This window comes from Bacillus rossius, chromosome 18, assembly GCF_032445375.1.
Source record: "Bacillus rossius redtenbacheri isolate Brsri chromosome 18, Brsri_v3, whole genome shotgun sequence".
NCBI classification, from domain to species: Eukaryota; Metazoa; Arthropoda; class Insecta; order Phasmatodea; family Bacillidae; genus Bacillus; species Bacillus rossius.
This window is the reverse complement of record NC_086345.1, coordinates 18553880-18842237: the sequence shown is the minus strand read 5'-3', so window position 1 is coordinate 18842237 and position 288358 is coordinate 18553880. Positions and strand designations below refer to the sequence as shown.

Sequence of the window (288358 nt, the reverse complement as noted above, 5' to 3'; positions counted from 1 at the left end):
AAGCAAAATGAAACTAGCATTGAATCTTATGAAGTTAACGCGGGTTGCGTAGTGCCCCTGAAACACTGGAGTGGCCTCTGAAGAGTTCGCTGAGGGCCGAAAAGTACTTTTGATTTTGGATTAAGTTTTCAAACTGTATTTTTAGAAGAGTTAAAATGGCTAAAACACGTGTTTTCAGAGTAATTTTTAGGCATAAAACAACCAGTACAGAGTCTTGAAAACACTTAAGGGACTTGCATTACACCTTTATCTTCATTTCTAGGCCATATAATGTTACGGCCACCGCTCAAATTTCACAGTTATCCTGTGACGACGAGAAGACTGCGCGTCAGTTCAGAGCCTTGCGCTTAGAGACGATACCGCGTTGGAAATACCAATGAGCGTCACACTTATTATCCCGCCTCACTAACACACATACACCCCTGACGAGGCGTGCCCCTTAAGGGTATTTTTTCTGGTATATTTTCTGGTAATTCTAGCCCGGTGCGGAACTTGACAGACATTGAGTGACTAGCGAATAAACATTTTTAAATGCCAGTAATTGGTGATCGGACATTCCGAAGTACAATTATGTTTTAGTCAAGTAAATATTAGTAATCAATAAAACTGTAATCAAACTTAATTGGTCTATCCCTTACGAATAAATTTCTTCCCACATAGGTCGTAACAATATCCATGTCTACGGAATTAATCGATACAAGAATTATATAGAAGGCAGGATATGCAGGGCAACGCCTGGGATTTTACTCCAAGGGAATGCTTATCGAATTAAGTTGAACTTCTCCCGAAATAACTCTCAATTAGTTTAGTCCTCACTAGCAACTGCTTCATCAAATGATGAAATTCTTTTCTTTTTTTTTTTTGTATTAAATTCATTAACCCATTTCATTTTTACGTTCACATACCGTGAGAGCCAGCAGACTATCATAATCGCCGGAATCGTCACTGAAATCCCACGGCATGCGTCTCTCCGACATGGCGAACTAGACCTATCCTGCGTGGTGCGAACATAGCGAGCATCGCGAACATGGTGAACATAGCGTAGCTTTCTATGTGACGTCGGCTTAAGCCGGTAGCACAGGGCCGGCGCGAGAAGGCTTAAGCCTTACTCGGAGGAACACGTGACTCTAAAGCCCGCGCCAGGGTGCATCACGTTACACAGCCCCGGAATTGATTAATTATTGAAATTCAGGCGGGAAAATTTTCATGCAAATTGGAATTCCGTCGACCGCTGGCGTAATCTTGGCTCCTCTCTCTCTCTCTATCTATCTATCTATATATCTGTCTTTCTCTTTCTCCCAATGTTCCGTCTCGCTCTACGGCTTTTGACCGTTTTTATTCCCTCTTCTCCTCACTAAAAATTTTTTTTTAAAAAAACATTAAGCGAGGCTACCGGGGTTGATTTCGGTCGATCCGTGGGATTTTTGGAAGGATCCGAAATCCGAGCCGTTTGCTTGTTCCCATTTCGGCCTTTTGACCGCAAAAAAAAAAAATTACAGAATGTCCTACAGCTTAGCGTCCAGCCGAGAACATTTGATAGCACGGATTTAAAAAAAAAGTAGTAGTTTTTGAGTTACTCGCAATTTTTTTTTTAAACGTGTTTAAATCCCCATCCTGCACTGAATTACTAGATAATGTGTATTTGTTGCTACGCAATCATGAATAACCCTAATATTAATAAAGAATTCTATATAAAATCAATGCTTTTAGGTCTAAAAATATATTATTTTATAGACTTAACCCAGCAAATAAAAAATTTATCCTGTAATTTTGGCTGATCATACTGCAATAAAGAAAACTATATTACTTTGCTAACTAAGCGATTTATTTGAGAAAAAACAGCTTATGAATGAAATAACTTGCTTAGTTTGTAAAAACAATTTCCCAAACGTATACCATGTTTCATTATTTTTGTATTTTAATCAATATTAGGATTATTTATTATTGCGTAGAAAACATATTTAGTCACACTAGGTATCTAATAATTTGGTGCAAGGTAAAAAATAAAAAATAAAATTTTTTAAAAAAATGCCTATGATCATAAAACTACGAAAAAAAATTTAACTTATGTTTTTTTTATTATTCAGAACTGTCATTAATTGTGCTGTCGACTATTTTCGGCCTGAACCTTGAGTTAAGAAACGCCTTTTATATAAATAACTGCAAAACGTTAAATCTGTCTGCGGTGGTGATTTTATGTTAACCAGCTGTGTAGAATAGTGTATGTTATATATATATAATATATAATATTCTCTGATAGACCATATAATTACAAAAACTAAATACCTTAATTCAAATTGTTTACTAAATGCAGATGAATTTTATATATTTTTATTTACTTATTTTTTTACATGAAGTAAAGATAAAGCGCTAACTACGTTTTCTTTAACTTAACTGCATGAAAATAAATTAATAACTTATGCTAATAAAAGTAAATAAAAACCTTAAAAAACAATATACTGGTAAACAGTTTTCAATGTAGGAACATAAATATTTTTGCAATATTCATATTACTGGAAAGCACTTTAATCATAATACAATATGAATTAAAATAAATAATAACAAAACCATTGATCAGCAAACTAAAATGTATGTAAACTACAGAGCTTTCACATTTGAAACTAAAAATGTTCTAACCTATCACAAAATAATGTGAATAACAAAACACAGTATAGACACACACCCTTAACAAACATATTACATCCATTTACAATTTATATTTACAGTTATTACACCTAATTTTATGAAGCTTAGTTTGTCGTTTGATAGGTTTCTGTAATAAATGAACAATTAGTTGTGTTAGATTTAGTAAATGTACGTCAGTTCGTGGGAAAAACACGTGATGTCAAAATCTGGAATTTTTTTGGAAAACTAATATTTACTGCCCACATTATTTCAAACTCGAAGGTACATTACCTTAATAATGTTTAAAATATTTCGCCTTTATTATGTATTAGTGCATATCGTGATAAAAAACTCGAGCGCTTTCTACGTAGTGTTTAAAAATATAATTTCTGCACATTTATACAACCTTAAATGATTAATTTAAAGCATTACTGGGAAAATTGAGCTTATAACACTGTATTTAAAAGTTCATTTTCCTCAAAACACCCGAATTCACTATTAAGAAATATTTTTTTTAAATAATTTTCTGCATTTTGCATCTCCTGGAAACTTGTGATCCAGGAAAATTTGCCACCTTTATAATATTACAGCATAATTTTATTAATTTTAAACTGAATTATCATTATTACGGTAAGAGCTCAAATGGTTCAGTTTTTTTATTATTATTTTTAACGTTCTGAAGCCCTCAAGGAAGATACGTTAAAATTACTCGTGAGTGAAGACTGACAAGAAAGTAGGAGTGAAATATAAAAAGAAATAATACGGGCTGGCATCTCCAGGCGAGGATTTGAGAGCTGCAATCTCCATCAGGTGAAAAACCTTAATAGCTCGCTGAAAGAGTCTTAATAGCTCTCAGGTCGAGAAAGTGAGATGCAACGTTATGCTTCTTTTTTTTTTTAATCATAAATGTCGGTGTGCCTAAAAGCCCCGCCCTGCTTTCAGCTGCGAATATAAACTGATAATTATTAACAAAACTTAATCTTTATTTTTTTCTAATTTAATAAAATGTTTCTCTAATTAATTGACTACGATGTTTTTTCATTTTATACACAGTTCACTTAATTCAAATTTTGTGATAAAATATTGTATTTATCTGTGTAATTTTTTTTCGACTAAAATTATGTACATGCATTTTTTTTTAAACCTATGATGATGTATTGAGGAAAAAAAATATTTTACTTAGTGAGTTATGTTTTATATAACAAACCCCCTTTCGTGATTGCAATCCAGCGGAATATTTTAATTAATTAAATTAATTTTCTGCTGAACAAGCTGGAAGTTTCGGTCCCCATGACATGTTGGTATTTAATTTTCATTTTCATTTTCTTGGTGGAATTTTACCCATTAACGAAGAAACTCTACCGAGATTTTCCATTACTAAATTTTATTTGTCAGTTAGGAAGTGAATTGTGCAAAATTAAGGTAGTTTGTGTCCATAATAATGTGATTATATCAACTTTTGCGTTTCCGATGGTTTTGGTATCTATGGACCATGTAAAAAAAAATATGTAAAAATTTTGTGCTAGTCGCAACATGAAAATAGTTAGAATATATAGTATTTATTCGAAATCTACCAAAAAATGCTCGAGATATTAGAGTGGTGTCTGTTTAAAAAAAAGGATTTAAGAATACGCTGACGGCGGAGTTTTAGGCGTGTTTCCAGTTGTGGTTTTAAAAAATAATTTTTAAAGAGTGAAAATGGCTTAAACGCGTGTTTTCATAATGAATTTTTTTTGACGTGATAACGTCTTATAAATCGATGAACGCCGGCTGCACGCACGAAAAATCATGACTCATTGTCACGTTCCGCCTGAGCCGAGCGTGCAAGAACCTGCCAACCACCGTGCGAGAAAATCTTCTATAATATCAAACAGGTTAAGGCGGCCTTTTTAAAAGCAGCAATTTAAAAAATTTTGATTTATTTGTCCGATATCGTCATTTCAAATTTACAAATTATTGACATTGATTTGATTTCAGTTTATTTCTACAACTAATTTTTCGTGATTATATTTAAACAAATTATTTAAATTAAATTTTGCAAAAACTGAAAATAATATTTGAAAATTAAAAAGTATGCAAATTTTCATCAATGTTTTCTTATGACGTTATCACGTAAAATTATCGTCCGTAAACCGACTTTACAGGCCAACACCCCCCCCCCCCCTTTTTTTTTTTTTTTTTTTTTTTGGCAAGAAACACCAGGTACAGATTCTTGACAGCACTGCACTTTCATCTTCATTACTCCGCCAAATTTGATGTTATGTTCACCGCTCAGTTTTTTGTAAATGTCCTACGCATGACGAGAAGAGTAAGCATCAGTCCACGGCCTGGCGCTTAGAGGCGACGCCCCTCTAGAAGCACCAGCCATAGTCGCACTTATAATCCTGTCTTACAAACACAAATACACCCTTGACTAGACAGGCCAATCGGGCATCAATTCATTCAATCCGTACTGTCCAAAACTTCAAAACACATGTTTACTTGCGAAGACCGCAATTAGGCAGCGATTCCGATGAGAAATTATAGTCTGTGTCAAGTAACTTGACTCAACTACATACCTACATTTATCAATAGAAGTACCAATGGTCCGTGCATCGTGCTGAATTTTATTATTATTATTATTATTTCAACAGTGTTTGTGAACATATTCATTGTGGTTTTCAGCATTCGTAAAACCCTTATAATTTTATTTAATTGCTTCGCAAGGGACAGTTGGTAAATGATTACCATCAGTACTTATTTTGAGAAATACTTTCATGTACAAGACAAGATTCATGACACAGACTGTACGAAATAAAGAATTTATGAGAATGTACTTACTTTTAAATTCCACCCTAAACGTTTCCCACTGGGTTCTTTTTATCTATTTATTTTTTCTCTTTTTTCCCTCTTATTTTGCTTCGCCTTTTCCTCACAACTTCCTTCAACCAGCGCCAGATATTTTTTTTTATTCGATAGGGGGGAAAAAATCATACCTCGTTCTCTCCTTGTCGGAATTTGGTGAAGCGTTAAAATATTTCCCCTGGAGTTCGTACGCCGCTGGAAATACAACCAGTACCGTTAATCTTTCTTTAGCTCCAGGCGCGGTGAAGCGAAAGGGCGTGTCTTCTTTCTCAAATTGAGAAAGGTGTTCACGTCTGTAAATTGGGTGTAGTCCGGGGCCCATAACTCGTCCAAACATTAAAGTTCACAATCGAAGTACACTGTTAAAAATGTTCGACTTCAATTATAACGCTGGTTGTAAATTATCCAGGTATCTTCGTTAATTTAAGGTCATCTTCGTAAGTTTACGCGCACTGCATTGAACACGAATACACGAGAGAAATATCAGTAAGCCAACAAAATTATTTCAACAAACTTGTTGAGTAAACACTTGACTTTTTTACCTGTTTACCAGCTTAGCACGGAACTAGGAAGTCTCAAACATGCCGTAGTATTTTTACGAAGAACTCTTCGCTTATTTGAGTTAATTTATTCGTTAAAAAAAAAATCCCGCGAATTTACTGTATTGTCTGACAGTGAAGTTGAATTACATTTCTCACCGTCGCTCGCAAAGCATCAAATGAAAATGTTCTCAGACATTTGTGGCTGGACAATAGTGTGCAAGAAGGATACTAAGGCCACAATTCCATTTGATCAGTCTGTCTGCGCCTGTCTGCGACAGGAGTGGACGTCTGTTCCCGAAACTTCTCGTCAGTTTGGTCTTAAGTAGCTTACTGTGTTCGCCTGTGCTGTCTGTGTCGTGTTATCAGTTTACTTGTTTGGTTCCATCGTTGAGCTTGCTTGTGCGTCACTGGGTTGTCGTTGTGTTGTCAAAATTACGTGTTCGGTTTGTACGTTTGTATCTTGTGAATTGAAAAGTGTTTTGTTTGTCTGTGACTTGATGTATGCTTTTGGACATACGCCATTGCTAAGCACATGTATGTCTGTAGAAGAAAACTACAAAAAAACACAAAAGACAAAAACACAAATTTAGCAAAGAATTGCTGTTGTCAAAAGGATATAAACACCACATAATATTCCATAACAGGAATATGGTCAACAAACAAAGAAAAACAAAGAAAAATAGACTTCATTTGTGGGGGTTCTTTGTTTGTTGACAATATTACTGTTATGTAATAATATGTGGTGTTTATATCCTGTTGACAACAGCAATTTTTTTGCTTAATTTGTGTTTTTGTCTTTTGTGTTTTTTGTAGTTTTCTTCTACAGACATACATGTGCTTAGCAATGGCGTATGTCCAAAAGCATTCATCAAGCCATGCACTCCCATTGCACAAATCTTTCAAAGATAATTTGTTTGTCTGTGTTTACTGTTCTTGTTGCAACCGTCTGGTCGTTGTAAGCCCCGCTGTGTTCGTCTATCCCGTTATGTTCTCCCCCTCCCCCCCCCCCCCCTTTTTTCCACTAACTGCTGTGTACTGTAAACGTATTTAATAGTAATTATCGTTTGCTGATTTTGGATATTTTTTTTTTGTTTATGTATTCAATTTTTTTTGTCTACTCTTGTAGTTTGAGTGAGTACATTCTCATAAATCCTTTATTTCGTACAGTCTGTGTGATGAATCTTGTCTTGTACATGACAGTATTTCAAAAGTTTAAATCAATCTGCACCATTGCAAGAATCGTTCTAAAATCTAAATTTCCTGTGAATCTTCCAAAACCTAGGACCTTTATAGCACTGGGGGGAAAAAATCCGTAAAATTACATATCAAAAATAGGTTCAGCAATTGGACATTTTTGTCGTATATATTTTTTTTAAACTATCCCTTTTCGGTTTAATTTTAAACATTTATTTCTATAAAAAAACTAAATAGAGCTACAGGCTTCGGTAAAAATACACGAATGTACATCTGCTATTACAGTAACTAACGTGTTAAATTACACGTGTGATTGCATGGATGAAATTACAGGTACATCAAGTGTTAAATTGATCAGTGTCCGGTGTTTTATCGATGCACTGTATTTGTGGGCTCACACATTAGTAATTGTAAACTTACAAACACTTGTCAGAGTAGATTTACAACCGCCAAGTAATTGAAAAATAATGGGCGAGTGTAATTATGTGCGCGCGTTAGAAGTTGTAATAAATCACTAACTTTAATTTTTCATGTAAATAATTAATATAAATCAAATGATAAAAGTGAGTGATATTATAAATACGTTTGGTAAAGTATAAATTCAATCAAATCAAATTTAGTATGAGTTATTTATATAAACACACGTATAAAATTTGTTTTTTATAATTAAGTAAAATAATACAGATGATTTTAATAATTAATGAAAATCAATAAATATACTAAACGTTTATTCTAATTTATTAAATTTAATTATTTATTACTAGGGGTATGCACTTTTCGTGTTTATTTGTTCACAGAATTCGAGGTTATTTTTCTAGAAAATCGGTGTTATTTTTCTATGAAAGGGAGGTTATTTTGACTACCAAAATGGATAACAGTAATACCAATTTCATATCTCAAGTGTCATGAAAATTGATTTAACACTTAATACACACCAAATACTAACTACTTAATATTAAAAAATATGACATTAAAAATGTATAATTGAAATTGAATGTCCAGTATTTGGAGAAGTATGAAATCATTTCTCAATTCTTATTTAAATACTTACTGTAGGAGGTTTCGGCATTTTTGTCAACAAAAGTAAAAATTACGGTAAATTAACGCATTTTTGTTTAAAAAAAAATATGTATTACTTCGGATAAGTATGTAGGCTTACGCCACGTAAGTATTAGAGCACAACTACCACGCCACGCAAGTTCAATTCATACCGTTTACAAGTTTGTCGTATTCAACCACGCGCGGGCACGGCCGTAAACAGCTTTGTTTTGTTGTGACTTCGTGTGAGTGTGCGTGAGCGTGGCTGCGCGCGCAGCCTACCGGCTGCCAGCTGCACTGCTGTTGCTGCTGATTGCATCATTGTGTGAGCTCAGCGAGTAACGTGTTGTGTAGCTACTGCGTATTTGTTTGATGTTTTGTGTACAAGTGTATCAAACTATACTCACGTCTTTGCTTACATCGTTCAAGTTATTCAAAACATTCAATTTCGCCTCTATACATATTTACACCGTTTTTCTTACCATAAATACTAAAAACATCGTCACATGTTCGCATGTGAGAGGAAGCAGCGCATCGTACTCTAGTTGAATTATGGCGGCCGTGTTGATTTACTAATTCTGCACCAGGTTAGGCCTACGTTACGGACTTCGTCAGAAGTGCGTATTTTTAGTATAAGTAGTTTAATCAAATAGTTATGGATATCGGGTTTATTTGTTTTAAACTGTTAAAATTCGCGTAAAAATGATTTTATTACAAATTCGTGATTATTCGCTTTAAAATGTCAAAATTCGCGTAAAAAATCGTTTTATCGCAAATGCGAATTTTGCATACCCCTAACATAATAATGGAATAGTTTTCAATGCGATAAATGATATATATGGGAACATAACATCACTTACATAAATACACTTGAAAAAAGTTTATAAACACAATTTATATAAATTATAATTACAATAAATAAATTAATGTTTTCAGGTGTATTGACCAGTATTAAATATTAGAATTCAATATTAAAAGCACATATATGATTTTTATTTGTATGTAGCCTTTTTTTCAACCTGTCAATTTTTGTTGTATGTTGCGCGTGGAACGTAACAATTTTCTCGCACCATTTTTTTTTATAACTAGCCTAAAGAAGTTTAGCTTCAAAATGTAAGTAAATAAAATTCTTAGTGACAAATACCCCTTTATTGACATTAGTTTACGAAAGTGATATTTCTGTTACATAAAGATTTGTTAGTGATCGCGATAGTCGAGAGGTTATGACGCCAGACTAAAAACTAATTGTGAGGCCGTGGGTTTGATACTCCGCTAAGTCACTGTAAGCCCTCGTTCCCCCGAAAATCAATTAAGAGCCCACGTTCCTGACACTCGCTGGGAGATGGGTTTAATTAAGAAGATTAACGAGAAAAAAAATGCAAGTCTCTGCTGCCACTTCTTAATTCAAACCCCTTCCAATATCGTGGTGCCGAGCAAAAAAAAAAAAAAAAACTTGTAAGTCACAAAAAAAATACTAGAGCGCGAAAGTGGGCTAATGTGACAGTGAAAATCCAGTTATATGAATATCATTATTTATATACGGTAACATATTACAATATTATAATGCTGTGCAACAGGCTACACGTTGCCAAAAAATAAATGGCAGTTATATGGCTGACAAATATACTTATAGTATTATCTCACTTAGATTGTGCGTAAATTTTCTGAGAATAAAATAAAAATATAATAACAGTCTCATATGCATTACATGCTAACATTAAAACTAGTCAAAAAAGAGGATATTTAAAAAATTTTCAATGAATAATAATAAGTAATATTTGTAAAGCCTTCCAAAAAATTTTTCGCTTCGTAGCGTTATTAAACACCTAAAAAATCTGACCTTCAATAATACTTAAATGTTTATGGCTGTCCTGCTTTGAAGTTTTTATATTTTAATTTATGTTTCATTCAAGAATAAAAAAAATTTTAATCGTGAAAAAGATAATATAATATTCAATAATTTGACTTCATACTGTTGTATCGTACTTATTATGAGTGCAGTTAATACTGGAAAGTTATTCAGGGAATGGTTTACAAATAACTTTAACTAATGTAATATAAAAAAACTTTAACTATTTTTGTACACACTTGAAAAAATCAAAATGTTCTGTCATGGGGTGGGGAGGGGGGGAGGGCAGTTAAAAACTGAAGGCCAATGTTTTTATCTTGAATGATATAGAGACGTCAGTGCCAGTGGCGTAGCCAGGATTTGTGTGTGGGGGGTGTTAAAAAGCATGCGCCCCCCCCCCCCCCGTATTAAAGCGGGGGGTGGGGGGTCCTCCCCCGGGAAAATTTGGATTTTAAGGTGTAAAAAGTGCAATGTTAGCAGTTTTCGGTACTTAAATTTAAATATTTTAATGTTAAAAATTTTATTAATTTTTAATATGAAATTTGTTTGAGTGATTAATAAGAAATTAATTAATTATTTGGTGCTGAGGGGGGGAGGGGGTTGAACCCTAACCCCCCCCCCCCTGGCTACGCCCTTGGTCAGTGCACTGGTCAGTTTTCTCTTTTAATTTTGCACCGTTCATGTGCAAGAGATCCACCGCGGTAACTCGCCGTCCAATCAAATATCGTAACAGGACAGTACAGGAAACTCTGTCCAATTAGCGTTTGCGAAGCGCGTCGCAGCACTTAACTTAATTGCTATCTAGCTGTTTTACGCACTCCACGCCATGTTTCATTGTCGTGAAATGATGACTTTCGTTTTATGGCCGGTATTCCAAGACACAGAAATAAGGGTTTAGGTGTTTAATACGCTACACCTGAGTTGCCTAACCGTATTCCTAGTGCATGATAGGACACGGCCAGTCCTTGTATTAAAGGCACGGTTTTTGGTGTTCTATCAGAGACCGATCTGTTGTCCAAATTCGGCACAAGCGCAGAGCTCACTTTTTGACGTGGTAACGTCTTACAAATCGATGAACGCCGGCTGCACGCACGAAAAAGCATGACTCATTGGTCACGTTCCGCCTGAGCCGAGCGTGCAAGCGAGAGCGCGGAACATAGCGATAGAGATAGGCACGATCGGCTTGTGACGCATCTATCTCTCTTCCACTCCATCGGCCGATGCGTCCGAGTAGAAGAGAAAGCGGCAGCACACAACCTACACGCGAACTGTTTTTGTCAACTGTTTATAAAGTGAAGTGAAAAGTTAATGTGGTTTCCATTGTTTATTACAACAACAATTGCGGAAAGAAAGGTAATTAATTTTTGCATTTTAAGAATTTAATTAGTGATATAATCTCATATATTTGTTCCTTGATTATTAAAAAAAAAATTAGCATCGGTCGGCGAGTGCTTTAATAAAAGGTTATGTTACAATTTTGACTAAAAAAAATTATTATCTCATATAAACGATAGTATAAAAAATCAACTGCTTCTATTTAGTATTCAATGGAAAAAATTGTAATTTTCAATAACTCATTCTTTGTACTATACAAAATCATGATAATGGATACAAAGAAGGACTGAAATGAAATCTACAATTTAATTTATAATTTTACTTTTATTTTCACTCATTAATTCAAATATGTTTATTACTTTAACGAAGATATTATTTTAACTATAACTTTTATACATGTTTGCTATTTAACTTCTTCCAATCTGTGTTATTCTGTTAAGGATAGGACGAAGATAGGAAAAGTAGGAAACGAATGGTAGTGTTTCAAGTTTAATGTGCCTCGAAAAAAAATCTAATCGATGGTTGTTCCAATCGAGTGGAAGAGAGATAGATGCGGTGCAAGCGTACAATGAGCGTAACGGGACACAGCGTAACGGGACGATGTGCGTATCGGGACACTTTTTTCGTGCGTTCAGCCGGCGTTCATCGATTTATTTGACGTTGTCACGTCAAAAAAAAAAGGGGGGGGGGGGGGATTGCCGATTTGTTGTTTACCGGTGTTCGGATCGGACACGTTCTTGAATGAGGCCCGCGGATTAATAACGTTACTGTTCGTATCCCAGCGAGGCAGTGATTTTATTCGCTACCTCACCCGGACTTCTTGGTAGAGAAGCCTAAGATGTACATCAAGTTCTGTCCCTGCCCGAACACGCCCGAATATTCACCTTCGACCAACCTCGGGATTCGTTTTATTTTTGCGCAGGAAAAAAAAATGAATTCAAATATTCAAAGTGGTCGGTTTGGTTAGCTACATTAAAACACTTTAAAACACTATGGACGGTTAGTTAGGTTAGTATAGCTACATTGAAATACAAATGAATATATATAAATGAACCCGAGGTTGGCCGAAGGTGAATATTCGGGCGTGTTCGGGCAGGGACAGAACTTGATGTACATCTTAGGTTTCCCGTCTTGTTGTGCCGCCTTGAGCGTTTTTTTTTTTTTTTTTTCAAGTGTCAGCCGACCACCTTTACGTTTCGCCGTCACAATCGGGTGCCTTAACGTTTCGTCCGCTCGGCAACGATGACGTCACGCGCAGCTGAGGACGGGATTACGCGACCGGACAGTCCCACCTCCCGTTCTTTCCACCATGGGCTCTGCAGACGTCACCGCCGTACGTACCTTCAGGACAAATGACGGGGGGGGGGGGGGGGGGACCTCCTAAGAGGCTTTAGTCCTCCGGGTGTAATCCGGTTACTGTGTCCTCCACCCCCCCCCCTCTCGGCTCTTCCACTTCCCCTCCTTAAGGCCCTGTCACACTGTCAAATATCTGTCTCCAATACATCTGACAATAGCGTTGGACGGAAAATGGCTTCCAATTTCCTCCATCAAACAAATTTGGCCAGTTAACCTCAAATATGCTTTAATTCATGTCAAAACTATCAAAGCCTATTTTTTGGTGTGAGATATGTGTAATTTTTTTTTCATTTTTAATCTCATTTTGAATTTAAAATTTTTCAACTCGTTGCTAAGATGAAAATTTTTGAATTTATGTGATTTTTGTGTATTTATTAACCTTTAAACTGTATGTAGATTTAACTCACACTAATACTCAATACATAATTAAATACATGTAGTGTTATTTAAGAGTTACATATACGATTTGTTTTAGATATAAGGTTATTTTCCATATGACATTCGTACAAACATTATTTTAGTTATTTCGTTTTTATAACCCCCCATGTGTTTTTTTCGCCATTTTGAGGATTCGTCTTTGCGGAGACGGAAGTCATTCTCGTTTTCGCTAGGGCACGATTTTTATTGACTGATCGCATTCAAAATCCGACATACATATTTTATAATCCATCTTACTACTATGTTAAACCTTGGTGCAAAGCAAATATTTTATATGACCACTTAATTAGTGCAAGGGATGGAAAAAAAAGAGTTTGAAGGTAAAAAAATTTTAATAGTTACCTTAGTTGTCATATAATATGAAAATTCGTTCTATTCTATTCAATGCTGGATACATTGAGTTAAAAATATTTGTAGTATTTTCGCTGCGTGGAAAAATAAGCAAATATTCAAACGATAGTTTTGTAATATTGTCGTGCATAAATAAGTTATTACATTTAGTTCTTAAAAATGTTCCAGAGGTTTATAGAAGTTTCCAAGATATATCCAGAATAAATAGTTACTTCGAAATATACCAACGTCTGTAGGCTGTGCCAAAAGGGATTTTTTTTTTTTTTAACAGCGTCCTTCTTTGTACGATAAGCCCTTTCCGACAATTCTTTCTGGAGCCGCTCTTGATAATAGGTGGATGAGAAACGGAGTGGTTGGATGAGGGAGTGGTGGAGTGGCATCTAAGGGTGAAAATGGGACCACCCCGAGAAAATTCACCCGTCAGTATTATGAAAATTATATATATGTATATTTCCGTCCTTCCAAATATAATTCAGCTCAACTCGGTGGTAGCCAAGCCATCCAGACGATAAGACCGCCTTTACCGATGGAAAAAAAAAACAGGGGGGTTGTCTGTAAAGTCGGTTTACGGACGATAATTTTACGTGATAACGTCATAAGAAAACATTGATGAAAAATTGCATACTTTTTAATTTTCAAATATTATTTACAGTTTTTGCAAATTTAATTTAAATAATTTGTTTAAATACAATCACGAACAATTAGTCAAAAAGCCCGCCTTAACCTGTTTGATATTATAGAAGATTTTCCTCGCACGGTGGTTGGCCGGTTCTTGCACGCTCGGCTCAGTCGGAACGTGATAATGAGTCATGCTTTTCCGTGCGTGCAGCCGGCGTTCGTCGATTTATAAGACGTTATCACGTAAAAAAAAAACTCGAATATCGTGTGATTGGTTTAATAAACCTTTAACCTCGCATTTATGCCGCAGTCACCTCTTCATTGGATGCTGGCCTAGAGAGAGAAGGCTTTATTCTTCTTGAAATAACCGAAAGTATCCGGTTTAAGACTTTACACGGTAGTAATTTTTCGGCCGTTGCAACATGATATCTAAAATTATGTGAAACGGGGAAGGGATCAAATGTACAAGAAAATTCTCACCATTCTCATTGAAGGGGATAGAATCCTAAATTGATTTGTTGTGATATTTCGTGTATTTGCCTATGATTTTAAATAAATTCATAGTATAACCATGTTTAATTTTTTAGCCTCTTTTTTTTATTAAACAAGTCCTTTATTTAGCAGCAAATCTTTATGCCAATCATAGCATCCGCATAAAATATGCAAAAGTGTGATATAACGTTTTGTATTATCCGTACGAATGTAGCCTTTGTCTTAAAACTATTAATATTTCATATGTTATTTTTATATAAATCAATAAAATTTGGGTTTTCCGAAACAAAAAAAAACTCAGGAATCTATGGTTTTGGGAAAACCTAATTTTTAATGATTTAATAAAATATGTACAAAAAAATAGTTATAATACCTAGTCAACATACGAAAGGTTAATCTATAACTGTATATAGCACCTGATTACATGCTTTCAATACATGGTGGGACTGCCATACAAAATTCCTAATAAGTTCATAAAAATATTAAATAAGGTTTTTTTTTATATTTGAAATGGCCTTTTACAAAAAATTAAAATATGTTTATATTATGACTTTAATGAAAAAAATTAACATCAAAAAAATTAAAGTCATAATCCCCTTTATGATCTTTAGGTTAGACTTCACAGTCTTAGGTTTACTCCAGCCCTAGTCACTTAAGACCTGACAAATTCGCGGGTTCATTTCGTGTAATGCTAAAATTCAAATAATTATACCTTAGTGCTGCTTCTGTCATTGGTTCACTGTTAATCTGGAGGACTGAGGGCTAATTAGAAACCCTCACTCATAGAAGTGTCAAATCACAGGCCACCCAGTCGAGACGACTCACAAGTCAGCAGCCAATGAACAGTTGGCATTTGCCCGAGTGTGTAGAGGATATTGGAGTCTATCCTGGAGGTCATTGAACCCGCGAATTTTTCCGGTCTCTATCACTTACTTGTTCATGGACAGCTGGCAGAGACAATTTTTTGCGTGTAAACATCTTAGCCTTCGGTATACGGCATTTTGGTAGCATTAATTTAGAGAATGGAACGGAATTCGCATGGAACGGAAATGTGTAACCACGGTGCTGCCATCTGTGGCGGATGGTGCGAAGCAAAGTCCACATATCCAAAGGGAAACTTATAGCTAGAGACCGGCAAAATTCGCGGATTCATTCGGTGATAGGCTAGAATTCAAACACATATACCTCTTAGATAATTTTGCTATTGGCCTAATGTTCATCTGGACGAATCTCAACCAGTTATAAACCCTCAACTAATGAAGTATCGAATCACAGACAAACCAGCTGAGACGACTTACAAGTCGGCAGCCAATGAACTTGCGTTATTTGCCCGAGTGTACAGGGGTATGTGCAGTCTATCCTGAAGGAAAAACTAAACCGCGAATTTTGCAGGTCTCTACTTATAGCATTACATTTTTAATGAGATTTAACAAGATAGGCAGTATTTTAATAAAATTCCTTGTCAAAAATCTCTTGCAAACCTGGTGTTTAGTATTTTTAAGTCTTTTTTTCACTTTTATGAAATATATTATCCTGGCTTCTGGTTTTAGACCGTGTCAGGTAATTGTCTTGCGACGTTTCGGCAGACATTGCAGCTGCCATCATCAGGTAGACTAAGATGATGGCAGAGCTGCAATGACTGCCGAAACGTCGCAAGACAATTACCTGACACAGCCTACAGCTATACCTAAGCCAGGAAAATGCAGACAAAGGCCGTGAAAGCCTGCGAATTTTATTTATGAAAAACTGTTTAAAATAAGCTGGGAAAACAATTTTGCGTACAATTTATTACGCTCGGCATTATTTTAAAGAATTCTGCGTTTAATTTTGTAGCCCAGTTTCTGTATTATGAGTGTATTTGCCCCATGAGAACACATGGATTTGCTCGTTACCGAGGTTAGATGTTACATATCTCTGGCGAGTACTACAAAGAATCGCTCACATTTTTTGACGTGACAACGTCTAATAAAACGATGAACGCCGGCTGCACGCACGAAAAAAGATGACTCAATGTCCCGTTACGCACATTGTCCCGTTACGCTGTGTCCCGTTACGCTAATTGTACGCTTTCGCCGCATCTATCTCTCTTCCACTCGATTGGAATAACCATCGATTTGACTTTTTCGAGGCACATTAAACTTGAAACACTCCCATTCGTTTCCTACTTTTTCTATCATTGTCCAATCCTTAACAGAATAACACAGATTGGAAGAAGTTAAATAGCAAACATGTATAAAAGTTATAGTTAAAATAATGTCTTCGTTAAAGTAATAAACATATTTGAATGAGTGCAAATAAAAGTAAATTTATCAATAAAATTGTAGATTTCATTTCACTCCTTCTTTGTATCCATACAAAATAGTGGTAATTCAATAAAAATGATTTAATATTATTCATAAAAGTATGCAATCATTTCATCAATGTTTTGTTATGACATTGTCACGTTAAAATATCGTCCGTAAAACAACTTTAGAGACAACCATTTTTTTTTTGGAAATAACCGAACGAGCCAAATTTTAGAATTTAAACTGTAGTAATTTTCTGGGTTTTTTTTTTGTCAACATGGTATCAAAAATGATGGGGTGGGGAAGGTGTAAGATGAATACACAAGAGGATCCTGCGGTTCCCACTAAGGACGACATTGGCCCGCGCATCAGACGTATCTTCGCCTCTACGCACCGGGCAAAGAAAACTGGCTTGCAGTGTTCCCCTCTTTGGGACTTTAAGCTATTTCCTTATAATATTACGCTGGATGTTTAAAGATAAAGGCTATTTTCAACTCCATGTGCCATTTACAAACGTCTGCGAAAACACCCGTTATGTCCTTAAAAGGCAGGCACGTAACTAGACTAGTTTCCACCCGGGGCAAGTAATAATCTCCCCCCCCTTCTCCCCCTTATTCACCTCTTTTTTTCAAACCAACCAAACTAAAACACCTCTTATCGCCACCACATATTATATCTACTATTTCAAATAATATTAATTCAACTTAGACAATGGTAAATAAATAGATTTATTTGTAGTCATTTCGTTTTTAATACATCGCAAGTTGGATAGTACCGTTTTTAAATATTTGACGATAAAGGCCTACGTGTAGACAATACAAATAACTCAATTCCTCTGCCCTCCAACATTTTTTTTGTGTTCTTTTAATACGATATTCAAGTAAATATTTATAATAGAAATTACTCTGCCAGTCGCTCCCCCCCCCCCCCCCCCACCCTTTTCCGTCCTCAAAAATTCGGCGCCCGGGGCACAAGCCCCGTATGCCCCCCTCTAGTTGCGACCCTGTAAAAAGGTACACGTCACGTAATAAACTATGGAACGAATCTTGTATAGACAACTGCAACGGCTCTTAAATGTTATTCGTAACCAGACACTTCTAATGAATGTTTAAGAGGCTGTTCGGCCACCTGGAAGGAAAATACGACTAACCATGCCTCATTGTTAATACCTTCCGCCTCCTGCGGTAGTCTCGCGGTTTTGAGCTGGGAGAGAGAGAGGGGGTGGGTTAGGGGGGGGGGGTGAAGGATGTTACCCGAGGGAAAGTGCAAACTGAATTAATTACTGCAACAACCACCTCCTCCCCCCAACAGTTCTCTCCGATGGTACAGTGCACGACAGAACCAGAAGGAGGGGTGTTCATGCTCACCGCACTCCGTGAAGAGCACGGAGAGGGTATGGTGCCTGAGAGGCGTAGAAGAAGAACGTTTGTCTCCGCGCGCCCGGAGACGTTCATCGCGTGCCCATTGTGGAGCAGCTGAAAAAAAAGGGGGTTGGTTGGTGGTGGTTGATGTGGGGATGGAGGAGAAGGGTTGTTTGCACCCTGCGTCACAATGGGACCGCCCCAGATCGCGGAAGCGTCTCCTTGTGAAGACGTCGTCGTCCTCGCCGGAGGCTAAGAACACCCCCCTCCCTTACAACCGGCTCGAGAGAGCAGGTGACTGGACGCACCGCCCGAGGGATGATGAGAATGGGGGTGGTTGAGGGGGGGGGGGGTGGTAACTCCTTCGTCCTGGCTCGATTAACGCTCGCGCAAACAACCAATCCCCTTTCCCCCTCGGACGGGCCGAGCTTCGTCGTCGTTACTCATTGGCCGTAATCCCTTCAAGGCTTCCCCCGCCGCATTGTATCGGCTCCCGCGCCGGGACCGCTGTGCAATCCCCTTGAAGAAGCTTGAAGCCGGCATTACAATAGCGCCCGCTCATCCGTCAGCCGCCGAGCTGTTCTCAACACTCCTCTCATCCACACAAACACACACACATATATATATTCGTATATATATATACATATATGTATATTCATATATATACGAATATACATATATGTATATTCATATACTCACATATACATATACACACATACATGTATATATACATATACACTGTGAACTATTGGGGTTCTTGCGGGGTAGATATTGTGACAGTATACACTGCCAATAATTATTATCATAAAATATGAATATTCTCAGGGTTTTGTCGCCTATTCTATCCGCAGTAGATCTCATGAACGCTGCTGCTGGAGTGACTATCCAGACTGCTAATCCAGCTAGCACGTCACTGCATTATATTACTGTCAAGAGAGTAATTATTAAAAAGAAATTTGGTAGTGTTGTGTGACGAGTGAAAAATTGCATTACCTATGACCAGGTCTGTTTTAGACGTAATTGACATTTACTATAAATAAAATGGGAATAGCTGGAAAACATGCGATTTTAATGTGTTCTTAGATATTGACGTGAAGTTACTTTCAACATGCAATTCAGCGAGAGGAACAACCAAAATCATTTACAGTGTATGTTAGCATTTTTGTCAGACCTATGTGTCAGTAAGTAAATGTAAATGAGGTCACAGGAACACATCGACTACCATGCCGGGTCTAGCTAGAAGCTGTCGGAGGCTTGAGGCTCTCTTCCTAGGACCTCCAGATGGTCTACCGCGACGCTGGAACACTGGACGCTGGAAGCTGTAATTGGCGAACTACAGAAGATCTGAAGTAGCCGGGTGTCTGGCTGAAGAATCGACTTCCCTCTCGTCCTACAAAGTCTGTTTTAATTTGTATCGGTCTCACCAAACGTCGTGGCCGATCGTAGCTGGCGCTGACATCAGTCGTCCGGAACCACTACGGGGACGAACGGGACCGACGCGGAAGTTGGCACTAGATGTCGCCGATACTCCCTATCTGAGACTTATTCAGTCCAGAACTATTCTCGCAAATCATAGTATGGAGAATTCTAGATAGCACACGACCGCAGATGACGCGAGTCTTCAATTCCTCGGGCGGCAACCAAGGCTTTGGTTCGCCCCAGCCCGAGAAACGTCTTCCCGCTGCAAGATGGCGATGGCGTCTCCCCTTTCTTCTTCCTTCTAACTATTTATTTTCCGTCCCTAGCAACCAAGGAGCTATAAGGGCATCAGCAAACCAAATTAACTGCATAGTGAAATAAAACTTGGATATTAGCGTGTAAGAGTGCTGAACTAAGGCAAATGAATAAAGTTTCCAAAGAATAGTGCTTAGAGAACCCTGAAGTTTAAAAGTGTGTTGTCTCTGGCAATTAGATGGGTTATTTATGTTAAACTTTAGTTGTCCTCTTTACAATAAAATAATTAAATACATAAGATCAGCTCATGAAATATACAATTAATGTTACAATAGTAATCAAAATAATAATAATATGACTGTAAACAGTTGGACTGGTTACAACACACATACATGTATATACATATAGAACTACACACATACATGTATATACATATAGGCCTACACACATACATGTATACATATAGGCCTACACACATACATATATACATATAAGCCTACACACACATATATATACATACATAGACATATATATACATATATATACACATACATATATACACAGACACACATATATATACATACACAGACACACATATATATACATACACAGACACACATATATATACATACACAGACACACATATATATACATACACATATATACATACACACATATATACATACACAGACACACATATACCTATATATTTATATGTTCATTAATTCCATTTCAACGATGCTGTCAAGAAAACTGAAAACTTTAATTTTTGAGAAAATTTATCTTGCGTAGTTAGATTAGTTAGACATTGCATGTAAAGTATGCACATGTAACTAACTTATTAGGTGCGCGTTTACACGGATTCCCGAACTGCTTCAGTTGAACAGGTTTAAGTGAACATGTTCAAGAAAATTGTCTACTGTCATCGGAATAAAGTGTTGTGGAGGCAATTTTTTTTTTTAAATTTCATCAAGTGGACCTCTGTTAGAGAATCACTGTCAGCATTAAATTTTAAACCAATGTAATAGTGATATTTTAGTACTTTCTTTTCTTTATTTTTTTATTTTTGTTGCGGTCGGTAAAATATTTCACGAACTTGTGCCAGTTACATTCTCCATCTGAACACCCAGCAGCCAATCAGAAGCTTATGTAGAAGAGATGTCTTTCTGAACAATTGGGCCAAGCTATTTAGGTTGAATGAGAAATGGCCTCGAATGATACTTTTTCAGACTGTGTGTAACCGCACGAAAAATTTGAACATGTTTACCTGAAGTGGTACGTATTAAACATTCCAGAGTTACCATTACCAATTAAATACACTTCTGTGACTCGAACGATTATTATTTTAAAAAAAAATTTTTAGAGTGCGTCCAAACGTAGATTGAAAAATAATTATGGAAGAGCTAAACAATTATACTTTAATACCTCTAATGTGTATTACAATTTAACTTTTTTAATTTTCTTTATGGTGTGATTATTTCAACAGTGAGTAATATTTATTTAGAAAATTGTCTTCTTTCTCTCTTTCCCTCTTCCTATGCCGTTTTACCTCTTACGATATACTTAAAAAAAACGCGGTTTTAATTGCCAAAGAATTTTCACTTCCATCATGTGTGCTGAGATACACGCGTGCTTTTTTTGTTGTGAATTGTGTCGTTAATCCCTCGATTCACCAGCAAACCAACAAACTATCCTCGCTTTAGTGACATCTTATTTGAAGTTGATGGTAGTCCTGACTTTAAGATAACCAGTGACCACTTATGGACGAGACAAATTTTTTTAACCCCGTGGATAGAGACCTGTAAAATTCGCGATTTCAAATCCCTAAAGGATAGACTCCATGATCCTCTACGCACTCGTGCAAATTACATCAGCTGATTGGTTACCGACTCGTAACACCTGTTGACTGGAATGATCGTGATTCGCTAATTCTTCCGTTAAAGATTTTTTTTTCATTGGCCCAGAATCCTTCAGATGAACTGTGGCCCAATCACCGAAGAAAATAATGTCAAAAGTATTTGGACTCTTATCCTATCGCGAAATGAATCCGCGAATTTTACAGGTCTCTACACATGGATAATCATGAACTCGAGCCCAGAAACCCTTCGGAGAAGAAGATGGCGTTTGCACAACTCAACACAACTTACGGGAGATCGTCTCACCTTGCGTTGTCTTCTGTAACGGTTCTGATGTTATTTATAATAATTCCACGCCCGAACGAAATTCTTGCTCATCGAAAAAGGACGAGCGAGAAATAAATGACATTTTCGCGAGAGAAGGCAATCAAAAGCTCTCTTTGGAAGCCCTGTAGGGAGGCACCCAGCTTCCAAGAATATTATTTTTTTTATTTCGGATGAAGATTGGGGGTGTTTAGGGGGGGGGGGGGGGTAGGCCTCTTGAGAAGCCCTCTTGTCAATGTTTTGCAGTCGTCTCCGCCGCTCTGACAGAAGGCGAACTCATTAACTAGGGCGGAATTGCCTTTTTATCTTATCAGAAGTCGTTCGCTTTGGGCCTGCGACGAAAAGAGAGAAACAACCAAAGCGGACCATGAGAAAAAAAAAAAATTTTTCATTTAGTCTAAATAATAAGTATGATTCGGAACTTGACCGAAAATTTCGGAAGAAAAAAAAATTCAAGTAGCTTGGCTTCTGGGTTGTAGCCGTGTCCTTGGCAAATGATTCACCGACGTTTCGGTCGACAATGCAGTCGTCATCATCAGGTAGCAGTTACCTACTGAGCAGTAGGTAACTGTTAGCCCAGAAGCCAAGCTACTTCAGACAATGGCCGTGAAAGCCTATGAACAGAAAAAAAAAAATTTCCGATTTTACATGGAGGTAAGTATTCAGGCATGTACGATAGATTTGTGAATCTTAAGTATCCCATTCATTAACAACACAAGCAAGAGTGTAAAAAATAACACATTGCGATAATATTTTATAGATACATTGTTAAATTATGTATGTTATATTATCTGATGTGACATATGTTAAAATTATTATTTAAGAAATTTAAATCACTGGAATTTATTTCCCCCCATAAATCTGTATAATGATAACAAGTTTTTTTCCCCTAAAAAAAAGTTATTTACGGTGTAATAATGTTGGTACCATATATATTAAACATTAGTCATACAGGGCATTCTATCTGCTATCTATCGGACTTACGTTGAAAACCATAGCCAGGTTTTCACAGAAGAATCTTGAAGCTGTCCAGTATCTATCTGACACTTTACGCGTATTGTTACCAATGTTAAACATGCCTGACATTAAATGTCGCATACACATGTGAGTATCGCGACATACACATGTGAGTATCGCGACATACACATGTGAGTATCGCGATATACATTGCACTACTTCCTTATCTGAAGTGTGAACACTGGCCAACCTGAGACATAGTGTCCGAGATAAAACTTGATAAGTGTTGAAACATTTTTTACTCTCAAGTGTAAATGCTTCTTGATATTGAGTGTCTGACATTTATTCCATAATATATCAGACACTTGTTGCATGCAATTTGGTGACAAGTGTAAACACATAATGAATGCAATACTGGTATCTCAGATTTTTTTTTTAGCTTCAGTTCAAGGGCTTTCAACTTTTGAGATAAGTGTCATGCAGTGCGTGTGCCTTTTTTTTTGTGACTGCAATGACAAGTAAAGGATTATGAAGAGAAGCAAATGCTGTGGCATGTTCATAGTACAGAAGTTAGCGGCATTTGCAGACAGCATGATTTTTTTGAAAGAAATAAGCAAAGTATTATGACACAAAAACGCAACAAAAAAATATTCAAGACAACACACAAGCTGTGAAATCAGTTCAAAAACGAGGGAAAAATGTCGGGCAGAATAAGAGTAATCATTATGTTTCCAAATGGCACAATTTTACACCTAAAAACTATTTTTTGAAGTTATGTACCTATACTTCTTTAGGTGCGTTATGAAAAAATGAAGAGAGTGAAATTTTAAGATGCGCGCGCATCACTGTAACACAAAATTAACAGTTTGAAGCTGCCCGCTAAATCACTCATTAAGTCTTGAAAAAAAGCTACCAAAAATAGAAATAGAACCTCTATTAGTCGCGCATGTTGGCACGCTCATCGCCTCTGATCACTGTTTTCATGTTTATAATATTTATCCACATGTTTCTAGTTTCTACATTCACAACACGTGTTTTAGTTGCATACAAGTGCGAATTATACATGTGCTAATAAATTATATTCAGTAGTGATTTAAATTGAATATTATGATTAATATTATTTACTATTCATAAATGTTAGTAAAAAAATTGTGCTTATATACTTTTTCAAGTGCTCCAATATAATTGAGGTTAACTATCCGAATGTATTATTTATTGATATAAATTAAAAATTATCATTTAATATAATTTATACTAAATATTATTAAATCAATAATGTTAAATAATTATTGTTGGTTATTTAATATTTACAAAATAAAGAAATAAATTTAATAAAAATTTGGTCATAAAAATTAAAATCGAACATCAAATTAAAATATAAATTTTTAATATTTATTATTAAATTGAATAAAAAATAAATATTTATTAAATAAATAAACAAATTTAATGAAAACATTTTGATAAAAATGAAAAGTGAATATTAAATTAAGAAAATAATAAATATTTAAATTAATAAATAAACTTAAATTAAATTTTCGAATTTATTATTAAATTTATTAATTTTCTTTTAAAATATTAAATAATCAATAATAAATATTTAAAATTAATAATCTTATAATATTTAGTATAAATTATGTCATATATATTTATTATTGTCTAAATTTTATTTATTTAATTTTTCAAATTTAAACTGAACTTTATTGACTGTGTTGACTATCTTTTTCCAGCCCTTTTATTATTTTATTGGAATTAATTAATTAAATGCAATTAAAAACTATTTTTTAATAATGCCAAATAAGTATAACTTCTCACGCGCGTACATAAGTACACGCGCCCATTTTTTTTCCAGTGTCTATAAACTTTACCCAATAAAATTATCGATGTAACTTATATGTGCTGAAAATAAATATATGATTGAATGTAGTACTTATAAAAATAAATATACTCGATTTTACATACAATTTTATGATCTTATCTTTCCTTTAAATACTCTCGGCTGAGATACATGTGTTACCGATTAGCTGCCGCTGTGGGCCAATCAGGGATTCTTTATTTCTTCTGGTTGGTTGAATGGTTCAGCCAATCAGACACGGGCATCCGTGATTAGTTGGGGGCTGCTTGTCAACCAGAGGACTCTTTTCTTATGTTTGGCTGAGCTATCTGAAGAGTAGAGACTGGAAAAATTCGCTCTTTCAGTGACCTCTTGGATAGACTCCACAACCCCCTACACACTCGGGCAAATGCCGCCTGCTCATTGGCTATCGACTCGTGACACATGTCAACTGGGACGCTTGCGAATCGATACTTTTTTTGGTTAAAGAATTTCCATTGGCTCAAAGTCCTTCAGACAAACTGTAAGCCGATCACAGAAGCAACATGAAGGTACAGTTGTTTGGATTCTAGCATAACACGAAATGAATCCGCGAATTTTTCCCGTCCCTACTGATCAGTCGTATTTTTTCCGTTCGTTTTCATGGAAAATTCCTGTGCATGTATATATCTTTATAAAACATGTAGGTATTAAGAGGGTTGTTTGGATACACAACAGATGAGAAGAAAATATTTTGAAAAAAAGGCAATATATTTTTTTCCATGTAGAACCTACGTAGTAAAAAAATTATGATGTATTGGAGCCTTGGAGATTCTTCTTTGGGGAGATCTTTTAGCTGTCACAGCTTTCCGGACGTACAACGATACCCGGCCCTGCTATAAAAAAAAAAAGAGGTTAAACGCCTTTGTGATAAACAGCCTCGTACATCCAACTTAACGCGTGTAACACCGTGCTTTTCCCACCTTGATCTGTCGAGCGCTGTCTTGAATAAATCATCGGGATTTATGCGTCCTCCAGGGCGCTGTAAGACTCGCGGAAGAATCTCGAGACCACCGAGGTTATTGCAAGTTCGAGGGTAGAGCAACGAAGCGAACATTCAGCACCGACTGTGATTTGAGATGTTTCCATAGAGCGTCCCATCCTCAGATTGAATTCTGAATTTCAATGGTCATTTACTCTCTCTTTCTTACTCACTTCTTACTCTATTTCATTACTATCATAAATTTTATATTTAAATTGTTTCTTTCTTTCAAGCATATTTTCTATTCTTCAGACAAACGAAAATATACTCGAGTATTCAATATTTTTACTTCATTTTGATTTATTTGTGCTTTTTAACGTGTGCGGTTAATACTGGGAAACTATTCAGGGAATATGTTTGCAAAAAAAAACTATTAATTATTTGAGGTACTGGGACAACACAGTGTTTAAATGGGTGATAAACCGAACTTAATTGTTACTGCAAACACTATTTTTTTTAGTGATAAACGTGGTATTCATGTTAATGTACGAATATCTGCAATTTAAAATGAATGTTTCTCTTCCATTAACAAAATAAAAATTTAAAGTCTAATAATTTAGCATGTTTCTTTCTAGTTGTGAATGTTGAGGGCTGTGTTGGCAAAAGACGGTAGTTCGATGTTGGTGTTGACACGGGTTCAAAGTATCGTGAAAATGTTGGAGGGGGTGTACTTACAGGCAAATATTTGAGAGAGAAAAAATGGGTGCGTGTACTTAGGTACGCGCGTGAGAAGTTATACTTCTTTGGCATCATTAAAAAATAGTTTTTAATTGCATGCAAAAAAAGTGCGCAGAAGAAGTGAAACTTCGTAATGTGGAAAAGAAAATAGGAAGGGGGAGAAATTGATTTTTAGTGAAATCATATTGTATCAAATCAAACTAAAAATAATAAAGGAAATAAATTTGTAACGATTCATGGATTGATTTTCAGAGAGAGAGAGAGAGAGAGAGAGAGAGAGAGAGAGAGAGAGAGAGAGAGAGAGAGAGAGAGAGAGAGAGAGAGAGGCACCTATTGAATGTCTATAAAACTAACTTTTTTATGAGAGCAGATTTTCATGAAATAAATCATGAAATCATTCAACAATAAAAGCTGTTTATTTAATCAAGCGGACGGGTTCGCCCCAAGGAGAAAATTAACGCGGCGAGACCTCGTGGACATAGAGAAATGACACACACTCACTATTTATGTGTCTATGAAACATGATTTTTTTCTGCAATTTAAATTGTAATATACAAAAAGGGTATTGAAAATTGAAACAAATATGGCGACACTACAAACTGTCAGGATCATTATTTTTTCTTACGCTCTACTTAGTTCCTAACAATAGCAAAACTTAATGGCTTCTTATAATGATTATATTGTATGTCATAAAATTAAGATTTCTTTTCTTTCCTTGAGCCGATTTTGATGAAATAAAGCTTAAATTTCTTTCTCTGCTACGCTCAAGTTAACTTGAACACCACATTAAAATTCGTATAGTAGTTTTGTACAACTCAGCGTACAAAGAGACAGTCCTTTCATACCCCCTCCATGGTAGCGTTAAACGTTTAACGCAACCTTGTTGGAAGTCGCATTAGAAGTATAACTTCAAAAAAGTTTGCATGAGTAATATGACGGAACCTGTGGGTTGGAAAGGGGGGGTATATTGTGCTGACATCACACCAGCCAACTTTAGAAGCCGCGGTGTGATTAGAAGTTGATTGTAATTACCGTGAGTAGCAAGGAATGGTGGGAAAGAGATGGAGGAATCTTTACGCTTGTGTGTGTGTGTGTGAGAGAGAGAGAGAGAGAGAGAGAGAGGATAACACCCCTCCCCCATTCCTTCTCCTACACCCGATGACACCCGGGTTACGACCAACCACTAATTAGCTTTCAGTTGGGGGAAGGAGGGTTGGAAGAGGTTTTTAAAGGGATGGGGTGGCAACTCACCTCCGGTAAGTCCGTAACTTTCATTTTCGAAATTGGATCATTAACTTCGGCGCAGGGAAAAAATTTTACACAAGCTTAGTCCATTAACGGTGCCGTATCCTATATTATTATGCTTCTACAAGTTCTTGGTTTTGCTCATGATTTTAACTAAATTCTCAAAATAACGGTGGACAATTTTTTGAGAAAACAATTTTCCAATTTGGTAACTGTTCATTTCATGGTTTTTGAAAATCTCAAAGATCAAGTACTTGTACATCAGTCCCAGCGTGAATTAAGTGATTGTAATCTGTACTGTAGACAAATATTCTTTTGGAAACCAATTCCCAAGAAAAAGTTTGTAATACTACAAGAAATGTATTGGTAACTTTGTTAACACAAAGCTATGGTTTATTTTTGAAAATATGAAATACGAATTTCTTAGGAAAATTGGTGCATAATTTTATATTTTTATTGATATTTCATCCAAGCATACATTTTTTTAAACATGGATAATATATTTGAACATTCAATAACTTTAGACTATTTTGTTTTATTGTGCTTATTAATTCGTAATTAGCGCAACGTTTTTACTGGAAAGCTATTAAGGAAACGGTTACAAATGACGCGATTTGCGGTAACTGGAATAACCCAAAGCAAACCAAAAAAAATAACTGCCCGGGAAAGATTCCATTCCCAATTTACAAATAACTAACACTATTGGAGGTGCTGGGACACCCACAAAGGGTAAACCCAGTGTTACTGCGATCACTATTATTTTCACGTAAATGTATGGATTTACATGAAAACTGGTTGTCTGTAAAGTCGGTTTACGGACGATAGTTTAACGTGACGTCATAACAAAACATTGATGAAATGATAGCATACTTTTATGAATGAAATTGAATCATTTTTATTGAATTATCACTATTTTGTATGGATAAAAATAAGGAGTGAAATGAAAGCTACAATTTAATTGATGAATTTACTTTTATTTGCACTCATTAATTCAAATATGTTTATTACTTTAACGAAGAGATTATTTTAACTTTAACTTTTATACATGTTTGCTATTTAACTTCTTCCGATCTGTGTTATTCTGTTAAGGATAGGACGATGATAGGAAAAGTAGGAAACGAATGGGAGTGTTTCAAGTTTTAATGTGCCCCGAAAAAGTCAAATCGATGGTTGTTCCAATCGAGTGGAAGAGAGATAGATGCGGCGCAAGCGTACAATGAGCGTAACGGGACACAGCGTAACGGGACAATGTGCGTAACAAGACACTTTTTTTTCGTGCGTGCCGCCGGCGTTCATCGATTTATTAGACGTTGTCACATCAAAAATAATTTACAGTGTGGAATATGCATATTTCCACCACGATCCCATCATTAAGGCTAGACCATTTGGGAGAAAAATTATTCCTCTTTTAGGCTCTTTCTCTCGACGAGGTATAAGTTTGGTGATGTAGGTGTCTTTGGAAGTTTGTTTATTTATTTATTTATTTATTTATCTTCGGGATGGGTTTGCATGCTTTTAAGCTCCCGGAAATTACTCGGCAAACAAGAAAGGGGGGGGGGGGAGGCGGTGCTCTGAAGAGTTTCTGGGAGAAGGGGAAGAGAAGAGAAGAGAAGAAGAAAGAGTTGGGTGGTGAAGAGGGGTGGGGGGATAGATTCTCTCCGGTATCGAGTTTCCTCTGAACTCGCCCTGACGAGCCAGACACGGCGGCTGAGTGGTCATTATCACAGGTTTTCGTCCGCCAATGGGAGATACGGGTTCATGACTTCCAGTGCAGTGGGTCCAAATCGAAAGTTTTTTTTTGTTCATCGCAAACGTGGAAACGTGGCGGACGTTTTTCTTACATCTTATGCATTACGTCAATGTTATATCAGAAATTTTTGACGTGACGTCTAATAAATCGATGAACGCCGGCTGCACGCACGAAAAAGTGTCCCGTTACGCACATTGTCCCGTTACGCTGTGTCCCGTTACGCTCATTGTACGCTTGCGCCGCATCTCTATCTCTCTTCCACTCGATTGGAACAACCATCGATTTGACTTTTTCGAGGCACATTAAACTTGAAACACTCCCATTCGTTTCCTTTTTTTCCTATCATCGTCCTATCCTTAACAGAATAACACAGATTTGAAGAAGTTAAATAGCAAGCATATATAAAAGTTATAGTTAAAATAATCTCTTCGTTAAAGTAATAAACATATGTGAATTAATGAGTGCAAATAAAAGTAAATTTATCAATTAAATTGTAGATTTAATTTCACTCCTTCTTTGTATCCAAACAAAATAGTGATAATTCAATAAAAATGATTCAATTTTATTCATAAAATTATGCAATCATTTCATAAATGTTTAGTTATGACGTTATCACGTTAAACTATCTTCCGTAAACCGACTTTACAGAAAACCAATTTTTTTTTTCACTTTTCATAATTTTCCATAATTTCCAACGTCGGCAACGCGTTAAAGGGACACTGTCCTAAATTAAATTTGCTTTTAATAAATTTATCATTTTACCACATTTAATTTTTCGTAAATTTTTTTTCTCTGCCAAACAAGATTAAAAAGTTAAAACGTATAACATTTTACAAAACTTTGAAGTCCAGTTAAGACAAAGGTTCTCATGCGATAACACTCTTGAAATGATATTAGCGATTAAAGAATGTTATGTGATTGTCATTTCATAATTGTTTTAAGTACAATTTGAAAAAAATAATATGCTGTCATCGAAGTACCAATCTTCATTCTGTCTCCCAAATAATCAAAGGTGATAAACCGTAATTCTAGTTTTAATATAATGATTTATAGCCAGTTTGCCTAAATATGTATACAACTCCCATAATTATTATTGAACAACAATTTTTATTTCAGTCCTAGCGTGAAATCATGCGGTACACTAAAAAATAATTGTACTTTTACAAGGGAAATCCTTGGAAACCCTGTTGCCAAGGATATATCTTGCAAAACTACAAGGCAGAGCCTTGCCAAATCGCACATGGTACAAAGCTCTGCCTTGTAGTTTTACAAGTAATATTCTTGGCAACAGGGTTTTCAAGGATTTTCCTTGTAAAATATACTAAAAATTTATTTCAGTGTATACGTTTGTGTATTAACCTTTCGTATGTTGTCTTTGTCTTCAAACACTTTATTTTATGTGTAAACATTTTAGCTTTTTTGGTATACTTTATGATAGTGAAACTACACTGGAAAATGTTTTTACTTATTGCGTGTTGAAGTTTAAGCTCGTGTGTTGTTACCAACAATGCTGTTTTGTGTATGTACCAAGTTTTACAACGTTGGCCTAACCTGCATTTAAACATATTCTTCCTTTATTCTATTTTTGTGTCATACTCTGGCATGAATTTGATGTTGTTTTTTTATTTATCATTTCATACTAACTTGTCAATCGTTTGCATTAAATATACCGTGCTTTCATTATTTTCACTATACAAATATTATATGATCTCTTCTTTTTTTCGACGATTCGGACATTTTGAGTAGAGTGTCGCTTGTCATGGAATTACAGAATGAAGCCAATTTTTGTTACGCAACTTACCCACTTCATGTGCACCAATCATCAAAGTAGTTGCGTAACCACATGTAGCACATCAAGTGCACTAACTTTACTTTTTGTTTATTTAAGCCACCCTGCCTACATCGGCAAACTTCAAAAAACTTGTGAACTGTTCGGATGTGGCTCTCATTACTGTGAACAGGGCTTTACGAGCGGATTAATCCGAAATTCCTATTTTTGTTGGTTAATGATTATTAGAGAACATGTTAGACTTCGTAGTTCGGTAGACTCTTTGGTTATTTTCTTACATTTACTGTGAAATAAAATGTTACATGTAAGTAAAATTTTGGTTTTAGTTAGATCTGAAAATTTTTTTGTGAATAAACCTGGTAGTATCATTAGGTTTTTAAATTTTTTTAAAACATCAAAATTACTTTTAGTATTAGCATCTTAAATCTTACAAAAATATGTATTTTTTATAGCTTGCTAGTAATTGGTTTATTTAGATCGCATTTTCTCAGAAAGAGGACAGGGGTTGTTTCATATTATTAGCAACTATTTGTATTCAAAGGCTAGCTAAGAAAGTTTTTTTTTGTAAAAAATTTAAATCAGCTGTTACCAAACGGTGGGTCGCGACCCAATAGTGGGTCGCGGAAGGATATACCGGTGGGTCGCGACTCGATCCTAAAACTATCAGAAACCATTGAACAAACCACCAGAAAAGATAATAAAAATCGAAACAAATCGAATTGTGTGCAAACACATATCTATTGTTAAATAACTATTTTTCTACAAAGTGCTTACATTTTGTCAACCATTTTACAAATCAGAACACAAATTAATTGTTTATCAATAATCAATCGGTATCTTTAAAAAAAAAGCACATATATTTGAAATATTTGATGGTAAAGTATATATACATAAGGAAGGGATACGATACAAATGAGTTTTTTTTACTCCACCATGGACCGATAGACCGTGGAGGTATTCCTATAAGGAAAAGGTGGGTCGCCAGCTGAAATAGTTTTGGGAAACCACTGATTTAAAATTGTAAGCAAGGAGATGATTTTAACTCTTGACACTCTAAACGGGTGCGGAATGATTAAAAATAGAGTTTATTGGGTCCGCGTAACAGCATGGGAGGTCGGGCGAAGCTTGTGTCACCACAGCGATCCCTTCGAGTGACCTAATTTCGCGCCCTTTACGACGTCTAGAGTGCTTCTCCCCTCCCCTTACCCCCCTCCCCTTCCACCCCGTGCACGGGCAAAAGCGGAAAGCATGTCGACTTGTCCCCGGAGCGCTTGCATTATCTGCCGGGAAATAATTGAATTTTCTAGCAGAGATGCTTGGCAACTTCGTTAGCGCGAGACACAGGGCCGAGCGCTATTGACACGAGTAGTACAGACAAAACCGCTTCCACGCAGGCGCTGGCTTTTCCCGCTCGACTTATTTTCTTGTGTGTGTGTGTGTGGCGGAGTCCGACGGAACAGAAAATATTCACACCGAATCACACATATTTGTGAACTTGAATTAGCTTGGCTTCTGGGTTTGTAGCCGTGTCCTATGCGAATAATAAAATTCACCTGCAAGTTTCGGTCGACATTGCAGTCGCCATCATCAGGAAGCAGTCAGTAGGTAACATCAAGTTAAAAAAAAATACTAAAAATTTAAAACATATGACTTTCTAGCCTTAGTCATGTTTGAAAATAAAATGGTGGCAGGAAAAAAAAATTCAGCGAATTTTAAAATACCAGTAACAAAATAATTATTATCTAAACGCAGTCACTGTTGCTTGAATTTTAATATATAAACTCAGGCTTCTGAGGTTCGAAGTTTAATCAATGCTCTATCAGTTTTGAATGTTTCGTTCTACTCTTTTTAGACGTAATTAATTTGAGACTTTGAAATAAATGAATATATATAAGATAGTTATATTTTACACCCGAAATTTTAGGTTAAAGATTAAGAAAAAAAATATTTTAATTATTACATAATTTTGAATCAACTCAATGGGCTACGCTTGTGAGAGAAATAGAATAGGATTTTTGACCTCAATTTCCCTCCTCTTCCCCTAAACTATATTGTTAATAAATTGTACTGTCAATTACATCACACCAGGGTCAACCAGAAAACATCGGGCTCAATGATTCGATACCAATTTTAAAGAAACAAATTATTCATAGAAAAACTGTACTTTTACTGTAAGTACTTTGTAAAAAATGCCGTTTTTTTTTTCCTTTGTTTCTTAACATACTAATAGCCGCTGAATTTTTCTAACAATCTTGAAATGTGTGTGTGTGTTTTCTTTACGTTAGTAAACATGTTTTCTTACTGTCGTTTTCAAAAATTGTCCATCTTTCCCGCTGCCTCCTTAAAAATATGAGAAAATACAATGAGTTTGTTCAGTAAAACACACAATTAAATAAAGAGGAATGATGTTTACGTGACAGAATCACACAATTATAATTTCTGTCATCAAGGAGGGGGTGTGGAAAAAACTGTTTGTCAATACACACTAAGTAGATTTAGAATTTTTTTTTTTTTAATTTTTAAGTATCAGTGTTGACTGCAAAATTATTTTCGAGTGATGCCAAAAAAAATTCGCCTTGAAATCATTTAACAACAATTAAAAATTAACGTCATATGGTTATTTTTATTGTATTTCATTACTTTTATTGAAAGGCTTTTTCTAAAATTTTAACTCGATACCCCGCTTGCATTTGTTTTTCTACCACAAATATTTTCAACAAATATTCACTTAGTGTATGTAATGAGGGGAAACAGTCGTGTAAGTTATGTTAATAGTCCTTAAATAAAATATCATATCAGAATTATATTAGTTTTACGTTTAATATACTTTGTGTAATAAATAATAAAATAAAGTTTAACAAATGTGTGTATCGTAAAATTTTACTATTTTTTTTGTAACGTCGTTAATTTAATGTTATTACGTTATACAACAATTTATTTTTGAAGTGAAAACTTCTATAGGAATGTTTGGATAGGGAGTAAATTCATGTAAGTCGTCATTGACATAGTCACGTGACGTGTTAAAGATAACACTATATCTGTTCCTATTAGTGTTCAAATTGTGTTTTTGTTCGATTTTTATTTTAAATCTTAAGCATACGATTACTGTGCAGTAAAAATTGAGTATAAAATATATTAATATTCTCATATAGATATATAGTTTGAATAACGAAGAAAACGGTGTCTAAGCAATATAAACTAAAAATTAAGAACATCATTATTTATTTTTTAATACCTACAATTACTATGCAATGCGTATTTTATAGTAATCAAGGAGTTATTTTACTAACGTGATAAAACAAATTTGTTGTGTAATATGTTTTTGTAAAAATTGCGAAAAAGTCTCTGATTTTAATCAAAGAATATGTTCTTATGTTACACAATTATATTTTACAAAGTTAGTACTTCTTAATTCAAATTATATTTGTATTTTCTTAATTCTATCATTTGATGTTTACGAAAAAATGGTGTGTAAATTATATTTTTATTCTCTCTATATATTCTATATATTTTGAATATTTTTTTAGATTAATGATTCTGTGAGGAAAACGTTAAAGATGTCTTCAGAAGACAGAAAAAGAAAATTGAAAATAACAACTGTTTGTTTATAGTTTTAAGTTTTCACTTCTGTCGGCAGTCCTCATGACTGCTTTCAAATTTTTTTATTGTACAAAGTACATATAAAAATAATAAAATCATTCAAAGATTATATTTATTATTTAATTTTGTATTATATTATAATTTATTATTATTTATTATTATAATTTAATTGTCTAGTTTATTATTATTTATTATTATAATTTAATTGTCTAGTTTATTATTATTTATTTTTATAATTTAATTGTCTAGTTTATTATTATTTATTATTATATAATTTAGTTTTATATTATAAGAATTGAACAGGCCTAAGAATGTTTATACTGACTCAAGAAAGAAGGTAAACTGTACACGAAACAAACCCCAACCAATATTACCCATTTTTTATAGAGACCCAGAACATTTAATTTTGTGTAAAGTTGTCTTTGTGGGAACTGTTTTAAAGAACTCTATTTCACGTACGCGACTGTGTACAACTACAGGAATCCTAATTAATAATTATTAAACAACAAGTTAATGCCCGGCAATCGTAACTAGGCCTCTTTTAATTTTTTTGTAATTTGTTTAAAGTTCTATATATATGTATCCATTACTCTCCATATCACTCTATCTCTCTCTATGTATCCAGCTATATCTTATTCTATACATCCCTCGCTCTTTATTTCTATATCTCTCTATATATCTGTATATATCCCTTTATATACATCTATCTGTGTCTATATCTTCCTATATCTATTTTTATCTTTATAAAACAGAAGACGAATACACAAACATTAATATTTTTATCTATCTTTTTTACCTGTCATAGGTGTGACATAGGTACATAAAACACGCGCGCGCGTTCTAACGCAACGTTGTGTCCAAAATTTCAAAGCAATCGGTGAAGAACTTTCGGGGATCTAAGATTTTGAACGAACGAACTTTATAAATTTTTATTACTAAGATAATCAGGCGTGGTCAAACCATTTCCCTGCTATATTTCAGGAGTATCAATATAGCAGTGAAGAAGGGGGCAGGAAAAGTGTCATTTCCTGAAAAATTCCAAACTCTGTGGATAAAATTTTGACAAAATATATATATTTCTCAGTAGTTGCATCAGGTTGCGCTAATTTATTATTTTTTCCCCCTTCCACCTTCTATTTGAAGGCTGGGCTGAAAGAACCTAAAACAACATCCAACGTAATAACGAGCAGTGCATTAAAAATAAAAATACCGGGTTCTCTCTTCGGCTTTCCGTTCTTTCTCTCTTTTTTTTTTATTTTTCGGAGAGACCCTACAGATATTCCGCGCCTGCGCGGACTCACTCTCTGTCTAATGGGGTTCCCGCACACGGCGTTAATTAACCATGTTCTGCTCGGAGAGGGTCTAGCTGGTCTCCAGACGCGTACCTCCTCTCATTCATATTCCTGCCTGATTTATGATCCAAGCACCGGCCTCTCAACTTTCGCAGCAAGGGAGGAAAAAAGAAATATCATGTGCGCGTGGGCACCACCTATACCTGGACACACACACGGTGCGCAGAGCTTCAGGAAAAAACTAAAAGTCAGTCATGGGGACTGTCGACAGAAGTGAAAACTTAAAATTTTGTTTTTAAATGTGTAATATGTAGAGACCTGTAAAATTCGCATATTCATTTCGCGATAGGATAGGGTCCAAATACTTTTGACATTATTTGGCTTCAGTGATTGGGCCACAGTTTATCTGAAGGACTCTGGGCCAATTAAAAATCTTTAACAGAAGAATTAGCGAATCACGATCATTCAAGTCAACAGGTGTTACGAGTCGGTAACCAATCAGTAGATGTAATTTGCACGAGTGCATAGAGGATCATGGAGTCTATCCTTTAGGGATTTGAAATCGTGAATTTTAAAGGTCTCTAGTAATATGAAATCATTTCTACGGCAAATGTACGCAAGAAAATTATTTTTGGTATTATATCACTAGCATGTCGGTGACGCGAACCCATAAGTTTTGCCCCCACCAATAATAACTTTAAAGCTAGAAGAAATTAAGTTTTTTTTCATTGAAAGAAAAAAAATTATTAACTTAAATCTAAAAAAAATCAACATTTACTCTAATAAATCAATAACCTGACATTTGAAGAAATTCACAGCGTAAATAAATAAACAAAAGAAAAAAACATAATCTCAACTTAACTACCTACAAAAATATATCCATAAACTCGCAATATGTACCACACAATATCGTTAAAATTTCCTTAGAAAATAAAGATAAAATTAAAAACTTGTATCTTCAAAAATATAATAAATTAAGTTTTATCCTTGAAATATACAAAAATTAACACGTCACGTGACCATGTCGATGACGACTTACATAAATTTACTCCCTATCCAAACCTTCATATAGAAGTTTTCACTTCAACAATGCGATTTCAAAACTACTCGAGACATCCGAGTGGGGTCTGCTTACGAAGAGCATTTAAGAGTTCGCCGAGGGCCGAAAAGTATACTTTGATCTCGGATTAAGTTTTTTAAACTGTATTTTTAGAAGAGTTAAAAACGGCTAAAACGCATGTTTTCAGAGTAATTTGTAGGCGTAAAACAACCGGTACAGATTCTTGAAAGCACTAAAAGGACTTGCATTACACCTTTGTCTTCATTTCTCCGCCGTGTAATGTTACGGTCACCGCTCATATGCACGATGAGAAGACTGCGCGCCAGTCCAGAGGAGACACCGCGCTAGAAGCACCAGCGAGCGTCGCGCTTATCATCCCGCCTCGCCGACACACATACACCCCTGACGAGGCGGGCCCCCCTTAAGAGGCCACTCCAGTGTTTCAGGGGCACTACGCAACCCGCGTTAACCTCATAAGATTCAATGCTATTTTCATTTTGCTTGTAACTAATTAACTAATATAGTTTTCGAAATGATGCTTGCTTGATATGTAAGACAACGATGCTCTTATCAAAGCCCCTTTCTTCAAAAACGTGCATAAATTATGGTTCAAACTTAGACAATACACTTATGCATATTAGTAAAGATTAGTATAAAACCATAATTTATGCACGTTTTTGAAGAAAGGGGCTTTGATAAGAGCATCGTTGTCTTACATATCAAGCAATCATCATTTCGAAATCTATATTAGTTAATAAGTTACAAGCAAAATGAAAATAGCATTGAATCTTATGAGGTTAACGCGGGTTGCGTAGTGCCCCTGAAACACTGGAGTGGCCTCTTAAGCTAGAGTCTCAAGGTCACACGTGGAGCCCCCCCCCCCCCCCCCCCGGCACGCTCAGCAGCCAATGGAAACATAAGGTCACCGTGACGTCATCAACGACGGAATTCGAGGCCCGAAGGGGAGGCCCAACAATAAACAGATTCAATTTCCTAATTACGTCAGCGAAACCGAAACTTTAAAAATCAAACTTTGAAAAACATTTACCTTCTCGGTAAAATGTTCATGCTGAAAAAATAAAAAATAAATTTCGTTTTACGTTTTGGGTGCACATTCATATTTTTAGTGCTCCTTCAACTGTTTATGCTATATATATATAATGCGTGTGTTTATGGTTTTTATTCTGCAGTTCGTCAAGATTTAATTTTAATTATTTTGCATAGCTAACAGCAGAATTATATTTTTTCTGTCCCTTACTAGCATAGCTTGATATCAGACTCGAATGAAGGTAATGTTCATTATTTAGTGCGTTATATGGTCGCATTTGGGCATATTAAAGAGTTGTCGCGTTAATCTTTTCCACGGCATTGCGACTCCTGCTTTAGAAGTGAAACTTCACGGACTGGTTCTTCGTAGTTCCGCGTCAGCTCACTGGCGTCGCTGCGGTAGCCGCTGTTGCTGCCATCTGTATTTTCAGCAAGTAACTTGAGACAGCTAAAATATGAAACTTCCTAGAACGTTATAGTGCGTCCAAGATACCCATTGAAAATTAACGAATACACCAAATATTTTAATTTAATACACACGAAAATTTTGTTAAAAAATTGGTTGTCTGTAAAGTCGGTTCACGGACGATAGTTTAACGTGATAACGTCATAACAAAACATTGATGAAATGATTGCATACTTTTATGAATAAAATTGAATCATTTTTATTGAATTATCACTATTTTGTATGGATACAAAGAAGGAGTGAAATGAAATCTACAATTTAATTGATAAATTTACTTTTATTTGCTCTCATTAATTCAAATATGTTTATTACTTTAACGAAGAGATTATTTTAACTATAACTTTTATACATGTTTGCTATTTAACTTCTTCCAATCTGTGTTATTCTGTTAAAGATAGGACGATGATAGGAAAAGTAGGAAACGAATGGGAGTGTTTCAAGTTTAATGTGCCTCGAAAAAGTCAAATCGATGGTTGTTCCAATCGAGTGGAAGAGAGATAGATGCGGCGCAAGCGTACAATGAGCGTAACGGGACAATGTGTGTAACGGGACAATGAGTCTTCCTTTTTCTTGCGTGCAGCTGGCGTTCATCGATTTATTAGACGTTGTCACGTCAAAATGCAATGTATTTTTAATATTGTGCGAATGAAAATTGATAATTATTTTTGATATGAAAACAACTGTATCACTACAAAATAGTGTTTGCGGCAATACTGGGTTCGGATTCTTGCCTGGGCATTAATGATTTGTGATGTCCCAGTACCTCCAATTGTTAGATATTTGTTAACTGTTTCCTGAAGAGATTTCCAGTATTAACGGCGCATATTAATATGCACTGTAAAACCAAATAAATTAAACGGTATAACATTCTATAATTTACATTGTTTAAAAAATTTATGCCTGTATGAAACATCAATTAAAATTTAAAATTATGCTCCTTTTTCCGTTACACATACAAAATGTTATCTCGAATAACCTATTGGGTGTATGCAAAAATAACCATAGCAATGTGTTGAACAAAGTAATAACTGTAGTATTACAAACTAATGTAGTGGTACAAACTATTTCTTGAAAACTGGTTTCCAAACGAATATTTTGTAAAAGCAAAGATTTTTTTTCCTGTTAATTTTTAATCACGATAACATGTGAAATTGGATATAGGCCCTAGTTTGTTTTAAAGGCTTCATTTATTTTCATTGAGCGAATATTTAACAGGTAAAAACGAAATACGCATCATTTCCAATAGGGAAGACGGACTCGCAAGCAGAAACGAAATAAGTTGAAAGTTGACCAACTGTTGCGGCGCGTTCTTGCGTCTTGCGTAATTTATAATCGAGCATTAAAAAATGTATTAATTTTTTTTAAGATAGAACTCTGAGCCTCTGGTTAAATTTTAATGAAATGAACTACCATGAAACCTGTCGCTGTAGAGAAATTATTTCTGTGAAATAATTGAATTAACAACAGATCAAAAAAAGAGTATGAAAAATAATGGTATAATCTACCATTATAAACATATATTAGTTTAAAAAAATCCCCCAGCCGGTTAGAGATATATCTTTAATATCTACTATATTTATTATTAACAATAAAAAAATAGTTTAGCTTCAAATTCAAATGCATGTGCCAGCCTTGGGGAGGCATTTCACACCATAATCGTTTGTAGGTTTTCAACTATATTTCTGTAGTGATGTACATGCAGCAAAGGTTCTTAGCTCTAATTCAGACTCTACGCCTATAACAATCCACAGGAGAAAAAAAAATCTGTAATTTTACAAATGATACCTTTGGTAACCTGTTGCCAAGAAATAGTTTGTTATACTACAAGACACATATTGTATCTTTGTGCAACACATTGCTATGGTTATTTTGACATTAAATGATATACGTTTACGAAAATAGCAGCATTATTTTAATACTTTAATAGGTGTTCCATTCAAGCATTTTTTTTTGTAAAAGTGTAAAAGATAATAAAATTATTTAATAATTGAACTTTAATTCGTTTCAATATACTTATTAAGCGCGCAGTTAAACCTGGAAGTTATTCAGGTAACGGTTTACAAATAACTTTAACTATCGGGGGTTCTGGGACAACACACAGCATTAACGCCCGGGTAAGAATACGAACCCAGTATTACTGCAAACAACATTTTGTTATGAAACAGTTTTTTTTTTTCGTGTAAATGTACAAATTTTAAAATATCTGTCAAATTACACGAAATATTTTCTTCCATTTACCCAAAAAAAAAAATTACAGTTAAGTGTTTAAACTTTCGCATTTCCATCCAGAATTCCTTTTTTATCCAAAGTGCACCAAAACAGATTGATTCAGCATTATTTTTCAAACTTAAAAAAAAAAGTTTCCGACCTTCTTATTCTTCCTCCTCTTTTTTTTTTCTTTTTTTTTTTTTTTTTTTTACCAATTCTTGAGAAAAAATTTTTCCTTTATCCTCAACTCTCGTTCTAACCTCCGAGGTTTTCTCGTCCCGAAGTTTACTCTGTTTTCTCACGCAAATGTTCGCTTACTTTGGTAAGTTTTCTCTCACGTTGATCCTTACATTTTTCACGTGTTCCACATCCAGAGGTTTTGTTTGACTTTCGCCTCCCGCATAAACGGGAGGAATCGCTTTTTCCTCCCCCGAGTCAACACTTTCGAGTGATATCTAGAGAGTTAAATATTCCCGGCACACATAGAGCGCAGAAGCGAATTCAAACAAGTCCATGCAAGCAAAATAGTTCTAAAACATAACTTTCACTTATCGTTAATGTTTAAGAATATTTATTTTGTAATAATGTCATTTTCCACCAAATATGTACCGCATAACTAACGTCACTCATACCAATTTTTACTATTTAAAATGTACCTTACGTATCAAACAGTTAATTTTAATTGCAGACAGTGCAGTACTTCGAAAATCGCAAAGCCACTCTGAACTGATAAACACAATTTTAAAAAATATATATTTGTTTTGAAAAAATCTCCACTCTAGAATATAACAGGGATTTTTTTTTTTTTTTCGTTGGCGCATACAACTTACAAACGTACAAAATTATTTCTTATTTTTTCACATTCTCGGGAATTTTATAAATTTGTTTTTCCCATTAATACTTTTACCATTATAGCTGGAATTCGCCTAATGAAAAAATTAATCTGATATAGATTTAACAATAAATTATATATTTTAAGCGTCAAACGATTAAATGCTTTTTAAGAAATTTAGACCATTAGAGGTTTATTTTCTCTTCCCCTTCCCCATAAATTTCTATGATTTTTAAATAAGATTTGCAAAGATTAAAGAAAGTTAGTTTCGTTGTCGTACTGTTGGTATCACATGCTTTAAAGGGAATCCTTCATTTCACAGACGAGAGAGCCACACTCGAAGTTCCCCGAAGTTCATGCTCGCTTTTTTTTCGTTCTATCTCATTGTATAAACCGGTGTGGCATTAAAGTTTGCGGTCGATTAGGATAGTTTAGCTACATTATAAATACTTTAAAACATTGTGGATGGTTGGTTATATTAGGTAAGTATAGCTACATTAAAAATACTTTAAATCATTTCATGGTTGCTTAGCAAATAACTTTTTAATATGTGCTATCCAGCGCTAGGAAACCGTTTACATGATTTCACAATATCTTTAACGTAGCTATCTCAACCAAATCAACCGTCCACAATGTTTTAAAGTATTTATAATGTAGCTTTTTTTTTTCTTTGGAAGAAGTTCCAACAAAATGTAAGTCCGTTTAAAACATTTTATTTATAAGTAACTAAATAAATTAACCTTTCATAATGTCAATAAATAATAATTTCTAATTTTAATAGTTCTCAATCAATATTTTAATAATATTTCTTAATACGTTGAAGATTTCTACAAAACAACGTTAAGTATTCTTGAAAATTTTTGACCAAACCGAAAATTATTTGTTTGATAAAATAATGTTCAAATAATGAAGTCTGTATCTATCCTACTAGAAGTACTATAAATTAGTTGGTTGGTTGGTTGGTTGGTTTGTCTTTTCACGCAACAACGGAGCAACGGATTGACATGATTTTTTTCATAGGGATAGTTAATGGGCTGAAAAGTGACATAGATTACATTTTATTCAGGATAAAATGCACATTTCCTGTGGGATATATTTGGACATCCATGGTGATGTGCTTTCGAATTTTCGATACCTTCTGCGTCTCCATGGCAACGAATATTGCATCGGTGGCTTGCAATTCGGGGCTGGATTTGTCGATTAGGTAATATTTCTACTCATCAATTTTGACTTTAATTTTTTACTGGGATTATCCCAAGGATGGTTTTAAACCCGGGCAACGCCTAGTACTTCGGTTAGTCTGTTATATTGGGAAAATCTTCATAAAGTAAAATAAAAAATTATAACTTTTGCAAGATTACGGCGATTTGTTTTAAAGATCGTACAAAGCAAAGAAGCTATGTAAACGAAAACCATTCAGAAAAAAATGTATTTACATTTTTTTGTAATTTTGTAAAAAAACGTTATTAAGTAGCTGTTAATTACTATTAAATATCAGTTTTCAAAAAAATTCGGTATTGCTACCCAAACTACAGTGCTTTACTAAATGTCTCGAACTTTTGGTTTAACTTTGTATGCGTGTATGTTTGAGTTAAACCGAATTGAAAATTAATCTAGAACTCCCTGTGGCTTCGCGTTTTAAGTGCCATGTTTATTCGGTGTTTGAATGGAGCTAGGTGGAGGCAGTGGTTATTATTTTTTTTTCTTCAGAAATTTGTTTTCATATACGAGGTTGGGTTTTTTCAACCTCCGATTGGCTATAAAAAAAAGAGACAAATTTATGTAACATTATAATTTTATCACCAAAAGTACAGCAGGGTCTGACTTTTTTTTCTACATATTCGTCAAAACGATCGAGGCATTTTTATAACGTGACAAGCTTCTCGATGCCTTCGAATAATGTTAGCCGCCAGTGAATAGAGATATAGGGCCAGCGCCTGGATCTCCATCTCCCTCTCCCTCACGACACCGCTGTGAGGCGGGTGGACTAATCACAAGGCACATTGTGCCACACTATTTGCTTCTCTTACGATACGTCTTAACGCGGGATCTTTGTATTAAATTTAAATGTTTGTTATATCATTATTTATTTATGGGCGACTAAAGCGCCTTACAACTAGTGTGTGTGTATGTGCGTGTGTGTAGGTGTGTGTGTGTGTGTAGGTGTGTGTGTCTGTGTGTGTATATATGTGTATATATATGTATTGCGCTCGCGTACGAAGACAGTTACTCTGATTACTCTGAAGGATTCCGTGTAATCCCTTAAGCCCCGTAGCAATCTGCGTCCCGGTTACGTCCAGATACGTCACCGCACTCAGGGAGAAATTTTTATAGTTAAAAAAAAAATAAAGAAAAAAATTCATCCGACGTTTCCGCGTCTGATGAAACATATACGCGTACGAAGTAGTGTTAAAGAATTTTTATATCTCTTCCATCCCACTCCCCCTCACAAAAATATATATATATAAATTTTAAAATATTTTGCAACAGTTGTAACAAAGCTTACGTTTTGATACTATTGTACTCTAAATACCATAAATTATTAGTAATATTTATCATGTTTAAAGAAGAAGTTTGTTAAATTATTTTGCTTCTTTGATCAAGGCTAATTTGCACATCATTTTAATTGATTTAACAATACAACTTTTAGCTGTAAATTAATTAAATTGTATTTATAAAGTGTTCACTTACGTAAAGGTATACTTTAATACTAACATTACGTTTGTGCGTAAAGTATTTGTCTTACAAAGTTAAAAATATATATTTTTTCTTCTCAAAATTTCGAAAATCTGTTCCGTTATTATGGCATTTGGAAAAACAAAAATTTTAAGTATTCTCAAATGATATCCTAAAACTAAAAAGATAAAAATAGCCTACACACGGACAGTTAATATAAAAATTATGTGAGCTGATTATTCAGTACTCGGTAACGAGCAAATTAATGTGTTCTCATATTAAGAATTGTGGCAAACACACTAATAATACAAAAATTAGGCACGAAATTTAACGTACAATTCTTTAAAATAAACCGAGCGTGATACATATCGCGAATTTTGTTTGCAACTACATTTCTGTACGCGAATCACACGTAGTTTCCATACCCACCACTTGAATTCGCTGTCGCAGCAGCTCTTCTAAAATATTCGTTTTAGGGAAAAACTTAAAATATATATATAAAGTTTTCCTTTTTGAAACCGAATTATATTTCTGTTTAACTGGATGAGCCTGTTGATTGTTAAAATTAAGTACTTATATCTATTTTTCACTTGACCGAGTCATTGGTTTCGTTGATATTCATGAATGTAATTTTAACTTTTTTTTTTTATTTGGTACAGTTCAGAGAAAGTGTTATTTTTAAATCTCAAGAAGCCTGTAACTTTTTTATGTATTAATTTGAGGGGGGAAAGGTAAAAATAAATATTCCCTTTTAAAAATACATTTATAATTCTGTTGAAGAAAATGGTACTATCGAGTTCACAAAATAAAATTTAACTGAACATGCGCCTCCCTACTAACTGTTACACATTACGTTCCTTGACTTCCTCCGCGTTCACGATAGTACTCCCGCCAAATTATGCACACCGAGAGCTAAGATGTTACACATCAAAAAAAAATGTAATCAACATTGATATGTGATTTTGAGATTACGCAAGGATTGAACAGTGAAAATGCGTTCGACGTTCTTAAACAAAAAAAAAAAACAGGTCCCGCCTTCTCCCTATCTCCAGAGGGTTCGGCACGTTTCCTGAGCCCCATCTGGCGTAACTAGGACTCCACTGTTCTTGCAGCTTCGAATTTTTTATTTTTTTTTAAGTTATTCTGACGACGTGAAACTTTGGAGTTCTAACGAGACCTTTTCCAGGGTGTAACCTGGCAGGTGTATAAGGACGCCGCCGGTCTCTGGGGAGGGGGTGGGGGGTGAGACTGGTGGGAGAAGCGGGGTGAAGAGGGTTAGCGACAAACTTGGCGAGCGATAGCGGGTGACGAGCGGGCAGGAGTGTGTCCGGCACTGCGTCACGTGCTGCGGACGAGTGAGTAGTACGAGTCTGTGTGTCAGGACAGAGGTGCGAAGTAATAGTCGAACAGTAGAAACAGTCACTGTCGAGCCGAGCTCCATTTTGGAAAGTGAACTGCGAACTAATTAAAAGTGTTTTTTTTATTGATTTCAAGACAGACAGTTAAATAGCTATAGTATAACTAAAAGTAAAAAATATTAATTAATAAATAATATTTCAATTAATAAATGATCTATTCTTTTTTGAACCTGTTTTCCTCACACATGTAACAGTATATTTATGAGGATGATTTTCGGTACTAAGTTTTGTGAACAGTTTACAAACATTAAAAAAAATATATTTTCAATAATATTCAACACATATTAAAAAATATTTTCGGAAAGACAATGAACTGTAGAACTGTTTTTCATTTAATAGTTGTTTCTTAATAATTGGGATTTTTTAAAATAGATCATGGTATTCTTGCGAAAGGTGTTTATTTATAAAATACCTATTCAGATTTTCCAAAAAAAGAAATATCTGATACATATGTGAAATTTTTTAAATACTACGGTACTTTAAAAAATTTAGTTTAGTGTAATAGAAACTTTCGCAAACTATTAACTTGGCTATAGAAGCGGCATTAGCAACAAACCTTCCGAAGAAAGCCTTTTGTTTGCTTCCTTCGATTTCACCTTACGTCCCTTTTGTTTAGCGATGCCGACTGAAGGAGCACAGTTCGCCTGGGAAGAAGAGCTGCGGAGAAATGGGGAGGGCGCGAGAAAACAACGAGCAGGGATGGGAAAGGTATTGAACAAAAAAAAAACTTCCCCTCCCCTGCCCTAACCGAACGAAAATGCAAGTCGATGACAAATGACGACATTAAAGCTCGGAGGGTAGGAGAGGAAATCCGTTTTGTCTTCTTTATCCTCCATTCTTCGTACCTCTGCAACCCCGTCCTCACCAACACCGCCTCCTCCTCTTCCTAAGAGAGAGTGAGAGAGAGAGAGAGAAAAAAAAATCTTTTCTTACAGTCGTGCCTGCCTACCTTCTTGGATTCTCTCCTCCCGCGCTTTCTCCTTCTTTCGTTGATGTTTCCGAGACCATTGTGGCGGTGGTAGAAGCTGTAAAGGGGGGTTTGGGGGGGGAGAGGCTGCAGACAAAAGAGAGAGAGAGACTTTGATTGGGCGGACGCACAGTGAGAGTAGCATGAATGCAGGGCGGCTAAAAGGGAGTTCCATCCTCCCTAAGTTTGCCTCTTTCCAGCCCCTCTATTGCACCAACCCTTTTCCACCCCGAGAGGCGTGCGCGGGCTGGTTTCCCTCGTGTGGGGTTTTCGCGTGCAGTGTGGAACTTATGAATAGATAAGACGTCTCTCACGCGTGCCGCACGCGGGAAGGTGGAAGGGAGAGACTTCTTAAATAGCTCCCGACTCACGTTCGGGGAGCAAACCGCGCGCCTGTCCCTTAGAAGCCTCGGGTTCGAAGAAGATGAGAAAACCCAGATCCGGGACTTTGATATCGACGACAAGGGACGAGCCGTACGTGTGCGTTAGTGTGTATCCTTCGGGCGAAGGCTTTAAAACGGGAGGCCATGCGGGAACCAGAGGAATGAGAGAAGAGACGTCTGAGATGGAATTATCCCCCTCCAGAAGTCACTACGACGCCCCGACCCGTGATAATCTCTCTGCGCCGGCAGGAAAAAAAATAATCTTCGACTCTCTTTTGGGCCGATGCGTGTTCCCCCGAAACGACAAGCTCAAAAAGTAGTTAAAAGGGAGGGGAAGGAAGGTTTTGTGGAGTTTAAAGCACTCCCGGCGTGGGATTCCCTTGAAGGGAAATTTCTGCTTGATCCGGGTAGTCAGAAACAACCCTTTCCCTTTTCCCCTGTGATCTCCGTGAGAACAATATCTCCTTGCTCAGTCTTACAGATTTCGTCTAGTTCTGTGCTTCGTGAACTCTGTCCATGCGGTGGAAGCAGACTTTGAATAGTGTTGGATCAATTTAGAGGTAAATGTACCTTGATTGCTGGAGATTAAATTAAAGAGATGCAGATGCCAAACTCTCTAGAAAGTTCTCAAGACATCCCCAAAATTTCCGATCTGCAAATCTCACTGTATTTGTTTTGTAAATGGAACAGAAATATTACAGATACCTATGTGTAAATTTGGGCATTACGTGGAAAAAAAACTGTCACTGAAAATAATCCCTTTTGGCACAGTCCACAGCCTTAGGTGGATTTCTAAGTACATTTACTGTGGAAATATTTTGGAAACTTCTATAAACTTCTGGAAAATGTTAGGAATTAATTATTTTTTAAAAAAATTCATATAATTCTTGCGGTAATACTTCATTTTCATCAAATATTGTTTCAGCCAAAGTTTTAGATGACGTTTAGGATTCATACATAAATTAGGCCTGCTGTTCCATTCAATTCTGTTCATTTATGGTTGCAACCGAAAAAGAATGAAACCCCTTCACATATAAACGGTTCTTGTATGGATCATATTAGGTTTTGTGTTCTCTTTCGTACACTCAGTAGTAATCAGGGAGAGAGAGCAAGTTTTTACCATGTTGTTTCTCTATACAACAATTTTAAAAAAACGAAGGAGGAATAATAGAATTCATTGTTTGCTTTCAAACCTTGTTATTTCCTCATCTTGCAGTAATGGTTGGGTAAACAAAAACAATAGTTTTTGTCAATAGTTAGACAGTTAAACAAAAATAAGAATGTATTCGATAGTGTACCGGGTAGGGAAGTTTTTTTATTTATTTATTTATTCTCATATCAACCCCAGGTATTACCAGCCCCTTGCAATAATGGTATATATTTTAAAAAATTGTTTCAGACAAAAGATTTAGATAAAAATTATAAGATTTACAAACAATTTCAATTTGTGTCCTTACTAAGGTAGTTTTTTTTACTTACAACCCCTTTTTTTCACCCTTTGCAGTTATGGTTGGTCGAATGAAAAATTATTTCAGGAGAAAGTTTTAGATAATATTTATATAGTTTACAAACAATTAGAACAAAATTAAAAGTAATCATATTAGTGGATTTATGATTTTTTTTTTCTTCATCCCCTGTTTTTTTCCACTTTTTGTTGTAATAGTTTGTCGTAAATATAATAATTTCTGGAGAAAGGTGTAGATAATTTTTAAGATTTTAAAATAAAAATGAATGGATTTAATAGTGTAAAAGGTACGAATTTTATTATTTTTTTTTAATTTCCACCAATTTTTTAAACCCCTTGCAGCAATGATTCGTCTAAAAAATAGTTTCAGTCAAAAGTTTTAGCTAAAAATTATACGATTAATACATAATTTTAACGAATTCTATGTTGTGCTTGGATGAAACATGAATTAAAATATAAAATTATGTACTAATTTTCGTAAGAAATACCTACTCGATATCATCTTGAAGAACGTGTTTCATTAATAGAAAAATAACCATAGCCATGTTTTGTACAAAGTCACAACATCTTTCTGGTAGCATGACAAACTATTTAATGGCAATTGTTTTCAAAGGAATGTAAGTTAAAATACAGAAAATTTTATTTCTGTGCACCGACTTATAGTATGTATAAAGAAGGATCATCCCGGTGTGGGGAAAAAAACACGATATTTGCAGGTTCCTCTTCAGACATGGCACAAAGTGTTTGGTCCCTCCGAATGGGACTTAGAAGTTTTGCCCGTTGTGCTGCATCTCTCAGTAAAATAGTGTGTGTCATGTCACTTGTCTCAAAATTAGACATTAATCGAAAATGGTTCCAAGTGGTGCCCATTCCCCGTCACTTGCAAAGCAACGCAGATTGTTTTGTTCGTTAATACTGACCACCGCATGAATTTGTTTGCAAACACCAGTGGCAGAAGGTTTCGTAGAACATGGTCACGCACTTATTGACGTGTAACATCTCAGGTCTCGACATGTGGCATTTGGTGGGAGTGATTCCGTGAATGCGACTCAGGTCAAGGAACGGAAATGTGTCACAACCACGGGGTTGCCATCTTTAGCAGATGGCACGTTCACAAAGCCGAAGAGAAACTTTATAGCATTACCATTTTCATGAGTTTTTTGACGAGACAACGTCTTATAAATCGATGAACGCCGGCTGCACGCACTAAAAAGTGTCCCGTAACGCACATTGTCCCGTTACATTTTGTCCCGTAACGCACATTGTCCCGTTACATTGTGTCCCGTAACGCTCATTGTACGCTTGCGCCGCATCTATCTCTCTTCCACTCGATTGGAACAACCATCGATTTGACTTTTTCGAGGCACATTAAACTTGAAACACTCCCATTCATTTCCTACTTTTCCTATCATCGTCCTATCCTTAACAGAATAACACAGATTGGAAGAAGTTAAATAGCAAACATGTATCAAAGTTATAGTTAAATAATCTCTTCGTTAAAGTAATAAACATATTTGAATTAATGAGTGCAAATAAAAGTAAATTTATCAATTAAATTGTAGATTTCATTTCACTCCTTCTTTGTATCCATACAAAATAGTGATAATTCAATAAAAATTATTCAATTTAATTCATAAAATTATGCAATCATTTCATCAATGTTTTATTATGACGTTGTCACGTTAAACTATCGTCTGTAAACTAACTTTACAGACATCCAATTTTTTTTAACAAATATGGGCAGTATTTTAGATTCAAATCCTGTCTTTGTCAAGTCTTTCTCGCTTTTATCAGAGCAGTTTTATAATATAGTTTAAATTGTTCTCTCCGCAACTCTATAGTCGACGAAACTGCTCCGGCAGCGAATTCTAGCGGCGGGTGCGGAAACTACGAGTGATTAACGTAGTTGAAAACAACATTTGCGCACATTTATCACGCTGGGCATTTTTTTAAAGAATTATGCGTTAAATTTCGGGGCCGGGTTTCGTATTATAACATTATTTGCCACCTGAAAGAAACACATGAATTTTTGCTCGTTACCGAGGTTAGATGTTACCTAAAACATCACGGGCGAGTACTGATGGACCCGCTCACATGTTGTCGAATTTGAGACACTTTACATGTCGCGGACTATACTTCCGACAACCGTGAAGTTTTCTCCAGTGTTATTGGCGAAGCGAAGAGAGGGGAAGAGTGGTTTTCCTTTATGCTCAGCTGAGTGGCTGTCTGTGTCAGGAGTGGAATAACACGTGTCTAATCACTCGTCACAGGACCTACCAATGGGAAGGGGAGAAAGAGGGAGGGTTAAATGGGGGTGATAGACTAAAAAAATAGATAAATGTCAAATGTCATTCACCCCCATCCCGTCAACCCGTCAAAACTCTATAGACAACGCGTTTCGCTTTTTCAATTATCGCCGTAGGAGGGAAAAAGTGAGTGACACGAACAGGGGTAGTTGCAACCCTTGGAAGAGCTGGCTCGCCCAATATTGTATTTTAAGAATCCCATATTATAATAACAGAACAAATGATGCTTTCAATATGATAAGTGATCAGAATAGCTTAATAAATAGGTGAGTTGAAAACTATAATACAAACTGTCACAAAAATTAAACACAGGGATATTTATAAAATACCATATTATTTGTTTTGTTGATGAAATTAAAAATTTATTTGTATTCTTGTCATAATTTTGGGAAATTTGTAAAAATACATGATTTTTTAAAAGCCATTATATTTATGTATATAATTATTCTTTATGTGTGTATGCGACTGATCTCCTAAACGGCGGGACCGATTTGATGAAATTTTATGTGTGTGATTAAGTTGGTTCGAGAATGGTTTAGATTCACAATTTGATCCAATAGAAAATGTTTTTTTTTTTAGTTCATTTATTTATTTATGTTTTGTTGTTGATCTTCGGATGGTTTAGGTTCACAGTATGTATATGTATATATGTGTGTGTGTGTTGTGTATTTATTTATGTGTTGTTGTTAATCTTTGCATGGATCTGATAGTTGGTGCTGCGATCGGATTCTAAGAATTTCTTTTTATTTTGTTGCATTTTCGCATATCAGGTACTTGCGTCGTAGCTTAGTGTTGTTATTAAATTAAAATTAAAAAAAGAATTGTGCGATTATTGAGAATATTATATTATCGTTTATTGAAATAACGTTTTAAAGCGTAATTAAAAATATGCATTGTGCAAATTTGTAAGGTGCAGTACTGAAGTGAGTATTTTACATGATTTGTCGTGAATTTTAATGATGTATACATTTAAAAAATAATAATTTTCGAAATGAAAACGTTTGAACAGAATAACGTCTGTCGAGTCCGCTAGTAATATATAATTTTATCTTTATTTTGTTGATACAAATTTTTAATTATCATAATTAAAGAAAAGCTGTAAACTGTATAGCTGTATATCTTAAATTGTATGTTTTTCTTTGTGAAATTATGTGTTTTGAATCTAATGTTTGTTTATTTTTTTATATGTTTAATTTTTATGTAATTCTGTAAAATGCCTCCAGCTGTATGATGACAAAAAATATATATTTAATATTGGCTTTAATATCTCAAAAGTTCACTAATTCGGCTTTTTATGGTTCAATAAATTCTGTAATCCGGCAAAAAAACGATCCGCCGACGTTCAGAAATTTTGTTCAAGTGAATTCCGGCTGTTTTCTTTGTCCGTCATATCGCATTACTAACCTGCCAGTTTTTTTTTTCCTCAGGGTTTATCGCGTTACTGTCAGTTTTTATTTCAGTAGCCTACAGTTTTTCCGTTTAAAATTTCACATTTTCACATCTTGGTAATCGCGCTAAAAATATATTGATGTCCGATAGTCCGGCATGGCCTTCATCCCTAACATTCTAGTATTAGAGTATACTTTTCGCTGTGGAAAAAAAAATGTTTGCGAGTCTTTCAGCACTCGTCAGAGATGTGCAAACACCTAAAATCGGTAAACGAGCGAACTACACACGTGTTCTCAATTTTCAAATACACTTATTACAATACGAAACTCGGACAAGACGTTTTACACTTCGTAGGTAACCTTCAGTAGATATCGGGTGACACAATATTCGTGAACCTGCACACGAATTCAGCCTGGTTTATATAGACTACGCAAGAAACCCAAGACGGAAAAATTTCAGTATCCAAATTTTAGAGTACCGATTTATTTAGCTACGCAGGTCGCAATAACGTATCGCAAGTATTGTTCCAATTCCAACTTTCTTATTTTATCGACGGCCATATTGGAAGTGAAGTGGTCCGAAGACGTAGATATTAAGTGCATAGAAGGCCCCAAAGTTTTTATTTTAAACGCGACATTTTTGCGTGTTAAACTTTCGCACAGTGAAAGAATATAACACTTTTAAATCATATCATTTAAAAAATAATAATATTTTCGTAAGCAACATTAATGAACAAAAGAAGCCAGGAGAAAAAAAATTCGTTTAAAACTATTTTACAATTTCAGGTTCTCGGTTTGATGACGTCTTGCGACTCGCGGACTTATAAAATGACCTCTCGATTTATACCTCGTTTTTATTAACTCGCTTTCTTCTCGTTTTTTTTTTCTTTATGTTCGGTACATATCTTGAAATCGATTTTAAACTAACTTCCCGATGAGCTAGAGACTTGAAACCTCAAACATAGCTCAGAACTTGATGGCAGTACACACACAATACTAAAAAGCCTTTAGCGAGGGAATAATTTTTTGCAGACTCGTGTGGGTTCAGAATTATTTGCGGAATAATACCTGCCCATAGGCATAGAGTATGTTGTCAACTAGAATGTACACAGTGGCTTCACGCTTTCAAAGTTTGATAAACTCCATTGTTTCGTTTATGAATCAATAATTGTCCTCTTTGGAGTTGACGAATAGTCAGAAACGGTTCATGCATTTTCATCATCGTGTGTAGTTTTACTCCATGTAAGTACCGAATAAAACATTTTGCTGCAAACTTTTTTCCAGCAAATGTAGGTTCGTTATACGCGTAACTTGTTATTCCTTAAAAATCATACCAGAATCTCATAACTAAAATTTTCTGCCTGGCTAGTTACAACGTGGTATTACACCTAAAGTATGTTTTTTTTCTGCTTTCACAGTAGCACTTTTAAATTAATTAATTAATTAATTTCAAAAATTTAATAAAATATTAATCTTTTTTTATTGGGTAAGAAATTAAAAATACGAATACCAATGGAAAATAAAAGCCCATTCGATACGAAATTATCGCCAGCAAATGTAAGAAAATCGCTGTATATTCACGTAGTAGGTACATAGTTCCGTATTACGCCTATAATTTCCGAAACATTTTATAACGTGTAAAAATTTGTTAATATGACTTAGCTTCAATAGCTCTCATTTTCAGTTCACGGAATTTGGTGGGAGTAATTTCGTAAATGGAACGGAAGTCGCAGGGAACGGAAATATGTAACCACGGTGCTGCTATCTGTGACGGATGGAGCGAACCAATATACCCAAAGCCAAAGGTAAATTTTAAAGCATTAACAGTTTCGTGACTTTTTCAAGATGTGCAGTGTTTTATTAAAATTCCTTGTCGAAAATCAGGTCCAAATCCGGGGGTTTATTACATTTTCAAACCTTTTTTTTTTTTTTCGCTTTTATCGGAGCCGTTTCATTACATAGTTTAACCTTACTCTTTGCTAATTGAATGATTTAATAGTCAACGTATTTGCTCCGGTAGAGACTTCTAGCGGCGGGTGCGGAAACTACGTGTGATTCGCGTCCAGAAATGTAGTTGGAATCACAATTTTCCTACATTTATCACGCTCGGCTTTAATTTTTTTCAAGAATTCTACATTAAATTTCGTGTCGGGGTTTCGTATTAACAGTTTCTTTGCAACTTGAGAACACATGAATTTGCTCGTTACAGAGGTTACATGTTACACATATCTGGTGAGTTCTGGAAGACTTGGCTCACAAAAATATATATATATATATATATATATATATATTCTGCCATGGGTCAAAACCACCTTTATCAGATTTAAATCGCATATTAAATTTTTAAAGATCGTCTCGAACAAAAATATAGATCTCAATCGCCAGAAAATAACATAATGAATGAGCAAACAGCCAGTAATTGAAGTTTTGAAGAAAATTCAACCTATTATTATTATTATTATTTTTAATAAATAACCTCATTTACATGTTCAAGATATGGACAATTCTTCTTCTTTTTTTCTTTTACAAAAACTTTTGTGGAATAAAATACCACAGATCTCGTTAACAAGAATTACTGGATCTTCCTTTCTCAAACACTTCCCCCCCCCCCCCCCAACACAAATATCACAGCTTTATAGTAAATTTTTCAATAGTATTTTTAAGTATTTGAGGTTTCAATCGGCCCAAACTTCCTTTTCTTCTAAAATATCTATAACGTTCAAAAACACACAGTGTGGCGATAAATGACAAGTTTTACACGCCATGTTGAAATTTTAACTTGATACCGCCCTTGTATTCGTAATTTGCCTCAAATATTTTCTACATATATATTCACTTAGTGCAATATCATGAGTGTAGGTAAGAAGTCGCTCAATAATAACTACTAAGACTTTTACTGCTTTTTGTACCATTGATATTACACTAAATGAGTATCTCGTATGTTGAAAATATTTTGCAACTATGTGGAGTAACAAAACGGATGCTAGCCATTAGGTGGAAATTTTATAAATAGCTTTCAAATGGAAGCAACAACGAAAAATATATTAGACGCAGACTCCGTAGAGCGTGTTATTAAAAATGTGTTTGCAACAAGGTACTTGAGGTTCTGGGAGATATTATTTACGCCTTGACATGCCGAAAATTGGGGATACATGGTTCGAAATAAGAATTAGGTATAGCAAAAAAAAAAAATCCAAGATGGCCGGGGCCTAATCTCCATTAGCGCCGAGATTGCTTTTGCACGCGGTACGCGTTTTCAATGCGTGTACTAGATTGCCCCCGTGCGACAAAAGCAGGGAATGTTCGCTGGAGTATAGCGCTGGAGTATTTTGCCATCTTGCGCTCCCCACCTTTCACGAGGTTTCATGCATGTGTGTGTGGGGGTGGATGGGGGGGGGGGTAGTGATGGGGGGGGGGGGAAAGGAGAGGATGTTATTGTCCCAAATGTCTGTTGCACGCGCGGGGCTGGCCAGAGGGGAAAAGCTGTTGGATTCTGTGATAGTAATATGCGACTTAATTACGTGTCCGGTTGCGTTTTCGCAGCACGCGAAAGGGGAAAGAGGTCTTCTTTTGTGTCCATGTTAATTGGTCGTGTGCCGGGGAATTGTTTGAGAAAGAGGAGTTAAAAGTTGTGAAGAGGGGGAAGAAAGGACGTGTGGAGGGGGTATGCGATTCCGGGGGGGGGGGGGGTCAGCATTTCGGGCAATTGCTTCAGCACCGAGAGCGTAATCTGCCATGCGTCCAAAACACCACATGCTTTTCGCCCGTCGTCGGTGTTGTTATTTATATTTTTCCCCTTCCCCCCTTTCTCAACCTCTTTGCTTGTAAGGCCCCTGCCTACCCGGACACACACACACACACACACATAGAGCGCGTCTGTCCTGTCAGTACTCGCTAGAGACGTCTTAACATCTAACTTTGGTAGCGAGCAAATTCCTCACTTCTCGTGTTGCAACTAAACTTACTATACGAAATTTAACGTAATTTTGTTTTAATTAATGCTGACTGATATATATATATACACACGCAAATAGTGTTTTTAAACTTAATTTCTAGACGCGAATCACAAGTGGTTCCCGCACCCGCCGCTAGAATTCGCTGCCGGAGCAGCCACGTCGAAGATTGAACCATTTTATTAGACGACCGAAACTTTAAACCAAATGATGAAACGGCGCCGATAAAAGCTTAATAGTATCTACTTTTAAAAATACTAGCCCCGTATTTGGACCTAATTTTCGACAAGAACTTTTATTAAAAGGCTTCTTATCTTGTTACAATACATTAAACAGTTAAAATACTTTAAAGTTTTCCTTTTTTCCGTGTTAACTTTGATTCGCGCCATCCGCCACAGATGGCAGCACAGTGGTTACACATTTTCGTTCCATGCAACTTCCGTTCCATTCTTCACTGTTAAAATTGTTCACCCTAAATTTACGAAGAACGCTAGTTACAAATTATCCAGGCATCTACTTAAATTTGCTTACTTTGAACATGAATTCATAAAAAAATTGGTTGTCTGTAAAGTCGGTTTACGGACGATAGTTTAACGTGACAACGTCATAACAAAACATTCATGAAATGATTGCATAATTTATGAATAAAATTGAATCATTTTTATTTCAATAATAAAAGAATAAATACTTGAAATTATACTAGTAATCAGATTTTTAAAATGCAAGAATAATTAACCTTTATTGCCGAAATTGTTGTTGCAATAAGCAATGAAAACCACATTAACTTTTCACTTCACTTTATAAACAGTCGAGTGGAAGCGATACATACGGCGCAAGCGTACAATGAGCGTAACGGGACACAGCGTAACGGAACAATGTACGTAACGGGACACAGCGTAACGGAACTATGTGCGTAACGGGACACTATTTCGTGCGTGCAGCCGGCGTTCATCGATTTATTAGACGTTGTCACGTCAAAAACTGGCCGATCCTAGTTTTGCGTTCTTTGCGTCTTGTGTAGTGTAAAAACGGGTGCAGCTACAGAAACCTGGCAACACTGCGCCGGCCGTTTTAACGGAAAGTGGCGTGGCCGGATCAAGAGAGAGCGCAGAGTGGCGGACGGAAAGAAAAAACAAAAGCGACGAGCGGGAAAGTAGGGACGAGTAGTGCATGGCCGTTGATTCTAGTGATAAAAAGTGAAGGCTGGTGATAACAGAATAACACCGAGAAGCAAGGCATTTTGCACAGAAAAAAAAAATATTTCCTGTACTTTAACAAGAGATTATTTGAAAAACCATTTGCCAAGAAATAGTTTGTAATAGCTACTACAAGAAATAAATCGTAACTTTGTACACCTCATGGCAATGGTAAGTTTTCCATACATGAAATACGTTTTTTTGAGCTAAACTGGGTATTACTTACGAAAACTGGTGAATATATTTATATTAAAGTTGATTTTTCATTAAGTTTTAAGTTTTTAAAACCATGAAAATTTAATAGGAAAATATAAACAGCGGGCCTGCTGGAATAAATATCTATTTCACTTAAATATGGAAGGAAACGTAAATTATAAAACGAGCAAGATCGCATGATGGCAAAGACTTGATTTTATCCATCTTTGCCCGCAACTTGTGCGCTTTAAAAATTAACGTTAAAAAAATAAAAGTAAGAAAGCTATTTAATCTGCGGTCTTCGAAATGTCATCATAGATTATCTCTGCACACGACAAAATTACATTTCTTTTCAGTCCATTGCTTTTTTCCCTTGGGTTGGTATTTTAATTTGGAATTCGTATCCCATCAGCAATAAAAAAACAGTGTATTAGATATTAAATAAAAAATCATAAATAAAAAGCAGTAAAATTGCTTTGGATATAGAAAAAACTTATTACAGAAACTTAAAATTTTATACTTCTCGTGTTTCATCCTTTTAACCGCTATTTTTCATATATATAATTAATACTGTGTTGTATGCAATTTGTGAAAATGAAAAAAAAAAAAACTTCAGTAGAATGAAGTTCCTAATTTTCCGCATTGAATTTTAATTACGTTACTAGTTCCCCTACTGATAACTTCTTTGTAAGCTATCTTAACTACTGTTTAACCAAGCAAGATAGCAGAACATTAAAGCTGTTTCCGAATACTTAGCGATGCGTCCATAGCACACAGATACCTACATCCCTTAGCAAATACAGCTACAACGTAAACGACGCATTTCTAATTTTGCTGCTAGCGCCACCTATTGGCAATTGGTCGTACTAATGTGCAGTAGCTGTTTCGAGTCGTGATATCCACGAATATTCAGCAAAACGTAAATAACAACGACCAATTAAAATAAAATTATGTAGCTCTGTGTTTATAAATGTCAGCAATAAAATTTGAAAAAAAAGTTTTTTTTTACAAATTTCAAAATATTAAAAATACTTAAAATAAGCATTTAATATAACTATTAAGTTTAAAGTTCCCCATTCGGTAATTTGTATTTAAAGTTTTAGTTTGACTCTATTTCAGTTATCACTTACGCTTATAACGTTTTAAACTAATTGTATGCCTAAAATCTTAACTAATATTATATACAATCAAAATAAAACACGTTCGCGAAGCTAAGTTAGTGGATGCGAGTGTCGCATCCCTAGAAATCTCGATTTAGTGAACGGATGAAGTGATGCATCAGCATCCCTTGTGAGAATTCTGAAGCAACCCAAAGGTTCACTTAGCTGAGGGATCCATTAGACCAGCATTATTCGGACACAGCTGAAATTTCACTTACGTTAATTCAGGAACACGAATAATCCTTGTTCGCACAACTTCGGTTTTATTCCTGTTGTAAAATTAAAAGGCAGGTTATGTTATGCCGAAATTACAATAGACTGTCGCCTCCGTCCGTCATTCATACGTCGGTTAATCATCCCGTGTGCTGCACAGCTAATCATATTGCCCAAAAACTTCCATCCGTCTATCCGTCAAAATCTGGCTGAAGGACGCCACATGAAATTATAACCTCTAAAATGACTGAAAAGTTTTGGGTGTCAAATTTTATCATATCATAAGTTATTAAGTTTTTTTTTTTAGTTGTTTAGGTGCGTACTTTATTAAAAAAAAATTTCTACTGATTGTATTTTGACACAAAAAGTATGAGTTATAATGGCTTACATGATTGCCAAGCTAATATAAACATAAATGATAAATTTTCTCCAAAATATAAATATTCTCCACAGTTGGCAGAGTGTACATCGAAAAATATTATGACGGTTGAGCGGAGTGTTTTGAATCGCACGACGGCTTACTTATCTACATTCGCATATAAAGAAAACATCCCGTTTGTATGTTTGTTAATTTATCTAGACGTAACTACAGTTTTAATTCGAAATTGATGAACCTGTGTGCACGATTGACTTTCAAACAAGAGGATGTCTAAATTTAATTTGACCCCACCGTCCCGTCCCAACCCCAGAAAAACACTGTTTCAATCCCGTAAAGCATATTTTTAATACTTCTTGACGAATTTTGCACACTTTTCTGTCTTCAACTGATTTCGAGAAAAGATGAAAGCCACTTTCTACATGAAATTAAAAAAAATTCATCCTTTCCCACCACTAAAAGCAGAATTTGTATATTTCTTGATAAAAACTTGCACTCTTGGTATTCTAAATAAAAGGAAAAGTACTGATTACATCTGATTACAATGAAACTTTCTCCCCTTACCCCTTGTATACATGATATTAAAATAAGGCTTTTTTCCTACTTCTTAAGGCAGCATTTAGATACTTTATTTATGAAATTTTGCACACCTGGCGTTTAAATTAAGAGTAAAGTTACTGTCTATATCTGACCTAAAGAGAATAAAAATATATTATACTGCCTAAAAAAAAATTTATAAACCATCCTACCCTTATTTCTCTCTCCTCAAAAATATTTTAATTATACATAATGCACTTTTTCACTCTTGATATTCATAAATGGAGGAATATTTCTATCCACATCTTGTTTCAATAAAACTATCCTCAAACCCCTGTCCACGTAATATTTAAAAACTAATAACAATTCCTTCATACCCATATCTAGAATTCATAATTGTATTACTACTTCATAAAATTTTTCACGCATGACTATCCCCATTCGCCTTTCAATTTTCACCCAGCATAAAGCAAAGTTCGAGCAAAGTCGGGTACTTCAGCTAGTATATTTCTAATGTTTATTTCTTACGCTGTCCAAAATGTTAAAAATATGTTTAACGATAATTTATTCATTCATTTATTATTCATTCTTAATTTTTTGACGTGACAACGTCTAATATATCGATGAACGCCGGCTGCACGCGCAAAAAATTGTCCCGTTACTCACATTGTCCCGTTACGATGTGTCCCGTTACGCTCATTGTACGCTTGCGCCACATCTATCTCTCTTCCGCTGGATTGGAACAACCATCGATTTGACTTTTTCGAGGCACATTAAGCTTGAAACACTCCCATTCGTTTCCTACTTTTCCTATCATCGTCCTATCCTTAACAGAATAACACAGATTGGAAGAAGTTAAATAGCAAACATGACAAAAGTTATAGTTAAAAGAATCTCTTCGTTAAAGTAATAAACATATTTGAATTAATGAGTGCAAATAAAAGTAAATTTATCAATTAAAATGTAGATTTCATTTCACTCCTTCTTTGTATCCATACAAGATAGTGATAATTCAATAAAAATTATTCAATTTTATTCATTTAAGTATGCAATCATTTCATCAATGTTTTGTTATGACGTTGTCACGTTAAACTATCGTCCGTAAACTGACTTTACAGTCAACGAATTTTTATGTTGTATGCTGTTCCATGCAACTACGGTTGAACGAGATGTTAAATTCTTAATTTATCCATCTACAAGATTTTGAATTTAAAGTTTTCGGTGTATTCAGTTACACGTGGTTTCGATGTTATAGAAACAGCAAACACATATTTATTGCATCTCCCGTTCATGGCACTTGGTTTCTTATCGATGTCAAAATATGTTTAAATCTAATAATTCATTATTTTTATCAGTTTCACGTAAAATCATGATCCAGACTGTATCGACGAATGATCGAAGAGAATGCAGAATGGGCACTGCAAGAAATAAGTAAATGGTCAAACGATAACAAGCTTAAAATAGCTCCGCATAAGATGGAGGCCATCTTACTAAAAGGCAAACTAAGTGCAAGCAGACCACCAGCCATTAGATACATGGGACGACCCATCAAAACTGTGAATGCCCTAAAATACCTAGGTGTGCATATTGATGTCCGAGGACGGTTTCAAAGTCATGTTAAAAGTGTAAGCACCAAAGAAATTCCATTGTTTCAGAAATTACGGATTGTTGCACCTTCAAACTGGGGGTTGCAATACGAGATGCTCAAGACTATATATGATGGAGTGTTCTTAGGCATAACATGCTACGCTGCAGCAGTGTGGTATCAGGAACTGGAGAATTCCCACATGTTGAGGCCGCTGATCACAGCTCAAAGAAGTACGCTAATCACGATTACAAAGGCTTACAGAACAGTATCCACCGATGCATTACAAGTAATAGCTGGAATTGCACCAATTGATTTGGTCGTTAAACAAAGAGGTGAATTGGCACTCTTAGCATCAAGAAAGGCAGTAACACCCGCTGATAAAAAGACAGCTAAAGAGATAATCAGTGGCAGCAAATATGGGATAATAGCGAAAAAGGCAGACACACATACTTGATCTTCCCCAGCAACAGAGAAAGATTACAGAAAAAGTGGATTACACCTGACCACTATGTGACTCAATATCTGTCAGGTCATGGGAATTTCAAAGCAAAGTTACAAAGCATGTCACTGACAAATGACGAATTTTGTGTCACGTGCCTAGTTCCCGATACAGCTGTGCACGTATTGCATGAGTGCGAGAAAGCTAATGACATAAGAGAAAAATCAAGAAGGGAACCTGAAGCGATCGGTTGCAACCTCCAGAACATCAAGGAGATGATGGGTAATAAAGAAAGATTCGGGCTTGGAAAAGATATGTGCAATTGCTTGGGAAAAGGCTAGAACAATTTGATACCTGGTATCAGCAAGAAGGCCTCAACGAAGATCAAGATGGCTGAAAAAAGATGTGCAATGCTTTATCGCCTTTTAATTGGAATCCACTCTGTTTTGTAAGAGAAGGGCACCCAGATAAATTTTCTGGGAAGGAAAGAAGAGCACAAGAACGCCGGGCTGTGCACATTTATCATAAAAAGATAAACGCAATTTTCACTGTCCAACGGAAGTCCGAATGTAGCGCCGATGCGGGAGATGCAGGAGAAGCAGGAGAAAAAGATAAAAACCATGAGAAATCACAAATAAAGGTAGTATTACCAGAAGTACATGCTTCTAAGCAAGATGAGAGAGTGGACCCAGCTCCAATATATCACCAACTGGAATAAAATTTAAGATTAGCAAGGCTGGACGAAAGAAATATCCACAGTGCAGCTATTGCAGAAATTGTACGTAGCATGGAAGGAGGAGGACGCATAAATTTTCCAAATATGCTGCTACAGGATAAACATCTCTTAGCGAGGAATAACATCCCACTGGATGTCCAGGAACTAAAGAAACTCCTTCATGCTAACTTTGAGAGACTGGGAATTCCACTAGACTTCGAAGACCTCAAAAAGCAAGCGGAAGGGACTTACGGCCGTTTTGTGTTTGACTACACAAAACCCTTCACAGGCTATAAACTTGTGAAGAGAGAGTGAAGGCCCTCCGCAGACCAGCTTATTACCAACAACCCGGAATAGACAGCAAACCAAGAAGGAGATAGAGGAAGAGGAGGAAGACAAGATATTTTACACAAAGACAAGATTATCGACAATTTTATCTGAGGACTAAATGTTTTAATGTTGAAGACAAGAAAAATGAATTTTACCAAGGACAAAAGCAGAACATCTTATTCAAGGACAAAATTTATTTTAGCATTTTGACATTTAGTATCCAGATTTTAGCTAAGATGACAAAGAAGACGGGAACATAAGAGCCAATGAAGGGAAACAGAAAGCAGGTGGAGGGGAGAGGCTGCGGGTGCAGCCAGAAGGCCTTGACAAGGTTAAGGAACAATCACGATGGCAGAGAAGAGAAACACCAGAAGGAAGTGAAGTCTGTGCCCTCACATGGTACTGTGTCAGGGTCTGGTCAACCGACCTCTCACAGTGGCATGTGAGTGACCTCACTAAGGAATGTAAGAATGTTTTACTAACTACCGCAGTGTTTTAAGTGTGGACACTTTATGGACAAGGAACATCTTATAAATTGACAAGGCTTTATTCTGGCTGCTGGCACGGCGGTAAAACAGGATGGGCAAGTTATTTTCTGGTAAAGGCGAATGGTATGTTATACCATTCAGAGGATTCAAGTAACATCTGAGGCCAATCCACCCAGGGACCCTCATCGAGAATACCTGGGTGAAGACAGAAGAAAAGCTAGTGCTCTTGGCACGCCCTCACGGGTTTAGTTCCAAGAGCTGGAGGAGGAGAGGCCAGGCCGGGCTTTTCCCGGAAATAACTTGGATGTTGAACTCGAATTCATTCATTCTTACAATGACACGGAAACGTAAAAACTGACACGGATCGGAATCCGCAAGGTATTCACTTTTCACTATCCGTCTGCCACTTCTACGATGCATGGTACAGAAAAAAAAAGAGCAACGAGTCAGATTAAACTTCATAGTAATTAAAAATAATTTAATTTAAAACAAAATATAATGAGATCCGAGATCGAAACACGGTTAATATTTACATGTTTTGTCAAAATATACCACAAATTATGATAGAACACTACATATGCTTGTACTTGAAACAATTTTACACGTATTTAAATCGTACTGCGACAAAATACTCAATTTCTTATTGGTCGCACGTTGTAAAGTAAATGGAAGAGCTCAGCATTACTGAGCCAATCCGTACGCATACGTGTTCGCATGCATGCCATTGTAGATGCTTCGTTCGTTGAGATCCGTCTCCGATCTAGTGTCATTGTAGAACTGGCCTTAAGATTAATGGTTTTTGATGTTCCAGACGACGTCGGCATGATGTTGAACTCCAATAAAATAATTCTTGAGGATAATGGTTTCTGATGTTCCAGACGATGTCAGCATGATGTTGAACTCTAATAAAATCTTTCAAGTTAATGGTTTTTGATGTTCTAGACGATGCGACATCGGCATGATGTTGAACTCTAATTAAATCATACTTGAGGTTAATGGTCTTTGATGTTCCAGAATGTGTCGGCATGATGTCGAACTTCGATTAAATCGTTCTTGAGGTTAATGGTTCTTGATGTTCCAGACGACGTCGGCATGATGTTAAATTCCAATTAAATCATTCTTGAGGTTAATGGTTCTTGATGTTCCAGACGTCGTCGGCATGATGTTAAACTCCAATTGAATAATTCTTGATGATAATGGTTCCTGATGTTCCAGACGACGTTGGCATGATGTCGAACTTTGATTAAATCATTCTTGAGGTTAATGGTTCTTGATGTTCCAGACGACATCGGCAGGATGTTAAACGCTGAAGTCGGTGGTGGTGGTGCATGGTGTTGCAGGCGGCAGGCCGGATGAGTCAGTCCCGGACGAGCGGCCATGGACCCGGAGGAGGACGACGCGGCGGGCGGCCGCTGACGGCGACGACTGAGCGATGACCTTCCGCCGGCCCTGGCGGTGGAAGGTCGCCGCGCTCGCCCTCTGCTGCCTCGCGTGCCACCTGCGCGCCGACGACTGCCCCTCGCTGTGCGACTGCAAGTGGAAGGGCAACAAGGAGTCCGTGATCTGCGCCAACGCGAGCCTGGCGTCGGTGCCGCGCCGGCTGGCGGCGGGCACCCAGGTGCTCAACCTCACCGACAACCCGCTGGCGTCGCTGGGCCGGGACGCCTTCCTCGGCGCCGGCCTGCTCAACCTGCAGCGGATACACCTGGTGCGCTGCCGCCTCAAGGTCATCGACCGGCACGCCTTCCGCAAGCTGACCAACCTGGTGGAGCTGGACCTCAGCCACAACCTGCTGGCGGCGGTTCCCTCGCACGTGTTCGACGCCGTGTCGGGGCTGCGCGAGCTGCGGCTCAGCGGCAACCCCATCCAGAGGGTGGCCGACGAGGCCTTCTCCGGAGTGCCGCAGCTGGTGCGGCTCGAGCTGTCCCGCTGCCGCCTCAGCTCGCTGGAGCCGCGCGCCTTCGCCGGGCTGGAGCGCTCGCTCGAGTGGCTCAAGCTGGACGGCAACCGGCTGTCGCAGGTGCGGCCCTCCACCGTGGTGGCGCTGGGCAGCCTGCACGGCCTGGAGCTCGCAGACAACCCGTGGAACTGCACCTGCGCGCTGCGCCCTTTGCGCGAGTGGATGCTCAGGAAGAACGTGCCCTCCGGAGCGCCGCCCACTTGCAGGTTGCCACGCCGGCTGGCGGGCCGCTCCTGGGAGCGGCTCGATCTGGACGACTTCGCCTGCGCTCCGCACATCTCCGCGCCAGCGGGCGCCGTCTCCGCTGTGGAGAGCCACAACGTGACCCTCGCCTGCGCCGTGGGCGGCGTGCCGCGGCCGCGCGTGCGCTGGCTGTGGCGAAACAGGGTCGTCGCCAACCTGTCCGGCTCCCCGGGCAGGAAGACGTACCTGGTGAGTGCCACGGACGAGGGCAGCAGCCTGACGGTGGTGTCGGCCGAGCTTCACGATGCCGGGACCTACGTGTGCCTGGCGGAGAACCGGGCGGGGCGCGCCGAGGCGAGCGTGGCGCTGTCAGTGTCCCGCCGGCCGGGCGACCCGGGGCTGTCGGGGCGGGTGCTGGCGGCGGGCATCGTCGTGACGGCGCTGTTCCTGCTCGCGAGCTGCCTGGTGGCGCTGTGCGCGTGCGGCGTGCGGCGGCGGGTCGGGGTCCCCCTGGGGGGCGGCTCCCCGCGTCGCGACGACAGCTACGAGAAGATCGAGATGAACCACAAGGGCGCGCCGCTCGCCAACCACGCGTCGTCCTCGCCGCCCGGGGTCGCGCGCCGCCGCGCGAGGGCCGAGTACCGCGGCGTGCCCTGCGCCGACACGGAGGAGGAGGAGGGCGGGTACGAGGACGAGGAGGAGACGCCCACGCCGTCGACGCTGGCGGCGGGCGCCAGGGACGGCCAGGCGGAGGACGTCTTCAGCGGCGAAGCGCCAGACCACGTCGACCTGCACATCCCGAGGTCCGTCAGCTACCTGGACAGACGGTGAGTCACTTCCCTCCGGCTCTCGCGACACGGCATTTACACACGGTGATGCTATCTGTGAAGTTCCTTGTCGGAGCCGTTTCTAACTGTTCAACATTTCCGGGTTGTTTCGTGCTGCTATCTGCGCTTAATGGTGGCAAGTGACGTTTGGGAATTCAGGCAGTGAATCCTGCCGGCGGGTGCGATTCGTTTTTCAATAATGTTTTTTTACTTGAAACAATAATTTATTTTATATGTATATTAATGATTTTCGGCATTATTTTGAAGAATATTCCAAGTTAAATTTTGTGTCCGAGTTTTCGTTTCGCAAGTGTATTTGCAACATGATAAACACGTGAATTTGCTCGTTACCGAGGTTAGATGTTACACATCACTGGCGAGACCGGAAAGACTCGCTCGTATTTATTTTATTGTAAACGTACGTTTTACACTTATTAAAAGTAGCACAAAAAAATTGGAAAATTCATAAAACTATTAAGCAAAAGATAATGGAAACATTTTAATAGTCTGTATTATTTATATATACTGCATTGTATCTATAGTGAGCTGGGGATCTTTAAGGTTTCACAATGTTAAAATAAAATGAACAGAAACAACGTGTGATTCCGTCTGAATATAATTACGTCAAATTTATAAAAGGAAAATTTATAACAGGTATTAAAAAATATAAACATACAATATCAATTGCGTACTTAAACAGCTCTCAGGTATATTCAGAAAGAATAAATAAAAATATGGGTCGACCCGAAATTAAATTATAAAAAGGTTTCATTTAAAAAATACATAAACCAATAAAATAATACAAATATATTTAAACCATCCCAGTATTCTCAAAGTCCAGAAATGACGTTTATCTGATGAACTTCGTCTGACGGCGTAGTTTAAGAAAGTTCAGAAAAGGTTAAAAGATACAGAAGCACAGGAGGTCGGGGCTTCGTTTCCCGAAGATCCATCGGGAAAATGATGCCAGGGCGCCTGTGTGTTGTAGAGGAAGGGTGATGAAAATGCCAATTCGGCGTCCGGTTCTCGGACCCTGTCTGCGAACAGTCCGAATCAAAACTGATCACAACTAGAACACAGACAGTATAAACTGGGCAGAGAATGCCCGCAAAAATTAAGGGGAGGTTGGGGAAAGTCGCGGATCATAACTCACCAGACAGGGAAGTTGGCTTCTATTTTCCGATGTGTTGCCAGCCAGGAACTGGAGCCCGCGAATACGCAGCTGAGCGCGGACATTTCCACCATTTAAAAAGAAATAATTTAAAAGAAAACTAACTATTACACATTGTACTATGCAGATGGACTAAACTACTTAAAAAAGATTACAGGGATAGGTAGCATCCCTTATTTAATGGACTACATCGTCGGTTGCGGCCGGATGGAAGTCTTGCAGTGTCTCGTCGACTCGCCGATAATCGCAAACGGTCCGTCTGCAGTCGCGACGCGAAGTGTCACGCGAAAAACCGCGTCTCGTAATTAAAAGTAAATGATCAATCAAAAATGGGGGGAGGAAACTGGGACGTCCGGACCGAAAGGTTCCGAAGTTGCCCGAGTGGGCATCATAAAAAACTCTGACTTTGATGTCTCGAAGTTGGTAGCACTGGCCGACTTTAGCGCTACCTGTTGAGGGGTGTCTGAAATAAAAAAGAATCGACTCGCCCAAGACGTCTGCTCTAACCTGGGGATAAGGGCGAAGTCTAGTGCTGCACTCTGGCGGCCTACAGGTGACAAGAGGGGGGAGTTAGCATGCTCACCCACAGGTGTCGCGAGCATCAGCTCCACGAGAAGACGTTACAGTTTCTGCCGCTATAAGTCGTGTGTTGTCCATCTTTGCACACACATTTTTTTATGCCAGTCGTCCTTGGAGACTGTCACTGCCTGGCAGGGTTTACGACCGGTCATTGATCCTGGACTAAATTCCGAGAACCGGAGTGAGCTGAGAGGGGTGGGGGTGTAACGAAGCTGGGAACAGCGTCCTAATCGTGACTTTCCAGGAGTGAACCTAAGACGTATGTGTGACGGTAAAGGCTATGCTCAGCTCGTCTCTGAGAAATGGTAACATCTCGTCCAGAGCTGCTGTATGCAGTTTTAGTCATGAAGTGAAGTAATGTTACAGTCCTGGGACGTGCCTGCAAGCGAGGGAAATATTAAACGGGCTGCCAACGAAGTCTTAGGTTTGCAAAAGCTCAGATAGGTCTCTGGGAAAGGTGCTTCGGTCTACTGGCACAAAGTTTAACTAAGGAGAGTACACCAGCCTAACAAAGAGTAAATCACCCAAAGTAACCAAATTATAAAGAAAATAAAATTTCCAAAAATAATTTAAAATTATATAAACAATAAAAGAAAAACATGTTGAAATACCAAATTTCCAGCACAATAGTTATCAAATATTTTGCATTTCTGAGCTACCAATTAAAAGTAGCAAATTTTTAAGTCGTCATGGAGCCTTTCTTTCATTAATGTTATGCCCCTCTAAGCCACACGTACTGCCTGAGCATGTAAGAGCAAGAATTTTACAGACCTAGTGTTTCTTAGGTTTGTAGTATGAATAAGAAAAAGTTCTACTTATAGAACTGTATCTTGGCTTGTAGTTGAAGCAATGTTCTTGAAAATGATGTTCCCGACATTTCGGCTTGCCTCGTTTCAACCATCCAAGGAACAGCCCACAGTCAACCTTACAGCACCTGCAAAGCAGTGACATCCTGATTGGCCAGAAAATCTTAGTATCATGGCATGCCCACGAGGACCAACTGCAGTCCGGCTGTGAATGTCCCTTTGTAAATACTACACCAGAACACCAGGCCTTCAGTTTGACGATGGCTGCAACATATCATGCCGAAACGTGGCCTCTAAATCATAAGTTAAAAATTAGTTAATCACTCAGGCAACTAAAGCCTACACTACAAAAATTTTCGTAAAATTACCCTTTAAAAGGTTTAGTTAATTTAATATTTTTTTCGTTTTATTTTGAAAAAAAAAAACTGGTACAGTAAGTGTAATTTTGCACAATGTTTCTAGAAAACCATAATGGTTTACAGGCTTCGGTAAAATGCATTAATGATAATCTTTTATTTAAAATAACTAAAGTTTTAAATTACACATTCGGATGCATGGATAAAATTACACATACATCAAGTGTTAAATAAATCGGTGTCTTGTATTTTTTATCAGTAATTTGTACTTTTAAGTATACACAAACGTCATTGTAAACGTGCCTAATAATTGTCAAAGTAAATATACTACTACAAAAGAAATGCAAAAATATGAATTTTTTAATTTATACTAAAAAAAAATTTAATTTATGAAAATGGTTAAAAGGTAGTCACACAATTTAATGGTCATAAGTATGATATTCCTCTAATTCGTTCAGATTGTTAGAAATGTTTAGTTTAATAAGTAAATGATAATAAGTAAGTGATAAAATTAAAATTCTTTTTTAAATGGCCATCGTTTCCTAACCGCTATAAGCTACAAAAAAAAATTTGTAAATATTTAAAGCTAACATGTTTATTGATAACATAAATTTACTCAACGATGCAGTAAAAATAATTGAAATTGTTGGTAAAAATACAATGAATGCATACGTAAGTTTAATTATTACGGGGTAAAATTAAACGAACAGTTACGGCATATTTACTTTTACTTGTACTTTTACACTTTTAATAGTATTTTTTATTTGTGCACGAGGAGTAAAATTCTTACATTATCTCATGTTGGTGTCAAATTACACTAACGTCAGCTGAGACTCTGCTGCCATGTAAATATTGTGTAAAAATTACAAAAATATGTCTTTTCCAGTGTACGTCCTAGATTATGCTCTAGATGAAATGTATGTAAATCCTTATATGTAAAGCCATAATAATTTCTTCATAATGCTCGACCTGTGTTGCCAGGGAAGAACTGCTGTCGCCGCAAGACGCGGTGTCCTCTCTCCACGCGCTCAGCCCGTCGGCCCGGTCACCGCAGCCGGCCCTCATGGTCGCGCCCCTGTCTGTCCCCCAGCACGTGATGAGGAAGCAGACCCTCTTCGCCGGCGGCAGCCTGTACACCTCGGCGCCTCTGGAAGCTTCTCCGCTCGCCGAGCGGGGTGACGTCAACTACCCGGACCTTCTGGAAGTTTCTCCCCCGAGCGCGGTCGGGGGTGGGGGGGCCGCGGCTGACTCATCCTTCTGCACGCTGCCCAGGAAGAGGGGAGGGGTCGCGCTGGAGCGGGGGAGGGTCAACGCCCGCTACCACCGCTACGGGGCGGGCTCGGACAGCCAGTCGCCGCTGCTGCCAGACAGCCGCTACGGCAGCAGCGGCGGGGAGGGGAGCGGCAGTAGCGGCGCCTCGTTCAGGAGGTCCTCCGTGGACTCCTACTCCTCGTACTGCCCGCCCTCGAGGGACAGGCAGTCGCCCGTGGGGCACCACCAGCGGTCCAGCAGCTTCCTGAACCTCGCGTCGCTGGGCGACAGCGGCGTAGTGGCGCCGCGCAAGGTGCCCAGCCTCCCGGCGTCTCCCGTGCTGGACCGCGCCACGCCGCTCCTCAACATCGTGGGCACGCCGTCGGCGTCCGCCGCCGCCGCCAACACCTACGACTACCACGCCGCGCAGCTGGAGCGCTTCCTGGAGGAGTACCGCAGCCTGCAGGAGCAGCTGTGCCGCATGAAGGAGACGTGCGACAGCGTGCGGCACCGCGAGGCGCCGCGCTACGGCGCGTCCACGCCCGCCTCGGACGACGGCGGCGGCCTCAACCTCAACCCCAGGTCCATCCTCAGGAACAAGGCGTCGTCCGTGGCCGTCACGGCGACCTCGGCGTCGTCCCCCATGGGCGGCGCGCTGCCCGACGTGTCCTCGCCGCTGTCGGGCGGGGCCGTGGACTACGGCTCCGACCTGCCTTCCTACTGGCTGCCCAGGAACCCCCTGATAAGACGCTACAGCGGTGGCGACTTCTTCCAGAGCTGAGGGTGCGAAGTGGCTGCAGTGATTCCTTAAGAGGCCACTCCAGTGTTCCAGGGGCACTACGCAACCCGCGTTAACCTCATAAGATTCAATGCTAGTTTCATTTTGCTTATAACTAATTAACTAATATAGATTTCGAAATGATGCTTGCTTGATATGTTAGACAACGATGATCTTATCAAAGCCCATTTCTTCTAAAATGTGCATAAATTATGGTTCAAACCTAGACAATACACTTATTCATATTAGTAAAGATTAGTATAAAACCATAATTTATGCACTTTTTGAAGAAAGGAGCTTTGATAAGAGCATCGTTGTCTAACATATCAAGCAAGCATCATTTCGAAATCTATATTAGTTAATTAATTATAAGCAAAATGAAAATAGCATTGAATCTTATGAAGTTAACGCGGGTTGCGTAGTGCCCCTGAAACACTGGAGTGGCCTCGTAAGCTGGCTAAGTCAGATGCTGTTTGACTGTGTGATGACAGTACGTCTAACCGATTACTCGGACTTTGTGACAGGTGTTATCATTTCTAATCAAACCTAAAAAAAATTGTCCTCAATTAAAAACATTGTGAAAAAAAATTGTATTCACAATTGTCTTAAAAATTGCAATGAAAAGGCTGTTTTTAATAATTTTAGAGCTACTCTACAAATAAGAAATATTCAGCAATCTAAATTATGTCTTATAAAGACATGCTATGTATGGCTACTGGTCAGAAACTTTGTCATATTTCCCCATCGTCTTCGTGGGATATTGTATTGGTCATTTCAATACACAGTGCGTGCATTTTTTTTATGGCATATTGAAGGAGGGTGCAAGACTGCTGAGTGCATTATATCAAAAATATGAATTTTAACAGAAGTTGTTTGAATGAAAATTTTCTGAGGTGCATGTTTAACATGGGGTGTTTCCATAAGCAAGGCTATGGTTCATTTCAGCTTGGCTACGATACAATAAATCCCAAACAAATCTAAAATTCATAATAGATATAACAATTTCAGCGAATCAAGCTGTTACACTCCATAACAGTTTACGATACGTTATTTTTTTTCAATCTGCAATGAAAGAATTTTAATTATTAATCAAATAAAACTATAAAACCATAAAACTAAAACCATAAAAATAAAAATATATTAATAGTTACTATTATGAATATTTTAATATTTTAACCTGGATTATTTACATGTTGACACAAATAATTTCCGCCTTTCAAAAAAATAATGCTTGGACTAATGACAATTACTGTACTTCGAAACTAATTCAGGGATTTATGCCCCAATTATGGAATAACCATAACATCATTAATGCAAACGTGCCCTATACGCTTGAGAACTAAGCGTTAAAGTGATGAGATATAAAATATCTTCTACATAGCCAGTTTCATATTAATATGAATCACTAATTCTTAATTTTTACATATCTGTATACAAGGGTAAAAGTTGATTACATATCTTAAACGCAGACTAATTCAAGTTCTGGTCTACATGCACATTTATTTGTTTTATTTTTTATTTGTGCTAAAGGTAAAGCTATTATGACAGTTATAACTGAATGCAACGTTTAATGCATTATTAGTTCCTCAAAGCTGCAAACAAAATAAAACGCAGATGATAAATATCTAAAATTACTGCCAAGACTATCTAGAGTCTGTTCAAACTGTGGTGTATTTGTAATATTTTTACTGCAGTTAGATTTTGCTATAATAATTATGATTTTTTTTAATGGCTAAATTTTTTTACTAATTTACGTACCAATTTTTGTAATCTCTATTATTTTCGTGAGTTTCTCATCAATATTTAAAAAAAAAACTTACTGTAGGATGATTCTATTTCACTTTTAGTTAAGTATGTGAAATATAAAACATGTGTTAAGAACGAATATTGATATATTAAAATTCAAATAAGAAAATTAATTTTACTGCTGTTGGTACAAACTCTTTCTCGAAATTCTGCTAAGTTTTCTGAAGAAAACGTTTATCACTTGAAATAAAATTTTAACTTTAAATGAACTGATTTCATTTCAATAAAACTCATACTATATTGATTAATTTTTTTTGCAAGGAGGCTTAATTTAGCTCAAGAAATGCTCATATTTCTGTACTCAAGGGTTCTCTAGTTTGAATATTTTAATATCATATTTTATCACATACACATAAAATTTTATTTTGTTTGATATTATTCATTATGTAAGGGCTGTAAAGTAAATTGTTTTCACAAAAAAAACTACACTATCTTAATTTTTTTCGTATCAAGTGAGTTTTAAAGTTTTAATAGAAAACGCTATTTTTCTGTTTATCATAAGTTATTACTTGCTTCAGAATCCAACCTAATAACTGTTAAAAATAGCTCAAATTTATTTGTAAAAAATTATTTGATTAATTTTCTGGTTACAGTTTTCAATGATCTGAAAGTTAGTTATTTTAATGGGTGAATAATAAACTAAGAATGTGTGATAACCTGTTTAAAAAAAAGTATCAAGTTCAAAAGTAACTAAGCATAACATAACAAAAAATCTTAAAGTGATTCTCAAGTAAATTAAATAGGCTACTTATATTTCGCCAATTTAATAAAGTTTTGCATAGTTTGAATTAAGTTTGTTTACTTTTTTAACACAAATTCATTAATATTTGTAAAAAAAATATTTTAATAGTGATTTAAACGGTTTGTAGATGATATTTTCAACAGAAATAAAAAAAATTGAGACAAAAATGGATGACTGTGTCGCAAATTTACCGTATATGTGACACAAATTTGTTGTTTTAAGAACATTTCATGACTTATCAAAGAAATGATGGATCTAATAAAATAATTTTGTAGTAGAATTTAATTTGTGGAAAACTTTTTTAATAACTGAATAAGTAAACATTGTTTCGGTGTTCCAAAAATATTTAAAATGTCAAGAATGCCTGTGTTTAAATGTCATGTACTTAATGTGTTTCTGTGACTCATTAAGAATAATATATATTTTAAGATGATTGTTTGTTAATAATTTAACGTATTACGAAAGATAAATATATAATCATTTTATGAAGCAATTTTAAAGTTTGTTGATCTCTGTAAGGTAGACAAAGTTCTAGCAATGAACTCTCTTTTAAAAAGGTTTTTTTTTTGTATTTAGTTGATTTTTCCAACGCGATGGCACGTTATCAAATTTAATAAAATTGAATAATAATTGCCAAATTGGTATTGATAGTTTCGCCAAAAATGGAACTTCTTGTGTGCCCACCAATCCTAAAACAAACATCTTAAATCATAAGTTCTTGAAAGTGATATTTTCAGTAGGACATGACTGATCCTAAAGTTGTTGATTATTATTGAAGTTGGCAGAAAGTGATTTTAAATGTTGAATAACGTATGTTGGTTTGAACAGTGACTGTAATGACTGTAATCAAACGAATTCGGAAATTGTTTAAATAAACTTTTGGAAACGAATTGTCACTAATTTTATTGCATTGTTAAATATATTTGTTTGTCATTAAGTAGCACGTGACAATAAATTTTAAGAACGATGCAATGACATCTCGAACTCATTATTCAAAACTATAAGTTAATTATCAAATTTTCAAAACTGATTTAACAAAACTTTCACGTAAAACTCATCAAAAAGTACCTTTTTAACTCCTTAGTGTCAAAAATGTCTGAAAACATAAAAAATCTTACAATTGCTTAACAAAAATATTTTTTTTGTAAAGCAGTATTAATGTACTTGTAACTAACACAACTGAAAACTAAGCAAAACATTTAAGACAAACATATTCCTATTAAGTGGTGCAGATTTCACTTAAAAACAGTATTTTGTGCTAAGCGTAAAAGCTAAGTTATAGAATGCAACACTGTCCATGATTTTTACATTAACCAAACAATGATACATACAATACACTACAAAGTTACAGGCTTATTATTTTTTTTGCTTCTTCCATTGTTTTGTATGTTGTAGTCAGTGTCCTTAACTGATGTAATCACCTCAGATCTGTTGCATGCAATTGGTTTTGTGGACAATTTTGGCCCATTTTGAGGGGGGAAATTAGTATGAAAAAAAAACCTTCTTTGTGAAGATCTTGACTGTTTTTAAGGGAAGAGTTGTGTCAAAATTACGTTTGAAAATTACTGAAAAACATTTACTGGTCGCCAATGCACTGTTGCAAATTTTCACTTCCGCTGTTTCTGCTGGCGTTAATGGACTGGTTTTGTGGTTGTTTCGTGGTTTTTCTGGTGTTTCGGGATACTTCGGAGGGTGAAAGATGAATTTAGCACTTTAGCACTTTAGTATTTCCAAAATAAGTTTTTTTAAGGCGCCCAACTATTATAATAAATCTCTATCTACTTAAACAATTCAGTAATTGTAGTTAGATGATTTTAAATCAAAAATATTCTATGAATAAATTTGTCACGGCAAGTGAAGCATATTAATAATAATTGACATCACTGAAAAGCTGACAAATATATCTATAGATAGAAATTGTCGACAACGTGAGACGGTTTTCAATTCATTGATTACTATTGCTGATACTAGTGTTGTCTTTTGACCGTTTCGAAGCGATAATATTCCCGCCTGAACTCCTGCGATATTCAAGGCATCTAGTGAGTAAACTCGGAACTAATCGGAGCTCTAGCGGCAAACTGTTGAACTCGTTCCTTTCATCAGCGGCAAGTGACAGTTAAATCACAATATTTTATACTCAGATTATTTAAATTATGTACGTTGTATTAAAAAAATTAATCGGCAGAATTGTTCATTGAACCTCCTTTAAGTTGTGTGCAAAGTAATAGTCGTGTACCCTTTAATTATATACCTAATGTTTAGTTTTGAAAATTTCAAAATTAAAATTAAATAAGAAAGCATTTTTTGAGAAAATCGTATTCATCATATTTACAAAATTCAAAGTTTTATTTACAATTCTGCCGATTATATTTTTTTTATCTATTACGATATTCATGGGAGAAATAATTTTCTTGGAGGCTGCAAAACTAAGGATCTTAGCCTTAACAACTGGCAAACAGGACCCAGGAGAAACCATTATCACAAGGGGGGTAACAGGCGAGTTAAATTAAGCTCAAGTGGTTTGGTTTGCAACAATAAATTATCAACCACAAGAAGTCGAAAATTTTCCCATGCCAAAACATACGAATTTCTTGCATAATCGTTTACAAAGACCGTCTTTAAGTAAAAAAAAAATATATAGTTTCAATATACTTGGGAGTAATACAGATTGTTCAGAATTGACGTCATTCCGAAGGATCGAGAGACTTAACAGTAAGTATTCAAAAAATTCGATAAACCAATGAATACGAAATTTGTAAATAACATACTAATATACAAACCAGAAACGTTGTGGGTTAAAACGTTCACAATACTATAAGGGTTTTCCACTATAGCAGTTTCTGTTTTCATACATCTCGCAAAGAAATAATATTTTTCATGTTCAAACAGCTGTGATAACGACTGATTTTTTTGTTAATAATTTAGCGTATTACGAAAGATAAATATATAATCATTTGATGAAGCAATTTTAAAGTTTGTTGATGTCTGTAAGGTAGACAAAGTTCTAGCAATGAACTCTCTTTTAAAAAGTGTTTTTTAAAAAGTTGTATTCACGTGGCACAATTGTGCCCGTTACTAAAAAATATTTGTCTATTTCTATTTACAAATAAAAATATAATTAACAATAATTGCTATCGAACGGCAGGAAATATGTATGTTTTCATTTCGAATGACATAAATAACGTGCAAATATTTAACTTTCATTTGTATAGGTGTTTTTTTTTTGTTTCAAGGCAAACATGAAAGAGAAAAAACATTTTAAATTAATTCGTTCATAAGCACGCACACAAACCAATACACACACACATACACACATATACATACATATATATGTTAGCTGAAGTACCTAGGCTTCGTTGCGTCAGACTACACGCAGAACACTCTCACACTGATCATTATATATGCCCTTCCTCATGGGTACGCCACTGCCGAACCTCGAATGGAAGAAAAAAGTCAACAGTCATTAGGACTGCCGATAGAGGACAGGTCTTCTGAAGATTTCACACCTTTCTATAAATATCAGTATGATGTCTGCATGATATAATTTATCCTTACATCATTTTAGTCACAACAGATGTCAGTGGTATGTAAAAATTCATTACCTAGCTATGACTTACCAGTGATGTCAGACCTAGGTCATGTATTCACGTGGTCAAATTAACTTCACTTACTGCTACTACAGCATGTCGGTGATGCGAACTCACAAGATATTACCCATCCAAAAAAAAAAGAGTCCAACACGCACATGATACAGTCGAGTATATACAATGTATTAGTGTATATATGCGTATACATGTACACAGGCCGCTGCGCGTCGCCAGTCTGGCGCAACACGTCACTAGCATGTCGGTGACGCGAACCCATAAGTTCCGCCCCTACCAAAATTCGTTTAACGCGGCTAAAGAAGTTTGCACTTCAAAAATATCGAAAATTGGTAAAATTATTCTAAGTAATTAATTATTTACTTTATTTATGCTAAAATTCTTACGTCCAGCTTTGTTTTCTGTGGAGATTTTTTTTTTATAATAGAACGTCTCGTAGCACCATCTTGAATCCAGGCGCTTCGATCGGCGAACAGAAGAGCAACGGAAGAGATCGCTCTGAAATTTAAACGAAAAACAAAAATATGTTTCCTATGGTTATTTTGTTTTATACTTCATTTTAGGTTCATGGTTAGCCTGGTCTTTTTTTTTTCTTAGCCGTTTTATTTTTATACGTAACATCTTGACTCTCTGTAACTACATACGGCATTTCGTAGGAGTAATTACGCGAATGGAACGGAAGTCGCGTGGAATGGGACGGAAATGTGTAACGACGGTTCTGACATCTGTAGCTTAGCTTTTAAACAATTTTTGACGTGACGTCTAATAAATCGATGAACACCGGCTGCACGTACGAAAAAGGATGACTCATTGTCCCGTTACGCACATTGTCCCGTTACGCACATTGTCCCATTACGCTCATTGTACGCTTGCGCCGCATATATCTCTCTTCCACTCGATTGGAACAACCATCGATTTGACTTTTTCGAGGCACATTAATCTTGAAACACTCCCATTCGTTTCCTACTTTTCTTATCATCGTCCTATTCTTAACAGAATAACATAGATTGGAAGAAGTTAAATAGCAAACATGTATAAAAGTTATGGTTAAAATAATCTCTTCGTTAAAGTAATAAACATATTTGAATTAATGAGTGCAAATAAAAGTAAATTTATAAATTAAATTGTAGAGATCATTTTACTCCTTCTTTGTATACATACAAAATAGTGCTAATTCAATAAAAAATTAATCAATTTTATTTTTAAAAAGCATGCAATCATTTCATCAATGTTTTGTTATGACGTTGTCACGTTAAACTATCGTCCGTAAACCGACTTTACAGACAACCAATTGTTTTAAAGGATTTTAACGTTAAATTCCGTGTCTCGAGTTTCGTATTGTGAGAGTATCTGCAGACATGAGAGAACAAGAATTTGCTCTATCACCCCCCCCCCCCTTCCCCACAACCCAGCTTTTTTCCTTGTCTTTGTCTCAGTTCGTTCGTCTTTCGTACCCAGGTGTGGCTGGGCGGAGCTGAAACTCAGGGGAATATCCGTCGAGGTTCCTCTACGTCGACCACCACACGAAGCTTATCTCGTCGCGGCCCTAAATGTTTTTTTTTTTCCCGGCGACGGGCGAAATGTATGGAAAAGAGCTCGTGAGACGTGGTGGAAGGTGGGGTGGGGGTAAAAGAGAATAGGGGAAGGTAGTAGGGGGGGTTGTCGGCCAAATCGCTCCCACGAGTCGCATAAGACTCATGCAGATGGACATTTAATGGGGCGGGCATTAGTGGCTTTCCGCCCCTTTTACCCCCACCCCCCCTCATTCAATCCCCTTTTCCTCCCCTGCCAAACGTAACGGAACCCAACCCTTGCGGGGAACACAATTCAGAAGGGTTGTCGTTCGCGGAGTTTCCTCTAGTGTCGTGTTTTTACATCGTCGCTTCTAGTCCCGACAATCTCTTCCTCTATTTTTTTTTAATGCGAGGATACTTCTTTATTATTATTTTTAATCCTCCCCCAACGCCCTCCTGCAATTACCTGTCATCCGTTTAAAAAAATATATATATATTAATGATTCTTTTAGTGATACCACATCTGAAAAAAAATATTAAATTAAAATAAATGTTTCCGGGGTGCGTTGATTGCGGCAGTTTACTTTATCGCGTCGGGTCACGTTTTCGCAACGGTGTTCGCTAATTGAAGATTTTAATTTCGGAGCTAGAAGCGAATGTAAAATTTGGAGTTATTTGTACATTTTAAATTAGTCTTCGCAAAAAAAAAAAAACAATGCTGGATTCGGATTCTTACCCGGGTATTTTTATGCTTTGTGCTGTTTTAGTACCTACCTCCAACGGTTTTAAGTTATACGTAAACCGTTCCCTGAATAGCTTTCCAGTATTAGCTGCGCGCATTAATAAGCATAATGAAATAAAATAAAGCCAATCGACTTTTCCATGGTGTTTAAAAAAATATATATTCTTTAATGAAACATCAGTTAAAATATAAATTTATTCGCTAATTTTTGTTAAAAGAGCGTCAGTATTATCTCGAATAACGTATTTCATACATGCAAAAATAATCATAGCCATGTGTTGTACATAGTTAAAATGCCTCTATTGCAGTATGAGAATTTATTTTTTGGCATCTGATCTCCAAAATAATCTTATTTAAACGTACAATATATATTTTTTTTCTGTATGGGTTGGGATGGGAAAAAAATGTTTTTCTACCTTTCTCCTAACCACGTTGGAAGAAAATAAATAAACACAAAACCACGTCCCTAGGGGGTCTCATAGCGTTTTCGTGTATCCAGAGCACGTTCGTGTGAATAGGACTGCGCTATCAGCAAGTTAAACGCTTCGTAAACGACATGCAAACAGGTCGACTAACTACAAGTAAATGATTCGAAGCAAATTCAAACTCTAATCACTATGTGTGTGTGTGTGTATATATATATATATATATATATATATATATATATATATTGCTTTTATTTCCAATATTTCCACTCGGCTCCGTATAGAAAAAAAATTAAAGAGAGAAAGATTTATGTTAAAACTTGATTTTCAAAGGTCATGTTATTTTGTTTCCTTTCATTATTACTTTATATATATATTTTTAGTTCGCTACCTCCCGCGCATAAGTGGTTTTTATCACAAATTTTTTCAACAACTGTTCACTTCATGTAATATCTAGCGTATTAAAGTGGCAAAAGTGATAAACATAGAATTACGCGTCCGTTTGAAACCACTATATATATATATATATATATATATATATATATATATATATATATATATATATATATAAGTGATAAACATAGAATTACGCGTCCGTTTGAAACCACTATATATATATATATATATATAGTGGTTTCAAACGGACGCGTAATTCTATGTTTATCACTTATATATATATATATATATATATATATATATATATATATATACGTATGTATATATGTATGTATATATATATATGTATATATATGTATATATATGTATATATGTATATATATAATATTTACGAATAACAACGAATGTAAAAGTATCGAGATAAAATTTTATAAATAATCCTTAAATAAAAGTAATGACAAAAATAGACTTAACATTGTGTGTCAAAATGAACCTTAAGAACCACTTTTAAAAATATATATCTAAATTAAAGAGTAGAGGTGCAAATCATTTTCTTTTTTAAACATCACCTTCAAATTCAATTCATTTAAGTAATACTACATTGATACCAGAACAAAGGTAGTTACAGAAATACTAGATTAAGTTGCGAACGTTATGTACACCTGTGAGAAATATAACACATACCTATAAGGATAAATAATATATCATATTTTGGAGGCACGTGTGCACTATGTGCTGGCGTGTCATAGTTAATTAGTAATATTTGTAATGATTTAATCAGAGTAAGTCTAGAATGTCATAATGTTTTTCATTTATCTCTGTGACTTTGTTTGTATACAGAGTTATAAATAATGAAAACACACTTATTAAGTGTAACATCTTAGTTATAAGTATAGGTACGGCATTTGGTAAGAGTAATTTCTTAAATGGAACGGAACTGTGTAACCTCGGTGCTGCCATCTGTGGCGGATGGCCCAAACCAAAGTTCACAAAGCAATATCTGCTTCATGGATTTTTACAAGATGGACAGTATTTTAATAAAATTCCTTGTCGAAAATCAGGTCCAAAACCGGCCGTTTCACTAAGTATATAGTTTAAAATTTTGGTCTGCAAATCCGAATGATTTGATATTCGACGTAGCTGCTCCGGCAGCGAATTGTAGTTGAAAACAAAATTGGCGTATATTTATCCCGCTCGACATTATTTTTAATAATTTTACGTTAAAATTCCGTTTCCTAGTTTTGTATTATATGTTAAATTTGCAACACGAGAACCGTGGTTGGTATTAACAAAAAAAAATTATATAAAACGTACTCTACTTTCATAAGTTTTAGAACTCATTCCAGTAGGTTTCTAGTTTACTTATAACATACGAACCTACTCTCTTTCTCTCTCTCATAATATGTAGGCTATCAGTATACTTAGATTAAAAGTCGGTAGTGAAACGTGTAGATACCTTATTAGAATTTATTTATTTTTTCATTAAAATGCTTTTAACAAATGCTTTTTTGTACACTGAGATTGCAAAAGTTTCTATAATAGTAAATTCTTCATAGTTGATTACATAAATAAACCTTCAAACAAAGCCATATAAATATATTATTACATTAGATTTCCATTAACTTAGCACAAACGTTTACAAAAACTACTTTAGTTTTCAACTGCATACGAAATTGCCATAATGGCCTTTACGAACAGAGAGACCTGTAAATTATTGCTATGCAACATTTAAAAAGTCAAACATTAAATTCTTGTGCAGGTGATAAACACGTCTGTAAAACTATTTTCAGTGAAAGCTATTAAATTAAAATAATAATGTTTTATATCGCCCTTTGATCCTTCATTTTCCTCTTGTTTTGTGTTTAAGGCAACATTAGCAATTATGAACTTGTAACACTTGCCTATCATTAAGTTACTCAAAAAAATTACTTACAAAATTAATTACTACTCATTCAATCAAAGCTGACTATGTTTATATAAATAACAAAAAATTGGCTAACTAACAGTTTTGTTGGTTAATAAAATAACTTGGCACAAAAATATTTTTAGTTTACAAAGTGGTTTTCGAATTCATTAGATTTCCATTATTAACTGCGCACATTAGTAAGTAAAATAAAACAAAATAAATACCAATTATTGATCATTTTAATATTTTTCATGGATTAAAAAGAATATATGTGCAATTTTTGTAAGAATTACTCACTATTAACTCAAAATTTTCATATATGCAAATAAATTACTATAGCCATGTGTTGTACAAAATTACAATATATTTCATGTAGTACAGAAAAATTGTTCTGTGTGTGCAAACTTAAAAATTTGTTTTTAAATGTGTCATATGACATCATTTCTACGTCAAATGTACGTAAGAAAATGATTCTGGTATTATATCAGTACGATATTAGCATGATATCATTTATCCTGACATCATTTTTTAGTCACAACAGATGTCAGTGGTATGTAAAAATGCATTACCTAGCTATGACTTACCAGTGATGTCAGACCTAGGTCATGTATTCACGTGGTCAAATTAACTTCACTTACTGCTACTACAGCATGTCGGTGACGCGAAGTCAACAAGATTTTACCCATCCAAAAAAGAGTCCAACACGCCACATAATACAGTCGAGTATATACAATGTATTAGTGTATATATGCGTATACATGTACACAGGCCGCTGCGATTCGCCAGTCTGGCGCAACACGTCACTAGCATGTCGGTGACGCGAACCCATAAGTTCTGCCCACTACCAAAAATCGCTCAACACGGCTTAAGAAGTTTTCACTTCAAAAATATGTTGACTTAGTGATTACTTAAAAACGTGTATCTGCACTATCGTGCAACAGGCGTTTCATAGACCCACACCTCTCGTTCTATAATCCGGTTGTATGCTACCTCATAGGTTTGGATGCAGAAGTAGTGAGAAAAAAAAAGAGGCCACGTAAACGAAACCCAAAGCTTAATGCGCTGTCTCATTCGCCATGTTGGTTGTGAATTTAACTGCGCAGATGATTTTCATTTGTTGCATTTAAAGTGTAAATTCATGGGTGTGAAAAGAATCACCCATGTTTTCGTGGTTATTATTCATTTCGTGGCATTTCACTGTTCCGAAAATAAGTTCAGTAAGTACCTTGTGATCTAAACTTGCCAACATACAATAATTATCGTGATTTAAAAAAAATCACTGTTATTAAGTATATTCACAAGTAATTATACACTGGGAATGATTTTTTTTTTTCGAGAATTTTTGGTAAAAATTTAAAGCTTTTTACAAATTTACTGTCGGGTGGTTCTTCTAAGTATAACTGCCCCTCTATGAGGAAAATGACCCCTTCTAATTTTTTTTAAAGGAAAAATAATATGGAGGAGAATCATTCCTAAAAATGAGAACTCTCCCTTCGAAATATTGAAATTTTTAAGTCATTTTGAAGAATTGTTAGTCGTATTTGAGAAACTCTGACACCGATGTTTCCGCCATTGCGTCCAAATCCAAGATGGTGGACATCGGAACCTGACACGCCCATCAAACTCCTGGGTTCAAAGCCCCCAATGTATATTATGTTCTGCCATTTAAAAAAAATTGATTGTCTGTAAAGTCGTTTTACGGACGATAGTTTAACGTGACAACGTCATAACAAAACATTAATGAAATTATTGCATACTTTTATGAATAAAACTGAATCATTTTTATTGAATTATTACTATTTTTTATGGATACTTACAAAGAAGGAGTGAAATGAAATCTACAATTTAATTGATAAATTTTATTTTAATTTGCACTCATTAATTTAAATATTATGTTTATTACTTTAACGAAGAATTATTTTAACTATAACTTTTATACATGTTAGCTATTTAACTTCTTCCAATCTGTGTTATTCTGTTAAGGATAGGACGATGATAGGAAAAGTAGGAAACGAATGGGAGTGTTTCAAGTTTAATTTTTTAATGTGCCTCGAAAAAATCAAATCGATGGTTGTTTCAAACGAGTGGAAGAGAGATAAGATGCGGCGCAAGCGTACAATAAGCGTAACGGGACACAGCGTAACGGGACAACGTGCGTAACGGGACACTTTTTTCGTGCGTGCAGCTGGCGTTCATCGATTTATTAGACGTTGTCACATCAAAAAATAATAATAATTCATCATTTTTTTCCGAGTGAGACCGAATATTTGGGGGAGGGGTGGGGGCAATACGCTACTGCCTCGTAGCATGGACCATTCGTTATTCACGCCACGGCAGCAAAAAAAAAAAAAAAATAGCCTGAGGGGCAGATGGCAAAGGTGGGGGAGGGGAACTATTGTGTGATCCGGCTATTCATCATCCCTCGAAGCAAGCGCGCGCATTATTTTTCGCTCTCGGATCTCCGGGAACATTAACCTCTTTCACCCCTCCCTTCCCCTACATTAAAAAAAAAAACGAGAGAGGGTGGCGTCGGTGAAATGGCACCACGGGAGAATAACGATTGATGACAAGTGGGTTCTTCGGAGAGAAGCCTAAGATGTACATCAAGTTCTGTCCCTGCCCGAACACGCCCGAATATTCACCTTCGGCCAACCTCGGGATCTGTTTTATTTTTGCGCAGGAAAAATTGAATTCAAATATTAAAAGTGGTCGGTTAGGTTAGCTACGTAAAAACACTTTAAAAACACTATGGACGGTTAGTTAGGTTAGCAGAGCTACATTTAAAATAAACAGAGAAATATAAATATATATAAACAAATCCCGAGGTTGGCCGAAGGTGAATATTCGGGCGTGTTCGGGCAGGGACAGAACTTGATGTACATCTTAGGCTTCCCTTCTTTGGAGCTCGTGCGCCGACACGACACAGTGAACCCCCCGGGTAACGCCGTGGTGGTTGATGTTGCAGTGGTCTCGCGTTGCCTTTCGCAAGCGCTCCGGCCGAAAGGGAAAAGTGTGACATCCGTTTCCCTGGGACCGCTAAGGAAATTTCCAGGAGCAATTTAAGTGGAAAATCCTCCCGAACCTGTACTTTTACGAAAAGAATAGTTTGGAAAAACCATTTGTCAAGGACTAGCGTGTAAATACTAAAAGAAAAATATTGTAACTTTGTACAACACATGGCTATGATTTTTTTTTTTTTTTTGCTTATATGAAGAAAAAAAAATTCCAGATAAGACAGAGTATTTCTTACGAAATTCGGCGTATATTGTTTTCAAAAACCATGGAAAAAATAAACGAATATTCAACAATTTGATTTATTTCGTTCTATCATGCTTGTGTTTTTGTGCGCAGTTAATATTGGAAAGTTTTCCAGAGAACGGTTTACAGTTAAATGCCCCGTTAAGAATCCGAACGCAGTATTACTGCAAACACTATTTTCTTTATAGTGATATTAGTTTTTTTTCATGTAAATGTACAAATTTACAAATATCTGTAATTTTACAGGTATGTTTATTTTCTAATTACACACACACACAATGTATGAATGCTTGCCAGCCAAACGTTTCTTACCACAAGTGGTTGACGAAGTGGATTTGAATGCAGGAAGGGATATTAACCAACCAACCAACCCCCCCCCCCCCCCCAATTAAATTTATAAAACAATTGTGAGATTTTGGTTTATGCAGTAATTATATTATTTTTGGTGAGGCATTTTGAGCTGCCACAACTCCTGGAATCACAATCCACAAAGGCAGTGATTCATGTCGAGTATGATAATGGTAACCATCAAAAACCTTTTTTGATAACGTAGTATTTTTTTTCATATAAAATTCTTATTTTTTTATTTTTAATCTCCTCCCTTGATAAATTCAAGTATTCGCCACGGCCAATCACAGGGTCAATTAGCTGTACATCCTTACTTAATATTATAAATGTGAATGTAAGTTTGTTTGCTACGCTTTCACGCGAAAACTACTTAACCGATCATAATGAAACTTTGTACACATTTTCTTGGAGGTATTAGAAGTAACAAAGGATACTTTTTAATGAAAAAAATTATTATTATATTTTACGAAAGGTAAAAAAATGTTTGTCAAAAAATCTCAAAATCTAGCTACTTTAACGCCATCTATAATTCCAGTTATGAAGTTCCAACCCTGAGTACTGTAATACCGTTGCACTGTATTATCGACGTTCAAAATTCAAAATTCAAAATTATTTATTTTTGTTACAAAGAAATATTTTTTATTGATTCATTTCTATTGTAATGATCTCTGATACTTATTTAATGGCTTCAATGCGAGCGAAGCCGCGGGTAAAAGCTAGTTTTTTAAATAAGACTACGAGTGAAAAACAAATATTTAATCTTGTTCACCTAGTTCTAGTCAGAGATTAAGACAGGATACATGCGTCGGACGCTAAGCCGTTATTTTCACTCTATTTGTTTTTTTTTCTTTTGATTTTCACATACCAATATGGCGTTTTTTTTTTTTTAATATTTGTTTCAGCTGTTCTAGCCTGCTTTTATTTATGATTGTAGTTAGGCAGTTCGGAAGAAAAATAGATGAAAATATATTTAGTTAATGTGCTTATATTCATTAAAAGTTCAAAACGAAATGTTCATAATACAAGTGTTGTGGTCTCCCCTGCAGGTCAAACAGCCATTTGACCCTCAGTGGAGTACAACTTCGTCGCTCTGTGTCAGGAATTGCGCGTGCATAGAAGTTGCTAAACTCGCGAACTAAGCACGTGTCCAAAAACACCGCAACTCCCCTGAACGACGGTCCTAAATACAAATAACTGGCAGAGATAATATAAAATGAGAACTGCTTGGTACCGGAAGAAAATATGCGCTAAACTTTTACCAAATTACCACGCCAATTTTGAGTTATGTAATATCATGCGCAGGTTTATTAAAAAAATAACTTTTAATATCATAACAATACCTAAAGTTCAAACAGCTGTTACCGTAAACCATCCACATATCAACAAAGTCGTAAAAAAAGGCCATTAAAATGTTTTTTTTTTAAATAATATTATCCTATATTACAAAACTTTATTTCATACTTAAAGGCAAAATGGGTGGCACCTCAAAAAATATTAATAAATATTTTTCATATATAAAATGTATTCCCTAAACATCAACCAGAAATCTTTTCAGTATAAATCATTCAAATATATTGCCTTCCTAGCAAAACTCTCAAGTCTGGTAAAATTCTATATAGCATTGTCTTTGGTACCAAATCTTTTTTTTTCATTTTTGACGTGACAATGTCTAATAAATCGATGAACGCTGGCTGCACGCACGAAAATTGTCCCGTTACGCACATTGTCCCGATACGCTGTGTCCCGTTACGCTCATTGTACGCTTGCGCCGCATATATCTGTCTTCCACTCGATTGGAACAACCATCGATTTGACTTTTTAGAGGCACATTAAACTTGAAACACTCCCATTCTTTTCCTCTTTTTCCTATCATCGTCCTATCCTTAACAGAATAACACAGATTGGAAGAAGTTAAATAGCAAACATCTATAAAAGTTATAGTTAAAATAATATATTAGTCAAAGTAATAAATATATTTGAATTAATGAGTGCAAATAAAAGTAAATTAATTGATTAGATTGTATATTTCATTTCACTCCTTTGTATTCATAAAAAATAGTGATAATTCAATAAAAATTATTCAATTTTATTCATAAAAGTATGCAATCATTTCATCAATGTTTTGTTATGACGTTGCCACGTTAAACTATCGTCCGTAAACAGACTTTACAGACAACCAATTTTTTTTTTTCATTTTTTAAATATAAAATCTTCAGTGAGGTTAACGTATTTTCCCAACTTGTAGACGTGAATTACATGGGAGCTAAAACGTTATCCAATCAAAAGGGACTCGTGCAGGCAGCGGAATGACATCAAGTCCGTTACGAATCGTAATTGCCTGAGATTGCGCAGCAAAAAATTTTTTAAACGAAACGTTGACGTGATTTCCATCGCAACCGCTTGACCGTGAATTTGAATCGGGGGAGAAAAGTTCTACGTCCCACCTGTTTCTCTTCTGTGCGTCGGGTCCGGGGCGTTGAATGGGTGCCTCCCATTTCAGGTCATGATTTTATATTTATATTAATCACTATTCAACTTGTAGACTTTTTCAATTGTTTAACTTGCCCGAAATGAAAAAATATATATACAGCGCATACTTTTTGCATAATTAGCTGCCAAAGTTACCTTTTTAACAATTTTTGGGTTGTACAAATAAGGACAATTTAATTTATTGCAGAAAAGAAACTTTTTCAGTTTTAACTGAAATGCCACTTGCTACTTCGTTTCTATCACAAAAACTCATTTCATGTTTCTTGGCTGTCAAAATAATAACAAATTTGAGAATTTTGAAATGCCAGGTAAAATTAATATTTTCTGAAAAAAAAATTCAAACCATTCAAACCATGCAAAAAGTTTGTGCTTTATATATTTTTAGTTTCGTGAAAGTTAGTTAAACAATTGAAAAAGTCTACAAGTTTATCTGTAATTACTATAAATATAAAATCTAGACCTGAAATGGGAGGAGGCACCCCCTTAAGGCCCCCGCCCACCCGGGCACACACGCGGTGCGCAGAGCTTCAGGAAAAACAACGCGATTTCAAAACTACTCAAGATATCCGTGTGGGGTTTGCTTACGGAAAGCATTTAAGAGTTCGCTGAGGGCCGAAAAGTAATTTTGATTTACAGATTAAGTTTTTAAACCGTATTTTTAGAAGAGTTAAAATGGCTAAAACGCATGTTTTCAGAGTAATTTTTAGGGCGTAAAACAACAAGTACAGGTTCTTTAAAGCACTTGAGTGACTTGCATTACACCTTTATCATCATTTCCTCGGCCATATAATGTTACGGTCACCGCTCATACGCACGACGAGAAGACTGCGCGCCAGTCCAGAGGAGACACCGCGCTAGAAGCAACCAGTGAGCGTCGCGCTTATCATCCCGCCTCGCCTGACACACATACACAGGCGAGCAACGTATAATTTTGAAATATCTTAAACTCACGGTTTCTCTTCCGAAATGCGCACATCCGCGCACGCATCGCCGCCGAGATGTCGGGGGAAAAAAGGTTCGACGAGCACCACGCACGTGCCACGCGAACGGCCGCGGCTGATGACGTCACAGTCGCACTCCCAGCGACCGTTTGCTCCATTCGCCTGCGACGCCAGCTCCGTCGCCCGAATGTCCGTGCTCTGTCCGGCCCGGAGTTCAACTGCTTCGCAGGGTCTCCACAAGGAAAAAATATTTCGTACCAACTTAGGCGAGAAAAAAGTACTAAATTATAATTTGTTATGGTTTTTTTAACAATTTAGGAAGTTGTTATGACATTGCAATGCTCAAACTTAAATATCACACCACACACACACACATACATTCCATAGTTTTTTTTAAAAATAATTACGCTTAATAATAAAACATATTGGAGTTACAATTATATTATTATATTAAAGAAAAATGTACTAGATCTGTACTAAACCACTAATAAAGTTATAAAAGTACTAGATCTAGTACGAAAGTACTAACTGTGGAGACCCTGCTGCTTCGTCGCTTCCGAGCAGACACCTCGGGAAGCCTACGATTCACTCGTCCTTCTGGACATACCCGAATACTCACGTTCGTGCAACTTCGTGATGTGTGGTAAGCCTTCTTTTCACAGACGAGAGAGCCAAACGCCCGATCGTGCATCTTCGGTTGTTGTTTTTTTTTTGTTCATTGTAGCTAACCCTACAGCCTAGCCACAACCCGGCTTAATCCCGGGTGCGTGGTCAGTGGGTGTTAGTGCGTTGTAGGGTGTAACTAGCGACATGACTGACCAATTAAGTGACGAGCAGGTGATGCAGGAGTGCATTGATGTGCCCCTGCCGAGCGACGACGAACAAGAAATGTCTAGCGACGACGGCTTTACAACAGTCGTCTCAAAAAAACAAAAAACGGGAGGAAAGGACGAAAGACTGCGCCCCCCACTGACGAACCCCGCGATCGCCAGGCAGCAGGCCGAGCGACTTCGCAAGCAGCCCGTCAGAAGGGCAAACAACTCGGCCAGTCAAACGGCCGCCAACACGTCCGCAGGTTCGAGCCCTGCCCCGCCAAACCCTGCCCCTCAGGCAAAGAAAATGCAGGTGAAACCCCTGTATGTATTTGTTGATTCTGGCCACAGCTACCCGGCCATTAAAAGAGTGCTGGATGCAGCACTGCAGGAGCGCTGGTCGTGCGTCAGTAGCGGCCATGACCAGCTCATGATTCACACTGCCACTGTGGAGGAGTACCACAGGGCAGTGCGTGCACTGGAGCAGGCCGGAGTGCAACACTCTGTGCTGCTGCAACGGGACGAGATCCCGAACAAGTTTGTGTTTTGTCGAGTGCATAGCAGCACCGACAAACAATTCATTCAGGCCGAGTTCGCCGCAATGGGTCTTCCAGTGCAGAACTTCTGGTTTCTGTACAACAGGCAGACAAGGCAGCCTATAAATAAGTTAGTCGTAGAGCTCCCGAAGGCCGTAAATCCAGAAAGGATTTACGACCTGAAGTCATTCGGAGGCCTCAGCATTCGTGTTGAGGACTATCGACACCCCAAAGGCCCCCTCCAATGTGGCAACTGTCAGAGGTTTGGCCACCCCGCAAAAGGCTGCAGAGCCTCCCCTGTGTGCCGATGGTGCAGCCAAGGGCACAAAACCGAGGTTTGCCCCCAGGGAGGTGACAGGACGAAGGCAAAGTGCGCGTGATGTGAAGGCTCGCATTGCGCCAATTACAGAGGCTGCATGGCCTACAAGAGGGAGAACTGGCGTCACCTCCCGCAACAGGAGCGGAAAGACAGAGAGCTGCAGTCCAAACGCGCATTGCGCGAAAACAAGCGAGCAACAGCCGCGGCTCAAGTCCGCCCGCCCCCACAACAAGCCGGCCCCTCAGGCTACTGCCCCCAGCCCCCAAGGCAGCCGTGGCGAGCCCCGAGCTACCCCGCCCCCCCGCAATGGCAGAGCCCTAACCAATATTCAGTGCTGAGCGATAGGCATGAACTGGAGTATCCTGTCTTGGCAAACCCACCCAGGTCTAGAGGCCAGCCCCTGCCCCAGAGGCCCCCGAAGAAACACCATTCGGGGCACAAAAACGGTAAAGGCCGGGCGCAAGGTCAAGTGACGGATCAGCCAGGTACTAAGGCGCCACCCAACTCCACCACTCCCCCCAGTGATTCCAAGAAAGTCGCGCCTGGGCAACAACAAGTCAGCCCGTTGCAGACTGACTCACCAACAGTAATGCCAACTGCTTCACCGCAGCTAAATCCCGCGGAGAAGCCAGCGATGAACGCGAGCGACTTTCTGAAGCTCGTAGGCCAATCGGATGCCATTACACAGGACCCTAACCTGGCACACGTCCTGGAACCAATGTGCATTTTAATGGCTATTTGGTGTAATCCGTCCAAGTCAATAGAGGACAAAATAAAAGCCACCACGGGCTTCGTGACAGCATTAGCGGCCAGCTTTAATGCCGCACACCCTTAATTTAGGTTCTGCCATTAATACTACCCCCGTAGACAGTAGATTAAGTACCATCCTTTACTGGAGTGCACGAGGAATTAGAAATAAAATAATCGAATTTACCGATCATTTAATTAAACATAATATTAGAATCGCGGCGATAAACGAAACACACTTAATTCCAACAGATCGTCTAACTATCTTAAATTACACTATTTATAGGCGCGACCGCGATACCAGAAGTGGAGGGGTTGCCCTACTAATCCACAGAAGTATACAACATAGTGAATTTCATTTACCTGAATTTAATAAATTAGAAGCTGTGGCAATTACTTTTAAAGTCAATAAACAACAAATTGTGCTTATTTCGATGTATGCACCACCGGGCAGGTCACTAACTGAAAACGAGCTGGACATCTTATATGGCTCAGCTCCCACATTCCTAGCAGTCGGCGATATTAATGCCAAACATAAAGACTGGAACTGTCGGAGCAATACAGCCAATGGCCTACTGCTGCAAAGACACGAGTCTAACAAAAATTATCAAGTACATGCTCCCTCAGAGCCCACTCACGATAGCGGAGTACTAAGGCACAACCCCGATATTTTAGATATTGCATTAAATAAGAGAGTTCAAACGGGATTCGAACTCAGAGTCTTTCACGAAATGTCGTCTGACCACTTTCCAGTACATCTACTATTCGATGACGTGGACACTGACATCAGTCCTCCGAGAAAAATTAAAGACTACAAGAAAGCCGACTGGAGAGGCTTTCAGACGTATTTAGTCGATAATTTGCCTGCAGCCGATGCTGCCAACTTCGAAACAAAAGATAACATCGAATCAGCAGTCACTGAACTTACAGTTAAAATTCAAACTGCAATTAACTCGTGCATCCCAGAAAAGGTGGTTAGATTTAAGCAAGATGAACTGCCGGTGTATATTAGGGATTTAATTTCTCAGAAAAATAGATTAAGGCGCGAATATACTCGACGTAGGCAGCGCGACATTAAAGCGAGAATTAATGAATTACAGAAAATAATTTCCGATGAAATAACTCTATGGAGGAGCAGCCAATGGGAGACGAAAGTCTCTCAGCTACAGGTGCAAGATGGTAGTACCTGGAGTATGACAAAGCGATTCCTTCATAAGATAGATAAAATACCTCCGCTACAAACACGCACTGGGTTCGCTTTTACACCGACAGACAAGGCACAAGCCTTCGCGAATACCCTTGAATTAGCCTTTCAACCTAATATCGAACCCTGTGACCCGCAATTTAATGCCAGAATATACAGAGACCTTACAATTAAACTTAATCAGCCTTTGACCTCAAAACCTTACTTAACTCAATCTCAGGAAGTTAAACAGGCTATCAGGCGTATGAAACCACGTAAGGCACCGGGAAACGATGGCATTCAGGCAGTAGTACTTAAGAAACTGCCCGATGAAATTTTGGAATACCTAGCTCAATTAATAAATGGAATACTTAAACTACAGTATTTTCCATCGCAGTGGAAAGAAGCGAATGTGATAGTTTTTCATAAATCCGGAAAAGATAAGACACTGCCCCAAAATTATAGGCCCATTAGTCTGCTGAGTACATTGTCAAAAGTAGCTGAATGGATAATTCTACAGCGACTAAATGCTCACATTAAAGAAAATGACGTACTGCCGGACGAACAATTTGGTTTTCGCAGCGCGCATTCAACAACGCATCAACTGGTCCGTATGACAGAACAAATAATAACTGCGTTCAATCAGAATAGCTATAATCTCGCAGCGTTTTTGGACATAGAAAAAGCCTTTGATAGAGTACTTCATGAAGGCTTAATTTATAAATTATATAAAACTGGCTTCCCCGATTGTTATATTAAATTACTGGCCTCGTATTTAGAAAATAGATCGTTTAGAGTCACGACAGAAGGAGCACAGTCCGATTTAAAAATAATTAAAGCAGGAGTCCCACAAGGCAGCATCTTGGGGCCGGTTTTATTCAATATTTATATCCACGATATGCCTAAGCCCGCACACCGATCAGTTCAGTTTGGCTGCTACGCGGACGATACGGTATTGTTTAGCAGATCTAGTATTCTAGAACTCGCAGCAGACAGATTACAAACCGCGTTAAATTCAATAGAACAGTGGTGCACAAAATGGCGAATTAAGGTAAACCCTACTAAATCAGAAGCTATAGTTTTTACGCGTAAACATCTCCCGCCACTTGAAGATAGACCACGACTAACACTTTTCAATGAGCAAATTCCTCACAAAAATGTGGTTAAATATTTAGGCGTACACATGGATAGGAAACTACTATGGCGCGATCACATAGAGGCGAAAAGAAAAACAGCTTTCACTAGGCTCATGACCCTCTACCCCGTCATGAGCAGACGTTTAGGTAGCTCTGTTAAAAACGGAATAATAATTTATAACGCACTAATAAAACCAATAATCACGTATGCAGCGCCGGTGTGGGCAACAGCAGCGGAATCTCACTTAATCAAGCTACAGAGAATTCAGAATAAGAGTATTCGTATTGCGACAGATGCGCCTGTGTATTGCCCCGTAAGGGCTATGCACAGAGAGCTCAAACTCGAACTTTTAAAACATTATTATTTCCGAACTGCGCAAAAATTCTATGATAAATGTGTCATAAGCAGAAACCCATATATTTCATCACTGGGCGAACAAGATCCAGAGTTGCATGGAAAATATAAAATGCCAAATTCAATCTTGGCTCACAGACCTCCGTAGTGTGCTGTGGCTGGCTGAGCGATCGGCCAATCAGTCTCCCGCGAGTTGAAACTTAAATTATAGACATTAACGAATAATTTGCTTATTCAAAATGGTCCGAAGCACGCAGGTGTAGGTTCGGCTCCCGGGAGTTCACTGCCTGTTGTGTTAGGGCTGACTCCCTATGTCCGATGGGCATGGCCCGCCTGGCAGGCTTCACCTCCAGTGCCGGTTGTGTTTCTGAAAGACATGGGATTTTGAATTACAAGCTTGCAACAAATGCCAGAATGCGAATAGGTCTTGACTTAATTCACCTGTAACTTTATACACCGACAGTTCCTCTATATTTAACTAGTGTTATAGTAGTAGATATTAGAGATTTGTAAATTAGTAATAAGTCCTAGATACTAAGTAATAGCCATCAAAAAAATATATATTTCTAAAATAATAATAAAAAATCTATAAAAAAAATTTAAAAAAAAATTAAAAAAAATATATATATATTTTTAGTTCTTATTTTAGTTTTATCTTAAACACTGCACGTCCATCCCTGATTTGGGTGTTTGCATATTTCTTAACGAAATGCCTAGTTTGTAAGGTAAAGCTACCTTGACATTTACAGTTAGTTACATTATACCAGAGTAGTATAGGAAAGTATTTCCGAGGACAGGCTTCAGGCTGTGGTGCCGGTGCCGGTGTCCGCCATCTTGGATTTGTGACGTCACAGCGGCAAAAATTCCTCAAAAGTCATCAAAAATGACTCAAAATGACTCAAAATTTCCCGTTTTCGAGGGAAAAATTCCCGTTTCGAGGGAAAATTTCCCGTTTTATTCCTCAAAAATCCCAGCGGCTAGAAATGTCCTGATAGAGGCTTAAACATCCTTAACTCAAGCCTCAGTTAAGCCTCTATCAGGATGTGACCTTGACCTTTGACCTTGACCCCGACGGCCATCTTGGATCCACCATCTTGGATGACGTCATTTCTTTTTCTCGAACATTCCGGCATTGCGTTATCCGCCATTTTGAATTATGACGTCATCGTTGCAATTTACGTTACGGCCGCCATCTTTAAATTTATTATCCGATTTTAATGAAAAAAATTTTAAAATTATAAAAAATTAAATAATAAAATTTTTAATAAAATATTTATAAAAAACAAACATTTACGACACGAAGCTCGGAGTCCTCGGTTCGAACCCGACAGAGGCAAAAAAATTAAAAAATGACGACCGATCCTTCCCCCGCGGTGGACGCAGGCATACTGACTCCCTCCACTTTTTTTTCAAAGCATATATATATCGTCAGGTAGTATGACGTCATGTCCGCCATCTTGTCCTCGTCTGCTGGAAGCCATCATCAGTGTATCGTCGACGAGAGTGCGCTGACGCCATGTTAGTTTAATTCTTATCCGCTAGAGTGCAGTAATCATTTATTATTGCTGTGACACCCGACATATTGTCATTTGGCCGCCATCTTGAAAATCCATAATTATTTAGCTAGAAATTCGGGAAAAATTCCAAAATTCATTAAATAAATTTGTAATCTATATACTGATCGATTAGGTCGACTAAGGTCCTTGGTACGATCTAGGACGATGCAAAAAAATTAAATATAACATCAATTTAACATAATAGTAACAGGTTCGAGGAATTAAACACCACAAGTTCTTTTACAAACATAATAATTATTACATAATTTCTATTCAACTACATGATCATTTGCGAAAGCCAGCAATCTTATAATCATTTAGTTCCACAGCGGTGTGAAATTACTAATTCTTAGCTCCAATCGGTTTATACTAGACAGAGTCCAGCCAGAACCTTTACAGACATAGTCCACCTCTTCTTGACAGAGTTTCTGGATACCGTTTTTAACAGTTTGCTTCACATCGTTAGAACTGTAAATTACTGCAGCCGATGTCTTGAATGCACACTTCTTCACTTTGTCATCGAACGGATATGGCTTTCCATATATACAGTCCAACCACAAGTTATATTTCAAAGGTCCGTTTGTTGCTACATCATCAGTAAGCTGATTGATTATTTCCTCTCTGATATCATCAAGAAAATTACAAATGTCCTTCGACTCACCTAACGTATTTAAATAATAGTAGTCTTTCAATGTTCCACGAAATGCAGACTGCACCAAGTAGAAGCCATTATCGTTCACTTGTAATACTCCGAACACAGTCTTAGGTTTAGTTCCATGTTCAGACGTCATACCAATCGGTTGCTGCACATCGGTTTTTTTTGTTGTACGCTTTCATGTCTCCAATCTAAAGCGAGGAGTCGAAATTTCTGCAGGTAGTTCAGCAGTAGGAGCACAGACTCCACCTTTACATTTTTTCGCATGATGTCGCAAACTGTCAATTCGAGTAAACCATTTAAGGCACTCATCACATCGAAACTTCAAGCGAGAAGGATTCTTCGTGCATTTGCTCCGCTCATGTCTTCGTGCATCATGGGAAAATGCGAACGATGTATCACAGTAGCTGCAAGGATACCGTGGTGATGAAGACGATCCTTTCAGACCCGATCCAGATACTGACGTTGCCGCAGTTGCACCATCTCCAGGCATACTCTTATGAACATCAATGCATCGTTGTTGCGCCGAAACCTTTACTTTCTGCCGAACAGCAGGAGCTTTGCATGCCTTCATGTGCGTTTTCATATTATCTTTTCTGGCAAACTGCTTATGACATTTCTCACAAACAAACATTTTACGATATAGGTTCTTGGCACATTCGCTCCTCTCGTGTCGCCGAGCATTGCTGTTGTTTGAGAAAATCTTGTCGCAGTAACAGCACCGATGTTCGCTAGTTGTCAAATCAGCATCCATTGAAGTCTCCATTGATGGCGAACCAGCGTTCGCCGAGTTTCCCTGTGCAGACAGCACTAGCAGCATTAAAGTCTCTTCTGCTGGCGGTACCACGTCTGTTGAAGTCTCCTCCAGTGTTGACATCGACGTTGCCAACGGGATCTGCTCCACCATCGTCGACGCTGACGTCATGGTTCCCGCAGTCGATGGTACAACCTCCATCGAGTTCGTCGTTAAAGTCGGTAAAGATGCCATCGAGTTCGCAAGAACAGGTAATTACGTGATAAATGCACCAGAAGAAACAAACTAGGTGATCCTTACACCGACGACGTCAGTAACAAACTAAGCATCCTGTTGTCTAGAGCTCGCTTATATATACTTGCACCGTATGGAACAATACGCTTGTCAAATCAAGAACCATTTACAATAATACTAGAGTCAAAACAACATTAAAAATAGAAGGACCATCAATGAAAAGGCAGCACATTTGGAAGCACCGACAACGAAATGGCAGCACATTTGGAAGCACCGACTACGAAAAGGCAGCACATTTGGAAGCACCGTCATCGAAAAGGCAGCACATTTGGAAGCACCGACAACGTAAAGGCAGCACATTTGGAAGCACCGACTACGAAAAGGCAGCACATTTGGAAGCACCGTCATCGAAAAGGCAGCACATTTGGAAGCATTGTCAACGTAAAGGCAGCACATTTGGAAGCACCGACTACGAAAAGGCAGCACATTTGGAAGCACCGACAACGAAAAGGCAGCACATTTGGAAGCACCGACAACGAAAAGGCAGCACATTTGGAAGCACCGACAACGAAAAGGCAGCACATTTGGAAGCACCGACAACGAAAAGGCAGCACATTTGGAAGCACCGACAACGAAAAGGCAGCACATTTGGAAGCACCGACAACGAAAAGGCAGCACATTTGGAAGCACCGACTACGAAAAGGCAGCACATTTGGAAGCACCGACTACGAAAAGGCAGCACATTTGGAAGCACCGACAACGAAAAGGCAGCACATTTGGAAGCACCGACAACGTAAAGGCAGCACATTTGGAAGCACCGACAACGAAAAGGCAGCACATTTGGAAGCACCGACAACGAAAAGGCAGCACATTTGGAAGCACCGACAGCGAAAAGGCAGCACATTTGGAAGCACCGACAACGAAAAGGCAGCACATTTGGAAGCACCGCCAACGAAAAGGCAGCACATTTTGGATGCATCATCGAATAAGGAAGCACATTTGGAAGCTCCATCAACTAAAAAAGGCAAAAAGGAAGCACAAGTTACGAGATCTAAGTCTTAGTAAGAAATCATAATACAAGAAATAAAAACATTACATTCTTATAATTTAAATTATTTATTTTATTGCTTTACATTATACAAATGCAAGTAAAACAAGTCAATATTGTATGTAGCCAGCATTCCTCAGTTCCTTGAGTATGAAGGATATTTCTTTGATGCACGAATAGTTTCCTGCACAAAGCGAACCATGTAGAAGTCTTAGCCGGTCAACCAATATGTTTGGATCTTTCCATGATGTGTAATCATTCTCTTTTACCACCATCTTCCTTGCACCTTTATAATAAATATTATGATCTCTGGTGTCTTCCGTTTTACCACCAACCTCAGGGTTACTTTCATGTTGGAGACGGTGATCATCACAAGCTTGATCAGATTTATTTAATATATCACGTCGTTTCCATCGTTTCGGTCTCAGGACACCGCCACATTCTTCGATCTTGGCAGCTTTAGGTGCTTCATCATAGTCTATGTCTTTGTCAACAGCCTCAGAGTCACTGTTACAATCACCGTAGAAGGAATCGTTTTCACCCAATTTACCGTAATAATTCGATGTTGATGATGTTGAAGTGTCTTCATCGTCTTCATGCTTCCTTTTTAGGAGTCCATCATTTTTACAAAGTAGGAAAGATCTACTTGAATTCGGCTGGAATATATTCTCACTTTTCACGTTAAGGATTCTTCCACTGTCTTCATTCTTCCGTAAATCATCAACCTTCTTCAATTTAAGTTCTTTGTCGAGATCGGAAGAGCCAAGAAAATTATTGTCGTAATGCAGATCACTCTTCCTTAGGCTAGTAGATCCATCGTTGTCCTCTAGCTTGTACGCAGGCTTGGCGCTACAAGTTCTGCCATGTCTTTTTAGGCTCTCTCTCCGCGTAAACGACTTGCTACATCGAACACAACTTATCATATTGCGCAGTGGATTTTTAACACAGTCATTCTTCTCGTGTTGTCTTTTATTCTTTCTCAAGATAAACTCTTTACTGCAAAACTTACACCTATGTTCTTTCGATACAGCGTCAGATCCCAAATCGGAATTCATATTAGTTACTGAGACTAATGCCAGATACCAATTGAGTGTTTTAAATTAGATTCAATACTTAAATAGAAATTTTTTCATATTTCATCAGCGAGAATTAATATATCTCATGCAAAAGTACTTTATGCATGTAGTTCTGCTTTTCAACAACAGATGTCGCCACATGTTGCTTGCAGGTAAATAATATTTAGTTATTTTATGCGGGATGCGGGATGCTCACTATCGATCGCAAAAGAAGGATGGCTTCGTTAGACTCCAAGGAAAAGGAAGTTCGTCTTGCATGTTGGTGCTCCACAGATGTCTCATGGCGTAATATTAATTTGACTGAGTTATGATATTTGTTAATTCCACCTGATAAAAATATTGCAAGTTTTGATTTAGTAGCAGAAATTATCGAATTAAATGTAACTCCAAATAAAATGACATGTCTCATTAGAACAAAAAAAAATCCATGCAGAGAGCGGTTTCTCAGAATAGTCAGAAACACTTGAAGAAACCACAGGAATGATTGCAAGAACACGGGAAAAACCATCAAAATATTGTCAAGAATAATCAGGAGCACACTGAGGAAACCACCATAATATTAACAATAATAATCGGAAGCACACGGAGAAAACCATCATAATATTGACCAGATTAATCGGAAGCACACAGAGAAAACCACCACATGTTTTCTTTGATATCATAAAATTACAAGAAAAAATATTTAAAAATAAAAATAAATTAATAAAAATTAAAAAAAATTAAAAAATGCATAAATTTCTGGCTTGTACAAGAACTCTATCTTTGCTCAACAATGATAAGTTTACAAGCTAGCAGAAAATGTTTATGCATTTTTTAATTTTTTTTAATTTTTATTAATTTATTTTTATTTTTAAATATTTTTTCTTGTAATTTTATGATATCAAAGAAAACATGTGGTGGTTTTCTCTGTGTGCTTCCGATTAATCTGGTCAATATTATGATGGTTTTCTCCGTGTGCTTCCGATTATTATTGTTAATATTATGGTGGTTTCCTCAGTGTGCTCCTGATTATTCTTGACAATATTTTGATGGTTTTTTCCGTGTTCTTGCAATCATTCCTGTGGTTTCTTCAAGTGTTTCTGACTATTCTGAGAAACTGCTCTCTGCATGGATTTTTTTTTGTTCTAATGAGACATGTCATTTTATTTGGAGTTACATTTAATTCGATAATTTCTGCTACTAAATCAAAACTTGCAATATTTTTATCAGGTGGAATTAACAAATATCATAACTCAGTCAAATTAATATTACGCCATGAGACATCTGTGGAGCACCAACATGCAAGACGAACTTCCTTTTTCTTGGAGTCTAACGAAGCCATCCTTCTTTTGCGATCGATAGTGAGCATCCCGCATCCCGCATAAAATAACTAAATATTATTTACCTGCAAGCAACATGTGGCGACATCTGTTGTTGAAAAGCAGAACTACATGCATAAAGTACTTTTGCATGAGATATATTAATTCTCGCTGATGAAATATGAAAAAATTTCTATTTAAGTATTGAATCTAATTTAAAACACTCAATTGGTATCTGGCATTAGTCTCAGTAACTAATATGAATTCCGATTTGGGATCTGACGCTGTATCGAAAGAACATAGGTGTAAGTTTTGCAGTAAAGAGTTTATCTTGAGAAAGAATAAAAGACAACACGAGAAGAATGACTGTGTTAAAAATCCACTGCGCAATATGATAAGTTGTGTTCGATGTAGCAAGTCGTTTACGCGGAGAGAGAGCCTAAAAAGACATGGCAGAACTTGTAGCGCCAAGACTGCGTACAAGCTAGAGGACAACGATGGATCTACTAGCCTAAGGAAGAGTGATCTGCATTACGACAATAATTTTCTTGGCTCTTCCGATCTCGACAAAGAACTTAAATTGAAGAAGGTTGATGATTTACGGAAGAATGAAGACAGTGGAAGAATCCTTAACGTGAAAAGTGAGAATATATTCCAGCCGAATTCAAGTAGATCTTTCCTACTTTGTAAAAATGATGGACTCCTAAAAAGGAAGCATGAAGACGATGAAGACACTTCAACATCATCAACATCGAATTATTACGGTAAATTGGGTGAAAACGATTCCTTCTACGGTGATTGTTACAGTGACTCTGAGGCTGTTGACAAAGACATAGACTATGATGAAGCACCTAAAGCTGCCAAGATCGAAGAATGTGGCGGTGTCCTGAGACCGAAACGATGGAAACGACGTGATATATTAAATAAATCTGATCAAGCTTGTGATGATCACCGTCTCCAACATGAAAGTAACCCTGAGGTTGGTGGTAAAACGGAAGACACCAGAGATCATAATATTTATTATAAAGGTGCAAGGAAGATGGTGGTAAAAGAGAATGATTACACATCATGGAAAGATCCAAACATATTGGTTGACCGGCTAAGACTTCTACATGGTTCGCTTTGTGCAGGAAACTATTCGTGCATCAAAGAAATATCCTTCATACTCAAGGAACTGAGGAATGCTGGCTACATATAATATTGACTTGTTTTACTTGCATTTGTATAATGTAAAGCAATAAAATAAATAATTTAAATTATAAGAATGTAATGTTTTTATTTCTTGTATTATGATTTCTTACTAAGACTTAGATCTCGTAACTTGTGCTTCCTTTTTGCCTTTTTTAGTTGATGGAGCTTCCAAATGTGCTTCCTTATTCGATGATGCATCCAAAATGTGCTGCCTTTTCGTTGGCGGTGCTTCCAAATGTGCTGCCTTTTCGTTGTCGGTGCTTCCAAATGTGCTGCCTTTTCGCTGTCGGTGCTTCCAAATGTGCTGCCTTTTCGTTGTCGGTGCTTCCAAATGTGCTGCCTTTTCGTTGTCGGTGCTTCCAAATGTGCTGCCTTTACGTTGTCGGTGCTTCCAAATGTGCTGCCTTTTCGTTGTCGGTGCTTCCAAATGTGCTGCCTTTTCGTAGTCGGTGCTTCCAAATGTGCTGCCTTTTCGTAGTCGGTGCTTCCAAATGTGCTGCCTTTTCGTTGTCGGTGCTTCCAAATGTGCTGCCTTTTCGTTGTCGGTGCTTCCAAATGTGCTGCCTTTTCGTTGTCGGTGCTTCCAAATGTGCTGCCTTTTCGTTGTCGGTGCTTCCAAATGTGCTGCCTTTTCGTTGTCGGTGCTTCCAAATGTGCTGCCTTTTCGTTGTCGGTGCTTCCAAATGTGCTGCCTTTTCGTAGTCGGTGCTTCCAAATGTGCTGCCTTTACATTGACAATGCTTCCAAATGTGCTGCCTTTTCGATGACGGTGCTTCCAAATGTGCTGCCTTTTCGTAGTCGGTGCTTCCAAATGTGCTGCCTTTACGTTGTCGGTGCTTCCAAATGTGCTGCCTTTACGTTGTCGGTGCTTCCAAATGTGCTGCCTTTTCGATGACGGTGCTTCCAAATGTGCTGCCTTTTCGTAGTCGGTGCTTCCAAATGTGCTGCCATTTCGTTGTCGGTGCTTCCAAATGTGCTGCCTTTTCATTGATGGTCCTTCTATTTTTAATGTTGTTTTGACTCTAGTATTATTGTAAATGGTTCTTGATTTGACTAGCGTATTGTTCCATACGGTGCAAGTATATATAAGCGAGCTCTAGACAACAGGATGCTTAGTTTGTTACTGACGTCGTCGGTGTAAGGATCACCTAGTTTGTTTCTTCTGGTGCATTAATCACGTAATTACCTGTTCTTGCGAACTCGATGGCATCTTTACCGACTTTAACGACGAACTCGATGGAGGTTGTACCATCGACTGCGGGAACCATGACGTCAGCGTCGACGATGGTGGAGCAGATCCCGTTGGCAACGTCGATGTCAACACTGGAGGAGACTTCAACAGACGTGGTACCGCCAGCAGAAGAGACTTTAATGCTGCTAGTGCTGTCTGCACAGGTAAACTCGGCGAACGCTGGTTCGCCATCAATGGAGACTTCAATGGATGCTGATTTGACAACTAGCGAACATCGGTGCTGTTACTGCGACAAGATTTTCTCAAACAACAGCAATGCTCGGCGACACGAGAGGAGCGAATGTGCCAAGAACCTATATCGTAAAATGTTTGTTTGTGAGAAATGTCATAAGCAGTTTGCCAGAAAAGATAATATGAAAACGCACATGAAGGCATGCAAAGGTCCTGCTGTTCGGCAGAAAGTAAAGGTTTCGGCGCAACAACGATGCATTGATGTTCATAAGAGTATGCCTGGAGATGGTGCAACTGCGGCAACGTCAGTATCTGGATCGGGTCTGAAAGGATCGTCTTCATCACCACGGTATCCTTGCAGCTACTGTGATACGTCGTTCGCATTTTCCCATGATGCACGAAGACATGAGCGGAGCAAATGCACGAAGAATCCTTCTCGCATGAAGTTTCGATGTGATGAGTGCCTTAAATGGTTTACTCGAATTGACAGTTTGCGACATCATGCGAAAAAATGTAAAGGTGGAGTCTGTGCTCCTACTGCTGAACTACCTGCAGAAATTTCGACTCCTCGCTTTAGATTGGAGACATGAAAGCGTACAACCAATAAAACCGATGTGCAGCAACCGATTGGTATGACGTCTGAACATGGAACTAAACCTAAGACTGTGTTCGGAGCATTACAAGTGAACGATAATGGCTTCTACTTGGTGCAGTCTGCATTTCGTGGAACATTGAAAGACTACTATTATTTAAATACGTTAGGTGAGTCGAAGGACATTTGTAATTTTCTTGATGATATCAGAGAGGAAATAATCAATCAGCTTACTGATGATGTAGCAACAAACGGACCTTTGAAATATAACTTGTGGTTGGACTGTATATATGGAAAGCCATATCCGTTCGATGACAAAGTGAAGAAGTGTGCATTCAAGACATCGGCTGCAGTAATTTACAGTTCTAACGATGTGAAGCAAACTGTTAAAAACGGTATCCAGAAACTCTGTCAAGAAGAGGTGGACTATGTCTGTAAAGGTTCTGGCTGGACTCTGTCTAGTATAAACCGATTGGAGCTAAGAATTAGTAATTTCACACCGCTGTGGAACTAAATGATTATAAGATTGCTGGCTTTCGCAAATGATCATGTAGTTGAATAGAAATTATGTAATAAATATTATGTTTGTAAAAGAACTTGTGGTGTTTAATTCCTCGAACCTGTTACTATTATGTTAAATTGATGTTATATTTAATTTTTTTGCATCGTCCTAGATCGTACCAAGGACCTTAGTCGACCTAATCGATCAGTATATAGATTACAAATTTATTTAATGAATTTTGGAATTTTTCCCGAATTTCTAGCTAAATAATTATGGATTTTCAAGATGGCGGCCAAATGACAATATGTCGGGTGTCACAGCAATAATAAATGATTACTGCACTCTAGCGGATAAGAATTAAACTAACATGGCGTCAGCGCACTCTCGTCGACGATACACTGATGATGGCTTCCAGCAGACGAGGACAAGATGGCGGACATGACGTCATACTACCTGACGATATATATATGCTTTGAAAAAAAAGTGGAGGGAGTCAGTACGCCTGCGTCCACCGCGGGGGAAGGATCGGTCGTCATTTTTTAATTTTTTTGCCTCTGTCGGGTTCGAACCGAGGACTCCGAGCTTCGTGTCGTAAATGTTTGTTTTTTATAAATATTTTATTAAAAATTTTATTATTTAATTTTTTATAATTTTAAAATTTTTTTCATTAAAATCGGATAATAAATTTAAAGATGGCGGCCGTAACGTAAATTGCAACGATGACGTCATAATTCAAAATGGCGGATAACGTAATGCCGGAATGTTCGAGAAAAAGAAATGACGTCATCCAAGATGGTGGATCCAAGATGGCCGTCGGGGTCAAGGTCAAAGGTCAAGGTCACATCCTGATAGAGGCTTAACTGAGGCTTGAGTTAAGGATGCTTAAGCCTCTATCAGGACATTTCTAGCCGCTGGGATTTTTGAGGAATAAAACGGGAAATTTTCCCTCGAAACGGGAATTTTTCCCTCGAAAACGGGAAATTTTTTCTTAAAACGGGAAATTTTGAGTCATTTTGAGTCATTTTTGAGGACTTTTGAGGAATTTTTGCCGCCGTGACGTCACAAATCCAAGATGGCGGACACCGGCACCGGCACCACAGCCTGAAGCCTGTCCTCGGAAATACTTTCCTATACTACTTACCAGCAGTCTGGATCCAAGCAACAGTTGACTACACAGCCTTAGTCTTATGTCTCGAGTTGCAGTTGGCTAAAAAAGTAAGAGCTGAGATCAAAGTAGCTACACTGCAGATAGAGGTACTATGGAGGTTTAAGTTGGTTACATTATACCAGGAGTCTGTATCCAAGCAACTGCTTCGAGAGCTATGTCTGAAGATGCATTTTGCTACACAGTACCAAGAGCTGAGATGAAAGTAGTTTCACTGCAGGTAGAGCCACTAATGAAGGTTACAGTCGGCTACATTCTACCAGGAGTCTGTATCCAAGCAACTGCTTCGAGAGCTATGTCTGAAGATGCATTTTGCTACACAGTACCAAGAGCTGAGATGAAAGTAGTTTCACTGCAGGTAGAGCCACTAATGAAGGTTACAGTCGGCTACATTCTACCAGGAGCCTGTATCCAAGCAACTGCTTCTAGATCTATGTCTGAAGTTGCAGTTGGCTACACAGTACCAAGAGCTGAGATCAAAGTAGCTACACTGCAGGTAGAGCTAATATGGAGGTTACAGTTGGCTACACTCTACCAGGAGTCTGTATCCACGCAGCAGTTTGCTGTACTGCTTCCAGGAGCTATGTCTGAAGTTTGGTTTCGGCCACGCTTGATCACGAACCAGGTCGAGTGTCCCCACCATCGGAGCTGATGGAACAGGAGGAGGTTCCCAAGGCAGCAGATCTCGTTCAAGGACAATTAGGCCCCGAATCTCGGGCTACCTGCTCTCGCATTCCTGCCCACGAGAGGTGGGGGGGGGGGGGTGTGTGCTGGTTCGACCACGCGCTCGGCCGGACACTGGAACTTCTCTCATTAGTCGCCTTGCTAATTTCGCAACCTCTAATTACTTTCGACCTCCCTGCCTGCCTGCCACTCGGCGACTTCTCTGGACCCGTCTACCCTCACCCACGGGCTTCCACGCAGCAGGGCCGCCAACTTGGCGAAACAGCAGATAGTCGCCACGTCTCTGTTCTCTGCACCCTTCCCTCGTCGCTACTGCAGACGTGTCTATGTGTGTGTGTGTGTGTGTGTGTGTCCGATGAGGGGATGTGTGACATGAGTACTCCCCATCAGCGCTCGCCGCTGTTCAACTGCAGTTTCATCTTCTTCATCAACTATTACAAGCGGAGCCTTCATGAGATTTCTCCCTCCTACTAGGTTAAGGGCAGAATAATTAAGGCGACTAAATCATGTGCAGCAATTTTCTTTTTATCTGTAAATTTATCTAAAAATTCTTGAAGGAGATAATATCGAATTTTTTTGTCTCTATATATATTGTTTCCTCCTTATCACGACATAGTAAAGTTCCGCTAATCCGGAATAGATGGGACGGTATCTGCCTCGATGTTTTTTTTTCTTTCAATAATACAATTTTTTGTTTCCACAACTTAAGAAGACAGGAACATTCGCATTGTGCGTGAACGACGAGAATATAAAAAAACAATAATAGAATCTGAACGACTTCAAATAATTCGTTGGGATTTGTTTTGTCCGTTAGATGTTTTCATTACGGATTTATGAATGTACAGAAATAATCTGTACAGTGTATAGATTTTAAAAAAATGTAAACGGTTTTGCATAAAACAAATTCTTAAAACCAAAACATTTTAATTAAAAATATGAAAAATATTTTGTCTGGTAAGTTATTAAACTCACATAAGAAAAATCTCTATGGTAACCAAGTCCTAGAACAAAATATATTTCAAATATTTTCTTATACAATTCCATAACAAAATGCTTGAAAAAGTTTAAAATAGTTCAAATTTGTAATATATTTTTCATACTAAGATATGGTTGCTATAGGGGCTTTTCTAATATGTTTTCAGTAATTTTACAGACTTTTTTCGTATTCGTTTTTTTTTTGTTTCATGCCCGTGTTTTATGAAAACCCGTTTAATATTTTTTTCATAGTTTATAAACTGTTTTGTAATTTTTGTACATTCAGGTCTCGGTAATGAATGCATAACTGACAAAACAACCCCCACCGAATTCTGTCAAGACGTTCAGATTATATTCTTATTTTTTATATTCTTTTCATTCATACATGATGCGATCTATCCTATCCTCTTAATTATAGTTTTGATACTATTGTATACGTAAACCTATGTTTTTAACCTTCTAACTAATTCAGTGTAATCAGAAAATGCGTATGTCCAAACTAACCTTTTGAGTGATTTCTTCATTGCAAACACAACTATTCAAATAACGTATGAGGAGTCAGAAGTATGATTTTTTTCGTTGTTCAAAATTTTTATAAAATGGGCATTTAATTATAGCGACTATATTTCTTACAATTTAAAAAAAAAATGTTTTAAACATACTATACAACAATACGCAGTAATTTTTAGTCCGTGACTTAGTTTAAGTACTTGCGAACGTCGAAATTTACATTCCTTATTTTGAAATAAAGCAGTTCGAAAGTGAATAATTTGTCTCGTGTGGTTGCTTGTGAAGAGGGGGTGAAGTAGGGAACAGAGAGAGAGAGAGGGGAGTTTACAACCCCCCCCCCCCCACCCTCTACTTGGGCAATGTTTGCTAGATAGTTGTTATCGGAGGTTGCCTCGGTGCCCACACTCGCTGCTAACGGCTTATTGCCCGAGGCTTGGAGCAAAGAGGTCATACATACTGCACCATACACGTGAAGCATAAGATTCACAGGAATGGAGTCAGACGCACGAATATACCTACCCCGTACGTGTATCTTTGGATATATTATTTTTAATGGAAGTGTGTAACAACCACAGTGTTGCAATCTGTGACGTATGGCGCGAATCAAAGTTCACAAAGCCAAAGAAAAAAAATTACTTTATAAACTTAATGTTAGCAGGCTTTCACGGTCACTCTCTGAAGTATCTTGGCTTCTGGGTTGTAGCCGTGTCCTTGGCGAATAATTCACCAACGTTTCGGTCGACATTGCAGTCGCCATCATCAGGGAGCAGTTACCTACTGGCCTGACAGTAACCTACTGCTCCCTGATGACGACGACTGCAATGTCGACCGAAACGTCGGTGAATTATTCGCCAAGGACACGGCTACAACCCAGAAGCCAAGCTACTACATTATTTTAACTGTTTACTCAAATTTTGAACATTTGGGCAGTATTTTAGTAAAAATTCCTTGTCGAAAGTCTTTTTTTCGCTTTTATCGGAGTCGTTTCATCGTAAACGTTTAAAATTTCGGTCTGAAAATCGAATGATTCCCACAGTCGACGTGGCTGCTGCGGCAACGAATTCTAGCGGCGGGTGCGGAAACTATGTGTGATTCGCGTCCAGAAATGTAGTTGAAAACAGAATTCGCGTATATTTATCTCGCTCGTGTGTGTAAACATCTTAGCTCTCGTTATACGCGGATGGAACGTAAGTAACCGTGGTGCCGAGGTCGTCGCGATGGCGGACCCAAGTGTAGCAATATAAATCCTTATGTAGTCCCTTTCGTAAACATTAGGGGTCATACCAAACGTATTGACGTGCCAAATGAAACTTTATGATAGTTAAATTACCCTGGAATATATTTGGTAAACTAAAATATTCATAGTAAAAATAATGAGTTTTAAAATACGTAAAAAAAAAAGCGAGCGTTAACCATTCTGCGTTAAATTTTGTGTACGAAATTACTGAAGCAAGATAAGTTAGGGTACTACCCCTTTAAGCTGTTAAAATAATCTCAAGGATTCGTCTTGGTGATTGTAACTGAAATGAAAGTCTTGTTGGGTTGGTCTACCACATTCAAAATACTGCAAATATGACTTCTCACAAAAGTTTATTATTATTATTATTTCGACCATTAAGTTGCACGAACGATCGGCAAACATGCGGATATTTTCGTAACTGTTTCGGTCTGACTCAATTCAAGTGAATCTTAAACCTCTCCTACACACAACCAGACTCACTGCTTTCTCCGCCACCAACCCATACAGAGGGTGGGGGGGGGGGGGGGGGGAGAGAGATAAAAAAAAATATCTCCCCGCGAGTTTATTACGCACTAAGACTAAACTCCCTCCCACCGTCGTACAGTCCGGTGCAGGATTTTCCCAGAGGAGTGCAAGGCGTGCTCTTCAGGTACACTCTGTTCGAGATAAGGCGAGACATTTTTTTGTGGGGGCAGGTGCTGCGAGCAACATTAAAAAAACTTTTTACAGCTGAATGTTACGTTGTAATAAACGAAGCCAACAGAGATTAACGTAGCACCAATCTAGTCTAGCTTGGTAAAAAAAAAAAAAAAGTTAATAATTTTACGACTATAGAATAAAGAGTTCAAAGTATATTGAAATGAGTTTAGCATAGGAAAATTTAATACGTATCTTAATTTTTTTACACTTATACAACTTCACTATAAATCACGGTTAAATTACTATCCATGAAAAAAAAATGTCATTCTAATTACGCACGTCACTTGTTGGTCTGTGTCCACACAGGAAAAGCCTTCTTTTCACAGACGAGAGAGCCAAACGCCCGATCGTGCATCTTCGGTTGTTGTTTGTTTGTTCACTGTAAATAAATATGGCTGTGTTGATAAAAGGATACTAATGGTCAATTAGGTTAGGTTAGCTACATTATAAATACTTTAAAACATTGTGGACGGTTGATTTGGATAGGATAGCTACATTAAAGAAACTGTGAAATCATGTAAACTGTTTCCCCCAAATAAATACACATGTTGTGGTACGGAAAAAAAAAAGCGAGCATGAACTTCGGGGAACTTCGGGTGTGGCTCTTTAGTCTGTGAAATGAAGGCTTCCCGATCCCTTGTATCAGGGGAATTTCATTATACAGTCTAAAATATCTGTCTGCTATTAAAAATGACTCAATAATCGTCGTAGCTTCTCCAACAGCGAATTCCGGCGACCGTGACTGAAACTACGTGTAATTCGCGTGAAAACAAAACTTTGCGTGAGTTTATTACGCTCAGAACTATTAAGAAGAATTGTTATACTTTTAATTTCGAGTCAGAATTTCGTTATATGAATGTATTTGCAACATGAGAACACATGAGGTTAGATGTTACACATCTCTGGCGATTAATGAAAGACTCACTCACGTGTTTTTTTTTTGACGTGACAACGTCTAATAAATCGATGAACGCCGGCTGCACGCACGAAAAAGTGTCCCGTTACGCACATTGTCCCGTTACGCTGTATCCCTTTACGCTCATAATACGCTTGCGCCGCATCTATCTCTCTTCCACTCGATTGGAACAACCACCGATTTGACTTTTTCGAGGCACATTAAACTTGAAACACTCCCATTCGTTTCCTACTTTTCCTATCATCGTCCTATCCTTAACAGAATAACACAGATTGGAAGAAGTTAAATAGCAAACATGTATAAAAGTTATAGTTAAAATAATATCTTCGTTAAAGTAATAAACATATTTGAATTAATGTGTGTAAATAAAAGTAAATTTATCAATTAAATTGTAGATTTCATTTCACTCCCTCTTTGTATCCATACAAAATAGTGATAATTCAATAAAAATGATTCAATTTTATTCATAAAAGTATGCAATCATTTCATTAATGTTTTGTTATGACGTTGTCGCGTTAAACTATCGTCCGTAAACCGACTTTACAGACAACCATTTTTTTTCCTTATATACAGTAAATGCAGTGAAAGGTTTTTAATACAACAGGTTTGTGACGACGGCCTTACTTGGTTCTCGATAGTGTCGGTTCATTGCACGTAAATATGGGTTCAAACGAAGTACCGAAGTGGTACCGAAGAAAAATGGTATTCAAAAACAAAATATAATCTACTCTTCAGACAGGGGAAAAAACGCACAAGAGCTTTACTGTTTAAATTAAAGTCTCTATTGATTTCACAATATATCCACGATTCAGATCTCTGCTTCAAAAAAAAAGCTAACCCTGAAATGTAAACCGCTAGAAAACCGGAAATTCTGTGATGAGAATTAAAACCGACAGCAACGATAAGAACTGAGCGAACTTGAATAGCAGGCAGCGCTGTTACGCAAACTAGCGGCCAAGTTCAACAACCTGAATCAACGCGGAAAAGAAAATTCTGAAGACTAGTGGCTCGATTTTTTTGTCAGATTACACAATATTCAGAACTATATAATGCTGGACTAAAATATTTCACTGTAGTAAGTAAAACTATAATTAGCATAAAAACTAAATAATTTTTTTAATAATGTTCGCAGGCTTTCACGACCATTGTCTGAAGTAACTTGGCTTTCTGGGTTGTTAGCCGTATCCTTGGCGAATAATTCACCGACATTTCGGTCGACATTGCAGTCGCCATCATCAGGGAGCAGTTACCTACTGTAGGTAATAATAAGAAATAATAAGCAATATGCAAATAATAAGAAAACGGATTTTATTATTAATATTCATTATTTCTTAAGGTGACACAAATCATACTGTCTAAATACAGTTCTCTTTGAGGAAGGGGGGGGGGTGTTTTTAAATAGTACAGAGAACAGATAGGCTTTTTCAAAACCTTTCTGAAAGCTTTTTACGCACATTTATTTATAAGGTCCCAAAACATTTGCATTAATTCATGCATATATTAATCAATAAACACACAAAACATCACCATAATGCCTTCCTATATATGATTGATTATAAGAGTGCTGCTTCTCGTGTAGGTACTTAATACATTTCATTTAATCCTCTTCTTTCGATACAGAATTATTTAGTTTAAAGGACACAAAAGCCAAAATTGAAAATTACAGGAACAGGACAGTACGAGTAGCCATATAAATATTCAAACACCCAAACAACAATATAAAAGATGACTGCAAGCTGAGTAAAACACGGTCACCATCCATGGCAAAGAAAAAAAAACATTGGCAGAAAGCACGTGGAGTGAAGCCACATGTGGTGTATCTGCAAATTACCTGCCAGCAAAGCCAATGAGAAGAGGCCAAACATATTTGGCCGATATCAGAAGCCAGTGTCAGGAAAGCCCTCGTCTTATTGGCTGACATCTGAGACAATAGGAAGAGGCCTCTCGTAATTGGCCGCCTGAAGAAGACCTTTGGCAGATATTTCCGATAGCAAATTGGCTCAGCTCTCTTTTTTTTTTACCTAGATCTTATTCATGGTGTGGGCATACTGGGAGTTTTGTATGTTATTTTTATAATGTCTCTGTCCCATGCTGACATTTTAATTTTTCTTAATATTAATGTTGGTAATCTAATAGGGCTATCTATTGGGGCTACGAGGTGTTGTATAATTGAATTATATTTTTTTCTTATGTTGTAAATTCTATGAATAAATTCAAGCAACCACAGCTGTAAGCACACACTGGATTACAAAAGCTATTATAAGCATATTAAAATATCACAAAATTATGTATATGTTATACAAGTTTTCTTCATACTTCTGTTCAAAATTTATACGTCCAAATACAATCATATAATATCATTATCAGTTTCTTCCTTATATTTACCTTCATCTTAACTAAGTTTCAACCGAAATATCCTTGAACAAAAAACCTGTAGAAAACTTTACATACCCATTTTTATTGTTCCTCGCGTTTGTTTTTTTCCTGACTTAGAACTTCATTAGTATTAGTTTCGGCTCCTTTAACACACCCAACTCTGATTAATTAAAAAATGAAAATCGTGTGATTAAAATGTCACGTTATTCAATACTAATTATAGTTGCATTACATCGCTATACGTCTTATCTGATTTGCACAACCAACTGATGCACGCGTGATACGTAAAGTAGCAAGGGTGCGATAAACAGCGAGCGGATTTTGTGTCCGGGTTTCAGGGACCAGCAACACTGTACCCTTGCCCGGGGCTGGCCGCGAGGTAGGGGTGTCGAAATGTCGGAATCACGGGGGCTACGCCAGGGCGCGGGCCACCCCTGGCAATCAGCCTAATGCGTTTCCCGCGTCGCCGTCCCATGAGAAGGAGGGGGGGGGGGGGTTGTTGGAGGGGAGTGGGGGGTCGTGTGGTCCCCAGAGGTCAGTCAGGCCTGGCCGAGCACACGACCAATCCCCTCCGTGCTCGCTCCAAAGGGCTTTTCCTGAGGGGTGAGAAGGAAGGCGGGCGGCTTCTTGAATCTTGCCGCCCTACCCGAACCCCTAGTGTTTTCGGAAAGATGTGCTCACACGAAGAACGTTCATACAAAACGGTATTTCTGAGTAAGCACTAATTGTCCCAGAAAACGCCGTTCTTTTTTTTTACTGTCACTAACCTAACCTAACATTTCAGGAGCGCAAAAATAAATATTCATCATTTCCAACAAAAAGAAACTGAATCCAACCGTTTACGCCAATTTTCAGCATTTAAAAAGTAGCTCACCTAGACTTACCAACCGTTAAAACGGTTTTAAGATGTTTTTAGTGTAGCTAAATTAACCTAAACGTTTTAAAAAAAATCTCGTCGAATATCTGGTACAAAGCTGGGATTTGGTATTTTTTCAAGTTTGTTTCGCTTCTATCGTAGCCGTTTTTATATACAGTTTTTAATTTTTCGTCTGAAAATCGATAGTCAACGTACGTAGGTGCTCCGGCAGCGAATTCTAGCGGCGGGTGCGGAAACTACGTGTGATTCGCGTCCAGAAATGTAGTTGGAAACACAATTTGGGTACATTTATCACACTTGGCATTATATTAAATAATTCTATCTGAAATTTTGTATCGAAGTTTTGTATTTAAAGTGTACCTATTTGCAACGTGAGAACACATGAATTCGCTCGATAATGAGAGGTTAGACGTTACACATCTCTGGCAAGTACTGAAAGACTCGATCACATTTTTTCGTAAACATACTTCACAATGTTTTTTTTTTTTTAATAGTATTGTTACCAACGTGGAAGGCAGTTACCTGATCAACCTAGCGGCCTCGCACGACAACTGACGTCACACGCAAACCTTCGGGATTATAGCCAATTTTTGTCTCACCACATCCCCCCCTTGCCACAGAAGCCACCCTTCCTCGGTGCTGTTATCCATCCCTTGGCGGCCTGGAAATCCCGCGTGGAGTGGCGTGAATGAGGTGCCGCTGTTCTGGATGCTTCGAGCGTCGGGTCAGACCGGGATGACGCGACAAGTCATAACCACTCCAGTCGGTTCCAGAATGACACGCCGGCCTCCGCGGGAGTTGAGTTCCTAGAGTTCCGCGAAAAGTGCGAGTTGAGTGAAGTGCAGAGTCCAGCGAGGAGGACGAGAGACAAACACACGTCCCCCCCCCCCTCCCCTCGAGAGTGGCGCGACGCGGATCGACGGGATCGTGAGAGTGCGACTGAGTGGCGCGAGACTGTGTGAAGGGGCGAACCACTGTCGAGCCTACCTCCAGTGAGGAAGGAGTGCGAACTGCGGACTGGATAGGTTCTTAGCGATTAATGAACAAACATATTTTTTTTTTAAGTGCGAGTGATTTGCGAAACGAAATTAAGCGTGGTGGTTTAATCAGTAGAGTGAATGTTAGTAGTAAATAAAACTGTAAAAAAAAATATTGGGCTATCCTTACGAACCCGTTTTCCCCACTCGTGACAGTATTTAAATCGCGTTAAGCCTTTGGTGTTTGAAAACAGACAACGAGCTCACACCCAGCCTGTTATCATAACTAAAAATTTCTAGTGCATGTATGTACATATCGATCAGCTCTTCGGACGCGGCATACGCGCTAACGATACAAAGCCGATAACAGTGTTCCCTTCATTAAGGGCAGCTTAGCTCCGGCCTCTCCCTAATTGAGGACTCGGGTTCGTTTGGGATTACCAGAGCTGGCGGTAAGTGTTACGTGCAGTCCTGCGATCTCTCCAATTATTGGTCGTGGAGCCCCGGGTCTAGTTGAGCCAAGAGTGTGCACGCATTCATCTGATATTTATGAAAAGTACAATTTACCGACGTTAGTGAAATTTCACAACTACATGTGAGTAGGTGTAGATAGTGGCTACGGGACCACCGGATTCGCGGTCGCCATTTTGGATAACCTTGACCCAAGATCGATTTCAAGCTATCCCCTGAGTAGGGGGAGCATCAAAGTTCTGGAGCACCTACGACGAGGAGGGAGCAAGCTAATGTTCAGTGTTCGTAAAAATAGTCCCCAGAAGTTGTGGCATTAAACCAGGTCAACAGGTTGTTGGCAAACATGTGCCATGCGGATTTTTTTTAAAAATAAAAAAAGCCGTGGAATGGAAAAATGACGATGGTGATATATTCTGGTTGTGGCCACCTTGGAGACCTATACGGATGCACTTTGGATATTTATCGAGATGGAACTTGGATAACTATCTAGATGTACCTTGGATAACTATCAAGACGGACTTTGGAGAATGTTTGAGATGGACCACTGAGAGTTGTCGAGATAAACATTGGAGATCTTTTGAGATATCTATACCTTGGAGAGAAATCTTGATGAGCCTTGGAGAGCTATTGAAATCTAACTTGCAGAGCTATAAATATGTTACTAGTTGAGCTAATGTAATTGACCTTGGAGAGCTATCGAGAACTATCTAGCAAAATGAACAAGTAACCCTCACACGTAACTGCTGAAACGTTAGTCAGTCAAACTATAAAAATTCCCTCGCCAAAGCCAGTCCTTTTCAACCCCGATCAATATTGAAAAAGGGCGTCCTTGATATTTTTTTATGTAGCCCAAAGTATTAACGATGGTCTCCGTATCCTTCAACCGCTATTGGTCTAGTTCAACAGTGTTTTGTAAAGTTTCCAGTGTTCGCTTTGCTTTCGGAAGCTGGGAAATGGGTTCCACGGGTACAAGGTTCTGAGAAACTGTCAAAAGTGGACACGATTTACATGACACCGACTATATAAAGGGCGACGCATGACGGCAGCACTCACGCCTGACTGGCTCCCTCCACCCTGCAGCCCTTCTACGCTACTATTCTCTGTCGCCTAGGATTCAATTTCTCCCCCCCCCCCCACCTCCTCCCCCCTCCCGGATCGGCTCTAGGCCCTTTAGAACCTCCGCCGCGAGAGAAGGCCTGCTCTCCAGGACGAAGAAGGTGTTGGGGGGGAGGGGAGGGGATGTGGGGCGTGTCTTTATTACCACGCGACTCCTGAAAGGATGGGAGATCCATGGAGAGTGTTGAGGGGAGGGAGAGAGGGGAGTTTTAAGTAATCAGTGTAGAGGCGAGACGTTGGCAGTTTATTGCTTCTGGCAAAGGTGCGGAGGTAGAGAAGGGCAGAGGGAGAACACCCTGTATGTATGCGTGGTATCAATCTGCGTCGTCGGCTTTGACAATCCGCCCACGAAACAATTTCGAAGTGAAACTGTTTTACATGCAGTAGAGTGGCATCAGGATCACAGCGTAACGTAGGTGAGTAGGTAACGGAGTCAACATGTGTAACTGGTGTAAAAAAATTGTCTGGTGGCGCTGGGTTAATTTTTTTTTTGACGCGACAACGTCTAATAAATCGATGAACGCCGGCTGCACGCACGCAAAAGTGTCCCGTTATGCTGTGTCCCGTTTCACTCATTGTACGCTTGCGCCGCATCTATCTCTCTTCCACTCGATTGGAACAACCATCGATGACTTTTTCGAGGCACATTCAACTTAAAACACTCGCATTCGTTTCCTACTTTTCCTAACATCGTCCTATCCTTAACAGAATAACACAGATTGGAAGAAGTTAAATAGCAAACATGTATAAAAGTTATAGTTAAAATAATCTCTTCGTTAAAGTAATAAACATATTTGAATTAATGAGTGCAAATAAAAGTAAATTTATCAATTAAATTGTAGATTTCATTTCACTCCTTCTTTGTTTCCATACAAAATAGTGATAATTCAATAAAAATGATTCAATTTTATTCATAAAAGTATGCAATCATTTCATTAATGTTTTGTTATGACGTTGTCACGTTAAACTATCGTCCGTAAACCGACTTTACAGGCAACCAATTTTTTCAATTGATAGACATTTACAAACGGTTACAGATGTCAACAGTAGCACATGATATTGTATACTTTCCGATACTTTTGTAAACTTTTACATGGTTTTTGCATATTTACATTTCGAGTATGGTTATGTATCATATTTAAGCTATCTTTAATTAATTCATTCATTCTTATAGCACATTGAATATATGGACAGACACTAATAAGCATGATTAAGTGTGTTTCAAATATAAGAGTACCCTTTAAATTTTCATAACCCTTCTATCTGCTAAGAAAATGGATATTGTGTTGCTGGCTCTGCTACATATCATGGCATATTTCTTCTTTAATAAATTTCTAACAATCAAACATCGTTTTATATCCCTAACACAAAGTTATTTTAATACCTGGATACAACAATATATAGTCCACTTGAAAAAGATTTTTTTTTATTTAATGGGTTGTAGGTTATTTTGATGTGTCAACATCTTAGCTCTCAGTATACGGCATTTGACAGGAGCAATTTCGTTAAAATGGACCGGAAGTCTATAAAAATTAAATGTGACACAAAACTGGCGGACCCAAGTGTAGCAAATCCGTATAAAGTACCTTTCGTAAACATTTAGGTACACACCAAATTTATTGGTGTGTCAAATGAAACTTTATGAAATTGAATTACTCTGGAAAATATTTGGTAAACTAAGATAGTCATAGTAAAATGTAATCTCAAGTTTTAAAAATACCTAAGGAAATTGGCATTACAGTCATTAAAATACAAACTAGGAGGTTGTGGGTGCCTTTTCGATTGTACCATAATTACCTAAAACTAGTTTGGCTCTTGCTAGTAAAAATACATTTTTCAAAATTGTATTCTGAGATGCATTTCGATATCAAAATATATAACAACATTAAAGTATCGATAGTGAAAGATCACATATTTCTACCTGAAATATTTATTTATGGATTTATTTATTGCCTTATTTTAAGTAGCGAAGTTAAGGCGTACCACTTTGTCTTACACTTAACCACATACATCTTTACTAACTAGGTACATGCAAAGTAAACCTGATAAATGTTATAGCCTACATATACCAAAAATTGTCACAAATACATTAAAATAAAAACTGAATTAACATATCAGTACAAATATGAAAATAACCAAAAAAATTATCATATAAGATACACATGAGCTACCTGAAGTATAATATGTATTACAGGCATATTATAAAAATGTCTTTTTTTAATCTATCTAATGCTATAGTTATAAAAATTTAAAGATATTTAATAACCTAAATATTTCTGCAAAAACTAACGAAGAGACAAACAATAATGTTCGCAGGCTTTCACGGCCATTGTCTGAACTAGCTTGGCTTCTGGGTTGTAGCCGCGGTCTTGGCGAATAATTCACCAACGTTTCGGTTGACATTGCAGTCGCCATCATCAGGGAACAGTTACCTACCTACTGCTCCCTGATGATGATATCGACTGCAATGTCGACCGAAACGTCGGTGGATTATTCGCCAAGGGCACGGCTGCAACCCAGAAGCCGAGCTACTGAAGACACAAACAATTTAAACATATATGCTAGGTATTGTATATTTATATCGATATTGTTGTTAGTCCTGTAGTCCTGTAAGTGGTGAATCACTATTTACACAGTGGTTCACAGTGTCGGTTCAGGAGGCGCTGAGGCTTGCGGTCTGGCGCAGCGGGTAGACACAAGTAACTGCGCTTGCCCACTGTGACCGTGTATGGTCACGGGACGTTAACTTAAGATTCTACACACAAACATTTAAGGACTTGAAGAAGCTTACCTTTCATGTTGACGGGTAGGAATAAACTGTCATCTTGTGACGTCACGACTCATAGATAGGCAACGGCTGTGTGCTGCAAAGTCAGTGCACTTTCAAACAACAACAAAAAAAACCATAGACAAAGTGGAGACTTCATTACATTTTTCAGCATAGGTTTTGTCCCTTTGTATTTGTTTTGTTTGAATTTAATACGCAGGTTAGGCCCCATCTGGGAAAGTGTTTACCATGTGGAAGGTAACAAGAGTTTATGCTTGCAGTGGGAGTTGGGACTCTGATGGAGCCCGGCCTCACCACAGTGTCTTGTCTGGGGCCGCACGCAGACTTCCCTGTCTGTCGTAGCGCCGCCAGAAAGCCGTCCATCACAGCGCTGTGAGCCTGCGTGAGACAAGCAGCAAGGTAGCGATCGCGGCGCCAAATGTCTACCCTCTCCCTGGTCTTCCCCCTCCGGTGATGAGGGAGGACCACGGGACGATCCCATTCTTTTTTTTCATGTCCCTTCTCCTCCTTCTAGACGTTTCTCGTAGCGTCGCTTCCCCTTCCTCCTATTCCCTTCCCCCCGCGCATACCCCTCCCTCATTCTCCCCTACATTTCTCCTCCCCCCGCGGCATTCGAGTTTCCCTTTCCGCGAAGTCGTTCGCTGGACGAACTTTTTTAAAGCGGACTTCAACAGTATTTTAGATCTTGCTGTTAAGGGGACCCCGCCTTGTCAGGGGTGTATCTGTGTCAGTGAGGCGGGATGATAACTGGTGCTTCTAGCGCGGTGTCTCCTCTGGACTGGCGCGCAGTCTTCTCGTCGTGCACATGAGCGGTGACCGTAACATTAGAAGGAGGAGAAATGAAGATAAAGGTGTAATGCAAGTCCCTCAAGTGCTTTCAAGAATCTGTACTGGTTGTGTTACGCCCTAAAAAAAACTCCGAAAACATGCGTTTTAGCCATTTTTAACTCTTATAAAAATACAGTTTTAAAAACTTAATCCGAAATATAAAGTACTTTTCGGCCCTCGGCGAACTCTTAAATGCTTTTCGTAAGCAGGCCCCACTAGGGTGTCTCGAGTAGTTTTGAAATCGCGTTGTTTATTTCCTGAAGCTCTGCGCACCGTGTGTGTGCCCGGGTAGACAAGGGCCTTAAGTCTCATGAAGAGGCTGCGATGTGAAACTGCGTGCACACGTCTCTCGGAGTCACAATGCACTCCACCCCAGAGAATCACGGGCCCGATGGCTTTTACCGGGTTATTTGGTCATTCTGTACGTTTTTATCGGGTAATTTGCAACCTCTTCCAGGGTCTTTAGTGGTCGCGTGGCTGAGCTGTCGAACGGCAGTGTGGCATACTACCCTCACTACCGGGTGGTGAGTCACGTTCCTACACACTACTAGGACAGCGTGTTTCTAAAGTAATGGCCTTAGCTTTCAAAAATACAAAAAATTAAAAGGGCTTATTAATAACCATTTGTGAGTGAGCAATTCAAAACAAAGGATTATAAGTAGAGACCGAAAAAATTCGCAGGTTCAGTGACCTTTAGGATAGACTGGGTCTCTAATTGGCCCTCAGTCCTCCAGATTAACAGTGGACCAATTGGAAGAAGCAGCAATAAGGTATAATTATTTGAATTTTAGCATAGCGCGTAATGAACCCGCGAATTTTTCAGGTCTCTAATTATAAGCAATTTAAATTTGATTTCCAGGAAAGTGGTAGTGATAGCAGGCTTAATAAATAAAAGGTGTTCAATCGCACTGCGAAATTCTTAATCTTGAACGTCTGGCCAGGACGAAGGGGGTTGCGGGGGGGGATGTGGGACGTGTCTTTATCGCCACGCTACTCCTGAAAGGATGAGAGATCCATAGAGGTTGTTGAGGAAGGAGAGAGGAGTTAGGGAATCAGTGTAGAGGAGAGACATTGGCGGTTTATTGGTTCTGGTGATATATAACGAAGTCCTAAAGGAAAACAATTAAAAGAAACTTTCTAAAACTTTTGTGACGTACCACTGACTACGGAAATGTTTAACCACGATCCTGCCATCTGTGGCGGATGCCTTGAACAAAAAAAATCACGAATATGAAGGGAAAATTTATAGTATCAACTGTTTAATGAATTTTAACAATAAATACAATATTTTAAATAAAAATTAGTTGTCGAAAATTCTAGTTGAAAGCCAGAGTTTAATATTATTTCAGGTATTTTTTTCCCCGTTTTTATCGGAACCTTTTTCATTGTGTAGTTTAACGTTTCGCTTTGCAAATCGAATGATTCAATAGTCGACGTTGCTGCACCGGCAGCAAATTCTAGCGGCGGATACGGAAAATGCGTGTGACTAGCATCAATAACCGTAGTTAAAAACACTATTTGCGTAATTTATCACACTCAGCATTATTTTAAAGAAATATAAGTTAAATTTTGCGTTAGAGTTTCATTTTCAATATAAAATCACACTAATTTTCCCTCTACCGAATTTAGATCTCACATCTCACATCTCACATCTCTGCCGGGCACTGATTTTTTTTTCTTGTACCTTTTCTGCGATGGTGTCAAATATCTTGGGGTGTTTGGACAGTAACAAACTCGCGCCCATGCCTAACTAGGGACTCGAACCCAGAACCACTCGCGCCGAAAGCAGTCATTAATCGGACTGCGCCATCAGTGTTCCACTGCCACTGAGTTACAACAGGCACGGCCTGTATACAATACATACATATGTACATAGTGAACGTTTACATGCATTCGACATGCACAGGAAAAAAAAAATAATCCTTACATTTGCAAAATATCCTTTTGGAAACCAGTTGCCGATAAAGTTTGTGATACTACAACAAAGCTATTGTATTTTACAACACATATCTATGGTTATTTTTGCATTTATGAAATAAAATTGGTGAATAATATTATGTTTTAAATTACCTTTCATTCAAGCACAAATTTTTAAACCTTAGAAAATATAATCGAATATTCAATAAATACACTTTATTTTATTTTGCCTTAATTGTGCGCAGTTAATACTGGAAAGCTACTCAGGGAACGGTTTACAAATAACTATAACTACTGGAGGAACCGGGTGATAATCCGAACCCAGTATAACTGCGAACGCTGTGTTGCAGTGACACAGTTGTTTTTCATTTATATGTGCAAATTTATAAATATCTGTCATTTTTGAGCACGACAAGAAATAAATTACATTGCGAAACAGGCACCACAAACACCGGTTAAAAAAAAAAAAAATTGAAATTTTGAAGTGTGTTCAGGGGTTGTTGTTGGTTGATTTGCGGGGGAGGGGGGGGGGCAGTCGGTAAAAAAAAATTTCCATCCCATGCCAGGGGGTATCTTCATAAATCTCGAGTGGCAATTTCGCGAGAGACAAAAATACGCGCATTTCAGCGATATTGGAGCCCTCCAAGAACTCCCGCGCCCCCCCCCCCCCCTCTTCCACCCCTTGTCGATACCTCTTCAGTTCTCGACTCCAGTCCTGATAACGATATCGGAACGCGCCCGGGGCCCGCGAGAGGGGAGTGGGGAAAAAAAGTGGAGGGGTAAATTGCACAAGGAGAAGGAAATTTTTTTTTTTTGCGCATTTTCATTTTGATGCTTGCCAAAGGGGAATTTTTTTTTTTACCTACCCTGCGTGTGTAAAGCGGAACTGAAGAGCAGGACATTACTCCTGGCCCGACGCCATTACACGCTTACCTTTCGATCACTTTCACCATGAGCCAGACGCGATATATATATATTTTTTTATTTTTTTTGACGTGACAACGTCTAATAAATCGACGAACGCCGGCTGCACGCACGAAAAAGCGTCCCGTAACGCACATGTCCCGTTACGCTGTGTCCCGTTACGCTCATTGTACGCTTGCGCCGCATCTACATATCTCTCTTCCACTCGATTGGAACAAACATCGATTTGACTTTTTCGAGGCACATTAAACTTTAAACACTCCCATTCGTTTCCTACTTTTCCTATCATCGTCCTATCCTTAACAGAATAGACACAGATTGGAAGAAGTTAAATAGCAAACATGTATAAAAGTTATAGTTAAAATAATCTCTTCGTTAAAGTAATAAACATATTTGAATTAATGAGTGCAAATAAAAGTAAATTTATCAATTAAATTGTAGGTTTCATTTCACTCCTTCTTTGTATCCATACAACACAGTGATAATTGAATAAAAATGATTCAATTTTATTCATCAATGTTTTTTATGACGTTGTCACGTTAAACTATCATCCGTAACCGACTTTACAGAAAACCAATTTTTTGAGTTCGTCTCTGACTCGCAAACGAGGAATAAAGAACCATACGAGTTCGCTATCAGTAGGTGCCGGGGAACATTCGTGGGTTCATTGGCCTTCTGGGATAATCTCTCAGCAAATTCTCTGACACATTTTTGGAAACTCGCGTAACGTCTTCACTAGGTCACTCCGTAACACGGCGCCTTCTTGGTTTGGTGAAATGGAACGGACGCCTCGGTCATAGGCATCAACTGTTTCTAATACGCAATGCGTGTAGCCTAGGTACATAGGCGCTCAGTAACTTCCAGACGTATACAAAGAGTGTTGAGTTTGAAAAAAAAAAAAAAAAAAGTTAAAATTTTCCCACAGTGAATATAAAACAGTAAAAATAAGTGATTCTTTTTTCCATTATGGAAAAAAGAGGGTCAGTATTTAAGTTATCTGAAGCTTCCTGCTAATGGATACACTGTAAAAAATTGTAAAATGAACTGATATAATCATGTAACATTACAGAAATTTGTTATTTCGTACATTTTCATGAAAATAACTGCATCACTGCGAAATAATTTTTTGCAATAATATGGGCTTGGATTATTGTCCGGTCATTTATGTTTTGTGTTGCTCCAGTACTTCAAATAGTTAAATTTCATTGTAAACCGTTCCCTGAATAGCTTTCCAGTATTAACTGGAAACATTACTAAGCATAACAAAACAAAACTAGAAGTCTACTTGTTTAATACTTTATTACGTTCCATAGGTTTGATAAAATGCTTGTATAAACAACAGCAATCAATATTAAAATCATACGCTGATTTTCGTATGCGCGACAAAATAATGTTCAGTATTGTTTCATAATATGAAAAAATAACCACATAAAAGTTTTGTATGTATTTAAAATATTTTTATTGCAGCAAACAAACTATTTCTTGACTACTGGTGCCCTGTGTATGAAGTAGTTTTATCTCAGCTTTCGACATGATTCGCTTTGCATGGTTAATGACACGCAGAATTCGCAGAAATTAGTTATCAACAGATTAGACTGAAAACTTTTACGCATTCCGATTATCTCAAATGTTGGTTCGTGATTTATTTGACATTTCTGACAGGACAAGAATCCAAAAACAAACATGGTTGACAAACGTCTTCACCAATATAGAGCGATTCGGAGCTAGTTGCAATCCAAATAGTTTGAAGTCTTCTATTATCTGAGATACAAAAAAACACTAAGTGCTAAATAATACCATAATTGTTTTGTATGAACTAAGATATGCAAAATTATTATAATTACTATCAAAAAAATTATTTAAAAAAAATATATTTACGGAATTCTATTTGGAGAGTTAGTGAAACGAAATTTTGAAAATGAATTGTAATGTAAAATTTATAATATTTTTTTTAGTTTGCGAAATAAATCACGGCAAAATAATTTATTGTGAATATAGATAAAATATAATATTACGTCCTTATGATAGAAGTAAATATACATTAGAAATCAGATGTTTGTAAATTTTATGGTACGAAAATATATCATGGTACTTGGCAACAACTTTTATTATGTAATTTCTGAGAAATTTACTAATTAAAGTATCAAACAATTATATCATCTAGGGGTTTTATATTATTTTGTAATTTGTCCAAATTAACGAATTAAGTAAAAAAAATTTTTAATCATGAGTAATGAATTAATCTCAGGAATGCATCCGGGCGTAAAAATAAGTTTTTACTCACTCCTAATAGAAATAAGAAGGTACAAGTTCATGAGACTTGCAATTAAAAAATAATAACGTTTGAAAAAAGACTAATTCGTATTTTAAATTGCTAAAACGTTTATTACTAAGCGAAACTCTTTAATTAGTGGTTATTAGGGAATCTACGGCTGGGCGTTATTTTAAGTGCAAAATATTAATTCATAACATGTTGGCATAAAGTGTTCTTCCTCGATATAATGTGAAGATTAAAATAATTTAAAAAAAAAATATTAACTACGCTCTTATTCGCGCAAGAAGTTATGGAGTAGCTACTAATTAGTTTGCATGTTATGAGAGCTTCTTTTTCGAAGGAAGTGTCTAAACTTTAATCTCCCTCATAAATGATTTTCACGCCAAATCATTAAGGGGGTTATAGAGAGCAACCAAAACACACATTCTTTGTTTCTAAATGTTTGTTAACAGTCTTTTGATTTTCAAAATTCGGTTTCGTTGGAGTACATTATGAAATTTAATGAGACAACTGCATTTAAATTTTTTATGTGTAATATCTTAGGTCTCGGTATACGATATTTCGTGGGAGTAATTTCGTAAATGGAAAGGAAGACACGTGGAACGGAAATTTGTAACCGCGGTGCTATCATCTATGGCGGACTGCGTGAACCGAACTCTTTGATGAATTTTAACAAGATAGGCTAATTTTTTTGTGAAATTCCTTGTAGAAAATCAGTTCCAAACCGAGCGCTCTACCGCCGTGGTATTAAATCAATTCTAATATAATTCTTTGACCAAATAACAGATAAGAAAACTAAACTCTGGTAAATTTTATTTAAATACCTCACAAAACGAGGAGAAAAATATTGAGTTTTGTAAACTAACTCTTCACTCTGAGCTTTAGACTTCAGTTTATACAATTTCTTATGTACCCATGTTTTTTTTTTAATCTCTCTTTCTTACTTTTGAAATGTAAAAGTACTCTGTAATTTTTAGTTTTTGTGGTTGTACAGTTTGTTTGTATATATGTATATATTTGTATTAATTGACTTGTTCTATATCCCGGAGTCCTTATCTCCATATGGGATCTACAGAACAAAAATTGAATAAATAAATAAATTCAAAAGGAGAATATGTATTATAATTAGTATAATGGCATATTTCTTAAGAATTGCATTTTACCATCACTATTTTAGTTTACCGTATGTATTCCAGGGTAGTTTCACTATCACAAAGTTTCATTCGGCACACCGATACGTCTGGTATGTACGGAAGTGACTAAATACGGGTTTATGTTGCTACACGTGGGTCCGCCATCTTTGTGTCACATTTCCGTTCGTCGAATTCCGTGTCATATTCACGAAATTACTCCAACCAAACGCCGTATACCGAAAACTAAGATGGTTACACATCAAAAAATATATATAGCCCTATACAATTTAGTAAGTAATAAATAAGTTTTATTCGATGAAGTAAAATAAAATAAAGTTAATTCAAGTTTTGTTTGTGATAAAATTTATTTACGTGATACTTTGAAACGAAATATTTAAGTTTGAAAATGTTCCTACTTCGCAGAAAATTTCCGTAAAATAATCCCCACCCAAAAAAAATATAACATTTACAGTAGGAGATCATTTTCATTTTTGTCTTCAATTATTATCAACATGGCAATTATCTCACGCACACACACACACATACATACATAAGCCCTAACTTCTTACCTCCATTTGTCTGTTCGTGGTTTGCAAACAGCGCTGAGCATTCGCTGGCTACGTTGCCGCTAGCAACGATACAACATAGCTTTGGAAAAAAAAAAGTGTCCGGTGACCGAACCAATCCTCCTTTTTTCCTTTTTTTTTTCTTTTCTCACTCTCCGGAGAATTGAAACGCCTGGAGGGTCCTACTCGCCTCCGGGTATAAAATTACGAGAGTAAATTTTCACCGCGAGAGAAAATGGCTTGGTGGGCCCACCAAGAACTTCAAACCACCCCACCTTTTTTTTTTCTTTCGAAAAAGGGTATCTCCATCCCACTCATTCCACCACTAACTCCCTCCCCTTTCTCTTTTTTTTTCCTCTCGCACACACACACACACACACACACACACACCAACGAGGGGTCCATTACGTAGACGCTATAACAAGTGCCTGTCGATACCAAGCTCATCGATACACCGCCGCTATCGATAGTCTCCAGATCTTCCGAACAGTGAGGTCTGGTCTGGTGGGGGGGGAGGAATCTCTCTACCTCCCCCCCCCCCTTCCATTCCTTTTTTCTTCCCCTCCCCCCCTCCTACAAACCTTGGCCTACGCATTGCCAAGCACTCCTTAATGCTTGCCGGATAAAAAAAAATTATGGATCATCCCTCCCTCTTCCTCTCTCTCTCTCTCTCTCTCTCACTCTCTCTTTCTCTCTGCCGTGGTACATAGCAGCTCCCGAATAAGAGATTTACCCTTCCCCACCCCTTTTTTCCCCTGCACAACAGACAATTTTTTGAGGATGTACAGTCTACTTGGGTAAAGTACACAGGACTTCCATTATATGGAAAATCATTAATAATAATAATAATAAAATAGCACAAAAGTATCTCGTTTATCTATAAGTAAGTTGATTATTAAGTTGTAGAAGAATACGCAATTATTTTTTTTTACTTTTTAGTGCATAATAATTTGTTTTGGAATAGTTTTTTTAAGTCTGTTTTTTTGTTAAAATTTGTGTTTATTTTTTGATTTTTAGTGAATCTGAAGTACACTAACTAATTTGTATGAATATGGGTAGACCTACTAAACGGGCTGCTCATATGAGACAGAGCCGTTTAAATGAAACAAACAAGGTCTGGGAGAAACGCCTATCTCAACAGAGGAAATCTACCTCGAGGACAGTTTCAAGAGAGACTTGCGAAGAGCGCAAAAATAGACTTTCGAAAATGCGGCTTTACATGAAAAAAGTTTTGAACAGGGAAAATATTGAAAAACGTAGTCACCGTCTCGGCTTGATCAATGATCGTCTATCAAGTGAGACGGAGGAGCAATGTGCCCACCGACTCAGCGTGATACACGATGATACACAAACGTCTATCCAATGAGACAGAAGAGCATCTTGCAAACCGTCTCAGCTTGATCCACGTTACGGTATGTGACTCAAATATTCGGATAGCCTATAAAAGATTCGGCCGAGTATTGTTAATTTGCTGCTAAGAATTGAAGAGTTACGTTACTTTGTCATGGATCCCATAGTCAGAACCTAACCAAACTCTCATCAAACTACCCTTGAAGTACATCCTTTCAAATTAAAAAAAGAATCATCGAAATCGGTTGGCGTGATATTGAGTTATTCGTCCATTTGTTGCGCACATACTTATTGCAAATTTAAGATTTATATGGTTTTCTCATGGACGCCATTGTCAGAACTGGACCAAATTGAAATGGGACCACACGGGAAGCACCAACTTTCCAAATAAATAAAATAATCATCAAAATCGGTTCACCTAGTCGAAAGTTCTGAGGTAACAAACATTTAAATAAAATACAGACGAATTGAGAACATCCTCCTTTTTTGAAGTCGGTTAAAAATAAACTCAATCTCACTTTGTGCCAGAGACGACTAAATGTATTTTCATGCTCTTCGGCTGTTAACAGGAAATAAAAGATTCTCCTGTAGGACCTACACTGTTTTTTAGCTAATTATATAGCCTACTGTATTTCAAGGGGCGCATTTGGTATGTGAAGAATTGCCGACGGCCATTTTTTGAGTTCGTGGTGTTACGTTGTCGCGGCATCGTATGACTCCATAATTAGGCTGAACGGTCCTTTAAAGAAGTTTCCAGAAACAAATACCTTCCTGTTGATGGCCACTCCTTGAAGTTTGCTCATCCTGGAAGTTAAACAGAACAGAGGATTCGTTTGTGGCTGGGGCGGTAGGTACACTTTTCGCCTCGCGTCCCATCGACCCAGCACGTACACACGAAAGTGCGATGCATTAGAATTCTAAGCACGCTTTCGCGGGAGAGAGGCGAATAAATATTTTAATACAACTGTTGCGTGATTTTATCGTTATTTTGTTTCACGCTCAAAAAAACCCTGGTGTTTAAACCACGGCGTTAGCGTTCACGAGGATAACCTTTCCGTGTGGATAAATAAGACTGAAACTCGGTATCAAGTATCACCCGCCACGTTTTTTTTTTTTTTTGACGTGACAACGTCTAATAAATCGATGAACTCCGGCTGCACGCACGAAAAAGTGTCCCGTTACGCTGTGTCCCGTTACACTCATTGTACGCTTGCGCCGCATCTATCTCTCTTCCACTCGATTGTAACAACCATCGATTTGACTTTTTCGAGGCACATGAAACTTGAAACACTCCCATTCGTTTCCTACTTTTCCTATCATCGTCCTATCCTTAACAGAATAACACAGATTGGAAGAAGTTAAATAGCAAACATGTATAAAAGTTATAGTTAAAATAATCTGTTCGTTAAAGTAATAAATATATTTGAATTAATGAGTGCAAATAAAAGTAAATTTATCAAATAAATTGTAGATTTCATTTCACTCCTTCTTTGTATCAATTCAAAATAGTGTTAATTCAATAAAAATTATTCAATTTTATTCATAAAAGTATGCAAAAGTATGCAATCATTTCAAAAAAAAACTATCGTCCGTAAACCGACTTTACAGACAACCAATTGTTTTTATGTGTTAACATCTTATCTCTCAGTACACGGCATTTGTTAGGAGTAATTTCGTGAGTGGAACGGAAGTCGCGTGGAACGGAAATGTGTAAAAACGGTGCTGCCATCTGTGGCAGATGGCGCGAACCAAAATGCACAAAGCCAGAGGAAATCTTTTAGTATTAACTATTTTAACAATATGGGCTGCATTTAAATTAAATTACAAGTTTAAAATCAGGTCCAAAGCCAGGGTTTAGTATTTTTTTTCCAAGCCTTATTTGCTTTTATCGGAGCCATTTCATGATAAGTATAGTTTAAAATTTCGATGCGGTAATCGAATGATTCAATAGTCGACGTACCTGCTCCGGCAACGAATTCTAACGGCTGGTGTGGAAACTACGTGTGATTAGCGTAAAGAAAAGTAGTTGAAAACACAATTTGCATATATACGAGGAATATTCATATATGTTTATGACGTCAGGACAGCACAAAAAAAAACAGACATGATCACTATAGCAACTGCTTCATAGCTGTACAGAAAAAAAATTCTGTAATTTTACAAAAGATTCCTTTAGAAACCAGTTGCCCAGAAATAGTTTGTAACACTACAAGAAAGATATTGTAACTTTGTACAACACGTGGCTATGGTTATCCACGCAAGTATGAAATACGCTTTTTCAAGATAACACTGAGTATTTTTACCAAAAAAAATGGCGCATAAGTTTATATTTTAATTGGTGTTTGATTCAAAACATGATTTTATAAAAAAAAACATGGAAAAGATAATCGTATATATTTAATAATTAAACTTCATTTTGTTTTTATTATGTTTATAAAGAATCCGAACCCATTATGACTGAGAACACTATTTTGTAGTGATACAGTGTAGATGAAGGTGTTATGTTACAAAACTATTGTTTTGAGATAAAGGCTCAGAAAGTAATTTGTTTGCTACTTGCTTAGGTGTACATAGCACCTTTATCAACTCGTAACTATGTTACTTTTGAAGTTAGAGGGACGGTGTCTTTACCATTAAATAGAATGCAGCATAACACCTTCATTCCTGGACTTAGTGCAATTTTTTCAAAAAAAAAAAAATGTAACATAACACCTTCATCCACTTACCCCTTCAGTTGTTTCCTGTAAATTTATAAATATCTGTAATTTTACATAAGTATTGGTGTTCCATTTACAAAGAAAAAAAATTACAGTGCAAACGCACTAAGAGCCTGGCGAACTAATAGACACTTTCGACGAGATAAAAGAACTAACTAGGGGTTCCAGACAAGCTGAAAATCCTCTCCCACAATTCTCCCCCTCCCTCCCCCTATGTCTTCGTAAAAAAAAAATTCGGGGGGGGGGGGGGGGGGGGAATAAGGGTGGAGATGCACCAATATTTCAGCGAAGCATGGCGCCGACAGGAAAACGAAAAGGAGAGAGGGGGGGTGGCGTGAAAGGTCCCACCCTCGATTTAAGGTGTAGTGGGGTAATGCGACTGCTGCGCGAGACACTCCGAGATCTATCGGTCCCTGTGCGACGCTCCCTAGGGAGCGAGAAAAATATGGAAAAAAAAATAAAAGGAAAGCAAAGAGAGGGGGGGTGTGGTGGAAAAAAAAGGAGGGAAAGACGCTTTATGACAATGGCCGGGAGTCGAACGTCGGACAACGTCTGGAGAAGCGCCAGAGGAAAAATAGCCCGCGATTTCTCACGGAGCAGAGAGTGTGTCACTGCACGGGGATGTACGTGAAGGGAGGTGGGAGGGGTGGTTTAACTGTAGGAGGTGGATGGTGGCGAAGAAAGGGATGAAGAGGGAAATAAACAACGCCGAGTAGTGCTGCGAAGGAAGGAAAAACCGCCATTTTCGCAGGAGCAAAAAAAATAGAATCACGGCCGAGGAAAAAAAAATTGCGGAGGCAAAAGCAAAAAAAAAAAAATCACGGAAGAGTTATAGTTTCAGACCAGATCTCAAATAACCGTATCTGAATGTTCTGTAATCTATTACAATTTTAACTGTCGCATTAAAAAAAATTCTGTAATCAGCTTTGAAGTTTGCAGTAATAAAAATTCAAAAAAACATAATCAGAATGTTCTGTAAATTATTACAGTTCTAGTTATTTCATGACAATCTCTGTAATCATCTCTGAAGTTAGAAGCAACCTATCTAAAATAACAAAATCAAGATATTCTGTAGTTTGTTACACAGTCGATTGTTGCGGGAACAGTGTAGGAACTTTTTTCTGTGTGTTGTTAATTTCTAAGTGCTGAAATGTAAACAGATTGCTCTGTTTGTGATAAAATATCAAGAAGTATAGATGGTAATGGCAACCTTGCAAGTTTTCGTAAGCCCAACAGAAATAATTAGTTAACACAAAAACCAAAAACCAAAAACCTCGCGAAGTAATCGGTTTGTAGAAATAGTCTGCGATACTTTACTGCAACTTTCTGCTATGTTCTTGAGAAATTCATATTACAGATGTTCTGTTAATTAACGATATTTTGACGGTATGTGGAGCGAAGAGGCCGGTCGATGCCAAACTGTGTGCACAGAAAAAAAATTTCTGTACTTGTACAAAAAATTCCTTTGAAAACCAGTTGCAAGAAATAGTTCGTAATACTATTGTAACTTTGTACAACAAATAGCTACGGTTATTTTTTCATATGTAAAATACAATTTTTCGAGATAATTCTGAGTAAAGTCTGGCGCATAAATTTATGTTTTAATTAATGTTTCATTCAAGTATTTTATTTTCAAACCATGATTAAGGTAATCGAATATATTTAATACTTGAACTTTTTTGTTTTATTATACATATTAAGGTACGCAGTTAATACCGGAAAACTATTCAGGGAACAATTTACAAATAACTTTAATTATTGGAGGTACTGGGACAACACAAAGCATAAATGCCCGGATAAGTTCAGACATCAGCATTTATGTTCAAATTTAGAAAAACCTGTAATTTTACATGAATATTTCTCATCCATTTACAAAAAAATATATTTATTACATTGTGAGCTGAAGTCACTAGCGTGAAGGAGGTTGTTTCGTTCTGGGAATGACTACAACTGAAATAATACTGCCAATAGACACTATGTCATAGACTTTTTAACTCTTTTAATGAGTGAATTATCTATACCTTGACTGAGACAAGGGTTCAGAGATGCCATTTTTTGCAACCATTTAATATTAAAATTTTACCTTCGTTAAGACAGATATCACACAATGATATGTTTTAAAGATCACCAAATTCTAAGTATATGTTAACAGTGATGTTACAGATGCAGTCATTACCAGAAATGATTAAATACTAAGGCCCGATGATTTCATGTAAGAAACCTTTTGTAAAAGCCAATCACTTTTAACTTCAGGTCTTTAGTCATTCTACTAAGTTTTATATTAATACTCTTATGGAGCCACAATTTGAAAATGAATCAATAGAACGCTTTTATGGCCTGAAAAAAAGTTAAAAACCATGATTGCAGTTTTCACTTCCTATCCCTCCTCATTAATTTTGGAAATTATGATATAAATATTGTTGAAAGCAAGATGCCCTCTTTCAATTTCTATCGTTCTCCAATAAACGTTTAAAATTGCTAAAATTATGAAGGCATTTTTTAATTCAAATATCTACTTTAAATTTAATAAGCTGTAGAATCTAAGATTGCGTTTTTCAATTCCTATATTTCCTTTAATTTGTCAAAGCTGTTGAAACCAAGGTGGGTTCTTACAGCCGGTTACTCCCCTTTAAAGGTTAAAAACTGTTGAAACCAAGATGGCGTCTTTCACTTCCTAAACCCCTCATTAATTATTTTTAAAAAAAGCATTATGACCTAGTTGAAACCAAGATGGTCTCTTTCGATTCCTATATTCCCTTTCTAACGTTAAAAACAGTTGAGACCAAGAAGGCATCTTTCATTTCCTGTCGCTCTCCTTTAAATTTTAAAAATTAAAAATTGACTTTTACAATTCATATGTCTCCTTTAAATTTTAAAAGCTTTTGAAATCAAGACGGATTATTTCAGTGCCTGTATCTCCCCTTTAAAGGTTAAAAAATTGTTGAAACCAAGATGGCGTCATCTGCTTTATATCCCTCCTCATTAATTGTTTAAAAAAAAAGGATTGTGACATAAACGTTGTTGAAACCAAGATGGCGTACTTTGGTTCCTCTCTTTTTTCTCTCTCTCTATATGTCGCTTCCCAGAAGGCTTTGCGGACGCGAGGGACTCAGACTGCAGGTATCGACTGGACGGGCGCCAGATGTGGTTGTCGTGTATTTTTGGCAGTCGTCTAGGCACGCTGTTTTCTTCCCGCAATTCATTCTCGGCCGTCTCCGGCAATCACTGCTCCGCGCGTTTCCGTGGGCAAGCCTTCGCTCGGCTCGTTCCCTAAGGCTGGGTTCACAATTTTAAAAAACACGAGTGAGTGCACAGCAGGCCATGCATACGACTTGTGCGGAGTCAGTTCACAATTATTGTAGTCTTGATGTCAATTTCAACAAATGAAATTTGATGATGTATCTAACATATGTTGGCAGTGTTAGTCAGTACTAACTATACAAATAACATCTCACCAGCAATTTATGAGCACAGTTTTTCAGCATATAAATATATAAGTGCTATATAAAGTTTTTAGATAACCATTATAACTACGACCTTTTTTTTTGACGTGACGTCTAATAAATCGATGAACGCCGGCTGCACGCACGAAAAAGTGTCCCGTTACGCTCATTGTACGTTTGCGCCGCATCTATCTCTCTTCCACTCGATTGGCCTATGAATCTACTATTATGTTAAATAGGTTAAGGCGGGCTTTTCAAAAGCAGCTTTTAAATTTAGTACTTTAACTAAACTATCATTTCATCAATGTTTTGTTATGACGTTGTCACGTTAAACTATCGTCCGTAAACCTACTTTACAGACAACCAATTTTTTTTTTTTTTTTAATTTTGCGCTTGTCGTTGCCATAAATTAAAGGGCTTTCTGTCCCTGTAAATTTATCAAGAAGCTCTCTTGCATTTTATATTTCGTCTCAACATTTCATCAACATATATTTACTAAATACTTCCTTATAGTGGTTGAAAAAAAATGTCATTCAATAGTTCACGATTATGATTATTTGCACGCCTTCTTTACAACACGTCTTTTTCTAGTTGGTTGTTGATGTTCACGATGGTTCATGTTTTCATTTCTATTTCTTAATTTGCATTCTTGAATTTTTTTTCATGACAAACAGTGCAAAACGGCAATGGCGTATGTCTAAAAAAATTGTTTTAATTATATTTTATCATATTATAAAAGCAAATTAAGTATACTTTGGAATACATTTTGCATTGATTCTATTAATTGCGTAGGCCTATCATGAATATTAATATAGAAATCTCAGATTTATTATTACGTTATTAAGGCCAAGTTAATACAGTATAAAAAACGCAAAAAAGTAGCGCAAGTAAATATTAAATAGCCATATTTTAGAACACCCGTTTGTAAATTACGCAAGACACAGAAATGGAACGCAAACATTTTCAATTTTCCACTCCTCACGTTACGGCTTGAGTTTTTTGCCTTCTGTATTTGAAGTAAAGTGTTCCGAAAACTTTGAAAGATAAAGATGTTATCAATACAGAAGGCTAAGGTTTTCTTTCTATAACAACATGCATAACGTTTTCACTCGGTTACACTTTCGCTCAGTGAAAACAAGTTAACACATTCTAATCGAAATTACTTAGCATTGTGTACATTTTTATGCTGAAGATGAACTTAAAAAAAAAATACCTTTTGGCAGAGCCTACACGCGTAGGTAGATTTCGAAAAACTTATTTCTTCTGTGAATGTTTTGGAAACTTCTATAAATTCTTCGACAATTTTAAGAACTTAATTTACATAACTTACAATATGTTCACCAATATTCAAAAATAATCTATTTAACATGTTCTCATATTCCATGCAAAAAATATTTAAAATGTTTTTAACTCAATGTTTCCAGCATTGAACGTCTTGACGAACTTAATATTATGCCTAGTAAGGTAGTTATGCAAATATTTTTGACCCTTAAAATATAACTTCATCCCTTGCACTAATATGTAATCGTATCAAAACTGTTTGAAAACTGGTTTAATGTACTTAAAAATTGTTAAAATATAAATTCCGAACAATTTGATACTAAGAAAGTTTAATTTTTTTTTAATTTCAATCACTGTTTTTACGTTAATAGTTTGTTTAATTAAAAATTGATTTAGCGAAAGGTTTTAGATCAAGTTTAGGAGTTTTATAATAAATTATAACGGAAATGATAGTAAAGCTATTTTAAAAAATACACATACACTTTTGAGTTTACGATGGTTTTAGGGTCTATAAACCACGAAACGAAAAACTATATAAAAAATTTCCGAAAGTCGTCGCACCATGGTAACGACTACGATAAGTAATACCTATTTTTTTTTTAATCTACCTAAAAATTTGGGAAGAAAATGTTTCATACAAATTTGACAATTTCGGGTTGCCATGTTGATGACATCTTACGACTTCCGTGATTTTATTACTACCGTTTTATTGCGCTAATTTATTGTTACGTTCTTGTGCTATTTCGTTTCCTACGAAATTTATAAACTCAGCCTTCGTGTATAGAAAATCCAACATTATATTTATTCCCTCGTGGTTAAAGCGGAATTTTCAATGCGGAGAAAGTCCCGTATTTGCCCGATGCTTCTACGTAAACACCCTCAAGAGCAAATAAACCATCGCTTAAAACACCAGACAGAAGTTAGAAGGCGATAATTTTTTTTTACCCTTGCATTCCTTTTGTCTCCGCTTTCTTCTCTCGTGATACATTTTTTAAATGCCCGGGTGAACATTTTTCGGGAAAACTTCCTCTCTGTGTGAAGATCTTTATTATTTTAATAATGAAGCTTTGTCTTCTCTCTTTCGGTGCAAGTTTTTCCACTCCTAGTTAATAATAAGACGCTTTAATTAACTCATTAGCAATGTTCTTTTCTGCTTCTTCTTTGCTTTCAACCCCCCCCCCCCCACTTTTTTTTTTCCACTGTCCAGACACGTCTCATAGCATCGAGAATATCTCGTGTTTAAGGGGAGGGACAGAAATTTTCAAAGGAACTTAAAATTTTGTTGTTGCCAAGTGATGTGTTTATTTCGACTGCCTTTCATTAAAATGAGATAATGAAGAACGTGTATTGAGCTTGTTATTTCTTTAAACAACGATGTCGAAAAAAAACAACATTAAAACAAACTTCAATACAAGGAAACTGTTTTATTTCTGAGCCTTAATTTAAAATTAACATAATTTTTATAGGTAAAAGAAGGTATTGTTTGTCTATAAACACTTTAAATTTTAAACATTATTCTTTCTGAAAGAAACACTTATTGAGTAATATCAAATGTCATATGATTCTACGAATAGTTATATTTTGAAAATTTAATTACTTTTGAGGAGAAAAAATTTCACAATACTGTAGTTTTTACCGTAATTGTAGGGTAAAACTAAGTATTTTTATAAATATAAATGCCATAACCTGTAGTTAAATGTCAGTACTAAAAGAAGTCAAATAATTAAGGCCAGACACATATTTGGGGGTTTTGAATCAGTTTACCTGTGGTTAGTAACATGAGAGTATCATTACTATAATAATTTTCTTAATAATTTACACACGAATGTAGAGTTATTTTGTTTTAAGAAAAATTACGTTTGTGACTGTTCTTAGGCCCAATTATTTTAAGGTAGAAAATGGGTGCTTCAAGTCCCAATAATAATAAGATAATTAGTTATTAAACTTGTATTTTCAAACTTTTTTGTAGTTAGTTATGATAGTTCAGTTAACAATATATTTGGTTTTCTCGACAATAAGTTACATTTGTTTATCACTTTATTTATTATAAGAATAAGTTTACTAAAACCATTTGTGTATTAGTCATAGGAGTGGATGTCTGATAAAATGTCAAGGCACTCTGGTAGACACTTGATCAGTGAAACAAACCGTAACTCCATAAGGCCAAATGTTTTGTTTCATAACTTGAAAGGAACTCACTAGGAAGTGTCGAAAAATTCTATTACGAAGAAAATATTACTAAACAAAGATGTTAAAAACACATCTGAAAGGAATAAGTATTTAATTACATTACAAGCAAAATAAATGCTTTTCTCTCCAATTAGAAGATGGGTTAGGGGTCGTTCTCTTTATGACTTTAATTATTATCATTATTATCATTTTTCTTTGTTTTTCTTTGTTTGTTGCTCATATTCCTGTTACGGAATATTTTGTGGTGTTTATGTCCTGTTGACAACAGCAATTTTTGCTTAATTTGTGTTTTTTGTCTTTTGCGTATTTTCATTTATTTATTTATTTTTATTTTTTACTTTTCTTCTACAGAAAACGTGGTTAGCAATGGCGTATGTCCAAACACTTACATCAAGTCATGCACTCCCATTGCACGAATCTTTTAAAGATAGTATTCATAAATCTATCAAAGATTTTCCCCTCCAAAAGTCTAACATGTTTGATTTTATTATGAGTTGTTATAAATATAAATGTTATCCATGATTGCGTAGCAAAAAAAATTGTATTGATAGCATATAATAATTCGGTGCAGGGTTGGAATTTTAAAACTTTGAAATTACATAAATTCCTATAACTCAAAAACTACGTGATTGTTTTATTTTAATTTTGTCTTCTTTGATTCAGAAACTTTGTTAATTGGCCTGTCAAACCTTTCCCAGCTTGATTTTAAGTCCTGGGACATCCTGTATATATCGAACTCCACGGACCACGTCGTATTGAATATCGAAACAACGTTTCCCAAAAACACGTTTACGTCCAGACGTCCGTCAACGTTGTGTTTAACACGAAACCTCGAAATCACCCACGTCAAGAAAACCCCAGGAATTTTGTTCTTCCCACCCTTGCTCGGCGTGAATAAATAATTCAACTCGTTACGTGAATGTGGTTTTTTTTTTTTTTTTTTTTCGTGTCGTCAACGTAAGCCCTTAGCCTAGCACACGTAGGTTGAAGGATAGGAGAGGAGGGGGGTTGAAATATGGACAAAAAAAGAGGGGGTTGAGTAGAAGTTTGTTGGCGTGTGAGGATGAATATTAATCTGAAGTGTGCGTGACTGTTAGAGGGAGAGAAAAAAATATAATAATTTCGTGGAAGGTTCATGGGTTAGAAAGGGTGTGTTGTGGGACCACGAAAAGGGAGGGGGGAGGCGTTTTGTTTCCGTTTCGTATGGAATACTGTGCGTTTGAGCGTGTACAACGCAACGATCCAATAAAACAAAAAAAATTCGTGTTTGGCGGTTGGTAGGGAGAAAAAAAAGGGGGGTAGAGGAGGCAGTTTTCACTTCATCGACGCAGCGTGATGCAAGGGAGGTTCTGATTTTCATTACCGCGAATATATTAAACCAGGGGATATATATATATAGATATATATATATATATATGGCATGTGGACCCGTGGACGAAGCTTTCAGCGAGAATGTGTTTATGCTCGCTGTAAATTTCAAACAACCCGAAGGACTCAAAGCGACAGATAAAAAAAAACCGTGAGTGAGACTTTCAGTACTCACTAGACACGTGTTAACACCTAACCTCGGTAACGAGCAAAATTCACGTGTTCTTATAATAAGACACCCGGACACGATGAATATACGCAAATTGTTTTTTTTTTTTGACGTGACAACGTCTAATAAATCGATGAACGCCGGCTGCACGCACGAAAAAGGATGACTCATTGTCCCGTTACTCTCATTGTCCCGTTACGCTCATTGTACGCTTGCGCCGCATCAATCTCTCTTCCACTCGATTGGAACAACCATCCATTTGACTTTTTCGAGGCACATTAATTTGAAACACTCCCATTCGTTTCCTACTTTTCCTATCATCGTCCTATCCTTAACAGAATAACACAGATTGGATGAAGTTAAATAGCAAACATGTATTTAAGTTATAGTTAAAATAATCTGTTCGTTAAAGTAATAAACATAAGTATTTGAATTAATTAGTGCAAATAAAAGTAAATTTATCAATTAAATTGTAGATTTCATTTCACTCCTTCTTTGTATCCATGCGAAATAGTGACAATTCAATAAAAATGATTCAATTTTATTCATAAAAGTATGCAATCATTTCATCAATGTATTGTTATGATGTTGTCACGTTAAACTATCGTCCGTAAACCGACTTTACAGACAACCAATTTTTTTTCAACTACAGTTCCGGACGCGAATCACACGTAGTTTCCGCGCCCGCCGCTAGAATTCGCTCCCGGAGCAGCTACGTCGTCTACTGAATCCTTTGATTTGCTGACCGAAATTTTAAACTATGTAATGACACGGCTCCGAAAAAAAAGCAAAAATGATTTGAAAAAATACTGATAACCGTCGTTGGACCGTATTTTCGGCATTGACTTTTATGAAAATAATGCCCATATTGTTAAATTCATTAAACAATTAATACTTTAACGCTTCCATATAGCGTTTTGAACTTATGCTTCATAGATAGCAGCACCTTCTGTTACACATTTCCGATCTTTTTTTTGCCGCACATTCACGAAATTAGTCTAACCAAATGCCATGTACGTAGAGTTAAGATGTTGCACATAAAAAAATTATCGCTTTGTTGTGAACATGATATAGGTTTTTTCTTACCATTGAAATTCGTACCACATATTATACGACAGCCGTCGATGATAACAAGTTTATTTTAATTAACCTGTGTGTGTTTAAAAATTTTAAAAGAATTCACAAAATAATTTTGTACACAAAACCTCAAAAATACAGGAATAATGACGCTATTAACAACGCACATGTCTAAGTATCTCTGGATGAAACAATTCTGACGCTCTTTTGAGTAAATTCTGGACCGCGACGCGATGAAATACGAATAAATTTATAATCGGGAAGTTACTGGTTTGAGCGCAAAACGCACAAAATAACGGATTTATTTTTTTCGGGAATAGACTCGCGGGAAACACCAACTACTAGATCACGATAGATGGCGTGAAAAATATTTTAAGGCTGTTTTTTCCAAAAAATTCAAAACCATGAAATAAAAACTACAATATTTGGCTTTTACCCTTTATTATACCAGCTTTTATACGCGTAAATGCTATAATTGCACTAAAATTCTTAGCGAGGAATCATATTGCACACAGTGGCATAACATGATAAGCATTAGCTTCGACCATATAAATAATTTTGCAGTGATTGGTTCAATTGGAAAGCCAAACCAAAACAAATGATCAAAGAAAATAAATCGCAATCAGTACGGAAAAAATTCACCCAGATGACATAAAATGATAACATATTCTGTACTTCCTTAGTTAAGTGAGGTTTTAAACGATCACATAAAATTTCATCGAAATATCTGCAGTGGTTTTCCGTTGCAATAAAACAAACATTGCACACTGGCAGTAATTTTAATTTTTATTCTTTTTAAATTCCTCTTGCATCAGAACTTAGTGTAAAAAATTACTTTCATTTCCAGCATAGTCAGTGTAAAATGTTTAGGGAAACTTTAAGATTTTTCAACATACTTTCCGAAGTTCTTACATTTCATTCCAGATGAAGAACAATATGTAATCAATATCTGGAAGTTAGTCCTCTCAACAGCAGCACAAACATTATCCTAAGATAGTCTGGACGTACACTAGTTAAAACTGACAACACGTTTGGACATGAAGTCGTATATTTTAACACCTTATCGACATGTCGAGTAAGGTTTGAAATCTGATAGTGATGTGATATCTTCTGGACAACACAACAGAACAGCCGCCGATCCATCATATTGCCATCCGGGGCAGTAAGCGTGGGCGAGGCCAGAAACAGTAGTTTCTATTAACTCGCGAAGTGCATAGTAATTCATGTGCACCCCACACCGGTGAAGAATCATTTGAATCGACGGCGGGGGTAGCGTGTCTTGTGGGATAGGTTTGGCACACAGGCCTGTGTGCGCGCTGGTAGGTTGTGTAATGCTAGAGAAGTTACGTGTACCTTATTCGGCAGGGGGAGTGAAGCTCCCCACCAGTTAGATCGGCCAACTGGCGTGATGTAGTGTACAGAACAGCATCACCGCTGCGTCACTTCCACCTCTCCCCTGCCGTCTCCCCTTCCGGCCGTTACAACCGGCATACAGCATGCTCCGCTACTTACCCACCCTCGCCACCATTTTCCATCTTCCCATTCGACCGCTAGCGCATACGTTGGAGGTGCGTAGCCACTGACGCACTCTCCTCCTCTTCCAGTTCCCTCACCGCGTATCTAGGTATTCCTCTCATGCAATATGAATTTTTGTAACGCTAGAAAATTTTAGCTCCCTCAGAAAAGAATTTTCACTTCCAAAGTGAAAATTTGGTGTATTTGTAGTTATGTTCTTGCTAATGTAGTCAAAAAATGGTTATATGGACATTAAATAAACTGTCTACAAATCTGATCCGGACAATCGAGGTTTAACTATTCCACATTTTCTCAAAATGTTCTGGGTTTCCCGCAAATTAGGCGCGGGCCATCAGCTGGACGGAAAAAAAAAACGGGCTTCACGCAGTGTCCACCCTTGGGCTAATGGTCTCCGTGTTCGGAACAGTAACAAGTGAATTTACCCGTGTGATAATGCAGCCAACGTGCTTCTCTGGGGTTTTTTCTTCTCTCTCTCTCTCTCTCTCTCTGTCTCTCTTTTTTTGTGCCTTTCATCCGATGGTGGCGGGTTCTTTCACCAGCCCCGCTTGTCGCTCTAATGACAGTCGTGCAACCCCCCTTGGTCTTTCTCCTGATCCACCAGAAACACCGGACAAGAAATATCCCACCATCCCACCCCTTTGCCTTTTCCCAAAACCCTTCTCTTTCCCAAACAAGCGTCTCCCAACCCCCGCGATCCGCTCGACCCATCACACGACACAGAACACACAAAACATCCATCCCCTGACGTGTATTAGCCACCCTGGTGATTAATCACGCGCCACCCCCCCTTCCCCCAGGACAACCTCACAAATTCTTCTACTTGTGTTCCCCGCGGCACTCGCTGCCCGGCCATTACTCATTCCTTCGCTGGAAAAATGTAATAAAAATGTCTTTTCGCCCCCGGTAGCAGTAATGAAAAGTATACACATAACACGTGTTAAGATAAAGCTCGGCGGGGCGTATGCCCGTGTCGTCCGCTATTCTGCCCTGACTGGTATCAAATTATATCATCGAAGCTCCAAGCGATGCTGAAATCCCTTTTTTTTATTTTTTTCGAGGGAAGAAATTAATAATTTTGTGCTCTCCGGGATAACTTATCGTTTTCGCACGAAAAAATATATATATACCTATCGCACATCAAGGCATCGTATGTCTCAAGCCTTTAAATATGATTATTGTGATCAAATGAAAATTTTCATTTTTATATCTGAGCACATAAAAGCAATACTTGATTTATAGTTCCAAAATTATTAATGTTAGTTGTTTAAGTGTTGTTTTAAGTGCCGTATAACTTCAAGACGGATGATAAAATTTACTATCGTTACATATAAAGATGCGATAGGCTTGGTAATCGAGTAACATATAACTAGCGGATACAGTATTCCCGGTACTCGAGTAACACATGGGACATTGTTATACCGAAGATAATTAGTCATGGTATTTAGGTAACACATAGGACTTTGTTATATTGAAGATAAGTAGTCATGGTGCTCGGGTAACATATAGGACTAAGTAGTCATGGTAATCAGATAACACATAGGTTTATGTTATACTGACGATAAGTAGTCATGGTACTCGGTTAACACATAGAACTCGGTTATATTGGAAGATACAGTTGTTTTGGTTGTCGAGTAACACTCTAGACCATTTTATTCTGGAAACCAAGAAATTCCCTGTAAATATGCCAAAAATGTTAGCCCTATAATATATTTGGCATAAAGCTGAGCATCAGAAAGAACTTTTAACTACAAAAGAAAATGTCTCTAGAAAGATCAACTTGTAATGCTAATTTATACGAAAAATATGAACATCATTGGTGTGAAATTTAAAAATATATATGGAATCTTAAATACTTCAACGAAGAATATTTTCGATACTCTGTTTCTATTTTTTTTATGCTAATAGTTCTTGGAATGTTGCAATTATTGTTGTCATGTACTGGTTGTTTAATTATTTTGAACATTCGTTTCCTTGAGTCACTCTTGGATGCTTTTTATTCCGTGGTAATTTTCTCTTCTGAGTTAAAATTTCTCGACACAGATTTAGCAGTTATTTAAGATTGTTTTCGTTAACATCTCTCCGTGCTAGGTCTTTCATTTCAGTAGGTTTCGGTTAAGTCAACAGCAATTACATTTTCCGAGATGTGGAAATAGGATTTCTGCAGTAAGCTCGCAGTGAATTTCAAACTATGAGGATACTGTTTACCATGGTTTACTTTAGAGAGTACGCATCTAATAAGGATCTTCAGAGTCTACTTACAGACGGGATAGACCGTTACGCGAGCATCGACCGTTACACATCACAAGGCCGTACTGTTCTGACCCTGTTGTAACCGCACAAACAACACAACCTCGTTGCAATTTGTTTTAGCTATCCTGTGGATCTATATTTCTAAAAATCAAACTGATAGCTTCAGGCAATTAATTTCCCAGCGCGAAAACACGACAGATCCTCGGGCCTCGAATATATAATATAAAACACAAATACCCCACTCTGGCCAATGTCCCGTAACACCTACCCCCTACCCCCTACCCCCAAAACCCCTCTGGGTTATGTGCGACAGAACCACCCATCTCCCTCTACTAACGTGCGTGGCGGGCGCGATGGAATTTTTGGCGGTGGAGGGGGAAGAGGAGGACCCCCGTGATTTATGACAGCAATCTACAACTTCCGTCGCCAATGACCGGCGGCAAATGAAGGGATTTATGAACTCACCCCTGCGATGCAGTGGTTACATTTGACCGATCGCAGCGCTGGCCATGGTACCGGTTGGGGAAAAAAAAAAAGGGGGAGGGGAAGTGAGAGCGAGGGGGGTTTGGACACTTCCTGTGGATTTTCAACGCTTCCCTCACGCCCCACCCCTCTCCCTATCCACCCCTTTGCAGCGTCCCCTACCCCCCCCCCCCCCACACACACACACAGGGCGTCGTGTCACGGGGGATGTCGGGATGTGACGGTGCGTCGCGACGCTTCATAGTTGACGTTCTTGAGCCCCATCCACCGCTGGTCTTCCCCCCTCACCCTCCGCTGGTGGTCCAGCCACCTCCAACCCCCCCACCGGCGCTAACTGATTTTACCCCATTCTACCACTCCACCCAGTGGGAAGGGGGGGAGCTGTTCCGCTGTCGGTTACCGGGACCTTCAACCACGCCGGATCCGCGAACATTTGCGTTCGGAACCAGAGGGATGATTACGCTCACGCGTTTCGCTATAATAAGAAACATAAAATGACGTAGGAGATAAAGTTCACCTTTAAAAAAATTGGTTGTCTGTAAAGTCGGTTTACCGACGATAGTTTAACGTGAAAACGTCATAACGAAACATTGATGAAATGATTGCATACTTCCTTTGTGAATAAAATTGAATCTTTTTTATTGAATTGTCACTATTTTGTATGGATACAAAGAAGAAGTGAAATGAAATCGATAATTTAATTAATAAATTTACTTTTATTTGCACTCATTAATTCAAATATGTCTATTACTTTAACGAACAGATTATTTTAACTATAACTTTTGTACATGTTTGCTATTTAACTTCTTCCAATCTGTGTTATTCTATTAAGGATAGGACGATGATAGGAAGAGTAGGAAACGAATGGGAGTGTTTCAAGTTTAATGTGCCTCGAAAAAGTGAAATCGATGGTTGTTTTAATCGAGTGGAAGAGTGATAGATGCGGCGCACGCGTACAATGAGTGCAACGGGACACAGCGTAACGGGACAATGTGCGTTACGGGATACTTTTTCGTGCGTGCAGCCGGCGTTCATCGATTTATTAGATTTCACGTCAAAAAATACATTTCTGGACGCGAATCACACGTAGTTTCCACGCCCGCCGCTAGAATTCTCTGCCGGTGCAGCTACGTCGACTATCGAATCATTCGATTCGCAGACGGAAATTATCACACCAACATTATATCACAACTTAAGTTTGCGGCAAACAATAGTAAATTTATATTAGGAACTGTTACTGTAGAAGTTTTATTTTGTAGATCTATGGTTTTAACGGTTTATCTTTGGGATTGAGGCGAGTGTACTACGTACCGTGCTGAAATCACAATAGTAGGTACTCAAATGTATCACTGTTCGAAATACAACAAAAAGGAAATAAAGAATTGTATAAAAACACAATGACCGAGGAAAACAGTTTAATTGTAAACACCAATTATTTTTTTAAAAAAACTGGTTTCTATGTTCTATAAAAAAAATTCGGATATGTACAAACAATTCACATTCTGTGACAAAGATACATGCACGTTAGAATGTACAAAGCTTTTCTGGCTTGATTTTCTTTGTCTTTTCTGGTAAAATAACTTTAAATCTAGTGCATGAAAACGTCAATAATGGAGGAGAGAAAAATTACAGAAAAAAAAACTATTATGTTCGATATTTGTACGGAAATGAATATTTTTTGGACCTTGCTTAGGCAGCGAAGATAATGTAACTAACAACTAGATGTGGATAAAGTAATAACATGTGATGGATCGTGTTTTTTTTTTTTTTTTTTCACTTATGATGCTGAATCCAAGCGCCAATCAATGCACTTTAAACAGCTCCATTTCACCGAGACTGAAGAAGGCTCGAATGTCAAAATTAAAAATTCAAATGAATGATGTTTGTAATTTGTGACATCCATGGGATTGTGTACGTGAATTGGATGCCTGGAGGTCAAACTGTGAATAAGGAATACTGCCTTTGAAGTTCTATCTATGCTCCGTTAAAGAGAAAGAAGAAAGCGACCTGAGTTTTGGGATAAACAAGTCGAGGAGTATTCACCAGGACAGCGCCCCGACACATACTTCTTTGGTGGATGCAAGATTATATGGTGAATAGCGATAAAACCGAAATAACAGTTAAATTCAGTCAATTCACCGCCAAACACCGTAATGGAGGTCAATAACACCGCATAACACTGTTCGCTTCAATTACCTCATTATAGCTATTAAAATATACAATACACTAGCTGCCCGACCCGGCTTCGCACGGTTGTATTAATTGGGGGGAGGAGGGGAATGAGATCAAATCTCTTATTTACAGTTATAATAAATGAAATAAAATGAAAATTAATTAATTTTGACAAAAACTTAATAGAATGCTTTGTAATGTACCGAAGAAAAAACGAATAGCACCGATGGTTTCCCGACTCTCGAGCACGCAACGTTGTCATGGAGACGAAGTACCCATTGTTTCCCGGGCTTAAACACCAATCAACATTGGTATTCAGTTTATTATTAATTATAAATTATTAAGACCATTAATCGAAATAAAAACTATCCTACCTCTCAAGTTGGAAAAAATTACACATAAATGCCAATTTTCATCGAAATCGGTTGACTTGGTGAAGAATTCACTGGAAACAAACATCAGGACACTGGATTTATATAATTATATTAAAAATTCATAAATCTTTACTTTAGGTCTTTATTTAAAAAAATTACATTTGCTAAGTAAAACATTATTTAGTTTCTATCTAAAGTTTTTACAAAGAAAAGTAAGTATAGTTAGTAAAAAACAGTCTATAGTTGATACCAGACAGACAAGGGTAAAATGCCAGCAAAGAAACATCACAAGGAAATGTATAACTTATGTAAAAAGATTTTGAGGTTTTAACATTGTGTATTGAATTTTTTTTTATTATTGAACTTATAATTGACGGTTTTTTTAAGTTACTCTCACCAATTCATGTAGTATTGTCTAATGTACACATTTTAAGTGTCTTACCACGAAATATTGAAGCAGTTGATCAAAGTAATTGTGCTTGATATATTAGTATTATTACATGTGTTTATATATATTTTTAATGACGATAAAGATGAAATCCACCATTTCTAATGACGAAATTTGTGTTTCCGTAACAGCGTAAGATCTTGGCTCTATGCACTGTTTGTTAAGTCGTTTTTTGGTTAAGCATTGAGTCCCTTTCCTGTTTTAGGAATATCCACTCTACTCACCTAATCTTGCTACGGTTGACGTTTTTTCTGTTTCCGAAAATGAAATCTGCACTGAAAGAATCTAGATTTCAGACAGCTGAAGGAAAAGGGACGGAGAGCGTGAACATGCTTTCAGATGATAACTTCAAACACTGCTTTGACCAGTGAGAAATTCGCACACTGCCGAGTAAGGATTGTGGGGGAGCGTGTATTGAAGGGGATTACGTTAAAGTTGTGAAGATGTAAAGATAAAGAATATTATAGCCCTAATCCGGTTCTCATTTAGCCAAACCTCGTATATACTGGTTGAAACTGAACTGCGTGGGTAATTTACCATGCTTCAATTTCAGCTGCGGCAAGTTCGTCTGATTTTCTGTGTTGGCAACTTCAGGACTAGTAAGTTATTCCCATGTGCATGTTCAGTCTTTTGAACATCTAGGCTCGCTTGCATGCTCATGTAAGAAAAATCTAAGCAAAATCTTTGCAGGTAAATAAAATGGATAAATAGTACTTTCCTTTGTTTAAAGGAAATTAAGCCTCCCCATCTTACAATATAAAATATTTTGATACCGTTTACAATAAAGCATCCCTGCAACTATTTTTTGACGTGACGTCTAATAAATCGATGAACGCCGGCTGCACACACTAAAAAGTGTCCCGTTACGCGCATGGTCCCGTTACGCTGTGTCCCATTACGCTCATTGTACGCTTGCGCCGCATCTATCTCTCTTCCACTCAATTGGAACAACCATCGATTTGACTTTTTCGAGGCACATTAAACTTGAAACACTCCCATTCGTTTCCTACTTTTCCTATCATCGTCCTATCCTTAACAGAATAACACAGATTGGAAGAAGTTAAATAGCAAACATGTGTAAAAGTTATAGTTAAAATAATCTCTTCGTTAAAGTAATAAACATAAGTATTTGAATTAATGAGTGCAAATAAAAGTAAATTTATCAATTAAATTGTATATTTCATTTCACTCCTTCTTTGTATCCATACAAAATAGTGATAATTCAATAAAAATGATTCAATTTTATTCATAAAAGTATGCAATCATTGCATCAATAATTTGTTATGACGTTGTCACGTTAAACTATCGTCCGTAAACCGACTTTACAGACAACCGATTTTTTTTTGTAATGGGAACCGGATATTCGAATATCGCGAGAATTCTGTTGATTCTATGCTACCAAAGGACACATATTGAGACAAAAAGTTCAAGTTGGCCAGTGTGTTCGGATCACGGAGATTCGGACCATCGCCCACGCCACGCATGACGTCAGAGGGTCACGTGGACCAATCAGCGACCAGGGTCCGTCGGACATTGCTTAGGACATTGCAATTATGGCCCATCTACAATAGCAATGTCCTAAACTGTGTCCAAAGAACACTCGTCGCTGATTGGTCCACGTGACCCTCTGACGTCATGCGTCAAGTGGGCGAAGGTCCGAACCTACCTGGTCCGAAGACATTCGTCAATTTGAACTTTTTGTCCCAACATGTGTACTTCGGACACAGAAAAAGAACATAACACTCACAATATTTGAATTTCCGGTTCCCGTTTGAAAACGTGGTGTTTGTTTTTGTTAAATATCTTAATAAATATATAATATTGAACTCCCACAACTTTCATAAATTCAATCTCAAACTACAAAGCATCAAAACAATAAACAAAAACATTTGGTTTGGCACATTTACTGCGCTCTGGTGACAACTTTATAAATCAGTATATTCGGACATCGGACATAGCAATTGTGGACAGGGCAGTTTTCGGTGAGACAATGCGACGTCACTCACATTCGGATAAGGACACGGACCACGCACAGGTTCGGATTATTGTAGACGAGCCTGAAGACACTATCTTGGGACAGGTCACAAAACTAAAGGATTATTACGTCTCGGAGCTTTCCAAAAAAAAATTCCTGGCATACTTAAAGATAGAGTCTTGTAGAGCGTGTAGCTGAGTATCTTCTAGTAAGGTTCCAACAGAGATTCCACAGAATAAGTCTTATCCCCGATCATGGGTAAGCCTTGTAACGTTCCAAACTGACCGTGAAACATAGGCCCACTTGGCTACTGCATACAACAAACAGTAAGGGCAGAACATAAATATGAAAAAAATTTAAACGCTCTTGAAGCTGAAGTCCTCTACTTCTTTTCCAATTCTGTCAGTCCGGTGAATTACCTATCCACATCCAAGTATTGAACACTGCTTGGAAAGAGTCCATATTAGAAAGATTAATTTCGGTCGGTAACAGGTAAACTTTCTGTGATTAGCAATCGATCGCATACTAATTTAGAATCTGTAAAAATTACCTAAAAAAAAGAGACCGCACGGCTAATTAATGAATTCGATGTGCTTAAAAAATATGACGGTTTTTATACAAACGTCAAGGATTATGATAGTCAATTTAAAAACATTATATTTTGGCAATTTCATACTTTGAAAACATTACTTTTTTTTTACTTTTTGTTATGAAATACACAGTGCTAGTCTTTAAAAAAATAACATAGTAGTAAAAATAAAAATTAATTGTCTCACTGAAACGGAACACTCTATATTTCCGTCACAGCATCGTTGACAAAACGTTTCCTCTGATGGCCGCATGTAGCGCTAGTGAGCCGTGAGAATCTTGCATGTGCTGCTCTGCGGTGGATTTCCCAGGAACTTGGTCGCGGCAGTTCTGCGTGAATATTTCCGTTTACAAATGCCGATGAATACATTCATCTGCGCTGTTGCCCAACTTCACGAAGAACAGGCTTCACATTTTATAAAATCTTATAAAACTAAATTTACTTTTTTTTGTTTACTGTTAAAATTTCACGTCCGTAGACTATCATGCGAAAGGAATTTGACTACTGCCGTTAGGTACATTTGTCTGTTTGCTTGATTTCTTATATATATATATATATATATATATATATATATATATATATATATATATATATATAGAATGTTGGTATTTATGCATGTATGACGTCGATAATCTCCGACACCGTTTGACCGAAAGCCATGAAACCTGGTCAATCGAAGTGTTTTTTTCTCGGTTGTTAAGCTATCAGTTTTTACCCATGGGTATAACAGTAGTTATAGCAGGAAATGGGCATTGTATGGGGTGGGCTTTAGAGACGTTATTTAAGCACAGAACCAACCATAAACATGAAGGAAGGAATAGGGCATGGCGTATTTAAGGAACCATCCGAGCATTTTCCTGGCGTGATTTCGAGAAACACTGAAAACCCAAATCAGGATGGATGAACTGACCGCTATTCTAACTCTGGACCATCCGAAAAACAGTCCAGCATTTAACACATGCTAGTATTTGTTAATGAAATCTTAATATGTTACTTTTTCGGTAAATTTATAAAGTAACAGATCCAGTCAACAAAATCATTCCTTGATTTTGTTTACAAATACCTTGATCTGACCCACATTTAACGAACCTATAACAATAAATATTTTGCGCTCTTGGTGATCCAAAGGCAAGAAGTTTTATTGTGCAATTTTAGAAATATGAATATAATTCAGTACTTAGGACGGTATTCCAAGACACAAAAATAATGGTTTAGGTGTTGAGTATTGAACACTTGTTCCCTAACCGTATTCCTAGTGCACGATAGGATACGGCCAGTCCCTTATTTTTAGGTAACAGATTTTGGTGTCCTATCCGAGACCTATCCGCTGCCCATTTTCCGCGCATGCGCAGAGCTCGCTTTTTCGTTGATTTCGTCCAGATGGTGGACCCACGTCTGGCGCCATTAACCCGTATATATTCAGTTCCGTGAATATAGGGGGAACTGCCAAATGTATTGCTGTGCCAAAAAAAAACTTTATGGTAGCGAAACTATCCTGGAACAGATACACTTTGTACACTTTAATTGCCATAAAAATAAATCATTGCCGCTTAAAAAGAAAATTAAAATAACACAATTTAATCCATGTAACGTTGCTGCTATCTTTGAAATTTTTGCCGTAAAAATTGTATCGATGGTTGCGAAACGTCTGCTAGAATGCGTTGTAAGCAGTTTCCAACCTCGGACCGTGCAGAGTGTATTGACATGTTGCCAATTTGATTCCTTACTCGGATTCTGTTTGGACACGTTAGGTTACGGTCGTGTCCCAACAAGGCAGTGCTTATTCGCTACCTTACCCGAACGTTTGTAATACAGCTCTCATTGTTTCTTAGCCTAAAAGTAATGTTACTCACATAGCAAAGACGTTTCTCCTACATACCCCACTGGATTTTTCTTATTACAGAAGTTTCTTTTTTCTCCTCTCTCTGGCTCAATTTTGGATCCCAAGAACACTTGCCGCATGATAGCGGGGTGAAGGTGGGTGGGAGAGATGGGCAGTAGAAATGCCATACACGGCGCGATACGTCTTCCCTAACGTCTTTCCCTTCTATAGTGTCCATTCCTCCGACCGCTTGCACACATAAACACTCACACACCTTCCTCCATCATCTGGGGAGAAGCACAGTCCCACAGCTACCCTTAACAGAGGCCCTACTGGCCACCAATTCATCTTGCACAATTTGCTGTCCACTTCAAAAAAAAAAGAAATTTCTTTCTCTTCCTTTCTCTGGTTCCATTCCCGTCCCAGTTTCTCTCACCATAGCCTCTGTCCTTCTGAGTAGGGGGAGCATGCCGGTTCTGGGACACTGGCTATAGCGCATCTCATCCTTAGATTGCAGTTAATGGGCATTTACTCTCTCTCTCTCTCCCTCTGTTCAATGCACAATTCCTGTTGTTAGCGCTGTTCTTGTTTCGGTGTGCTCTGTTGCCAGATACACGCCATAGAGCGAAAAAATTTCAGACACACATTTGTAATGTAATTTTAAAAATTAAATGTATCTGAAATATTTTAATTTGTAAAGTATAATTTGGAATGAGAATTGTCTAAATACGTATTATTATTGTATTTTATCAAGAGCATCATTGTCTGATAATATTTGTTTTGTTATTTAATTATTATTTATAAGGAGATGCAAGTGAAAGACGCCATCTTGGTTCCAACAGTTTTTGATAAGAATTTGTTTACATCATTTAATTTTAAGAAAATTTTATTATTTTTTGTATAGCACATACTTTAATGGAATGCCTTGTTATTAATAGTGGCTGAATGCTGCAACTAGTTTCTCTTCTTGTGAATTAAGAATTGGTGTTTAACATTTAATTATCTTTTCAGTCAGAATGACTTTAACTGTAATGGTACTACCAGTATACAATATTTCATGATCTTAGAAAAATCATTAATGGTACAATTTTTAAAAAATAAAACTTATTATGAATAATGATGGTATGCGAAATATTTCTTTTAAAATTAACAAGCTGGTTATTATCAATCTGGCAACAGTGTTCGCCATTCACTCAGTACTGCTATCTAAGCGTGAGACAGACTATAAAGAGGAACCAGGGGTGTGCAAAAGTGGCCCAAGTCCTCATTGGTTATGGGACTGCATTTACTCTTCCACTGTCAGCAGCTGTGATTCACTGACGAGTGTTTCTTTATCTCCTAATGCTCCTGGTCGGAAGCTGATTAATGGTGCTTTTGGCATCTGGTTGTGAATATCGGCTTCCAGCTGGGAGCTACAGTAATGCAGGACTCGCAGTCTCAGCAGTTGTAGATGATGGGACAAGATTACAGAAATACGAGACGATCCGAACCTTATGTACAAGGTGTTATTTTTTTAAAAAAATTAGTGCTGTTATAATAAAAGGTATATATTTCTTGACAATTTTTATTTTTACATGATAGAATGTACCTTAATCTATTTTTCCACATTAACTTCCACCAATATTAAGGCTCTTATCTTAGACACTTATCATACAACCAGCTTTTGAATTCCATCCATATAGAAGTCTGCCGCCTGATTTAAACTCATCAGATAATGACTAAATCGTAAAGCGTCTGTTCTCTTTCACTTTTTCGTTCAACATCCTGCACAAAATCTTCATAGATTACAGAAGGTCGCACACTTCGTTCCTCATCATGAGCATTCGTGCGGCCTTCTTTAAAGGCTCTAGCCCATTTCCATTCCATTGGCCATAATGTTTTCTCCATGCCTTTCACTGATCTGAAGATGAATTTCAGCTGCTTTCACAGTCGGCGGGACTCTCAGTCGGCGGAGGCATTTTAAACACAAACAAACGTAAACATGGTTGAATGTTTCCGTAATGGCGTCTGTGGCTTGCCAACATATATAGGTACATATGCTGACCGCGGCATTGCCGTGGCCGAATTTCAAAACGGTTTGCTCTCGGAGTTGTAAATTTTGTAAGCAGGTTGCTAAATATGCTCTATCAAATAAATGTTAATGGGAAGTGGTGTTAATTTTAATTAGTTTATGCTATAAATAACATCAGTTCATATGTTACAAAATACACCATTATTCCCACTCCTAACACTAATGAGTGGCATTTCACAACCTAGATCGCCGACTGACGAAAAGTGATCCCAAAAGTTTTTTTTTACTGCCAATAAACTTCTGCACTTTCAGAAATATAAAAGGAACGTGGCCTGGGTCATAAGCGAGGAGGGCGTTATGTCAGGTGAACGTGGAGGCCAGCGAAAAAGAGCTCTGTCGTCGTCTCGACCATTACGACCAATCCAATGGGCAAATGCACGTTGAACTGAAATTACATATTCACTCTTAAGCAACTTGCAGAACACAAAATTCTTTACGCTCAGGAGTCACAGTATTGCGTAGGTGGTGCTGCAAGAAAAAAAAACAAAGCAGTACTCGAGTATGCACTTATCTATAACTGTTTGAGTTACTCTTTAATTGTGACCTTGAAGCAAAACTCTACAACGATGCCATTGATACTATTAAAATTAATAACTGGGACATTATTTTATGGACATACTGTATTTTGCATAGAACGCACCTCGCTTCATCTCCCAGAACTGGTTGGTAGACTTGCTATACTCTTCTTCGGCAATGTCTTCATAGGATGTCGGAGAGGATGAGGAGTAAAGTATAAAAAAGGGGTTGGAAGGGGGACAGTGGCACCCACTGTTCTGGAAAAGAAATAAAAAAAAACCTGTACATTTCACTCCAGTACCAGGCTCCAAGGAGGAAGATGGAGACAGATTGAGCACGCCGTCGGAAACTCATCCCTCGGTCCCTTCACTCCTTCTTTCTCTCTCTCTCTGTCTCTGTCTCTCTCTCTCTTTCTCTTACTTTCTCCTTCCGTGACGAACAGAATCGCGGGCAATTTGTGCATGACGAAGGCCCTGGATGGGGACTTTCCTAGAGGACCCCCATCCTTCCCCACGCAAGAAATGTGCTATAGTACGACTCACTCTTAGATTGCAGCATCGAGCGAATGGCAGCCACTGTTGCCAGATTGATTCTACCCAGCTTCTTAACTTTTAAAAAAGAGGTATTTTGTTTATCATTGTTTAACTACCTACTTAAAAATCAATTATTATTTTCACAGGAGAAACTATTTGAAGCAGTCCTTCAGTATAAATAACAAGGAATTCCATAAAATTGTGAGCTGTGTTCAAATGGGTAATTTTTTTTTTTTCAAATGTATTTGATAAAAAAATGTTTGGAAAAATAAGTCGAAAACGAGATGCGTCTTTCAATTTATTATCCTTATAAATAAATAATTAATATTATCAAATGATGCTCGTGGTGATATCCAACAAGAAAATGTATTCTGAAATTCCCATTCCCAATTCTACTTTACAAAATACAATATTTCAGGTACATTTTAAAAAAAATTCTTACATTACAAAGGTGTGTCTGAATAGTCGTGCTCTATGGTAACTGAGCACACCGAAACAAGGACAGTGCTAGTGTCAGAAATGGTGTATTGGAAAGAGATAGTAAATGCCCATTTCAATGCACACTGCATTCTAAGGTTGAGACGGGCAATAGTATGCGATGCTCCACTTAGCCTGGAGTTTATTTAGTTTGAATGGTCACTATCGGTGTTATAGTTTTTATTTTTTTTGTGAATGGAACAGATATATTAATGTAAAATTGCAAATATTTGTAAATTTTCTACATTTACAAGAAAACTATTGCATCACTACAAAATAGTGTTCGCAGTTATAATGTGTTCAGGGCCGGTGCAAGGTAAATTGGCGCCCTAGGCGAAAAACCTTAATGCCCCCCCCCCTCCCCACCCCCGGGACGGACACCCCAAAAAAAATTTTGCTTGCCTCAAAATACATCACGTAAGCCTAATATTTTGTCAACAATCAAATGTAATTACTTTTTTACTTATTACAAATCATAAACAGGCCACAGTGGACTTTAAATAATTACTTATATCAATATAAACATTCCAAGCTGTTACAAAAATCCATTTTCATCTAGTTTCAGTAATCGTTAAACATATTATATCAGCTGTTATGTGTCGTGCTGCGCCGCCCCCAGCTACTTGGCGCCCTAGGCGGTTGCCTAGTTCGCCTGTATGGACGCGTCGGCGCTGAATGTGTTTCGGATTCTTGCCCGGGCATTAATTTTTGTGTTGTCCCAGTACCTCCAAATATTTAAAGTCATTTGTAAACAGTTCCCTGGATAGCTTTCCAGTATTAACTGGAATAATAATAAAACAATAATAATAACAATAAAACGAAATAAATTCCAGTTATTGAATATTCGATTATCTATGCCATGGTTTTTAAAAAAAATATATTTTTTAATGAAATAAAATTTAAAATATAAAATTATGCCCCATTTTCGTAAGAAATGCTCAGTTATTTTCTAAAAAAATATATTTTTCTTGTAGTATTACAAATTATTTCTGGGCAACCGGTTTCAACAAGTACCAGACACCTTTTGTCTGTATATGATTGCAATAATTTGTAATTTTCCCAGTTAAATATGGGTTGAAAAAAATTCACAATAATCGTCTAGATAAGTGACTGGTGATAAAAGGACATTTACTTTAATAAATAAACAAGTAACGTATGCAGAATTTTAATGTTTTCAAATTCTTTCCATTTAGGTATGGTGCCATGATAGATTTTTTTTTTTTTAATTTGGGGGAGGGAGAAAGGGGGATAAAATATTTCCCAACCGAAATTTCTTCCCCCCCCCCCCCCCTTCTCATTCATGAGTACGCAATCGTGAATATTTTTTTTTTGTTACTTAAATATTTTTCACAAAAGTAGTTTTTTTTCTTTCTTTTTTTCTAAATTGAAAAAAAATAGTGTATTTAAGTCCCTCGTCAGCTATCGGTGGAGAATCATACTTGATATACCTACTTATTTTATTATTTAACACTGCAAACAGTTGTTCGCATTCATTGCGAAGTTTCATTGGCAAAAATTAACGCATGGTAAATTAAATTGTGGCACAATGCACTCACTTAATTTTTTTTTTTTTTTTAATTTTCAACCCAGCTTAAGGTGGCTTCCACAGTTGTGACTTAAGACAAGTATTTCTCCATTCAATTAACCTCCCACTTGTTATTTACCTTGCAACCGGGCCTTACAGTCGATAAGCTAGTCGAAACGATGCCCCACATCGGTAGCCTACAACTCACGTTGTTTCGGTTCCCTACCACGTTCGTGCAACTTCGGATTTCTCTCAAAAATTGGAATTTAAAAAAAAAATCGAAGGGTTAGGTTAGGTCAGTCACAACATGCTTGAACTTCTGATTTAGCTGCTGAAGTGGCGTTGATACCAAAACGCAAAACTTCGGAAATCTTCGGAAATTCTTGCAGGGAACCTAAACTATGTGAGTTGTAGGCTTCCCGTCCCACATGCCGCGCTATCTAGGTTGTGCACTTCGAACCAAGTGTTATCGACCCCCACACTGCAGCGCTCTCTTGCACGGTTTGCACGAACTATAGCAACGTTCTCGCCCTGCGAAGTGCTGACATCTGCCTGGACGTGAAGGAAAAGATAACCAAGCAAGAACCATTAGAAATCTGGCAACGGTTTCGTCAGCAATTAAATTGCTAGTCAAACGACTTCTTTGCGTCTAACTCGGGCGATAAAAAGGATATTTTGTTCAACTTCATTTTAGTTAAAGTTGCCCTTTTGACTACGGGAACCCCGACACAACATCCGAATAATTCGTGTTCGTGCATATTTTGTTTTTTGGTAGTAGTAAAAGGCAGGTTCGGTTAGTCTATTAATTATAATTTTAATTCTCGCAAAAATCCGTTATTTACTTTTTTTCCCGATAGAATAGGTTTTCACACGATTATGTTTTCGTACCACTAATATGAATGATTGATTCGTAAGGTCATCCAAATTTAAAAAAAAAAACCGCTAAAACTGTGAAAAAATGTATGAAGTAGTGTGCACATATATAAATATATTTTTGACGTGACGTCTAATAAATCGTTGAACGCCGGCTGCACGCACGAAAAAGTGTCCCGTTACGCACATTGTTCCGTTACGCTGTGTCCCGTTACGCACATTGTACCATTACGCTGTATTTTTTCTTTTATTATTAAAAAAAGTATCATCTGTCAGCGAGTGCAGTAATAAAAGTTATGTTAGATATTTGATTACAGTTTATTTATATGAAAACTTGTTCATAATTATATTTAAACGAAAAGTTAATGTGGTTTTCATTGCTTATTACAACAAAAATTTCGGCAATGAAGGTTAATTATTCTTGCATTTTAAAAATCTGATTACTAATATAATTTCAAGTATTTATTCTTTTATTATTAAAATAAAAATGATTCAATTTTATTCATAAAAGTATGCAGACATTTCATTAATGTTTTGTTATGACGTTGTCAAGTTAAACTATCGTCTGTAAACCGACTTTACAGACAACCAATTTTTTTTTTTTTTTTTTTTTTAAGAAGTGAAGGCGATCGGAACATAACAAAAAATGGCGGTCAAAGGGAAACGAAAAGTGCTGCGGTACGAGGTGAGGTTATCAGTGGCGAACAGGAGACTGGGGGCTCGATGACATATTTACATTATAGGAAACTTACATATTTGCGCACTTTTATACGTTTTTAGAAGTGAAACTTCTTTGGGCGCAATGGGAGTAAAATTTCAAGGCCGAATTTTAATGAAACTTTTCAAATACTTAGGGAGGAGGGAATATCTTAAAATATATTGTCAGTTGACATAAATTGCCCCTAGAGTGCAACATTTCGCATAGTATTTTAGGGTTATATATTAATTTTAAAAAAAATTTCAGGAACAAATTTTCAAAAGCTTTCTGGGGTAGGAACCCCGAACCACCTGGTTAGACACTATCAAATTCAAAGTCGAGGGTAGGCCCAAGTAACTTTTTTTGGGGGGACGATTGTTGGTTTAAGGGGGTGGGGGAATGCACCCTCATCACCTGATATTTACAAAGTGACGTGCATTTGTTTACAAATGGTAAGTACTCCAACAGACACAAACTTTATTTTAAAATTTTCATGTAAAGTAGTTATTTGACAAGAAGCATAGCCTATTTGAATTCACTGGTAACGCAATAGCAAAAACTTATTGAACACAAATTTGTACTTACACAGCTCTAGGAGTTTGTACAAACTTAATAACTTAAAAGGTTCATGAGTCCTTAATGACACGTTTCAGTTTGCAAATAATTTTTTCAGTTATGGGCACAATAAAAATTATTTCAAGGGCTTATGTTATTCGGACAGTCGCGTCTGTCTGGCGTGTCAGAGCTGACGGTAAAGATGCGAATACGGCATCTGATTGGCTCACGTGACATATTACGTCAGGTGCTGATGGCACAGTCACGATCTGTCTTTACTGGCGAACTAAAACTTTTAAGGTCAGAAAGAACCACCTGCGTCCGACGTCATGAAAAACATTCACCAATGAGAAGCGTGATCACTACAAACAAACTGCAAAATCGCGAAAAACAAAAAAAAATAGAAAAATAAACCCACAGTAAACAAGTTTTAAATCAGCTGATTTAAACCAGATAGACCTAAACAGGTATTATGGACAAAAAAATCTATTTAGGTTCATCGTTAGATTTCTCTGTTTTAAATCAGCTGATTTACGCTTATTTTCTTTAGGTTTATGTTTTCATATTTATTTCTTATTTTTCATTTATGAATTTTTCCCGTGCCAAACAGTGCAAAACTGCAATGGCGTATGTTCAAGATATTGAACCAGATTCGTCGGGCAAGTGAATGTGACGTGAAACGAATGAGACAACACAGTCGACCTTATAACAGACTGCACGTAACTTGACAGGGCCTTAAGAGGCCACTCCAGTGTTTCAGGGGCACTACGCAACCCGCGTTAACCTCATAAGATTCTATGCTATTTTTATTTCGCTCATATAACTAATTAACTAATATAGATTTCGAAATGATGCTTGCTTAATATGTAAGACAACGATGCTCTTATCAAAGCCCCTTTCTTCAAAAATGTGCATAAATTATGGTTCAAATCTAGACAATACACTTATGCATATTAGTAAAGATTAGTATAAATCCATAATTTATGCACGTTTTTGAAGAAAGGGGCTTTGATAAGAGCATCGTTGTCTTGCATATCAAGCAAGCATCATTTCGAAATCTATATTAGTTAATTAGTTATAAGCAAAGTGAAAATAGCATTGAATCTTATGAGGTTAACGCGGGTTGCGTAGTGCCCCTGAAACACTGGAGTGGCCTCTTAAGGGGGTGCCTCCTATTTCATGTCAAGATTTTATATTTACAGTAATTACAGATAAACTTGTAATCTATTTCAATTGTTTAACTTTCACGAAATGAAAAAATATATATACAGCGCATACTTTTTGCATAATTAGCTGCCGAAGTTACATTTTTAACGTTTTTTGGGTTGTACAAATAAGGAGAATTTAATTTAATGCAGAACTGAAACTTTTTTAAGTTTAACTGCAATGCCACTGGCTATTTCGAAAACAAATTGAATTTCTTTTAAGAAATATTAATTAATTTTACCTGGCATTTCAAAATTTTCAAATTTGTTACGATTTTGACAGCCAATAATTATGAAATGAGTTTTTGTTATAGAAATGCAAACCATATATTTAATTAGCCAGTGGCATTGCAGTCAAACCTAAAAAGTTTAAGTTCTGCAATAAATTAAGTTCTCCTTATTTGTAGAACCCAAAAACGTTTTAAATGTAACTTTGGCAGCTAATTATGCAAAAAGTATGCGCTGTATATATTTTTCCATTTCGTGAAAGTTAAACAATTGAAAAAGTCTAAAAGTTGATCAGTGATTAATAGAAATATAAAATCATGACCTGAAAGGGGAGGCACACCCTTAAGCATGGGAATCCTTCTTTTCACAGACGAGTAAGCCAAACGCCCGATCGTGCATCTTCGGTTTTTTTTTTTTTGTTCATTGTAAATAAATATGGCGGTGTTGATTAAACGATACTAATGGTCCATTAGGTTAGGTTAGCTACATTATAAATACTTTAAAACATTGTGGACGGTTGATTTGATTAGGATAGCTACTTTAAAGATACTGTGAAATCATGTAAACTTCGGGGAACTTCGGGTTTTGGCTCTCTCGTCTGTGAAAAGAAGGCTTACCCTTAAGCATGCAACGAACTGCGGCTCGGTCTATATCGGTCATAATGTACGCGACGCCGTATTGATTGGCGCCGTAGTTCCGGGGCTGGCCGACAGGATGCGCCAGGCGGCGGGCGAGAGAAAGCGTTCGTGCCGTCGTTGTTTTTTCGTTCTTCGCTTGTTCTCTTTCGCCTAGCCACGCAGGAAATTTACTATTCACCAACCCAGAGTCATGCGCCCGAATAACCCACGTTCGTGCATTTCCGGATTTTTTTTTTTTCCAACACTTCATCCAGAACCATCCTCTGTCTCCTGTAAATTCCTACACGTAATGCTTGCCAATTTGCATCCCGCATGAATGTGCCCAGGGTTTTCCCTGTGCCTATGCAGGTTTTTACCTGGGCCCAACCCATCTCTAGTTATAGTCTAGATTTAAGAGTGAGGGGAGTTAGTCATGGCGCCAATCGCTGCCATGGCTGGCCAATCCCCTCCTAGCACATGATGCATGCGACCCTCTCCCTGCATGGCTAATCCCAGCATGACCAGGCGTATAGGCTTCGGCCTGAGACGCACCTAGGTCCCTCCATAACCCGGACCCCTCCAAAATACACTTAGTTTTAGTTAGGTTAGGGAAAAAAAATCCCTGTTGTAAAAGTAAAAGGTAATTTATATTTCGTACGTTACATTTTCATACGTTAAATTTTCGCAAAAAAAAAAAAGTCTTTCTGAAGTTATACTTCTATAGGCGAGTTATGAAACCCTGTTTTGGACATGATTTTCGACAAGGAATTTTATTAAAATACTGCTCATATTGTTAGAAATTCATTAAAAAGTTAATACAATAAAATTTCCCTTCGGCTTTGTAAATTTTGGTTCGCACCATCCACCACAGCATATTTAAAATACTCTAAAATCGTGAATAATGTATGAATTTTCACAAAATTATATTCTTATTTAGGCCATGTCCAAATTTGTCTGAAGTACATATAGTATTTGTAGGTACTTGACCCAGAAGTAAAACATCGCATTTGCTGTCCGAACTAGAAGTGAAGTATGCAAGTATGAAAGTAAACGATTTTGTGTACTTCTCGCGTACTTCGAGTTAAAGAAGTATCGCCATTTTCAAACTAAAATGTTTTTAAAGTTACATTTGATATAACTATTACGTAATTTAAGGACTTGTAATTTTTTCTGTGTTTGAATAAAATATTTTTTAAACATTTTATAAGGCCGTAATAGCAATCAAATGCACATACGTACCGATTATACCATAGAAAACAAGGGAGCATCATAAAAAAAATTTGCTCGACACTAATGAGGTTGAACAATTTTTTTTTTCAAATAAAATTAATTTGTTGAAAAAATTAAGTAAAAAACCTGTTCTGCTGGGTATAGCCATTTGAAGAGGACAAACATGTATCATATCCAGATTCATCAAGTACGCAAATGAAGTGCGCAAGTTCGCGAGTGCAAAACTGCGTACTTTTAATTCGGACACACTATTTGATGTGTAACATCTTAGCTCTCGGTACACGGCATTTGGTAACAGTAATTTAGTGAATGGAACGGAAGAGGCATGGAACGGTAATGTGTAACCACGGTGCTGCCATCTGTCACGGATGTCTCAAACCAAAGTTCACAAAGTCAAAGGGAAACTTTATAGTATATAACGTTTTAATGCATTTCTAACAAGATGGGCAGTATTTTAATAAAATTACTTGTCGAAAATCATGTCCAAAACAGGGTTTAGTATTTTTTTTCGCTTTAATTGGAGCCGTATCATTATATAGTTTAAAATGTTGGTCTGTCGAGCAAATGGTTCGATAGTCAACGTAGCTGCTCCGGCAGCGAATTCTAACGGTGGGCGCGGAAACTACGTGTGATTCGCGTCCAGAAATGTAATTGAAAACAATTTGTGATCATTTATCACGCTAGACATTATTTTTAAAGAGTTTTAAATTAAATTTCGTGTCGGAGTTTCGTATTATAAGTGTATTTGCAGCATGAGAACACGTGAATTCGCTGTCACACAATTTTATACCTAACCTATTTAAAACTAAGTGTTTTTTTTAAGAGGGTCCGAGTTATATAATTCTTTGTTTTTTTTCCTAGCCTAAGTTAATTCTAAATGTGTAGGGGAGGGTCCAGGTTAGGGGAGGACCTAGGTGTGTCTCAGGCCGAAGCCTATACACTCTACCATGCGGGTTTTGAATCATGCAGGACAAGGGCGCGTGCAATAGTGTGCGTGTTGGGGTTTACTGGCCAGCCATGGCTGCGATTGGCGCCATGGCTGACGCCCCATTGGTCGCCTAGCTTAAAAGGTAGCTAATGTGGCCCAGGTAAAACCTGCATAGACACAGGGAAAACCCTGGGCCGGTTCATGTGGGGATCAATTATCATGCATTATGCAAGCAGGTAACTACTGGACAAGAGGAAGAAGGGTCCAGGTAAGAAGAGTTTTTTTTTTCCTAACCTAACTAAAACTAAGTGTATTTTGGAGGGGTCCGGGTTAGGGAGGGACCTAGGTGCGTCTCAGGCCGAAGCCTATACGCCTAGTCATGCTGGGATCAGCCATGCAGGGAGAGGGTCGCATGCATCATGTGCTAGGAGGGGATTGGCCAGCCATGGCAGCGATTGGCGCCATGACTAACTCCCCTCACTCTTAAATCTAGACTATAACTATAGATAGGTTGGGCCCAGGTAAAACCCTGCATAGACACAGGGAAAACCCTGGGCACATTCATGCGGGATGCAATTTGGCATGCATTACGTGTAGGAATTTACAGGAGACAGAGGATGGTCTGGATGAAGAGTTGGACAGAGTAGAAAAGAGTCTACCATGCGGGGGTTGGGTACTTGGACTCGTGGTCCGCTTTGCTAATTGTCCAGTACTGGATTTAGTGACCAGGGACGCAAGCGCCCCTGGTGGTGAGTGGTTGCACTGACCACTCACTCCATCGCCAGTCAGCACCTAAAAAACTAAGAAACTAAGACAGAAAACAGATAAATGACTTACAAACTAGGCATTTCGTTACGAAATATGCAAACACTTAACTCAGGGATGGACGTGCAGTGCTTAAGATAAAACTAAAATAATAACTATAAATAATTTTTTATTATTTATTTTTTTTTTTTTTTTTTTTTTTTTAGTTTTTTAGTTTTTTTTTATTATTAAAGAACAGTTAGTGAGGGTTCTAGGTGCGTCTCAGGCCGAAGCCTACACGGCCGTGCGAAGTCGCACGAGCGAAGCAGTAGTAAACTTCGGATGTGTTCGGGTTGCTGATCGGGGGTCTGTGAATTTCGAGGCGTGGTGTTTGTTTTTCGTCGCTCGTTTGTTTTCGCGCCTTGCCACGCCGCGAGGCGCTCCGTGTCATCAGCTCTTGTGTCTGTCGGACGGTGGCTCGGTGCGTGCGTGCTCGCGCTTGTGTGTGTGGCGGGGAGTTCCCGGGGCAAGATGCCTCGCCGGCAGCTGTGAGACGTCCTTCTTCCTCCCCCACATAGGTGTTTGTTTGGCCCTCGCGACAGCAGCTGCCAGCTGCAGCTGCGCAGAAGGGAAGGACGGTGCGCTTGCTCCCATGGCCGATGAGGGCCGACCGCACCACCGAGAACGTCATTGAGGAATCGTCAACCTCTTCGCAGCCGTCGTAAGTCTTCGCTGGTGAGCGTGAGGTGGTAACGTCTGGGGAATAATACCACGGAATCGAGCCCCAAAGCACACACAGCCGCTTTTAGGTGCACGAACTCAGGAATTGTCAGGTCTTCCTTGCACGTGAACACGTCATCTTCGTAGGTGGAAACAACTACGCCGTGTTGTGACTTCAGAGTTTTTTTTTTTTTGTGTTCTGTCGTGAACATGGTAAACGAACACGTGAAACGCAAATTCGTATCCAGAGGGGGGATACTGTCCCCCATCCAAAGTACAAAAATAAAGAGGATCAAGAATTGACGTTAGAAAAATTCTAACTAATCCCCTCCAAAACTAGTGATCAGAAAAAAACTTTATATATTTTTTTATTTTTTTTTTGTGTTTATGGTATCATTGAACCTCTTCCCCCATAAATGAGTTTGAATTTCGAAATTACACCCCCCCCCCCCTTTTTTTTCCTTTTTATATGACAGTATTAAAAAATATCTACCATTAAAAGCTATTTTAACTTAAATACGTTTCGTGAACGCAAATGCCAATGTGATAAATACAAGTTTTGTCATAGTATAGTTACAAAAAAATGTCCCTTTTTTTAAAAAAATTCGAACACTTTCACAGTACGCATTGCTTTGAAAGCTATTTTTTTTTATTTCAAAGCAAGCAAGAAATGAGCATTAAATAAATCATTTGCATTTGTACAGTTTTGAATTAACCGTTTGTGTGTAGTAGCAAATGCCGCAAAATTTTAATTTTAAAACCTTAATTTTATATATTTTTTTTCAAAATTATGAGAACCTCAATTTTGCAAGGTTTTAAGAAAACTAAAATTTTATAGATTTATGAATGACTAGCTTTTGCCCACTTTTTCGTGCGCGTGGATGATTAATATAAATACTGATTTTTATTGGAAGACGGTGGTGTTGGATTTTTTTTTCATAAATGTCGACTTGATTTCTGCCTTGAAGTTACATGCTCAAATTTTGTATGGGTAAGATGTTAATAAGTTTAACCAATTTAACGTACTTTAATAATGTTCACAGGCTGCTTAGTTTCTGGGTTGTAGCCTTGTCCTTGGCGAATAATTCACCGACGTTTCGGTCGACATTGAAGTCGCCATCATCAGGGAGAAGTTACCTATTGCTCTCTGATGATGGCGACTGCAATGTCGACCGAAACGTCGGTGAATTATTCGCCAAGGACATGGCTACAACCCAGAAGCCAATCTACTTAACGCATTTTAATATCGACATCTCTAAGAATCAAGTAACTTTACTTTTGTCTGTTTTTATTTCGCACTAACTTTAAATTGTTTTGATTTAATAAAGTGTTTTTGGACATTGGCCATTGCATTTTTGCACTGTTTATCATAGGAAAAAATTCTTAAATGGAAAATAAGAAATAAAAAAATCAAAAATAAACCCATAGAAAACAAGCCTAAATCAGCTGATGTCAAACAGATGGACCCAAAGATGAACCTAAACAAATATTATATGGACAACAAAATTACGACAGAATATACGTTCACATTCAAAGTTAAATATCTGACAACACAAAAATACCGTGGAAGGAATTTTGTCATGGAGAAATAATAACACAGACGACATAGTGGGTTTTCGTCATTTTGTTGGCCATGATACCTGTTTAGGTTCATATTTGGGTCTATCTGTTTGATATCAGCTGACTAAGGCTTGTTTTCTGCCGGTTAATTTATTATTTTGCATTTATTAATTTTTCCCATGACAAACAGTGCAAAGCTGCAATGGTGTATGTCCAAGAAGTTGCATTAAAACAAAATTCCCCATTGCATGAATAATTTAGAGAACTTTAAATCAAGTTACTTTTCTCAGGCACTGAATATTAACTTAACTTTAACTTAACAAAGTTGGATGATTGGCACATAAGCTCAAACATAACTTAAGCCAGTTTTAATAACTAACTTACCTGTCTTTGCATACTAAATTATTTTTAACTAGTTATAATCGGACGATGTGGCATAGTTATTTATCCCCATTTTCGTCAAACGACATAATAGAAAATTCTATCAGTTATCTACAACATACCTAACTAACTGCCCACGCACATCATTATGCATTCCCTGGGTTCTATTAATTAAATAAACTGAAACTTCATCAGTTTCTATGCGTGTTTTTTTTTTTTTTTTTTTTTTTTTGTCAGGTAGAGCCGAGAAAATTATATACATTTTCATTTCGATAAAACAGCCCTTAAATTATTCAGAACGTATATTTGTATTACTTACTTTCGAATAGTATAAAAAAATTATTTTCAAAGTCGTACTTTCAAAAAATAATTAATTTTTCTCCATACAAACTTTGCCAACCTGTTCACCTGATATTTTATTTATTTTGTAGAGTATATCTACAGATTGTCATTTTCGTAACTTTAAAAAAAAAAATTCATACAGACTTTACCAGCTCTTTTTACAACGTTCAGGATGTATTTTCAAAAAAAAAAAAAAACTTCTTAGTCACCACTCCAAATTTCAACTCTCCATGTCCACCGGTTTAGGCTGTGGATAGTCTGTCAGTCAGTTTGTGCTAGAGTTTATTGACGTGACAACGTCTAATAAATCGATGAACGCCGGCTGCACGCACGAAAAAGTGTCCCGTAACGCACATTGTCCCGTTACGCTGTGTCCCGTTGCGCTAATTGTACGCTTGCGCCGCATCTATCTCTCTTCCACTCGATTGGAACGACCATCGATTTGACTGGGTTAAATTAAGTAAAACATGTTTCTCCACTAAAACATGGCTAAATCCTGCACAATTGCATTTACCGCGGTTATGCGAACGCCACAAAGTCACTCTTGAGATATCACACACGAGTCGCTCGTGGACTGAATTAGTATGAATTTTCAGTCACGATTTTTAGTAGTTCATACTTAAGTATTTTATTGTTCGATTTTCTCACTGTGATTCTAGACTACGTTCTGTTTTAAATACTAGTCTTGAATAGAAATAATTAAGAAAATTACTTTTTTTTTAATAAAGCCTACGGAATCAATAACAGATTAACGTATTTACACTAAAAATACGCATTTTGAAAAATCTCTCTTTGTTTAGGGAGCGGGGGGAGGAAGTCGAGCCAAATCTCACATCTCACCAAAGAGAGGAGGGGTGTCGAAAAATCGCCAAAATCTCCTCACGTAATTAATGAACACCCCCCAAACCTTACAAACACTGCCGTGTCCGTCTTACCTCAGCACTGCCCAGCAAATGTCACGCGCAACTAAAAGGTGTATATTTTCGGGGATCCTTCTTTTCACAGACGAGAGAGCCCGATCGTGCATCTTCGGTTTTTTTTTTTTTTTTGTTCATTGTAAATAAATATGGCGGTGTTCATTTGGTTCATTGTAAATGTGTTGATAAAAGGATACTAATGGTCAATAAGGTTAGGTTAGCTACATTATAAATACTTTCAAACATTGTGAACTGTTGATTTGGTTAGGATAGCTACATTAAAGATACGGGAAAAACCATGAACTTCGGGTTTTGGCTCTGTGAAAAGAAGGCTTCCCATATTTTCGCCTTCCTTCCCTCTTGTTTGGCCGACAGCTGCAGCCAATCGGTGATTGATTGGTCACTGAACTGTTCTCGGCTTGACGTGGAGTTCTGGGACGTCGAAGTCTGCTGAGTTACCTGACGTTGAGGGTAAAATCCGTAACGTGATGATAAAGTTCAATGTATCGGCATAACATTTCGCCCACAAGATGTTGCCCTCGATACATCGAACTAAATTCTCGAGTAGCATCGACTCAACATATCCACCTATATCTAGGGATAGGAAAAATTCGCGGGTTCAATGACCTGCAGGATGAACTCCATAGTTCTACGTACACTCGGTCAAATGCCACCCACCCATTGGCTGCCGTCTTGTGAGACGTTCCAACGTAGCAGCCTGTGATTCGATAAAAGCTTTGGTCGGGCGTTTCTCATTGGCGTCCAGAGTCATCCAGGTGAGTTGTGAGCCAATAGCAGAGGCAGCACTGAGGTGTAACTATTTGTATTTCAGCCTGTCGCGAAATGAACCTATCCCTACCTATATATTTTTGTTTTTCGAAAGCTCTTAAAAAATTTGCCATTTCGATGACCTTCAGGATAGACTACAACAGCCATCTGTATACTTGGGTAAATAACGGCATTTCATTGGCTGTTGACTTGTGAGCCGTCTCAGTTGGTTTGCCTGTGACTCGGTACTTCTTTGGGTGAGGTTTGCTCATTGACTTAGATTCGCCCCGATGAACAGCGAGCCAATAGCAAACGCAGCAGGCCCCCGCCTACCCGGGCACACACTCGGTGCGTAGAGCTTCAGGAAAAAACAACGCGATTCCAAAACTACTCGTGATATCCGAGTGTGGCCTGTTTAAGAAAAGCGTTCAAGAATTCGCTGAGGGCCGAAAAGGAATTTTTTTTTTATTTAGAATGTGTTATTAGAAGAGTGAAAATGGCTAAAAAGGCGTGTTGTCTGGGTAATTTTTAGGCGTGAAACAACCGGTACAGATTCTTGAAAGCACTTAAGGGACTTGCATTACACCTTTACCCGTGTAATGTTACGGTCACCGCTCATGTGCACGACGAGAAGACTGCGCGCCAGTCCAGAGGAGACATCGCGCTAGAAGCACCAGCGAGCGTCGCGCTTATCATCCCGCCTCGCCGACACAGATACACACAGAATGGACGACGCCCTTAAACTTATGAGTAGAGACCCGTGAAATTCGCGGGTTCATTTCGTGTTATGCTAAAATTCAAATAATTATACCTTAGTGTTGCTTCTGTCATTGGTTCACTGTTAATCTGGAGGACTGAGGGCCAATTAGAGACCCTCACTCATAGAAGTGTCGAATCACAGGCCACCCAGTCGTGACGACTCACAAGTCAGCAGCCAATGAACAGTTGGCATTTGCCCGAGTGTGTAGAGGACATTGGAGTCTATCCTGGAGCTCGTTGAAACCGCGAATTTCACGGGTCTCTAAGTATGAGTTTACAATGTGTATACGATGGTGTGACGCACTTTAAGAGGTTGTGTGCCCGTGACGAAGATGGTGAGAGGGGTAAGTGAAAAGGCGGAGGATGATAAAGGGATGGCCCCAGGGGGAGGGGGGAAGTAATTTACTGCCCACATGGCCAGGGGGCAGCAGGGGGTCGGCGCGACCTCTGACCTCTGGCGGCGCGGCGGCTAATTGATGGCGGCGCGAGTAATGCAGATTCCCCCGCACTGCGATGGGGCGCTAGTGTCGTTCTAGCGGGCCTGGGTGGAGAGGAGAGGGAGATGGGAGATTGCGGCTGCAGTAGGACTCACTCTTGTTCCATTCCGCCGCGGAATTAATAAACCCGGGCACGTAGCGCGTGTGCCCATTAAAAAAAAAAAAAAAAGTAGGGAGGTGGGGAGTGAATCTGTATTAACTTTATTCTTTACAGTCGACAGAAAAATTAAAACACGGTTGGGTTTGGGCTTTTTTTTTTTTTAAGTGAAACCTCTTTCGGGCGCGATGGTAGTAAAATTTCAAGGCCGAATTCGGTTGCAACCACTGGCGGATCCAAGGGGGGGCACCAGGGGCAAGTGCCCTCCCCCCCCCCCCCCCCGAAAAACCAGTTGTCTGCTACATTAATATTGCCGATAAAAATGATTGTTTCTGAAATCAATAAAATATTTTAATATAAATAATGAATTTCTTGTAGAATCATAAAATCTGGTGGTTGGATGTTATGTGTGGTGTGAGCAGATTAAATACAAATTTAGTAATTTTAAGGCATTTTTTTCTCTGGCTATTCTGAAATCCTAGAGTGCCCCCTCCGAGGTGAACCTCTGGATCCGCCACTGGTTGCAACGTTTTCGTGAAACTTTGTTGTTGTGAAACAGTTTCTGACGCGAAAAGTTCAGAGAATATGTACTTGGCCAAAGAGATAAAAAGTTAGTTCCCATAAAGCTATAATATCAAATTAGCGCTAACATCGAGGGATTAAATTCAAAATTTTTAACTGATATTTTGGCTATAATGGTTTAATTTTGATTCTTTTAAATATATTTATTGAATCCTATCAATACTTTTTTTTTAGTAAACTATCTTCTTTCTCTCTCTCTCTCTCTCTCTCTCTCTCTATCTATCTATCTCTGTCGTTTTCCCAGTTTAGAAAACTTACAAGTCGAGGTTTGAATTTCCAAAGAAGTTTTACTTCTATCACTTGTACTGAGTTACTCGCATTTCTTTTTCTTATTGAAGCTGTATGTCTTTTTTCGAAATCGACGTCGATCGTAGACATCTGTCACGTGATGATAAAGTTCGATTTATCGGCATCGTTATGTCCCCCTCTAAGATGTTACCCTCGATATATCGAACTAAATTCTGGAGTAACATCGACTCATCAACATATACACTTTTTTTTTTTTCAAAAACTCTGGGTTAAGGGAAAAAAATTATTTCGGATTTTCAATAATTATAACTAGGGACTGTAAAAATTCGCGGGTACGATGACCTTCAGGATAGACTGCACAGTCTTACGTGTACTCGGGCAGATAACGCCAGTTCATTGGCTGCTGACTTGTGAGTCATCTCAGTTGGTTTGTCTGTGATTCGATCCTTCTTCGGTCGAGGGTTTCTAGTTGGCTTTGAGTCGTCTGATGAACAGTACAGCTTAAAGGAATATGTTTTTTTTATATTCATCCTATCGCGAAATGAATGTGTGAATTGTTCCTGTTTCTAATTATAACTTAAAACTAAAGACGATTTATGACAAAACTTGAATACACACTATTAATTCTAAATTTTAAACAATATTATTAAGTTATCTTGGCTCAAGCTATGATAAAAATAAATGAAAGGCCTTTGAAGATTTTTAATTCATTAAATAACATTTATCAAACTGATAAGAATATCAACCATGTTCTCAGGCTTTCACGGCTTGGCTTCTGTGTTGTAGCCGCGTCCTTGGCGAATAATTAATGGGCGTTTTCGGTCGACATTAGCAGTCGCCATCATCACGGAGCAGATACCTAATGAGTAGAGACTTGTAAAATTCGCGGATTCATTTCGCGATAGGGTAGAGTCCAAATACTTTTGACATTATTTTGCTTCAGTGATTGGGCCACAGTTTATCTGAAGGACTCTGGGCTAATGAAAAGTCTTTAACAGAAGAATTAGCGAATCACGATCATTCCAGTCAACAGGTGTTACGAGTCGGTAACCAATCAGCAGATGTAATTTGCACGAGTGCATAGAGGATCATGGAGTCTATCCTTTAGGGATTTGAAATCGCGAATTTTACAGGTCTCTAGTAATGAGTTTCTTACAAGTTATCCTGCCTTTATATACTCTCGCCTGAGGGGAAGGTGCTTCCTGATTGGCTGCAATAAGTCAACCTAGATATACTATGAATTAAATTTAAATCAATGAAAGCGAAAAAGACCTGATAACTTACTAAACCCTGGCTTTGTACCAGACCAAGAGTCAAAAGCCACAGTGCTCACCGAAATTGAATAGCCATGGACGCCCATCACAGTACCATGTATGTAAATAGTTAAATTTTAGTTACATGTTTATGTACAGTGAAAGACAATTAGTTACTATGAATCTGTGTATAATATATAGTGTAATATGTTCTAGGTGTAGACTCAAAACAAAAACATTGAGCCAAAAGAGGCTCCATAAAACGTTGCTAAAGATTTTTTAAAAATTCCTTTAATTTAAATATTGTTTTACTATAAACATATCAGATATATATATATATATATATATATATATATATATATAAACTAAATTAGGTAAAAGAGCACTGAGTGCTGGAATACCATGTTGCAATATCAAGATCTGTAAAGTGTAAAAATGAGTGTTAATATAAACCTATTGAATTGAATTGATTGACCACATTTAGCTAGACATTTTTATAAATACTGCCCATTTTTTTAAATTTAATTAGTATTATAACGTTTCACTTTGTCTTTATGAAATATGGTTCGCGCCTTCCGCCACAGATGGCAGCACCGTGGTCACACATTTCCGTTCCATACAAGAAATTACTACTACCAAATGCCGTACACCTAGAGCTAAGATGTTAACGCATCATAAAAGGTCCAATCCAAGATGGCGTCTTTTGGCTTGCATCTTCAATTTTCTATCTCTTAAAAACCCTGTCACACTCAAACTTTCGCTTTCAACACCTTCCATTAATTTGAGTCGAGCAATGTTGGAGGATTATGAGAGAGATACATACAGTTGTATCGTCAAATATAAGAAAATTGGTTGTCTGTATAGTCGGTTTACGGACGATAGTTTAACGTGACAACGTCATAACAAATCATTGATGAAATGATTGCATACTTTTATGAATAAAATTGAATCATTTTTATTGAATTGTGACTATTTTGTATGGATACAAAGAAGGAGTGAAATGAAATCTACAATTTAATTGATAAATTTACTTTTATTTGCACTCATTAATTCAAATATGTTTATTACTTTAACAAAGAGACTATTTTAACTATAACTTTTATACATGTTTGCTATTTAACTTCTTCCAATCTGTGTTATTCTGTTAAGGACAGGACGAAGATAGGAAAAGTAGGAAACGAATGGGAGTGTTTCAAGTTTAACGTGCCTCGAAAAAGTGAAATCGATGGTTTTTCCAATCGAGTGGAAGAGAGATAGATGCGGCGCAAGCGTTCAATGAGAGTAACGGGACTAAGCGTAACGGGACAATGTGCGTAACGGGACAATGTGTCATCCTTTTTCGTGCGTCAGCCGGCGTTCATCGATTTATTAGACGTTGTCACGTCAAAAAGAAACTGGTATTTTTAACGTACTATCCAACTTGCGATGCATAAAAATTGAAATGACTACAAATAAATCCATTTATTTACCATCTAAGTTTAATAAGGAATAGTTGGTCCAGTTGAATTAATTTGTTGTGGTGATATGAGTATTGAGAAACATTTTGGTTTGGTCAGTTTAAAAAAAAAGGGGGGGGGGGGGGAACAAGATGAGTTCTTTCCCCGGGTAGAAAACAGTCCTCCATAGTTACATCCATGCTCGTAGGGTTATCAGAAACGCCCGAACGCATGCGCATCAGCGCATCAGACTTTTATCTTGTTGAACTTCCGTCCATATGGTGCGTGCACTTCATTGCATTTCCGTTGCTTGTTAAATCTATCAACTTCAACGCGACTAAACATCTACAATTTGAAAAAAAAAAAAAATTGGTTGTCTGTAAAGTCGGTTTACGGACGATAGTTTAACGTGACAACGTCATAACAAAACATTGATGAAATGATTACGTACTTTTATAAATAAAATTGAATCATTTTTATTGAATTATCACTATTTCATATGGATACAGAGAAGGAGTGAAATGAAATCTATAATTTAATTGATAGATTTACTTTTATTTGCACTCATTAATTCAAATATGTTCATTACTTTAACGAAGAGATTATTTTATTAACAATAACTTTCATACATGTTCGCTATTTAACTTCTTCCAATCTGTGTTATTCTGTTAAGGATAGGACGATGATAGGAAAAGTAGGAAACGAATGGGAGTGTTTCAAGTTTAATGTGCCTCGAAAAAGTCAAATCGATGGTTGTTCCAATCGAATGGAAGAGAGATAGATGCGACGCAAGCGTACAATGTACGTAACGGGACACAGCGTAACGGGATAATGAGCGTTACGGGACACTTTTTCGTGCGTGCAGCCGGCGTTCATCGATTTATTAGACGTTGTCGCGTCAAAAATACGTTGCTGCCATTAAATATGTTACAAGAACTCATTCTGTCATATAGTGGTTAAAATAATTTCCTCCTGCTACTGGAGGATGTTGGGTGAGTATTGACAATGTGGGCTCCGCCATGTTTAACTCTGACGTAACGGCCGCCATTTTGGATTATGACGTCATGGTGACCGTCTTGAAATCGAATTCCACACTCACGAACGTTGCACTTCTCGTTACGGGAGCATAGTATCGAGCACCCCACTCCTTCATGGTTGCACTTGTCGTTACTGTTGCAAGTTTCAATTTCAGCTCTCAAGGTCACGATTCATCCGTAGCTAAAAGTGCAAAGTTTGATAGTGGGGCGCTCGATGACGACGTCACTGTAATTGAAGCGCAAGTTCGGAAGTAGGGCACTTGATACCAAGATGGCCCCCGTTACGTCACAATCCAATAGCGGCCATGACATCACAATCCAATATAATCAATAATTTGGCTTTGTTTTGTTTTATCATGCTTGTTAATATGCACAGTTAATACTGGAAAGCTATTCAAGGGGCGTACAAATATCTTCTTTAACTATTGGAGGTACTGGGACAACACAAAGCATAAATGCCCGGGTAAAAATCCGAATCCTGTATTACTTTCATGTAAAAGAGCAAATTTAAAAATATCCGTAATTTATATGAATATCTGTTTCATTTACATAAAAAAAATAACCGTGTTTAAACCCCTGGGGTCGTGCCTTATGTGCCTTTCTGGAAAAGACGGAACTCCTCATACTCTCTCTCTCTCTTTCTCTCTCTCTCTCTCTCTCTCTCTATATATATATATATATATATACATATATATATATATATATATATATATATATATATATATATGGCGCGCGTGCATTATACGGCGGCGGTACTTAGATGATAGTGAGCTCTGATAAGGCTCACGGATAATAATGGGCCCGAATGCGCAGCGACACGCATGAAATTACTTTCTTATCGCCCGGCAACGTTAAAATCGAGCAAATGGAGTTCTGTTCGGAACGGCAATCAGTTGGACGCCCTGGTAAAATCACGTTTGAAGAAATCCTGCGTTGCGTTACACAGGCATATCTCGTAGCAGTAAAAAACCTAGGCGTACGGCATTTGGTGGGAGTAATTAATTTCCGTGAATGCAACAGAAGTTGCGTGTAGCGGAAATTTTTTATCAACGGTGCTGCCAATTGTGGTAGATGGCACGAACTAAAAGTTTGTCAAAGCCAAAGGGAAACTTTATAGTGTTGACTGTTTAAAATATTTTAACAAAATTGGCAGTATTTTAATAAAATTAATGATCAAAAAATTAGGTCCAAAGTTGCGGCTTAATATATATATATATATATATATATATTTCAGTATTTTTCACTTTTATCGGACCCGTTCATGATAAAGTTTAAAATTTCGGTCTGCAAATGGAATGAAGTCTACGTAACTGCTCCGGCGACGAATTTTAGCGACGGATGTGAAAATTAAGTGTGATTAGCTTCCAGAAATGTAATGTAGTTGAAAACAGATTTGCTTATGTGTTTATCACGCTCGACATTGTTGTAGAGAATTCTAAGTTAAATGTCGTGTCCGAATTTCGTCTTATAAGTGTATTTGCAACATCAGAACACATGCATTCGCTCGTTACAGAGGTTAGATATTACACATCTCTGGCGTGTTATGGAAGACTAGCCTACAGTGTGATGTTCTGCGCATTATTACACACAACTGTTTTAAACTCTGGAACAAAACAAAAAGTTATAGATAGCTATCGTTTACAAGAATAATTTAGGATTTTTAGTGCATAAATATAATTTCGTGAGGTTCATTCGGGTTTAGCTGGCAAATATACAGTGCCCGCTACATTTAAAGAACCGATGGACGCAACAAAGTTAAAAAATAACATGATTTCAAGAACTACGTTATAAACCACGTAGGCAAGACACAGGCGCGTCAGGCAAATTTTAGCTTACTCTTTATTTTCCGTTTTGCCTTTTCACTTTATATTTCAAGAGATAAAATCCGAACATATTTAAAACGTAAACATATAGGGATCAGTTTTATATTTTACTGTTTTCGCGGTTTTGACTTTTAAACTGTTGTTTATTTTAAGACCAGCAGTATATCTATATTTGGTTATAAACTTCTGGTAGATATTACTTATTAATTTTAATAACTCTTAGAACTCTCATTTACCCCCCCCCCCCCAATAAATAAGATTATTCTTGTGGATTCGTGCTCAATGCAAGTGAAATAAAATAATTACCCGTTAATTTGCTAAGAAAATCGTAAATTAACGAAGATCCCTGGATAATTTGTAACTAGCGTTCTTTGTAAAATTAAATTATTTATTTATTTATTTATTTATTTTTGCTGTTAAGATACGATTTCCATCAGGACATTAGAACCAGAAGTTATAGTGTCAAAATTTTTAATGGTTTGAAAATTATTATGGTACCTTTTAAATTTCTAAATTCTAAGAGTGTAGTCCTAAGGCCGGGTTTATAAACCATGCAAGGGATTCAACGATGCATATTAACGCAACACGTAACTAATTGAAGAAAATCGCGGTCGTTTATAAACACGCAAGTCACAAGACGTCGCCAACCAGACAACTTGAAATTATTGTAAAACCTTACAAAAAGAATTTATTCCCCGCGCTTCTTTAGTTAAAACCATAAAAAAACATCTGAAATTAATTGTTGATAATTGGATTTTAAAGTGTAATTGCGAAAGTTTAAAATGTTAAAACGTCATTTATGTAATGAAAACAACATCGTGGTCCTCTATGCACCATACGTCTGCGTCTTCAAAACGTTTTCAGAACAGCCCAACTTAAAATACGGAAAGGCGGGAAACGCAAGCCGGAATGCAAGAAAAGTTGAAAGTCGGTCGATGCTTGCGTTACGTTTTTTTGCGAGTTGCGTAAATTTGTGGACGAGTAATTTGAAGACATCGTTTCTTAAGCTTTTTGCTTCTTGCTTTTTTGCGTTTATGCGTAGTTTGTAAACTCGGCCTAGAGACTGAGAGGTAAAGAGATAAAGAGAGAGGAAGAGAAATAAAAATAGAAAGAGAATTAAAAAGAAAGAGAGAAAGAAAAAAACAGAGAAAGAGAGAGAAGTGGAGAGAAGGATAGAAATAGAGAGAAAGATAGAAAGAGAGATAGAGAAAAATAGAGTAAGAGAGAAATAGACAAAAAGAGAAAAAGGGAGAGAAGGATAGAAACAGAGAAAAAAAGAAGTAGAAAAACAGGAGAGAAGGATAGAAAGAGAGAAAGAGCGAAAGAGAGAAAAGAGAAAGAGTAAGAAAAAAGAGAGAGGAAAGCTGCAGGGCAGTTCGCTTGCTTGCGTGTAAAGGCGAAAGGACACTTGATACTCGTGGTGGTGTCAAACCTTTATCTCTTCTTTGTTTCGTCGCCGAGTGATTATTCCAACACCGAACACATCAAGGGGGGAGGGGGTACCCCGCCTAGTGATAGGCGCGCCAAACGCCACTTTCACTGCCATGCACACGGGGAACTTCAAGGTCAGTACAAAACATGCGGCAATGTTCTTCGCACGAACACGTTGCAAATACACAAGTCCGGTCGAAAGTTTAAGGCCATAAGTAGAGTTAGGATGATAACATTCTGGTTATAAATAACCCATTTGTTTTAACAACTCTAACAAATAATTCGCATGTAATACATGCTTGAATAGCTAATCAATCAAGCCTAATTTGATTTTTCATTTGTTTAACAGAACAAAATTTTAGGGTTCTACGAAAATCTTAATTCCAGTAGAAGTTATTTTTTATAATCTTTGAAATAATTGTATTTGTATTTTTTCTCTTCTATTTGGACAAGCCTGTGTCTAGTAAAAAAAATGCATCCCGTTAAAATACGGCGATTTGTTTTAAAAATCTTTATTTGTAAAGAAACCATCGTAATCGAATAGCAGTTAAAAGAAAAAAAATTGTTATAAAATTAATTTGGCTTTTTTTTTAAAATAAAATATGTTAACTACGTGTCAAAAAAAATAACTAGTAGTTTTTTTTTTTGTGTATTTAGTTGCAGTAAGTACCAGAAACCTTTTTGTCAAAGCTATATCTTGATAAACACTGCAATATTTGTACAATCAAGCTAACTAACGATAACGAGGACTAGGCTACAACTCCAAGGAAGTGGAATGAATGCAAAATATTACCCGATTATTATGATCTCGAAAAAAATGTGAAAATGCTGCTGCCAGCAACACTATCCCAGATCTCGCTAATGATTTTGATTCGAAGGATGGCGAAGGTATTAAAAAGTAACTGGAAGAAGGAATATATATATATATATATATATATATATATATGTGTATATATTTATATATGTATGTATGTATGTATGTATACGTACATAGAATTCTAGTCGCCTCCACGAAAGATCGAAGACTGTAATGAACAGTGGCGTAGCCAGGATTTGTGAATTGGAGGGGGGGGGTTAAGAAGCATGGTTCCCCCCCCCCCTAATAAAGCGGGGGGTCCAGGGGTCCACCCCCGGAAAATTTTTTTGGATTTTAACATTTTAAGGTGTAAAATAGTGCTATTTTAGCAGTTTTCGGTACTTAACTTTTAATATTGTAATGGTAAAAATATTATTAATTTTTTAATAAAAAAATTGTTTGAGTGATGAAGTAATAAATTAATTAAATATATTTTTATCAATCCAAGTGCCTTGTTTACGTCCACTCAAAATCATAAATCATGCTCTTAGCTCGACAATACAAAAAAAAAAAGGAATAAAAAGGGTTGGGTTTCGGCAGAACTGATCTATTCCTGGAAACAATTAGCTTTAGCTTGAAGAATTACATGACACCATGTCGTTGTCTCAATTCTATACACACACAGCGATCCTTACACTTTTGGAAGCCCAGTCAACACCTGCTTATAATTACCGCGCTGGTTAAATACAGTAGGTGTAAGATATTTGAAAGCTTGGGACCCGTCACGGCGTCACAACCTTATAGCTTCTGCTCGTGACAGTGGTAGGGGAAGGGAAGAAGAATCGGTAGGGCTCGCTTACTCTTCCCCTCCAGTGCAGTGGCCGGTGATAGCAGTAAGACACCCAGGCTTTTAGCTAACCTGCTTTCAGTTAAGAAAAAATAATTAGGCTAAAGGGGGGGGGGGGTTAGAACCACTAAACCCCCCCTCCCTGGCTACGCCCCTGGTAATGAAGCTCTGAGGCCAAAACGATGGAAGACGCGTCCAGATAAATATACAGAATACTGATCATGGTTATGAAGACAACTATCGCTGGGATGATAATCTCCGTCGTCAAACACAGTCCCTTCCGTAAAATAGTCGTTTAAAAATGTTTTCACAATGGAAACAGTACACTTCAGCCAATGTTTTTTTTTTTTAGCGTCTAACCAACATAACATGGCGCAGGCCATGAGTTTATACAAAACGGCTTCAACCGGTTGCCACGTTATCATGCAGACGTATTCTGCATGTTTTTTTTTTTTTTTTTTTTTTTTTTTTTTTTACAAAATAGACTGCGATCTGCCAATAGAAATAACGAAATAACCTTAACAATACAAATGATATGAAATTCAAACTCAGATTAATAAATAGAAACGTTTAAAGTTGTATTCAGTAAAGTTTGCCTAATTTTTTTGCTGCTGTTTTAATTATATCGCATTAGTAATTAATTAATCTAATAAGTATTTTTTTTAGTATTTATTTTTACCTATTAATAGTTGGCACGTATCAAAGGACTGAATTTGGCCTTGGATAAATAAGTAAATAATGCACACAATGCTTACGTTTACGTGTGGTTTAAAAAAAAATCTTAATTTCATTTTTAAGACGTTTCTTTAATGACTTTTACAATGCGAGGGATTGATTTATAAGATTTTTACTTACATATGCCATTTCTTTTTTACACTGTTTTACAGAACAATCAATAACGGACAATTATGAATGCATATTATGCTAACGTAAAATATTAAATGCCAAGAGAATAACGTGGATGGCATTAGTAAGAAAAGTATCACAGCACGGATGAGCAATTAACGTAAAGAAACTATTTGACGTAGCGCGTATTTCAGTTTACTGCTTACAAACTTTTAACGCTTGCTCCGCCCAAACTGCCACCAGGATTCCATAACCTCAACAATGTGCCAAATATTGTTAATTAGGAAACATTCCATAACCTCAACAGTGTACCAAAGATTTTTAATTGGGAAACATTCTATTACCTCAACAATGTGCCAAAGATTGTTAATTGGTAAACATTCCATAACCTCAACAATGTGCCAAAGATTGTTAATTGGTAAACATTCCATAACCTCAACAATGTGCCAAAGATTGTTATTTGGTAAACATTCCATAACCTCAAAAATGTGCCAAAGATTGTTATTTGGTAAACATTCCATAACCTCAAAAATGTGCCAAAGATTGTTAATTGGTAAACATTCCATAAATTCAACAATGTGCCAAAGATTTTTAATTGGGAAACATTCCATAACCTCAACAATGTGCCAAATATTTTTAATTGGTAAACATTCTATTACCTCAACAATGTGCCAAAAATTTTTAATTGGTAAACATTCCATAACCTCAACAATGTGCCAAAGATTGTTAATTGGTAAACATTCCATAACCTCAACAATGTGCCAAAGATTGTTATTTGGTAAACATTCCATAACCTCAAAAATGTGCCAAAGATTGTTAATTGGTAAACATTCCATAAATTCAACAATGTGCCAAAGATTTTTAATTGGGAAACATTCCATAACCTCAACAATGTGCCAAATATTTTTAATTGGTAAACATTCCATAACCTCAACAATGTGCCAAAAATTTTTAATTGGTAAACATTCCATAACCTCAACAATGTGCCAAAGATTGTTAATTGGTAACCATTCCATAACCTCAACAATGTGCCAAAGATTGTTAATTGGTAAACATTCCATAACCTCAACAATGTGCCAAATATTTTTAATTGGTAAACATTCCATAACCTCAACAATGTGCCAAAAATTTTTAATTGGTAAACATTCTATTACCTCAACAATGTGCCAAAGATTGTTAATTGGTAAACATTCCATAACCTCAACAATGTGCCAAAGATTGTTAATTGGTAAACATTCCATAACCTCAAAAATGTGCCAAAGATTGTTAATTGGTAAACATTCCATAAATTCAACAATGTGCCAAAGATTTTTAATTGGGAAACATTCCATAACCTCAACAATGTGCCAAATATTTTTAATTGGTAAACATTCCATAACCTCAACAATGTGCCAAAAATTTTTAATTGGTAAACATTCCATAACCTCAACAATGTGCCAAAGATTGTTAATTGGTAACCATTCCATAACCTCAACAATGTGCCAAAGATTGTTAATTGGTAAACATTCCATAACCTCAACAATGTGCCGAAGATTGTTAATTGGGAAACAAGGCGTTCGATGTTTGAGCGCTGGATTGTGATCGACTGCGCAGCCCTGCGCGCGCACTGCAAAACCAGAGCTCCTGCCGCTAGTTCCCTTCTCTCCCGCAACGGCGCAGCACCGTCGCATCGTCTCGTCCGCTCGGGGCGCATGCGCACTCCCGCGTGTAGCCGGCCATTTTGTTACGGAACCTAAGATTCATAGATCCCGAGTCAGGCAACCGAATAGCATGCATCCGTGCATTTACGTAACTCTGATGTATTCGTAAATTCGTAACCAACCATTGAAATGATTTTACAGTATTTCTTTGTAGATAACCGAACCTCACCAACCGTTAACACTGTTTTAAATTCTTTTAAATGTAACTAACCTAACCGAACTAACGGTCCATGCTATTTTTAATGTAGCTAATCTCACCCCTTCTACCAATCTATAACGCTATCACAGATTTGTAATGTGTAAGCCTAACCTAGCCATTTGTTAAAATGGTATACTACTTGAAGTTACACATACACTGTACTTAATGAGTGTGTGTACGACCGCAGATGTGTGTACGACTGAAGGTTCAGAACGACAATATAAGTCGAAAACATTTATACGACTTATTTTCTCAAGTGCTTCCAAAGGGTGGTGTATGCCTTTGAAGTTTGGGTTGATAAACATATTAATTGTATATAATATAGAATGTATTTAAGATGGAACACTTAGAATCTGTATTATGTTTAACTGAATGAAGTCCTGCAACCAACGTTAGTTATTATATTTAAATAATTGGAAGTAACGCCTTTGTTTTCCCACATACGTTTGTGACATGTTACTATCTCCAATTATTTAAATGAAATATAATTTTTTGGCTGCAATAAATATCGCGCGGTAGTTGTAGAACTTTGTTCGATTAAACATTATCCACATACTTAAAGAGTTCCATCTTAAAAATACTTCCCATGTTTTTTTTTTTTTTTTTTTTTTTTTCCAGTGATGTTAAGCCCCAACTTTAGAGACGTATACCTACACCCGTATTGGGAAGCATTTTATACCATATGTCGTATTGACGTTTTCAACTTATTTTGTCGTGATAAACGTACAGCCGAAAAATGTCGGTCTGATTCAGACTCATTCTGTATTTATAATACGTACACAGAATCTGTGTAAAAGAATCTTAAGCAATCTTTCTTTTACCCCCCTGTGGGAAAGTAGGTATTCACTCGTCTAGATGATTGTAACAAAAATGAAAGTTTGGTTTGTTAGGTTAGTTAAGTACATAATAATAAGTAAAGTAGCTTAAAAATAATTATTTTCTCGAAAAAAAAATTGTTATATTGTATTCCACCACCCCCTCTGTCGGTTATGTTTGGTCGGTTACGTTTAATAACACGTAAAATTGTTTTTAAAACATTAAAATTCAACCACAAATTCGGTTGGGTTATGAGTTATGTAAGTAACATTTAAAATTCTGTAAAATCGTTAAAAGTGTATGGAATCTCTAAATTCTCGCCCGGGAGGGGGGGGGGGAGATGATTGGCACATTGGTGACTGTCAAGACTTGCCTGTATGCCACCCATCTTAAAAAAAAAATTTTAAAAAGTTGCACTGCGGTAGAGCGTGCGCTGGGTATCCTCAAGGTACGTGGTTCAATTCATTTCACTGGAAATTTGTTTTTTACCTTCTTTTGATAACAGCGCAATAAGGTTAAAGGTTTGTTTACACGAAGTATTTACAACTGATTTCAGTCGTTTCAGCGAAAACATGTACTTGGTGTTATAATATGTGTTTTAAAATATTTTTTGGTAAATATTTTAGTAAAGCCATACAAGTATAACTTATAACTTTATGGCATTAACTGTTTAGTTAAGTTTAAAAAGTCGGGCAGTGTTTTAATAAAATTCCTTGTCGAAAATCAGGTCCAAAACCGGGGTTTTATGGCAACCGTTTCAAATAGTTTAAAATTCCCGGTTGTTTCGTGCTGCTGATTGCTATCTGCGCTTGATGGTGGCAAGAAACGTTTACCTTTCAGGCAGCGTATTCTAGCGGCGGGCACAGGAAGTATGTGTGAGATTCGCATCCAGAAATTTTGGTACCTATTTGAATGCGCCTTTTTTTGACGTGACAACGTCTCATAAATTGATGAACGCCGGCTGCACGCACTAAAAAGGATGACTCATTGTCCCGTTACGCTTTGTCCCGTTACGCTAATTGTACGCTTGCGCCGCATCTATCTCTCTTACACTCGATTGGAACAACCATAGATTTGACTTTTTCGAGGCACATTAAACTTGAAACACTCCCATTCGTTTCCTACTTTTCCTATCATCGTTCTATCCTTAACAGAATAACACAGATTGGAAGAAGTTAAATCGCAAACATGTATAACATTCAAAGTAAAAATATATGTTCGTTAAAGTAATAAACATATTTGAATTAATGAGTGCAAATAAAAGTAAATTTATCAATTAAATTGTAGATTTCATTTCACTCCTTCTTTGTATCCATACAAAATAGTGATAATTAAATAAAAATTATTCAATTTTATCCATAAAAGGATGCAATCATTTCATCAATGTTTTGTTATGACGTTGTCACGTTAAACTATCGTCCGTAAACCGACTTTACAGACATCCAATTTTTTTTATTATTATTTATCAGCTTAGTTATCAGGGTCGCCATTATTTTTTAAATAATTCGTATTATTAGTTTATATGACGTACTGAAAGACACGCTCTCCATATTTTTTTTTTTTTTTTTTTCGTCTCTCACTGGATTCAACCGCGACTTCGGGTATGTTCGGAACTGTTCGGGCGCGCCAGACCCCACGTCAATGAATCTTAGGCTTCCCCCCTCGCGTTGCTTTTTTTTCTTTTTCTTTTCCACCCGCTCGCTCCGCAAATCGATCCTTTGGACGGGGGGTTGTTCGCCAGCGCCATCTTGACGCGAACGCGCTGCGGGGTAGCCGGATCAGCCAGGGGCAGGTCGCCAATCTTTATTCGTCAATAATTTTTTTTCTCTCTCTCTCTCTCTCTCTCTCTCTACTTCGCTCCCCGCGCGAGAGAACTCGAGCGGTTTAGCGGTGCTGCGTTTCTCGGACGTTCGCGAACGTGAAACATAACGCGCGGGCGAACTCAACACCCAGCTATCCTGCCATGGATCGGCGACGAAGCAGGTTCTGAGCGAAAACACGTTTCTAGCTTCGCCCGTTGAGCAGCAGGGGTCTTTTCTGCGAGGGAGACGCCTCCCAAACGTTCCAGGTTGGTTTATCATCCCCTCCTCTCCACCTTTTACCCTTTTTTAAAACCATTCTGAAACCCAGTTAAAAAATTTTTTTTATTACGTTCTTAACGATGACAAAGTTCGAGACTGCCAACGCTCGAACTACATGAAACCAAACTCTTATCACTACAAAAAAATTTGGGCTCGGATTCTTAACCCGGGAATGTATTCTTTGTGTTGTAACAGTGCCTCCAATAGTTAAAAGTTATTTGTAAACCGTTCCCTGAACATATTTATGGTATAAACCACGCACATAATAAGCGTGATTCAGCAAATAATTATTTAATTTCGATTATATTTTCCTCGTTTTTATAAGAAGAAAAACTATGCTTGAATGAAACATCGATTAAAATATAAGATCGTGTGCCAATTTTCGTTAAGTAATGCTCGGTGTTATCCCGAAATTACGTTATTTCATGTATGCAAAAAAAAACCATAGTCGTGTGTTGTACAAAGTTGCAATATCTTTCCTGTAGCGTTACAAACTAATATATTTGGCAACTGACATCTGAAGGAATCTTTCGTGAGAGAACAAATTTTTTTTTTTCTTGTGTGTGAAAATCAGAGAAGACCCGGAGAAGTACTGGGTCGTGACAAATGAAGAACAATCATTCGGACACTTCTAGAGAAAAAAAAATTATGTTGGTGAATATGTGGCAGTTTTCGTCTGGAATAAAAGCCAAGTAACGGTAAGAACACGTCCGTGGTTCAATCAGTGCCTGCATACTTTCGTGGGAATATAAATTATACATAAATTATATATATATATATATATATATAAAGTGACGACTACTTGAAGAAGACGTTACCCACTGCTCTGTAGAGTACGCACGCAGAAGGAAAAATAATTCTGTACTCTTACAAAAGATTCCTTTGGAAACCAGTTGCCAGGAAAATAGTTTATGTAATACTACAATAAAGATATTTTTATTTTTTTACTACACATTGCTGTGATTATTTATTATATATGCACAACTTTATATTTTGATTGATGTTTCATTCAAGCATAATATTTTATACCATGAAAAAGATAATCGAATACCCAATAATTGGACTACATGTTGTGTTATTATGCTTATTACATGTAGTGGAAAACTATTCAGGGAACTGTTTACTATTAATGATAGGAGGTACTGGGACAACACAAAGCATAAATGCCCGGGTAAGAATTCGAACCCAGCATTACTGCGAAAACTGTTTTTTTTTTACTAATACAGTTTTTTTTCATGTAAATGTACAAATTTAAAAATTTCTGTAATTCAACATTAATATGTCTGTTCCATTTTAAATAAAAAATTTACAGTGAAGTTGATTTTGGGCTGACAGTCATGTTACGACTTCCAGGTAATTCTTTACCAACCGCGTGGCTTATTAGAAATTTGATCTGCTTTGGCGTGTTAAATATTTAAAAAAATAAGTTTCCTGTTAAATTATAATCGTGACGATGATTATGTGTCAAGTTTGTTTAAAAAGTTTGCAGAAACAATATGATTTCAATGTTCTTGGTTTAGCAACAAAAAAAAATTATTTCACTGGTCGCAAAACTTAAATGTACGGTCTATATTTTTACTTTAATACTATGTTTCTGTGAAGAGAATATAATTTTCCTGCCCCCCCCCCCCCCCTTCCTCACAACAAGTTTCGAAAGAAAGAAAAAGGGAATCGTGGAGATAATTTTTTTAATTTTAACCGCCTCAACTTATTAACCATCGTGTAGTTCGCCGGATGAAATATAGATTTCAAAAGCTTTAAAATTATTTACGACCGTCACGAATGGTTGCAAGAGTATATTGGGATTCGAACCATTTCTGGATATCTACCGGGTCGAAATGACGGATCCTGTTTTGAATTTGGGGAAGGGCGTACGATCAGAGGGTCAGGTGGTGGTTTCAGTGGGGAGTTCAAAATTTTGAGAAAAATAAACCCCTTACAATGCATTTCCAACGTCTCGTCAAATTATAACCAAAACTATATTTTACGTGAATTTTTCAAAGAGTATAAACTAGATTTAAAAAAAAAAATCTTTAAATAAGATCTTTAAAAAATTTAACCTAATTCATAGGTCAGATGTGGATTTAATTATATTATTATTTTAGTTCTTTGTTCCCAGCTTTACAAAAACAACAACAAAAAAAATGGTTTCGGTGTCCAAATGGCGAAAAGCGTGGAAAATCGCTTCTCGTTTCGACTTAAATTATTTCAAAAAAGACGAAGATCGTACACATTCGCTAACCCAAACTTCTTGCCTCCGTGGTTAAAAACGTCAAAATTGATTTTCGAGGGGATCAAATCAAATGGCGTATTCGTTTGCCCTGAAGAAGGGGCGACGGGAAACGATGGTGAGATGAATTAGCTTCATGCTTCGTCCGCCATGTTCCAGCCACGTTCCAACTGTGTTGTCACTTGGCGGGCCACGTTTCCAGTTCGGATTGCTTTCAACTGTCACTTGTTGTTGCACCTCGTATTTCTGCCCGACAAATACAGCGTGAGTTAAAAGTAAACCTGAGATAATGCAAAGAAGAAAAAAAAACGTTCTGTACTTTAACAAAAGATTCCTTTGGAAACCAAGTTGCCAAGAAATAGTTTGGGAAGCCTAAGAAGTACATCAAGTTCTGTCCCTGCCCGAACACGCTCGAATATTCACCTTCGGCCAAACTCGGGTTTATTTATATATATATTTATATTTCTCTGTTTATTTTAATGTAGCTATACTAACCTAACTAACCGTCCATAGTGTTTTAAAGTGTTTTAATGTAGCTAACCTAACCGAACACTTTTAATATTTGAATTCATTTTTCCTGCGCAAAAAATTAAACAAAACCCGAGGTTGGCCGAAGGTGAATATTCGGGCGTGTTCGGGCAGGGACAGAACTTGATGTACATCTTAGGCTTCTCAAATAGTTTGCAGCACTACGAGAAAGATATTGAAACTTTGTACAACACATGGCTATGGTTACTTTCGCATACGTGAATTACGTTTTTCGAGATAAAACTTTAGTATTTCTCACGGAAATTGGCGAATAATTCTATATTTTAATTCATTTTTCATTCAAGCATAATTTTTTTTCTAAACCATAAGGAAAATAATATAACTTTCAATAACTATACTTTATTTTCTTTTATTGTGTTTTATTAACGTGCGCACAGTTAAAAATGGAAAGCTATCCTGGGATAGGTTTAAAAATAACTTCAACTATTGGAGGTACTGGCACACCACAAAGCATAAAAGCCCGCCTAAGATTCCGAATTACTGCGAATACAATTTTGCAGTGATACAGTTATTTTCATGTAAATGAATAAATTAAAAAATATATATTAGTTTACATGAAAATGTCTCTTCGATTTACAAATAAAATTTACAGTGTGATTATAAAATTAGAGCAAGTAAATTATCTAATTTTTTTCTGGGCACTATTTAATATAAATAAATATTTTCTGTTCCTCATTGAAGAATTATCCTTTACTGTCCTAATAACTATCGATTTATAATAACTTTAGTGGGTCACGTACAATGTAAAACAGAAATGGTGACGATTTGGTAGACTATAGTTAGTAATTTTTTAAGCTCCAAGGTCAACGAAACGCAAAATCAGGGAAGGTGGGGGAGGGGAAATACATCACGGTTTTTTTTTTTTTTTTCGTGGGTGACATCGTTATCACGTGACTATTCCTCGTGATATCATGCTGCTCTTTCCCACTGCATCGCCCAGATCTTTTTTTCTTTCCCCCCCCCCCCCCCCTTCTGTACCTCTATCTCTTTTCTACTCTGAGGAACAGCGAGCGCTATCTCGATGCGCGAGCGTTATCGACCGTCCTCTATGGATGTGCGCGCGGGGCTGACGCACTTCCTCTCGTCCCGCGCGATAGCGAGGCGTGTCCCGGGGTTAAGGGTGTGCGCCACCTTCCACCTCGCCATTAAGGCCCTTCGCTTACCCGGGAACGCACGCGGTGCGCAGAGCTTCAGGAAAAACCAAGGGCGTAGGAACCGGGGGGGACAGGGGGGACGTGTCCCCCTGAACTTTTTGGGTGGAGGGGACTGCCCCCCCCCCCCAACTTTCTAGACCGTGATATTTTTATTTTATAATATTATTCTGCCCAACTTTATTTGTAATTTCTTCACTCATCAAATTTTATCTTAAGGAAACAATAATAATTTTAACATCGATGTATCGAATGGTTAGATACAAAAACTGCTTAAAAAGAGCTATTTTGCACTTTTAAAATCAAAATTTTCCGGTGGAGGACCCCCGGACCCCCCGTCTTAGTAAGAGGGGAATGGGTTTACATGACATCAAAATCATTATTTGCCCCCCCCCCCCCCCCCCCAACTGTATGAACACAGCTACGCCAATGGCGAAAAACAACGCGATTTCAAAACTACTCGAGATATCCGAGTGGGGTATGCTTACGAAAAGCATTTAATAGTTCGCTGAGGGCAGAATAGTACTTTTGATTTCGGATTAATTTTTTTAACTGCATTTTCAGAAGAGTTAAAATTGCTAAAAATGCATGTTTTCAGGGTAATTTTTAGGCGTAAAAAAACCAGTACAGATTATTAAAAGCACTTAAGGGACTTGCATTACACCTTTATCTTCATTTATCGGCCATATAATGATATGGTCACCACTCAAATTTCACAGTTATCCTGTGACGACGAGAAGACTGCCAGTTCAGAGCCTTGCGCTTAGAGGCTATAGCGCGCTAGAAATACCATCGAGCATCGCTCTTATCATCCCGCCTCGCTGACACACATAATAAGTGCGACGCTCGCTGGTGCTTCTGTCGCGGTCGTCTCGTCATGCACGGTGCAACTATGGAAAAAAAAATTGAGCGGTAACCATAACATTATATTGCTGAGAAATGTAGACAAAATGTGTGGTTCAAGGCCCGTGGGTGCTTTCAAGAATCTTCACAGGGCGATTCACGTCTAAATATTATTCTGAGAACACGCGTCCAAGCCCTTTCTCATCTTATAAAAATACAGTTTAAAAAAAATATACGAAAATAGAACTACCCCTTCTTAAATTATTTTCGTGAACATACGCCATTGTGATGTTCCGAGCAGTTTTAAAATAGTGTGGTTTCTTCTGAAGCTGTGAAATTAAAAAAAAAAATAGTTTATGTTATTTTGCAAAAGATTCTTTTGGCAACCAGTTGCCAAGAAATGGTTCGTTTTACAAGAAGAATATTGTAACTTCGTACAACACACGGCTTATGGTTATTTTTGCATATATTAAATAGGTATGTTTTTAGAGATAACACGGAGTATTTCTTACTAAAATTGGTGCATATTTTTTTTATTTCAATGTATATTTAATTCAAGCATTGTTTTTTAAAACCATGGAAAATATAATCGGATACTCAACAATTTGACTTAATTTTTGTTGTACTGAAACAAGACAAAGCATAAATGCCCCGTCTAATAATCCGAACCAGTATTTACTGCGAACACTATTTTGTAATGATATAGTTGTTTTCATGTAAATTTACAAATTTAAAACTACCTTTAATATTACGTGAATTTTTCTGTTCCATTTACAAAAAAAATTACAGTCTGTAAAATGTTGTAGTCGCGAAGTGAGCCAATATTTAATGGTGTTATTAGAAAATTTTGCAAGTAAGTTTTGTCTCGATTTTGACGGTAAAATACTTTTAGCTGCATTCTGTTGATTATCAACATTACCCCAGTTACTCCACGATATAATCACTTACGTGGCAAGCTACTATATAGTTTTTACCATTCAACTTTTAAGTGATTTCGTAATGTATATTATTGGGATGGCTACGAGCTTTACAAACTGATTGCGATGGATTATTCACAACATGCATGGTAGTGGAAATACGGGAACTGATTTTTGCGAGGGTTTAGTGCTGCTGAGATTGATGTCGTTCAGTAAACACAATCCCAAGAGATAAGACTGGATTTGCAAACAAACGTGAGTAAATGTTTTGCTCGTATCCCCTCTCCCCTCTTTATAAGGACAACTAGCCAGCCAAAAATATTTTTAAAAAAAAATCATTTCAATATTGATTTTTTTAACTTGTGTATGTATGTGTTTGTGTGTAACTAAAAATAACAGTTTAAGAATGTCCGCTTAGAGTGTTCAAAACTCGTCATTACCTATGTGCATTTCTTTGATCAACGCATAAACAATAGGGAACATACTGTAATTAGTAATTCTGAGATTACCGATTATGTTTATCCTCGATGGTTGAGATGACATGCGCCACAAAGGCGTACAAGGTCAAAGTTATTCAGCTCTCTTTCCTGTTTCCCTGAGGGTGTCATAAAGTTTGAACACTAATACGTAATGTTAGTCACATCACAAACGTCACTAAGGCCAGTAGCAGGGGCTCATGCAATGAACCAATCGTGTGAATGTTTAAACTCTAGGGACCTACAGAATCTACGTTATTATGTATGTGGAGACCGTCTATAAAGCGAACTTCTCTACAATTTAATGGCTCTTCTGGCTGTATCACATGTTTGACACGCCCTGGCACATTAGAAAACAATGAACAACACAAAAAAAAGTGACCCTGGGAGAAGTTGAAACACGACACACAGAAATATGTTTTCTGTACTTTTACAAAAAAAAAAAAAATTCCTTTGGAAACCAGTTGCCAAGAAATAGTTTACAATATTACAATAAAGATGGGTATTGTAACTTTACGCAACACATGACTATGGCTATTTCTGTATATATGAAATACTTTTTTTTCTCGAGATAACTCTGAGTAATTCTTACGAAAATTGGCGCAAAAATTTATATTTTAATTGGTTTAAGCCAAAAATAGATTTTTTTTTCTAATCATGGAAAAGATAATCAATTATTAATTTATTGTTATTTTTATTGTTTTAATATGCGTGTTAACGTGCGCAGATAATATTGGAAAGCTATTCATGGAATGGTTTACAAATTACGTAAACTATTGGAGCTATAAATGCACGGGTAAGAATCCGAACCCAGTGTTAATGTGAAAACTAATATCTGTAATTTTTTTTATCGCGGTGTCGCCTCTGAGAGAAAGGCTGCGGACTGGTGTGCAGTCTTCTCGTCGTGCACAGGACAACTGTAAGATCTGAGGGGTAGCTGAATTGTTGCCCCTTGGAAGGGCAGCCCTTCAGGATTTTTCTGACAATGGTTTGTTTGTACAGCGACTGGAAGGGCAGCCCATCCAATTTCTGAAAACATGTTCCTTTAACTGTTTAAATAATCCTGAAAACTTGCCCCTTGGAAGGGCAGCCCATTAGGATTCTTCTGACAGTAGTGTTTTTGAAAGGTTGTCTGAATTGTTGCCCCTTGGATGGGCAGCCCTTCAGGATTTTTCTGACAGTAGTTAGTTTAGGTTAGGTTAGGTCACTTTACAAACTAACCACTGTCAAAAAAATCCTGTAGGGCTGCCCATCCAAGGGGCAACAATTCTGACAACCTTTCAAAAACACTACTGTCAGAAAAATCCTGAAGGGCTGCCCTTCCAAGGGGCAACAATTCAGACAACCTTTCAAAAACACCACTGTCAGAAAAATCCTGATGGGCTGCCCTTCCAAGGGGCAACCATACAGACAACCTTTCAAAAACACCACTGTTAAAGATATCCTTATGGGCTGCCCTTCCAAGGGGCAACAATTCAGGATTATAAAATTACGAAAAGAGACACATTTATAAGATACTGGAAGGGCTGCCCTTCCAGTCGCTTTACAAACTAACCACTGTCAGAAAAGTCCTGAAGGGCTGCCCATCCAAGGGGCAACCATTCTGACAACCTTTTAAAAACACTACTGTCAGAAAAATCCTGAAGGGCTGCCCTTCCAAGGGGCAGTATTTCAGTCGCCCAAGATCTGAGCGGTAACCGTGATATTACATGGTGGGGAAATGAAGAATAAGGTGCAATGCAAGTCCCTTGATTGCTTTCAATAATCTGTACTTGGTGTTTCGTGCGCCCTCGGCACATTATGAAATGCTTTTCGTAGACACAGCTCGGATAGCTTGAGAAGTTTTCAAATCACGTGTTTTTTTCCCCCTGCACACCGTGTGTTTTCCCCATCATTACGTTTATCTAAAGGCTTATGTTTTTAAATTTTTGATGTGTAAACATCTGAGCTCTTGGTATACGTCATTTGGTATAGGAGTGATTTCGTGAATGAAACGGAAGTCGATTTTATTTCCGGAAAAAAAAATCGCGTTTTCTATGACCTTCAGGATAGTCTACAGTCATATCGGGCAAATAACGCCAGTTCACTGGGGTTGCTGACTTGTGAGTAGTTTCAGTTGGTTTTGCCTGTGACTCGATACTTCTTTGTTCGAGGGGTTTCTCACTGGCCCGAAAGTCGTCCAGATGAGCAGTTAGCCAATATTAAAAAAAAACTTAAAGGTAGTTTTTTTTTTTAATTTTAGTCTATCGCGAAATGAAGCCGTGAATTTTTCACGGCTCTACTAATAGTTTGTGTGTGTGTTTTCGGGGGTGAAATAACACGAGTGGGTTTTAAATGATTCATGAAATAGGGATTTTTGATTTAATACAATTTTTTTTACATACGCCATTGCAGTTTTTCACTGTTTGTTATGGAAAAATTCCGAAAAACAAAAAATTAAAAAAAATATGAAGATAAAATTTACAGAAAAGAAGACTGAATCATTGATGTCGGACAGACGGAACCAACGATGAAACTAAACAATTAATATGAGACAACAGAAACGACGACAGGACGGACAAAAAAAATGTAAAACCCCTAAAAAATCAGCAAGCACAAAGATTCCTTTGAAGAAGGAACTTAAGTAACGAAAGAAAAAATAACATAACACAGACGAACTGAGCGGGTTAACAGCGATGAGACAATATTAAGTCAAATACACTAGAGACCAATACCGGACAGCTCTATACCTACTAACAACACAGGCGAGAGTGTGAAAAATTAACCTAGCGGCAAGAGGTGTAACTACAAACATATTTTATATATATAGTGTCAAATTATATATAATATTATCTGGTGTCAAACATTATTAATTTAATTTTTAAAAATTTAAGAACTGGAGGTTTATATCTCTCATAAATCTGTACTATTATTAAAAAAAAAAAGTTTTTCCAAGAGAAAAGAAAGTTATTTTTGTTGCCATAATGTTGGTACCATATGTATTTAACATTGTTCATACTGGGCATACCGTTTGCCATCTATCGGACTGACGTGTGACAACAACGCAAGGTTTTCACACAAATTTCTTGGAGCTGTCCGGTATCAGTCTCTAGTGTATTTGATCAAGTGCAGGCAGACAACAAACCTGGACAACGCAGCAAACATGTAAGCACAACGATGGAGATGAAACAAGTAGTAGGAACTAGGAACAACACGACGACGATAGCACCGACCAACACAGGAGGTCTCCAGTGATTTTGGGCTGTGGTCACTTTCCGAGACACCAGAATTCCGGCCAATACAACCCCCGGCCGCAGTTTGAACATCTACGGGGGTGAAACAGGAAAGGGGGGGAAGGTTCGCCCCCCCCCCTTTTTCCCATAAAGTAGAGTAACGATCAACCTCTAACCTCCCTCCTTCCCGCAAAAAAATAAATATAAAAAAAAACGTCTCGGGATAACTGCGAGGGGAAAACTTATTTTCACAGACGAGAGAGCCAAACGCCCGATCATGCATCTTCGGTTTTTTTTTTTTTGTTCATTGTAAATAAATATGGCGGTGTTGATAATTAGGTTAGGTTAGGTTAGCTACATTATAAATACATTTAAAACATTGTGGACGGTTGATTTGATTAGGATAGCTACATTAAAGATACTGTGAAATCATGTAAACGGTTTCCTAGCCCTGGATAGCTACGTATTAAAAATTTATTTGCTAAGCAACCATAAAATGATTTTACAGTATTTTCAATGTAGCTATACTTACCTAATATAACATACCATCCACAATGTTTTAAAGTATTTATAATGTAGCTAACCTATCCCAATCGACCGCAAAATTTAATGCCACACCGGTTTATACAATAAGAAAGAACGAAAAAAAAAAAAGCAAGCATGAACTTCGGGGAACTTCGGGTGTGGCTCTCTCGTCTGTGAAATGAAGGCTTCCCGCTGCGAGGACGGCCGCAGATCGATTTGCCCCGAGGTGTGACCCCGCTGGGGGCAGCCTGGTGACCCCCCGGGGGTTGGGGAGGGGGCTTAGGGGGGAGGCGACGTGCCGAATTACCCGGGGTCGCGTCGGCCCCCGTATCGAGCGCCCCGATCCCCCCCCCTCCCCTTCTTCCCACGCGCGCAGCCAGAACTGTGTGAAGGAGGGAGTCCAGCGCAACCATCCGCATGAATAAAAATTTCGTTCAAAATCTCAAATCTCCAAAAGTTCCTCACCGATTGCTTTGAAATCTTGACGGAACGTTGCATTCGAATACGCTCTATTTTTTTATAAATATATATTACATACGTCACACCTGTGACAGCTAAAAATATAGATATAAATATATATAGGTAAAAATATATAGATATATGTGTATGTATAGAGAAAGATATATACATAGATACAGAGAGAGGTATAGAGATACACATAGAGAGATAGAGGATTAGAGACAGATGCTTTGTATAGGTATGTGTACCTACTTCAAACAAATAACCAAAAAAAAAAATTGATTGCGGCATTGCAAAGCATGATTCATATTTTTGATGAGTAAGTTTTCTTTATAACTGATTTTCAAAATAAAATTTACTGTCACAATAGAAATAGCAGAGAACAGTAGACTTTTGAAACGCCAAGATTGCCATTATTTTGTCTGAGAAAAGAAAACTGGATATTTTGTATTTTGGTTTTTTCATTAAATTGTTTTTTTTTTTTTTAATAATTTGTACTTAAAACATTAGTTTGGTGATTTCGTTAAGTCAAGTCACAGAAACGTATATAGATATGTTTTTAAATACGTGAAACATGTGTGTCAAGTTTGTGTGAAATATATGCTTACGGCAACACCTGTGCGAACCGCCATTAAATATAGACTATACGTGGAAAAACAATTCCTGCCGCTTTTGTGTACGAGGGGTTTAATAGGAAGGCAATACATTATCTCAGCCCACTAAGAACTACAATTAGTCATTTTTAAATAATAGCTATGTAACATTATGTAGCTAAGTTGCTGTAATGTTATTTTAATTTCTTCGTTTGTTTCTATCTCACTCTCTCTCTCTTTTATATCCTGGAAAAAAGGGACTCCGGCCTGCCTACACAGGCACGGAAAAAAAAGTTATCTTAGGGTCGACGTTAGAGTTATTTAATTTTCTTCTTGTTACTCTTAACAGAAGTAATTTTCCTTGTAAATTCATTCCAATGGCTCTCTTACAATTGTAAATCGAGAAGAGTGCTGCCGGGGGGGGGGGGGGGAGAATTACAAGGTATATGGTGAATTTATACAACCGGAATTGCAAGAAACGACGATTAGAAGAAAGAACAGCTTGTGAGGATTCTCAAAAGGCGCGCACTCACTGGTCTCAGACTCTGCGGAGAGAGGGAGAAAACCAAGATGGCGGACGTCCCCCGGCCTAGTGTTTAACCTTCAATTTACACGACGTATTCACGGTAAAAACTTGCGGCCGTTTCCCGACACAGCAAACCCCCAATTTTTCTCTCGAAAATTCTGGCGAAGTGTTTCAACAAATAGAGCTTTGAGACCATTTTAGGAACACAATTCAGAACGTGTGTGTGTGTGTGTTTTTTTTTTTTTTACCTACAACTATAGGTTATCGAAGGATTAAACACTTTAACTTTTGACGTTCTTGTGTATTCTTCGTATGGAAGTTATGATTTATTTTGTAAGAATTTAAAAAGGGGTTTTAACACGCATCGTATTTAGGTCTCGAAATAGTTTGGAGAAGCTTTTTAAAACAATAATTGGTTTGAACTGAACCGAAGTGGAAAGTTGGAGATGACACCCTTGAGAAGTTGGATCCGTATTAGTAGGAGTCGGGTGTTCTCTTTCAGAAACTCTAGCAAAACACACAAGCCATCTGGCCTCGCACGCACACTCCGATGGGAAGAACGAACTTTCGGATATGGCCAGTTTCCAAACACGTTTTCCCCGCAACAAGGGCTTCTTCTTCTTCTTCCATTAGTAGGTTGTCTACAGGTGACGGAGGTCGAGAAAAGTAACGGTGCTGGTAGCGTGGAGTTAGGAGTCATCAGGAGCCGTCATGCTGAGACGTAGTTGAAGTCATTTATTGACGTGACAACGTCTACTAAATAGATGAACGCCGGCTGCACGCACGAAAAAAGTGTCCCGTAACGCACATTGTCCCGTTACTCTGTGTCCCGTTACGCTCATCGTATGCTTGCGCCTCATCTATCTCTCTCCCACTCGATTGGAACAACCATCGATTTGACTTTTTTCGAGGCACATTAAACTTGAAACACTCCCATTCGTTTCCTACTTTTCCTATCATCGTCCTATCATTAACAGACTAACACAGATTGGAAGAAGTTAAATAGCAAACATGTATAAAAGTTATAGTTAAAATAATCTGTTCGTTAAATTAATAAACATATTTTAATTGAGTGCAAATAAAATTAAATTGTAGATTTCATTTCACTCATTCTTTGTATCCATACAAAATAGTGATAATTCAATAAAAATGATTCAATTTTATTCATAAAAGTATGCAATCATTTCATCAATGTTTTGTTATGACGTTGTCACGTTATACTATCGTCCGTAAACCGACTTTACAGACAACCAATTTTTTTTTAACTTCGTTTCGCCCCAAGCATTGCTGGAAACGATGTGCCCCAAACGTGTGCTCGACCAGATCTCATGATGGTTAGTAAGTATGAATTAAAATCTCTATAATTGAAAACACTTTTTAAAAAAATCCCGTGTAAATCAGTACATATGATAGAAGTGAAACTTCTATGGCAATTCAAACCTCGGCTCGTAAGTATATCGTAATGGGTAAAATGGCAGAGAGAGAGAGAGAGAGAGAGAGAGAGAGAGAATAAAGAGAGAAAGAAGACAATTTTCGAAATAAAAATGAATTAACAAAATTACTAGGCTCTTCAAAATAACTGCTCAGGATATAAATAATTATTGATCAATCAATAATGATTAATTAACAATAAATATTACTCACTGTTGAAATACTCTCACCTTAAAGAAAAAATGGGCTTGTTAATGTTTCTTCAAACAATTCTGACATTTGGAACACGCCAAATCTCTGAACGAAATAGGAAATTCATAACAGGTAGCGCTATCTATGCGGTAAATGCAGGGACTGTCTCAACAGCGCTCTCTGCGCTGCTGGTTGAACAAAGAGGAACGCGAGCGCTCTGGTAGCAAAGATAAAATTCCAAGCACTCACGGCTGACTGTATAGGATACCTATACCTATTTTCTGAAACAATCGCATTCGCACACTCGCTGTCTTATAGGTTCATTCAATCAGCTCTCCCGGATATTTTTTTTTGTTGGGGACGAATAATCGCACAAAGAGGAGAACAAACTCGAGCCCAGAAACACATATAACATAGTGCTTTCGTTATATCTCTTTGGCCAAGTACCTATTCTCTACCCTTTATCGCGTCAAAACCGTTTCACAACAATTTTTCACGAAAATTTTGCATTAAAATTCGGCCTTGATATGTAACTATTTTTGCGCCCAAACAAGTTTTACTTCAAAACGTAATTTAAAACTGTTACCATATTGCAAACACTACACTTCAGCCAATGTTTTGAGCGTCTAAACAATTTGCCGTAAGAATTGGCTGAATGAAGGGGTAAAAAACTGCTTCACGTGCAGAAGAAACCACCCATTAGCTGGAAGGCACGAAACGTCAATAAAATAATATTTTTTACACTTTAAAGTAAATAGATCTTGACAGTCCACCTAAAACATGTGGGAAATCAACTATGAAAATGTTCCCGCTTTCTAATATAAAAATCGGCACATTTTTTTTATTAATAGATCTTTGTATTGTGATTAAGATGACATATAATACACAAAAATATGACCATATGATATAAAAGAATTGTAAAAAAAAATTATTAAAAAGTTGTGAAATTTGTTTACCTGGTATTTGTAGACACCCTGTTCTAGGTAACGGGCAAACAAAAGTGTGTGTGCCTTTGAGGAATCATTTCAGGATTGAGTTGGGTGGGTGGTAAATCCAGATGCCAAATTGTTTTGTATTAGTGTTCAATTCTTGCTTGCACCTAAAACCAATTTAAAAAGTTGAAAGCATGCAGGTTTTATTTTATGGAGTGGGACGTCTTTTCTAAATTTTAAGTCACTCTTGTAAGAAATTACTTAGCGAAACAAACCTCAGCTGCATAAAGAGATAGTGCTAGAAGTTAGTTTAATAGCTTGAAAGAAACTCGCTAGGGAGAGTCGTAAAAATGCCACCATGAAGTTGATGTCGTTAAACAAACATCCGCAAGGAAAAGGCGTTAAACTTCATTATAACGAGAGAGAAAAAAGTTTTACTTACCACATGGAAAATCATTTTTACTTCAAATATATACATGTAGAGATTGCCTTCACCCACCCCCTGACTTCTTAACACCATTATCATAGTTCAGATTATTGGATCTGAAACATTTCAAATATGCTATCCGTTACCTCAAAATATTCTCTCAGCTGAATTCTAAATATAGCGAACCCCATTTAGGCTTATTTTCATGTCGTTACCGCCAGACGGCCACAGAGTTGGGTATCGGCCATGTTTCAAAGGCCAAGTACGTGACAAAGGCTGCTAATGGCACGTTTTACCTGCGTGGTTCAGTAAAGGCAAAACAGGGTAAAACAAAACAAACAAAAGCTTTTTCCAGCACTCGCCAGAGATTTGTAACATTTAAACTCTGTGCAACGAGCAAATCCACGTATTCTCGTGATGCAAATATCAAATTGTGTTTTCAACGTAATTTCGGGACGCGAATCGCACGTAGTTTCCGCACCCGCCGCTAGAATTCGCTGCTGCAGCAGCTACGTCGATTATTGAATCATTCCATTTGAATAGCGAAATTTTAAACTATATGAAGGAAACGGCTCCGATAGAATTAAAAAAACTTAAGAAAATTACCAAACCCCGGGCTTTGGACCTGACTTTTGACAAAGAATTTTATTAAAATACTGTCCATCTTGTTAAAATTTACTAAACAGCTGATACTATAAATTTTCCCTTTGACTTTTTGAACTTTGATTCGTGCCGTCCGCCACAGATGGCAGCACCGTGGTTACACATTTCCGTTCCATGCTACTTCCGTTCTATTCACGAAATTACTCCTACGAAATGCCGTATACAGAGAGCTAAGATGTCACACGTAGAAAAAAAACTGTGATCAGGGTTTCCGTCAACAAGAAAAGTCTGGAAAACAGGGACAACACAGTAAAATTGACATTATGTTAATTACCAAACTGGATTAGTAATATTTATACCAGTATGTGTATTTAATGTCTTAAAAACCAATCTGTTTTTCAATCTGAAACACAGCCTGTTGTCATTAAATAAACGTTAGGACAACAACCAATGAATCAACTGTGAATTGTTCCAATTATTTGAAGCACGGTCAAATGTCTATAGACTTTCACCTGGTCACAATCACTAATGCATGGTTTTGAAGTAGAAAAAAAATATTTTGGTATTATGTTACAGTCAGGAAATCTTTGTTGCATAGCATCTCCAAAAATAATATCCTATTTACGTTAACACTCCACTTTTCAAAATGGCATTCCGATTCATAAAAAAATATTCACGTCAAAAAAAATATTATCTCGTGGACAGTTTGCATCAACGCGGGAGTTCTCCATTGGACGATTGGCTGACCATTGCTCAAATAACGCAATAAAACAACACAAAGTTCGATATGGAGTAAAGCGTTTGGGTCAGAGTTTTGTGTGAGTTCAACACATGGACGTAGCCGTGATTTGCGGAAGAGAGGGGGAAGGGCCAAATGAAGCTATAACAAGAATAAATTTTAGATAGGCTTTTTTGGGGGGGGGGGGGGAATTGAGGGGAGTGGAATTGAATTCTCCCCTGCCCCCTTTCCCTCCTCCATAAGGTCACAGAAAAGTTACTGGTCCCAGGGGGCTCACACTAGATAAGGACTACAATGCGCTTATTGTACACTAAGGATTCGTCTGTATCAACATCATAAATTTTATCACGTTCAGATCTAAATTATAAGTTTTTTAAAGTTATACTTATTTAGGCGCGTTATGAAAAAATGATGAGAGTGAAATTTTAAGATGCGCTCGCATCACTGTAAAACAAAATTAACAGTTTGAAGCTGCGCGCGCAACATGTGACGACATTTTCACGGGAAGATGGCGGACCTACGTGTATAAACATAAACCCACATTAGGGGACATACCAAACGTATTGGTGTGCCAAATGAAACTACATGATAGTGAAATTACCATGGAATTTATTTTGGTAAACAAAAATAGTCATAGTGAAGAGTAAATTCCAAGGTTTAAAAAAAAAAACATTATTTTGGTATTACTTCCAACATAATATACATATTCCTCGTAACCTTCGGTCAGAGCAGTGGTTATACTACGCGGTCAATATGCTGTAGGGCCGTGGTTCAATACTCGGCGGTAGGTTTTTTTTTTTTTTTTTTACATTTTTTGGAGTTATACTTCATAAGGATCGTTATGAAAAAATGATGAGAGTGAAATTTTAAGATGCGCGCGCATCACTGTAACACAAAATTAACAGGTTGAAGCTGCCCGCTAAACCGCCCATTAAGTCTCGAAAAAAAGTTACCAACAAAATAGAAATAGAACCTCTATTAGTCGCGCATGTTGGCACGCTCGTCGCTTCTGATCACTGTTTTCATATTTATAATATTTATCCACATGTTTCTAGTTTCTACATTCACAACACGTGTTTTAGTTTCATACAAGTGCGAATTATATATGTGATAATAAATTATATTCAGTAGTGATTTAAAATAAATATTTTAATTAATATTATTTACTATTCGTAAATATTAGTAAAAAAAATTGTGCTAATATACTTTTTCAAGTGCTCCAATACCTATAATTAAGGTTAACTATCCGTATGTATTATTTATTGATATAAATTAAAATAGTATCATTTAATATAATTAATACTAAATATTATTAAATTATTATTGTTAAATGTTTATTATTGGTTATTTAATATTTACAAAATAAAGAAATAAATTTAACAACATATTTAATAAAAAAATTGTGATAAAAATTAAAATCGAACATCAAATTAAAATATTGATTTTTAATATTTATTATTAAATTGAATAAATAATAAATATTTATAAAAATTAATGAACAAATTTAACGAAAACTTTTTTATAAAAATGAAAAATGAATATTAAATTAAGAAAATAATAAATATTTAAAAAATGAATAAATTGAAATTAAATTTTTGAATTATTATTAATTTTATTTATTTTCTTTTAAAATATTAAATAAACAATAATAAATATTTAAAATTAAGAATCTTATAATATTTAGTACAAATTATGTCATCTATTTATTATTCTCTAAATATTATTTATTTATTTATTTTTTCTAATTTTAACTGAACTTTATTGACTGTGTTGACTATCATTTTCCAGCCCTTTTATTATTTTACTGTAATTAATTATTTGCATGCAATTAAAAACTATTTTTTTAATGATGCCAAAGAAGTACAACTTCTCACGTGCGTACATAAGTACACGCACCCATTATTTTTTTAATCATGTGACTTGTGAACAAACTGTAATTTTACTTTCTTTAACGTAATTATTTTGACTCGAAAACATTTCAATGTTGACAAAACCATTTCACAATAAATTTATTTTTTTAGATAAAGTTGTGAATCAACAAATGTTACACCGTCAGATTGGTGTCCTTGAATTTTTAAATCGTGCTCGTCAAAAGATCATTGTGTTTTGCATATATGCCTGTCTCGTGTATGTAAAATGATAATGGGATGCTTAACCATATTAATAGTGTGTAGCGCCTAGATGTAAAGGAATCGGAGAGACCTCGTAAAATGTTTGTGTTGAAAAACCAACTCTTGTGTTAAGTTTTGTGTGCCTGAGCGTGTTTGAATGTGTCAGTTCTTTCTTGGAGGCACTCGTTAACAATGAGGGTGAAACACCAGCCACTGTTCCAAGCAGCGAGTTTCTCGGTTCGGCCTCCCAACTAGGCTGTTAATGCATAAAAAGGAACACAATACGTCTTAAACTAAATATCGGGAGTGGGCAAAGTGAATAGCAGAGGAATCCGAAATCAAGGCTGCGCGAATAGCAGTGATAAATTAAAAAAAAAAAAAATTGCAAACAAACAAACTATTTGAATTCATGAAATTTATTTTACCACACGCTAGCGCACGCCAAATAACAAACGAATACTGCAATGTACATGGTGTAAGCGTATACAAAAAAGTAAATACGTGTAGAATATAACAGAGTTTAAAAGTTAATTTAGTTTAGATCAAAAATGAGAGGAATGTAAAATGATCAAGCACGTGAGCCGTATCAAAAAGGAGCCCCAACATAGAAGCAAATGACTATATGCTTAAAAACTGCGCAAAATTTACAATACAAGATTAATCTAATATATAAAAAGCAATGTTTCTTCGTTTGTTAGTATTCTATGCGCTCACGCACCGTTCATCCGATCGAGTAGAAACTTTGCGCACTTGACCTTCGAAAAACGAGGACGGTCACTGTCCAGGTGATATTTCGATAAACCCACCCCTTGAAGCAGAATTTAATTATTTTTGACGAAATTTCGTCATTTTATTGGCGACGCTTTATTCCTCTGCTTGGCAACGGGCTTTTGTCATTGTTGATGCATTCCGCGTATCCATGGCAGTTTAATATGACGCGTGATTGGAATCGGATAATATTGCCAGTAAGTGTTTTATGACAGTTCCTCTTTTATATGGTCCGAATACTAATGGTAGCGCGCGAGTCGATAGTGAGATAAAGATAAATAGAGAAATATAGAGAGATAGGGTGACACAGTGAGATTGAGAAATAGAGAGAGATAGAAAGAGATTGAAAGACATACAGAGATAGAGGATAGAGAGAGAGATATATAGATACAGAGATATTGTTAGAGATATGGAGAGTTATATACAGGAAGAATTAGAGCGATAAAGGGAGAGATATACAGATGTGTATATGTACCTACTTATAACCAACTACCAAAAAAAAAATAATGAGGCATTGCAACTCATGCCGGGCATTAACTAGTTTACAATAAAAGATATAAAGTTTATAAAGTTCATATTAAAGGTCCTGGGGTGCAGACGCGCTAAATGATAATTTTAAATCGAGTGCGCTTAAGCGAAGTTCGCCTCTTATCATTTTATAAGGCTGGCTGGCAAATTAAATATAAAAAAAAAATTGCAAAATAGTTGTCAAATTCGCACACAGTCCTCAGTCCACAAACGGAGGCTGCATGCACTACGCTAGAAAGGTTCTATGATTCGAGTGGAAGAAGTTCAGGTACTGTCACGTCACTCGGGAAATCATCCAGACTGCAGCGCGAGAAAAGCGTAACTAAGTTTTAAAACGATGGTCCACTTAAGGGTGCGATTGACAAAATGGCAAGAAATTCCGAGCAAATTTGGGTGGCTGTAATAAACATATTTAATAAGAAATAAAAAAACATAATACTGAAAAATTAAAAAATATGCTTTCTTTCCACACACACCATAGTTAGAAAAAATAAATGACCCACATTCTGTAATAAAGTTAATAATAATACTACTTCTTTACAATACTATTGGAATTAAGTGGTTTAGTGTTGATTTTGCCTAAAAAAAATGTTAGATGATCGCTGTCTTATATTTACACGAATATGTAATAACCCTGTTTTCAAACTGTATTGTGTTAGTCATGCTGTGATTTTAAAAAAGTATTTTTAATTTTTTTTTTGTGTTCGAAGTTTGCTTTGACTGGTCACAAAATACACATTTTTTAAGGATACAAAGCTTTTAAAATGTAATAAATTTGTGGTGTAGAGGTTGGTTCGCATTTGCACTTCAATTGGCGTCGCGTAGAGATTACTTGCGGACTGCTGCAAGGCCCGTCTTCTTCTTACGCCCTGGTTTAAGGGGCCCGCCTACCTGGGCACACATACAGTGTGCAGAGCTTCAGGAAAAACAACGCGATTTCAAAACTACTCAAGATATCGGAGTGAGGCCTATTTACGAATAGCATTTAAGAGTTCGCTGAGGACCGAAAAGTACTTTTAATTTGGATTAAGTTTTTAAACTGTATTTTTAGAAGCGTTAAAATGCCTAAAACGCGGTTTTTCAGAGTAATTTTTTGGCATAAAACAATCAGTACAGATTCTTGAAAGCACTTAAGGGGCTTGCATAACACCTTTATCTTCATTTCTCCGCCATATAATGTTACGGTCACCGCTCAAATTTCACAGTTATCCTGTGACGACGAGACGAATGCGCGCCAGTTCAGAGACTTGCGCTTAGAGGCTATACCGCGCTAGAAGCACCAGCGAGCGTCGCGCTTATCATCCCGCCTCACTAACACACATACACCCCTGATGAGGCGGGCCCCATAAGTGTTGAATACGCTGCACCTGTACACTGACCAAAATTCCCAGTGCACGATGGGACACGGCCGGTCTCTTGTTTTTAAGGGAACAGAGCTCGTTGTCCCATTCGCTGCCGTTCTGTTGCCCAAATTCCGCGCATGCGCAGAGCTCACTTTTTAGTTGATTTCGTCCAGATGGCGGACTCGCGTCTGGTGACATTAACTCGTGTGTATGTAGTCACTTTTGTGTGATCATTAGAGACATGCAAAATTCGCGGATTCATTTCGCGATAGGCTAGCATCAAAACAACTATACCTTCGTGCCGCTTCTGCGATTGGCCCCACATTTTATCCGGGAAACTGTGAGCCAATGGGAAACACTAAACCAAGAAAGTGCCGAATTACGGACAGCCTAGTTGAGACGTCTCACGCGTCAGTAGCCAATGAGCAGGTGTCATTTCCGCGAGTATTTAAAGGACTGTGGAGTCTATCCTAGAGGTCAATGAATCCGCGAATTTTGCAGGTCTCTAGTGATCATCGGGAAGACGTAACAAGCGTTTTGGTGGGCCAAATGAAACTTTATGATAGCGAAACTATCCTGGAATACATTTTGTACACTTTGAAATAATCAAAACTTATTGACGAAAATTAGAAAGGCAGTTATATTATTTTTCGATGGTGCTGCTACCTCTAGTATTTTTTTGACGTGACAACGTCTAATAAATCGATGAACGCCGGCTGCACGCGCCAAAAAGTGTCCCGTTACGCACATTGTTCCGTTACGCTGTGTTCCGTTCGCTTGCTCCGCATATATCTCTCTTCCACTCGACTGTTTATAAAGTGAAGTGAAAAGTTAATGTGGTTTTCATTGCTTATTACAACAATAATTTCGGCAATAAAGGTTAATTATTCTTGCATTTTAAAAATCTGATTACTAGTATAATTTCAGGTATTTATTCTTTTATTATTAAAATAAAACTGATTCACTTTTATTCATAAAAGTATGCAATCATTTCATCAATGTTTTGTTATGACGTTGTCACGTTAAACTATCGTCCGTAAACCGACTTTACAGACAACCAATTTTTTTTTTCCGTAAACATTGTATCGATGGTTGCGAAACGTTCGCTATAATGCGTTCGAACCGGTTTCTATAGCCTCTCGCAGGGCACCCGTTTATTAAATACGGTTGCCGATGTGATCCCTTGCTGGGATTCGGTTTTTGGACACGTTCTGGAATACGGCCCGCGAGTTAGGTTACGGCCGTGTCCCAACTCCGCAGCAAATTCATCACATTGCCATCCGGGGCAGTAAGCGTGGGCGAGGCCAGAAACCGAAGTTTCTACAACTCGCTAAGTGCATAGTAATTCAGGTGCACCCCACACCGGTGAAGAATCAAAGAATCATTTGAATCGACGGCGGGGGTAGCGTGTCTTGTGGGATAGGTTTGGCACACGGGCCTGTGTGTGCGCTGGTAGGTTGTGTAATGCCTTTGAATATATATACTGTATAGAAGTCGCGAGTGGATAGGATTTACTCTACGTTTTTTTAGAAGCGTATGATGAGCAGCTTGGGAACTTCACCGCTGCAGTGCGCTGCCGTAACGCCCTGTATCGTCTTAGTTGTTATTTACACGTTAGAGCGCAGCACTATCGCCCGCTGTCATTCCCCGCACCCCCCCCCCCCCCATCTATCATTCACTGCAGCTCAAGGTCGTTCAACGGGAGGGGGAAGGGGTGTTTGAAGAGTTCGACACTTGTCCGCTAGGGACCACCACAAGTCGATGCCCTAGAGATGGTGGCGATTGCGGCGGTGAATTAACCAACTACCTCAAAACCGTATTAGAAATTTTAACCTGGGCTGACGACTTCTATACAGTATATATATATATTCAAAGGTAATGCTATAAGAGTTACGTGTACCTAATTCGGCGGGGGAGTGAAGCTCCCCACCAGTTAGATCGGCTAACTGGCGTGATGTAGTGTCGTGTTGGTGTGCATTAGGGGCTTGTCGGTGTGCTGTACGTGTTGTAACATGGCAGTGCTTTGTCCTCTACCTCACCCGCCCGTCTTGGAAATCCGCCATAGGTAACTGACTGGCCTGCCTTGCGTCTCAATTCTCGGTCGCTCCCCTCCCGGTAGAGTGAGACAAGACAGCTGTCAAGTTTCCGTGACAGCTGCCAGCTGCACGAAATGACCCTTCTTTGTGTTACGGCACAAGGCGCTCGTTAAACGACCCGGGTGGCGTTTAGAAAACAGGGAAACACATGGTGTCGAATAAAAGAATGCACGCTAGTTTCAATGGTATAACAGTTTAATTTAGACTATTCAAAACTAAACAGACATTAAATTGAAGGTAAACTATCCTAGTCTTTTTGACGTGACAACGTCTAATAAATCGATGAAAGCCGGCTGCACGCACGAAAAAGTGTCCCGTTACGCACATTGTCCCGTTACGCTATGTCCCGTTACGCCTATTGTACGCTTGCGCCGCATCTATCTCTCTTCCACTCGATTGGAACAACCATCGAATTGACTTTTTCGAGCACATTAAACTTGAAACACTCCCATTCGTTTCCTACTTTTCCTATCATCGTCCTATCCTTAACAGAATAACACAGATTGGAAGAAGTTAAATAGTAAACATGTATAAAAGTTATAGTTAAAATAATCTGTTCGTTAAAGTAATAAACATATTTGAATTAATAAGTGCAAATAAAAGTAAATTTATCAATTCAATTGTAGATTTCATTTTACTCCTTTTTTGTATGCATACAAAGTAGTGATATATCAATAAAAATGATTCAATTTTATTCATAAAAGTATGCAATCATTTCATCAATGTATTGTTATGACGTTGTCACGTTAAACTATCGTCCGTAAACCAACTTTACAGACAACCAATTTTTTTTTCTTTCAAATTTACGATCCGTGCACATCCAACCTAAAGTCCATTTCTCCTCCAAGTTTGGTTAACACGTCTGGAGTAATGGAATCAGTAGCGAAAATAATCGCATGGCGTTAATGTCAGTTGAACGAGGAGGCCAGAGAAAAAAAAAAAGAGCTCTTGTCGTCTCAACCATTAAGACCAATCAAACGGTCATGGACTTTGACAATTAAACTTCAAACGAAACGCATGTTGAACTGAAATTACAGATTCACACTATAAAAATTGGTTGTCTGTTAAAGTCGGTTTACGGACGATAGTTCAACGTGACAACGTCATAACAAAACATTGATGAAATTATTGCATAATTTATGAATAAAATTGAATCATTTTTATTGAATTATCACTATTTTGTATGGATATAAAGGAGTGAAATGAAATCTACAATTTAATTGATAAATTTACTTTTCTTTGCACTCATCAATTCAAATATGTTTATTACTTTAACGAACAGATTATTTTAACTATAACTTTTATACATGTTTGCTATTTAACTTCTTCCAATCTGTGTTATTCCGTTAAGGATAGGACGATGACAGGAAAAGGAGGAAACGAATGGGAGTGTTTCAAGTTTAATGTGCCTCGAAAAAGTCAATTCGATGGTTATTCCAATCGAGTGTAAGAGAGATATGTAGATGCTGCGCAAGCATACAATGAGCGTAACGGGACACATCGTAACGGGATAATGTGCGTTACGGGACACTTTTTCGTGCGTGCAGCCGGCGTTCGTCGTTTTATTAGACGTTGTCACGTCAAAAAATTGCAGAACACAAAATTATTTACGCTCGGGAGTCGCCATTTTGCGCAGGTGGCTCTGCAAGTGAGGAAACAGCAAAGTAGTATTCGGGCATGCGCTTATCTAAAACTGTTTTGAGTTACGGGTGCGGAAAATACGTGTGATTCGCCTCACTAAATTTAGTTGAAAACGCGGTTTCCGTGTTCTTATCACGCTCTGCATTTATTTTAAAGGATTCGACGTTAAATTTCGTGTCAGAGTTCGTATTATCAGTGAATTCGCAACACGAGAACACATGTATTTGCTATTTACCGAGGCTAAATGCTGGAAAGCTATTCCGGGAACAGTTTCCAAATAACTTTTAACTATTGGGACAACATAAAGCATAAATTCCCGGGTAAGATCTGTATCACTACAAAATATAGTTGTGTAGACTTTATTTTGTAGTGATAGTTTTTCTTTCATGTAAATATAGAAATGTGAAAATTTATGTAATTTTACATGAATATTTCTGTTACATGTACAAAAAAAATTATAGTGTGCTTATATGCTGTAAAAACAGGTTGCTGAAATTATTTTTCATCCAGAAATAAATTCTTTACAAAGTGAAATATTTTGCTGAAATAAGTAATTGTGTACACCTATTTTCGAACACTCGAATTTACATTAACCAATTTTAGGATTCAACCTTTGTTTTATAAGTACGATCGGTATGTATGTGCAAGCATTTGTTGAAACGTCCTTATAAAAGTGTTTAAATTATTTACTATCGTTCAGTTCGTTAATCCCAGTAAAATATAAAATGAAAGTGATTTACAAGTCTTTGAACGACTTTAGTGCTCTGTGAAGCATAAGCTACATAACTTGTAGTAAGTTTTTGGACATACGCCATTGCTAAGAACTTTTTCTGTTGAAGAAAAACTAATAAATAAAATAAATAAATAAAAATAAAAATAAAAATATTCAAAAAAGATACAAAAAACACACAAAATTAAGCAAAACAATTGCTGTTGTCAACAAGGATATGAACACCACAAAATATTCCGAAACAGGAATATGGTCAGCAAACAAAGAAAAAACAAAGAAAAATGTACTAAGAGAACGAAAAAATCCCCACAAATGATGACAACACAAAAATATTGAAACCCAAAATAATTCAGCACAACAGTTGAAGCGAGACAAAAAACATGACAAAACGAAAAAACAAACAAATACAATAGTTTTACCTAAACAGAAACAAGCGACGTTTCGGGAACTGCTATCTGCTCCCGTCCTCAGGCAGAGACGCACATGGTACGGAAACACAGGTGCGACTGAGAAGGGGCTGGAAAATGAGGGTATTTATCAGAGAAAGGGCTACATCTTGCTCAGCCAATGACAGACGAGCTGTCTCCCCATTGGCTGTGCACCATGTAGTTAAAGCGGATTGGTTATGGTGGGTTGAGTATTGGCTATTGTTTTGTGCTGCAGGGATGTTTCTCTCTTTATCAAAGGGATCCACATATTTTTTAATTCAATGCTCTGCTGGCTGAAAATATTTTTATTGCTAATAATGAAGGCTGATTCTTTGATTTTCCTTTTTACTTTATCGGACTCCTGTATGAGTGGTGTGGAGTCTTCCCAGAGAATCTTGTGGCTATCCTCCCATGTATGTTCAGCTAGTCTGGATTTTAGGGTTTCACCCTTCTTGCAGTTGCTTTTGTGTTCTTTGATTCGGGTGGATAGAGCTTTGCCAGTTTCACCTATCTACATGTGGCCACATTCACAGGGGATTTGATACACACAGTTGTGAGTTTGTAATTTTTCTGTGGCTGGTTTCACCTTGGTAACAATACTTTTAATAGTAGATTTAGAACGGAATGCTGTTTGAAGTCCATATTTATTTCCTAGGCGTCTTATTTTTTCTGAAAGCCCTTGAACATATGGAATAACTAGGGTTCCTGCAGGTTTCTCAGTTTCTGTGGATTTGAGTGTTTTGTTGGATTTCAAATGCTGTTTGATGGTGTTGACAGGGTAACCATTGGCTATGAGTTCTTTTTTTATATGATTGTGTTCAACCGCAATAGATTTCTCATCAGAACAAATAATCTTAGCTCGGTTGGTTAGTGTGTGAATTATGCCAGTTTTTGTTGTTTTGGGATGGTTGGATGCAAAATTAAGGTATTGGCCTGTGTGCGTAGGTTTCCTGTACACACAGGCCAATACCTTAATTTTGCATCCAACCATCCCAAAACAACAAAAACTGGCATAATTCACACACTAACCAACCGAGCTGAGATTATTTGTTCTGATGAGAAATCTATTGCGGTTGAACACAATCATATAAAAAAAGAACTCATAGCCAATGGTTACCCTGTCAACAACATCAAACAGCATTTGAAATCCAACAAAACACTGAAATCCACAGAAACTGAGAAACCTGCAGGAACCCTAGTTATTCCATATGTTCAAGAGCTTTCAGAAAAAATAAGACGCCTAGGAAATAAATATGGACTTCAAACAGCATTCCGTTCTAAATCTACTATTAAAAGTATTGTTACCAAGGTGAAACCAGCCACAGAAAAATTACAAACTCACAACTGTGTGTATCAAATCCCCTGTGAATGTGGCCACATGTACATAGGTGAAACTGGCAGAGCTCTATCCACCCGAATCAAAGAACACAAAAGCAACTGCAAGAAGGGTGAAACCCTAAAATCCAGACTTGCTGAACATACATGGGAGGATAGCCACAAGATTCTCTGGGAAGACTCCACACCACTCATACAGGAGTCCGATAAAGTAAAAAGGAAAATCAAAGAATCAGCCTTCATTATTAGCAATAAAAATATTTTCAGCCAGCAGAGCATTGAATTAAAAAATATGTGGATCCCTTTGATAAAGAGAGAAACATCCCTGCAGCACAAAACAATAGCCAATACTCAACCCACCATAACCAATCCGCTTTAACTACATGGTGCACAGCCAATGGGGAGACAGCTCGTCTGCCATTGGCTGAGCAAGATGTAGCCCTTTCTCTGATAAATACCCTCATTTTCCAGCCCCTTCTCAGTCGCACCTGTGTTTCCGTACCATGTGCGTCTCTGCCTGAGGACGGGAGCAGATAGCAGTTCCCGAAACGTCGCTTGTTTCTGTTTAGGTAAAACTATTGTATTTGTTTGTTTTTTCGTTTTGTCATGTTTTTTGTCTCGCTTCAACTGTTGTGCTGAATTATTTTGGGTTTCAATATTTTTGTGTTGTCATCATTTGTGGGGATTTTTTCGTTCTCTTAGTACATTTTTCTTTGTTTTTTCTTTGTTTGCTGACCATATTCCTGTTTCGGAATATTTTGTGGTGTTCATATCCTTGTTGACAACAGCAATTGTTTTGCTTAATTTTGTGTGTTTTTTGTATCTTTTTTGAATATTTTTATTTTTATTTTTATTTATTTATTTTATTTATTAGTTTTTCTTCAACAGAAAAAGTTCTTAGCAATGGCGTATGTCCAAAAACTTACATCAAGTCATGCACTCCCATTGCACAAATCTTTTAAAGATAACATAAGCTACATAACGCCTTTCGGGAAAAGTGACGTTTCTTTACCTTGAAGTAGCAGAGAAGTGCACAGATTCGTTTGCTCGTACACCTGCGTACACACACTTCCAGTTCAGGCAGTTCTAGTGACGTCACTTCTAGAGACGAGTACATATACTTCAGGCGAAATTCTGGAACGTTCTATGTCTACCTGGTGCCAGTAACAACGTTTTATTTGCGATATTCATTTAGCATGTGTCATTTAGAGAGTTTCTTAATCGTGCCGCAGTAAAATCATTTTTATAAGTTTCACAAACCGTTGTAGAGAAAAAATAGTTGCAATTTTTATCATACACCACAAGTAGCCTACTGTGTTTTAACCTTTTAAATTACATTGCTAGGAAGGATAAAACTTTAAAGCTGAATCTATGTTTATCTTCAACACGGAGACTACATTCACTTTTTGCAGGTAGTTTATATATTTCGTAATAAAGTGTTGAGATTTGTTAAATTTAGACTTTTTATCTTAGTATTTAAAAAACATTTTGATTACTATTTTGCCAAATAATTGGTTTTATAAAGAGTGAGGTCGAAATTTTGTGGTGACTGTAGAGATCTTCGCGTAGCAGTCTAAATTAAATTTGTGTTGATAAACATTTAGCAGTTATTACATTCGTATCCACGGAGAAAAACTTTCATCCCAAGTGTTAAAAGTGTTGATTCAGCAGTTCGCCAAACAGCCGTCTCATTAGTGACTTCCATTAGTCGAGCCATTTGAGGCTCATCATCTGATATCTTATTGGACTAACTTATTTGAAGGCGTAATTTCATTTCAGACAGATTCACTTTATGTCATAAACTACAGATGTAATAATTTTAAATTGTCTTAAAAACATTGGTACCAAAAATTTTCTGTTTTAAGCTGCATATTTAAATATTTTTCTTGTTAAAATTTCGTAATGACACCAGTTCAATTCATAAAAACATTTCCAGTGAAATAAAAAATTCCTAAACTCTATCTTATGAAGAAAATGGTTAAAAATTGTGACACAGAATCTAAAACAAAATAGGACTAGGCATATATCTCTATATCTAAGATTGTATGAAGCATGATTACCAAGATTGGAATATAAATTTTTAATTGTGCAAAATTTGTTCCTGAGCAAGCAGTTTCAAGCAGTGTTCGTTTTTAATTGTTTTGCAATCAAGCCCACTACATTTAAGTACCTAATGCAGTTTGAATATGAAACTCTTAAACCCACTGCAAATAAGAGAAATTTCACTGTAAATCTCTTTTTTATTGTCCACACTCATTCATAACATAGCAATTTTTTTTTTACATATTTTTAGTTAAATATCATTGATTCGTTTTAGTTTTCATAGTTAAATATTCGTGATATTCAATATACAGGCCTTTTCGCTTGGTCTAGTTTATTCCAGAGCCTGCTACTCATGGTTGCAAAAGATAGGATGATGCCCACGTGATAGTGACGTGAAAATGTCAAGCCGGGCTTGAAGCCATCATTTACGCAAGCGGCGAAATGCCACATCTCCCCCCCCCCCACCAACTACTCTTCTTTTTAACACACCCACACACGACGAACGTGCAAGATTAACGGCCGCATGGTAATCGGGGCTGCACCGCGCTCCCCACAAAACAACTGACTGAGGTCACGCGACGCGAACAAAGCAGTTCTCGCGCGCTTCCGGCGAAGGATTTACTGCACCCGACACATAGTCTCACGACGTCTGGAACACGCGAGTGTTAAGTCTGCGACGAAACACATAAAAAAAAAAAATTATGTGAGCAAAATCCTTCAGCACTCGCCAGAGATGTGTAACACCTAACCTCTGTAACGTGTGTTCTCGTGTAGCGGATACACTTATAAGAATTCTTTAAAATAATACCGAGCGGGTTAAATATACGCAAATTGTGTGTTTCAACTAAATATCCGGACGCGAATCACACTTCGACTATTTAATAATTCGATTAACATACTGAAATTTTATACTAAATAATCAAACAGATCCGATAAAAGCTAAAAAGATTTGGAAAAAAATAATAATACTAAGCCCGGCTTTTGGACTTGATTTTCGTAAAGGAATTTTATTAAAATACTGCCAGTCTTGTAAAAAAATTCATCAAACAGTTTTTTTTTTTATTTTGATCTTGTGAGCTTTGGTTATCGCCGTCTTCCGCAGATGGCAGCAACGTTGTTACACATTTCCGTTCCATGCGACTTCCGTTCCATTCACGGAATATTTCCTGCCGAATGCCGCATACCGAGAGCTAAGGTGTTTCACGTCAGAAACTATCTATACCGTTGGGCGGTTAGTCCGTTCTTGTCGACACGAATGAACCTGGCAGTTAAATATCTACAAGCCACGTGACCACGCGGTGAACTGAGTGCAGTCAGTGACATACCAGTGAGCAGCTGGCATGCATGACTCGTAGTGTCTTGAGAGTTTCAGATTAATTTGGTCAGCAAAATATTTTTATTTTCCATCCCTTGTAGTGAAGGTCGGTCGTATAAAAAGTTTTTTTTTTTTTTTAATATTTTTTGATACTACGGTAATGGCATCAGGCGTGACACGCGTGATCGTCACTTCTTTTCCCTGTCTCGCTGGGGAAGCCTTCATTTCACAGACGAGAGAGCCACACCCGAAGTTCCCCGAAGTTCATGCTCGCTTTTTTTCCCCCGTTCTATCTCATTGTATAAACCGGCGTGGCATTAAATTTTGCGGTCGATTAGGATAGGTTAGCTACATTATAAATACTTTAAAACATTGTGGATGGTTGGTTATATTAGGTAAGTATAGCTACATTAAAAAAACTGTAAAATCATTTTATAGTTGCTTAGCAAATAACTTTTTAATATGTAGCTGTCCAGGGCTAGGAAACCGTTTACATGATTTCACAGTATCTTTAATGTAGCTATCCTAACCAAATCAACCGTCCACAATGTTTTCAAGTGTTTATAACTAGCTGCCCGACCCGACTTCGCACGGCTATACTAATGGAAAACAATTAAACCACATCTCCCATTTACAGTAATGGTAAAAAAAAAAATTCAGTGAACATTTATTACAATGCTGTATAATGTACCGGAGAGAAAATGAATAGCATCGATGGTTTCCCGACTCGTGCACGCAACGTACAACTGATGTACCCGTACTTCGCTACGGCAGTCTACAGGCAGATAACTCTTGCGCCGCTCATTATACATGCCCCTCCTTGTGGGTACGCCACTGCCGCGCGATGCCCGTTGCCATGGAGACGCAGAAGGCATGAACAATGCAAAATCCTGTTCTCATACAAAGTACCCACTGTTGCCTGGTTTTAACCACCCATGGGATCTAATTTTCGGAAAATGTCATCCTGCGTAACATAAGGAACATTACTGTGAAGTTTCAAGTCTGTAAAATATATATATACTTGAAAAAAAGGCAATAAAAAAACAAATTAAACACAGAGAGAGGAAAAAAAATAGTTAAGGTTTGCGATTTAAAGTGATAAAAAGTATTTAAATACTAATTGAACTCTTATGAGGGTACTGATTGCTTCGTTGTTAATATCACACGGGTGTTTTTTACTTGTATGTGAAAATTAAGAATGATAAGGCATCTAGTGCGTGGAAACTTCTAGCGCCTGCGGCATTGTCAACACACACTTCGTACGTGTACTGCATGTTGTATCTAACCCCTCCAACGCATTTGATTCTAAATTGGACTTTTAGTAAGGATCCCTAATGTCATTGATAATATAATATAGCCTATAGCCTTCCTCGATAAATGTACTATCCAACACTGAAAGAATTGTTGAAATCGGACCAGTGGTTCCTGAGATTAGCGCGTTCAAACAAACAAACAAACAAACTCTTCAGCTTTATAATATTAGTATAGATCAGGGGTTCCCAAACTGTGCGCCGCGGCGCCCTGGTGCGCCGCAGAAAGTTAAGAAGGGCGCCGTGAAGCGATTCTCTTTACCATTCTCCAAAACCTCACCTTAAGATGAGCTTGTTGTCTCACAAGACCTGTTGACCCTTTTCACAGAACACCTTTCGAAGCTCATTGAATGGTTTTCAAAATACTTTGCCGAAAACGATGTCGATAAATATGCGTGGATCCAAGACCCATAACATGCACAAGCTCCGCCAGAATATACATCGGAAGAAGAAGAAAGTCTCATTGAACTCTCTTGCGACAGCAGCCTTAGAACTAGATTCTCACATGTTCAGATTTGGTGGAGTTTTGGATATCAGTTCAAAATGAATATCCCACTTTAGCTTCAAAAGCTATAAGAATTTTCATTCCTTTTGCAACATCTTATTTGCGCGAAGCTGGATTTTCAGCTGTAGCTGTACTCAAAAGCAAATATCGCTCAAAGATCAATGTGGGGCAAGAAATGCGAGTAGCAGTGTGAAACCTTATTCCATGTTTTGAAAAAAATGTGTGAATATCACCAAGCTCGCCCATTGCATTGACTAGCTAAGTAGCTATTGTATTTTATTTATGTTGTTCTTTAAGTCTCTCTTGAATGTTTTTGTGTTAATTTTATATTATTATAAATATAAATATACAGTTCAGATTCATATCGTGGATATTTTAATTTTTGCGCTTATCTACCTAACTAATATCATTGTACTTATCTATTTCGACGAGCCAAATAGGTTAGGGCGCCGAGACAAAATAGTAAACATGTATGTGCGCCGCGGACTGAAAAAGATTGGGAAACCCTGGTATAGATAGTATAGATGTAGCTAACCTAACCTTTTACAATGAACCAAAAAAAAAAAAAAAAAAAACCGAAGATGCACGATCGGGAGTTTTGGGTCTCTCGTCTGTGAAAAGAAGGCTTCCCAGTCTCGCTGGCGTGCCGCGCCGCTGAAAGCTTCGCCGAGAACCCAGAGTGTGGCAGACCGATCCCCGCTGGTCGCATGCGGCACGAAACCTCGGCTGTGCTCTCTCTCTCTCTCTCTCTCTCTCTCTCTCTCTCTCTCTCTCTCTCTCTCTCTCTCTTCCCCCGTCCCCTCCTTCATCAACACGCCTGCCCCTCCACAATCCTCCCTCCCTCCTCTTCCAACAGCGGGCTGCAGGCGGGTCGATAACGCTAGTCCCGGGACTATGCGCTGCCAACCTCTGCGAAGACGGGAAGGGAAAACTTTTTTTCACAGACGAGAGAGCCAAACGCCCCCGATCTTGCGTCTTCGGGTTTTTTTTTCCGTTCTTTGTAAATGTGTTGATAAAAGGATAGGCTACTAATGGTCAATTAGGTCAGGTTAGCTACATTATAAATACTTTAAAACATTGTGGACGGTTGATTTGGTTAGGATAGCTACATTAAAGGTACCGTGAAATCATGTTAACAAAAAAGGCGAGCATGAACTTCGGGGAACTTCGTGTATTGGCTCTCCCGTCTGTGAAAAGAAGGCTTCCCAGACGAGAACCACACGAGTTGGGTCCAGAGCACGCGTATCTCCGCATCTCTCAAAGGCACGGCACCCACATTCCATTACGGGTCCTGGACCCAGGATCGGAGACGGCATCCCCCCCCCCCTAATGTTACAATTACGCGTTACATCATATTTGCATGGTTATTTCTTACCTACGCTCTTTTTAGAACGTTAATAACCTGAAAATACAGGGTAGGCCTAAAATTATGGTTACTATTATATAAGTCCAAACTAAGCTTTTTTTGTAAAATTATGTTACTTTAAAATAACCACAGCGAGTATTTATATTTGTTTCACACACTAAGATAAAAATGAAAATACATAGTTACAGAAAAATAAAATAATCTGTAGGTGTGTAAAATCATCTAAAATTTCATTGGATAAAGAATGATACAATTTTTTTTTTTTAGTTTGTTAAACATTTAAATGAACAGGACTGGGTCCGGGCCCTGGACCAAGGGGTCCACCCAGCCGCACCCTGGTGGCGGCCGTGGGGTTGGTCTACGTCATCAGCAGTCTATGGGAGATGTGCTTCTACGTGGTTGCGACTCTGAGGGCGCTGAGACCCAGGTGTGCACCCAGCCCCACCCTTGTGGGGGCCATAGGGTTGGTCTACGTCATCAGTAGTCTATGGACCGCGCGCCTCTACGTTGTCGCGACTCTGAGGGCCCTGGACAAAGGGGTCCACCCAGACCCGCCCTTGTGGGGGCCATGGGGTTGGTCTACGTCATCAGTAGTCTATGGACCGCACGTGCCTCTATGTGGTCGCGACTCTGAGGGCTCTGAGACCCAGGGTTCCACAAGCCCACCCATGTGGGGGCCATGGGATTGGTCTATGTCATCAGTAGTATATGGACCGCGCGTTCCTCTACGTGGTCGCGACTCTGAGGGCCCTGAGACCCAGGGGTCCACCCAGCCCAGCCCTTATGGGGGTCATGGTGTTGGTCTACGTCATCAGTAGTCTATGGACCGCGCGTGCCTCTACGTGGTCGCGACTCTGAGGGCCCTGAGACCCAGGGGTCCACCCAGCCCCACCCTTGAAGGGGCCATAGGGTTGGTCTACGTCATCAGTAGTCTATGGACCGCGCGCCTCTACGTTGTCGCGACTCTGAGGGCCCTGGACAAAGGGGTCCACCCAGCCCCGCCCTTGTGGGGGCCATGGGGTTGGTCTACGTCATCAGTAGTCTATGGACCGCACGTGCCTCTATGTGGTCGCGACTCTGAGGGCTCTGAGACCCAGGGTTCCACAAGCCCACCCATGTGGGGGCCATGGGATTGGTCTATGTCATCAGTAGTATATGGACCGCGCGTTCCTCTACGTGGTCGCGACTCTGAGGGCCCTGAGACCCAGGGGTCCACCCAGCCCAGCCCTTATGGGGGTCATGGTGTTGGTCTACGTCATCAGTAGTCTATGGACCGCGCGTGCCTCTACGTGGTCGCGACTCTGAGGGCCCTGAGACCCAGGTGTGCACCCAGCCCCACCCTTGTGGGGGCCATAGGGTTGGTCTACGTCATCAGTAGTCTATGGACCGCGCGCCTCTACGTTGTCGCGACTCTAAGGCCCTGGACAAAGGGGTCCACCCAGCCCCGCCCTTGTGGGGGCCATGGGGTTGGTCTATGACATCAGTAGTCTATGGACCGCGCGCGCCTCTACTTGGTCGCGACTCTGAGGGCTCCGAGACCCAGGGATCCACCCAGCCCCACCCTTGTGGGGGCCATGGGGTTGGTCTACGTCATCAGTAGTCTATGGACCGCACGTGCCTCTATGTGGTCGCGACTCTGAGGGCTCTGAGACCCAGGGTTCCACAAGCCCACCCATGTGGGGGCCATGGGATTGGTCTATGTCATCAGTAGTATATGGACCGCGCGTTCCTCTACGTGGTCGCGACTCTGAGGGCCCTGAGACCCAGGGGTCCACCCAGCCCAGCCCTTATGGGGGTCATGGTGTTGGTCTAAGTCATCAGTAGTCTATGGACCGCGCGTGCCTCTACGTGGTCGCGACTCTGAGGGCTCTGAGACCCAGGGGTCCACCCAGCCCCACCCTTGTGGGTGCCATTTGGTTGGTCTACGTCATCAGTAGTCTATTAACCGCGCGTGCCTCTACGTGGTCGCGACTCTGAGGGCTCTGAGACCCAGGGGTCCACCCAGCCCCGCCCTTGTGGGGGCCATGGGGTTGGTCTATGTCATCAGTAGTCTATGGACCGCGCGTGCCTCTACGTGGTCGCGACTCTGAGGACTCTGAGACCCAGGGGTCCACCCAGCTCCACCCTTGTGGGGGCCATGGGGTTGGTCTATGTCATCAGTAGTCTATAACCGCGCGTGATTCTACGTGGTCGCGACCCTGAGGGTCTTTGAGACCCAGGGATCCACCCAGCCCCACCCTTGTGGGGGCTATGGGGTGGTCTATGTCATCAGTACTCTATGGACCGCGCACCTCTACGTGGTCGCGACTCTGAGGGCCCTGGACAAAGGGATCCACCTAGCCGCACCCTTGTGGGGGCCATGCTGAAATGCCCCCGTATATCCGGGCACACACACGGTACGCAGAGCTTCAGGAAATAAACAACGTGATTTGAAAAAAAAAACTGCTCGAGATATCGGAGTGGAGTCTCCTTCCGAAGATGCATTCAAGAGTTCCCTGAGGGCCGATAAGTAGTCCGTTTTCTAGATCAAGTTTATTAAAAATTGTAGTTGTACAACTGAAAACGTGTTTTCAGAGTAAAATTTAGGCATTAAAAAAGGGTAAAGATTCTTGCAAGCACTTACCTTTCTCCGCCACACAGTGTTACGGTCACCACTCAGATCTCACAGTTTTCCTGTGAACGACGAGAAGACTGCGCTAGAAGCACCAGATCTTCCCACAACCTCCCCTCCAAATTATGCGCCCTTGTAGGGTAGCTTGGGATTCAACTTCCAAATACATTTTTTTTTAATTTCCAGAGCAAGTAACTTATACATATCTTTCTAGGGATATCCCCCCCCCCCTGTTTTGTTCGGGGAGGTGTTAGAGCTTCAGCTATGACCAGAGGCTAGGGCTACCCATCCCAGCATAGTCACCACTTTGGGGCCCTGCCTCACTCAGCTAGAAGCACCAGATTATTCCGACCTTACGGCCGGCATTCTCACGTTCATCCCCTCCCACAAAAGCGCCCTAATACGGTAGGGTGGGAGTAACATTCCAGTGCGCTTTTCATAAACATTCCAGAGCTTTTTTTAACAACAGAACTGTTAGGGATCGCTCCCTGTTGTTTGATCGGGAAGGTATTAGAGCTTCGGCAATGACCACCAACCCAGCATAGTCACCGCCTCAGTCTTGTACCTCGCTCAGCTGACCAGACAGTTGGCTGTGTCCTGAGCCCTGAGACTATCAGCAACTGCTGGTGCCTACATCACACTGGGACCCCTCAAGACACCCGGTGGATGTCCTATCCAAACCCCTGCCAGCTGTCCGGGCTAGTACCGGAGCTGTGTCGTCGCTCACCACGTCGACTCCGCACAGGGCTAGGGAACCCTTTGAGCCTGCTCCAAGCGATCTGAGCACCACCACCAAGTACGAGTCCTACCCAATCAGAATCCAGGGCCTTGGAGGAAACACTCTGCGGGACACCGTTCAATCTTTCAGCTCTTATCATACTGCCTCACCGACACACTGACGCCTCTGAACTAGGCCCGTTCTACAACGGAGACGAATCTCCCGCTACATTTCACTATCAGATCTGCTGCTTCCACAAAGCACGGAAACGTAACAAACGGCAACCAATGAGATTGAATTTCAAGGTTACGAGATATTAATTCATAAAAAAAAAAATGGTTGTCTGTAAAGTCGGTTTACGGACGATAGTTTAACGTGACAACGTCATAACAAAACATTGATGAAGTGATTGCATACTTTTATGAATAAAATTGAATCATTTTTATTGAATTATCACTATTTTGAATGGATACAAAGAAGGAGTTAAATGAAATCTACAATTTAATTGATAAATTTACTTTTATTTGCACTCACTGATTCAAATATGTTTATTACTTTAACGAAGAGATTATTTTAACTATAACTTTTATACATGTTTGCTATTTAACTTCTTCCAATCTGTGTTATTCTGTTAAGGATAGGACGATGATAGGAAAAGTAGGAAACGAATGGGAGTGTTTCAAGTTTAATGTGCCTCGAAAAAGTCAAATCGATGGTTGTTCCAATCGAGTGGAAGAGAGATAGATGCGGCGCAAGCGTACAATGAGCGTAACGGGACACATCGTAACGGGACAATGTGCGTAACGGGACACTTTTTCGTGCGTGCAGCCGGCGTTCATCGATTTATTAGACGTCACGTCAAAAAGTGAGCTAGTCTTTCAGTATTCGCCAATGATGTGCAAACATCTAACCTCGGTAACGAACAAATTCATGTGGTCTCATGTTGCTCATGTTGCAAATAAACTTATAATACGAAACTCGGGCACAATATTAAACGTATAGAATTCTTTAGAATAACACCGTGTGTGGTAAATAAACTGATAAAATAAAATATTCTCTTTTTAAAAACCGCGATTTTTCTGGATGCGAATCACACACATAATTTCTGCGGCCGCCGCTAGAATTCGCTGCCTGAATCGTAACCATAGGAGCTAGGGATCATTGATTTTTTTTTTTTTTAAATACCAATGCTGGCAGTTATGGTTCCGAATGAATAACTGGTTATTTATACGGTTAACGTTATCAGTCATTGGGTATGAATGTCTGTTTTAAATCATTCACTATTACAATTGATATTGGCTGCCGATTTTGTAGTCATACTCTGTACTTGTTACTTGTAGGATGTCCGCTCATATCTGTAATAAAATTTACCTTAATTTTCCCAGAATTTCCCCCAAACCAGAATTTAAAATTTATTTGACTATATTTTTTATAACGTACCTTTTTTTAACTTTTCTGAAAGTAATAAAGAAAATAAAACATCCGCCATCATTATCTTTAAATTTAACATATTTATAAAATGAAAATTCAAACATAACAATATATCATACGCCATTTTATAGCGTGAATGACTATGCACAAGAACTCCATTGACTGGAGCATGAAATTTCCCCCTCCATATACTATCACTTGAGGATTTCCATGACCTTTCCAGTTTTTTCAATTAAATTCCTTGTTTTTTAACATTAAAGCAAACAATAGAGGTCCACAATTGTTTAAAACAATGGGACGAGAAGCCTCCATGTTAACACCTCTGAAGAAGTTTCATTTTATAACAATTTAATAACCCACTTGAACGGTTTAACTAAACAATAGAGTAATACGTAATTACGTTATTTAATCAATTTCGTTACCCTGTGATTCTGATATTATTCTACCAGCTGTAAAAAAAAAAAAAACAATTGTCCATTAAAAAAAAAGTTTCCACTCACGGCTTACGAGCATAGATCGTCTGTGTGAGAGAGTGTGTGTGTATATTCGAGTTATAAGTAGTGGAACGAGGTCGGTTCGGGTACACGTCGTTGCTGTTCTTCCTTGCAGTGAGATGGCGCCGACAGTCGTGAGCGATGTGCCGGGATCGGCGGAGCCCGCCGCCCCCGCGCCCACGCATACCACAATGGCCGCCCAGCCCCCTGACACCATGTCCACCCAGCCGAGCCCAGGTGAGCAAAGTACCCCCCCACCCCCACCCCCTCTCCTCGTTTACCTTCCCCCAACTCGTCCCGCTTTCCCCCCTCCCCGCGGTGGCTCGCGGCACATGCACCAGCAGATATCTTCTGATGTGAAAATGTCTATTCTCACGTCACAGTAATAGTCAGTCGAACTTTCTTGCCTTTTGGGGGGTTTTTTTTCGGGCTACTTTTCCCCATGCTTCTATGTACCTATATTTTGTCGTTTATTGTTTGTTATTTATGCTATGGTATCCCTTTTATATTTTATTAGTGTCATGTACTGCAGGAAGAGACAAATGATCGTCTGTGTGTAAGTAGTTTATCGTGTGTTATTATTATTGTATTTCTTGGCTTCACCGCCATATGTATTCTCTTTCCACAAAAAAAAAAAAAGAATTTTTGAAAACAAAAAAAAAAACGAAATTTCTTGGTGTGATAAAATACCGTCAGATTTGTATCGCTGATAATTACGAGACTAATAATGCGTTAATAGTGGTTGTTATTTGTGTGCAAGTTTGGGTGTGTCGCGCTGTATTTGTTTTTGACTGTGACGTCATCGTACCAGTGTGAGTGCATGTGCGTGATGGTTACGAATTAGCTTTGTGTAAACTTATAATATTTTGTAGCACGGAAATACGTTTAGCTGGGATATTTATTCGGGAGTGTTACTGTGAAGAGCAAGACCTATATTCGCCGGAACATGAGTGAAAATCGATATTAAGTTGAAAATTACAAAATAATTAAAGATGTCGTCTCGTATGACTCGTAAACATGCTCGGTATTATAGAAAAAACTCAAGTCAGAGGAAAGCTCGCGCCGAAAAGGAATCCAAAAGCCTAACAGTCCCTAGGCCGAGCGAATGGTAGAGTTACGGCAGCGTCGGAAAAAAAAACATTACACTACTCTGTGCAACCACTGTATTAAAGAGATTGATAGTTGAATTACGTTTTAATACGAAACACTTGTTAGTATTTTATCCCGACATTTACGAAAAATCTACGGCGCTAAATTGAACTGCAATTTTCTGTGTGTGATGTTTTTTTTTTTTTTTATTTTGCATTGCGGGTGTAGTATTATAAATTATTTTTCTTTTGGTATTTCGTATATTTACACACGATATTAAATAACTTAATAATATAACCATATTAAAATTGTTCATGAAAGGCGTCTACTTCTAAAAATACCTTACTTTATGTTTTTTTATGAATTTAAAAGCAAATTTGTATGTTATCCCTAGAATGTCCTAAAAGCATAAAATCGCGTGATTTTTGTTAGCCTTCGTCTTAAAACTCTTTGTTTTTAGTATTATGTTCAAAAATTATTATTCCTAAAATCCTGAATAAAAATAATTTTTCTATGGTTTTGGAAAAAAACTTAACTTTTATTTATTTATGATTGATAAGCTAAAAACAAAAAAGTTTAAGAAGATACTGTTTTTTTAGTACGTGGTAGGAATAACATGCAAATTTGCCTTGAATTAATTTTAAAAACCGTCAAATAAGGATTTGTTTAGTAGAAAAATATTTTATATTCACTTAATATGGTTATGTTATAAGTTAAATTAAAATCATGGGCAAAACATGGAATAAGACAATAAAAATAATTTACGAATCTGTCCCCTTAAGAAGATACGAAAGGTCGCATTGTGCATGAATGAAGATAAAACAGAATATAAAACAGAAACTTGATGTCTTGTTTTTTTTTTTTTTTTTTTTTTTACTATTTCACTGTGGATCATTCTTTATACGATAATTGGTAAAAAAAAAATATAAAAAAACTAATTATTCGTCTCTTTAAAGAATACTATCTATGATGATAAAACATTAACAAAGACATGGTGTATGAAAGAAACGCAATAAACACTAATTTTTTACCAACACTAACACAAAACAAAACAAGCCCTTTTAACAATTCTCTTGTATCATCAATATAATGACGAGTAATCGCTTAGTATAAAGAGATTTAAACTGTGCAAGTAAACATTTAATACTGTTTTGAAATTTAAAAAAAAAAAAGTATGTTCTATATAAATGAGTAGAAGAAATATCTCGTACGCCATATCACAAAATTTGTATCTTTCAAAATAAAGTGAATTAATTTTATTTTCACTGTTTTTTTTTTTTCAGATAAATTCTAATGTTTTACGTCTTACAACAATCTTGCTATGTTAATAATATATTATGAGAGCTGCTATCTAGCGGGTCGGCCCGAAACTACTTCAAAAACTAGTTCTCGGTCTCGGCAATTAAAGTTTCTCCCCGATGCACTCACTGGATAGTTGGAAATATTTTGAAAATTTACTACATTTTCTAACATATTTGATACTGTGCTTACTTACGAAGTTAAGAACTTTTGTTCTTCAGTCCCCATTTTTGATCACTTTTTAAATAATGGTTGTATCATTAAAAATTGTGGTTGATGAAAGTCTTAGATAATATTTTGAATAATTTCAGCGATTTCTAAGGGTTATGTTAGAGTACATAGTAAAGAAGATAGAATTATTTTTTTAGCTCAACTGCTGTTTTTTCAACCCCTTGCAGTAATGGTTGGTAATATCAAAAGGTTTTTCAGACAAAAATGTTGGTGTAATACTTTCAAGCGGATGTGATATTTTTCATTTCAAGAGAGTTACAGCAAATATTCTGGTTTTTTTTTTTTTTTTTTTAACTTTCTCCATTTGTATCATTTTGGTCGAATTTTTTCCATTAACGAACTCAGCCATGATTTCTCCATCACTTTATTTTATGTATCAGTTCGAAAGTTATTTATACGATATTACGACAGTCATTGTGTCAATAAAAAAGATATATCTTCAGTATACTAACAAGCGTGCCCAAGTCAAAAAGTAGCATAAATAAGATTAAATTACTATCTACCTAGTAAAGGGCATAAGCATAACTCGAAGAAAAAAATGCCCGTCAGTATCTCAGTCAGTAGATGTTATTCTGATCAGGTCTCTGTAACTAAAATATTGTTTATAAAATGTTGATAACGATAGCTTATTTAGTTTTGTCACTTTTTTTACTTCATCACTTTTGGCAGTGCAATATAAATTTTTGAGATTGCAATGGTTTTGGGGTCTATGGACCATGAAACGAAAAAAAAACTTCGTACCATTTTCCGGAATTAGCGTCATGGTAACGACTGCAATAGGTAGTGTTTATTCGAAATCTGCCTAACGGTGCTAATCAGCCGGGAAGCCAAATATAGCTGCTAACCAAACCTCATCACACACTACCGTCCTACGCGAACCCCTGTTACTCTCTTGTTCATGCGACTGATGTGATGAAACAACAAGGTTTGAGGTGGAAGGGGGAAGAGGGGAGTTAGGCGTGGGTCGTCACCTCCCCTACTTTCCCCTTCTCCGACAACCACCGCCAGACCAATTACACGCGATATTGCCACTCCCGATGACGTCATCGCACTTCTCGCCGCCCCCTTGATCGTGCGACAAACACCTCGTCCGGGCTGCCCGGCGGGCAAGCCTATCCCCGCAGGGGCATCAGCCACCACCAGCCGGTTAGCTTTCCGCGTCGAACAGGTTTACGTAGTGGGTGCCTTTCTGGAAAATAAAATATTACTTCTGAAAATGCTAGTTTTTGAAATTATTTCCTTGGTTCTTCTCATTATTTGTTGATGATTATGTAAAACGATACGGAGCTATTTCTAATAGTTTTTTTTACCGGTAGTTTACATTTTTAAAGTTTGTTATGTTGGTTATATTTAAAATATTGTAAAAATTTTCTGAGCGATTGGTTTAAGTTAGCTTCATTTAAAACGCTGTAAAATTGTTTAAACTCTTGGTTATGTTAGGTTAGGTACGTTTAAAATGCTGTAAAATCGCTTAAACGGCTAGGTTCAGTTATCTATGTTTAAAATACTGTGAAATCGTTTAAACTGTTTGTTAGTTAATGTTAGCTGCATTTAAAATACTGTAGAATGATGTGAAATAATGGTTAAGTTACTACTTTCAAAATAGTGTAAAAACTTTTAAACGGTGGGTAAGATTTGCAACATTTAAGATACTGTAAAAATCATTTAAACTTTTGGTTAGGTTAGGAAAGCTACATTAAAAGTAATGTAGAATCTTATTCAAGTTTGGTTACGTTAGATTATCTTGATTTAAATTACTGTAAAATGTGAACGATTGGCTGCGTTAGGTTTACATTTAAAATACATAACAAAGTAAATTTTTTATTAAAAGGTCACTATCCTAGGAAATTAAGTTTTCCCTGACCTAAGTTAAATCTTAAGTGTAATATGATTAGGAGGATTTCAGGTTAGGGAGGGACCTAAGTTCGTTTATATTTTTGGTTTCAACCATGCAGGAAGGGTCGAGTGAAATCGCAAGCCTTGTTCGGGGATTGGCCAGCCGTAGCAGCGACTGTAGGCATGACCGACCCCCGCGTCTATCCGGGCACACACGCGGTGCGCAGAGCTTCAGGAAAAACAACGCCATTTCAAAACTACAGCAGATATCCGAGTGGGGGTCTGCTTACAAAGAGCATCTAAGAATTCACTGAGGACCGAAAATTACCTACTTTTGATTTTGGATTAAGTTTTTAAACTGTATTTTTAGAAGAGTTAAAAAGGGCTTTAAAAAAAACATGTTTTCAGAGTAATTTTTAAGCGTAAAACAAACGGCACAGATTCTTGAAAGCACTAAAGGGACTTGCATTACACCTTTATCTTCATTTCTCGGTAATATAATGTTACGGTCACCGCTCATGTACACGACGAGAAGACTGCGCGCCAGTCCAGAGGAGACACCGCGCTAGAAGCACCAGCGAGCGTCGCGCTTATCATCCCGCCTCGCAGACACACACACACCCCTGACGAGGCGGGCCCGTTAACTTTGGTCTCGCGCTGGCCAAGATGGGCCCAGGTCAAACCTCGGGCACAGTCGTGCCAAGTGTCGACCTGCTTCAAGGCAAGCAGGATGAACACGTGACAAGAGGACGACTTGGTGGAAGAGAAGCGGTGAACAAAAACTGTTCACCGTGAAAGGACCCGCACTCAACAACCGGCCAGTTTTCAAACAGAACGTAGAAAGAATGCAGGGTTTTTGGAAATCCATATGTTTATTGGTCTATGAATGATATAAAAAAAGAAATCGAGTAACACATGTTAAATACTTTAACTTAAAACTGTATGCTCATATTTCATGCCATGGTTAAATTGAAAATTGGCCGTTCAATTTCTAAAGCCTAGTAAATAAATACGACTAATAGTTATATTAAGAAATTTTTGACGTGACGTCTAATAAATCGATAAACGCCGGCTCAACGCACGACAAAGTGTCCCGTAACGCACATTGTCCCGTTACGCTGTGCCCCGTTACGCTGATTGTACGCTTGCGTCGCATCTATCTCTCTTCCACTCGATTGGAACAGCCATCAATTTGACTTTTTCGAAACACATTAAACTTGAAACACTCCCATTCGTTTCCTACTTTTCCTATCATCGTCCTGTCCTTAACAGAATAACACATATTGGAAGAAGTTAAATAACAAACATGTATAAAAGTTATAGTTAAAATAATCTGTTCGTTAAATTAATAAACATATTTGAATTAATGAGTGCAAATAAAAGTAAATTAATCAATTAAATTGTAGATTTCATTTCACGCCTTCTTTGTAACCATACAAAATAGTGATAATTCAATAAAAAGATTCAATTTTATTCATAAAAGTATGCAATAATTTCATCAATGTTTTGTCATGACTTTGTCACGTTAAACAATCGTCCTTAAACAGACTTTACAGACAACCAATTTTTTTTTTAAGTGAAGATCAAAAACAGGTAATTAAAATAATTTGGGATGCTAGGCCTACCCTCTTAAGGTGGACTCACGAGCTCTAAATGCGCGGGGGACGCTAAGGGCGACACTGACTCGCGCGTCGCACGCCTCTTCGCCTCTACGCGCCGGGCACAGTCTTCTATGGAGTTTTCCATATCTGAAAATGCACGCGGAAAAAAAACCGTATTAGCCTTTTTTTCCTCCATTGCCAAAATAAAATATACATGGTAAAGACGAAACCATGAAACGAAACTCGTGTGGACAAGTGCAATGTAATCAAGTCACTTTTAATGAATCTCGAGCGGTGTGTGAATGGTGCGTTAACACCTTGTGTTGTAAACTCGACAGTAGTATATAATAGGGCATCCGAGGACTGGGTTCTGGGTGTGGTGCCTGGTGCCGGCTCCGCCATCTTGGATTGTGACGTCACGGCGGCCATCTTTGATGGTTGTGACCTTGACCTTTGACCTTGACCTTGAATTTGATCCTCAAAAATCGCCAAATTCCTCCAAAATTGGGCAAAATATGCCCAAAATTCCTCAAAAATCGTCAAAATTTCCATTTCTGTGGAAAAAAGTTCCGCCAAAAATTCGCAAAAAATTCCTCAATTCGAAAATCAGGATTTCAAAAATCCTCAAAAGTCGTTTTGTCCTAGAAAGAACCCTAATTCCTAAAACTGGCTTAAAACTCCTAAGAGATAGCCGCTTATAAGCCATTTCTAGGAATAAGGATACCATGACCGCCATCTTGGATTATGTCGTCACCGATGCATTTTTCGTTACGGCCGCCATCTTTAACTTTTTTATTTATTATCCGATTTTAATAAAATATTTTTTTAAAAATTATAAAAAAAAATTAAATAATAAAATTTTAATAAAACATTTATAAAAAACAAACATTAACGACACGGAGTTCGGAGTCCTCGGTTCGAACCCGGTGAGGGCAAAAAAAATTAAAAATGGCGACAGGCTCCTTCCTTAATGGTGGCTGCAGGCAGACTGACTCCCACCACTTTTCTTAAAGCAGATATATCGTCACCTAGTATGACGTCATGTCCGCCATCTTGTCTTCGTTGCTGGAGACCACCATCTTGTTTTCGTCGGCGAGACTGCGCTGACGCCATGTTAGTTTAGTTCTTATCCGCTAGAGTGCAGTAATCATTTATTACTAAGGTGCCCGCCATCTTGAAATTTGGACGCCATATTGAAAATCCGTAATTATTTAGCTAGAAATTCGGGAAAAATTTCTAAATTCGTTAAATAAATCACTCATTAATTTACAATTTGATTCGATCCGCTCCTGCAATAATGTTTAATTTTATGTAAAAAATAATAATTTCAATAAACCATGTTCAACATTCGTAAAGAGACTCTAAATCCTCTACGACCACCATCCTATCAGACATCAAGACCACCATATTGGAAATGCGTAATTTTAATGCTAGAGATCCGGGAAAAAGTTCAGAAATCATTAAATAAATTTCCGATCAATGAACTGATTAATTAGATCGACTAAGGTCCTTGGTACGATCCCAGGCCGATACAAAACAACTTTAATATTTTAAAAAAGCACCACTAAAGTGTAAGGTTCGAGGAACTAAACACCGCAAGTTCTTTTACAAACATAATATTTATTACATAATTTCTATTCTACTACAGGATCACTTACGAAAGCCAGCAATCTTATAATCATTTAGTTCCGCAGCGGTGTGAAATCACTAATTCTTAGCTCCAATCGGTTTATACTAGACAGAGTCCAGCCAGAACCTTTACAGACATAGTCCACCTCTTCTTGACAGAGTTTCTGGATACCGTTTTTAACAGTTTTCTTCACATCGTTAGAACTGTAAATTACTGCAGCCGATGTCTTGAATGCACACTTCTTCACTTTGTCATCGAACGGATATGGCTTTCCATATATACAGTCCAACCACAAGTTATATTTCAAAGGTCCGTTTGTTGCTACATCATCAGTAAGCTGATTGATTATCTTCTGTCTGATATCGTCAAGAAAATTACAAATGTCCTTCGACTCACCGAACGTATTTAGATAATAGTAGTCTTTCAAAGTTCCACGAAATGCAGACTGCGCCAAGTAGAAGCCATTATCGTTCACTTGTAATGCTCCGAACACAGTCTTAGGTTTAGTTCCATGTTCAGACGTTATAACAATCGGTTGCTGGGCATCTGTTTTTTTGGTTGTACGCTTTCGTGTCTCCAATCTAAAGCGAGGAGCCGAAATGTCGGCAGGTAGTTCAGCAGTAGGAGCACAGACTCCACCTTTACATTTTTTCGCATGATGTCGCAAACTGTCAATTCGAGTAAACCATTTAAGGCACTCATCACATCGAAACTTCATGCGAGAAGGATTCTTCGTGCATTTGCTCCGCTCATGTCTTTGTGCATCATGGGAAAATGCGAACGACGTATCACAGTAGCTGCAAGGATACCGTGGTGATGAAGACGATCCTTTCAGACCCGATCCAGATACAGACATTGCAACAGTAGTACCATTTCCAGGCATTCTCTTATGCACATCGATGCATCGTTGTTGCGCCGAAACCTTTACTTTCTGCCGCACAGCAGGACCTTTGCATGCCTTCATGTGCGTTTTCATATTATCTTTTCTGGCAAACTGCTTATGACATTTCTCACAAACAAACATTTTACGATATAGGTTCTTGGCACATTCGCTCCTCTCGTGTCGCCGGGCATTGCTGTTGTTTGAGAAAATCTTGTCGCAGTAACAGCACCGATGTTCGCTAGTTGTCAAATCAGCATCCATTGAAGTCTCCATCGAGGTCGTATCGTCGATCGTCGTGGTTTCCTGCACATCCAGCTCAGTAGTTATTAAGCTATCTTCTGCTGGTGGTATCACATCTATTGAAATCTCCTCCAATGTTGACGTCGTCGTCGTTGCCAACGAGATCTGCTCCACCATTGTCGTCGCTGACGTCAAGGTTCCCGTAGACGATGGTACAACATCCATCGAGTTCGACGTTAAAGTCGGTAAAGATGCCATCGAGTTCTCAAGAACAGGTAATTACGCGACTTATGCACCAGATGAAATAATCTAGGTGATCCTTACACCGTCGACGACAGTAACAAACTGACCGACCTGCTGTCTAGGACTCGCTTATATACATGCACCGGATGGAATAATACGCTAGTCAAATCAAGAATCATTTACAATAATACTAGAGTCAAAACAACATAAAAAATAGAAGGACCAACAACGAAAAGGCAGCACATTCGGAAGCACCGACAACGAAAAGGCAGCACATTTGGAAGCACCGACAACGAAAAGGCAGCACATTCGGAAGCACCGACAACGAAAAGGCAGCACATTTGGAAGCACCGACAACGAAAAGGCAGCACATTTGGAAGCACCGACAACGAAAAGGCAGCACATTTGGAAGCACCGACAACGAAAAGGCAGCACATTTGGAAGCACCGACAACGAAAAGGCAGCACCGACAACGAAAAGGCAGCACATTTGGAAGCACCGACAACGAAAAGGCAGCACATTTGGAAGCACCGACAACGAAAAGGCAGCACATTTGGAAGCACCGACAACGATAAGGCAGCACCGACAACGAAAAGGCAGCACATTTGGAAGCACCAACAACGAAAAGGCAGCACCGACAACGAAAAGACAGCACATTTGGAAGCACCGACAACGAAAAGGCAGCACCGACAACGAAAAGGCAGCACATTTGGAAGCACCGACAAAGAAAAGGCAGCACCGACAACGAAAAGGCAGCACATTTGGAAGCACCGACAACGAAAAGGCCGCACCGCCAACGAAAAGGAAGCACATTTGGAAGCACCAACAACGAAAAGGTCGCACCACCAACGAAAAGGAAGCACATTTGGAAGCACCGACAACGAAAAGGAAGCACCATCAACGAAAAAGCCGCACCGCCAACGAAAAGGAAGCACATTTGGAAGCACCGACAACGAAAAGGCAGCACCGCCAACGAAAAGGAAGCACATTTGGAAGCACCGACAAAGAAAAGGCAGCACCGCCAACGAAAAGGAAGCACATTTGGAAGCACCGACAACGAAAAGGCAGCACCATCGACGAAAAGGAAGCACATTAATTTGTCATTGACTCCAATATTCATTGGCTCCAATATTCATTAGCTCCAATATTCATTTTCTCCAATATTCATTGACTCCAATATCCATGAGCTCCAATATCAATTGGCTCGAATTGCTCCAAAAGGTTCCATCAGCCTTTTGGCTCCAACAGTTTTTTGGCTCCGATAGTCATTTGCTCAAATAGTCTTTGGCTACAATATTCATTGGCTCCAATAATCATTGACTGCAATATTCATTGGTTCCAATATTCATTGGCTCCAATATTCATTGGCTCCAATATTCAATGGCTCCAATATTCATTGACTCCAATATTCATTGGCTCCATCAGTCATTGACAACTACAGTCTTTTGGTCCCAAAAGTCTTTTGGTCCCAAAAGTCTTTTGGCTCCAAATATATTAGGCTAGAATTCTTCGAGTCTAAGAGACTATGAGACCACATGGTTACAGAACTACGTGACTACGAATCTTCAAGTTTACGAGACTGCGAGGCTACAGAGCTACGAAGCTTCTAGTACACAGGTTTACGTGACTGCGAGGATACAGGACTACCAGTCTGCATGAGTACTTGACTACGAAGCTACTCGTCTACAAGGCTACAATTACAGCATCTGTTTTCGTCAGAATTTTCTCTTTTGCTCCAACTGCACCACCAGCATTATGTTATAAGATTACAAGGCCGCCTGCTTACGTAGCTTCAAGTCTACGAGGATACTTGGATACGTAGCTTCAATTCTACGAGGTCCTAAGACTTCATGACTACGCGACTTCGAGCCATGAGGTTACGAGATTACGTGACTACGAATCTTCATGTTTACGAGACTGCGAGGCTACAGAGCTACGAAGCCTCTAGTACACAGGTTTACGTGACTGCGTGGATACAGGAATACAAGTCTGCATGAGTTCTTGACTACGAAGCTACTCGTCTGCAAGGCTCCAATTGACACATCTGTCTTCGATGGAATTTTCTCTTTTGCTACATCTACACCATCAGCATTATGTTATAAGGTTACAAAGCTACTTGCTTACGTAGCTTCAAGTCTACGAGGCTCCAATACATCATGACTACAAGACTACGAACCACGAGGTTACGAGACTTTGCGATTGCAAGTCTTCAAGGTTACGTCATCGCGAGGCTATAGGACTACGAAGCTTCCAGAACGCATGGTTACGAGAATGCATGACTAATTGACCGCATGGCTACGAAACTTTATGTCTCTAACTGACTACAATAGCACTATTCAGTGGTGAGAGTTAATTTATTTCATGCAAAGGTACTTGCTGCAAGCAGTTCCGCTTTTCAACATCAGATGACGTCATGTTTTGCTTGCAGGTAAAATAATATCTATTTATTTTATGCGGGATGCGGGTTGTTCACTATCGGTCGCATAAGAAGAATGGCATCGATAGTCTTCAAGGAGAAGGAAGTTCGTCCTTCCTGCTAGTGCTTCTCAGATTTCTCACGGTCCGCCATCTTGGATTGCGACGTCACGGCTGCCATCTTGGATGGGTGTGACTTTGACCTTTGACCGAAACCGCAGGAATGATCGCAAGCACACGGATTAACCATCATAATATTGATAAGAATAATCAGGAGCACACGGAGAAAACCATCATAATATTGGCAAGAATAATCAGGAGCACACGGAGAAAAACGACACATGTTTTCTTTGATATCATAAAATTACAGGAAAAAAATATTTAAAAATAAAAATAAATTAATAAAAAAATTTAAAATAAAAACAAAAAATACATAAACTGATTCTGCTAGCTTGTAAACTTATCATTGTTGAGCAAAGATAGAGTTCTAGTACAAGCAAGAATTTTATGTATTTTTTGTTTTTATTTTAAATTTTTTTATTAATTTATTTTTATTTTTAATTATTTTTTTCCTGTAATTTTATGATATCAAAGAAAACATGTGTCGTTTTTCTCCGTGTGCTCCTGATTATTCTTGCCAATATTATGATGGTTTTCTCCGTGTGCTCCTGATTATTCTTATCAATATTATGATGGTTAATCCGTGTGCTTGCGATCATTCCTGCGGTTTCGGTCAAAGGTCAAAGTCACACCCATCCAAGATGGCAGCCGTGACGTCGCAATCCAAGATGGCGGACCGTGAGAAATCTGAGAAGCACTAGCAGGAAGGACGAACTTCCTTCTCCTTGAAGACTATCGATGCCATTCTTCTTATGCGACCGATAGTGAACAACCCGCATCCCGCATAAAATAAATAAATATTATTTTACCTGCAAGCAAAACATGACGTCATCTGATGTTGAAAAGCGGAACTGCTTGCAGCAAGTACCTTTGCATGAAATAAATTAACTCTCACCACTGAATAGTGCTATTGTAGTCAGTTAGAGACATAAAGTTTCGTAGCCATGCGGTCAATTAGTCATGCATTCTCGTAACCATGCGTTCTGGAAGCTTCGTAGTCCTATAGCCTCGCGATGACGTAACCTTGAAGACTTGCAATCGCAAAGTCTCGTAACCTCGTGGTTCGTAGTCTTGTAGTCATGATGTATTGGAGCCTCGTAGACTTGAAGCTACGTAAGCAAGTAGCTTTGTAACCTTATAACATAATGCTGATGGTGTAGATGTAGCAAAAGAGAAAATTCCATCGAAGACAGATGTGTCAATTGGAGCCTTGCAGACGAGTAGCTTCGTAGTCAAGAACTCATGCAGACTTGTATTCCTGTATCCACGCAGTCACGTAAACCTGTGTACTAGAGGCTTCGTAGCTCTGTAGCCTCGCAGTCTCGTAAACATGAAGATTCGTAGTCACGTAATCTCGTAACCTCATGGCTCGAAGTCGCGTAGTCATGAAGTCTTAGGACCTCGTAGAATTGAAGCTACGTATCCAAGTATCCTCGTAGACTTGAAGCTACGTAAGCAGGCGGCCTTGTAATCTTATAACATAATGCTGGTGGTGCAGTTGGAGCAAAAGAGAATATTCTGACGAAAATAGATGCTGTAATTGTAGCCTTGTAGACGAGTAGCTTCGTAGTCAAGTACTCATGCAGACTGGTAGTCCTGTATCCTCGCAGTCACGTAAACCTGTGTACTAGAAGCTTCGTAGCTCTGTAGCCTCGCAGTCTCGTAAACTTGAAGATTCGTAGTCACGTAGTTCTGTAACCATGTGGTCTCATAGTCTCTTAGACTCGAAGAATTCTAGCCTAATATATTTGGAGCCAAAAGACTTTTGGGACCAAAAGACTTTTGGGACCAAAAGACTGTAGTTGTCAATGACTGATGGAGCCAATGAATATTGGAGTCAATGAATATTGGAGCCATTGAATATTGGAGCCAATGAATATTGGAGCCAATGAATATTGGAACCAATGAATATTGCAGTCAATGATTATTGTAGCCAATGAATATTGTAGCCAAAGACTATTTGAGCAAATGACTATCGGAGCCAAAAAACTGTTGGAGCCAAAAGGCTGATGGAACCTTTTGGAGCAATTCGAGCCAATTGATATTGGAGCTCATGGATATTGGAGTCAATGAATATTGGAGACAATGAATATTGGAGCTAATGAATATTGGAGCCAATGAATATTGGAGTCAATGACAAATTAATGTGCTTCCTTTTCGTCGATGGTGCTGCCTTTTCGTTGTCGGTGCTTCCAAATGTGCTTCCTTTTCGTTGGCGGTGCTGCCTTTTCTTTGTCGGTGCTTCCAAATGTGCTTCCTTTTCGTTGGCGGTGCGGCCTTTTCGTTGATGGTGCTTCCTTTTCGTTGTCGGTGCTTCCAAATGTGCTTCCTTTTCGTTGGTGGTGCGACCTTTTCGTTGTCGGTGCTTCCAAATGTGCTTCCTTTTCGTTGGCGGTGCGGCCTTTTCGTTGTCGGTGCTTCCAAATGTGCTGCCTTTTCGTTGTCGGTGCTGCCTTTTCTTTGTCGGTGCTTCCAAATGTGCTGCCTTTTCGTTGCCGGTGCTGCCTTTTCGTTGTCGGTGCTTCCAAATGTGCTGCCTTTTCGTTGTCGGTGCTGCCTTTTCGTTGTCGGTGCTTCCAAATGTGCTGCCTTTTCGTTGTCGGTGCTGCCTTTTCGTTGTCGGTGCTGCCTTTTCGTTGTCGGTGCTTCCAAATGTGCTGCCTTTTCGTTGTCGGTGCTTCCAAATGTGCTGCCTTTTCGTTGTCGGTGCTTCCAAATGTGCTGCCTTTTCGTTGTCGGTGCTTCCAAATGTGCTGCCTTTTCGTTGTCGGTGCTTCCAAATGTGCTGCCTTTTCGTTGTCGGTGCTTCCAAATGTGCTGCCTTTTCGTTGTCGGTGCTTCCGAATGTGCTGCCTTTTCGTTGTCGGTGCTTCCAAATGTGCTGCCTTTTCGTTGTCGGTGCTTCCGAATGTGCTGCCTTTTCCTTGTTGGTCCTTCTATTTTTTATGTTGTTTTGACTCTAGTATTATTGTAAATGATTCTTGATTTGACTAGCGTATTATTCCATCCGGTGCATGTATATAAGCGAGTCCTAGACAGCAGGTCGGTCAGTTTGTTACTGTCGTCGACGGTGTAAGGATCACCTAGATTATTTCATCTGGTGCATAAGTCGCGTAATTACCTGTTCTTGAGAACTCGATGGCATCTTTACCGACTTTAACGTCGAACTCGATGGATGTTGTACCATCGTCTACGGGAACCTTGACGTCAGCGACGACAATGGTGGAGCAGATCTCGTTGGCAACGACGACGACGTCAACATTGGAGGAGATTTCAATAGATGTGATACCACCAGCAGAAGATAGCTTAATAACTACTGAGCTGGATGTGCAGGAAACCACGACGATCGACGATACGACCTCGATGGAGACTTCAATGGATGCTGATTTGACAACTAGCGAACATCGGTGCTGTTACTGCGACAAGATTTTCTCAAACAACAGCAATGCCCGGCGACACGAGAGGAGCGAATGTGCCAAGAACCTATATCGTAAAATGTTTGTTTGTGAGAAATGTCATAAGCAGTTTGCCAGAAAAGATAATATGAAAACGCACATGAAGGCATGCAAAGGTCCTGCTGTGCGGCAGAAAGTAAAGGTTTCGGCGCAACAACGATGCATCGATGTGCATAAGAGAATGCCTGGAAATGGTACTACTGTTGCAATGTCTGTATCTGGATCGGGTCTGAAAGGATCGTCTTCATCACCACGGTATCCTTGCAGCTACTGTGATACGTCGTTCGCATTTTCCCATGATGCACAAAGACATGAGCGGAGCAAATGCACGAAGAATCCTTCTCGCATGAAGTTTCGATGTGATGAGTGCCTTAAATGGTTTACTCGAATTGACAGTTTGCGACATCATGCGAAAAAATGTAAAGGTGGAGTCTGTGCTCCTACTGCTGAACTACCTGCCGACATTTCGGCTCCTCGCTTTAGATTGGAGACACGAAAGCGTACAACCAAAAAAACAGATGCCCAGCAACCGATTGTTATGACGTCTGAACATGGAACTAAACCTAAGACTGTGTTCGGAGCATTACAAGTGAACGATAATGGCTTCTACTTGGCGCAGTCTGCATTTCGTGGAACTTTGAAAGACTACTATTATCTAAATACGTTCGGTGAGTCGAAGGACATTTGTAATTTTCTTGACGATATCAGACAGAAGATAATCAATCAGCTTACTGATGATGTAGCAACAAACGGACCTTTGAAATATAACTTGTGGTTGGACTGTATATATGGAAAGCCATATCCGTTCGATGACAAAGTGAAGAAGTGTGCATTCAAGACATCGGCTGCAGTAATTTACAGTTCTAACGATGTGAAGAAAACTGTTAAAAACGGTATCCAGAAACTCTGTCAAGAAGAGGTGGACTATGTCTGTAAAGGTTCTGGCTGGACTCTGTCTAGTATAAACCGATTGGAGCTAAGTATTAGTCATTTCACACCGCTGCGGAACTAAATGATTATAAGATTTCTGGCTTTCGTAAGTGATCCTGTAGTAGAATAGAAATTATGTAATAAATATTATGTTTGTAAAAGAACTTGCGGTGTTTAATTCCTCGAACCTTACACTTTAGTAATGCTTTTTTAAAATATTAAAGTTGTTTTGTATCGGCCTGGGATCGTACCAAGGACCTTAGTCGATCTAATTAATCAGTTCATTGATCGGAAATTTATTTAATGATTTCTGAACTTTTTCCCGGATCTCTAGCATTAAAATTACGCATTTCCAATATGGTGGTCGTAGAGGATTTAGAGTCTCTTTACGAATGTTGAACATGGTTTATTGAAATTATTATTTTTTACATAAAATTAAACATTATTGCATCGATCGGGTATCGAACCAAGGACAGGAGCGGATCGAATCAAATTGTAAATTAATGAGTGATTTATTTAACGAATTTAGAAATTTTTCCCGAATTTCTAGCTAAATAATTACGGATTTTCAATATGGCGTCCAAATTTCAAGATGGCGGGCACCTTAGTAATAAATGATTACTGCACTCTAGCGGATAAGAACTAAACTAACATGGCGTCAGCGCACTCTCGCCGACGAAAACAAGATGGTGGTCTCCAGCAACGAAGACAAGATGGCGGACATGACGTCATACTAGGTGACGATATATCTGCTTTAAGAAAAGTGGTGGGAGTCAGTCTGCCTGCAGCCACCATTAAGGAAGGAGCCTGTCGCCATTTTTAATTTTTTTTGCCCTCACCGGGTTCGAACCGAGGACTCCGAACTCCGTGTCGTTAATGTTTGTTTTTTATAAATGTTTTATTAAAATTTTATTATTTAATTTTTTTTATAATTTTTAAAAAATATTTTATTAAAATCGGATAATAAATAAAAAAGTTAAAGATGGCGGCCGTAACGAAAAATGCATCGGTGACGACATAATCCAAGATGGCGGTCATGGTATCCTTAATCCTAGAAATGGCTTATAAGCGGCTATCTCTTAGGAGTTTTAAGCCAGTTTTAGGAATTAGGGTTCTTTCTAGGACAAAACGACTTTTGAGGATTTTTGAAATCCTGATTTTCGAATTGAGGAATTTTTTGCGAATTTTTGGCGGAACTTTTTTCCACAGAAATGGAAATTTTGACGATTGTTGAGGAATTTTGGGCATATTTTGCCCAATTTTGGAGGATTTTGGCGATTTTTGAGGATCAAATTCAAGGTCAAGGTCAAAGGTCAAGGTCACAAACATCAAAGATGGCCGCCGTGACGTCACAATCCAAGATGGCGGAGCCGGCACCAGGCACCACACCCAGAACCCAGTCCTCGGATGCCCTATTATATACTACTCTCGACCAGGCGAACATATGAAGCCGGACTCGTTGAAAACACCACCTGGAACGCGTCTGTACCACAGAACAGGCATGACGATACAGAAGTAGGACACTTCCAGTGGAAACTGAAACCATGTTTTGCGCGACGTGTTACGCTATATGTTGTGTGGGCGCATAACTACTAGCATTAAAAAACCTCAGATGAGAGTTTTAAATCCAAATAGGTACCTTTAAAATGATGTTTTAACTACTTGACGACTAATTGCTTAGTTGAAGAGATTTGAACTGTGCAAAAAAAAACACACACACAGTGGAGAGGCAGTATTTCCGGTATGTCACGCCACGTAATAAGTTGCTACCAAAATAAAGTGAATCAATTTTTTACTGGTTTGTGTGCCAATGGTGGGTCAAGGAAAAGTATTTCTGGTGGTAAGAGTGATTTTTTTTTGGGGGGTAGGGGTTTTTTTGGGTGCATATGCCCCCTCCATAGAAGGGTTAAAATACACTGGATGAAATAGCTTCCAAAGTAATCCTTTTGAGAATATTTTATTTTTAATCCTCATAACCTAAATGTATAGCTAATATTCAGGATCTAATATCTACACTAATTTGTTAATATATATATATAAATATCGTCTGTCATTTGTAAGAAGGTGCCATCTTACATTTTTGTTGAAAATGAGTTAACTGCAGAAATACATGTTTTCTTTCATCCTTCATGGTCTGTAAGAAGGGGATAACTGTATCTCTAATAGTTTTTAAGATATGACAGGGGCTAACCATAAATAATTAAAATACAGTGATGCATTACAGTGTGCTCATTTTGTTTTTCTGCTCTCCTGAAAAGTTTATGTTTTGTAGTTAGCCCCTTCTTACAAATGACAGACGATATATATATATATATATATATATATATATATATATATATATATAGGCCCCCGCCTACCCGGGAACACACACGGTATGCAGAACTTCATAAGAAAACACATGATTTGAAAACTGATCAAGACATCCGGAGTGGCGTCTGTTTACGAAAAGCCACTAAGAATACGTTACGGGCGAATTTTATTTTTAGAAGAGTGAAATTGTAGTTATATTAGTAATATACAGAAAGTCCATAAAATAATATCTCAGTTTCAAAAGTAGGTATAATATACCAGTTTAATTTAGACTATTTACAACAAATCATACTCTAATTGAAGGTAAACTAACTTAGATTTTTTTTACAAATGTTCAATTTGCACACCTTCAGTTATACGGCACACGTCCAACCTTAAATCAAATTCTTACCTACACTTTGGCTAACAAGTCCGGAGTGTTGGAAGCAAATAGCCTCTTCAATTCTCTGTCTCAATTCTGGGAAATCATTAAGTAGCAGCGGAACGTAGACACGATCTCTTATGAACCCCCAAAGGAAAAAAAATAAGAGATCGTATGGCGTCATGTCAGGAGAACGTTGAGGCCAGCGAAAAAAAGAAAAGGAAAGAAAGAGCTCTGTCGTCTCGACCATTACGACCGATCCAACGATCAGGGACTTCGTCGTTCAAATCACTCTCGTACAAAGAGATTTTCAGTGGGGAGGGACTCCATCCTGTTGCCGAATATAGTTTGCAGGTTCACCCTCTACTGATTGGGGAAAGATTTTTTTTTCCGCGCGCAGAACCTGCGCATGCTCTTATCCATAACTGTATTTTGAGTTAGCCTTTAATTGTGACCTTGAACCAACACACTACAACGCTTGCAGTCGATGCTATTCTCTTGTGGACATGTTGTCTCACGGGTGGTCTCGAGCAGGGGCGTAGCCAGGGGGGGGGGGGGGGTTTAGCGGTTCAACCCCCCCCCCCCCTCCCCCTTAGCACCAAATCTTTAATTAATTTCTTATTCATCACTCAAAAAAATTTCATATTAAAATTAATAACATTTTTACCATTACAATATTTAAATTTAAGAACCGAAAACTGCTAAAATAGCACTATTTTACACCTTAAAGTCCATATTTTCCCGGGGGAGGACCCCCGGACCCACCGCTTTAATACGGGGGGGGGGGGGAGAGCATGCTTCTTAACACCCCGCATACACAAATCCTGGCTACACCACTGGTCTGAAGTCTCGGCGATTGGACTGGACCCTCGTGTCCCGTTGTTGCAGAGATGTCGACGACCGAGGAGGTCCCGCCAGCGCCCACCAAGAGCAAGATGGAGGAGGCGAGCGACAAGATGGACCGCGCCGTCAAGACGGTCGCCAAGGAGATAGGCATTCCTCCTTGGGCGGTGGTCGCCATCATTGTCGGTGAGTGGTTCCGGCACGGGGGACAGTGTTGGCAGCCATGTAAACCGACCCGCGGAATTTTGGTTCCGATATTTCAATGAACCCCAGTTGGAAAAAAAAAAACCAGCTTATGACCCCCTTGGACTTTTTCAATATGAATATAAATTAAAAAAATTAACATGGTTTATTAAAATTCAACACAGATGATCCATAAAAAGTAAAACTTTGCCTTTTGACGGCGAGAATGTTCGATACGAGTGCACTGGTTTACAATCGCGAGTCGTACGTGATGTTGGCGAAATGCGCACAGCTCTGTCTCCAACCTTTTGCGGATTTATATTTCTATTACATTTTACCTAGTCCGTAAACCTACTCTTGTTTCCACTACTTGGAAATATCCGTTCCTGATCACATTTGTGGGTTCCAAAAGTGGTTTCAGAAACAAGTTTTCTTTGCTGCTGTCATCTTTGGTTTCTAAAAAAAAAAATGTTACATTCAACACACATTTGTAAAGTTTTTGTGATTTTTTTTCCTACAATGGCTGTTACTTGGTTTATCTTTGAACCAAGACCTGGCTAAATGATATCATTAGCTGTTAAGTCAACACTTTCTAAATTTTTCATGATATAAAAAGACTACATACATATGAAAATTATACATGTTCTTTTAAATCTTAAACTTTAGTGATTTATGTTGAATACTGGTCCATATAATCAAAAACATTTATTTGACGTAAATACCTATTAGTGATAAAATTGTATTTTAAACCTTTTTTAAAGTGTATTTATATAAGTGAGGTTATGTTCACTTATGTATAATTTATTTGAATTTAAAATTATAACATTATAAAATAATAAATAATTAAAATTATCTAGGCTTTTTTACAAAATTAAATAATAAATTTTATACATATGTTTATATTAATATTGAGTAGGTATCTTTTTTTATTTATTTTTTTATTAGATTGAATGAATACGTTACCAACCGTATTTATAATTTTACTTAAGTCCTTTTTATTATTTCATATATATTAATTATTTTAATTATTTGCTTGTAGATTAAAGTTATTTTTTTTTTACCATGCCAAGTAAGTAGGTATAAGTTGTAACGTGAAAGCACGCTTTTATTTTCACTCGCCCTGTACATCCATGGTGGCTGTGCGCAGGTGTTTGCCTGCTGTTCCTGTGCATCTGCGTGTGCTGCATCCGGCGATGCTGCAAGAAGAGGCGCACCAAGGACGGCAAGAAGGGCCTAAAGGGAGCCGTCGACCTAAAGTCCGTGCAGCTGCTGGGATCGGCCTACAAAGAGAAGGTGCGCGAGATCATCTCCCAGGCCCCAATCCGTCGCCTGCAGCGATGGGTCGAATCGATTTTTCCCTCACCCCCCTCAAATTCGAAAAAAAAATTCCTCGATTCGATTCTCGAGATTCGATTCTCGAAATTCGATTTTCGAAATTCGATTCTCGAAATTCGATTCTAGAAATTCGATTCTCGAAATTCGATTCTCGAAATTCGATTCTAGAAATTCGATTCTCGAAATTCGATTCTCTAAATTCGATTCTCTAAATTCGATTCCATATCTCAAGGGTCAAGCTTCAATCACAGTAGCGCTTTGAAGTGAACAACGTAGTAAACAAAAAAATAAATAATCATTTAAATTAATGTTCTTGCCATTGCGTGTTTGTAACAAACTTTCGGAACTCTTCAGTGATGTGTAAAACATCTAACCTCGGTAACGATCGAATTCGTGTGTTCTCGTGTTGTCCATGTTGAAAATGAACTTTGTTGATACGAAACTCGAACACGAAAATTTAACGTAGAATTATTTTGAATAAATAAAGCTGAGCGTGATAAATAAACTGATAAATAAAATAGCCGCTTTTTAAACACCGAAATTTCTAGATGCGAATCCCACACAAGTTACCGCGCCCGCCGCTAGAATTCGCTACTTGAATCATAAACGTTGCTTGCCACCATATGACGCAAATAGCAGCTAGGGATGAGCGAAATGGTTATTTTACAATATTAGTTGTGGCAGTTATGGTTCCGATTGAATAACTTGTTATTCAGATGGTTAACGTTATTGGGCATGAAGGTCTTTTTTTTTTTTTTTTTTCAATATCCCTTATGTTTACGAAAGTGACTATATATACGAGTTTATGTAGGTACACTATGGTTCCCCAAGCACCCAACTCCAGCATGGTTGATTTTTCAGCCCCTCCAACTCTTCTTACCTGGACCCTTCTTCCCTCTTGTCCAGTAGTTACCTGCTTTCTTAATGCATGATATTTGATCCCCGCATGACCCGGCCCAGGGTTTTCCCTGTGTCTATGCAGGTTTCACCTGGGTCACATTAGCTAGCTTTTAAGCTAGGCGACCAATGGGGCGTCAGTCATGGCGCCAATCGCAGCCATGGCTGGCCAGTAAACCCCAACACGCACACGATTGCACGCGCCCTTGTCCTGCATGATTCAAAACCCGCATGGTAGAGTGTATAGGCTTCGGCCTGAGACACACTTAGGTCCTCCCCTAACCTGGACCCTCCCCATACACACTTAGAATAATTTAGGCTGGGAAAAAAAATCACTAGGGTTCGCCATCTTTGTGTCACATTTCCGTTCACCCACTTCCGTTCCATCATTTTCACGAAAATACTACCAAATGCCGTATACCGAGAGTTAGATGTTTGCACATCAATATGCATATTAAGTTTGGAAAAAAAAAACACTGTGCATGCGCACATCTCAGAGATGGCACGGATGAATTTAGTAAAATAAACACCATGGCAATACGCGAATAATGATCGCATTACTAATCCGCCGGTTCAACCATCTTTCGGAAACAAAAGTTCTGACGCTCATTGCAGAAACGTCGCGCCCGTAACGCAATGGAAATCCCTATCCCTACTTAATATTATAAATGTGAATGTAAGTTTGTTTGTTACGCTTTCACGCGAGAACTACTTAACCGATCATCATGAAACTTTGTACGCATTTTCTTGGAGGTATTAGAAGTAACATAGGATAACTTTTATTGAAAAATATATATATATTTTTTTTTTCCGAAGGGCAAAAAAATTGACTGCGAGTTTGAGTAATGTGAATGACATTTAACGCCATCTGGATTTTCAATTAGTATATTAAATACTTCGCTAATTTAATAATATAATACCGGTGGTCAATTTACTATTCAGTTTTAATTTTCTGTCACCGCCAAGCCAACTGATGATTCCAGTCACGCAATAAAAAAAACAAGTCATGTTCAATGTAAGAAATGCCTTTATTTATGGGTAGACCAAAGTTTAAAAACTCACACATGCTTAGCGGTTTGCACTCATTTTTTGAATAATTTTCCATAGATATTTCTTGTGAGGTATTTTATACGATTAGTTATAATTTGAAAAAAAATTAATTTAATTACCTCAAACGTGATTGGTTGGAGAAATCTTCGCGCCCATTGAATCGCATCCATAGCACTGTTATTGTTCGAGCATCAGGGATTAAATAATATTCGAGAAAAACTCATTTATTTTAGTTTTGATTAAACATTTAACCCATTTTTTTTTACTAAATAAAAAATATTTATTTATGACGTAAACAATTTTTTTTGTCAAAAATTTTTCTTGATGTGCCAACCAAATATTCTTAGAGCACTGTAGTTGGTGGCAAGCACAAATACTTTTTATAAATCGAAATCTTTCTAATATTAAAGATTTGATGGGATTTGAGGATTCGATTGACCCATCCCTGAGTATTTTTCCTTTTTTTTAATCTTGGTCTTGCTGCAATCTTTCACTTGTTTATTTTATTCGCCTTAGGTGAAACTTATAGAAACTGAAAGTGTAACTATGCAATCAGGCTAAATTGCACATGACAAAGTCCCCTGATAGTAAATAATACGGCAGTCACATTCTATCTAAGAAAAGCCTTAATTTATGGGTAGATCAAGGTTAACAACTCGCATGTGTTTAGTAGTTTGCTTTAACTTTTATGGCATCAATTGAAGTATTAAATAATTTTTTTCAAAGACATTTCTTATTCATTTACAACTTTTTCCTCATCAAAAGAGGCTTATGCCCTTAAAAAAATCAATTTTAAAACATTTTTTTGGTATCAGAATTTTTTTATTTGAGCAACAAATCGACAAATAATGTTTCTCATAACTGAAATATTATTGACATTTATTTCGCATTTAATTTTATAACACATAGACATAATCGACGTTCGGCGGAATTTTATTAAAAAGTACGTCTAAAATTTAAAAAAATAAAAATGTTCTATTTATCAAAACACTCTTAGATTAGCCGTTTTCACGGACACAATGCTTTAGGCGAAAGTATCTTAAATTATTTTCCTTCTGTTTTATACACATTATTATAAATCTATTCATAATATAAAAGTCTTTAATTGTTTATAAAAGAATTTTTTCTGATAAAAAGTCATTTTTTTAATTTTGTTATGAACTTAGTGGCAAATTCTTATGTCAGCCTGGCATGTACTGAAAGCATGAAATCATGTGGTATGTAGCTGTGGGTTAGTCTTTCATATATCTTAAAACATTTTTTTTGTATATCATTCATAAATCAGTACAACTTTGGTTGTTGCTAAACCCAAAGAAAACCTTATTTTTTTCATTGATTTGATAAATTATATACTAAAAATAAAGAGTTTCAAGACGAAGTCTACATACGGACGTTTAATCCAAAAAATGTATACCACGCGATTTCATGCTAGGACAGACATAAAACTTTCCCTTTAAGTTCATAATAACCATTAATTAAGGACTTGATTAGCAGAAAAATAAAAGCCTTTTATAAAAAAATAAATATGGTTGTTATTATCTTTGAAAGATTTGTGCAATGCGAGTGCATGACTTGATGTAAGCTTTTGGACATACGCCATTGCTATGTACATGTATGTCTGTAGAAGAAAACTACAGAAAACACAAATGACAAAAAAACACAAATTAAGCAAAAAATTGCTGTTGTCAGGATATAAACACCACACAATACTCCACAACAGGAATATGGTCAACGAACAAAGAAAAACATAGAAAAATGGACTGACAAAACGAAAAAATCCCCACAAATGATGACAGCACAAAAATGCCGAACCCAAAAAATTCAGCACAACAGTTGAAACGAGACAAAAACATGATTTTAAACAAATTCATAATATGGTTGTATTATGAATTCGTTTAAAATCATGTTGAAGAACACGAATTATTATAAACAGAATAATTTAGGATGGAGCTGCACTAAACGTCAGACGCTACATTTTGAACGAAAGACGAGTCAGACCACACGCGCTGCTCACACGATGCGCTAGAGCTCAGCTGAAACTGCATCCACAATCACTAATCTCACTAATCTCATTATTTAGATTTCCAATTCCTTTGCCGGCGATCTGCAATGATACATCTTTTTAACAGACAACGGCACGTAAACGTAGACTGATCACGTAAACGGAGGCGGATCTCCCGGAAAATTTCACTATCGCTAGAGACCCGGAAATTTCGCGAATTCGCATGGCCTAGGGAGTGAATTCAAAGTCATAGGTATGCTCAACCCATACTTGTTATCCCTTTGGTTGATTACTTAGCGAGAAATTTTTTTAATTGTTAATTTGTTTAATTTGTTAATTGGCACTACCTGATTCGCTTACTTCTCTCCTAGCTGGGCATCGTTGGCTCACGGTCGTAGAGGGGCGTGTCCAAATAACTGCGGTCAAATCGTGAACACAGTGCGAGAGTGTGAAGGTTTGCATTCTAACTTACGACTTAATGAATGCGCGAAATTTCGGTATCTCTAACTATCGCGTCTGCTGCTCTCACGATGCACAGAAACGTAACAAATACCAACCAGTGAGATTGCATTTCAAGGTTATAATATATTAATTTAATTGTTTTTTTTTTAATATGCTTCGAGATAATAGCACGGGCAGAATTCACATATAAAATAAAACATGAACAACAAAGTTATAATATAACTTCAGGTAATCTTGTACTTGAAACAATTTCAAACGTATTTAGAACGTAAACAACCATGGCTACTCGACTTCTATCGGTAGATCAACGTAAACGGAAGAGCTCGGCATTGCCGAACTGTTGCGTGAGATCCGTCTCCGTTTACGTGATCTGTATCTGCGTCCGTGTGTACCTTTTATTTTAATTTTTTAAGAACGAAACATATACCTCGGAAGTCAAAATACGGCGTAGTTGCTAATTAGAATCAGTTAAATGAAATTTCGAAACAACTCTTCGTTTATTTTGAGTTAAATTCTACGCTGAAAAGTCCGTAAATCTGCTGTAATTTTTAACAATGTAGCAAGTTTTCGTAAACTACGTAACAAAATGTTTATTCTCTTAGGTGGATTTGGGTCTTTTTTCTTCTTAAAACTATCTTGTATTAACTTATATTCATTTACGTGTGACCGCTTCAATTCTCTACCCGTGGCTTGTACCGATAATTCAAATTAATCATTAAAAACAAAACATATTTTCAATAATCTTGATTTAAAAGTGCTCTTTTATTTCACTGTGTAAGTTTAACAAGTAAAAAAGTTACGCATGTATTAAACAGAACATCGTAGAACTATGCTGGCTAAGGTGGGCCCAGATAAAAACCAGCATGGACACAGGGATAAACCCCGAAATCCATTCATGCGAGTTTGCTGTATGGCCACGTGACAAGAGGATGGTCCTGTGGAAGAGATGGGCGAGTTGTATTGCGTATTGCCCACTTGTAAGGTTATTTAACACTTATTGAATGCATTCGAGACAACGATTGACTTAAAGAATGTCACCCTAGTTTCGAATATTTACACCATCCTAAGTACATCTACTTCTATAAGGTAAGGGGTTCATATTTCGTCTGAAACATTTATGCATTTTTTTTTTTTTACTTTATGGCTTTTCCAACTAAAGTCGTAGTCTTACTAGTATTGCATGACATATTATAATTTCAAAACAGTAAACACATGAAAAAATGTTAAAACCCTTTATTCAATACTTTGTAAACCACTGAAATATTACCATCCAACGGTAAGTTATCATAGTTTAAGTAATAATTTTTGTATGCATATTGCATGACAACTGTGTAATGCATACAAATACAGTAAAGTTGAAGCCGTAGTCAAACACTAATTCATCAATTACAAAGTTAACTTATAGTCTTTAACCATGTTTTTTTTTTCTCTACTATATCCATGTGTTTGTCTAAAATCGTCAATAGCTTGTAACTTTTTTTAATTGGCAAGGATTAAACTCTAGTTTTTATTTTGGACTTATTATTTTTCACTTTGTAAATTCAATATTTATTAAATCCAATAGTTACTGCAGCACTTAAAAGATAAATGCTCGCAGGGACTAACGAGTATCTTGTGTTTAGGTAGAAACACACAAAGATCATACACAATTTCATTGAAATCAATATATACAATTATTATCTAAATTTATATGTATAATAATCAGATAGAGGTATATATGTTAAGATTAACACACAAGTACAAAATACAGTTTCTTAGTTTGAAAAATTGAATAAAAAGACTACAGATAATGGATTATGAAACATTAATTTGTTAGTTTAAAATTTTACTCCTTCGACGTTGTAGCAATGTTTCATCAACGTTTCAGCGGCACTACGAAATTTCGGCGAATGTTGCAGCAATGCTGTGGCAACTGGCGGAGCAGTCGACGTAAAATAATTGATGATGCACCAGCGAGTAAATCGACGTTGCAGAAATGTTTCATCGAAGTTGCGGCGAGACTATAAAAAGTTTGAGCGAAACGTCGTTGACCAAGACGCTGCGACGACATTGATTCGCGTCACGTGGGGTCGAGGCAAGCGGAGAAGCGACTCTGCATTCACGCGAAAGGAGGCGTCGGCCTGTTTGTTCCGCGATGGGGGGGGGTGATCAAAAATAATTCTGGCCAGGCTCGTCCAGATTAAAATTTTTTTAAACATCAATCATTCTAAGGGCTGTTGAGAACATTGCGTCCAATAATCTCGTTTTCATAATTTGAGTAATTTTATACGTGAACGCTTGACACTTCCGAAATAGCAATGACGAACAACGAAACTTGCGCATTTTTTTTGGAGGTATCTCTTGGTTTCTAATTACTGTTTTTGTCAACTTAAATATTTTTTTTGATGTGAAAACTTAAATTCGCTCGTTACAGTAATAGTTACGGTACACACCAAAAACCTTTTTCGAGTGCGAGCACACGTTTTTGGACGGTGTTCAAAGCACCGGCAACACGTCATGTACCGCGCGTGTGTCAGAGGGGGACGCACCACAACGCCGAAATGCCAAATTGACCACAACTCCGACAGCTAGAAAACTTCTGTGTACCACAACGCCGAATTACCACAACGCCGAAATACACTAACGCCGATAAATGTTATTGCAGGATTGCCACAAAGGTTAGGTTAGGTTAGACTAGGTTAGGTTAGACTAGGTTAGGTTAGACTAGGTTAGGTTAGACTAGGTTAGGTTAGACTAGGTTAGGTTAGGTAACACTAGGCTAGGTTATGTTAGGCTAGGATAGGCTAGGTTATATTACGCTAGGTTAGGTTAGGTAAGGTTAGGTTTGATTGTGGTATTTCGGCGTTAAGGTACATTTAAGAAACACACACAAATTCATTCAGTTGTTATTTCGGCGTTGTGGTACACAGCAGTTTTCTAGCTGTCGGCGTTGTGGTCAATTTTGACATTCGGCGTTGTGGTGACGACCCGTGTCAGACAAACGAGCGTGCGTCGGTGCCAGGAGACAGGGCGACCCGGGCGGACCGCTACTGCCCGCCGGCGGCGCGGTCGTGTGTGATGACGCGCGCCCGGCACTGCCACAGGTGCAGCCCGACATGGAGGAGCTGACGGAGAACCAGGAGGAGCCGGACGAGGCGGAGAGCAAGCAGAGCGAGCAGAAGCTGGGGCGCCTGCAGTACAAGGTGAGGCCCGCACCACTCCCTCTCTCTTGCAACCCGTTCAACAGTGAGGCCCAAGGCACTCTCTTGCAACCCGTTCAACAGTGAGGCCCAGTGTCCTCACTTGCAACCCGTTCAACAGTGAGGTCCAGGGCACTTCTCTCTTGCAACCCGTTCAACAGTGAGGCACGGGGCATTCTCTTGCAAACCATTCAACAGTGAGGCCCAGGGCACTCTCTTGCAACCCATTCAACAGTGAGGCCCCGGGGCATTCTCATGCAAACCATTCAACAGTGAGGCCCAGGGCACTCTCTTGCAACCCATTCAACAGTGAGGCCCTGGGGCATTCTCTTGCAAACCATTTAACAGTGAGGCCCAGGGCACTCTCTTGCAACCCATTCAACAATTATGGCCCAGGGCACTCTCTAGCTTTCTGACAACTCATTTGACAGTGAGGCCCAGGGCACTCTCTTGCAACCCGTTCAACAGTGAGGTCCAGGGTACTTCTCTCTTGCAACCCGTTCAACAGTGAGGCCCGGGGCATTCTCTTGCAAACCATTCAACAGTGAGGCCCAGGGCACTCTCTTGCAACCCATTCAACAGTGAGGCCCCGGGGCATTCTCATGCAAACCATTCAACAGTGAGGCCCAGGGCACTCTCTTGCAACCCATTCAACAGTGAGGCCCTGGGGCATTCTCTTGCAAACCATTTAACAGTGAGGCCCAGGGCACTCTCTTGCAACCCATTCAACAATTATGGCCCAGGGCACTCTCTAGCTTTCTGACAACTCATTTGACAGTGAGGCCCAGGGCACTCTCTTGCAACCCGTTCAACAGTGAGGTCCAGGGTACTTCTCTCTTGCAACCCGTTCAACAGTGAGGCCCGGGGCATTCTCTTGCAAACTATTCAACATTGAGGCCCAGGGCTCTTATACTGCAACTCGTTCAACAGTGAGGCACAAGGCACTCTTACAACCCATTCTACAGTGAGGTCCAGGGCTCCTATCTTGCAAACCATTCAACAGTAAGGCACATGGCACTCTCTCTTGCAATCCGTTCAACAGTGAGGTCCAGGGCACTCTCTTGCAAACCATTCAACAGTGAGGCCCAGGGCTCTTATACTGCAACTCGTTCAACAGTGAGGCCCAGGGCACTCTCTCTTGCAACCCATTCAACAGTGAGGCCTGGGGAACTCTCTCTTGCAACCCGTTCGACAGTGAGGTCCGGGGAACTCTCTCTTGCAACCCGTTCAACAGTGAGGCCCGGAGAACTCTCTCTTGCAACCCATTAAAAAGTGAGGCCCAGGGCACTCCCTCTTGCAACCCGTTCAATAGTGAGGCCCGGAGCACCTCTCTCTTGCAACCCATTAAACAGTGAGGCCCGGGGCACTCTCTCTTGCAACCCATTAAACAGTGAGGCCAGGGCACTCTCTTATAACCCATTCAACAGTGAGGCCCGGGGAACTCTCTCTTGCAACCCGTTCAACAGTGAGGCCCAGGGCCCTCTCTTGCAACCCATTAAACAGTGAGGCCCAAGGCACTCTTGCAACCCATTCAGAAGTGAGGCCCATGAAACACTCTTGCAACCCATTGATCAGTGAGGCCCAGGGCACTCTCTTGCAACCCGTTCAACAGTGAGGCAATTTAGCTACATAAGGTTACAAAGATATCATTGTGGAAATATTAGTGTAATCCTTAGTGGGCAACATTAATGTTTTTCCTCCATTTTACATCCCTCATACACAGAAACTGAACAAATTTTGTTTCCGAGTCCAGACTGAATTTATTTAATGAAAGTTCGCATGCGTGTTATTGTAAGTATGGCTTGACTTGTCTTGTGTTTCGTGTATTTATTAACATTAATATATAGTACTTATGACTTGTCTTAAAGAAATAAAACAAATGACTTAAGAACAAAGTATTAAAACAAAATAAAATAAACAAAATAAAAAGTTCCATTATTCTTTTCTCAAAAATAATCATATTTTTAAAAATTCTATGTGTAAATGTTGATGTACTAAAAGACTACTATTCGCTGATATTTTAATGTGACTAACAATTTTCTCTTTAAAATTCCATGATAAAGAATCCGTACTTGTAAAAAAAAATTATATAATGGAACCGCTCCTTCACAGCACTGGCCAGGCTGTTTAAGAAGATGCCGACCTCCGTAGCGTAGTCGGATGCACACCGGCTTACGGTGCGAGGGGTTCTGGGTTCGAGTCCCGGGTAAGGCATGGGTGTTAATTTACAGTAAAAGATTTGATTGCCACGATATGATAAAGATTGGAATGATTTAGTTCTGGTTGTGGGCGAAAGCCGTTAACCATATAAACAACTAAAAAAAAAAAAAATGTTTAAGAAGATGAAAGGAGAGGGTGCACAGATGCAGATGGTGTAAAGGGCACAGAGATCACGTGTGGAAGTTCCAGAGGGAATGGAGGCGGACAGTGGGAACAAGGAGGGAGAGAAATCGCTCTGGAGGAAGGAATTCTGGGGGGTGAGAGATGCGATTTATTTTTCCTAACCTAGGTAGGGAAGACTCTAAGTGTGTCTCAGGCCGAAGCCTATACGCTCTAATCATGTTCGGTTTAAGCCATGCAGGAAGGGTTAACATGCATCATGTGCTATGAGGGGATTGGCCAGCCATGACTAACTCCCCTCTTTGACTATTCTAGACTGAAACTATATAAGTTGGGCCCAGGTAAAGCCTGCGGGATGCAAAATATCATGCATTGAAAACCAGCAGGTTGGTTACGGGAAACAGAGGGATGGTTCAGGAAGGGGAGTTGGACAGAGTAGAAAGCAGCTACTCAGGGGCTGGCAGTTGGACATTGTTGTCCGAGAGATGCAAGGGACCTGAGGAGATGACAAGGAGGATGGGTGAGGACTCCTTCATGGATGTAATTAGGATTTTTGGAAGAAGGGGGACAAAGTAAAGCTATAACAAGAATAAATTTTTGACACTGCTATTTTTTGCGGGTCTGAGGGAAGTTGTATTGGAATGCTCCCCCTCCCCCTTCCCAGTTTACAGAAAAGCGACTGGTCCAGTGTTCCTCCCCCAGGGAAGTATTCTAAAGATGATGCTCTTGTATGCATTTTTAGCTATCTGATGACCTAATGTTTTTATTATTCTCTTCAAAATTTGAAATCTGTTGAAGTGAATTTTTTTTTGGCGCGATGGGAGTAAATTTTCAAGGCCAAATTTGAATACAATGTTTTCGTGAAACGTTGTTGTGAAATGTTAGGGACCCGCCTGCGCCTGACGCCACCCTGACATGCGGGCATCTAGTAAGGGAGTATTTGGGCAGAGGGCAACACAACGGGGTTTGAAGTGTATTTTTGTTAATTAATTCATGTCTGTTTAGAAAGTTGTCTTATTTCTCTCTCTCTCTTTCTCTATCTCTTTCTCTAAGTCTTTCTCTCTCTTTTTCTCTCTTTCTCTCTTTCTCTCTCTTTCTCTCTCTATTTCTCTCTCTTTATCTCTCTCTCTCTGCCTGCCATTTTACCCCTTACGATACACTTACGAGTCAAGGTTTGAATTGCCAAATACGTTTCATTTCTATCACATGTACTGAGTTACACATGCCCTCTTATTTTTAATAAAACATTACACATTGAAAGGTAGATACTTATACTATGTACTACTGCTTATGATTAGGTGTTGATACATGTAGAAAGAGATGGCTTCTTACAATATAATTTCCCATATTCAGTGGTCATGAAATTGAGCCAGTCGTATATTCGTCAGTTGAAACTGGATTAGTGGCCATGCCTTCGGACTCGTTTCACTTCTATCACATGTACTGAGTTACACGTGCCATTTTGTTTTTAATAAAACATTACACATTGAAAGGTAGATACTTATACCATGTACTGCTGCTTATGATTAGGTGTTGATACATGTTCAAAGAGATGGCTTCTTACACTATAATTTTCCATATTCAGTGGTCATAAAAATGAGCCAGCCGTATATTCGTCATGTGAAGCTGGTTACAGGGCCGGCACGTCCATACAGGCGAACTAGGCAACCGCCTAGGGTACCAAGTAGCTGGGGGCGGCGCAGCACGACACATAACGATTATTGAAACTAGATGAAAATGGAATTTTTGTAACAGTCTGGAATGTTTATATTGATATAAGTAATTATTTAAAGTCCGCGCTTACCTGTTTATGATTTGTAATAAGTAAAAAAGTTTTAAAAAAAACATAACCCTGCTTACATTTGATTGTTGACAAGATATTAGGCCTACGTGATGTATTTTGAGGCAAGGAAAAATTTTTTTTTGGGTGTCCGGCCCGGGGGGGGGCGGGGGGGGAATTAAGGTTTTTCGCCTAGGGGCGCCAATTTACCTTGCACCGGCCCTGGCTGGTTAGTGGTTGCCGCCGAGCGTGTGGGTGAGACGAGTGTGCGGGTTCGCAGCTGGAGTACGACTTCAACTGCAACAGCCTGGCGGTGACGGTGGTCCAAGCGGAGGACCTGCCAGCCCTGGACATGGGCGGAACCTCCGACCCCTACGTCAAGGTCTACCTGCTGCCGGACAAGAAGAAGAAGTTTGAGACCAAGGTCCACAGGAAGACCCTCAGCCCCGTGTTCAACGAGACGTTCGTGTTCAAGGTAAAAAGTGCCGTAAAAAACTTGCAGCGCAGGTTCTGCGTTTCAAAAGCCCCGCCAGTCAGGGGCGCAACAACTAAATTTCCAAAGGGGGGGGGGGGGGGGCAATATACCTTTTTATAAAGAATCATCTATCCCCCCCATTGAAGCGGGGGGGTCCGGGGGTCCTCCCCCGGGAAAATTTGTATTTCAAAGTGGAAAATGGTGCTATTTAAGCAGTTTTATTATCTAAAAATTGATTACACAGCACTTTCTTTGCCCCCATTTGCCCCCACTTCATGGTTTCAGAGGGGGGGGGGGGGGGCAAAATACCCTTGTTGCCCCCCCCCCCCCTTGTTGTTGCGCCCCTGCCGCCAGTTCCCATCGAAACCGGAATCCGGGAAGTCGCTTCAAAGATCCCAAATCTTCTGGAACATTCTAGGATGTTCTCTAACTTTTCTAGAAAACTTTAGAACATTCTCGATCATTCTCGAACCCTATTGAAGATTCTATGACTTTCTACAGCATTCTAGAACATTCTGGTCAGTCTCGGCCACCAATATTAATATTATTTTTTAACTATACTATTTCTTAATTTTACTAAGACCATAAAATAATGTCTATTGATATTATTACTACAGTAGTTGTCATTCTGTGACAGTGTCAACAGTACAAAAAATGTTCAAATTTGTAACTGTTTTTGATGTGTAACAATTTAGCTCTCTGCATACGACATTTAGTAGGAGTAATTTTGTGAATGGAACGGAAGTCGCATGGAACGGAAATGTTTAACCACGGTGCTGCCGTTTATGGTGGATGGCGTGAACCAAAGTCAACACAGCCGAAAGGACACATTATAGTATTAACTGTTTGAAGAATTGTAACAAGATGGACAGTATTTTAATAATATTCATTGTCGAAAATCAGGTTCTAAGCCGGGGTTTGGTATATTTCATTGGAGTTTAAAAATTTCTGTGATTTGATAGTCGATGTGGCTTATTCTAGTGTCATTTGCAGAAACTACGTGTGATTCGCGTCAAGAAATGTAGTTTAAAAACACAATTTGCATATACAACTGTCACGCCTGGCATAATTTTAAAAATTATACGTTTAAATTTTGCGTCCCAGTTATCATATAGTAAATAAGTGTACTTGAAACACGCGAACACGTGAATTTGTTCGTTACCAAGGTTAGATGTTTAGAGCCCGTCTACAATAGTCCGAGCCTGTGCGTGGTCCGTGTCCTTATCCGAATGTGAGTGACGTCTCATTGTCTCACCGAAAACTACCCTGTCCACAATTGCGATGTCCGATGTCCGAATGTATTGATTTCTAAAGTTGTCACCAGAGCGCAGTAAATCTGCAAAACCAAATTTTTTTGTTTATTGATTTGATGCTTTTTAGTTTGAGATTGAACTTATGAAAGTTGTGTAAGTTATAAGTGACTAACAACACCTTTCCATTTCCTTCAATAACAAAAAACAAACACCACGTTTTCAAACGGGAACCGGAAAGTTCAAATATCGTGAGTGTTGTGTTCTTTTTCTGTGTCCGAAGTGCACCGGTTGGGACAAAAAGTTCAAATTGACGAATGTCTTCGGACCAGGTAGGTTCGGACCTTCGCCCACTTGACGCATGACGTCAGAGGGTCACGTGGACCAATTAGGCGAAGAGTGTCCTTCGGACACAGTTTAGGACATTGCTATTGTAGACGGGCCATTATTACACATCTCCGGCGGGTACCGAAGGACTCGCGGAAAAAACCGCGCGGTGCCCCACGCCGAAACTGTTCCAGAACGTGCCCTACGCGGAGGCCATGAACAAGACCCTGGTGTTCGCCATCTTCGACTTCGACCGCTTCTCGAAGCACGACCAGATCGGCGAGGTGAAGCTGCCCCTGTGCCAGGTGGACCTGGCGCAGACCATCGAGGACTGGCGTGAGTTGCAAAGCGTGGAAGGAGAAGGAGGGCAGGTAAGGTTTCTCTCAACATCTTCCCCCTCCTCCCCTCTCCCCACCCCCCTTCCCTCCTTCCCCCACCCTCAGGACATTCCCGCCAACCATCTCGAGTCCAGCTCCAGCTCCCACCAATAGTACTTGCATCAGTTTGCTGTGCACGTGATGCCCGCCTATCTCTTTGGACGCGGAAAGAACATCTCCGGGATATATAATGGAATTACGACTGTTGTGTTATAAAATGACGATCTGGGTTCTTTTAGGCATCAGTTTTGTAGCACATGCTTTTTTTCGGACACTGACAATATTTTTGATTTGAACATTATTCCACAGTCCCCCCCCCCCCCCTTTTTTTTCCCCCTGAAAACCACGCCAGTTCGTCAAAATATTTAACGTTGTAAAACGCGTAAGTTCTGATAGCACACCAGGTCGTGGAAGCCAGAAAATTGTTTATTATGTCAATCTAAGCACAACATTAGAATTTCATCAGTAAGTTGTAGGGTAGGTACGTAAAAAATTTGTCCGGTTGAATTGTTCGACTAATGTTTATAAATTGATTCTCGGACATAAATCATAAAGCTGAAGATGATCAATAGGTTAAACTAGCATTTATTTGTTCCTTGTAAGAAAAAATTAGGCCGCCTATGTAAGCGACTGGAGGAATATCCTGGCATTAATTCATTCCAGTGGCATTATAGTAGTCTGTCCAAGAGCATGTGCAGAAGCAGCCTGCCAAAGTAACATCGCCCTTAGCTTTCCCTTGGCGACTTGTATTCCAGTCGTTTAATACGGAGGTGTTCAGGGATGTCAACCTGAAAAATAAAACTATGCGTGCATACGTACACATCAAACTATGCACTCTACTTGAACATCCTTTTTTTTTTTTAATGAATTTTTTTTTTTTCATTTTTTAGTTTGGAAAAATGAGAAATCAATGTGCCTGGTCGAATGTGTTTTATTTTTATTTTTTTGGTGGGTCATGTCTGTACAGCAAGTGGCTGGTGGTTTGGTCAAACTGTACTCTTTAAGTAGGATCACACACTTCTTAAAATTACTTAATGCTCACTCGTTGAATTAGTTCAACTCATCCGTGCATTTGAAATACTGACTCCTCAAAACACTGACTAGCAATGCTTATTCACTGAACCATTTAAAAAAACTTTTTTTCTCATTGCTCTAAGAGTACTATTATGGTCAAACAGCTTCCCCACTTGTAGCATTATATCACTGCTGTGATTCACCTGAAAGATTTAAAGCTACTATTTCATTTCATAAAAATTAATGGCAAGTCGTTTCTACACAGATAGGTTCTACACAACACAATCACCAGTTCATATCCTGCAGAAAATGCAACAATCACCTGTTCAAAAGTATAAAAAAATGTTTTTAGTAAAAAAAAATCTTCAAATAGGCTTACCAAGAGACCAAATTCCAACAAACACACTTTTCCGGTTTAAAACTTGCCACTATCGTAATAAATTATTAGTCAGGAAAGTTATTAGTCGAGAACTAGAAATTGTATTACTTCAGTATCTAACTAAAATTAAATTTTCTATGACCATTTTCATTAAGTGAAGCATTGTAACAACATAGTGGCATTCACCATGAGTGAGAAATAGAAAAAAAAAGTTTATAATACCTCCTAGCACTGAAAATTATCATTGTTACTATTGACAGAAAATTTTTTTTTTTTATTTATTATTTTGGATTCCCTTTAGAGGTAGATAATAAACAAAATAATTATAGCCTAAGTGTTATTCCAGCACATATGCTAATTTTTTTATTGTCAAAATAAACTCGAAAGTTGTTGCATAATGATTTATCAAATTAATTGATAGACCTAAATTTTAAAATTGTCATTTGACTTGTGTCTAACTTCCTATCACCAATTTTTTTTTTTAATATATTCCAACAGAAACCAATGCCATACAGATTTATTGTAAGAATATACTGACTGGACAATAAATATTGACTGTTTCAAGATTTTTTTTGGTGAAATAAGTACTTCTTTATCAATGTGTATGCAGTCAGTATCTTATGGTCTATAGAGGAAGCACTTAAGAAAGTCAGTGATTAGAAATTTTATAGATCATATTTTAACATTTGGTTAAAAAAAATTCAACTTATTTTTTTTTACTTGTTTTGTAGCTAAAATCTGTGACACTTTACATATGCCTATAACAATATGGATTTATGCACAGCGTAATTAAACACACCTTTTTTTCCACAGTCATTTTTACACTCCATTTTTTTTTCCTCTCAATTTTTGGTGTGAATATAATAACGAATTTGAGGAATATCTATTATTTCTCTTACACTCATTTCTCAAATTTTTGCAGAATATTTTAATAGTTATGTTCGTATGAAACCACACTTTCTGTCAATATTTCACCAAAAAAATATTTCTTCAGAATAAGTATTTATGATGGATCTTTTGTGGGATTGGTAAATCAAGCTGGTTAAGGATAGGTTTGAACATTCAGAAAATATAATGCATAAATGCTTCAGATATTGAAATATTGGTCAATATAATTGCTTACATAAGCAGACTACATATTTTCAGTGCTTCATAATTAAACAAAATTTCACTTAAAACACAATGCTAGTAAAATAACTGATGTATTTAGTATACTATTTTTTCTGCTGTTTTTTTTTTTTTCATGTTGAATTAAGGCAGGAGATTGCCAAAGCATTTTGCAGAAATACTAAAATATATAATTCCATAAACCACTCTGAAATATTTTGGTTACAATATCTTAAATGAACAGTTTTGTTAATGCACAATTAAAAAGCATAATATCACAAATACACAAAAAATTAGGTATCTAAAATATATTACAAACATAAACACAACTTTAACATTTATATTTTTGCCAAACAAACATTAACCGTCAGCCTTCGGATAATGACACAGACACAGAATGCTTTGCACCAAACCTTGCAATTTTAATTTACTGCTTTTATTTTCATTCAACATCTGTCATGGTTTTTGTGTTTCATTAATACTCATATGATTTTTTCCCATCAGCATTGAATGATTATAATTGGTTTAAAAATGTAATTTTTTTGACATCATTTTCAAACATGCATTGCAAAGTATTTAATTTCATACGAGTGCTTTACATCCACCTAAAAAGCACTCCAGATTTCAAGAGCGTGAATCACATTTGTTTGCCATATTGGATTACTTTATTTTTTATCATTAACAAACCCTGTCAGCTGTGAATAGCTTACCACGCACGAGGTAAGTAGCATTGTCGAGTACTGAACTGCTGTTCACTTTATTACTTTAGAAGGAATGTGCCTGTGTTTCTGCATGCATATTTGAATGAGTCTGTTTAATATCCTCCGTGCATTGCGACGAAAACGTCGGTACACAGCACTCGTACGTAACGCTACAATGCTGTCTTCTATTCGCTCACAAGTGTCAAATTGCAAATCTCATTTGAACGATAATATATTTCCTTCATGCACGTTAGCATTTTATATTTTTTACGTCAATTCCACAAGGTTATCTAAACATGGCTGGCATGATACTTAAGGGGAATTCCATTTCTGAAGCTGGAGTTTCAATGCCATGACGAACAAGACACGACAGGCCCAACACGCTCAGTAACCAATGAAATACAAGGTCGCAATGACGTCAACACGACAAAACACGCGCCCCGACAGCCTTAGGTAGATTCTATTTATAATTTTGTCGTGTTGTGCTGCATGGAAACCTTACAGAACTAAACTTCAAATATATTTACCTAAATTTATAAATCTTTATGCTGAAAAAAAACAAAATTTTGTTTCACGTGTGGGTAAACTTTCACAATTGTAGTGCAACTTCAACTGTTTATTATGTTTCTTTTAAATTAATTTCTGTCCCTTATTAACATACCTGCTACTTAATTGATTCTAAAATAAACTTAATCTCACTTAGTCCCTGAGATGACTAAATGTTATTGTTATGCACTTAAAACAGGAAATACAAGATTTATTTAGGGCTAACTCTGTTTTTAGCGTATTCTGTACTGCATTTTAAGGACGTATTTGGCATGGGAAGATTTGCCAACAGCCATATTAGAGTTGGTAGTGTTAATCTTGTCGCTATTGACTCTGTTGTGTTGGAACAATGTACGACGTGTAATACGATTACTCGATTAGTAGTGTCGCGTACATCTCTTTTGAGCTACATGGCATATATGTTTCTGATTGGATAAAATGTATATGAAAAATAGATGTTAACTGTAACTGTTTTAGTAAATTTGTTTACTGTTCGGTTATAATGAATAAGTACTTTGCATAATATAACATAATAATATTATGAGCACTATAATTACATGATACATTTAACAACAATTAAGAATGTACCAGTTGTAAACCAAGAATGTTTACCACTTAAATATAAAATCCACGTATTTAATAACTGTTCAAAATAACAAAGGTCTAATTGCGCTTTTTATGAACAATTTTTATTAAATTAGGATACATAACTTTCTAAATAAATAAAAAAACTATTGGTTTCTAATAATTTTTTAATTTTAGTCGCAACAATCACATATTTTAGTTCTGGATGTACTAGTATCAATGGCATACTAGCTTCAACTATGTATAAACATTGAACAGCAATAAGTTTTTCTTGGTAATAATGTCAATGTGAATGACTTGATCAAAAATGGTGTTTACCCATATGATATTGAAATATTTAAAAACTAATTATCATCCCTTAAAGTCATCAAAATGTATTAAATATTGAAGATTGAAGATTATCATAATCAACAAAAAAATTAGAAATGGAAAGTCTCTCTTTCTTTTTTTTTTGTGGTGAAAAAATTCTGATGGTAGTAACTTGATGAATGAAACATGTCTTATTCATCATATATTAATTTTATGTGGCTTTCGAGCATGTCCTAGATAATGAAAAAGAGGCCTAACAGTGTAGTATATATAAGGCCTCGATATGAATAAAAAAAAATGTTTCAACTTTAATGCTGCTGAATATTTCTGCTATATCAATTATGCTTGCATTGAAAAAAATCTCCAAGATTGGAACAGAGCTTTGATAGAGATATATGATAAAAGTACCTGAGAGAAGTTTGTTGCTTACTAAAATTAAACTACCCGTTTGCCTAATGAAACAGCACACATAGTATTTTAACTGTCCTGTTTCAACATTTTTAAAACCAAAAATTACAAAGTTGTGTATTAGAAAAAGTATGAAATGTCAGTTCATGCCCACCTGTCTGTGTATGTTCCTAAAACCTTTTTTGAACTGACGCAGTGATTCAACCAAGTTTGATGGATTCCTTCTATGACCCTGTGGAGGCTTGCCATATTATTGAAATAAAATAACTAGTAATCAAATTTGGAACGTTTGCAACGTTTTAAAGTTTTTATGTGTTCTTTTCCCTGCAGCATAGTTACCGGTCCACGTTACAATATTCCTCATTAATTACGAACTGTAAAGGAAATTAATAGTGAATATAAGTAGGGACAAGACATAAGATTTCATATTTTATTTTTCAGACTAATTGAAATTTTAAAAAAGGAGATATTGGTGTTATTATTTATTTTTTCTGTTTACTTGTAAATGTAGCATATACTTAAACAAATATTGTTCCGAATAGTAAGACATACTTTTTACAAATCTTTATATTGTAAAAGTGCATCATGTATCAGTCAAAAGAATTGAACTCCCACCCCATCATCGACAACGTTTATTAACGATTACGATTCAGCTATACCTTCAGACACCATTCTTGAAGTTTTCATACATAATTTCTCTTTGTAACTACGTTATGTGTTTTACTCTTGATAGATTATACGATTATACCTTGTACAATAATAGTATGCATCAAGAGTGTAAAAAATTTAATACATTACATGTGAGCATGTATTTCTTGTAATGTGATACAACACAATCAGTGTGACTTTCTTTTTTTCATTCCTTAATCTCACATGTCGTTGGTTAAGGAAAGCTTTTACACACTGCACTAAATAATTGCAGTCTTAGCTTGTGGCTCCAATGAAAAGAGCGATACTTAACAGATGTTATCACCTTTGATGCAGTAATCATCACACCGCTTGTACGACTGTCTTGAAGTATTTTGTTTGTTGCGTAGTCTGTCCAAAAGGTCACCTGCCAAATATTAAAATAAAAAATTTTTGTAAAGAAATGGGAGGGGTGTGTATAAGGGGAGAGGACATAGGTTACAAAAGTTGTTCCTTTGTAACTGAACAGATAGGACTGTGTGCGTAAGCAAAAGTTATAAACATGTTGAATTATTTAGTTATTCCTGAATCTACAACTTTAGCCTACGAACATAAACAAAAACTTTCTTACTTCTCCTCACGTCTAATTTTCAAGTGAATTTCAATCCAAGATGGCTTCCGTGATCTACGCTCTTCTGCCTGAAACAAACATTCCCAAGCTTACAACATTGGTGAAACTAATATTGCATATTTTATGTTATGAGAAATGATCCTGTTTTATTTGAGCTCCTTATCACTAAGTAATAACTTCGGCTCACGTGGTATCCAACCCCCTAGCTTACTTTCCACTGGCAGTCACGATGACAATTATTGAACGACATACGTATTTTAATTCCCTTATGTTAATAATTTATTATTTAGTAAATGTGATGGAAATAATCAATAAAACTAGATTAATACAAAATGTAATTTTGTATTAATTAAGTCTGTTTGTCCGTGTTATGCCGTTATATCTCGAACTATTATCTGGAGAGTATAAACTACACTTCAGCGACACAGAACATAATGGTTTTAAGAGCAAAAAGGTACTTCACCTGTTTTATGACCAGAGACTTGTAGAAAAACTCCAACTTTGGGGGTCTTTCTGGCCGTAAACTTCTTTTTTTACATAGCTGTGCGGCGTAAAGTCCCACACAGTGTTAGACGCTGCAAAATAAATCCTCTGAAGTAGATAGTGATGATAATCATATACCGGTCTTGTATTTGGATTCAAAACACTCCTGTTTACGAACATGAAACCTAGAACATGATTAATAAGATGACCAACATAGAAATTTTGTTTTGAACAGGTAATATATTTCTCGTTACTAGTTTGGAACATGCCGAAATTTTAAAAGTTGCCTGGAAGAAGCAGTGTGTCCAGAGAAATTGCAATATTTGGTTTCACAGAATTTTGTAAACTCTAGAGTCTAGGATACTTTAATTAATAATTATTAATAAGTTTTCTCTTTTTGTGCATGTTTACTTACAATAATATTTTACATATTGAGTCTTTATTATTAAAACTGCATTTATTATATTACAGTATTGTTTTGTTATCCACATAAATACATTGATTTGCATGGAAATTTTTGGCAAATTCTATGCTACAGTGTTACTTTTTGATTCTGTTTATTTTGTTTTGTAATACTGCAAAAAAGGAAACTTTTGATTTTATGCTACTCAATTTAAGTATTGGTAATTATTTTTGTTCGTAATATCCAAGGGTTCTAAACAAGTGTAATCACAAACATAAAATATTGTGAGCCAAAACTGTCTCGCTACTGATGGTTATGTTAGAAATATTTTCAGATTAATCTTGATTCACAAGTAGCATAAAATTAGAAAAATTTAACCGCAATAACATTAACAAACAAAAGCCAATGTTTAATTATTCTTTTTATACTTTTGTGGGAAAATTGTAAAATTTCTAATTTGAATATGAACTCGTATCACTCCTTTAAAGCTCATTATTATATTGGAAGCCTTTGTGTGGTTTTAATGCAATTATTAAATACTACTGTCTATTTAGTTTAAAATGTGCTACAATCTTGATTTAAAGAATTATGAGACAAGAGTTGAATAAGTAGCTGATTGGATATTGGTGTTTTCTAAACGAGATAAATTTTCTAAAAAAATATATAGACTGTCGAACCCTTGGAATATGTATACAAGAGTCATATAATTATCATTACGTCTTGTGTTAATATATATTGAATTTACTTATTTGAACATTAATTATGGTGTATCATTTGTAAAATGTAAGCATTCATTTTTTTTAAACACGTATTTCTAAAACTTAGCTAACTTTTACTTTCACTTTCATAATTCCTTTACAGGTGACATTGACTATGAATCGCTTTGTAGAACTAAGTTGATAATTTGAGTAGGACAAATTGAAATCACTTTTAATTACAACCATTTTCAGTGGTTAACCAGTTACATGTAATTAAATTTTGGACTACTGTAACATCACTTTTAAATTGTTTGTGTGTGAAAATGATACAGCCGGTTTTTTTTTTTCTTCTTTTTTTATAGACACATTAGTAGAATTACACTTTTAAAATGTACTCGGGCTAGTAAATTTGAAGTAATCTATTTTTTGTATATGCTATTATTTATACTGTATTTAATGCAAATGAATAAAATGAATCACATAGATTTACATGATTGATTGAGCGACCAAACATTTACTTTGTACCCACTAACTTCTTTATCATTCAAACGAGTTATCAACTTATAATACATACATTTTAAAATGATACACTATCCTGACTGAAATGAGTGATCTATTCATCACTGATGTTTCATTTCGCTTTACCTTGCGACATCTCTATTTATTTAATAAATTTTTTTCATGATTTTGCACGTAATATCTTTATTTTTCTGGGATAGATATACAAAGTTAAGATAAAGTATGTACTAATTTTTCCAGAATTTTTTTTTCTGGGATAAATATGCACAATTAAGATAAAGTACGTACTAATTTTTCCAAATTTTTTCAAAATGTTATGATTTTATTTGCTGCCACAGAAAGTCCAAAAAAATTAAAATGTAATAAAGGTACATTTTATATATGCAAGTAACCATAGAGCAATTTTCTTGGTTTTTTTTTTTAATTTCGTCTATGAAACACATTTCAGTACTGATTTTGTTCGGCTTGTAAACCTGTTGTTACTTGTGCAAAATTGAAATGTATACTTACAAAGGATAATTTTAAACTCAAAAAGTAATTAGGTACATGGCCCAAATATAGCCCACGTTCGCAATATTGCAAGAGTTGCAGTCACAAGCAAACTCTAGTCTGGAAGTGAAGAATAAATGCAGATATCGCAAGGCTGAGCACTGTAACCAATCAGAATGGTCGGAGCAGTTGATTTACATGGATTCTTTCTCTTTCTTTTTTTTTATCTCCCACCTACAAAAAAAACTTTAATCTGCTCTGCTTTTGGCCTATGTATATGGTTGTGCCCTTCGAACCATTTGCATGCTGCTTCAAAAACTCAAACAAACTAAACTACACGTAAGTATTTCTGTATCAAACTGAAACACTTTTTATTTATTAAGTTTAGTTATATTTTGTTTATTACAATTTAAAAAAACTTTATAACATTTTAGAGTATTTTAATGTTCAAACTTGCATTAGGACATACAATAAAATGTTCCCGAACATAGAAGAAATCTTACAATCAGTTATTTCAAATGCAAAGCACTGCGCAGAGATGAAAATTTTACATATACCTATCGTAGTTTAAAATTTAAAATTTTTTGTTGAAATTACATTACCAATTTATTTAATAAATGAGCAAGTTAAATCTTTTTGTATGCATCATATTGGTAAAATTGTTATTGGATTTCAGTAACATTATTGTATATTTTTTTAGAAAAATTTTAGTGTGTGTCCAATGGAATACAAATTGAATTTACAAATAACTTAGGATCTAGTTCTAGTGTATCTGACATGTTTAGCGATCAGGGTATTTTACTTTAGTGCTTATTGCTTTTGTAAACATTGAATTTGTTCTTACTTATACTTGGTTTTATTTTACTTTGTTTGTTCTCTTTGCTTTATTTTTCTGCATGAGTGTAAACTTTACCAAACCTTTGACATAGCAGTCTGAATGAAGTTGCTTGCATGAATCACCTAGCACTTCGTCTTTTGTAGCATGGCATATACTTAAGCAAAACATCATTCAAACCGAAACCTCAGACTTTAACCTGTACTCATGCAACAATATTATTATGACCCTCATCACACACCTGTACAGAAATTTTCTCATGTTTTGTTTATTTGAAAATATTTCTGGACTTTTTTTTTTTGTTAAAATATAACACTTGGCCACAATTTCAAAAATTATTCTTTGAAATTAGTTGTAAATAAAAAAAATTATTTAATCTTTTTAAGACTGTCAAATCACAGTATGTAGCGCTAAATTATGTGTCAATCTGTGTATTGAAATTGTTTGAAGTGAATGAATAGGCTGGGTGCCCGATTATTTTCATAAGTGTTTACTATTTTTTTTTTTTTTTGAAAACCTGGGAGTGAAGAGAGTGAAAAGTCTCTCTTGATCGAAAACTTGACACAACGTTAAAGTTTAACATTAATACTACCATTTTTTTTTTTAATCGGCACTGTCCTCTTAATGTCATAAACTCTGTATTTTGGTAGGGCTACATTATGAATGCTCGTAGCCTTTTTTTTAATTTTTTAATATTAAATATTTAGATTGGCAGATGTACTGAACAAAATTAAATGGTCCGCAGTTATGAAAACGGGAATGTAAAGAAGAACTCCAGCGTAATTCTCTCTGCTGCAATTCTGTTTTACTATAACAATAAGATGTCTTTATAAGCTATTTTTGAAAACAGTGGATTTAAAACTAATAGATTGCAGCTTTTTAGATTTCTCTTTTATGGCGGGAAGTAATACTTGTCACATTTTATTTATAATTTACCAACTACTGCCAGCGTACCAAGTGCATATTTCACAATGTTTACGGCACAAGAATGTGCCCACAGAACATACGTAAAACTTTAAGATATTTGTTTAAGGCCACATTCCAATTCCTGTTAATTAGAGAACTACGCTAATTCGCTTCACCTCCTCATTGTAATGAACCGATAACTAGTCAAAAATCCATCAGAGTGAGTGTGTGAGAAAATGACTGTAGCGATACGTTTTCATTAGCAGTGGTCTAGGTGTTGTGAAGTACGTAGACAAACTTTTTCTTTTTGTTTTGTCCCTGAAAACATGTTGCCGTTATGTTGGGTTCACAAAGAGTTTCTATTTGTCCTTAGAAGTTTGCAATGTCAAGTGTATCCTTGGTGCTAATTAAATAATTTGTTGGTCGGTGACTTTGCTGTGTTTTCTGTCTGTGTCCGTTTGTGTGTGGTAACTGTCCGTCATTAGTTTACTCGTTGATGACCTATTTATTTGCTTCTCAAAGGAATTCTCACACTTTAAAAGTTTAAAGTAAGTATTTATTATACACACTAGGAAAAAAAAAACAGGGTATGAATTAAAAATTAAGAATACACATACGTATAAAATCTGTTTGGTTGTTTTATCTGCGTATTGGCTAGAATACAGGTATAAGTCGGGTTGCATAGAAGTCTTACAATTTTATGAAAGAGTAAACTCTAAAAAAAAAAAAAAAAAAAAAAATTAAAAAAGAAACCGCTACAACAGTTAAATTACATATTCCGCAAAAAGTTTTTTTTTTTTCATAATTAACGCCAACATAAAAAAGTAACGAATTGCATAACAAATGCAAATTCGCTACCTATTATTCTTTTTTTCACCATCAAAGAGCTCAGAATGTTGATATTTCATTCCAAAAACTGAACACTCATTCATCAGGAATATGTACATTACTTTGAAATCTCAGACTTTTTTGTTTTGTTTTTGTCTTACGAAACGATAAACACCACAACTATTTGAAAAACAACAATAATAGGAACAAAATTCGAGTTTGTTACAAAGTTTCATTATCGTTATTGTAAAATACAGGTGCAAATTCTCCAGTTTTATTTATGTGTCATTCCGCGCCGACCCGACGGCAGAAATCTCTCGAAAGCACGTGTCGGCGGCTCGCGCAACTCCGCAGCTGTCAGGTGTCAGTTACGTGTCAAAGGCAGGGCGCCGCGCGGGGAGTGGTGGGAAGGAGGGGGGAAAGCGACAATCCTTGTTATCTCCCAGGCGCGCGCGGCGCATATCATGTTGCGGCAGTCGCCAGCCAGCTCTGTACCTGTACGTGTCGCGGCCTTGCTCACGTTCGTAACAATACCATCACATAACACTTTCTGTTACATCAGAGAAATTGCAGCTTGAAAGTCTTAAAACGTGCATGAAATTTTAGTCTTATCACCGGCAATCACAATATTTCCAAATTAAAATCATAGCAACGAGAACTAAACCCTGTTGTCACAGTCAAATAATTTTTGTGCATTACCTGTAAACCATGTTGTTCAAACATAAAATTCAGTGGAAAGCGTGAGAATTTCTTTTATTGTGTTATAGAAGATATGGCAAATCAAGAAACATCTGCTTATTGTTCACTTAATACTCCTGTTTTGCAACTACTATTACACTTTCATCAGTCCTATAGTATGTTATAAACAACATAACTGCTTTTGTTATTAACATATTGAATATTTACAAATTTGCAAAGCAGTGTTTAAGTGCTGACATTTGTTTTATGTTTTCTTTTTTCAGCGTAATACAAAATTTGTGTTTCTTAATTTGCTGTGGTACCTTTTTTTTGCTTAGCAATAGATTGTGTCATTAGGTTTAAAAAGGGAACAAGTATTTTATAAAAAGTGAGAGTGCATAGCAAATGTTCACTTAAGTAAGTTAAACACATTAATTTATAGAAAAAAATTTATTTTTTCATGATTGATGTAGGTACAACAATTACAACTTTATCTTTAAGAATTCAAACTAAAGTTCTCCATAGAAAAACCTGCATACAGTTAATATGTAAAAGACAATTTAAATAATTATGAACTTGCCACTTTCAATATTTTTTTTTTTTTTTTTTTATTTTTAAGCTATTGCTGCTTGCAAAAATTATGGGGAAAAAAAAGTTTGAACATTTATTTGAAAAATTGAATTTTTATTTTAAAAAATTAAATTACCATTTAGCAGCACCTTAGAGAGAGCCAGGGTGATCACGTATGAACCTAACTGTACAATACGTAGGAGCATTGAGATCATTTTTTTTCTGGGGTGTCCCCCCCCCCCTCCTGCAGGATAACAAGTTGGGAGACATATGCTTCTCCCTGCGGTATGTGCCGACGGCCGGCAAACTGACAGTGGTCATTCTGGAGGCTAAGAACCTGAAGAAGATGGACGTGGGAGGACTCTCAGGCAAGTTTATAAACAGGGTTGGGGAAAAAAGAAAATTGTTTAAACCAGTTTTTGACGTGATAAGGCGGAGCCCACCTTGCGTGGTGCAGACATGCTTGAAGTGCCTTGGCACGGGCAAGGGCTGCTTTTTTGGTGTATTTGTGTTTGTGTATGTTCGTGCCCACCTCAAAAGTTGCAGAACTGTTGGTGGGCATGCCACAAATTTAATAAATAAAAATAAAATAAATAACGTCTCATAAATCGATGAACGCCGGCTGCACGCACGAAAAAGCGTGACTCATCGTCACATTCCGCCTGAGCCGAGCGTGCACGCGAGAGCGCGGAACAAGCGATAGGAGAGGCACGATCGGCCTAAGCGTTCGGCTTGTGACGCATCTGTCTCTCTTCCACTCCGTCGGCCGATGCGTCCGAGTAGAAGAGAGACAGCGGCAGCACACAACCTACACGTGAACTGACTTGATGTAAGTTTTTGGACATACGCCATTGCTAAGAACTTTTTCTGTTGAAGAAAAACTAAAAAATAAAAAATAAATAAAAAAATACCTAAAAAAAGACAAAAAACACAAAGCTAAGCAGAAAATTGCTGTTGCCAACAAGGATATAAACACCACAAAATATTCCGTAACAGGAATATGGTCAACAAACAAAGAAAAACAAAGAAAAATGTACAAAGATGATGAGAAAAAAAAAACACAAATGATGACAACACAAAAATATTGAACCCAAAATAATTCAGCACAACAGTTGAAACTAGACAAAAACACGACAAAACGAAAAGACGAAACGAACACAATAGTTTTACCAAAACAGTTTTTCTTCAACAGAAAAAGTTCTTAGCAATGGTGTATGTCCAAAAACTTATATCAAGTCATGCACTCCCATTGCACAAATCTTTCAAATATAACTACACGTGAACTGTTTTGTCAACTGTTTACAAAGGACGTTATCACGTAAAATTATCTTCCATTAACCGACTTTACAGACAACCCCCCCCCCCCCCCTTTTTTTTTTATTAAATTAGTTATTTTGGTTCCCAGCATTATTCAAATGAAAACCATAAAACATCTCGCCTTCTGCCTCTCATTTTGAACTATAAAAGTTATAACATCAAAGAATTGAAGTCCAGCAAATCTGCACCACAAAAAGGATATTTCCCCACAGGATTCCATAGAATGGGTATTTCCCACAGAATTGGGATTTACAGTACAGTCAGGTGTTTCCCCAAAATATTACATTTTTTTTAAATAATAAATTTAAATATTTCCTCTTTTTAACACTTTTCGCTAGAATTTACTAATTAATTTAATTTTAGAGAAATATTAAGCTGGGTATAATTTTCAACTTATTCAGAAAATTTAAATGATAATATGTTGATTAGTATCTAATCATTTGTTCCTGTATCACAAGAAACATTAATGAGCAAACTATTGTTATTAGAGTGTAATTGGACCTTTCATTAAAATTTATTAAGATATTCTGTTTTGTTTTTTTTTTTTAAAAAATGCACTTGTTTTAAACCATGGTTGAAAACCAGTTTATAAATATAAACATTTATGTAAAAATGTGTGGCTGCCGCGCGCATTAAGGCAGAAATACAATTGCCCGTCGCCTCCATCTGACGTCCATCCGTTGGTCACGTGAACCTGAAGCTAGTTGGGATGGCCCAAAAATTTACATCTATCTGTCTGTCCGTCAAACGCTTAACAAGCTCTGACTTTTTACGGACGAACCGGTGAATTATATCTACGGTTTTAGCCGTGGCACTCGCAGCCAGTTTATATGCCTGTGGTGTTTGTATAGGTTGTTCAGATGTTTTGTATAATAACACTGCGGTTCTTAAAAGTCTCGTCCAAACATTTTAATCATTACTCTGAAATCTTCCGAGGAAATCCTATAACACAATACGTACATAAAAATGACATAAATAGCAGACAACATCTATGTAAATCCCCGAGAGAAAAACATGGATAGTTGGCAACACTTATTTGGGAAAATATTCTGACAGACAGATGAATTCAAGTTGTTAATCGCTTGGCTGGATGCGTGGCATTGATGACGAGAGCATGACAGACAGATACGACAGGCTATTGTAATTTTGCCTTAAGAAGTGAAGTTTAAAAGTATAGAGGTATAATAATATGTGCAAGTATGCGAGTAAGCAAGTGTAAATATTTCAAAGGAAAAAAATTATTTAAATTTTGTATTTGTTTAACTTTATTAAATACTTGAAACTATGTGTTTTTGACAATTTTTTTTTTACTTATTAAGGGGCCTGCCTATTCAGGGGTGAATTTGTGTTAATGAGGCGGAAATATAAGGTTGACGCTCGCTGGTGCTTCTAGTATGGTATAGCCTTAACGTTACAAGGCATACGGCAACTATGAGAATTGAGCGGTAACCATAACATTAAATATGGCAGAGAAACTAAAATAACAGTGCAATAATTCGAGTCCCTTGAATGCTTTCAAGAATTTGCACCAGATGTTGCATGCCTAGAAATTATTCTGAAAACACACGTTTTTAGCCATTTTTGCTCTCCTAAAAATATCACTTGAAAACAGAATCCTGAAACAGAACCGCTCATCTGGCTTCAGTGTGTTCTTAAATGCTTTTCGTAAACAGGCACCACTCGGATATCTCTAGCAGTTTTCAAATAACGCGGTTTCTTCTGAATCTTTGCGCACCGTGTGTGTGGCCAAATAGGTGGGGCTCTTGAGGACATTTAAAAAAAAAAAAAAATTAGAAATTTTTCTAGTTTTTTTTTTTACAAAGAAGTTCTTGTCTGGACATGGGCGTCGCAAGGATATATATTTTTTTTTGGGGGGGGGGGGGGGGGGGGGGACAGCAATTGATTTACTTGTTGAGGAATATCCATCCCCTGGAAAATAAAGCTTGGGGTCCGAGAAAATTTGGGGTTTGACGGTGCAAAAAAAGTGGTTTTTAGGCATTTTTCTTTCCTAAATATTCTAATTATAGTTGGTTGCAATATATAATTTTTTTTATATAAAATATTTTCAGAGAACAAATTTGTAAAAACACAGTTTTCACATTACCATGATTGGACTAAATGCACCATGCGCAACATATGGGTTATATCACAGAAATCATATTTTTAATATAACTACGAAACTCAATATATTATTGGAGGGGACGCCCATGTGTCTGGAGGATAAGAAAATGTAAATAAAAAAGGTAAAAATACTTCGTTTTAGAAACCGGTTTTTACTGGGAGCAGCAAGTAAGTTACTTGGATTCCACACGACTCGTAGGCGACATTGTGAATGTTTAACTGAGACACAAACCTAGGGAATGAATTCTGTGATCATTATCTTTTTTTTTTCCCCAGACCCGTACGTGAAGATCGCGCTGATGCAGAACGGCAAACGGCTGAAGAAGAAGAAGACGAGCATCAAGAAGTGCACCTTGAACCCCTACTACAATGAGTCGTTCACGTTTGAAGTCCCGTTCGAGCAGATACAGGTACGAGGCAACTGTCTTTTGCGGTCCACTGAAACATTGCGCCACAAGCCGCGATCTTCGGACGCAGACACAAACACGAGTCAAATCAAATCTTTGTGTCGACTATACTCGCTATATATTGTACCAAAACTGATTAAAGGGGGAGGGAGATAGAGAGGAACTGAAAGACCTCTTATTAGTTTCAACAATTATTTTTTATCTTTTATTTTAAAAAGTTGTCTTTGTTAAAGCATTCCTATATAATTTAATGGAAGTCCTTAAGTTAATGATTTCAAGCTGCTATAAAATAGTTTCCCCTGTGAAGTCATTGCTCATTGGTGTTCATTATTGAATTATATAGTCATGCTGTCAACAGAATATATGTTTTGGTCTCACAAAATAATATAAATTGTGATCTCTACCTTACACAAATTTTTAATTTTCAATGATAAAAAATTGTTATGGCATATTAACTATTTAAACCAACATGGTGTATCTTTGGTTCTTACAAAAAGCAATTGTAAGACAGACCTTTTTTTTTACTTCAGCTCATTCATTTTATAAAAATACAATATGAAATACAAATTGAGACAAAAACACTGCCATTAAGACGTCAATATTTTTTCCATGCTGTAAAGAGAAGGAACTCAGATTTTTGAGACAATTTTTTTAAATATCATGCCTTCCGAATGTTTGTGCACCGTTTGATGGCATAGAAGTGTTAGACAAATGGCCGCCCTACAGGAAAATTTTCCTTCTAAGTTATGCTTGTAATGCGGGAATGACAGTACAGTGTTTGTAACATAAAACTTTGCCGAATACTCATTTATCTTCTAAAATTATAAATTTCTTGTCATCACCTTAACCATGCAATGTGATATTCAGTCCCACAATCTTAGCAACTAAATTCATGTGTTGCAGTCACTGACTTTATTCATTTCTGCAGTTAATTCCATTTATTAAATTCTATTTTGTCAAACTGAGTTCTGGAAACAAAATACATTTTAATTCAGTCATTGAGACTTTAATAACACATCGTAACTGTAAGTACAAAAGCAAACACCAAATAATTTTTAACAATGTTTAAAATCACTTAACAACTAAAAAATTATTGTGTTCTTGTTAACAGGCTTTTATTTCTTCATAAAATTCTCATATTAAAATAATCACAGAGTACGACTCCTACAACTTTCAGAGCTTCAGAAAATTAATCAACAAAACTATTGTTTCTTAATCATATATATTTATTTAATTTTAATTAGATCTAAATTAAGAGAAGTTTCATACATTTTGGTGACTTTAAAAAAAAAATCACCAACATCATTTTTTTATAATCAGATGAACAACCAAGAGATGCAAATACTCTTTCATCAGTTAACATGCAACTGACCCTAGGAACAGGAATCAGGAGAAAAAAACTTCAAATATGATTGTTAATGCATCATGCTCATCATCGTTTGTACCATCTTGTGGAATAAAAAAATTAAGAAGTTTTAAAGGATCCCTATACTTCCATTGCCATAACCACTGTCAAGAGATAGAAAACTATTTGTAATATCACGAAATTCCTCAATAAAATAACGAATGTTAAAATGTTGATGCACGAGTTAGGCTGTGACGTGTCGTATCATCCCGGGCCGATCAACCCGAAACATCCAGAACAGTGACGCTTATCCACGCCACTCCTCGCGGTGGCCTCTGTGAGTCTGAAATTCCCATGCCACTAAAGGTGAAAATAGTCCGAGGCGGGTGGATGCACTGGGAATGGAGGGTGTGGGTAGTGAGGACCCTCGTAATCCGGCCACGCATGCGTGGCATGCCCTATGTCAGTGGACAGCACTTGATGTCAGTGGCCATGCATGGCCCGCTCCAAACCTGGTGCGCATCGTGATCTTATCTCTCGCGTTCGTAACAGTGCTCATCGTCGTAAATGTATGCAAAAAAACACCAGCTACATCAGCTGCAAAGTACACGTTTGATCCAACTCAATGACCGTCAACTAAATTAAAAACACTCACCATAGGCATAGCCATTCCTCGCAAAGTTTGGTTTCTTACGTTTTATGTGGTCATAAAAAAAAAGAGATATGTGAATCGTATTCCTGTTTAGAAAAATTCCGACATGACATTGATCATAGCCATTGGAAGAAAATTTTCCGCTTTTCCATCAAACCAGTGATTTATTTGATTACTGAACCTTCTGTTGAAAAAAAATTCCAAAATCCACACGAAAGATTTTCAGCAGAGTCTATCCTCGCACTGGGGTGCGGTACAAACACCAACTCGAAATCAAGGACCGGGGGCGACCGGGTCGGTTCCGCGGGGTGGGCATTCACTCAGTGAGTGAGTGATTTGAGTGAGTGAGTGCCCCGAGAGCTCGGAGAGAGGCAGACCTGTGGGGCAATATCTTAGTGGAGAGCCGAACACAGGAGCAGCGTATCAGGTATCTCTTGGATGGGTAGGTTGTCGCAGTGTTCCGTGCACGCATCGCTGTAGCCTACCTCTTGCGGAACACTCGCAGACTTTACCGCTATCAATGTGAGTCCCGCAAAAAAAAAAATTTTCCCTGGTACATCCGTAACCAACGGTGATTTTGATTCAGTGGCGTACGCCAAGATTAGATACTGCCATTAGCCTCTTGCATATTTTTTTTAAAACATATTCATAAATCATCTGCTGACCATATGTTATGATTTTGAGATTGTTAAATACATACATGATGTTTGTACAATAACCTGGCGTTACGTAACGTGTAATTAAAGGGAGTGCCAACTCCGTAATACCAGGGCTGTCCAGAGAAACTAAGAGTCCAGAGTCAAATAATATACTTAAAGCACAATTTTTTTTTCAAATCCAAAATAGAAAATTATTTTATATTGACTAAATGTTGCCATGGACATAACTGTAAATTTGAACTACGTGTAATGCATAACTTGTCTATTAGCAATCAATTTGTGATTTGGTACTACTTTCAGAGTAAACTCATCCAAAAAAAAAATCTCCCTGGTGACCGGACCCTCCCACCCCCCTGATGGCCCTGCGTAGTACCTCTTTTTTTTTTTTTTCATCGCGCGCCACAATTTCAAAATCGCTATCGTAAGTAATTGCAAGTTTAAATAAACCGATCTGCGAGTAATGCCCAGAGGAAGGCTGCAAGGGTGTGTTGCACGTCCCGTATCACTTCTGATGTAACCTGTGCCTGGCCCGAGTCAGCCAGATTCAGTCGTTAAGTCCATCTGGCACGGTAAGGCGTTGGCTTCCACCGAGGCTGGCGACGTCTCGTAAGTCCACTCTCCCAGCATTACTTTTCTGCTTCACGTAGTCTTAGATCTCAAAGTTTACTCACATACTTCTTTCGAAACTTCTGATTTTTTTTTTTATATCATTTAGTAAAAAAAAAAATATTCACTACACTTTTATTTTTGGCATTTGTTTTCAGTCTTGGATTAAAAAAGGATAATGAATGCTTTTTTTTTATTCTCTTGCATTTTTCTGTCTGGAGTGAACGCATACACATTACCTACACACTTGAGGAATGACATTTAACTAGTGCATTACTAGAGGTGCATACAAAAAAATACTGCATATATTTTTTGCATCTGTGCATGTTAAGAATGAATTAGCTCAGTTAATAGTTATGCTTTTTGCATTTTACTAATAAAAAACAGCGAGGAAATATTGAATATATATTGTTCTGTCTTACAGGAAGTATTATTTTAAAAATGTATAACATAGTATTTTATGTTTAATTTAGATAAATTTTTACCATTTTCAACATGTGCATGCATTGTTTATGAGCATTAGATGCTAGTGGCATTCATATCAAAAAATTTTTACACAATGCAGTTTCATATTTATTGTAATTACTACTTTAGTGAAAGCAGTAGGTACATACATACGTGTATGATGACTAGCGTGCAAGAAAGGCACGGAATCACAAAATAGTTTCCACAGTTATTGTTCTAAGCAAAGAACTGCAAAGTATTGTTTAATAATTAAGTCACGTGGTATAAAAATTAACGAAAAATTGAGAACTTATGTTTTATCTCACAAATGAGAAATTATTGCAACCAAATTTAAGCATTGCAGATGTAATTACAATCTGGTGTTGAATAATTTCTATGACTTAATAAACAAAGAATTTATTTTAATAGTGGGAAATGAAAATGAATAGTGATGAATGATTAAAGATTAATCAGAGAGGGTATCAAGAAAAAACATCCCCAATTAAAATTGAAAAATAAATAAAACATGATTATATTGACATTTAATATATGTCCCTAAGCTTGAATTAGTTTCCATAAATAATAAAAATAAACTGTTGGCAAAATTGGTAACAATTTGTGCCTAAATAAACATGACTACATACTGTTACGATTTACCGCGGGTTCGTAAAGGATAGCCCAATTAAAGATTTTTATCACACACACAGTTTTATTTATTACCACTACTTGTGTTACTTACAATTAATCTTCTAAGATAGCAAATAATTAACTACACTTAAAGAAATGTCAATTCCCCAGTCACTCGTTTCACACACCTCGCTGGGCCGCACTTCCGGCGCAACTCTGACCGCAGCACCCCTCGTGGGTCTCTGCCGCGGGACTCCGTCGCCGCACTCCGCCGCCGCCGTCACACCCTTCGCCGAGATCCCACACGACGACTCGCTCGCAACTTCACTCGGGACTCCGCCGCGCCCGCTACTCTATCGCCCGGAAACTCCACCGCAGGAAAACTCCCGACTCCACTGAACTCTCTCACTCCCTGCCCTGGAACCTTCGTCCAAGGACTTCGCCACTCTGCCACACCCGCGGCACTATCGCCCGGAAACTCCACCGCGGGAGAACTCCCCACTGAACTCCTCTCGAAGGTCGGCCCAACCTCCTTATATAGCCCTTGGGTTCCCGTCCAGAACAATCGGGCATGTCTCCGAGATATCGCGCGACCTTCGCCGTCGAAATGCCCAGAAACGCGTCGTAAGTCCTCGAAGGACGCGGCAGCTGCTCAAAGAACGCTGATAAACGCAACAAGCATCGGGTTCCCACAAAACGCGCCGATAAACATGTCTAAGTCCTTTTATTCCGCAGTGCGGCCTGTTTTAAGTAACTCGATCTGAGGCAGGTGCGCACTGCGACGGTCAGGATGTAGCGAGACAGTATGACACGAGATACCAGGGAGAGGATGCGGGTGGAAGGGGGGCGCAGACAGGCCGAACGAGCGCGGCGATGCCAAGCACTACAGCCAAGCGCGATCGTAACAATACATTAGATATTTCTATAAATGAAAATTCACATTAACATAGCCGTTCTGAAGATATATATTTAGGTAGGTATGCTCTTTTAATTTCCAACTTAAAAGTCTCACAAGCATAAAGAAAAGTGACACTAAAACTTTAAAATGCTTTAAAAAAGATTATCACATCTGATAAACTAATAGCTTTAAGTTAAATTAATAGTAAAAACTTAAAATATTATTTTTATATATGATTTCAAACAAGCAGGATTTTTAGTAAAATCATGAGAATTCCAGTTTTTTTTTGTATCCGAGAACTAATTATATTTGTTTGGAGTTTATAACAATGTTATTGCTGCTAAATGGGTTATCTGAGAGAACTAAAATATGTTGAGAATTTAGAAACGTTTGCATAAAAATAACACATTAAAATTGTAACAACTCTGCAAATTTTAAGCATGAATTCTTATGGAAAGGCAAATATTTATAGAATCTCAAGTAAAAAAAAAATTATTTAAAGCAATACTTCTCATGATATGGAATCTACTATTTATTAGCTAAAATTCATCTTGATAGCTGTTAGCAAATCAGAAGTTGCAGCAATAATCAATCTCATTTTCCATTTAAAAAAAAAAATTCTTTGCAGTGCAGTGAGCAACATTTTCTAAACAGAGGTACTTAAGTTGGACTTGTGATATCTGTTAAATTTAACGAAGGTGGTATTCATTACACTTTTTAAGAATGCATTACTAGCTTAACATATTTTTTTCTTCCTGGAATTCAAATCGTTATTTAGTTCTTGTTCTTCATTGTACAGAATTTTTAAAAATTTGCGGATGTATTTATTAAATATGATTACTAATATGTAGAATCCATGTTTGATAATTATACAACATTATACTTAGTTAACTTCCTCTTCATATTTGATGTTAATGATAAAAACAATTACATTTACACTTTTTAAATCTCAATTCTGCTAATTCTGCGAATAAAAACAATCATATTGTATTAAGTATTAAGATTTCCTAGCTATAAAGCACCTTTCTGCAAGCAAATAACTATAGCTTATAAAATAAGTAGCACAAGTCTAGCAAGTCTGTGGTGGTTATAGTGATAATTTTGTCATGAAATTATGGAATGGTTTTGGCAGCATGACAAACTAAAAAGCATGCACAGATGAAATAAAAATAAAATAATTTTTTAATCCTGCCTTGCATTTAAATAAGCTTTTTGAAACATTTGCAAATTAATTTTAAGTCAAGATTTTCATCTGCTTGTGCACATATAATAAAACTGCTGTTTTTTTAGTTAAATTATTTACATATTTTCTCTTTTTTCTTTACTTATAAAACTTATAAAACTTAATTTAAAAAATCATTAAATACTGTTGTGTCAAAAAAGAAATGTTCACATAAGTACACTCTTATAAAGAAGGTATTTTTTGTATGTAACTGATGGCTACAGTAGTTTTCAAACACAAAGCAGCAAGGTTTTATAAGTTATTTTTCTCAAAATATTTTTCAATAAATCATTAAATGATCAATAATTTTCTTGTTTCCTTGATGTCTTATTAAATCTTTCTTTGGCAAAGATATTGACATTAAAAATTATTTAAATTTTAATATATAAATTATACAACAGTTTTCATATACATAACATTAAATACAAGAAAAAATTGTATTATTTAGTGAAACTCAAGAGTGTATTTATGTGACAAGTGCATTTATGAAACTCTAATAATTATGAAAGAAATAGTTTCTTTGTAACTTCTGAAATTTCAGCTATTCTAATTACATCCTCTTATAATAACATTAAAAAAATTGCAAGAAGTCATGAGTCTACATAAAGTCATTATCAAGCACATTAAACCAATTGAAGATGATTGCAGTTTGCTAAAATAGCACCATTTAAAAATATTATCACATTGATTAAGGCGTGTCACTACTGTTAGTTAAAGGCTATATGTACCGGTAAATTTGTTGTTTAGTCACAAATTTTGACATCAGGTATTTGCTAAATGTTCTTGTAGAAAGTCACATAAATAATTTCTTCATTTAAGTTTACCTTCTATAAATAAATAAAAAAATGAGCATCAACAAAAAAAAATATACTAAATGCCACACACAAGTCATTTTAACTTTTTTTGTAAAAATTAAATATTAAATTTTTTTTTACTGCTACTATGCTGTGTTTCTACTTTTTAAAACTTGATTATTTTAAAAATTAAAAAAAAAACAGCATAATTTCAAATATTGTTGTATTTAAAGGTATCAAGCTTTTGATTTAATACTACTCAAAATACTCCAATCATCCATCGGTTCCCCACTCCCTCCTTTTTCACACTCTTCCCTTCGAAATAAATTCAAAGCTAGCCCTGCCGCTGGGATATCCATAGTCGAGTGACTTTTTAAAAAAAATTTTTTTTGTAAAATAACACTTTGAACTTGAACATCTGGTGAGAATATTTGTGATGAAACACAAAATCTGAGGCAGCCAACACGGTGAATTGATAGAAGTAGTCGTTAGAAGTAGGCCCTGATTTCCGGCAGCCAGTGCTCTGGGCAGATAATCTTTAGCCGCCCCCTTCATTTTCACGTTACCCCCCCCCAAACATCATAAAAATTTTACAAATTCAAGCTTATTTATCATCAATTTTTTTTCATACAGCACATCATGCAACTAAATATTAATTTATTTTTCAAAGACATCGTCTGTTTGTCTTTTTTCCTCATTTGAATTTAATGAATGGTTGTTTTGGCTTTCATAACTACTGTAGTAGAACATCAGTGTATTGTTTCGAACAAGGTTTGAATCTATTTTTTAAAAGAATCGGTTGAAGGCCTTTATATTTTACAGTGCACAGCAATAGTAAAGGATCAGGAGGGTGCAACAACTAAAATCCAAAAGGGGGTGGGGGGGAGGGTGGAGCAATATACCTTTTTATAAAGAATCATCGATCCCCCCCCCCCCCCCCCCAATTGAAGCGGGGGGGCCTCCCCGGGAAAAATTTGTATTTCAAGGTGGAAAATGGTGCTATTTAAGCAGTTTTATTATCTAAAAAAATTGATCACACAGCACTTTCTTTGCCCCCCGTTTGCCCCCACTTCAAGAGGTTTCAGAAGGGGGGGGGGAGGGGCAAAATACCCTTCCCCCCCTCCCCCCGTTGTTGCACCCCTGGTTAGGATAATACCACGGGTAACGTTTCTTGACCATGTATTTTTTGAAAAAATAGAAAAACCGTCGCGAACGGGCGGAACGGGGCCCGGGTCGCGAGGGACGCGGAACCGGCGCGCGGTTGCGAGAGAGGGACCCCCGGTGACGTTTGCAGAAAGTGAACCTGGTGATCACGGTGGTGGACTACGACCGCATCGGCACGTCCGAGCCCATCGGCAAGGTGGCGCTGGGCTACAACGCCAGCGGCACGGAGCTGCGCCACTGGTCCGACATGCTGGCGTCGCCGCGCCGGCCCATCGCCCAGTGGCACACGCTCAAGGACCCTGAGGACGACAAGAAGGACTAGGCACGGCGGCCCGGTCCGTCGCCGGCAGGCAAGCACTCCCCCCGCGGCCATGGGCGTCCAAAGGATATATTTTTTTTGGGGTGGGGAGGACTTCAATTGATTTAGTTGTTGAGGAATATCCATCTCCTGGGAAAAAAAAAAAACGGGGGTCCAGGGGTCCTCCCCCGGGAAAATTTTGGGGTTTGAAGGTGCAAAAAAGGTGGTTTTTTAGCCATTTTTCTTTCCTAAAATGTTCTAATTATAGTTGGTTGCAATATATAATTAATTTTTTTTATAAAAAATATCAGAGAACAAATTTGTAAAAAAAACCCGCAGTTAACGTATCTGCTGGTGCCGTATCCACACAAAATCATCAATTTAAACATCAGGAGAAACCTGAATGTTACACTTAAATGCCGCAGCAGTATTAAGAATATTTCGCACATGTACAGCTGTCCTCAACTACTAGGTTTATTCATTCATGTATGGAGCAGAGCAGGGTTGAAGGGAAAAAAATAAGTTTTTTTTTATCACATTACTTATTTTGGTTCTCAGCATGCTCAAATGAAAGCCACACACAACATCCCGCTTTCTTCCACTCATATTGAACCTGAAAACTTATAACATCTGCACATCTGACTAGGACTTAACCAAAGAAAGGGTATTTCCCCACAGGACGAGGATTGTCCACAGAATGGGTGTTAACAGTACAGTCTAGGATTTCCCACAGAATAGGTTTTTTTTTTTTTTTTTTTTTTTAATTATAAATATATTTATTCCCTCTTTTTTTACACTCTGTATACAAATAACTAATTAACTTAATTTTTAAAGAGTATTGAGCTGGGCATAATTTACAACTTACTCACATGATTTAAATAAGATTTTGATTAGTACATTTTTTTTTGTTCCTGTAAATCACAAGAAACGTTAATGAGCTAACTATTGTTGTTATTAGAATGGAATCAGACCTTTCATTAAAAAAAATTAAGATATTCTATTTAGAAATTAATTATTTTAAAAACATTTGATTTTTTTTATAAAAACAGATTGATTTAAAACTTAATTAACCATGGTGTGAATCATTGTGATTTTAACCAGCCAACCCAGGTGTAGAGCCAAGGTTTTATTGTTATAAAAAAATGGATTTCAATTCACAATGTATCATTGTGAAGGTTTGGTGACCAACTTTTAATAAAAATGAACTTGGCTGGATGCATCCACAGACAAACAAGAATTGAATTTTCTTTGCTGCAATTTTCTCAATCGAGTTTATATTGTCTGTCCGTGTGTTTTGACGTCTCAATGAGTCACTTGCAGTGTGTCGCCCGTTGCGATTTCTTCACTCGTCTATTACACTCCTAACTTCCATCTTACAAATCGGTTGGGGGTGGGGAAAAGGGGGGGGGGGGGGGCTGGAATAAGTTTGGTATTTTAAAACTCGAATTTTGTAGATATCATGATTAAGTATTTGGAAAAAAATATATGTTTGTGCTATTAGAACTGATATTTTTATGGTTTTAATATACATATTTCAAACTTAAAATAATTATGAATCCTGAAATATATTCTGAATTTTTGCAGGAAATTAGCGACATTTTCCAGAATGAAAAAAATGAAGACATGAAGATATCCTGAAGCTCACACACAAAACAAAAATTAAGTGTATAATGTATTTTTGTGCTAAAAACTGTTACGTTTTAAGAAAGGTAATGTTACAGAACATGCTACGTATATCTTCCAGAACAAATGCCCTTGGGGATAGAGTGCTAAAAATACATTTCCTCCTTGCCTCCTGTTATATAATGTCCAAATGTATTTCCCAATGTTACATACTAGTTTCAAAAAAATAAATCTAGGTACTTTCTTCGATGTCATGAAGTGTCAGTTCTGTCCGGTGTCCACTTACGTTATAAAAACAAAGCACGTTACATATTCTGGATGATTGACCATGCGATTGTAACATCAACAGAGGTACGCAAATATTTGTCAAGATAGCTATTTTTTACTGTGATTTCCACAGCTTAATCAAGGAATGTATAGTTTAACTCTTTCAAGAGAACTGTCTGATGGATATAATGGCATTTGAAGGTGAACTCAATACACACACAATTCATAAAGTGTTGACATAACAGCTAATGAGATTATTTAGCCACACAATTCAAAGAAAACCAAGTAACAGCTACTGTACAATAAGATACACAAAAAAATTGTGCAAATTAGTGTTGAATGTAACATTTTTATAGAAACCAAAGATGACAGCAACTAAGAAAACTGGTTTCTGAAACCACTTTTGGAATCCACAAACGTAATTAGGCATGGGTATTTCCAGGGCTCGGCACTAAAGTAGTTGAAAAAAGAATAGGTTTATAGACTACGTAATGTCATAGAAATGTAAATTTAAAAAAAAAACAACATAAATCCATAGACAGGTGATGACAGAAATGTGCACATGTTGCCAGCTTTACGTAAGACTCACGACTGTAACCCAGTGCACTTGTTTCAAACATTCCCGCCGTCAAAAGGCAAAGTTAACAGCTGTCTGGTTTTTAACGCAGAAAGTGCCGAGATAAGCTGAGGTACCAACTTTGTTTGTGTATAAAGTATTTAATAAATAATTAGACAATATTACATTATAAAGCATGAGGTGTGAACTTTAGTTTGATAAATATTCTTATGAGCTAAATACAGACGTAGGCAAACAACAAGCATTACTCTACAATAAAAGGTCTAGACTAGAGGGGGGGGAAAAAAACTGTGAGGTGTTGTAAACAGTTGTTTTGTAATTCCACGGCAAAACTGAGAACCATCAAATATAAACGTGTTGTTATATACTTTACCCTATTTACCTTTTCCCCCAACCACTTATTGTGCATTTAAAGTACTGTATATAGCTTCAGTGTACAAACTGTAATTACAAAAGACATTAATTTAATTTTAAATTTTGATTAAGTGATTAGAGTTCACAAAGTGTTTTTGCCATTTTTCCTCTGAAGTTTTCAGTGTCAGTCCAATAAATATTTGTAAATCAGCCACCTGCAGGATTTTCAAAACAAGGTTCATAATTGTTTTTTTATTTGTATTAGGTGCTGTGTTTATCA

At 37.6% G+C, this 288358-nt stretch overlaps 2 protein-coding genes across 5 annotated transcripts; both read left to right on the top strand.

The window, feature by feature from the left end:
* Positions 1-65183: 65183 nt before the first annotated feature.
* LOC134541379 (uncharacterized) lies at positions 65184-71665 on the top strand. Its single transcript, XM_063384803.1, has 2 exons — positions 65184-66721; positions 70615-71665. The coding sequence occupies exons 1-2, from the start codon at positions 65184-65186 to the stop codon at positions 71663-71665; spliced, it is 2589 nt and encodes an 862-aa protein (XP_063240873.1).
* Positions 71666-165530: 93865 nt separating this feature from the next.
* LOC134541160 (synaptotagmin 1) lies at positions 165531-288091 on the top strand. 4 transcript variants are annotated; one of them, XM_063384386.1, is made up of 11 exons: positions 165531-165850; positions 224960-225081; positions 244376-244516; positions 245661-245806; positions 253343-253441; positions 257839-258033; positions 259805-259981; positions 272954-273071; positions 276418-276551; positions 285090-285309; positions 286842-288091. In XM_063384386.1, the coding sequence occupies exons 1-10, from the start codon at positions 165789-165791 to the stop codon at positions 285279-285281; spliced, it is 1386 nt and encodes a 461-aa protein (XP_063240456.1). In that variant the 5' UTR covers positions 165531-165788; the 3' UTR covers positions 285282-285309; positions 286842-288091. The 4 variants fall into 4 exon arrangements, with proteins under 4 accessions (XP_063240456.1, XP_063240457.1, XP_063240458.1 ...); XM_063384387.1 differs by having other exon boundaries at positions 165541-165850; positions 272963-273071; XM_063384388.1 differs by having other exon boundaries at positions 165562-165864.
* The last annotated feature ends 267 nt before the right edge of the window (positions 288092-288358 follow it).

Excerpts from the sequence above, each read along its gene's own strand:
- LOC134541379 (XM_063384803.1), top strand. The coding sequence starts at position 65,184 with ATGACCTTCCGCCGGCCCTGGCGGTGGAAGGTCGCCGCGCTCGCCCTC. Across the intron at positions 66,722-70,614 it reads GTCAGCTACCTGGACAGACG|GGAAGAACTGCTGTCGCCGC; the intron begins GTGAGTCACTTC and ends CTGTGTTGCCAG.
- LOC134541160 (XM_063384386.1), top strand. The coding sequence starts at position 165,789 with ATGAGGGCCGACCGCACCACCGAGAACGTCATTGAGGAATCGTCAACC. Across the intron at positions 165,851-224,959 it reads TCAACCTCTTCGCAGCCGTC|TGAGATGGCGCCGACAGTCG; the intron begins GTAAGTCTTCGC and ends TCTTCCTTGCAG. Across the intron at positions 276,552-285,089 it reads TCCCGTTCGAGCAGATACAG|AAAGTGAACCTGGTGATCAC; the intron begins GTACGAGGCAAC and ends TGACGTTTGCAG.